At 43.9% G+C, this 254,506-nt stretch overlaps 3 protein-coding genes across 4 annotated transcripts; 1 reads left to right on the forward strand and 2 right to left on the reverse strand.

The window, feature by feature from the left end:
• The first annotated feature begins 4,372 nt into the window (after positions 1–4,372).
• LOC140196778 (nuclear factor NF-kappa-B p105 subunit-like) lies at positions 4,373–133,667 on the forward strand. 2 transcript variants are annotated; one of them, XM_072256553.1, is made up of 24 exons: positions 4,373–4,546; positions 27,758–27,797; positions 39,828–39,918; positions 45,792–45,832; positions 54,318–54,416; positions 62,804–62,955; positions 65,394–65,557; positions 65,650–65,808; positions 74,266–74,370; positions 79,511–79,602; positions 83,442–83,580; positions 84,118–84,234; positions 85,034–85,129; positions 85,809–85,979; positions 87,422–87,563; positions 91,549–91,663; positions 92,749–92,956; positions 109,889–110,058; positions 112,048–112,150; positions 112,304–112,428; positions 113,613–113,679; positions 126,051–126,223; positions 126,494–126,644; positions 132,552–133,667. In XM_072256553.1, the coding sequence occupies exons 2-24, from the start codon at positions 27,765–27,767 to the stop codon at positions 132,677–132,679; spliced, it is 2,841 nt and encodes a 946-aa protein (XP_072112654.1). In that variant the 5' UTR covers positions 4,373–4,546; positions 27,758–27,764; the 3' UTR covers positions 132,680–133,667. The 2 variants fall into 2 exon arrangements, with proteins under 2 accessions (XP_072112654.1, XP_072112655.1); XM_072256554.1 differs by lacking the exon at positions 4,373–4,546 and adding an exon at positions 5,023–5,043 and having other exon boundaries at positions 132,552–133,666.
• Positions 133,668–135,795: 2,128 nt separating this feature from the next.
• manba (mannosidase, beta A, lysosomal) lies at positions 135,796–186,914 on the reverse strand. The gene is made up of 17 exons (XM_072256555.1): positions 186,635–186,914; positions 183,528–183,622; positions 180,171–180,276; positions 179,515–179,685; positions 170,527–170,650; positions 168,522–168,700; positions 167,070–167,180; positions 164,923–165,074; positions 160,681–160,798; positions 158,503–158,589; positions 155,320–155,487; positions 148,033–148,251; positions 146,441–146,605; positions 144,048–144,192; positions 139,046–139,188; positions 137,591–137,845; positions 135,796–136,648 (listed from the first exon to the last, which is right to left on the reverse strand). The coding sequence occupies exons 1-17, from the start codon at positions 186,815–186,817 to the stop codon at positions 136,424–136,426; spliced, it is 2,646 nt and encodes an 881-aa protein (XP_072112656.1). The 5' UTR covers positions 186,818–186,914; the 3' UTR covers positions 135,796–136,423.
• A 4,648-nt stretch (positions 186,915–191,562) lies between these two features.
• On the reverse strand, positions 191,563–236,379 carry LOC140196780 (ubiquitin-conjugating enzyme E2 D2-like). The gene is made up of 7 exons (XM_072256556.1): positions 236,151–236,379; positions 228,600–228,663; positions 221,746–221,777; positions 221,588–221,665; positions 217,430–217,535; positions 210,932–211,025; positions 191,563–192,445 (listed from the first exon to the last, which is right to left on the reverse strand). Exons 1-7 carry the CDS (start codon positions 236,172–236,174, stop codon positions 192,400–192,402), a joined length of 444 nt encoding a protein of 147 aa, XP_072112657.1. The 5' UTR covers positions 236,175–236,379; the 3' UTR covers positions 191,563–192,399.
• Between the last annotated feature and the right edge of the window lie 18,127 nt (positions 236,380–254,506).

The raw sequence follows: 254,506 nt of genomic DNA on the forward strand, positions 1-254,506 counted from the left end.
TTTTAATGTCTACCTTCCTCTTGCATTTCCTCTCCAAAATACACTCAGTGGCCACTTTATCAGGTATCGCCAGTCTTTTGCTGCCATATCCCATCCACCTGAAGGTTCGATGTGTTGTCCATTCAGATGTGCACTCTTCTGCACATCACTGTTGTAACACAGTTATTTGAAATACCATCGCCTTCCTGTCAGCCTGAACTGGTCTGGCCATTCTCCTCTGACCTCTCATTTACGAAGTGTTTTCACCCACTGAACTGTGACTCACTGGATTTTTTTTTTAGTTTCACACCATTCAGTAATCTCTAGAGACTGTTGTTTGTGAAAATTCCCAGAGATCAACAGTTTCTGAGATACTCAAACCATCCCATCACTCATTCCACAGTCAAAGTTGTTCAGATCACATTCTTTCCTATTCTGATGTTTGGGTCTGAACAACAACTGAGCCTCTTGACCGTGACTGCATGCTTTTATGTATTGAGTCACTGCCACATGATTGGCTGATTATATATTTGCATTAAGCAGCAGCAGGTTTATAGGTGTACCAAATAAAGTGGCCATTGAGTGCATGGAGTACTTCTCCAAGTTAAACTCGGTCTCCCATTTCTCCACCTACATTTTCTAACTGATCTATTTCCTGCTACACCTTTTGACAACTTTCCTTCACTACCCATAACTTCAATGTTTGTGTTGACTACAAATTAACCATTGAACTACCTACATTTTCAACTAAATCATTTATGGATGGATCTTTGTGCATCACCAATGATCACAGATGTCCAGACAGAGAATGCCCCTCCTTTGTCTTTGATGGCCAAGCCAATTCTGGATCCAACTGACCAATGCAGAGTGGTTCCCACCTGACTTAATCTTCTGGACCAGCTTGCTGTGAGGGGCCTTGTCAAATGAGGGCAGGGGGTGAGAGTGCATGAGAGGGTCAAGTGAAAAACTGAACAAATGAGAATGTGAAGGAGAGCAAGTGTGACAGGAAAGTATTGGCTGCCTCCGACTTTGATCTCTGCTTATCTTGGTCCAGAGTTCACTACCACAGTTAAATATTCAGGGTAATTTGTGTTGCTCTTTGTCTTGCAAATAATAAGCCTTGGAGCTGAGTGGAGGGAGCCATGTGCAGTTTGTAACCCAGCCCAACAAGAGCGGGATTCATGGAGTTAGGGTTGGTCAGGTTGGGTGGGTGGGAGAGTGAGAGGGAGGGATTGACTGAGGTGGGAGATAGGCAGTACTAGAGGGTGTGGAATGAAAGGTGTAGGGAAGAGATGGGGTGGGGTTTGAGTGGACAGGGCCGTGGGTTAGGGTTACGGTGGGGAAAGGGGGTGGCTGTTGCTGGTGATGGGCTGGAGGTGCGGGGTAGAGAGAAGAAAGCAGGGGATACAGTTGTGGGAGCTGACGTTTGAGAAGGGGAATGAGGAAGCAGGTTGGTTGGAGAATTTGTGAAGGGGCAGTATCAAGGGGCAGAGAAATTTGGTGGTGGGGTGAAGGGGGTAAGAGCGAGAGGGGTGAGGGATGGCCAGAGAGTGAGGGGTGTGGGAGGGGCTGTCACCTCAGTAGCTTCTGCATTACAGGTTCTTAGCAGCAGGGGGCATCACAGACTCAGTTACCAACACTAGAAACACGGAGACAGGTGGAGCAGATGGAGGTTGTGGGATATTGCAAGGGAGAAGCAACTGAGGGTGTTTTTGAGGGAGGGGGAAGGGAGAGGCAGTCAGCAGCAGGGCAGTGTGATGAACATTGCTGGGACCGGGGTTGGGGGGGAGGTGGCAGGTGGATTAGAGGAGCAGCAAATGTAACCCCACCATTTCAGAAAGGAAGGAGAAAGTTGGGATTGTGGACAGGTTATCATGACATCGGTATTAGAGAAACCACTGGAGCCTAGTACAAAGAATAAGGTCACAGGCACTGGGAAATCATCAGTGGAATTAGACAAGTCAGCATGGGTTCCTGGAAGGGAAGTTGTGTTGAGGATGTGGCTGGTGGAGTGGGCAAAGGAACTGAGGGTGTGGAGGGTCTGGATTTTCAGAAAGTTTTTGTTTTTGTGGAGTGCAGGAAAGATTTACAAGGATGCCACCAGGACTTGATAGATTGAGTTAATGAGAGAGGATTATCAGGCTAGAACGAAAGAGACAGAGGTGTTCTTAAAGAGGTTTGTGATATCATGAGGGGCAGAGGTAGGGTGAATGCACTCAGTCTTTTTCCCAACATTATGGAATCAAGAACAGGGCCTAGGTTTAAGGTGAGAGTGGGAAAGATGTACCAGGAACGTGTTTTCATACAGAGAGTGTTATCCATGTTGTATCAGCTGCCAGAGGAAGTGGTTGAGGTGCGTACAAAACAACTTTAATAGACAGTGGAAAGGGTTGGAAAACTTTGGTAAGTTTGGTCATTTGGATTAGCTTTGACAGGGCCTCTTGCTTGGCATGGGCAAATTAAGCAAAGGCCTCATTTCCATGCTCTATGACTCCATGACTGTGATTCTAAGTCCCACATTAAACATTGGTGGAAAATTGAAGGCTGTGGGATTGAGCACGGACCGAGAGTAGGAATCTAGGTGGGAGGCAGCGATGGATGGGGAAGCACAGGATCAGTGCCTGTTCCTGGCCATTCCCTGGATGCACCAACAACCTCAAAATGGGAAACAAGTGAAATACGTCCAAGTCTGCCAACAAACTGAAACTGGGTGAAATTGTGAATTAGGAGAAGGTGCAAAGAGCCTTTCACATAGCTTAGACAGGTGAATGAGTAGGCAAAGTTACCCACTTTCAGAGAGAAATCAGATAGTCAGAAACGTCCTGAAACACTGACTGTTTATTCCTCTCCGTGGAATTCCATTAGAACTTTTTGTGTGTTGCTCAAGATTTCCTGCATCTACAGAACCTGGAATGCAGATGTTGCGAAATGATGGAATACAGTTTTGGGAAATGTACGATAATGTGTTTTGGTAAAAGGAACAATATTGTGGACTATTATCTAAATGGGGAGAAAATTCAAACATCAGAGGTGCAGAGGGACTTAGGAGTCCTCGTGCAAAACTCCCAGAGGGTTAATTTACAGGTTGAGTTTGTGGTAAAGAAGGCAAATGCAATGTTGGCAATTATTTCAAGTGGAATAGAATATACAGGCAATGAGATAATGCTGAGCCTTTATAAGACACTAGCCAGGCCCCACTTGGAGTATTGTCAACAGTCTTGGGCCCCATATCTCAGAAAGGATGTGCTGTAATTGAAGAGAGTCCAGAGGAGATTCATGAGAATGATTCTGGGAATGAAGAGGTTAACATATGAGGAGCATTTGGGCCTGTAGTCACTGGAATTTAGAAGAATGCCAGGGGATCTCATTGAGATCTACTGAATGTTGAAAGGACTAGATAGGGTGGATGTGGAGAGGATATTTCCTATAATGGGGGTATCCAGAATTAGAGGGCACAGACTCAAAATTGAGGGGTGACCTTTTAGAACAGATGTAAGGAGGATTTTTTTTAGCCAGAGAGTAGTGAATCTGTGGAATGCTCTGCCACAGACTGCGGTGGAGGCCAAGTCCGTGGGTATATTTAAGGCAGAAGTTGATCATTTCCTGATTGGTCAGGGCATCAATGGATATGGCGAGAAGGCAGGTGTATGGGGTTGCGTGGGTTCAGGGTCAGCCATGGTGGAATGACACAGCAGACGTGGCAGGCTGAATGGCCTAATTCTGCTCCTATGTCTTATTTTCCCTCAATAAATAAATCTCTTGTGTTTAGGACTATTACATGTTGTTTGATCGAGCTGACTTACAAAGAGACTTGATGTCTTCACACACTGACCTCGGAAGGGAAACGTTAGGTGTAGCCTGGAGAGAAGGCTCAGAGGACTGGGCCTTATTGCATGAGGTTTTGACCACAGGAGGAGTTCTGGTCTCCTTGCTCCAGACTTACCTTGTCGGGAGGGAAGCAAAGGTCCACCAACTGTCGCGGCAAGGTGACCAGAAATTGGGAAAACTTGGCCAGTGTCCACCGAGTTGAGGAGAATGAAAAGAGATTTGACTTTAACTACAAACTTGTGATAGGAATATACACAAAATGCTGGGGAGTCTCAGCCCGAAAAGTTGACTGTTTATCTCCCCCTGGTGCAGTATTTTGAACGTGTCGCTGAAGACACCTCGCATTCGCAGAGGTCTCATTTCTAGACCCTGACGAATGGTTTGCAGGACTTCCCGGTGCGGAGGCTGGAACAGGGCGGCAGGTCTGAGACTGAGATGAGGGGGTGGGGGGGAGAGGAGGAGCCAGGCAACCGGTGGGGAGAGTGATATCCCGATGAGGGAGGGTCTGAGGGGGGCGGGAGCGGGGATGGGAGGACGGAGGGGGGAAGGGGGAGAGGATCTGGGCCGAACTTCCTGCCCGAAGTCGGGGCGGTGCATCGTTGCGGCGGGGGCGGGGCGGGGAATTTCCCGGCCGGGAGGAAGAGCTGAGTGGCCGCGCATGGAGCGCTGAGACAGCGGCCGCCCCGCTCAGCCCAGGCCGGAGAACATCCCAACTGGTCCCTGAGCTGGAGAGGCCGCGGTAAGTAAGGGGTGGGGTGGGGTGCGCTGGGGGTGGGGGGGAGATCCCGGGGAGGGGGCCGACCCCGAGGAGGGGGCCGACCCCGAGGAGGGGGCCGACTACCGCCGCTGATCTTCCGCCCGGGGCCGAACCGACTGTGGGCGCTCCGTGCACCGGGAAAGGGCCCGGTCTCCGATGTTCGGTGTTTGTCTGAAACGCGGAGCGGAGGGACAGTGGGGTGAGTGCCTCGGAGAGGGAGGAGTTAACCCCGGCGGGGCTGCTGGCGGAGGGTAGCGCTGTCGTCCTGCTGCCGGATCTCGAGTCCCGGGGCTGGGCTCTCGGCACCGGCTGTGATGAGAGAAGGGAAGTCTCGCCAATGGGAGTTGAGGTGATGGGCAATCTGTGTGTCAGGAGCCAGTTTGACGTCGGGCTGTGCGGTCCTGTGATGGTTGTGGGAACTATATGATAATTCACCAAGTGGGATAACGAGGTGTTTTCCTCTGGTGGATCAGTCAAACGTGAGTACATCCTGTTCGCCACCACACACGTTAATTGTACACCTTGCCTGGAGGAGCAGAACTGGTGCTGAGGCAGAGTTGAGTTTCAGGTGTCTGCGTTGGTCTCCCCTTCTTGCAGCTGAGCGCTTGGTGAGGGGTCTGCCAACTGGACACTGCTTTCTCCCATCTCAGGCTCAGCTGTGAGAGTAAACTCAACAAATCAGTGGAGATTCTGGGAGCTGTGTCTGCCCAGCCCAGCACCACGTTGTCCTTTCTGGTGAAACAGGAGTGGGGAGTTTCACTGATCCGTAAGACATGAGCAGGACTAGGCCTTTTGGCCCATCGAGTCTGACTGGATTGTATGGATTCCGGGGAGGGAGGCAACTGTTGAACTCATTGGGAGTTGGAGCAAGTGGCGACCATATTAAACCACAAAAGTTTCAGAGGGGGTGTTGAAATGGTGCTTTCTCTTGTGGGGAAGGGTCGATTACTGACTGGGCTGTAGCTTCAGAATGAGGGGCTGTTTGTTGTAATTCTTTACCCGTAGAGTCGCTGAACCAGGAGGCATTCATTGTGTGGGATTACGGGGAGGAACCGGGCTGAAAGAGAAGAATGGTTTCCTGTTCCCGTCTGGTATGTGGATAGGGTTCAGTTACTGATCTACTGACCCAGGGGGTGAGACTGACAATCCAGTAATGACACTGTGATTTGGAAGAGACAAGCTGGTCACTATGGAAACGACCTGACCCATCAACACCCAACTCCTTCACTGAGGCAGGGCATGGTGAGGCACAGGGGCGCAAAAGCAATGGGACTAGTGTAGATTGGTATCATGATCGGTGCAGACACTCTGGGGCAAAGGGCCTGTCTCTACAGGGGACTGCACTGTCCTCTCCCACTCTGACCTAACTGAGGCTCCCAACTCTCCTCATCTGGTTGAAGATGGAGTGCCTCCTGAGGGGGTCCTGTAAACCACTCAGTTGTGTTGCTGCATTCAAACAGGTGGGCAACAGATGCGGAGTCACTATGGTCACTCCCAGCCTCGTCGTGCTCGCGGAACACCTGCAGGCCGATCTCCAACTCGGGAGAGCCTTCCCACAGACGTCGTGGAGTTCATCCCTAGTGTTGGTTCACCGAGCAACCACCGGACAGTTGACCTCTCGGAATCAGACCCTAAATGTTCACTGGGTTTCATCTCCTAAGTTGCAGACGAAGGTTGAACAAGTTGGGTCTTTATTCTTTGGAGCGTAGAAGGTTGAGGAGGAACTTGATAGAGGTATTTAAAATTAGGAGGGGAATAGATAGAGTTGACATGGGTAGGCTTTTTCCATTGAGAGTGGGGGAGATTCAAACAAGAGAACATGAGTTGAGAGTTAAGGGGCAAAAGTTTAGGGGTAACATGAGGGGGAACTTCTTTACTCATAGAGTGGTAGCTGTGTGGAACGAGCTTCCAGCAGAAGTGGTTGAGGCAGGTCCGATGTTGTCATTCAAAGTTAAATTGGATAGATACATGGACAGGAAGGGAATGGAGGGTTATGGGCTGAGTGCAGGTTGGTGGGACTAGGTGAGAGTAAGAGTTCGGCATGGACTAGAAGGGCTGAGATGGCCTGTTTCCGTGCTGTAATTGTTATATGGTTATATGTCAGATTCTACCAGCACATCCCTGGGTCGGTCCTGTCACACCCACAGGACAGGCCCACCGGTCATGGTGGCTTAGTAATGTATTGGTGGGAGGGAGTAGGCCATGGGGTCATCCACATTGACTCCTGATGCCACGAAGTCATTTGTTTTCAGGTTACCCATGGCAAGGAAACCCCCTCCTGATCACCATCCACCCAGAGCTAATGAATTGGGGCTCCTCCCTCTTAAGGAACACTGAGTGCAGCCCGACACAGAATGCCCCTTGGGTGGGGACCTCAGTATCCATCACAGATGACGCCACCACTGACCCAAGTGTCTGGGTCCAGGAGGATGGGAGTCCCTGACTGGGTTTACAGCAGGTAGTGAGTGACCAGCAATGGGACAAACACACTGGGCCCCGTCCTCACCCGTCGCCCTGTGGTAGATACATCTGTCCCTGGGAGTACTGGTACGGGTGGCCATTGTGCTGTCCCTGTGGTGCCACAGTTCTGTCTTCACTCTGAGGACACCCGCCATCATAATGTGTGGACTTCACTCGTGATAACTGGGACCTGGATTTCTGGACCCTTGTGGACATTCCTGACAGTGATGGACTCTGTGATCACAGCTCAGGAGCTCAGACGTTGGGCAGGAGGTGGCCAATTACCCCTGGCCTCTAAAAACTGGAGTGGAAGCAACTCTTCCTCGATCCTGAGGAGGGGAACAGTGACAGACCCGGCAACTCCATGAGGTGCCGTCACCTCAAGTCTGTCCCCTCACGGCCTGGCGTGTCCTCACTCAGCCATGCTGTCAAACCAGGGGACCCGTGTGTGCAGACAGATGAGCTGGGAACACCATCAGAGATACTGAGGGTGAGGCGGGTACATGGGGCTGTGTGTGTGTGACACGGATAGACAGAGTGAGATGTCCCACCGTAATGGCTCAGGTTGAAGCTCTGTAGACAGCCATCTGGTTGTGAATGGTGGCGGACAATTCAACCATGGACAGGTGGATGAGGCTCCAAGGAGATCCCCATCCTCAGTGACACAGGATCCGACCTGTGAGGGCTGTGGACGAGGCTGAAGCACTCACAACCGCGTTCAGTCAGAAGCGGAATGATCCATCTCGGCTTCCCTTCCGAGATCCCACCAGAACAAAAGCCATTCACTCTGATGGTCTCCTGACGATCCCATTCACCCCCTGTGATATCAAAACAGCTGAGAGCTCCCAGTAGTGTGCAGGTTGTCCAGGTGTGCCGTTAGTAAGTGATGGAGGGTGTCACTAACAGTGTTGTCAGTGGCACTTCACTCAACAGCAACCTCCCCAGTGAGAAATCCTCATCACAGCCCAGGTCCGAACTTGATCCAGTGCACTGATCACAAACGAGAACATCTGTAGGTGCTGGAAATCCAAGCAACACACACAAAATGCTGGAGGAACTCAGCAGGCCAGCCTGCATCTATGGAAAAGAATACGGTTGACATTTCAGGCTGAGACCCTTTGGCAGGACATCGTGACTTCCCTGACATTGTGGCAGAGTTTGAGTGCAGCTTCTTGGAACCCTGGTGATAAAGAAGTCAATGGACATCAAAAGTGAATATACTCTTGCAGTTGGGCTTATACCGCGTACAAGGAAGAGGTCCAGTGTTTTGACCTCATTGCCGGAGACCATGATGTCCAAGATCAGCTTCAGCTTCTTCATTGATGACCTTCCTTCCAACATAAGATGTTTACTGATTGTTCAGTGTTTAATCCCCTTTGTAACTTAGTTAATGAAGCAGCCCATACCTACAAAGCCTGGACAACATCCAGGCAGGTAACATTCTCACCACAAAGGTACCAGGCAATGGACATCTACACCAGAGACTATAATCACCTACCCATGACATTTTTGTGACAGTATCACCATCCATTTCTCCCTCCCTCAACACATTGGGGTCACATTAATCAGAAACTCCACTGGACCAGATAGACACATCCCATGGCTATAAGAGTAGGTCAAGGCTGGGGATCTCACAATGAGAGACTCTCCTCCTGACACCGCAAGGCCGCCCCGCCATCTACGAGGCACAAGAGTAGTGGAATATTCTCCGCTGGCTTGGCCAAGTGCAGCATTAATAACTCTCAAGAAGTTCAACTCCTTCCAGGGAAAAGTAGTGGAGGGAGGGAGGGTGTGGATGGGGTACTGTCTGCTCAGTCAATACACCATCCACCCCTTAAGCACTCCCTATCTCCCTCCACCACCAGTGCACTTGTCTACAAAATGAACTGATGTTACTCACGCAGGCTACTCTGACAGACATCCCAAACACATCACCTCTGACACCAAGAAACATGAGGGATCAGAGGAGCATTTCCACCTGGAGGATCCCCCCCCCCCCCCCGCCCCAGCTCACACATCATCCTGACTCGGAAACGTAAGTACTGATGAAGGGTCTCGGTCCGAATTGTCAACTGTTTATTCCCCTCCGTGGGCCTGCTGAGTTCCTCCAGCGTTTTGTGTGTGTGTGTGAGACTGGGAAACATTGCCGGTCCTTCACTGTCACTGCAGCTAAACCCTGTTACGACCTTCTAACATGACTGAAATGGCTCAAGTATGCAGCTCCCTCCCCCCCTTCTCGAGGGCAACTGGAGATGGACAATAAACTGTGTCTGCCTGACCAAAAATGGCCAGATTCTGAAGCTGAATCTTATGTTTATATTAACAGGGTGCCTGCCGCTTTAGCGTTAGGGACAGAAGTCACACTCCCATTCATTACACTGAATAAACTTATCCAGTCATTTCTCATGTTGGGGGATCTTGCTGTGCCCAGACTATCTGCCACGTTTCCTGTAGTGCAGATGTGTCTATACTTCACTCCTAGTGAACACACACTTTGGATGTGTTGAAGGGCTGCTATACAAACGCAGGATTTTCCATCTGGGTTCTTGTACTGGTGAACAAGGGACTATTTGTGAGTCTCCTCCCAGGCTGGGAACTCAGCCTGTTACATTGTTGCTGGAATCAGTTACATTGTTAATGATATGAAGTGATACTATCTGTATCTCTATTATTCAAAGTAACTTTAAACTGAGACTTCAGTTACACTCATCCTCTGATACTGAGGGACAGCTAGTGACAGACTGGAACTAACCATGTGCATACCCTGTGTGGAGAAGGCTCTATGCGCCAGCGTTTTCAGATCGAAGCAGCAGGCATTAATTTCCTGCAAGTGTTGCAGTAAATCCCACCCCCACATATGTAACTAGCACCTGTTCTTCACGGGCAGTCCCTTGGGATGGAATTTTACTCCCTTCCGCTCCGGTCCTCTGTGCCCTGAGGTGAATGTGGGAACCACAGACTCACCCCCAGACGGGTCTGGAGAAGGCTGACAGGGCAGGCAGTAGTCCATGGGGTGGTCCACTCCTCCTGACGTGTACTGACCGTCTCCGTGCACTCTGAGTTCGCAGATCTCCAGTTTAAGTGATCATGGACCACGGATTTCCAGGAGTCATGGGAATGTTGCATTTTAGAAGTAGATTCTGAGCACATCACTGAATCTTTTCCGCTGTCTGGCCAGTGTTCTCTCCCCATGAGCTTGTTTTCGAGACAGTGCTGGCCGTGCATTGAACTGCCCAGCTGTGTCTAACCTGGTGCCTGGGATGTTGGCCAGGGAGACATTGCTCCCAGTGGATTTGGAAGAATGTTCAGTTTGGGTCATTTGCACAAGTAAGTGAATTCACAGGTGCAATGAGAAACTTGCTTACAGCAGCATCAGATAAACAGCATTCACAAGATAGACACATCCCATGGAACAACAAATTAAAGATTTCAATAAGATTGAAGGAGTACAGTGAAAATTTACAAGGATGTTGCCAGGAATTATAGGGAAAGATTGAACAGGTTAGCACTTTATTTAGAATTTATTTAAGTCTTCCATCCATCCCACAATGTGAGGGAGTAAAATTCTTTGTGTTATGACTCCACCGTAATGTAGAGACATGTTTACTGAGTGGTTGACATTCTCCACTGCAGCACGCGGTGATACTGTGCATCAGGATCGTGGCACTACAAGACCTTTGCTTTGGAGCTGACAGCTGCAAGACCACTCTCCTGTCTGCCTCAGCGAACGGCTTCCAACGAGGGCCTGGAGCTCGGCCTCTGAACAGGCATCATCTGCATGTTTGCGGCTCAGCAAACATTGGGTGACCTGGTTCTGGAGCGAGGTGATGTGGGTGGGAGGGTTTCCTGTTAGCTCTGTGGATCGGCTGTGGAAGCCTGTTGAAGGTGGGGCAGCACTGAGAATGGGTCTGCTGTGGACCCTTGGTCAGGATTACAGTTTTACGGTGCAAAGGAATTTCCGCAGGAAATCAGATTTGAGAAAGAAGTATGGCAGTCCTCGACGGGGGTAGCCAGTTGTGAGGTTTATTGTCACTGATATAGTTGGTGAAGTTTATATTTTGTGGCAGCAGTATGGTGCAATTACAACAGTTACAATAAACATAAACAGCACAAGAGGAGAGTGACGTTGTGAAATAGGGTTCATGGACTGTTTAGAAATCCAAGGGCAGAAGGGAAGAAGCTGTTTCGAAAATGTTGAGTGTGTGACCTTAGGCTTTTTTTTCTGTTCCTCCTCCTTGAGGATGTCAACGAGAAGAGGGCATATCCTGGGTTATGGGGGTCCTTCGTGATGGATGTAAGGTATCACCGTTTAAAGATGTCCTCGATGGTGGGGGAGACTGGTGCCCAGGGTGGGGGAGCCCAGTGCCCATGGTGGAACTGGCTGAGTTTACAACACTCTGCACCTTTTTCCGATGCTGTGTGTCACCAGCTCCGTATCAACCAGTTTGAATGCTCTCCATGGTACATCTGTAGAAATGTTCTGGAGTCTTTGGTGACGTACTGAATCTCCTCAAGCCTATATACAGTGGATTCTGGTTAATTGGGACACATCTGTACATTTTGGCCAATTGAATGGCTACCCCAATTAGCTGATTTTATGAAAATGGTTAAAAATATATGAAAAAGATAAACTGCCATTTAACTGAGTAATACGTTATGTTATTTAAATGAAATACAGACAAATTTAACTGTACTACACAGTGCTGTAAAACTGTAGTTCCTAATAGTTATCAACAGAGGAATTTATCCAGTGTTCTTGCCATGTTCTTTTCTTCATCTTAAGCCCACCATCCCTCCTGGGCCACTGACAGAAGCTCAACTGAGTACTTTGTCCAGGACTAGACTTTCAAGTTGTCCCCAGGTGTAGCCCATCTTTGAAGATCCTTTCTCTCCCAGGATTGAGGTTTTTGGAGCTTCTTTTGACCTTTCTGTGTCTCTGGGTTTTTACGGGATGGGTTTGCTAGCCCCATGTCCAATCTTCCTCCTTACACAGTCAGGCCTGGGACCGTCTGTGGCAGAGTTGTGTTCTTTTGATTGTGCTGATTTTGTTCATTTACAGTCAGAGAACTATTGCAGTTAATGGACTGCCCTCATACAATTGCATCTTCCAATTCTTCATTTTCGAAGATTCAGAGTACATTTATTATCAAATGCCCCACTTCGCATTGATCGTCCCATTCAAACCACTCAAAACCAGCAATCCAGAAACACATGTAACATGAACCCGAAAGTCCTCCAGAATGAGTGCACAGCCTCGCTGATCGATCCCTGAAGTGTAGATCCCAGGACTGCTGTACTTTCATCTGACAGCAGCTAGTGAGAGTGAGAGGGAGACCAGTTAAATGCAGGCAGATGGTGCTGAACACCTGACTGTCCTCCGCTGTTGTCCTCGTCAACTTCAGCCTCGCTCAGCGCCTCAGTCGGAGAGAAGCAGTGGAGTCAATCATGGACTTGTGACCCGTCTCCATCCTTCCAGGCTGCAGATTTCACTCCAAACCTTAACCAAAGTCCCTCAGAGACAGCAAAGCACCAGATCACTCAGACGGCACGAAACACACCATCAGAATATAAATCACAGGTTCCAGCTTAGCAGTAGAATCATATTTGAAAGAAGAAGTAGCTTAATGAACTTTCTGCAGGGCATCGCTGTTGGTGCGTCATTTAACATGATGGTTGACGCCTTTGTAGTTCTTAACTTGTTGAAGTAGTGAAGTCGCTTCATTTTCACGCCCAGCCCTCTCTGGCATCTCCAGGCCTGAATGCTTGAAACTGCAGTGAGCAAAACAGTTCTGAATTGTTTCGCTGCTTATTTCTCGCCAGCTATCAGTGACAAAAGTCATTGCTGTTTGAACGCTAACACACACAACTGATGTTTTTCTCGGTGTGGGAGGAGGGCAATGAGGAGGCCCTTAGTGGCGACATTCCTCATGATGAGATCTGGGCGACCGACCTCTCTGTGGTCCCTGGTCAGATGCTTCACATTGTGAGGCTTGGAGGAAGGCTTTGAGATTCTGAATTTGTGACTAAGGAGCTAACAGATTATCCAAGAATAAGCATGACAGGGAAACTAGAGAGAGAACAGGTGATAAGTGTGGTTATCCATGTGTGGAGCTACAGGAGATGGGTGAAGTCTTAAATGGATATGTCGCGTCTGTATTTACAATGAAGGCAGTGAGTTTGGGGAAGGGAACAGCAACATCCTGAAACACATCCACATTATAAAGTCCATGGCACAGAAAGGGCGCAGCCACGAGCATCCGAGGACATCGTGAGAAGCCAGGGAAGAAGTTGCTGGAGCCCTGGGAGAAATATTTGTATCATCGTTAGCCACAGGTGAGGTGCAGGATGATTGGAGGGTGAATAATGCAGTGCTTTTATTTAATGAGGTGTGCGGGGACAAGCCAGGGAAATTGTCTGTGAGTCAAACATCAGAGGTGTGAAAGTTACCGGTGGAAATTCTGAGGGACATGATTTATTTGCAAGAACTGATTAGAGATAGTCATCTTGGCTTTGTGAGTGGGAAGTCATGTCTCATGAAACAGGTGAACAAGAGGATTGATGAGGGCAGGGCGGTAGAAGTCTCCGTGGACCTTGACAAGGCCTTTACTGGTAGGCTGGTTGGATAACGTGGGACCCAGGGTGAGTTCGACATTTGGACACAAGGATGAGCGTGACAGAAGGAAGTGGGTGGTGTTGGTGCTGGGCTGATGCTCAGATTGGAGGCCTGTGACCAGTGGTGTGCCACAGGGGTGGACGCTGACTCCCTGGTGTTTGTCATCTATAGTAACAACTTGGACGACAATGCAGTTGAGTAGGTCTCGGATGAGCTCATGATCTCTTCATCAACCTGATGCTGTAGTCATGGTGCTGAGCTCCTCCATGATGCCCGTGCTGATGCTGTAGTCATGGTGCTGAGCTCCTCCATGATGCCCGTGCTGATGCTGTAGTCATGGTGCTGAGCTCCTCCATGATGCCCGTGCTGATGCTGTAGTCATGGCGCTGAGCTCCTCCATGATGCCCGTGCTGATGCTGTAGTCATGGCGCTGAGCTCCTCCATGATGCCCGTGCTGATGCTGTAGTCATGGCGCTGAGCTCCTCCATGATGCCCGTGCTGATGCTGTAGTCATGGCGCTGAGCTCCTCCATGATGCCCGTGCTGATGCTGTAGTCATGGCGCTGAGCTCCTCCATGATGCCCGTGCTGATGCTGTAGTCATGGCGCTGAGCTCCTCCATGATGCCCGTGCTGATGCTGTAGTCATGGCGCTGAGCTCCTCCATGATGCCCGTGCTGATGCTGTAGTCATGGCGCTGAGCTCCTCCATGATGCCCGTGCTGATGCTGTAGTCATGGCGCTGAGCTCCTCCATGATGCCCGTGCTGATGCTGTAGTCATGGCGCTGAGCTCCTCCATGATGCCCGTGCTGATGCTGTAGTCATGGCGCTGAGCTCCTCCATGATGCCCGTGCTGATGCTGTAGTCATGGCGCTGAGCTCCTCCATGATGCCCGTGCTGATGCTGTAGTCATGGCGCTGAGCTCCTCCATGATGCCCGTGCTGATGCTGTAGTCATGGCGCTGAGCTCCTCCATGATGCCCGTGCTGATGCTGTAGTCATGGCGCTGAGCTCCTCCATGATGCCCGTGCTGATGCTGTAGTCATGGCGCTGAGCTCCTCCATGATGCCCGTGCTGATGCTGTAGTCATGGCGCTGAGCTCCTCCATGATGCCCGTGCTGATGCTGTAGTCATGGCGCTGAGCTCCTCCATGATGCCCGTGCTGATGCTGTAGTCATGGCGCTGAGCTCCTCCATGATGCCCGTGCTGATGCTGTAGTCATGGCGCTGAGCTCCTCCATGATGCCCGTGCTGATGCTGTAGTCATGGCGCTGAGCTCCTCCATGATGCCCGTGCTGATGCTGTAGTCATGGCGCTGAGCTCCTCCATGATGCCCGTGCTGATGCTGTAGTCATGGCGCTGAGCTCCTCCATGATGCCCGTGCTGATGCTGTAGTCATGGCGCTGAGCTCCTCCATGATGCCCGTGCTGATGCTGTAGTCATGGCGCTGAGCTCCTCCATGATGCCCGTGCTGATGCTGTAGTCATGGCGCTGAGCTCCTCCATGATGCCCGTGCTGATGCTGTAGTCATGGCGCTGAGCTCCTCCATGATGCCCGTGCTGATGCTGTAGTCATGGCGCTGAGCTCCTCCATGATGCCCGTGCTGATGCTGTAGTCATGGCGCTGAGCTCCTCCATGATGCCCGTGCTGATGCTGTAGTCATGGCGCTGAGCTCCTCCATGATGCCCGTGCTGATGCTGTAGTCATGGCGCTGAGCTCCTCCATGATGCCCGTGCTGATGCTGTAGTCATGGCGCTGAGCTCCTCCATGATGCCCGTGCTGATGCTGTAGTCATGGCGCTGAGCTCCTCCATGATGCCCGTGCTGATGCTGTAGTCATGGCGCTGAGCTCCTCCATGATGCCCGTGCTGATGCTGTAGTCATGGCGCTGAGCTCCTCCATGATGCCCGTGCTGATGCTGTAGTCATGGCGCTGAGCTCCTGCACACCATCAGTGTACACAGCAACACTAATTTGCCATAAATCCTTTATTGCTTTGCCGAGTGCAGGTAAAGTTACGCTGACTCCATTCAGTTTCCCTGGAATTTGTGACAGTTTTGTAGAAATTGGTGCTTCATCCCTCTACATAATACCGATTTGTTAAAAGGCTCAGAATCTTACAACAGCACAGCTACAGGCTGTTCAGCCCACTTTGTCTGCTGAACATGCTGTTGGGCTAAACAAATCCTGCCTACCAGTACATCATCTATATCCCTCCAAGCCTTGCCCATTCATGTCTCTCTGCTAAACCTCCACATCCTCCTTGTAATGAAACAACCAGAAATGCAGACAGTGCTCCAGATGGGGCATAACCAGAGTGTTGTATAGCTGTAACATGACATCCCAACTTGTATTCTCAGTGTCCTGACGAATGAAAGCAAGTACAGTACACCATAAGCTGCCTTTACTGGCTGTCTACTTGCATTGCATGGCTACTTTTAGGAGCTATGGACTTGAAAACCAAGACCCATCATAAGTCAAGGCTCCCTGGGGCACTGCCATTAACTGTATACTTACCCCTCACATTTGACCTCCCAAAGTGCAACACCTCACACTTGCTCAGATTAAACTCCATCTGCCATTTCTCTGCCCGTATTTGTAACTGATCTATATTCTGCTGAATCCTTTGACAGTCCTGTCCACAACTCCACCAATCTTTGTGTCACCTGCAATCTTACTAACTCACGCACCTACCTTTTCATCCAAACATATTATGGATTCAGAACGGACCCCTGTGAAACATTACTGGTCATGGTCCTCCTGCTAGAATAACACCCCTCCACCAGTACCCTCTGCCTTCAATGGAAAAGCCAATTCTGAATTCAAAAGTGGCGATTGTCAAATGATACAGTGGGATATAGATAGTTTAGGAATTCTGGGTAGAGAATTTAGCAATAACTCACTGTACGTGGCCACATCAGTAGATAGGGTGGTCGAGAAGGTAAAGAAGAGTGTGGCATGCTCGCCTTCGTTAAACAGAGAACACAGAACATTTCAGCCCGGCACAGTACAGGCTCTTCGGCTCACGATGTTGTGCCACCTTTTAACCTACTCTAAGATCAATCTAACCTCTCCGTCTACATAACCCTCCATTTCTCCATCATCCATGTGTCTGTCTCAGAGATTCCCTGATGTATCTGCCTCTACTACCACGCCTGACAGAACATTCCATGCACCCACCACTCTGTGTATATAACTTACCTCTGACATCACCCAAAACTTTCCTCCAATCATCTTGAAAATATGTCTTCTTGTACTAGCTGTTGAGTTGGGGCAGTATGAAACTCCGGGATTCATGTTGCAGCTGTATTAAGTTTTGGTTGGTTCACACTCAGAGTAATGCACTCAGTTCTGGGAGCTCTATGACAGGAAGAACGTGAAGGCTTTGGAGAGGATGCTTCCTGTATTAGAGACTGTGAGCTGTAAGGAAAGCTTGGACAAACTTGGTTTATATTCTCTGGAGTGCTGGAGGCAGAGGGGAGACTTAATCGATTAGGAGAGGCAGATAGTCTAGAAACTTTTCGCAGAGTAGAAATGTCAAGTAATAGAGGATGTTTATATAAAATGGTTCCGTTTATTATTGGAGTATGTGTACAGTATACAACCTGAAATACCTGTCACAGACATCCGTGGAAAACAGGGAACCCCAAAAGAATGAGTGACAAAATTGTTAGAACCCCAAGGCCCTCGTTTCCCCCCTCCCCCACACAAGCAGCTGCAAGCACCAGGGCAACAACCTCCCCCCTTCCCCCTGCCCCTTCAGCAAAAAGCATCAGCACCCACCACTCTCCAAGCAACAGCAAGGCACCCAAAGAGGGACCCACGTCGACAAAAGCTATTGTTTACCTGACAGTTCGACATGCCACAGGCTCCCCCTCTCTCTCTCTCTCTCTGTCAAGGGACAGAGACATATTGCCCATTCCACAGCAAAAGGGGGAGCTGACCATCGCTGTTACAGTGTTACGGTCTACCGCATAGCTTTTTATTCCGAGATTCTCCAACTCGAGAACCGGCAGCAAACCTTCCCCCCATCGAGAGAGAGAGAGTGACCACTCGACTACAGAGACCTCCATCCATAATGCTTATGTTCCTTCTCCCGCAGCGCCCCAGTCGGCAACACCAGCCTGGAATCGGCTGTCCACCGGGCGGCACCCCGAGGTGCCAGCTAACAAACCGCGCCTGGGGAATGTTGTAAAGCGGCCGGCTGGCGAGCTCCAGGAACGGGAACTCATCTGCTGTTTTGTTTTAAAAAACAAAATGTAGTTTGAGTGCCGTTGCAAATCAGCTTAAAGGAGAAAAGTTGTTTAGTGATATATATGCACGAAGAGTGGCAGATGCCTGGAATAGGCTGCCAGGAAGCAGGTAGTTGCATTTACAAGGTTTTTGGCTAGGAACACGAGTACGCAGGGAATGGAGGGATACGGATCTTGTACAGGCAGAAGAGAATTCTATTGTATTCAGGGCAGACATGGTGGGCCGAAGAGTTCACTCTTGTGCTGTACTGTTCTGTTTTCCACCAATTTCCTTGTCATCTACACACTTACTGTACATTTTCATCCAGACCATTTATATAAAACCACAAACTGAGGTCCCAGCTCTGATCCTTGAGGAACAACACTGGTCACTGATCTCCAGTCAGAGAAACACTCCTCCGTCACTATAAACAAGCCTGTACAGAGACAGGTGTGTGAAAAGGGTCTGAAGGATCACTGGGGACCTGAGTCACCCCAACCACAAACTGTTCCAGCTGCTACCATCCGGGAAATGGTAACGCAGCATAAAAGCCAGGACCAACAGGCTCAGGGACAGCTTCTTCCACCAGGCCAACAGACTGATTAACTCACGCTGATACAATTGTATTTCTATGTTATATTGACTGTCCTGTTGTACGTACTATTTATTACAAATTTCTATAAATTGCACATTTAAATGGAGACATAACGTAAAGATTTTTACTCCTCATGTATGTGAAGGATGTAAGTAATAAGGTCAATTCAATTCAAATCAGTGAATCCTATATATCTTAATCATCTGGACCATCCTGTCAGTAGCGACCTTGTCAAATAATTTACTGTGGTCTTTGTGGACAATGTTGGTTGCCCAACCCTCATCAATCATCTTATCACCACTGCAAAATACTAAATTAAATCTGTGAGACAGGACTCACCCCACACAAAGCCATGATGACTATCCCTAATGTCCATGCTTTTCCAAATGCAAATAGATCCTGTCTTTAAGAATCTTCACCAGCCTATATTTGTCAGGTTTGTCCTTTTTGCCCTTAAATAAAGGGACAACATTGCACACTCTCCAGTTTTGTGGGACCTTATGGGACGGGAGGGCACAAAGATTAGTTTATTTATAGAATTAGATCCTGAGGATTCATCAGGAGTTGATCCAGGGCCCGAGGACAACTGTTCATCAGACTCACTTGGAATTGAAGGTGAATTACTTCCTCTCTGACTCTGTGGCTTCTGAGTATGATGGAGCCCATGTGGGAATCACAGACTCTGCCACAGTGTAGCAGGATGTGCCAAGGGTAACTGAGCTCTGTCCCACCACGTTCAATGTCTCTGTGTGTACCCACTGCACAGATACAAGGTTCTCAATCCCACTGCTGTTTCTCTGCGTTGAACGGACACAGAGCAGATATTCCTAGGTGTCATTGGAGAGGGTGCATTTCCACAAGCAGACTTACAGCACATCCTTGAATCTATTCCTTTCCCAGGGGACTCTCCTCTCACAGTAGGGCTGGGAAGTATTTGATTAGCACAATGCAGGTGATTGGACATGCTTGGGGATTGGAGATTTGAAGTCCAAGACTTCAGTCCCCCTTAGAGGATTCCCACTTGGAGTCCATGTCTTTCCAATCCCCCATGGAGGAGGATTGAGTATTCCTAGAAGGGCATACGCTAGTCACCCCTGAAAACAACCTCATGGTTATTGTTAGGCTGACTAGCCTGTTTCTGTACTATGTGTCAGACCTAATGAACAGGGATGAATTTAATTAGATTAGATTAACTTTATTCATCACAGAAGCAATGAAATATATAGTGAAAGGCGTCATTTGCATCACAACCGAAACAGTCCATGGATATGTTGGGGGCAGCCTGTAAATGTCACTAGCTTCTGGCGCCAACACGTCATGCCTAGTATGTCTTTGGAATGAAACTGGAGCACCTGGAGGGAACACCCGAGGTCATGGGGAGAACATACACACTCTTTACAGGCAGCAGTGGAAGTTTAACTCCTGTTACACTACTGTGCTACACCTAAGCATACACAACGGGGTGATTGGTTTCTGCAGGTTCTGTCATGATGCTATGAGTTCATTACAGCTGTGGTTACACATCATGGGGACCTCATTGGTTGTAAGGGTGCTTGGGATCTCCAGAGATGTGAAAGCAGTTTGGAAATGCAAGTCTTGCTTTGACATAACTACAAGGTAAGGAGCTGGTCATTGAAAGCTGAGGCCTGCAGTAATTCCTTCTCAGGGTGGTGAATCTCTGAGGGTGGAAGAGGACAGAGTTTTGGATTATATTTAAATTTGGAGGTGGATAAATATTTAAAAGATTGAGGAACTGAGTGTTGTGGGGAACTGGAACAAGAGGTGATGAGGCCAGCATAGATCAGCCATGTTCACGTCGAATTTGAAGCCTTGCTCCTATTTTAAGATCATCGGAGCAGAATTAGGTCATTACACTCATTGAGTCTGCTGCCCCATTCCTCCATGACTGATTTATTATCCTTCTCAACCCCATTCTCCTGCCTTCTCCCCAAACCTTTACTAATCAAGAAACTATCAATCTCCTCTTTAAATATTGCCAGTGACTTGGCCTCCAGAGTTGTCTGTGGCAATGAATTTCACAGATTCAGCACCCTCTGGCTAAAGAAATTCCTTCTCATCTCTGTTGTAAAGGGACATCCCTCTATTCTGAGTCTGTGCCCTCTGGTTGTGAGGGATGTCTCTCTATTCTGAGTCTGTGCCCTCTGGTCGAGAGGGATGTCTCTCTATTCTGAGTCTGTGCCCTCTGGTTGTGAGGGATGTCTCTCTATTCTGAGTCTGTGCCCTCTGGTCGAGAGGGATGTCCCTCTATTCTGAGTCTGGGCCCTCTGGTCAAGAGGGACATCCCTCTATTCTGAGTCTGTGCCCTCTGGTCGAGAGGGATGTCCCTCTATTCTGAGTCTGGGCCCTCTGGTCAAGAGGGACATCCCTCTATTCTGAGTCTGTGCCCTCTGGTTGTGAGGGATGTCTCTCTATTCTGAGTCTGTGCCCTCTGGTCGAGAGGGATGTCCCTCTATTCTGAGTCTGGGCCCTCTGGTCAAGAGGGACATCCCTCTATTCTGAGTCTGTGCCCTCTGGTTGTGAGGGATGTCTCTCTATTCTGAGTCTGTGCCCTCTGGTCGAGAGGGATGTCCCTCTATTCTGAGTCTGGGCCCTCTGGTCAAGAGGGACATCCCTCTATTCTGAGTCTGTGCCCTCTGGTCGTGAGGGATGTCTCTCTATTCTGAGTCTGGGCCCTCTGGTCAAGAGGGATGTCCCTCTATTCTGAGTCCGAGAGATGTCCCTCCATACTGAGTCTGTGCCCCCTGGTCGAGAGGGATGTCCCTCCATACTGAGTCTGTGCCCCCTGGTCGAGAGGGATGTCCTTTCGCTCCCAGAGGAGCTCAGTGTCTTTTTTGCTCACTTCGACAGTCAAAACATGGAGGCAACTTCCCAACGGCTACAGCCCCCGATGACCCTGTGATTTCAGTCTCTGAGCCTGATGTGAGGGCATCCTTCAGGAGGTGAGCCCACAGAAAGCATCTGGCACAGATGGGGTAACTGGCCGAGTACTAAAAACCTGTGCTGATCAAGTGGCTGGAGTGTTCACTGAGATCTTTAACCTCTCACTTTTGCCCTCTGAGGTACCCATTTGCTTCAAGCTGGCTTCAGTTATACTGGTGCCTATGAAAAACGTAGTAACCTGCCTCAGTGGCTCACATCCAGTAGCACTTATAGTACATCCACCGTGATGAGGTGCTTTGAGAGGTTGGCGATGAAACATATCAACTCCTGCCTGAGGAGTGACTGGGATCCACTCCAGTTTGACTTCCGCCACAACACATCCACAGCGGATGCCAGTTCATCAGCTCTGGAACGTCTGGGCAATGGAAGTGCATACATCAGGATGCTCTTCACTAACTGCAGCTCGGCATTCAGTACCATCAACCGCTCAAAACTAATCAATAAGCTCCAAGACCTTTGCCACAATACGTGCAATCAAATGCAACTGGGTTCTCGATTTTCTCACTTGCAGACTTCAGTTAGTCTGGCTTGCCAACAACAGCTCCGCAATCATCATTAGCACAGGTCCACCACAAGGCTGGGTGCTTAGCCCCCTGTTCTACTCACTTGACACTTATGACCGTGAAGCTAAGCACAGCTCTAATGCCATATTTAAGTTTGCTGATGACACTACTGCTATTGGCTGAATCAAAGTTGGTGATGAATCAGCATATAGGAGGGAGATTGAAAATCTGTCTGAGTAGTGGCCCAACAACACCCTCTCACTCAATGTCAGCAAGACTGAGGAGATGATTATTGACTACAGGAGGAGGTAGTTGGAGGTCCATGAGCCATTCCTCACCGGGGAATTAGAGGTGTAGAGGGTCAGCAACTTTAAATTCCTCATTGTTATCATTTCTGAGGATCCGTCCAGGGTCCAACACTTAAGTGCCGTTACGAAGAAAGCACAGTAACTAACACCTCTATTTTCTTAGACTTTCGCGAAGATTCTGCATGTCATCAAAAACTTTGACAACCTTCTGCAGATGTGTGGTGGAGGGTATGTTGCCTTGGTTGCATCACGGCCTACTATGGAAACAGCAAATCCCTTCAATGGAAAATCCCTTCAGGAGTAGTTGATACAGCCCAGTCCATCACAGGTAAAGCCCTTCCCACCATTGAGCACATCTACATGGAGTGCCATCCCAAGGAAGTAGCATCCATCATCAAGGACCCCCACTATCCAAGCCATGCTCTCATCTAGCTGCTGGCATCAGGAAGGAGCTACAGGAGCCTCAGGACCCACACCACCAGGTTCAGGAATAGTTATTACCGCTCAACCATCAGTCTCTTGAACCAGAGAGGATAACTTTACTCACCTAACACTGAATTGTTCCCACAACCTCTAAACTCACTTTCAAGGACTCTTCATCTTATGTTCTCAATATTTATTTATTGTTTATTTATTATTGTTGTTCCTGGCCTCCCCACCACCGAGCACGTTTACAGGGAGCGCTGCCACAAGAAAGCAACATCCATCTTCATGGATCCCCACCATCCAGGCCATGTTCTCTTCTTTATTGTCATCAGGCAGTAGGTACGGGAGCCAAGTCCTACACCACCAGGTTCAGGAACAGTTATTTCCCTTAAACCATCAGGCACCTAAAATGGCATGATTAACTACACTCACTTAACCCTGAACCGATTCCACACCCTACCGACTCACTTTCAAGGTAGTATATGGGGCCACGGTGGCATGGCAGTTAGCATGACGCTATTACAGCTTGGCGTCCAAGTTCGGTATTCAGTTCTGGCACCGTCTCTAGGGAGTTTGTATGTTCTCCCCATGACAGTATGAGTTTCCCCCAGGTGCTCCAAAACTTCCAACGTTCCAAAGATGTACCAGTTTGCATCAGTATTTACTCAGGAAACTGGCATAGCGTACACGGAAGGAAGGGAAACAAGCAGTAGTGTCATGGAACATAAAGAGATTAAAGAGGAGGAGGTGCTTGCTGTCTTACAGCGAATAAATGTAGATAAATCCCCCGGGCCTGACATGATATTTCCTCAGACCTTGAGAGAGACTAGTGTAGAAATTGCAGGGGCCCTGGCAGAAATATTTAAAATGTCCTCAGCCACGGGTGTGGTGCCGGAGGATTGGAGGGTAGCTCATGTTGTTCCATTGTTTAAAAAAGGCTCCAAAAGTAAACCAGGTAAGTACAAGCCGGTGAGCCTGACATCAGTAGTAGGTAAATTATTGGAAGGTGTTCTGAGAGGTCGGATATACAAGTATTTGGACAGCCAAGGGTTGATTAAGGATAGTCAGCATGGCTTTGTGCGTGGTAGATTGTGTTTAACGAATCTTGTAGAGTTTTTCGAGGAGGTTACCAAGAAGGTAGATGAAGGAAAGGCTGTGGATGTTCTCTACATGGACTTTAGTAAAGCCTTTGACAAGGTCTCACATGGGAGGTTTGTTCAGAAGGTTCAGACACTAGGTATCCATGGAGAGGTTGTAAACTGGATTAGAAATTGGCTGTGTGGGAGAAGACAGAGAGTGGTAGTGGATGATTGCTTCTCAGACTGGAGGCCTGTGACTAGTGGTGTGTCTCAGGGATCTGTGCTGGGACCGTTGTTGTTTGTTGTCTATATCAATGATCTAGATGATAATGTGGTAAACTGGATCAGCAAGTGTGCTGATGACACTAAGATTGGAGGTGTTGTTGACAGTGAGGAAGGCTTTCAAAGCTTGCAGAGGGATCTAGACCAACTGGAAAAATGGGCCAGAAAATGGCAGATGGAATTTAATGCAGACAGGTGTGAGGTGTTGCATTTTGGAAGGACAAATCAAGGTAGGGCATACACAGTGAATGGTAGGGCACTGAGGAGTGCGGAGAAACAAAGGGATCTGGAAGTTCAGATACATAATTCTGAACTGTGCTCTGTAATTCTGAATTAGTGGCGTCACAGGTAGACAGGGTTGTAAAGAAGGCCTTTGGCATCCTGGCATTCATAAATCAAAGCACTGAGTATAGGAGTTGGGTTGTTAGGGTGAGGTTGTATAAGACATTGGTGAGGCCAAATTTGGAGTATTGTGTGCAGTTCTGGTCACCTAGCTATAGGAAGGATATCAGTAAGATTGAAAGAGTGCAGAGAAGATTTACTAGGATGTTGCCGGGTCTTCAGGAGTTGAGTTAAAGGGAAAGATTGAACAGGTTAGGACTTTATTCCTTGGAGCGTAGAAGAATGAGGGGAGATTTGATAGAGGTTTACAAAATTATGAGGGGTATAGACAGAGTAAATGCGAGTGGGCTCTTTCCACAGATTAGGAGAGATAAATACGAGAGGACATGGCTTTAGGGTGAAAGGGGAAAGGTTTAGGGGGATCTTCTTCACTCAGAGAGTGGTGGGAGTGTGGAACGAGCTGCCATCTGATGTGGTAAATGTGGGCTCACTCTTAAATTTTAAGAATAAATTGGATAGGTACATGGATGGGAGAGGTCTGGAGGGTTATTGACTGGGTGCAGGTCAATGGGACTAGCGGAATAAAATTTTGGAACAGACTAGAAGGGCCAAATAGCCTGTTTTCTGTGCTGTAGTGTTCTGTGGTTCTGGTTAGTAGATCAATTAGTCATTGTAAAGTGTTTTGTGATTAGGCTGGGGTTAAGTACGTAGGTGAGTTGCTGGGTGGCATAGCTCATTGGGCTGGGAGGGCCTGCTTCACACTGCATCTCTAAATAAAAATAAATAACATGTACACTCTTTGATAATAAATTTACTTTGAACACTCATTTCTGGTTGGAGTTGGGGCATTGTGTTTACGAGTCGAATTGAGGTGCTGGGGCCTGGCCCCAAGAACAGGGAGCAAGCCAGTGTCTGGCCATTGCTGGAGTGGACGTGGAGGCAATTCAAAGTGACAGAACCAAGGTCAGGCAGAGTTGAGGCAGTGAGACCCGGGCCTGAGAGCGAGGAACATGCCGATGTTTTGACCCATTTAAGCACTGGGCCGGATTGGAAAGGTGGGGTGTGGGTCAGATTGAAGCGGTGGATGCCGGGCCTGAGAGCATATCAAAGCGGCAGGGCCTGGTCCGAGAGCGAGGGTTGACCCACTGTTTGGCTGATTTAAGTGCCGGGCCAGATTGAGAGGGTCATTGTGTCGGGGCCGTAGGAGAGGGACAGTCCAGTATTTAGCTCACTGCTTGGCACGGTTTACTCACCTCTGCACTGTCCTCAGGCTGTGGCCTGCATCTAACAGGCTCCTGGATCGGTTGTGACTGGTTTCGTGGTGGTGGACTCATTTTTGTGACATCAGTTTCTAAATGTTATTTGCCTACCTTTATTGCTTGCACAATTATTTTTCTGCACATTGGGTGTTTGACGGTCTTTTTTCTTAACGGGTTTGATTGGGTTCCTTTGTTTTGTGGCTGCCTGTAAGGGGTCAAACCTCAAGGTTGTATAAAGTATACATACTTCAAACTTTGAACTTTCCAGTGTTTAATGTGTCTTCTCTCAGTGTTGCCACATCCTTGACTTCTGACAAAGCACTCAGAACACCCTCCTTCATTGAGGGTCTTCAGGCAAAACCTTTTCATGCTTTATCCACAACGACTTTTATTTCCAATTCATTTTCTATTCTTGGGGATTTTCCCGTTGCTGAGGTAAGTCTACCAGACACTCTGGAAGGCGATGATGAGATGCCTTGCTGTTCAGGTAAAGCAAAAGCAGGACAATGATGCTGAACATTTGAACCATGTTGCTTCGGAGATCCGTTTCAAAGTCAAAGGAAATTCATTATCAAAGTGCATATATGGTATTTTACCTTGAGATTCATTTTCTTGCAGGCAATTACAGAAAAATAAAGAATTCATGAAAACTAAACATAAACTCTGACAAATAACCAAAGAAGACGAATTGTGCAGATAATAAATAAATAAATAATACTGATAACATGTGTTGTAGAGGTTTGAAAGTGACTTCTTAGCTTCAATCCCATCCATCTCTCAAATCCTGTTCTGCAGGATGAGTGAATGGTGACTGATGCTGGGGGACACAACACATCTTCAAAATAACCAGATGAGCAATTCCTTCTCTCTCAGTTGTCCCTCTCCTCCAGAGAGATGTGGATGCTGAATCATTGAATAAGACGAAGAAAGTTTGGACTGCGGGGCTGGGAGGTGCAGTTGAGGGCAATGGGATTGAGACCAAAGTACAGATTACCCCTCCCACAGTGTATAGCCCTCACTCAGTTCCCCACTCATCTGCTGGTAGTCACTGTAAAGCACCCATGTCACCTTTCAAGTGGGGGTACTGAGGCACATCTGTGGGTCACTGTTACAGTTGAAGGGGTCATCTCTCCAGTGTTATGTCCCCACACCTGCCATTTGTGGTTGGAGGGGAGGGGTGAGTAAAGGATTCAGTGATGTCCGTTGTCAAGAGGTGTAGTCACACATATACTCTGTGGGGCTGTTAACCTGACCTGGAGCTCTACTTCCAGCTTCCATTTGACCAGCTCGCAGGGTGCATTGGGAGCCTAATGGATTACTCTCCACCTACCTGGACAAGGGCAGGGCAATAGAATTGTTTGATCAGCACCCCACCTCAAAAGTCAGACACTCCCTCCCTTCCTCCATCACCAGTGCACAGTGGCCACCATGTGTACCATCTCCCAAACCCACCAGCTCCACAACAGGTCAGCAAGTGTAACCTCTATAATTCTTTGCCAGTTCTAGCCCATCAGTCAGAAAATTAAATTAAATTAGCCTGTGACTTTTCCAGTGCTAACATTGCCATAGTGATACTCCCTTCCTTTGTTTTTCTTTATTCATTTTCAGAATCTGGGGATGGTGGACAGGTTCCGGGCTGTTGATTTTCAGAATCACTCAGTGCATTAGTTTGATTATGGGATCTGGGCAGTGCCTCACACGGCAGGAGCCAAGGCGGGGGAAGCTTCCTGAGATGATACCCAAGTCTGAGCTCCCTCAGTTGTTTCCAGTCCTGTGCTGCAGTTCAGGACCAGGGCAGGGCAGTTCTTCCAGGTGTCTGGGCCAGTATCAAACAGCTGACTAACGTCACACTGGTCAGTTCACCGACCACTATCAGTGGGATCTTGCTGTGCACTGTTGCACATCCCACCTTGTCACTACGGCAAATTGCTATCCTTCGTTGGCTGAGTGATCCTTGGGATGTCTCAAAGTAGCAAAGATGCTGTGAGAATGTAGTTAATTCCCATTGAGTTTTTGTAGTTGACACTCTGGCTATGTGAGTTGTGTTCTTAGTTTTAAACTTCTGCCTTATATGATGACTACAGCTTGATTGCTCAGGTTCTTCTTGTATTAATTAATTTATTTTGCTTCTGTTTTTAGGCTCATCATGGCAGAAGAGGGCAACTATCGTATGAACAATGTAAGTATTGGAGATTTCAAGCTTATAATAGCAATGAATTGTGTTGACAATATCAATTGGGGCGTTATATGATTTATCCTTCTTCAGCTAATTCTGAGCTTTGAAAACTGTGCAGTCTGAGGTTTAAGAATGAAACAAGCTTCAGGAATTCCATCATCTTTCTTCCCAGTAGAGATCTCCTGATGAATTTTACAGGGCAAAGTAATGGGTGCTGCTCCAGAGGGGAGAGAGGTGAAGGGAATCAGCTTAGGAACCAGAGGGGAGGGGAGATAATTTCTCCACAGCTGAGGATGTAGAAACATAGAAAATATACAGCACAGTACAGGCCCTTCGGCCCACAAAGCTGTGCCAAACGTGCCCCTACCTTAGAACTAGCTAGGCTTTACCCATAGCCCTCTATTTTTCTAAGCTCCATATAGCCATCCAGGGGTCTATTAAAAGACCCTATCATTTCCGCCTCCACCAACACCGCTGGCAGCCCATTCCACACACTCCCCACTTTCTGCGTAAAAAACCTACCCCTGACATCTCCTCTGTACCTACTTCCAAGCACCTTAAAACTATGCCCTCTCGTGCTAGCCATTTCAGCCCTGGGGAAAAGCCTCTGACTATCCACACGATCAATGCCTCTCATTATCTTATACACCTCTATCGGGTCACCTCTCATTCTCCGTCGCTCCAAGGATAAAAGGCTGAGTTTACTCAACCTATTCTCATAAGGCATGCTCCCCAATCCAGGCAACATCCTTGTAAATCTCTGCACCCTTTCTATGGTTTCCTCGTCCTCTTGTAGTGAGGTGACCAGAATTGAGCACAGTACTCCTAGTGAGGTCTGACCAGTGTCCTATATAGGCTCCTAAACTCAATTCCACGATTGATGAAGGCCAATACCTGTATGCCTTCTTAACCACAGAGTCAACCTGCGTAGCAGCTTTGAGTGTCCTATGGACTCAGACCCCAAGACCCCTCTGATCCTTGACATTGCCAAGAGTCTTACCATTAATACTATATTCTGCCATCATATTTGACCTACCAAAATGAGCCACCTCACACTTACCTGGGTTGAACTCCATCTGCGACTTCTCAGCCCAGTTTTGCATCCTATCAATGTCCCTTTGTAACCTCTGACAGCCCTCCACACTATCCACAACACCCCCAACACTTGTGTCATCAGCAAATTTACTAACCCATCCCTCCACTTCCTCATCCAGGTCATTTATAAAAATCACAAAGAGTAAGGGTCCCAGAACAGATCCCTGAGGCACACCACTGGTAACCAACCTCCATGCAGAATATGACCCGTCTACAACCACTTCTGTGGGGAAGCCAGTTCTGGATCCACAAAGCAATGTCCCCTTGGATCCCATGCCTCCTTAAATCCTCAATAAGCCTTGCATGGGGTACCTTATCGAATGCCTTGCTGAAATCCATATACATTACATCTATGGCTCTACCTGATGTGATCTGGGACGTGCTGACTGGAAGAGTTGTGGGAGCAGCTTTAACAAAGGGAATTGGGAAATGAATGACGAGGAGCCTGTGGGAAGGAGTGGGAGATGGGGGGTGATTTGGAGCTCCTTTAGAGGCAGCATGAGTGATGGGCTGAATGTCCCATGTCAAGGTTTGGTCATCTGCCAGACCAAGTTGAAGGGATGTAATTGTGAGGATTTTGCGTGTCCACGTGGATTGTTAAAACACGTGGTTGGGGTGTGATGTTTAGATTTTCCCAGTTAACTGGTGAGACGACACTCTGAATGTTGACTGCGTCAGGAGAATGAGCCATCGCCAATAACTCTGCCATCGCCAATGCAAGAGATTCTTATGAGCAGCACCTCATATCTTTCTGGGTCGCTTCCAACCTGATGGTATGAACATCAATTTCTCTAACTTCTGGCAATTCCTTTTCCTTTCCCCCTCCCTCTTTTCTTTCTCCATTCCCCAGTCTAGCTTCTTACCTCTTCTCCTCACCTGCCTGTCACGTCCCTCTAGTGCTCCTCTTCCCCCCCTTTTTCCCATCATCCACTCTCCTCTCCTATCAGATTCTCTCTTCAGCTCGTTACCTTTTCCATCTGTCACCTCCCACCTTCTCACTTCATCCCCCCCCCACCTTGCCCCTCACCTGGCTTCACCTGTCACCTGCTAGCTTGTACTCCTTCCCCTCCCCCATCAATGTTTCTAACACCACCTTATTCTAGTCTAACTGTATCCTTTCCCTCTGAATCTCAGAACTAGTCACAGTTGCAATGAAGGGTATCAGCCCAGGATACTGACCATGCATAGATACTGCCTGACCAGCTGAATTCCTCCAGAATTTTGTGTATTCCATCACTCGCTGGCCAACTTGTCAGCATTAGCTGATGTGGGAAATCAGGACTGAGCCAAAGCAGGCTGTGCTTTCCTGATGGGTCAGACCTGGTCTGTGATGATCACAGGAGACTGCAAACATGGAATCTGGAGCAATGTACTGGAGATGCTTAGCAGGTCAAGCAGCATCCTGGGGGAGAGGGGTGGTGGCGAATGAAATTTTAGATCAAAAGCCCTGAATCAGGAATGGACCCAAACTGACAAATCCTCTTGCTACCCCAACCCACCTCCTTCCCCTCCCCCCCCCCCCCCCCGCTGTCCTGCTGGGTTCATCTAATCTCCCTCAGCAGACTGAGAGATGGTCACCAAGTGTCAGAAATGCAATAAGTGTAATTAGCCGATTGGAACCCAGACTGGCCTTTGAGCAATAGAGAAAGGTGTCCACAGCCAGGAAACCTAGTGTGGAAGTGGGTGGGTGAGATAGTGGGGAAAGACTGGTGAGAGTCGGGTGCAGGCTCCTACAGTAACCACACCGCTTGATCGAGCTTAAAGGAAGAGATAACAGGACCTTCTCAGAAGGGAGCAGTGATTAAATGAGGGAAGGATTTTGTGATGTTCTCAGAGCAAAGGGTGACTTCAGAGTGAAGGACTTCCCAGGGAGTAGTTGGTCATATTGTGACTGAATTTTACACAGTCTGACAAAGAGAACAACAGTCAAGGTGAGTATTTTAACCTTAAACTACGTGGGCAATGGACTGAACTGGGAGGAAATAGGATCAGGGTTGTTCATAGAGTCACAGAACAGTATAGTATCAGTACAGACCCTTCTGGCCCAGTGATCCATGCTGACCACAGTGCCCACTGAGTTAATCCTGACTCTGCATTCAGACCAGACCCCTCTAAGCCCCGCCCCTCCATGAACCCATCCAAGGGCTTCTTCAATGATACTATTGTACCTGCCTCAACCACTTCCTCTGGCAGCTCATTCTGTACACTCACCAACCTCCATGAGAAAAAGTTGCTCATCAGGTCCCTTTTAAATCTTTCTCCTCTCACCCTAAATCTATGCCAATTTTCACTGAGGAGAAGATGGTAAATGTCCACAGTATCAACGCCTCAAATTTCCGTAAGGTCACCCTTCATTCTCCTGTATTCCTAGGAGAAGTGACCTAGTCCAGCATTCTCTCCCTATAACTCAGGCCCCCTAGTCCTGGCAACATGCTTGTAAATCTTTTCCGTACTTTTTCTAGTTTGACGGTATCTTTCCAATAACAAGATGACCAAAGCTTCCCAGTTCTCCAAGTGTGGCCTCACCAATAACTTGTACAACTGCACCATGATGTCCTGCTGTCCAGCTCCTAAACTGAATGCCCTGACTGACGAACACCAGTGTGTAATCACTTTTCACCATCTTGTCTACCTGTGACACTGCTTTCAATGAACTATGCACTTGTACTCCTAAGTCCTTCCATTCCACTACACTCCCCAATGCCCGACCATTCATTGTACAAATCCTGCTCTGGTTTAACTTTCCAAAATGCATTACTTCACTCTCATCTGTACTGAAATTTATTTTCCACCCCCTGTACACTTCCCAAACTGAAGATTCCCCAGTAATCTGTGATAAGCTTCTTTATCAACACCTCCTTATTTCATGTTATTTGCAAGTTTGCTGATCGAGCCTTAATACATTCGCATGCATTAATACAGCGGTCCCCAACCACCGGGCCGTGGACCAGTACCAGGCCGCAAAGCATGCGCTACCGGGCTGCGAGGAAACGATGAGTCAGCTGCACCTTTCCTCATTCCCTGTCACGCACTGTTGAACTTGAACACAGGGTTGTCAACTATCCCGTATATTGGGCTAAATTGGTTTGTCCCATACGGGACCGCCCTTGTCCCGCATTTCCCCCACTAAGGTAGAGCGTTCCTATGAAACCTTTCGTGCCAAAGTGGCGTAAAGCGAAGAAGCAATTACCAGTAATTTATATGGGAAAAATTTTTGAGCGTTCCCAGACTCAAAATATAACCTACCAAATCATACCAATAACACATAAAACCTAAAATAACAGTAACATATAGTAAAAGCACAGCCTATATAAAGTAGAGATAATGTATGTACAGTGTAGTTGGGAAGATTAAGCCAAAACCGATTTGTGGGGAAAAAGATCGGCACGTACGCGCATGCGCACGTCACATATGTGCACATCACACATGCGCACACAGGTGCCTGCGCAAGGCTTCATGGTCATGGTAGTCTTTCCTGGGGTGTCCCGGGATTTGACTGCTACTTTTGTCCCTTATTTGGGAGTGAGAAAGTTGGCAAACCTAACTGTAAAAGACGTGTTGAGGTGAGTTTAACCCTACTTGAACACCGCCCCCACCCCAGGTCGGCCGGTCCGCAAGAATATTGTCAATATTAAACCAGTCCGCGGTGCAAAAAAGGTTGGGGACCCCTGCATTAATACATTTGTTGGGACCTTTATTCATTATTTATAAATAATGAATAAATGTCCCAACACTGCCCTTGCCACACTCTAGTCACCAGCCCCCATTCTGAGAAAACTTTCAACCACCCTCTGCTTCCCGCGTTCGAGGCAAATTTTGAATCCACCTAATTGGCTCTTCCTGGATTCCATGGGACCCAACCTTCCAGACTAGCCTACCATCAGGTCCTTGAAGGCCTTACTAAATCATGTACATCCTTGATTACTGCTTCAAAAATCTTTAAAAATTACTTTAAGGATGACTTCCCATGCGCAAAGCAATTCTTTCTAAGCAGACTGTCTATCCAAATGCTGGTAGATCTTGTCCCTCAGAATTCCCTTCAGTAACTTTCCCACTACTGATGTCAGGCTGACTAGCCTGTAATTCCATGGCTTCTTGCTACCTTTAAGCAACAGAACATAATTTCAGGAATTTTACCAGTGGCTAATAATGAAACAAATATCTCCACAAAGGTCACTACACTTTCCTTTCTGGTTTCCCACACAACCTAAGGATGCACCTGCTCAAGTCTTGGGAATCTATTCACCTTAATGCACTGTAAGGCTGCAAGTACATCCTCTCACATAACACAAATCCCCTCCAAAATATTTCTACTTGTTTCCCTTTTCTGTCCTGAGCAACCATGATTTCCCCTTAAGTAAACAAATATCCTTTAACTATCTTGCAGCTCAAGGTATAGGCAGTACTGCTGATCTTAGACCTTCTTTCTAGACCTCTCCCTAGACATCCTTTTAATATGGCTATGGAACCTCTTTGGTATTTTCCTTAACCTCACCTGCCAGAACCATCTCATACCCCCTTTGCCCTCCTGATTTCCCACTTAGTGTTTTAATCCTTTTTTATACTCAAAGGGATTCACTTGATTCCAAAACCACCTAAACCCAATGTATGCTTCCATTTTCTTGACTGGAGCCTCAATATCTCATCAGCCAAGGTTCCCTAAACTTGCCAGGGTGTAGGGTTCACTCTAACACTGCTCCTGGACTCTCCAAAAAGCCTCCCCCCTCCCCCACCCCTTGCCATTTGTTCCTTTTTCAAACAAGCTCACCCAAACAACTTTTACTAGATTTTCCCCAATTGCTCCAAAATTAGCCCTGCTTCAGTTTAGGGTCTTTACCTGTGGATCTGATCTATCCTTTCCCATGATCTTAAAGGTAATAGAATTATGGTCACTTGAGCCAAAAGCTCCCTGGCTGCTGCTTCAGTTACTTGTTCTGCCTCATTCCTTAAGAGGAGGTTCAGTATTGCACCCTCCCAAATAGGGCCCTCTATTGACCCAGGAAATTCCTCTGGACACATTTCACAAATTCTACCAATCTTGACCCTTAACATTCTCAGTGACACAATCGATAACGGAGAAATTAAATTTTCCCACTAATACAACCCTATTGTTCTTACAACTGAAGAATTTATCTACACATCAGTTCCTCAAGATCCTGCTGGGCAGGGGGTTATAATACAGCCCCACTAGTGACTCTCCATTGCTCGTTTCTAAGTTCTACCCATTTGGCCTCACTGGAAGATCCTATGAATGTCATTTCTAAGTCCTGATCAAAGAGGCAACACCCGCATCTTGCTTACCTCTATCCCATCATTCCTGTACCACCTGTATCCTGGAATGCTGAGCCTCTCTCAGCTATGTTTCTGAGATGACTATAACATCCCAGTCCTCAGAGACAATCCAGGCTCTGACTTCATCCATCTTACCTGTTAAACTCAAAGCTCAGTTTAACAGGGTATCCCTTTCCCTGCTTTTAATGTTACCCTGGCTATCTTAATTACTAAACTTGTTACTGCTTTATTCCAAGACTTCCTCCCGTTCAAAATGCCAACTCACCCCCCCCCCCCCCCAGCTAAACTAATTAAAACCTCCCATGGAGCACCGGCAAATTTTTCTGCCAGGATATTAGTCTCCCTCTGGATCAAGTGCAACCATTCCCTCTTGTAACAGGTTGCCACCACCCCAAAGGAGATCCCAGTGATCCAAGAACCTGAATGCTTATCCCCTGCACTGGCTGTGCAGCCAGAACTTCTCATTCCTGACGTGGCACCAGGAGTAATCCAGGGATCACTGCCCCCTGAGGTCCAGCTTCCTAATTTACCCAACTCCTGTACTCATTCTGCAGGAAGGACCTCATACCATGTTCTATTTGTACAATAACCTCCAGCTATTTGCCCCCTCCCTTGAGAATTTTATGCAGCTGCACAAAGGCATCCTTGACCTTGGCACCCCCCCCCCCCCGGCCCGGTGTCTTTTCTGCAGCCACAGAATCTGCTGTCTGTCTCCTATCACTATCACCCTGTCTAACTGTATCCTTTCCCTCTGAATCTCAGAACTAGTCACAGTGCCAAGGACCTGACTGCTGCTGCTAGTCCCTGAAAGCACATCCACGCCAACAGTATCCAAAGGTGTTAGTGAGGGGGATGGCCACAGGGAGCCCTACGCGATATAAACTTCCCTCCATTCTCCCCAGACAGACATCTTCTGGTTATTGGTCATTGCTGCCCTGGGAAAAGCTGCTGGCTGTCCATGCTATCTATGTCTCTCATAATATTATACATCTCTAACAAGACACCTCATATCCACCTTTGCTCAAAAGAGAAAGGCCCATCTCACTCAACCTTTCCTCATAAGACATGTTCTCTAATCCAGGCAGCATCCTTTGCACCCTCTCTAAAGTTTCCACATCCTTCCTATAATGAGGCAATTAGAAGTGAACCAAGTGTGGTCTTACCAGAGTTTTGTAGCTCCTGAACTCAGAGCTCCGACTAGTGAAGGCCAACACACCATATGCCTTCGTAACCACCCTGTCAACTTGCATCACACATCAAAGTTGCTGGTGAACGCAGCATCTCTAGGAAGAGGTACAGTCAACATAAGAGGGGCAGCCATGAAGCGGAACTCTTCTTCCGCCGTCTCCGTCTCCGAGCTCACTTCCTCGGCAAGGACTCTCCCACCCCCACCGATGACCCTTTCTCCCGACTTCAACCCTCCTCCTCTTCATGGACACCCCTCTCTGGTCTTCTGCCTGCTCCAGATCTCCTCATTGCTAATTGCGGAGTGCGGAGGGAGTGGAGAGCAGAGCTTTCGGAAGGAGTAAGATTGGAATGGGAATGGGCTGCGGTAGAGTCGAGACTGTTGATGTCCTTTCAGCAGTTAGCAATGAGGAGATCTGGAGCAGGCAGAAGACCAGAGCGGGGTGTCCATGAAGAGAAGGAGGGTTGAAGACGGGAGAAGGGGTCATCAGTGGGGGTGGGAGAGTCCTTGCCGAGAAAGTGAGCTCGGAGACGGCGGAAGAAGAGTTCCGCATCATGGCTGTACCCTCTTACGTCGACTGTACCTCTTCCTAGAGATGCTGCCTGGCCTGCTGCGTTCACCAGCAACTTTGATGTGTGTTGCTTGAATTTCCAGCATCTGCAGAATTCCTCGTATCAACTTGCATAGCAGGTTTTCGGGTACCAGGGAAGGAAAAACTGATCTATAGAAATAAACAAACAGTTGGGCTTACTAGTTACTATTTAACTAGGTGAAAAGTGGTCTGTGGAGAGCGAGTCTGAGGGATTAGTAACAGAAAATCAGGAGATGACAGATTAATTATACAGTATTTTGCCGGCGTTCTCACCGTAGAGGATGAAAATAACATTCCAGAAGGAATGTAAATCAGAGCCTGGCGGGAGGGACGATCCTGAGGACGATAGCCCAATGTGAATTGTTGGAGCTGTGGCTGACAAAAGTGGTGAGTGAGGAAGTTGATGCACTAGTTTTAATTCTCAGAGTTCCGGGATTTTGGAGAAGTTGGAAAATGATAAATGTAAATCCATTGTTTAAAAGAGAGGGAGAGAAAAAGCAGGAAACTACAGGCCAGTGAGCTGAACATCAGGCTTTGGGAAACATTGGAAGTGATTAATTAATGATGATAAAGCAGAGCTCTAAGAAATATTTGAGGTAACACATAGAATCACAAGAAAACGGGAGCAGAGATAGACCACTCGGCCCTTCAGACCTATCCCACCATTCAATATGATCATGGCTGATTTACGCTGACCTCAAGATTCAAGATTATTTATTGTTATTCTTAAGTACTTGAGTGTAAAGGAGAATGAAATGATTGTTACCCCGGATCCAATGTAGCATAAAAAACACAATAAATATAAAAGAAATCCTACTAAACAGGACAGTATGTTAGCGAGGCAGCTAGCGTAATGCTATTACAAAGCCAGCAATTCAGGTTCAGTAACCGCCACTGTCTGTTAGGAGTTTGCACATTCTCCCCATGACCAAAAGGATTTCTTCCAGGGGGCTCTGGTTTCCTCCCACAGTTCAAAGACGTACCGGTGGCAGGTTATTTGGTCATTGCAAATTGTCCCATGACTATGCTAGGATTAAGTCGAGGGATTGCCGGGTGGCATGTCTCAAAGGGCCAGAGGGACCCGTTATGTGTTGTATCTCAATAACTAGGTAAACAGGATGTACGAGTGACTGTTACATACACAGACTGAATGTACGTACGTAAAGTGAAGTGTGGTGAATGTATGTAGTGGTGATGGGGGGTGGGTGGGGTGGGTTCATGGCTTGAGGTGTCGATTAGCCCTACTGCTGGGGGGAATTAGCAGTTTCTGAGTCTGTTGGTTTTGGCATGGATACTGTGTAGCCTCTTCCCTGATGGGAGTGGTTCAAGCAGTGCATGAGCAGGGTGGGTGGGATCCTTCATGAAGTTAACGGCCATTTTCTGTATATATGTCCTGATGGCAGGTAGGTAGGTGCCAGTGATGCGTTGGCAGTTTTAACCAACCCTTCTAGTGCCTCCAATCCACTGCAGTGCAGTTTCTGTACTACACTCTAACGTAGCATGCTCCTCTTCTGTGCCATTTCTCCACATCCCTTCAACCTGTCAAATCTTTAGCCCCCTCCACTTTGCTACTTATAGGATCCTGCTTCCTCCACCTCAGGGGTGGAGGATTCCAAAGGTTCATCACCCTCTGTGAGAGTAGAAATTTTCACACATCTTAGTTTAGAATCATCAGCCCCTCATAGCTCCTTGTTTGTAACTCTCCCACTGGTGAAACTATCCTAACATCTCCCTTGTCAAGCTCCCTTAGGAGCTTGTATGTTTGAATTCACTCACCCCTCATTCTTCTAAACTGCAAGGAATACAGACTCAAACTGTCCAGCCTCTCTGAATAGGATAACTGTCTGATCCCAGGAATCATCCTGCTGAATCTCCTTGGGACTAGCTCCAGTCCTATGCTACCTTTTATGGGTAAGGAGATCAGAACTTTATACCAGCTGAGGTTCTCACTAATATAATTGCAACAACACCTCCCAAATTGTAAACTCCAACCCCTTCACAATAAAGCTCAAAATGCTGTTTGTCTTCTAATAACTCGGTGTTAAGAGTTGACTTTTTTTTTGTGATTCTTGTAAAAAGAACACCACGATCCCACTGGATTTCACTCAGTTTCAATCTCTCTCCGCTCAAACAATAAGTATCTCTTACCAACGTGTATGAATGCCCACCTTCTCCCATTAAACTCCATTTTCCAGGTTTTCAACCCATCCGGTCTATCTACACTCAGTGGCCACTTTATTAGGTACACCTGTACACCTACTCGTTAATGTAACTGTCTAATCAGCCAATCATGTGGCAGCAACTCAATGCAGAAAAGCATGCAGACATGGCCAAGAAGTTCAGTCGTTGTTCAGACCACTTATTGAAAGTGTTTTTTTTGTTTTTCACTGCATTTCCCTGTAAAATCGAGAGCAGGGTTTCCAACCTGGTGTCCATAGACCCCTTGCTTAATGGTATTGGTCCATAACATGCAAAAAGGTTGGGAATACCTCCTCTAGAGACTGATGGGGGTGAAAACTCCAGGAGATCAGCAGTTTCTGAGATACTCAAACAACCCTGTCTGACATCAGCAATCATTCCACGGTCAAAATCACTTAGATCACAGTTCTTCCTCATTCTGTTGTTTGGTCTGAACAACAACTGAACCTCTTGATCATTGATAATGTGTATAACAGACAGTGTGCACCACAGGTACAGGTTGCTGGTGACTCATTGAAAATAGGAAAAGCTGGAAACAGTTAACAAAGCAGACAGTGTGTGGGGAGAGCAAAATAGTTAGTGTTACAAGACATTAACTGTCATCTAAACCAAGGAAGAGAAGCAAGCGCAGGAAAGTAAGTTGTAAAGAGGATGTAGAGAGGGTGTTGATGGGGTGAGGCTGTGGGTGAGGGACATTGATGGTGTGGGTAGGGAACATTGATGGTGGGGGTAGGGAACATTGATGGTGAGGGACATTGATGGTGAGAGTGAGGGACATTGATGGTGTGGGTGGGGAACATTGATAGAGTGGGGAGTGGGCAGAGTGAGGCAGATGTAAGCTTCCCCAGTGTGGCTGGAGAGCTAGAACAGAGTGAGGTTGAACTGCTGTAAGTATGGAGGTGTCTGGGTACCTGTGGTTCATGAACCACTAGTACTAGGGGACAGGGAGTAATTCAGAAGCAAATGTTTCTTGCTGGGAAATTGAATACAAAGAGTAATAAGGTGGTGTTTCAGTGTTATCGGAATTGGTTTTATTTAAAGAAAGGCATTAATTAGTTGGAAGCAATTCAGTTTACTGGGCCGGTACTTGGAGTGGGCAGGTTCTCCGGGGGAGAGGTTAGACAGGCTGGGCTTATATCTGGTGGGGTTTAGAGGAGGGAGAAGGGATTTGATTGAAAAATATTATGATGTTAAGGGGAAAGGAGTTTTCCTCTATGGGAGAACCAAGAACCAGGTGTGTGGAATAGTTGGTGGAGATCCAGGCGAAGAGAGTGGTGTACGGAATCCACATGTGGCAAACAGCAAGAGGGTGGCTTTTGCAATGGTGGGTGGGATCCTGATGTGGGGATGTTGGGTGGGATTCAGATGTGAGGAATAGCCAATCAGGGGATCCAGATGAGAAAAAGTCTGTGGGGATCCAGATGTGGTGGATGGGGATTGGTCAGTCGGACTGGAATACTCAGTGGGATCCAGGTGTGGAGAGCACTGGGTGGGATCCAGATGTGGGAAGTGGTGGTGGGACCATTACTTTGCTCAGTGGTTGGGCAGTGTTTGACCTTATCCCTCGCCTGTAATCCCAGGATTTCTCTCCTGCACTCTGGCAGTGAACTCTGATCAGCAGCTCCTGTTCTCCTGTGTTAACTCCCTTTGTCCTCGTTACCTTGTGTAGATCTACAACATTGACGACTACGCAGCATTGGACATCTCCGGGGTCATGTTCAACCCTGCCAGTGGTCCTGCAGACACACCTCTACACACCCGTGAGTACCTGCCGTCTCAGCACTGTCCAAGATAGCGATATTATGAAATGTCAGGAGTTAACCTGGTGCGGCTGTTTGTGCTAAAGAACGTCAATCTCCCTCCACCTCCCACAACCCCTCTGGTGGGCTGACTCCCCAGTGGAAGCCTTATAGGTCATCTGTCTATCTTCTGTGAGCATTCAGAACCTTCAATGAGCATGGCTTTAACCTCTGCCCCTTGTCCTTTTTCCTCTCACTCGCCCTTCCTCTGCATCTCTCTCTCATGCAAATCCGTTCCCCCCCTCCCCCCCCCACCTACTCCTCCCCATTCTTTCCTTTCTTTGCGGCAGATTTCGGAACACCGTAACATCCTGACGTACCTTGACTCTGCTTCTCACTGTCCATTTGATGATGGGACTACAGAATCTTTTGAGATTTTCACTTTCTTATCTTCTGCTTCAGGCAGGTGGAAGAGCTGGTATTGTTCACAGACACCTAGCTGCTTCTTGTTTCAGCTTTCAGTGAAATTTCACTAAATATTTCCACTGTGGGAAAACAGATTGAGATTCAGAGAATGGTGACTCAGTTCTCAAAGCTCGGAGACTCATTGGACTGCTGGTGCTGTGTATTGTAAACTTGGGTGCTCCTGGTAGCTGGCTGGAACCTGCAGCTCACAGCCTGAAGCAGAGACTCTCACTTTTGCGGAGTGTCAGGGTAAGCACTTGAACTGGCAGCACATGGAAAGTTATGGACCAAGCAAGGGGAAAGGGATGAGTATTGCGGGCAGCCATGGACGATGGGCTGAAGGCCCAGTCCCTGTGCTGGATGGGTTAGGATGATCGGCCCTCAGTGAGATCAGGCTGATCGGGGATTCCGGAGAGAGGGCTTGGGTGGGGCGATGAACCTCCAAAACCAGTGAGCGGCCAGGATTTTACAGAATGGGTCAGTAACCGGGTGTGGTGGGGGTTGGGGAGGGAGGTCAGTGACAGGGTAGGTCAGGGATGAGGTGAGACAATTATGGGGAGGGTCAGAGGTTAGTAACTGGGGTGTCATTGAAGTGAGAGTTGGTGACGAGGTGGGTCAGTGACGGGTGGGTCAGTGACGGGTAGGTCAGGGACAAGGTGAGACAATGATGGACTGGGTTAGTGTTGTATGGGTCAGTGATGAGTGATGGATAGGTCAGTGGGTCAGTGACGGGTAGGTCACGGACAAGGTGGGTCAGTGGATCAGCAATGGGTAGGTCAGGGACAAGGTGAGACAATGATGGACTGCGTCAGTGATGGGTGGGTCCATGGGTCAGTGACAGGAGGTACAGGGGGTCAGCGATGGGGCAGCACACCATGAGTCACAGGTTTTCAATCAGACGCAACCATCTACTACCACTCTCTGGGTTCTCCCATGAAATCAATGTCAAATCCAGTTTACTACTTTACCCTGAATGCCGAATGACTAAACCTTTTCGTCCAACCTCAGACACGGGACCTTGTCAAGTGCCTTGCTAAAGTCCACTGTCTTTCCTTCAACCTTCCTGGTAACCTCCTTGAAAAGCTATAAGATTGGTTGGGCAATACCTAACCAATACCTAGCCTCACTTCTGTAGACCCTGTGTTCATCTTCCAAGTAAATACAGATACAAAAAAAATCAGTTTAAAATCTCCCCCATTTCTTTCATGTCCATGCATATATGACCACGCTGATCTTCAGAGGGACCTGTTTTGTCCATAAGACCATAAGATTTGAGAGCAGAATTGGGTGATTTGGCCCATTGAGTCTGCTCCACCATTTCATCGTGGTTGATTTGTTTTTCCTCTCAGCCCCAATCTCCTGCCTTCTCCCTGTATCCCTTCATGCCCTGACCAATCAAGAATATATCAACCTCTGCCTTAAATATATATAAAGACTTGGCCTCCACAGCTGCCTGTGGCAAAGAATTCCACAGATTCACCCCTCTCTGGCTAAAGAAATTCCTCCTCATCTCCATTCTAAAAGAACACCCCTCTATTCTAAGGCTGTGTCCTAGGGTCTTTGATTCTCCCACTATAGGAAACATCCTCTCCACTTCCGTTCTGTCAAGGCCTTTCACCTTTCGATAGGTTTCAATGAGGTCACCCTTTATTCTTCTGAATTCTAGTGAATACAGGCCCAGAGCCATCAAATGCTCTTCATACGACAAATAGTTCAAACTAGGAATCATTCTCATTAAACCCTCTCCAGTTTCAGCACATCCTTTCTAAGATAAGGGGCCCCAAACTGCTCACAATACTCCAAGTGAGGCCTCACCAATGCTTTATAAAGTCTCAACATTATGTCCTGGCTTTTATATTCTAGTCCTCTTGAAATGAATGCAAACATTGCATTTGCCATCCTCACCACAAACTCAACCTGCAAATTAACCTTCAGGGAATCCTGCACAAAGATTCCCAAGTCCCTTTGTGCCTCAGTTTTTTGTATTTTTTTTCTCTATTTAAAAAATAGTTAACTCCTTCATTTTTTTCTACCAAAGTGCTTGCCGTACACTTCCCGACACTATTGCATCTGCCACTACTTTGCCAATTCTCCTAATCTATCTTAGTTCTTCTGTAGCCTCTGTACTTCCTCAAAATTACCTGTCCTCCAACTACCTTCATACTGTCTGCAAACTTTGCAACAAAACCGTCAATTCCATCATCCAAATCATTAACATATAATGTAAAAAGAATCGGTCTGTACACAGACCCCTTTGGAACACCACCAGTCAGAGGCAGCCAACCAGAAAAGGTTTCCTTTATTCCCATTCTTTGCCTCCTGCCAATCAGCCAATGCTTTATCCATGCTAGAATATTTCCTGCAATACCATGAGCTCGTAGCTTGTAAAGCAGCCTCACATGTTGGCACCTTGTCAAAGCCTTCTGAAAATCCAAATACACAACATCAACTGATTCTAACTTTGTCTATCCTGTTTGTTATTTCTTCAAAGAATTCCAACAGATTTATTAGGCAAGATTTTCCCCTGAGGAAACAATGCAGACTACAGCCTATTTTATCATGTGCCTCCAAGTATCCTGAAATCACACATCCTTAACAATTGACTCCAACATCTTCCCAACCTCTGAGGTCAGATTATCTGGCCTATTATTTTCTTTCTTCTGCCTGTCTCCCTTCTTGAAGAGTGGAGTCACATTTGCAATTTTCCATTCCTCCAGAGCCATGCCAGAATCAACTGATTCTTGAAAGATCATTACTGATGCACCCACAGTGTCTTCAGCCACCTCTTTCAGAACCCTGGGCTATACACCATCTGGTCCAGGTGACTTGACTATCTTCAGATCTTTCAGTTTTCCAAGAACCTTCTCCCTAGTAATGATGACTTCACACACTTCATGACCCTTGACACCTGGAACTTCCACCATACTGCTAGTGTCTTCCACAGTGAAAACTGATGCAAAATATTTATTCACTTCGTTCGCCACTTCCTTGTTCCCCCCATTACTAGCTTTCCAGCATTGTTTTCCAGCGGTCCAATATCCACTCTCTCCTCTCTTTTATGCTTTATGTATCTGAAGAAACTTTTGGTATCCTGTTTAATATAATTGGCTAGCTTACTTTCGAATTCTATCTTTAAATTACTTTTTAGTAGCCGCCTATTCGTATTTAAAAGCTTCCCAATCCTCTAACTTTCTGCTAATTTGTGCCCTATTATATGCCCTCTCTTTGGCTTTTGCAGCCCTTTTGCTCTTGATATATCTGTAGAAGCCCTTGGTATTCTCCTTCACCTTGTCTCTCAGAAGAACCTAATGCATTCTTATAGCCCTCCTTATTTTCCTCTTATGTGTTCTCTTGCATTTCTTATACTTCTCAAGTGCCCCATTTGTCCTTGCTGGCTATATTTGCTATACACCTCCTTCTTTCTAACCTCAGTACACTTGAAAACCAAGGTTCCCTAAACCTGTCAGCCTGGCATATTATTCTAATAGGAACATCCAGTCTCTCTACTCTCAGTATTTCATTTTTGAAGGGTCCTATTGATTTGCCAGAAAGCTACCAATCCCATTCCACACCTGCCAGATCCTTTCTGATGCCATCAATTTCTTTCTTCAATTTAGAATCTGAACCCGAGGACCAGTCCTATCTTTCTTCATAATTATCTTGAAACTAATGGAATTATGATCACTGGATCCAAAATGTTTCACTACATGCAGTACACTTTAGTCACCTGCCCTGTCTTGTTCCCCAGTAGGAGATCCAGTGTCACGCATTTGAATTAAGATCTCACTAGTTAGAAACTTTATTTGATAAATTCTATCCCATCTAGTCCTTTTGACAGTATGGGAGTTCAGTCGCTATGTGAAAATCACCTACTATCACAACCTTATTTTTCTTTCAACTGCCGGCTATTTCTCTACAAATTTCCTTCTCTAAATCCCATTGCCTATTGGGTGGTCCATAATGTAATCCCTTTCTAATCCTTAGTTCCACTAATACAGCCTCAGTAGACTAGACTAACCCTTCAGACTGTACTGTCTGAGCATTGCCAAGACACTTTCCCTGACTAGTAATGCCATCCCTCCCCTTTTTAATATCCCTCCCACTATCATGTGTAACGATGGAACCTTGGAACATTGTCAGTCCTGCCCCTCCTGTAACCAGCGGCTCACTAGTGGCAATAGTATAATTCTACATGCTGATCCATGCTCCAAACTCATCTGCCTTACCTAGAAAACTCCTCGCATTGAAATAGACGCAACTCAGAACAGTTGTGCCACCATGCTCAACCTTTGTATTCCTGACTTAAAATCCACTTTGCCCACAACTGCTCCACTAGCTGCCCTAGCACTCTGGTTCCTATCCCCCTTCAACTCTAGTTTAAACCCTCCAGTGCAGCACTGGCAAACCTTCCTGTAAGGATATTAGTCCCCTTCCAGTTCAGCTGTAGACAGTCCCTTCTCTACAGGTCCTACCTTCCCTGGAAGAGAGCCCAATGATCCAAAAATCTGAAGCCATCTAAACTCTATAATCTTCCTATTTCTAGCCGCACTAGCACGTGCATGGGTAGCAATCCTGAGATCACCATCTTGGAGATCCTGTCCTTTAACCTAGCATCTAATTCCTGAACTCACTTTGCAGGACCTCGTCACCTCTCCCACCCATATCATTGGTACCAACGTGAACCACGATCTCTGGCTGCTCACCCTCCAGCTTAAGAATACTGTGGATTCGATCCCAGATGTCCCTGACCCGGCACCCAAGAGGAATCTCATTCTTGTCTGCAGAACTTGCTGTCTGTTCCCCTAACCAATGAATCCATGATGACTATAGCTCATCTCTTCTCCCCCGCTTCCCTTCTGAGTCACAGAGCCAGATTGAGTGCCAACGACCCTGACTGCTGTGGCTTTCCTCTCCTAGGTCATCTGCCACCCCACCCCAACACAATAGTATCCAAAACAATATACTTGTTGCTGAGGGGAACAGCCACAGGAGTACCCTGTCTATTGATTGATAGGCAATACAGGGAGGTAGTTACATCTAAGGTGCAGGACACAGGTAAGTGGCTGTCTGTCCCCTTTGCCTCTCCTGACAGTTACCTGTGTCCTGTACCATAAGTGTAACTACCTCCCAGTATCTCCTGTCAGTCAACCTGTCATCCTCCCTTTCCTGGAGGGAGGGACAGTGTTTGTCCTTCCGTTGCCTCTTTTTCCACTGTTGCAAGGGTGGACATGCTGTCTGTCTCCTGCATTTTCTTCAGTATGGATTTCCAGCATTTGGTGTATTTAGCTTTTTGAGTGCTCTCCCCTGTTGGCACGGGACTTTCCAGTGGTGTTCCGTAATCAGATTCCAGTCTGTCTGGTGCATGAGATGTACATCCAGTAAGTATGTTTTCTGATTATGCTAATCACCTGATTTCTCTTTCCTTCCAGCTGATGGACCTTACCTTCAGATTCTCGAGCAGCCCAAACAGGTACGGGAGATTTCCCTGGGTACACAGCCTCCTTTCTCTCTGCTAGCAATGCATGCTGCTTCCTTAGCTACCAGACAACATGTAAAGGAGCTTTCACTGTCCAAGACAGAGGCCTCATCTGTCCCCCTCCACACTCTCTGTGGGAACTCCATTCCCCCCCCCCCAGTGAAACCATTCCCCTCCCTTCAGTACATATCCTCCCCTCCCCCAGGATCTCTTCTCTACTCCTCCAGTCACCCCTCCTTTCCCGCCATTGCAAACCCTTCCAGTCCCCTAGCATATTCAATCCCTTTCTCCTCAAATCTCCCGGTGCATCCCCTCATCTCCCCCAGGGTGTCCCCTCCCCTCCCCCATCATGCCTCTTCCTCCACCAAGCACCCTCCACCCCAGCACAGTCCCTCCCCCAGTCCTCTCATCTCCTCAAGTGTGTAATTCTCCCCCAGTGCATTCCCCTACTGAAGCACAGATCTCTTCCCCTGACATGGTTCCCTTTCCTCAGCACAGTCCTTCCCTTAGTGCCTCCCTCCCCCCAGCATGACCGCTCCCTCAGCATGTCTCATCCCTCCTCACGCAATCCCATGATGTCTGAATGAGGACTGACCCTTCTTTGAAAATGTGGGCCAACTTTTAAAAAATTGTGCCCAAGAAGTCTGTGAATAGTTCCAGCAGAGGTCCCATCCATTTCAGGGTCTTCCCATTAGGAAGGGATGCAGAGCCATGGGGAGGGTGGGGAATAGATTTACTGGAACAGTCCAGGAGCATTGGGATGGATTGAGTTGGTGGAATGGGCAGACACATGGCAGATGAAGTTTAGTGCAGGGAAATGTGAAGTAATGCACTTTGATAAAAATAATAAGAAATGTCAATGTAGAATAAAAAGGTACTGTTCAAAAAGGATATGGGAGGGGGTGCTGGTGACATAGGTGCATAATTGATGGATAGTGCCAGGGCAGATTGAGAAAATGACAGGGAAATTCTGGGCTTTATCAGTAGAGGCATAGAGTGTTAAAACAGAGAAATAAGCTGAACCTTTATGAAACACTGGTTAATTAGGAGGTGTCGTTGACAGTGAAGAAGGTTATCGTAGATGACAGAGGGTCCTTGATCATTTAGAGCAGTGGGCCGAGCAAATGGATTTCAATACAGATTAGAGTGAGATGCTGCATTTTGGGAAGTGTAGGATTTACAGTGTGAATAGTAGGGCAGAGAGAGTGTAATTGAACAGAGAGACCAAGGTGTACAAGTGCATTGTTCGTTGAAAGGAATGCCACAGGATGGTTAAAAATATATATATATTTAGCATGCTGGTCAAGGCATCGACTATAGGAGTTGGCACGTTATGTTGCAATTATGTATGTCGTTGGTAAGGCCGCACTTGGAGCACTGTGTACTGGTTTGGGTACCCTGTAGTAGGAAAGATGTGGTTCCGCTGGAAAGGATGCAGAAAAGATTTACAAGGATATTGCCTGGACTAGAAGGTCTGGGTTAAAGAGAGAAGTTGGCCAGATTAGGTCTTTATTCCTTGGAACATAGGGTCAGTCGTATAGAAATATTTAACATTATAGGAGGCATATATAAGGTGGATAGTACCAGTGAGATACAATGGGTCAGCTCTTTGTGGTGCTGCAACAACAACCTCGCTCTCAGTGTCAGTAAGACCAAGGAACTGATGGTGGACTTCAGAAAGGGTAAGACGAGGGACCCCACACCTGCCCCCATAGAGGGACCAGCAGTGGAGTGAGCAGTTTCAAGTTCCTGGGTGTCAACATCTCTGAAGATCTCTTCCGGGCCCAAGGTTTTGATGCAATTACAAAGAAGGCATGTCAACAGCTATATTTCATTAGGAGTCACCAAAGACTGCAGCAAATTTCTACAGATGTACTGTGGAGAGCGTTCTAACACGTTGCGTCACTATCTGAAAGGAGGGGCCACTGTGCAGGCGATGCCTCAAGAAGGCAGCATCCATCATTAAGGACCCTCGTTAACTAGGGCATGCCCTCTGCGCTGTGCTACCATCAGGGAGGAGGTACAGTAATCTGCATGGCATAGGAGCAGCTTCTCCTCCAGCACCAGATGTCTGAACGGACATTGAACCCACGAACACTACCTCACTCATTTTTGCTCTCTTCTTGCACTGCTTACTTAATATATTTCGTATGTCTATTTCTTCCTGTTATTTGTGTTTTTATGTATTGTGCTGTACTGTTGCCAACAAACAACAAATTTCATGACACATGTCAAAGTTATTAAACCTAATTCTTATTCTGGTCCTTTCCCCAGGGTAGGGAGTCCAAAAAGAAGGGGCGTAGGTTTAAGGTGAGAGGAGAAGGTTTTAAAAGGGACCTGAGGGGCAATGTTTTTCTCCCAGAGGGTGATGAGTATATGGAAAAAGCGCCAGAAGAAGTGGTTGAGGCAGGTGCAATAGTATTATTTTTAAAAATACTTGGATATGGGGTGGGACTTAGAGGGATATGGGCCTAATTCAGGGAGTTGGAACTAGCTGGAGTTGGCATAAACTTGTTGGGTCGGTGGGCTTGTATCCATCCTACAATTGCTCTAGAATCTATAACTTGAGTGTCATCTTCAGTTCTTGTGCCTTATTTGGGGAACGATGTGAAGATTTTCGAGGGAGTCCAGAAAAGAGTTACAGGAATGGTTCCCGGGGTCAGGGGATGCCGGTGCAAGGAGGGTTCAGGGCAGCCTGAACTGTTTTCCTTTGGGAAGAGTAGGTTGTGGGAGAATTGATAGAAATGTATTAAACATTGAATGGACTGGAGAGAGTGGATAGACCACAACATAAAACCTAGAACATAGAATGTAAAACATAGGGATCTAGGCCCCTCGTCCCACGATGTCCGCGCCAACCATGTCGAAATGATTGGAGACACAGAGACTGCAGATGCTGGCATCTGGAGCAACAAGCTATCTGCTGGAGGAATTAGTTTCAGAATCAGGTTTCTTATTGACATGTGCCATGAAATTTGTTGTTCTTGCGGTGGAAGTACAATGCAAGACTTAAAAGTACAATAAGCTACAACAGGAAATAAGTTAAATCAGATAGTGCAAAAAAGAAATAGGGAGGCAATGTTCACAGACCATTCAGGAATCTGATGGTGGAGGGGAAGAAGCTGTTCCTAAAACATTGAGTGAATATCCTCGAGTTCCTGTACCTGTACCTCCTCCCTGATGGTGGTAGTGAGAAGGGGGCATATCCTGGATGGTGGGGAACTCAGTAGGTCAAGCAGTATCTGTGGGAGAAAAGGGACGACAGCAGATTGTTTGTTTTGCCATTTGGGAGGCTGTTCCCAATGGCGGAGGGGTGAAGGACTAGCGGTCACGGGTATACAAAGAAGGAGATGAAAATGAAGACTGACGTGAGGAGAAGTTGCAGATGTGGTGGGGTCAAACTCCACTGTGACCTTCCCGAGGGAGTTGGGTAAATGTATGATGGAGAAATGTCTGCAGAGAAAGGGAGGGGGAGTGGAAGGAGTGAGCTGTCTGGTGGAGCGCGGGTGCAGACTCAATGGGTAAATAGCCCCCACTGACTGGAGGAGCTGCAGTCATGAAATGCTTTTGTGGCATAGTTAGTGGACACCACTCCAGGAAGAACAGTGACCCAGAGGACACGATTTTCTGGGAGAAGGTATAAAATTTTGAGGGAATTCTGCAGTGAACGGCTGGGAGCTGAGAGCTGCGGGCAGAGGTGGTGGAAGCAAAAGGGAACCGAGGAGAGAGCAAGGCAGTGAGACTGATTGGAGGGTCCACGCACACTTGACAGGCTGACTGGTCTCTTCCAGTGTTCTGTGACCCTGCTTTCTAAGCTGTGATTCCTTACAGGGACTTTAGATGTTCCCTTGGGGGAAAATGTTGAGGTGTATAAGGAGTAAGGAGAGGGTTTCAGTCTGCTGGACACAGCTGCCCCACTCTCTCTGGATTGGGAATTGAGCAAGGAGTAAAGTCCAGCTCATCTGGCTGAAGGGAGACTGGGATCAGGAGCACAACAGAATTATTGAGTTGTTAAGCTGAATCTTGCTTTCAGCCTCACCTGTTAGATATCCAGCCTTGAAAGAACTATACCCACAGGAATGTGCTGAAACTTTGAAGGATATTACTAGGTTAATATGGCTGGAAAATCCCTGGCTGAATCCAGGTTCTGAGAATCAGCAGGAATTTAACAAACCCTCTTCCTTTCCATAAAGAGGGCAAGTTGCTGACTCCTTCCTGATCTTTCTCAGACTTCCCTGCCACTGAGAGTGTACTAACTGATGCTAGAGTGATACCCAGCTGCTGGGTGAGGATGGGGTCGGTGTCTCTGAGATATTTGCTGAGCTCTCACTGCCTTGTCAGCGACAACCACACTGGCACCACTCTGGGACAGAGAGAGTGACAAATAGAACCAGTTGTTATTCACAAACTTCTTGGTAACTTTTTTTTTAATTGCTCACGTTTTTTAAGAGCAGCCAGTCCTATTTGATCATTCACAACCACAGGATAACCACAAGTCCTTGATATTAGCTTAGCAGTGTCAGTAAATGACAGTCTTTTCGAAACATTGTGTTTGTAGTGCTGGCAAATATCCACAGTAGGAAGGAAGTTAATGTGTGTGACAAATGTCAGCAGTGTAGTGTCGACGTTTGCATCTCCAGATGTTTATCTCATTCCTTTTCAGCTTTTACTGCTTCTTGTTAATGCAGCACAGATTAATACTTTACCCTCCCACTGGATTCCTCCCTCCCTCCTCAAACCCCATCCCCTCCCACCCCATTGCCCTTCTCTCTCTATTCCCCCACCTCTCCTTCATCTCCCCTCACTCAGCCTCTCTGCTATCTGCCTCCCTGTTCCCCTCATTCCCCTCTATCCCTCGTCCCTCTCTCTCCTTCGCCATCCCTCATATTTTTCCTCCTCATTTCTCTCTCTCTCTCTCCCCATCCCCCTTCTCTCACTCTCCCATATCTCTTTCTGCCCTGTACCCTTCTCTCTCCCCATACCCTACTTTCCCATCCCATCCACCCTGTCTTCTCCCTGTTCATCCTTCTCTCTTCTTCCCCAACCCTTCTCCATCCCTCATCTCTGTGTCATCCCCATCTCTTCCTGTCCTCACTTCTCTCTCTTCCCCCCATGTTTCCTCTCTCCCCCGTCCTTCCTCTCTGTCCACATCATCCCTCCTCTCCCGACCCTCAACATCTCCTCATTGTTAAACTAGAAACTGAATTTAAAATTGGGCTTCATATTTCAGTCTAATACCTGCAGGGACCTCACGACGATGTAACTCCGATCCTTGCCCCACTGGGCTGACCCTCGCTCCCACAGCCACTTCCCTGAAGGTGCCCATCTGAGTTTTTTTGTTTCCGGTGGCTGTGTTGACTGTCGCAGAGTTCTCTGTCTGCTCCAGATGTGCCCGTGACCTGTCAGGACCCGTATGCTTCCTCCGCCACAAGCACACATGATTCATGTGACCTCTGTAAGGTGGCAGGAGATTGATAAAACCCTTTACTTAAAGGTAGGGTCCTGGCCTGAGGAACAGAATTAGGCAGGTAGTGAGACGCAAGACAGTTACACTAAACCTCTGCTGGATATTTGTGTCTATCTCCTCTTTGGGTCCCTCCATATCTGCTGTACTGTGCAGAAGTCTTAGGCACATGTGAAAAAAATTTGTAAAGTGAAGGTGCTTTAAAAATAATGAAATGTAAAGTTTCAAAATATCAAAAAGAACTAGAAAGAGCAGGAAACATTAAAAAAATTCAATATCAATATTTGGTGTGACCTTCCTTTGCCTTGAAAATCACATCAATTTTCTTAGGTACATTGTTGTGCAATTTTATAAGGAAATTGGCTAGGAGGTTGTTCCAGGCATCTTGGAGAACTTGCCACAGTTCTTCTGCAGACTGTGGCTGTCTTGCTTGCTTCTGTCTCTCCAGGTAATCCCAGGCAGCCTCGATGATGTTGAGATTAGGGCTCTGTGGGGGCCACACCATCTGAAACCATATTAAAAAAAACTTAGTGTGCCTAGGATTTTTGCACAGCACTGTACCTCTTACCTTAAACCTCCCCCTCACCTCGGCTGAGCTAGGAAGTTCCTCATTGTCTATTCCACTCGTAGTTCTGTATGCCTGCATCAGGTCCCTCCTCTGCTCCAGGAGGGACAAAAACCTAGCCACTCCTGTCCTTCCTAGCTGAAAGGCTCCATCCTAGGGGACACTATTGGTAAATTTCCATTACACCCTCTCATCCTTGCTATAGTGTGATGAATAGAACTGCACACAGAACTCTAGCCATGGCCTAAATAATGTTTGATCATTAGATTCTGGATTAGTTCCTGAGGATTGGAGGGTGGCTAATGTAACCCCACTTTTTAAAAAAGGAGGGAGAAAGAAACCGGGGAATTATAGACCGGTTAGCCTAACGTCGGTGGTGGGGAAACTGCTGGAGTCAGTTATCAAGGATGTGATAACAGCACATTTGGAAAGCGGTGAAATCATCGGACAAAGTCAGCATGGATTTGTGAAAGGAAAATCATGTCTGACGAATCTCATAGAATTTTTTGAGGATGTAACTAGTAGAGTGGATAGGGGAGAACCAGTGAATGTGGTATATTTGGATTTTCAAAAGGCTTTTGACAAGGTCCCACACAGGAGATTAGTGTGCAAACTTAAAGCACACGGTATTGGGGGTAAGGTATTGGTGTGGGTGGAGAGTTGGTTAGCAGACAGGAAGCAAAGAGTGGGAATAAACGGGACCTTTTCAGAATGGCAGGCGGTGACTGGTGGGGTACCGCAAGGCTCAGTGCTGGGACCCCAGTTGTTTACAATATATATTAATGACTTGGATGAGGGAATTAAATGCAGTATCTCCAAGTTTGCGGATGACTCGAAGCTGGGCGGCAGTGTTAGCTGTGAGGAGGATGCTAAGAGGATGCAGGGTGACTTGGATAGGTTGGGTGAGTGGGCAAATTCATGGCAGATGCAATTTAATGTGGATAAATGTGAAGTTATTCACTTTGGTGGCAAAAATAGGAAAACAGATTATTATCTGAATGGTGGCCGATTAGGAAAAGGGGAGGTGCAACGAGACCTGGGTGTCATTATACACCAGTGATTGAAAGTGGGCATGCAGGTACAGCAGGCGGTGAAAAAGGCGAATGGTATGCTGGCATTTATAGCGAGAGGATTCGAGTACAGGAGCAGGGAGGTACTACTGCAGTTGTACAAGGCCTTGGTGAGACCACACCTGGAGTATTGTGTGCAGTTTTGGTCCCCTAATCTGAGGAAAGACATCCTTGCCATAGAGGGAGTACAAAGAAGGTTCACCAGATTGATTCCTGGGATGGCAGGACTTTCATATGAAGAATGACTGGATGAACTAGGCTTGTACTGGTTGGAATTTAGAAGATTGAGGGGGGATCTGATTGAAACGTATAAAATCCTAAAGAGATTGGACAGGCTAGATGCAGGAAGATTGTTCCCAATGTTGGGGAAGTCCAGAACGAGGGGTCACAGTTTGAGGATAAAGGGGAAGCCTTTTAGGACCGAGATTAGGAAAAACTTCTTCACACAGAGAGTGGTGAATCTGTGGAATTCTCTGCCACAGGAAACAGTTGAGGCCAGTTCATTGGCTATATTTAAGAGGGAGTTAGATATGGCCCTTGTGGCTACGGGGATCGGGGGTATGGAGGGAAGGCTGGTGCAGGGTTCTGAGTTGGATGATCAGCCATGATCATAATAAATGGCGGTGCAGGCTCGAAGGGCCAAATGGCCTACTCCTGCACCTATTTTCTATGTTTCTATGTTTCTATAATCCCTCTCCTAGCTCTTGTATTGTAAGCCTTAGCTAATGAAGGCAAAAATCCTCTATACCTATCTGTGCTGTTGCCTCTGGGGGGTCCTTGGACGTGTAAATAAAGGCCCCTCTGTACCTCGGTACTCCCGCAGCTCTTACCATCCACTATACTTGTCTTATCAAATGTAACACCTTACTTTGTTCACATTTAAATTCTCCCTACCATTCCTCCGGCCATCTCACCTGTAGCCAACGTCTTACTTCCTCACTATCTGCAACATCACCTGTCTTTGTGTCATTAGTAATCGTACTGCCTAATTCACAGTTAGATCACTAATTTGTACAACAAACAGTCAGAGTCCCAGCTCTGATTAAATCGGTGGTCATAAGCATCTAATCACAAACCTGACCTTCAGTCAATACCCACTTCCTCCTTTTCCCAAGGCAATTTTGGCTCTAGTTTGCCAACTTGCGTTATTAAATACAACCTTTGGACCAACCTATCTTGTGGGACCATGTCAAAGGGCTGCCGAAGTCCATGTAGACTGGACATCCCCTTAGCAGAGTCATGCCAACTATCCCTGGTCAGTTCTGCTCCTCATTCATAGATTAATTCTGTCCCTTGGAATTTTTTCTGGTGATGTTAAAAAGCCGTTTTGAGATGTGACTTGCACAGTTGTGTTCATGTTGTCATTGGTTATTTCTCTAGAGAGGATTTCGTTTCCGCTATGGGTGTGAAGGTCCATCCCACGGAGGACTACCTGGGGCTTCCAGTGAGAAGAACAAGAAGACCTACCCTGCTGTTAAGGTCATTATTTGAATGTTAAAACCAGCAAAATGTTCTTAATCCTCGTATATTAAACTTATGTGACATGTGAAACTCATCTGATTAGTTCCAGTGACCTGGTCCATTAGTACAAAGGAATTAAAATCAGCATTTCACATTCATAAATTTACAAGTGGAAAAATCGCCAAGACAAACAGAATCTTTTAATAGTTTTTAAATTTATCTCAGATATTATCTCAAAATGTAAAGACCTTTTCAGAGTATTTCTTTGGATATTTCTCAACTGAGAGAGTGAGTTGGTAGCTGGTGGGTGGATTACTCTGATAATAGAATTAAACTTAGTACAGATGCAAATATGATCTTTGGGGCTGGGATGTTTCTCAACAAGTGTGAAAGAGGAAATTAGTCGGAGCTTAAGAATGAAGCCAGGAAGTTTAAACCAGGAGCTCGTGGTTGAGCATTGTGACCTTGGGTATAAGGTGATGTTTGGATAGTTCAAGTTTCCAGGCAGCGGAGTTTTGCTTGTGTTAGTTTTATTATTTAGAAGAATGAATCTGCATCTCTTCTTCCCACGGTGAGGGTCAGACACCACATTGCGATGCCAGGAAGTTGAGGCAGTCATCGTCACTACTTCTTCCTCCTCGGTTTTCTCAACAAAGTGATCTCTGACAGGAAGAGGCTTGGATGTCATCAGTGGTGGATGCTGGCCTTCTTGCCCATCAACACTAATTCCATGTGCCCACATTAGTACTGTAGCCAGTGTGTGATTAAGTGTTGCATCCTTACCCATTCACTTTGCCTATCAATATCCCCCTGATGCTCTTCTGCATCTCCCTCACAATCCATACTGGCATCCAGTTTAGTAATGTCAGGAACTGTGGACATGTTGCACTTGGTCCCCCTATTTAATTCAGTGACATAGATTACATAAACACAAAATAATCTGCAGATGCTGGGGTCAAAGCAACACTCACAACACGCTGGAGGAACTCAGCAGTCGGGCAGCATCCGTGGAAAAGATCAGTCGACGTTTTGGGTCGGAACCCTTAGTCAGGACTATAGGGGAAAGGGGCAGAGGCCCTATAAAGAAGGCGGGGGGAGGGTGGGAAGGAGAAGGCTGGTAGGTGCCAGGTGAAGGAACGTTTCGGGCCAGAACGCCGACCGATCTTTTCCACGGATGCTGCCCGACCTGCTGAGTTCCTCCAGTGACATAGATTGTTAACTGGATTACCCAGAACTGATCTCCAGGGCAGCACACAGCTTCCCAACTGGAAATGACCCGTTCATTCCTACTTCTACTTTTCTGTTTGTTAAACAATCATCACTCCATGCTAATATCATCCACTCTAATTTTATTTAATAACATCCTGTATGCAATGTCTTACTTGAAGGCCTTCTGGAAGTTGAAATGCATCATATCGATGTGTTTTCCCTTACCTACAGTGTTAGTTACCAAAGCTGAATGCAGAAAAGCCATGTAAGAGATGCTGCTTTACGCAATATCATTCCTTTTTATAAATAAAGTACCCTTTGTCAGTGAAATCTCCCAAAGTATATGAGAGTGAGAGAGAGAGAGAGGGAGGGATGTCAAAACAATTACTAGTTCAGGAAGGGGTGATTAGTCTGGAATTATTAAGGGACAGAGGGCTACATACCAAATACTGGTAAATAGGATTGGTTAATGGTCAGACTAGTAGAGTTGGCTTGTAGGAAAGTTCCTACACTGTATAACTCTGGAATCTAGACACTGATGTCCAGATTCTGTTGGGGGCGACAGAGTAGCATGGCAATTAGCGTAAGGACAGTCAGAGGTACGAGTTCAATTCTGGCATCCTCTGTAAGTGGTTCCTTCAGGTGTGCACGTGGCTTTCCTCCGGATGCTCTGGTTTCCTCCCACAGTCCAAAGACCTACCTGTTGGCAGGCTAGTTAGTCATTGTAGATTTTCCCGTGATCAGGCTAGGGTTAAATTGATGGGTTGCTGGGAGGCGCAGTTCAAAGGGTTTGTTCCGTGCAGTATCTGTAAATAAATAAAAATAAAATTCTTCGCTCTTCGTCCAAGTAACATAGAAAGTGATCAGGGGAAATGGTGAGCAAAGCTACAGGGATCTGTGCCAATCCTGTGCTGAATCTGATGTCATTTTTAAACAGTTTAATTTTTAAGAACATTTGAATGGATTTTCGAGTTCTTGCTGCTTTTCCGCATCAGGATTTAACAGGTGCGTAAGTACCACTGGCTGGCTGCTGTGTTGTTGGTGAGGCCAGGAAACGAGAGTGTGGTGTTTTTAGACGTAGACAGAGGTGGGATTTTGTGATATTTGTGTGGGGGTCACTGCAGTCCATGGGTCAAACTGAGTTTCCCAACATGGGCGGCCAGCCAAAGACTCTCGTTCGTGATGTACTGTATCGTATGATGTGGGCAATCATGGTCTTTCCATGACCAGGACTGTTCTGGGCAAATTTTTTACAGAAGTGCTTTGCTATTGCCTTCTGGGCAGTGTCTTTATTGATCCCAGTCATTAGCAATATTCTTCAGAGATTGTCTGCCTGGTGTCAGTGGTAACATAACCAGGACTTGTGATAACCACCAGCTGCTCCCAAGGGTCGAGTACTGGGAAATGGTTTCAGTGGAGGTGGCTACTGTGGACCAGCGTACACATGGTGGGCCGAGGGATCAGCTGCAATTGGGTAATAAAGAGGAGGGACTCGGCACAATCACTTGAAAGATTTTTTCCTTGTCTGTTTTTTTTCACTTGCTTGTTCATTTGATGTGGCAGAGTGTCATGGGCAGCACTGCATCACACCCACGCCTCACTGCCCCTGGTCTCGGTGGGACCTCACGGGAGCGCAATAGTGCGGAGTCATGTCTAGGCCACGGTGGGGAAACGAGGTGGATTGTAGGCTTATACAACATTCTGGGAGCTTTACGGTCACTATCATTGTCATTAGCTCCTGTTAAGTTACCAGCTGCTGGGGGATTTGATCTCAGATCTCCTTCATTGGCAGGATGAGCTTGAACCCCAGCACAACACACGCACAAAATGCTGGAGGAATTCAGCAGGTCAGGCAGCATCCAGCGAAAGCAATGCTGTCTGAGGGAGAGAAACAGATGACATTTCAGACCAAAGCCCTTCATCAGGACTGGAAAGGAAGGGCAAAGAAGCCCGAATAAGAAGGTTGGGGGAAGGGGATGAGGTACAAGCTGGCATATGGTCAAAGGAGTAGAGATTATGGGGGAGGTGAGGGGGGGGCATGGTTCCCCCTTCCTTTCCAGTATTGATGAAGGGTCTCAGTTTGAAATGCCGGCTGTTTATCAGCCTGGCCTGCTGAGTTCCTCCTGCATTTTGAGTGCATGTGTTGCTCTTGAACACCAGTTCCTGGTTGTAGAGTTATGGAGTCATAGGAAACTACAGCACAGAAACAGGCCCTTCAGCCCATCTAGTCCATGTCGAACTGTAATTCTGCCCAGTCCCATCGACCTACACCCAGATCATATCTCTCCTTCCCCCTACCAGCCAAGTGCTTATCTAAATTTCTGTTAAATGTTGAAATCAGACCCGCATCCACCACTGGTGCTGACAGCTCGTTCGGCACTCTCGCCTCCCTCTGAGTGAAGAAGTTCCCCCTCATGTCCCCCTGAAACACTTCACCTTTTACCCTTAACCCATGACTCTATTTTTTGTCTCAGTGGAAAAAGTCTGCTTGCATTTACCTCTGTATACTTTTGTATACCTCCATCAAATCTCCCCTTATTCTCCTACGCTCCAGGGAATAAAGTTTTAACCTATTCAACCTTTCCCTCAAGATACATCCTTGTAAATTTGCTCTGTATTCTTTCAATCTCAGTGATATCTATCCTGTATTTTATTTTTTGTCAATTCACAGAAGTCATTGATTGTAGGTAGGTTGAGTTGAAGCTGAAAGTGTTCTAGTTTGCAGTCACTGAAGGCAGTATTCCCTTCCTGTACTTAACGGCACAGCTCCTAAAAACTTTTTTCCATGGGTTTGTGGTTGAAGTGGCTGGAAACAAAATTTTTACTGCTGTTGATTTCTGTCCTATTTTCATGAGCAATGAACTGTAGTTAGTGTGGGGAATTCCCTGTTATTTCCAAGATACGTAATGTGGCCACGTGACTGAAGGCAGTCAGTCTGTGTCTTCACAGAACTGCGAATAACTGCAGTATTTTCACAGCTAGGGACGTTCTGCCAGGCTGGGAGGGTGCTTTCTGGTGAAATGTGGAAGTTCCCCGTCCATGAGTGGGGCTTCATTGAATTACATTTTATGAAAGGTTTCTGAATGTGTCTGTAATTACCCTGATGTTACTTTTAAATGGGTGGGGAGAGAGGTGGGAGGCAATTGTTAAAATGGGTAGTATTGGACCTGATAATTAACCTACTCCCATCATTTTTGGTGGAGATGTCAAACAGTCCCACCTACCTCACAAGCAGAAAGTTAAATATTATGTGAACATGTTTGGACAACAGTGAGTTCTGCTCTCTGAAACAACACCATAAATAGCAGAATCATTCTTCCTCATTCCCTGGTGCAGCGTGCGTGCGCGTGCGTTTGTGTGTGTTCATGTGTGTGTGTGTGCATGCGTGTGTGTGCGCGTGTGCACGCGCTGACTGCAGTGTGTATGGGGGACAGGTGGGGGGGGGTCAGCCAAGCAACATTGAGTGCACACTGGATGAGACCCCCTAGGTCAGGTTCTTGTGGTTTTCCTGTTCAGACAGGCCCTACCCCGCTTTTCCTAAGGTAAAACTTCCAGGTGTGGAAGGGACTACAGATTTAGCTCTTTCACTGATGTACTGTGGACAAGTACTTAGCAGTCCAATGTTGTCAGAGACTACACTTGAACTCGTGTCACCCTGTCCTGTAGGTGGGTGTACAGTTACACCATAATCTTTGTCACAAACAAGAGAAAGTCTGCAGATGCTGGAAATCCGAGCAACACACACAAAATGCTTGAGGAACTCAGCAGACCAGGCAGCATCTATGGAAAAAAGCACAGTCGATGTTTCGGACTGAAACACTTCGGCAGGACTGGAGAAAAAAAGCTGAGGAGTAGATTTGAAAGGTGGGGGAGGAGAGAGAGAAACACCAGGCGATAGGTGAAACTTGGGTGGGGGATGAAACGAAGAGCTAGGAAGTTGATTGGTGAAAGAGACAGAAGGCCTTGGAAGAAAGAGAAAGGGGGAAGAGCACCATAGGGAGGCCATGGGCAGACAAGGAGATAACAGAGAGGAACAAGGGGATGGGAAATGGTGAAGGGGTGGAGGCATTACTGGAAGTTTGAGCAATCGATGTTCATGCCATCAGGTTGGAGGCTATCCAAATGGAATACAAGTTGTTGTTCCTTCAACCTAAGTGTGGCTTTATCACGACAGTGGAGGAGGCCATCAATGGATATATTGGAATAGGAATGGGAAGTGGAATTAAAATGGGTGGCCACTGGGAGATCCCACTTGTTCTGGCGGATGGAGTGTAGATGCTTGGCGAAGCGGTCTCCCAATCTACGTCAGGTCTCACAGATATACAAGAGGCACGCCGGAAGTACTGAACACAGTATATCACCCAACAGACTCACAGGTGAAGTGTCGTCTCATCTGGAGGGACTGCTTGGGCCCCTGAATGGTAGTGAGGGAGGAGGTGTAGGGGCAGGTGTAGCACTTGTTCTGCTTGCAAAGATAAGTGCCAGGAGGGAGATCAGTGGGGAGGGAGGAATGGAGAAGGGAGTCACATAGGGAGCAATCCCTGTGGAAAGCAGAAAGTTGGGGGGAGGAAAAGATGTGTTTGACGGTGGGATCCAATGGAAGTTTTGGAAAATTATGTGCTGGACGTGGAGGCTGGTGGGGTGGTAGGTGAGGACATGAGGAACCCTGTCCCTGGTAGCGTGGCGGGAGGATGGAGTAAGAGCAGACAAGTGTGAAATAGAAGAGGGTTAGTTGAGGGCAGCGTTGGTGGTGGAGGAAGGGAAGCCTCTTTCTTTAAAAAAGGAGAACATCTGCTTTGTTCTAGAATGAAAAGCCTCATCGTGAGAGCAGATGCGGCGGAGATGGGGGAATTGAGAGAGGGGGGTGGTGTTTTTACAAATGACAGGGTGGGACAGGGTCTGGTACAAGTAGCAGGGTGCCCACCCATTTTAATTCCACTTCCCGTTCCCATTCTGCGTGTCCATCCATGGCCATCCACGTTGAGGTCACACTCAGGCTGGAGGAACAACATCTTATATTCCATTTGGGTAGCCTCCAACCCAATGGCGTGGACATCGATTTCTTAAACTTCCAGTAATGCCCCCTCCCCTTCACCATTTCCCATCCCTTTGTTCCTCTCTGTTATCTCCCTGCCCACCCATCGCCTCCCTCTGGTGCTCCCATTCTCCCCCCACTCTCTTCTTTCTTCCATGGCCTTCTGTCTCTTTCACCAATCAATTTCCCAGCTCTTTGCTTCGTCCCTCCCCCTCCAAGTTTCACCTGTCGCCTGGCATTCCTCCCTCTACCTTTCCACTCTACTCCTCAGCCTTGTTTCTCCAGTCCTGCCGAAGGGTCTCGGCCCGAAACGTTGACTCTACTTTTTTTCCCTAATGCTGCCTGCTCTGCTGATCTGCTCCATTCTGTGTGTGCTGCCCATGACCTTTCAGGTGGAGCAGCTTTCCTCGACCTCTCGCTTACAGAGAGTCCGGGCACGGGGTGGGGTTGAAGATTGGAGGGGAGGGTGGGGGGCATTGTTTCAGTCCGGGGGTAGAGGTGGGGGGGGCGGTTCTGGAGCTCATTGCTGAGAGGACGGGGAAGGCAGAAACCCTCACTCTTGTACTTGAAGAGTTGTGACCTTCAGGGCTGGAAGGTGAGTTAGACTGGGGAACTCTCCTCAACCTGCACAGCCATGAGGGGTCTAATAGTGTTTGGTTTGTAAGTTCTTAATGGTTCTTTAACATTGTACAATGCGTGATTCACTGATTGTAGATCAGCCTATCAGAATAGAGAAAAGTACAGCACTGGTCAGGCCACTTGGCCCATGATATTGTGTTGGTCTTGATGCGTATTTATCCTAAATATCTTCCCGTGTCTCATCTATATCCTCTAGTCCCTTCATATTCATGTGTCTGTCTAAAAGCCTCTTACACTCCGCTAGACTGTCTGCTTCCCTGGTAACCCACTCCAGGCGTCCGTTTTAAGTATAAAAAAATAACTTGCCCCTCACATCATCTTTCAAGTCCGCCCTTTCTAAACTAAAAGTTTGTTCTCTAGTGTTTGACATTTTCTACCCCAGGACAAAGATTCTGACTGTCTACCCTATCTATGCCTCTCATAATTTAAAAAAAACTACAGGTTTCCCCTCAGCCTGTAGTGTTCGAGGGTGAAGAACCCAAGTTTGCCCAACCTCTCCTTATACAGTAGCTCATTCTCTCTAATCCAGGCAGCCTGGAAAACCTCTTCTGCACCCTGGCCACACTCTCCACGTCCTTCCTATAGTGGGGTGACCAGAAGTGCACAGTATACGCCATGTGGTGTGAACAAAGCTTTGCATGACTTCTTTACACTTCTGCTACATACTCCTCCCAAAGAAGACAAGCATGCCATAGGCTTTCTTTACTATCTTATTCACTTGTGTAGTTACTTACAGCAAACTATGGTCCTGGACCCCCAAGATCCTTCTGTACCTCAGTGCTACTAAAGGACCTTCCCTGAATGGTATACTTCCCCCTTCCATTTGACGTCCCCAAAGTGCAACATCTCACCCTCATCAGATTAAACTCTTATTTGCCATTTCCCAACCGCTATCTGTAACTGATGTATTCTTACTGTATTCTTTGATAATCTTTTACAGCTCTTTCAGTCTTGGTATCTTCTCCAAATCATTGATGCGTATCACAAACAGTAGAGAACCCAGCAAAGTCCTTGTGGAACACTTCCAGTCACCTCCATCTAGAATAACAGCCCTCCAACACTACCCAGGGGAGGGGAACGTCGACTCAGACCATGAGAGGCCTGCGTCGGGCATTTTCATTCCTTACAGGGTGCAGATTGGAAGTCTGTGTGGGGCGCCATGGCTGGCACAGACTAGAGCACTGTGTGGTTAAGTGCCTTGCTCAAGGACACAAACATGCTGCCACAGCTGAGGCTCGAACTAGCGACCTTCAGATCACTAGACGAACGCCTTAACTACTTGGCCATGTGCCCAACACTACTCATTGTCTCCTATAGCAAATGGGAAATCTTAACACAGATGTTAACTTGTGTCAGAGGGAATTAGACAACACTTGCTCTTTAACACAGGGTATTAGGAGACTGGGATAATGAGTCCAGCTCCCAGAAGCGACATGGATTGTGTTCCCTGTTGGTGCCCCACGCTCGAGGTAACGCCGGCACTTCGTGCTTGAATTCATTCACTCACTCTTCTCCTGTTCAGATCTGTAACTACGTTGGGCATGCCAAGATCGTGGTTCAGCTGGTGACTTCTGGTCGGGACATGGTTCACCTCCACGCACACAGCCTGGTGGGCAAGCAGTGCGAGAAGGGGATCTGCCTGGTGCAGATTGGCCCCAAGGAGATGACGACAACGTGAGTCCTCTGCTGGTGGGCCCCCTCTGACCCCAGGGATGGTTCCCACGGGAATGTCACAGTTTAGAGGTTCCTCAGTTACAAGGATCACCCTGTATGATACAAATTCTTCGATCCAATCCCCAACCTCAGTACATTAACCTCATTAGCAAACCCCACTGCCCTGTCCTTACTCCTGTCCCAATTACCCCTCAGACCAAGCCCCTTCTTACCCCTCCCACATTCCCTCTTCTTTACCCCTCCCCTCTTCCCCACATACCCCCTTACCCCTTTCAGCTCTTTCCTTCCTCACCAAAGCCCCCTCCTGTCCACCTTCCTCCATACTCTCCTAACCTCTCCTTATCGTTCCCCTCTCCCCCATCAAAACCCCTCCACCCTCTCAACCCTCCACTTCCACCTCCCATTCCCTCTCCAGCGTGTGAAATCATCATGTGCTTCTCCCTCTGTACCCTCCGCCGCCTGGGCAATTGGTCCTGCTTCTCATTGAAGATAACAGGGTGGAAGAGATGTTTGGCCTATCATGCGTCTGCTGACTCTTACAAAGAGTTTTCCAACTAGCCCCACACCCCTTGCACGTACCCAGTTTCCCTTGGCCCCACTCCTGCTGCAGCCTTCCCCACTCTCTTGCCAATAATCTCCCTCGCCCCGTCCCTCCCATACTCACTTACCTAGTCTCTTGCTCACATTCCCTCACATCCTCCACTCTCCCTCACATCTGATCTGCCTCAAACCCCTCTTCCTCAACCCTTGTCAGCCTCACCCACTCTCCCACAGCTACTCTACCCCCCATTCCATCATGTCTGATTTATTAGCCCCCTCTACCCCTTTGTCCCTGCCAACTCCCAGTAACCTTTGATGTCCTTACTAATCGAGAACCTCTCGACTACCATTTTAAATATACCCAATGATTTGGCCTCCACAGCCGTATGCAGCAATGAATTCCACAGATTCACCACTCCCTGGCTAAAGAAATTCCTCCTCATCTCTGTTCCAAAGGGACATCCTTCTTTTCTGAGGCTGTGGCCTCTGGTCCTAGACTTCCACACCATAGGAAATATATCTGCGTTCACTCTATCTAGGCCTTTCAATATTCGATAGGTTTCAATGAGATCGCCCTTCATTCTTCTAATCTCCAGCGAGTATGAGCCCAGAGCCATCAGAAGCCACATACATTGACCCTTTCATTCCTGGGATGATGCTTGTGAACTTCCTCTCGACCCTCTCCAAAGCCAGAACATCCCTTCTTTGATAAGGGGCTCAAAACTGTTCAAATGCAGCCTGACCAATGCCTTATAAAGCCTCAGCATTATGTCCTTGCTTTTATATTCTAGTCCTCTTGAAATGAATGCTAACATTAAATCTGCCTTCCTTACTACCAGCTCAACATGTAAGTTAACCTTCAGGGAATCCTGCACAAGGACTCCCAAGTCCCTTTGCAACTCTGATTTCTCAATTTGCTCACCCCTTTGCCTTTATTCCTTCTACTAAAGTGCATGAACTTACGCTTCCCGACTCCTCAACATGACCTGCCCCTCCACCTGTCTTCCTATCATTCGCAAACTTGGCCAGAAAGCCATCAATTCCATCATCCAAATTTCTGACGTACAACGTGAAACGAAGTGGTACCAACCCCAGCAGAACACCACTAGTCACAGGCAGCCAAGCAGAAAGGGCCCCTTTTATTCCCACTCGCTGCCTCCTGCCAGTCAGACTGTTCCTGCGGAGGGGAGGGGACTCCCTGGGGAAGGTGAGGTTGTTGTGGGGTTTCCCAGGGAAAAGGTGTGGGCGTCCCGGGGAGTGGTCTGTATGATTCTGGGGAGGGGAAGGGCATGGCATGGGTGTTCTTGGACAGAGGGAGAGTGTGGGTGGTCCCAGGGAAGGGGAGGATGTGGAGGGTCCCAGGGAAGGGGAGGACGTGGGGTCCCAGGGAAGGGGAGGACGTGGGGGTCCCAGGGAAGGGGAGGACGTGGGGGTCCCAGGGAAGGGGAGGATGTGGGGATCCCAGGGAAGGGGAGGATGTTGGGGTCCCAGGGAGAGAAAGGTTTGAGTGGTCTCAGGAAGGGTGTGTTGGGGCCCTGGGGAGTGTGTGGGGGTTTCAGGGAAAGTGCAGGTGGTCCCAGAAAGAAGATTGTTTGAGGGGTCTCGGGGAGGGGAGGGTGCGAGGGGTCTCGGGGAGGGAGGGTGAGGGGTCTCGGGGAGGGGAGGGTCCGAGGGGTCTCGGGGAGGGGAGGGTGAGAGGGGTCTCGGGGAAGGGAGGGCGAGGGGTCTCGGGGAGGGGAGGGGAGGGTGTGAGTATTCCTGGGGAAGTGTGGGTGGCCCGGGAATGGTGAGCGGGTGGATGTGGGTCGTCTGGGGGAGGGTGTTGAAGGCAATCTGCCTCCCCCCTATCCCCCCCCCACAGCGGAGCCTTTGACCCCTGACCCCTGTCACCACTGCAGGTTCCCAAACCTTGGCATCCTGCACGTGACCAAGAAGAACGTGGCCAGCACACTGGAGCAGAGAATGATTCAGGCCTACATGATGGGTTACAACAACGGTGTGGTGATTCACCCCGAGCTCAACCACCGACACAGTGATGGCTACGGCCCGATGGAGCTGACAGGTCAGTTACAGGGGATAGCACGGGCATGATGGGCCGAACGTCGGGGGGCAGGGGTTGTTGCTGAGTGACTGGGCCTGTGTTACTGTCTGCAGAGCGGGAAAAGGAGCTGATCCACAACGCATCGATCCAGCAGGCAAAGGAAATGGACCTGAGCGTGGTCCGTCTCATGTTCACCGCCCTCCTGCCCGACAGCAGTTGCCGGTTCACCCGCAAGCTGGAGCCCGTCATCTCCGACCCCATCTACGACAGCAGTGAGTTACAGACCGGACTGGGGAGGGGGCATGGCTCGTACAGAGGGCACGCTGGTCATTCGGTGCATGGGGGTGAGGGTGGGCCGCAGAACTCGCTCCCCCCTGTTGGAGCCGGGCGCTACCCCAGGCCCAAACTGCTGCCCCCCCCCCCACCCTGCACAAGAGCAGAGTGGCTGAGTGTGGAATCACTGCACTTTAGCAGAAGGCAGGGACGGGGTCTGGGTCTGGGGTCCGTCCTTTACGATGGCTCCGCGTGTGGTCCCACAGGGTGCCCTGGGCAATGGTGGGTGGTGGGGCAGGGGACCGTGAAGGTCAGTGGAGGCAGTGGTGGTTCGTGGGGCTGTGGGCAATGATGGATGGTGGAGGCAATTGTGGTTACTGGGAACAGTGATGGTCAGAGAGTCAGGGGGCAGTGATGGTCAGTGAGTCAGGGGGCAGTGATGGTCAGAGAGGCTGGAGACAGTGGTGGTCAGTGGGGCAAGGGTCAATGGTGGTCAGTGCGGCTGGGGACAGTGATGGTCAGTGGGGCTGGGGACAGTGGTGGTTAGTGGGGGAAGTGCAATGAAAAACTTACTTGCAGCAGTATCACAGGCACTGGGCATCAGATACAGCACGTTCACCAGGAAAACGTAAATCAAACATAAATTATACCCCAAAGAACAAAAGTAAAACAAAGTCCATTTTAGTGCAAAGTGATGAAAGAGCTGCTACACTGAGGACATGATTAGGGCTTTGCCATTTGGTTATGGATCTGAATGGTCGAAGGAAAGGAGCTGTTCTTGGACCTGGAGTTGTGAGACCACAAGCTGCTCGACCGCCTGCCTGATGGTAGCTGCAGGAAGGTGGTATGGCCCGGGTACTGGGGACCTTTGTTGGGTGTTATCTTGGTGAGGCCACCGGATACCACCGGTGGTGGGAGGGACGTACCCGTGATGTATTCGGCTGAGTCGACGACTCTCTGAAGCTTCTTACGTTCCTGCAAATCCGAATTGCCATACTAAAGCATGATGTGACCAGTCAGGGTGGTGTCAACAGTACGTTCTGTGACTGGTGGTCTGCAGGGACAGTGGTGAGCTACCCAGGTGAAGTACAATAATCTCAGTATGCTGGTGTGTGTGTCCCTTGCGAAGTTGGTGGTCAGCTGCCCACTACTGACCACTGACCAGTACCAAACTCTGCTGAGAGACAGGGAGGATGTGAGGGCCAGAAGGGACTACAAAGACACAAAACACTCTCAATCTTAGTTTATTGTAAAGCCAGTAGTGTTACAGCCTCCTGATGGGATATGTTTGTTGGCGCCAGCTGGGAAACGGGGACAGATGAAGCCCGTGGACACTAACTACCAGCTGGGGTTTGCCAAGTGTCTCCATGTCGGAGTCTCTGTGCAGGATGAGCAACTCGGGGACTGGCAGTTCACCAAAACTGAAAGTTAACGCAGGTTCTTTCCTCGCCAATGGAAACTTACTGTCACTTTTTAACTGAAGCCTGTGTTAGTCACTTGTAACTCCCAGTCACCTCAAGCATTGCAGTCTCTGCGTTAACAGCACAGTTTAGTCAAAGTGCAGGAAACCCAAAGGACTCGCCGACGTTAAATTGGAATGTGAGAGGATTATGCCAGAGATGGAGAGACTCCTAGGGACAGAGAATGTTACAGTGCGGGGGAGGAAAAGGAGGTCACAGTACTGGCAGGGGCTGAGAGATCATTGCAGTAACAGCAAGGAGAGAGGGCAGTGCTGTACTGAGGTGAGGGAGAACATGGCGGTACTGAGCAGAGAGAGAACACTATGGTACTGAGGGGAGAGAGAGAACACGACAGTACTGAGGAGAGAGATAAAACACGACAGTACTGAGGAGAGAGAGAAAGAACACGACGGTACTGAGGAGGGAGAGGGAGAGAACACAACAGTACTGAGGAGAGAGAGAGAACACGACAGTACTGAGGAGAGAGAGAGAACACGACAGTACTGAGGAGAGAGAGAAAACACAACATTACTGAGGAGAGAGAGAGAACATGACAGTACTGAGGAGAGAGAGAGAACACGACAGTACTGAGGGGAGAGAGAGAACACGACAGTACTGAGGAGAGAGAGAAAACACAACATTACTGAGGAGAGAGAACATGACAGTACTGAGGAGAGAGAGGGAGAGAACACGACAGTACTGAGGAGAGAGAGAGAGAACAAGACAGTACTGAGGAGAGAGAGAGAACACGACAGTACTGAGGAGAGAGAGAGAGAACAAGACAGTACTGAGGAGAGAGAGAGAACACGACAGTACTGAGGAGAGAGAGAAAACATGACATTACTGAGGAGAGAGAGAACACGACAGTACTGAGGAGAGAGAGAGAGAGAACACGACAGTACTGAGGAGAGAGAGAGAGAACAAGACAGTACTGAGGAGAGAGAGAGAACACGACAGTACTGAGGAGAGAGAGAAAACACAACATTACTGAGGAGAGAGAGAACACGACAGTACTGAGGAGAGAGAGGGAGAGAACACGACAGTACTGAGGAGAGAGAGAGAACAAGACAGTACTGAGGAGAGAGAGAGAACACGACAGTACTGAGGAGAGAGAGAAAACAACATTACTGAGAAGAGAGAGAACACGACAGTACTGAGGAGAGAGAGAAAACACAACATTACTGAGGAGAGAGAGAGAACACGACAGTACTGAGGAGAGAGAGAGAACACGACAGTACTGAGGAGAGAGAGAGAACACGACAGTACTGAGGGGAGAGAGAGAACACGACAGTACTGAGGAGAGAGAGAAAACACAACATTACTGAGGAGAGAGAGAACATGACAGTACTGAGGAGAGAGAGGGAGAGAACACGACAGTACTGAGGAGAGAGAGAGAACAAGACAGTACTGAGGAGAGAGAGAGAACACGACAGTACTGAGGAGAGAGAGAAAACACATTACTGAGGAGAGAGAGAACACAACAGTACTGAGGAGAGAGAGGGAGAGAACACGACAGTACTGAGGAGAGAGAGAGAACAAGACAGTACTGAGGAGAGAGAGAGAACACGACAGTACTGAGGAGAGAGAGAGAACAAGACAGTACTGAGGAGAGAGAGAGAACACGACAGTACTGAGGAGAGAGAGAAAACACAACATTACTGAGGAGAGAGAGAACACGACAGTACTGAGGAGAGAGAGGGAGAGAACACGACAGTACTGAGGAGAGAGAGAGAACAAGACAGTACTGAGGAGAGAGAGAGAACACGACAGTACTGAGGAGAGAGAGAAAACACAACGTTACTGAGGAGAGAGAGAGAACACGACAGTACTGAGGAGAGAGAGAGAACACGACAGTACTGAGGGGAGAGAGAGAACACGACAGTACTGAGGAGAGAGAGGAAACACAACATTACTGAGGAGAGAGAGAACACGACAGTACTGAGGAGAGAGAGAACACTATAGTACTGAGGGGAGAGACAGAACTGGACAGCACTAAGGAGAGAGAGAGAAAACACAACATTACTGAGGAGAGAGAGAACATGACAGTGCTGAGGAGAGAGAGAACACGACAGTACTGAGGAGAGAGAGAACCCAACATTACTGAGGAGAGAGAGGGAACATGATAGTACGGAGGAGAGAGAGTGTAAATGAATGGGGATCATGAAAATTCAGGGGCTTTCATTTCATGGTTCCTCACTGCGGACTGACACCAGACTGGATCAATATGAAATAGATGCTGTTGTTGACAGTGAAAGGGCTGTCAAAAATTGCCGGGTGTTCTTGATCAGCTGAGTCAGTAGGCTGTAAAATGCCAAATGCTTTTTCTTGAAGATAAGTGTGAGGCATTGCATTGTGGGGATACAAATGAGGCTTGGACTTCCACGGTGAATGGCGGAGCCCTGGGGAATGCGGTAGAACAGACAGGAATACAGGTGTGTGGTCCCCTGAGAGCAACATTAAAGGTAGACAGGGTGGTGAAAAGGACTTTTGGTATGTTAGCCTTCATCAGTCAGGGCAGTAAGCATGGAATTTGGCACGTTATGTTACAAGACATTTTGCAGCTGAACTTGGAGTACTTTATTGAGCTTTGGTTACCCTTTATAGGATAGATATAATAAAGCTGGAAAATTGCAGATTTCTGAGAATGTTGCCTTGACTTGAGGGCCTGAGTTATTCGGCGAGGATGGGCGGGCTAGGACTTTATTCATCAGACATAAGGGACTGAGAAGTGACCTCATCGGCGTGCATGAAATCACAAGTGGCCTAGGTATGGTGAATGGGCAGTTTGCTGGCCAGAGAGGATCGAAACCTCGAGGGCACAGGTTTAATATGAGAGCGGAAAGATTTAAAGGGGACTAGAGGGGCCATAACTTCACGCAGAGGATGGTGAGTATATGTAACAACGATGAGAGGAAGTTGTTCAGGTGGCACATACAACAGTACAGCACAGGGGCAGGCCACAATATTGTACTAAAGCAATTAAATTAGTAAGCAAATGGCCAACTAAACTCATCCCTTCTGCCCCCACAATGTCTCTGTCCTTCCATTTCCCACACATTCACATGCCTATCTAAACATCCCTTAAAAATCGCTCATGTATATCAAACCACAAAGAAGAGAAAATCTGCAGACGCTGTAAATCCGAGCAACACACACACACACACACACAGTTCACCATCAAACCCGCAGGTAAGGGAGGTGCCTATAGTCTGGTGTATGGACCTCCACCTTGCCGAGGCCCAGCATCAACTCTCAGACACCTCCTCTTACTCACCCCTTGAACAGGACCCCACTAAGGAACACCAGGCCATCATCTCCCACACCGTCACCAACCTTATAGACTCTGGGGATCTCCTATCCACCACCACCAACCTCATAGTTCCCACACCCTGCACCTCCCGTTTCTACCTCCTACCCAAGTTCCACAAACCTGCTTATCCAGGTAGACCCATTGTTTTAGCTTGTTCCTGCCCCAATGAACTCACATCAGCATACCTCGACTCTGTTTTATCCTCCCTAGTTCAACCCCTTCCTACCTACATCCATGACACTTCACATGCTCTTGATCTTTTCAAGGATTTCAAGTTCCCTGGCCCTCATCACCTTATTTTCACTATGGCTCTCCATCCCCCAACAGGAAGCTCTCTGTTTTTTTCTGGGCACCAGACCTAACCAGTTCCCCTCCACCACCATTCTTCTCCACCCAGCAGAACTTGTTCTCACTCTGAATTATTTCTCCTTTGGCTCCTCACACTTCCTTCAAACAAAAGGTGTAGCCATGGGCACTCACATGGGTCCCAGCTGTGTCTGCCTGTTTGTCGGCCACGTGGAACAGTCTATGTTCCAAACCTACAATGGTGACCGTCCCGCACTTTTCCTACGCTACATCGACAACTGCATTAGTGCTGCTTCCTGCACCCATGCTGAACTCGTTGACTTCATCCCCTTTGCCTCCAACTTCCACCCTGCCCTCAAATTCACTTGGTCCATTTCAGACACCTCCCTTCCCTTCCTGGATCTCACCGTCTCTATCTCCAGAGACAGCTTATCCACCGATATCTATTACAAACCCACACTCTCACAACTACCTAGTATAGACCTCATCCCACCATAATACTTGTAAAAACGCCATCCCCTTTTGTCAATTCCTCCATCTCCACCGCATCTGCTCTCAGGATGTCCTCCTTTTTCAAAGAAAGGGGCTTCCCTTCCTCCACCATCCACGCTGCCCTCAACCACATCTCTTCCATTTCACGCATGTCTGCTCTTACCCCATCCTCCCGCCACCTTACCAGGGATAGGGTTCCTCATGTCCTCACCTACCACCCCACCAGCTTTCGCATCCAGCACATAATTCTCCGAAACTTCCACTACCTCCAATGGGATCTCACCACCAAGCACATTTTTCCCTCACCCCCCACTTTCTGCTTTCTGCAGAGATCGCTCCCGATGTGACTCCCTTGTCCATTCGGGACTTCCCACTGATCTCTCTCCTGGAACTTATCCTTGCAAGCTTAACAGTGCCTCATCTGCCCCTACACCTCCTCCCTCACTGCCATCCTGGGCCCTAAGCAGTCCTTCCAGGTGAGGCGACACTTCACCTCTGAGTCTGTTAGGGTGATTTACTGTGTTGGTGCTCCTGGTGTGGCCTCCTGTGTATCGGTGAGACCCAACGTCAATGGGGAGATCGCTTCACTGAGCATCTACGCTTCATCCGCCAGAAGAAGCAGGATCTCCCAGTGGTCAATCATTTTAATTCCACTTCCCATTCCCATTCCAATATGTCCTTCCATGGCCTCCTCCACTGTCGTGAAGAGGCCACACTTAAGTTGGAGGAACAGCACCTTGTATTCCATTTGGAAAGCCTCCAACCTGATGGCATGGACATCGATTTCTCAAACTTCTGGTAATGCCCTTCTGAATCCCACAGTTCAGCACAGAGCCGAGTAAACGCCATGGAGCTGTGAGCTGAACCAGTCCCCTCCTCACCTTGGGTCCCTACACCCTGACCTTTTCAATCTGGTCTGGCACCTAAATCTCCGTCCGAACATCGGGTTTGACCGCTTCGAACAGTGATCTGAACCGGCTTGCTCCTCGCCACTCTGACCTTCTCCATCTGGCCCAGCACTTAAATCTCCGCCTGAACAACAAGTTCTGCTACTCAAAAATGCTGGACTTCACCACCTCGACTCTGTCTGAACAGCAGGCTCTGCCACTTGGATATGCAGGACTTTGCCGCCTCGATTCAGCCTACGAATCTCTGTCTGAACATCGTGTTCAGTAGCACTCTTGAGCCTGGACCCCACAGCTTCGATTCGGCCTGTGCCCGACCTTTCACGCTGTTTGTTTCGTGAGCTGCCTGCCAGAAGTCGCTGAGGGTCACCAGCACCATCTTAAAACAGGAAAGTCATCTTAAACAGGAGCTTCACTCCTGGACAAGCAGACCTGGCGAGAGGCTACAGAGATCAGCTGAGGAGAGCTGACCAAAAGTGGGTACTTGGAAAGATTAAGGACAGAACTAGATCACTCTCCTATACCTTGGAGGTTGCATCCGATGTTACCTGGAAACCACATCTATCAGTTGAGGAGCACAGTCAATCGTTAATGAAGAAAAGTGGCCAGAGCTGTCACACCCTCTTCTTGTAGTCCTAGAGTCAACCCCTAAAGCCATGACGGAGGGGGCCTCAGAACCTGAAATTGTTCCACAGCCACAAGTCTCTCCTGTCAAGTGGAGTCAATATATACAGTATACTAGAGAGCAATACGGTTACACTTTTGAGTTGAGCTGCATGCTATATAACGTTGGAGTTTATAGCTAAGCAGGAAGGAGTGTTGTGTATTTAATATTTCGGTAATAATTGAGTAATATTATTTGATTAAGCTTTCTTTGTTGTTTACATAATTCATTACGGGTTATATGTAAAAGCATGTGAATGGCATACGTCATTACGCCATGACATCATAAGTGCGTGCTTCACCACAGGAAAAACAAAATGTACATAAGTTATCCCCAGCACAGTGTTGTTCTTTCAATTAGTTTTATATTTTGCAGTTACAAAACATAACACTCGGTGTGATATATGTATTGTGGGTGCACCAGGGTCTGGAGGAACTGTTTCATTTGTTTTTTTTATTTTTTTATATATAATATATGTGTGTGTGTGTGTGTGTGTGTATGTGTGTGTATATTTATATATGGGTGTGTGTGTGTAGTATGTATATGTATAAACAGATGCAATAAAATTGAAATTGAACTTGAACTGGAATTCATTGCCACAGATATCGGTAGAGGCCAAGTCATTGGGTATATTTAATGCAGAGCTTAATCAGTAAGAGTGTCAAAGGTTACGGGGAGAAGTCAGGAGAATGGGGCTGAGAGGGAGAATGAACCCATCATGATGAAATGGTGGAGCAGCCGATGGGCCAGATGACTGAATTCTGTTCCTGTGTATTAAGGGCCAAGACTGCTCTCAGTAACCAGCCTTCACATCGAACCACAGTGCTGGGTAAAATTCATTCCTGCTAGAGAGCAGGGCTCAAAACTGTGCTGGCGTACCCACGGCAGTGCTGAGGGAGAGTGCTGCCCTGGGAATACAGTCGTTCTGAATGTTAAACATTCTCCTGCTGTCTCAGGGATATACAGTCAGCCCCTCTGGGCTATCAACATTCCTGATAACGATTATACACCAGTCACAGTCACAGTCAGCGCTGCTGGGCTACCAACATTCCTGATAATGATTGTACACCAGAACACATTCCTGCAGTCAGTGCTCTGATCCTGTTTGTGGGAGCTTGCTGTGCACAGATTAGATTGGCTGCCATTTTGCTGCATTTCCAGAGTGACTGTGTTTCGTGGTTGTCCTGAGACTGTGGGTGCTATGGGAGTACAGTGCTGGTGTTTTACTGTGTGAACTTTACCCAGCGTAGCGGTGATGGTAAGACAGGCAAATCTGTCTTGAGATCTCAAAGTGCTGACCTTCTGTCCAAATGTTTCAGAGGCACCGAATGCATCAAACCTGAGGATAGTACGGATGGATCGAACAGCTGGATGTGTTATCGGGGGCGATGAGGTCTACCTGCTTTGTGACAAAGTCCAGAAGGGTGAGTTTCATTTAGCGCTGGGCATGCAGAGGTGAACATTCAGTACTGGTGAACTGATTGGTTACAGAGACGCCATGCGCTGGGAGATAACAGGAGATGGGTCAGTATCATGAAGATGTGGTTAACATCAGGGTCACAGGGTCTCACACCTTTCCTGTCCCCTCGGTGTTCATCAACCCCTGACCACAAGAGGAAATATGAATGCTCAGTATTACATTGATCATCTTGGCTTCCAGATGTCTACACTTCCTCATTCCTCTCTGTTTCTGTAATCCCCTCAGGCTCCTACACCCTGTCTCTATTGCTCCCTCCAGCCCTCACAGCCTGCCCCATCATTTAACCCCCCTCTGGCCTCTACATCTCCCTATCCTCACAATGTTTTCTGGCCCATACACTCCTCCCCCTCTCTGTAACTCCCTCTGGTCCCTACATTCCTCCCTATCTTCATAATGCCCTCCATCCCCTACACCCCTCCCTCTCTCTGTAACTCCCTTCTGGCCCTACACCCCTCCCTATCTTCACAATGCCCTCTGGTCCCTACACCCCTCCCTCTGTCTGTAACTCCCTCTGGTCCCTACATTCCTCCCTATCTTCATAATGCCCTCCATCCCCTACACCCCTCCTTATCTCTGCAACCCCCCTCCATCCCCTACACTCCTCCCTATCTCTGTAACCCCCTCCGGCCCCTACACCCCTCCCTATCTCTGTAACCCCCTCTGGCACCTACACCCCTCCCTATCTCTGTAACCCCCTCCATCCCTACACCCCTCCCTATCTCTGTAACCCCCTCCATCCCTTATACTCCTCCCTATCTCTGTAACCCTCTCAGGCCCCTACACTCCTCCCTATCTCTGTAACCCCCTCCATCCCTTATACCCCTCCTTATCTCTGTAACCCTCTCAGGTCCCTACACCCCTCCCTATCTCTGTAACCCCCTCCATCCCTTATACCCCTCCCTATCTCTGTAACCCTCTCAGACCCCTACACCCCTCCCTATCTCTGTAACCCCCTCCATCCCTTATACCCCTCCCTATCTCTGTAACCCTCTCAAGCCCCTACACCCCTCCCTATCTCTGTAACCCCCTCCGGCCCCTACACCCCTCCCTATCTCTGTAACCCTCTGGCCCCTACACCCCTCCCTATCTCTGTAACCCTCTCAGGCCCCTACACCCCTCCCTATCTCTGTAACCCCCTCCGGCCCCTACACCCCTCCCTATCTCTGTAACCCCTCTGTCCCTTATAATCTCCCTATCTCTGTAACCCTTTCAGGCCCCTACACCCCTCCCTATCTCTGTAACCCCCTCCGGCCCCTACACCCCTCCCTATCTCTGTAACCCCCTCCATCCCTTATACCCCTCACTATCTCTGTAACCCCCTCCGGCCCCTACACCCCTCCCTATCTCTGTAATCCTCTCAGGCCCCTACACCCCTCCCTATCTCTGTAACCCTCTCAGGCCCCTACACCCTTCCCTATCTCTGTAACCCCCTCCGGCCCCTACACCCCTCCCTATCTCTGTAACCCCCTCCGGCCCCTACACCCCTTCCTATCTCTGTAACCCTCTGGCCCCTACACCCCTCCCTATCTCTGTAACCCTCTCAGGCCCCTACACCCCTCCCTATCTCTGTAACCCCCTCCGGCCCCTACACCCCTCCCTATCTCTGTAACCCCTCTGTCCCTTATAATCTCCCTATCTCTGTAACCCTTTCAGGCCCCTACACCCCTCCCTATCTCTGTAACCCCCTCCGGCCCCTACACCCCTCCCTATCTCTGTAACCCCCTCCATCCCTTATACCCCTCACTATCTCTGTAACCCCCTCCGGCCCCTACACCCCTCCCTATCTCTGTAATCCTCTCAGGCCCCTACACCCCTCCCTATCTCTGTAACCCTCTCAGGCCCCTACACCCTTCCCTATCTCTGTAACCCCCTCCGGCCCCTACACCCCTCCCTATCTCTGTAACCCCTTCTGGCCCCTACACCCCTCACTATCTCTGTAAGTCCCTCCAGGCTCGGTATACCTTCAGTTCTATCTCTTGGCTCCCCCCTTCCCCAGTGTAATCATTCCCTAGGCAGATATGCCTTCAGTGTGCGCCGTGCTCCAGAATTCCCTCCCTCAAACTCTCTCATGTTTTTTTTGCTGCCTGTTTGACTTCCTGCTTCCTGTCAGTTTCCTCTGCAGCTAACTGGCCCGTTTTGTCTGAGATTTCTCTCTTGAAATACCTCGGGGACTTTTACTCTGAGGAAGGTGCTGCTATACACAGATACTTGCTGTTGTTGGCACTGTGGATTGCAGAGGAGGGCCTGACTATCTTGTGCAGTTCCTTGTTCGGAATCTGAGTGGTGAGTTTATTCTCCAACCAGAAGGACAGCTTTGCTCCTGATTGGTCAGGGCTGGCGGATTTGAGGAACTGACTCTGACTGTTGTGGGTTTCCCCACTAATGACATCAGGCAATTTTGGCAACTTACAGGAACTATGTGCACATTGTCCATAACCGAACTCTTTTAACACGCTCTGTGACCCTGGAAGTACAAATCCTTGAGAGTTCCAGCTTTAATGAGGACCTGGGATCGTAAGTAGCTTCTCTGAAATGGCCCAGATAAATGGAGACGGGTACTGAGTAAGGCTGGGTGACAACCTTGGCAAAGTCCTTCTCACCACACCTGGGGCCTGCTGGCTAAACTGGATCAAAGACCAGGGCACCCGTGGCAAGGCAAGAAGCCCCCTCCTGATCACCACCCAGCACCCTCCCTCAGCTGGTGCATCAGGGCCCCTGCTTATTGAACACTCGGAAGGCACGCTGAGAGCAGCAGTGACACAGAATGCCCCGTGGGTGGGGACATCAGTATCCATCACAGAGTAGGGGGATGACGCCACCACTGACCCAAGTGTCTGGGTCCAGGAGGATGGGAGTCCCCGACTGGGTTTACAGCAGGTAGTGAGTGACCAGCAATGGGACAAACACACTGAGCCCCGTCCTCACCCGTCTCCCTGTGGTAGATACATCTGTCCCTGGGAGTACTGGTACGGGTGGCCATTGTGCTGTCCCTGTGGTGCCACAGTTCTGTCTTCACTCTGAGGACACCCGCCATCATAATGTGTGGACCTCACTCGTGATAACTGGGACCTGGATTTCTGGATCCTTGTGGACATTCCTGACAGTGATGGACTCTGTGATCACAGCTCAGGAGCTCAGACGTTGGGCAGGAGGTGGCCAATTACACCTGGCCTCTAAAAACTGGAGTGGAAGCAACTCTTCCTCGATCCTGAGGAGGGGAACAGTGACAGACCCGGCAACTCCATGAGGTGCTATCACCTCAAGTCTGTCCCCTCACAGCCCGGCATGTCCTCACTCAGCCATGCTGTCAAACCAGGGGACCCATGGGTCCGGACGGGCTCCAGGATTAAGTGAGCCACAGCCGATGGATCCCATTTAGCTTGTGCAGTCCTTTCAGTATATCCACTATCTACAAGCTACAAGTCGGGACTCTGAACACACTCCACCTTGGAAACAGCTTCTTCCCCTCTGCCGCTGGATTTCTGAGCGGTCCACAAGCCCATGAACTCTACCATCCTATTCCTCGTTTGCCACTGGTAATGTTTTATGTCCTGCTGTCACCAACTGGCAAATTTCATCACCTACACTATCTGAGTCTGAGGCCGCCGTTGGTCAGAGTCGATCATGGAGTTTGTACCCTAGCTGTCTGGTTACACAGGCACGGTCCATACGATATGGAGAGCAAGTTGTTGCCCATGTAGCAAGCTCCCCCTCTGCACACACCTGGTGAACCCAAAGGATCGGCAGAGACTGATACAGTTTTGGTACCAGCGGTGTCACAGGAGTTGCCGGTCAGCAATGAACTCAGTGTAGGACTGCCTCAGGGACTCCACTCCAGATTTTTCCCTCGGGGTTTACTCCCAAAGCCTTCCCCGTGAGTGGGTATAGACGCAAGGCAGCGGAGGTTTGAGATCAGAGTTTTCCTTCTCCATCATGAGCTGCCAAAGTCAGCTGACGAGCCCCATCTGACCTGCGGTACACCAGTGATAATAAATCTGATTCTGAGTATATCTCCAATGACATTGTTTCCTGTTCTCCCTCCATCAACGACGAGTCCCAGCATTTTCAACAGCTGCACTATTTTGCTTTCCTGCCATTTTGTTATGATTCAATAGTGGAATCCAAAAGTAATACATTTGCCTAAAGTTTCTTAAAGGGAAAACGTGAACCAATAAACGCCCGAAATAGGAACAAAATCCCCTGCTTATCACCTGCCCCCTGACATCCACAGCAGGCTCGAAGTTCTGTATCTCCAAAGGAGCAATTTCTCCACCCCAACACCAGAGTCACTTCAGCTCCCTACAGTAGGATCCCACAATATTTAAAAAGAGTTATGCTGCATGTTATTGGCTTGGAATGTCCTGTAAAGCTTTGCCACTTTGTCACTGGATCAAAGGTGTGCTTTATTTGTCACACTTACATCAGAAGAACAGTGAAATGCATGTTTGCGTCAAATGAAATCAGCGGCGATTACGCTGGGCAGCCTGGAAGTGTCGCTATGCTTCTGGCATCAACATAGCGTGGCCACAACTCACTAAGTCTAACCCGTACACCAACCGGAACACGGGGAGGAAACCGGCGCAGTCAGAGGGAGTATGACGGCGGCAGGAATCGATCTTACAGCTGACGCTGTGATAGTAGTCCACTAACCGCTACACCACTGTGGTTAGCACCAGATTCTAATCAGCAGGTAGTTCTGCTGCCTCTGGCTCTCGTGTGCTGTTCCTGCGGAGTTTGCAGGAATTTCTCATGGCTGCATGAGGTTCCCCAGTCCCTCTCACATCTTAAGATCAACTGGTTGCTATAAATAGCTCCGAGAGGGTAGGTGGGTGGTATGGGGGGGTTCGGGGGTGGTTGGTGTAAAAGTGTGAGAGAGTAGGCTGTAGGGAAATGGGGAGGGGGGAGGTGGATGGGCTGATGGGCATGCTGTTCCGGGAACTGCCACAGATGATGGGCTGAAGGGCCACTGATGGGCCGTGTTGAGCTTGCTCCACACCGCTCCAGTGTTGCCTCTTCCTGCTGTTGAACAACTGATGAACGACGTTCTCACTCCTAGCCTTCTGCTGTGCCATCTCTCTATCCAGACGACATCCAAGTTCGTTTCTATGAAGAGGATGAGAATGGAGGGATTTGGGAAGCATTTGGGAACTTTGGTCCAACAGATGTTCATCGACAGGTGAGTGACATTTTGATCTCTCTCGACGCCTGAGAGCTTTCTGGGCTTTAACCTCACCGGTGGTCCAGTGCCGCTGGTCTGTGAATGAGCCCCAGCTCGAACTTTGAGCAGAGCCAACCAGTGTTAACTGGTCTGTCACACGGCTGCCGAAAGCAGAGTGCGTTAACAGTGTCAATCATAAGACCAAAACACATAGGAGCAGAACTAGGCCATTCGCGTCTGCTCTACCATTCCATTGTGGCTGATTTATTATCCCTCTCAACTGCATTCACTTCTAACCCTTAACACCCTGACTAATCAAGAAACTGTCAACCTCCAATTTAAATATACTCAAAGATATGACCTCACAGCCATCTATGGGAATGAATTCCATAGATTCACACCCTCTGGCTAAAGAAATCCCTCCTCATCTCTGTTCTCAATGTACATCTCTCTATTATGAGGCTGTGTCCTCTGGTCTTTGACTCCCCCGCTATAGGAAACATCCTCTCCACATCCAGGTCTTGATAAAGACCTTTCAATATCCAATAGGTTTCAATGGGATCTCTCCCCCCCCCCCCCACCACCATATTCTGAACTCCAGCGAGTACAGGCCCAGAACCATCAAATGCTCCTCATAAGTAAACCCCTTCATTCCAAGAATCATTCTCACGAACTTCCTCTGGACCCTCTCCAATGCCAGCACATCTTTTCTTTGATAGAGGGCCCAAAATTGCTTACAATACTCCAACTGTGCTTTGAACAATGCCTTATAAAACCTCACATTACATCCTCGCTTTTATATTGACAGACTCAACCTGCAAATTAAACTTCAAGGAATCCTGCACAAGGTCTCCCAAGTCCCTTTGCACCTCAGATTTCTGAATTTTCTCTCCATTCAGAAAATAGACTATACCTTTATTCCTTCTACCAGAATGCATGACCATACACTTCCATCTGCCACTTATTTGCCCATTCTCCCAATCTGTCCTTCTGTAGGCTCCCTTCTTCCTCAACACTGCTGACCTTTCCACCTAGCTTTGTGCCGTCCGCAAACTTGGCCACAAAGCCTCAATTCAGTCATTCAAATTGTCGACATATAATGTAAAAAGAAGCTGTCACAATACTGACCCCTGTGGAACACCACTAGTCCCCAGCAGCCAATCAGAATAGTCTTCTTTATTTCCACTCTTTGCTTCCTGCCAGTCAGCAAATGTTCTATCCATGCTAGTATCTTTCCTGTAATACCATGGGCTCTTATCATGTCGAGCAGCTTCATGTGCGGCATCTTGTCAAAGGCCTTCTGAAAGTCCAAGGAAACAACATTCAGTGACTTTTTAAAAAATCTATTCTGTCTGTTATTTCCTCAACAAATTCCATAAGATTTGTCAGGAAAGATTTCCCTTAAGAAAGCTGTGCTGACTTCATCCTATTTTATCCTGTGCCACCAAGTGCCCCAAACCTCATCCTTAATAATCGACTTCAGCATTTTCCCAACCACTCTGGTCTTCACACAGTAACTCCCAGCATCTCACAATGGTCAAGCACCTCTTCCACCATTCTCTGAGCTATCTCTGGACAAGTCACCTTGTTACCAGATTAAAGTCCAAGTTCCCATTGGACCTGTGTAAAGAGCTGAGGTGTGGCCAAGAACATAGAGAGCGGGATGACATGTGGATAATTGGGAACTCCTCCACATTGAGGCACAAAGCTATTGGTTAACATTGATGTCGGGTGCGAACACAAGGCACTGAAAACACAAATGAGTAATTAGCCAGTGATATATTAGTCTTCATTAGAGAAGGAAGGATTATTGTAATTATGTAGGGCCTTGGTTTGACCATACCAGGAGAATTTTTTTCAGTTTTGGTTTCCTTACTTAAGGAGGGGTAGAGTTGCCACAGAAAGATTGAGGTACAGTTTCACCAGATCCATCCTAGTGGGGTGTGTGTGTGTGTGTGTGTGTGTGTGTGTGAGAGAGAGAGAGAGAGAGAGAGAGAGAGAGAGGGGGGGGCGGGGACAGGATCCTCTAGCAATCTCATTTAAACTTACAACATTTTAATAAGGCTCTTTAGAAAGGTTGGGAGGATTTTTCTCTGAGGAAAGGCCACAGTCTCAGAATAAGGGGCAGACCGTGTAGAACTGAGAAGTGGAGAAATTTCATCACTCAGAGGGCAATGATGTTTTGGAATTCTCTCCCTCACAGAGGGTTGAGTGAGCTTTGGAGTGAAGGAGGATGAGAGGTGACTTGATAGAAGTGAACAAAATGATAATAGGCATAGATCAAGTGGACAGCCAGAGTCTTTTTACCAAGGCAGAGGTGGCCATTACAAGAGGGCATGTTTTAAGGTGACTGGAGGACAGTATGGGGGGGGACGTCAGAGGTCAGTGGAGGGCATTTGGAATGCCTGCCAGTGTAGGGGAGGGGTGGTGGTGGTACAGCCAGATACTTTGGGGGCTTTTAAGAGACTCTTAGAGAGGCATATTGATGATGAAAAAATGGAGGGCTTTGTGGGAGGGAAGGGTTAGATTGATCTTAGAGTGGGTTAGAAAGTCAGCACAACATTGTGGGCTGAAGGGCCTGTACTGTGCTGTAACGTTCTCTGTTCTATAACTGTGAATGCTTGAACTGAGTTTGCTCAAAGTAGAGAGCCATAGAGTTCCAGCTTTTGAGGGATAGACAGGGAAGTGGTGTGGAGATAGAGGATCAACAATGGTCTCGATGAATGGGGGCCCAGGTTTTACATTATTTCAAAATATACTTTATTCGTTTGAATTTCAAATTAATTAATACGGAACATTCAAAGTAAGATTTTCATTAAGAGTTACATTATTCTACCTAGAACATAGAACAGGTCCTTCGGCCCACAATGTTGTGCTGAGCTTTTATCCTACCCCCAGATCAATCTAAGCCATCCCTCCCGCATAGCGTTCCATTTCACCGTCAGCCACGTGTCCAAGATTCTCTTAAATGTCATTATTTATAATGCATTTATTAAAAGTTAGTGCATTGGGAGTTATTTGCAACCCAACTGCACCCTACTTCAGAACGTCCCGCAGCAAGTGACCCTGGCCCAGAGACCGGTCAATGTGTAGCCTCAGTTGTGGAAAACACCTTGCTCAGGAAGACCTGTGAGCTTCTGGCCAGGACTGTCTTTCTCTGAGCTGATGGGTTGTCCAGTAGTCGTTGGTGCTTGTCTCAGTGTGCGTCCCTCAGGACAGCCTGCATAGCAGAGTCTGATACGTGCTACAGTCAGGAGAAATCTCACAAATGCCCCTGCACCTTCTCAGAGAGGCAGAGGGACTGGCAGTGGTCTACACGGCTGTCAGGAGAGAGGAGTGGTGTGACTATCACTCCAGCGGGCTGGGCTCTCCTCCTGCTTCTTCATCCTGTGTTCAGAGAAGCTGGCCGGGTGAGTAGTTGAAGTGAGTTATTATTGTCACACATACTGAGGAGCAGTGAATACTGTACCTTTGGGTTGTGTGCCATCCATACAGGGTGTTTCATTACAATAGTGCACTTTGTGAGTACAAGGGGAAAATAAGAAGAGAATTTGAGGCTCAGGATTGTTTATTGTCATTCTTCAGTACACAAACCCAAAGGAGAACAGTGCTGGCAACGAGTGCTGCTGTCGCTAGGATTTCCTCCCACACTCCAGATTCGTACAGGTTGGTGGGTTAATTGGTCACTGTAAATTGTCCCCTGATTAGGCTAGGATTAAATCGGGGGATTGCTGGTGGTGCGGCTTGAAAGGCCGGAAAGGTCTATTCTGTCCTATAAATAAATGAATATTCTCTGGGTTCCAGGGGGACCATTAACGCAATGAAAGTAAAACGTACTACATTCCTCTCTCTCACAGTTCGCTATCGTCTTTAAAACTCCAAAGTACCGGGATGTGGACATTTCCAAGCCTGCCAGTGTGTTTGTCCAACTTCGCAGGAAATCCGACAACGAGACCAGTGAACCAAAGCCCTTCACGTACTACCCGTTAATTAAAGGTGACTGCCGTCCACTCTCACCGCCGCTCTCAGACACACCTCCCTCAGGATGTGCGATCCACATCTTCCTTGCTGACATGATAAAAATAGTTCAATACTTTTGGGAAAGAAGAGCTTACAAAAATATCACACTTCAGTCTCCCCCTCCCCTTACCCTTCTCGCACCCCTCTCACCCATTCTCCGGTGCCCCTTCCCCCCTTCTGTCCCCCTCCCATACCCCCATCCCAACACCCCTTTTTCTTACCCCCTCACCTCCTCTCCCACTACTCCCTCCCCCCTCTTCCCTGCTCCCTTCACTCTCTCTCTGTCTTCCATCCCTCTCCCCCGTTCCAATTTCTCTCCCTTTCTCCCTCTTCCCCCGTTCTCCCCACTCCTGCCCTCTCACCCCTCTCCTAACTCCTCCCCATTGTGGCCTAGCTGAGTGGAGACATCTTTGCCGTTATGAATTGCTTGCCTTCAGTGATTTATGTGTGGAGGCCCTGCCTCAGCACAGGAGGCCAGTTAATCTACAAACGTGTGCACTTCCTGTCCCACAGATAAGGAGGAAGTACAGAGGAAACGACTGAAGCTTTTGCCAAATTTCTCAGATCACTTTGGAGGTGGAGCAGGGTCAGGTGGAGGACTTTACGGAGGAGGGGGTGGACCCGGTGGGGGTGAGTACATGGTGCAGATTAAATGTACTTCAGGGAAATGTAACGTGAGGAGATGCATTTTCATGTGTAGGTCCTGGGTGTATTTGTACGTGGGGAGCAAATCATGCAAAGTTCAGAAACCTTTCAAAGTGGGAGAGAGAATCTGTCTTTGTTAACCCCAGATTGCTCCGTTAATGTAGATGGGAATCCTGGTCAGCACGGACAAGATGGGCCAAAGGATCTATTTTCATTTTGATTAACTCTGTGACTAGTGTACCTAGAACCACTGTCAGTTCATTTCAGTGAATGGAAACGCTGGTACTAACATGCAACTAAAAACACCCAGGGAAGATGTCTATAAATCCTAAAATTCCTTGTGTGCTGTTGTAAAGAGTTGACTGTTTGATCAAGGCAGCCAGCTGGTGAAAGGTCTGCTCAGCCAGTGATGCCTTCACGTTACCCCTCGGTGAGCATCACCACAGGATTGCATGAAGCTGATGGGCCAAACGGCCTGTTTCCCTGCTGTATGACGTTTGGTGTGAGGGACAGACCGGCTTGTGCTCACACACCCAGAAAGTAGGAGAGCCTGGTCTTTCAGGTAAAGCCCAGGAGAAGGCCCGATGGCTGTCAGGATGTTAATGGTTGTATGTGGAAGTCTGAACTAAAGTGGATATTTACTGGTCGCTTGTGTTGTTTCTGAGGTTTTGCTGTGAAGTCGTCCACTGCTGGTGACCACATTTCACAAGTATATGTCGATTGTGAGGGGGAGATAGACACAACTTCCTGCAGTCATGTCTCTTTTTTTCCGATATACATATAGGTTCCAATTACTTCACAGGATTTCAAGGATACACCAACTTTGGAAATTACACTTACCCTCCAGGAGCCACCAACTCCAGTGCAGGCATGAAACATGGTAATCACTGATAACCAAGGGAGATTGATTGGCCGGGTCTGTGCTGCATGGGGCAGGACATGTGGGTTTGGTGGGACGGTGGTGCAGAGGGAGCGTGTGGAGTGCAATGGGACAGTGGAGTACTGGAGAGCTCCACAGCTACAATCAGAGAGTTCTGGCCAGCGTAAGGCCCCCCCCCCCCCCACCCCAGTGGAGGGATGTCACTATGGTGGAGAATGTGGAAGTTTACTACGATTGTCTCAGTTCTGGGGCTGACTACTGAGGGAGAGAGTGGAGCTGTTCAAACTCTGTCCTGTTTTTCAAGGTGATTTGGACCACTCCTTGCGCTGGGGCCAGTCACTGGCTGGGACTGCGAGGGTCACTCTGTTGGGTGGTTTCACTGGGTCCTGTTCTGGGTGTTGGGCCTCAGTGCACCCAACACCCCTGGCCCTGTGTGTAGTGTTTGTCCTGGACCTTCTCACCAGTTACTGAGGTCCCAGTCGACAAGGGGATGGGGGGGTTGGGCCACTCTGTGGTGGAGGATGTAGCTGTGGAAGGGGAGGGGCAGGCTGGGGTTGGACAGGTGTTGAGTGGGTGAGCAGCTGGTGCACGGTGGGTGTATGGGTGGGCATACAGTGGGCATTGGGTGGGCCACTCTTTCCTTCTGGTGCAGCCACTGAAGAACTTCTGTTATCTGTAGCTGCAGTAGAGCCTGGACAGTCCCTATCGGAGAGCTCTACGTCCCCCCGTCTTGGACAGGCTCCAGAGGAGAGCTCCACGCCTTCCCACCAGCCCACCACACAGCCTGGAGACACCTCGACTGAGGCCGACATCACCTGCCCCAGACTGAACCAGCAACCTCAGGACCCAAGTAGGTTCTTCTGTCTAGGTAGTGATACTCGGGATCTCATTTAGAATTTTGTGCTGGGCTTAATTTGTTCACTGAAGGAAGGTGAGAGAGTTTGATCACTTTCCATCAACGTTCTCTGGTGTTTCTGTCCCACCAACAACAGCCTAGGCTCAGCTCTGACCACGACCAGACAGGCCAGGGCCTGGGAATCCATCAGTCAGTAATTTCCCTCCTGACATCCCAAGGTCCTTCCAGCACCTGCAAGGCATAGTCCGGAGTGTGATAGAACACCCTCCGCTTGCCTGGGCGAGTGCGGCTTCCGTCACCCTCGATAAGCTCGACGCCATTCAGCGCACAGCAGCCCGCTCTGTCCTGAGTTCCAGACTCACTTTATTTACCCCACGCACATTGAAACATACAGCAGAATATCGTGTTCTGCGTCAGTGACCGGCGCGGTCCGAGGATGTGCTGGGGACAGCTCGCAGGGGTCGCTCGCCATGCTTCTGATTTGCCACAACTTACTAGTGCTAACCCGTGCTCTGGACCGTGGGAGGAAAGCAGAGCGCACAGAGGAGGCCCACGCGGTCACGGGGAGAATGCGCGGACAGCGGTGGGGACTGAACCCCTGTCTGCAGGCACTGTAAAAACAGCACTGCACTAACCGCGATGCGACCCGTGCCGCCCGGCCCGTGACCTCCGTAGGCAAGGACGGGGGGGATGCGGAGCACCACCACCTGCAGGCTCCTGTTCCAGCTGCGTTACCACCCTGATCTGGTGGAGTGTCGCTGTCAATGGGTCTAAATCCTGGGACGTGCCCCTCGACATTCCTTCCCCACGTAGACTGCGCGGGCTGAAGGTGGCCCTCGCTTCTCCAGAGTAGTTCAGGTTGTGCAGTAACCCCTTCAACCCCTCGTCACCAGCAAACCCACTTCCTGTCAGTGAATGAAAACAAATATCAAACAAGTGCAAAGAGCGGTGAACTTCACCTTCTCACTTCCTGCCTTTCACCGGCAGTCCTTTAAAGCAAGGCCTCTAGACCCGGAGGTCACAGGTTTAGGGTGAGAAGTGGAATATTCGACAGGATTCTGACAGAAAATTCTTCATTCAGGAGGTGTTGCTAGTGTGGATCATGCTCCCAGTGGAGGTGATAGATGGTGGGTTCAGTTGTAACATGGAAGAGAAGCTTGGATGGGAGGGAGATGGTCTGGATGCAGGTAGGTGGGACTAGGCAGAAGATCGGGTCAGCATAGATTAGATGGGCCAAAAGGCCTGTTTCCCTGCTGTAGTACTCTATGACTCAGTGACCCTATGAAAGAAGTAGTTCTGTGTCTGACCCCTTTTTATCCACCCCCTTTTATGACTGATACTCCGTCTCTCTCAGAGGCTGACTTTCTGTGAAGGTTGGTGGGTGATGGGCGGTGTGAACGTTGCAGACGCTGACCCCCGTGGCTGTTTGCTTCCAGATCCGCTGTTCCTGGAGAAAGCTCTGGACTTGGCGGAGAGACACGCCAGAGCCCTGCTGGACTACTCGATGTCGGGAGACGCCAGGATGTTGCTAGCAGTGCAGCGTCACCTCACTGCCGCCCAGGACCAAAACGGAGACGCGTAAGTTGTCTGAGGACCAGAAAGGAGAGACAGGAGCCGGGGGGGCGGGGAGGGGGGAAGTCATCCCACCACCTCGACCTTCTCCATTGCCCCATGACCCTTGCCTTTGCCCCGGAACGTAACTCTGCCCTGTGACCCTTAACTCTGCCCCTTGATCTCATCTGATCGTGGCCAAATCACCTCAGTGCCATTCTCCTGCATGTAACCTACGATTTCGTTCGTATCTAAAATTTTCCATTTTACATTAGGGTGATGAGGGCCCCTGTGAAACTCTCAGGGAAAATCTGAATGAATTTGGGAGCCCCCTCCCATGAGGCGTGGTATAGTTTATCTGATTGTAATCTATTGCTTGTAGTTCCTGTCACCAACATGAGTTCATCAGCGGTCTAGTCACTCTTCAGGGCACTACCAAGGCACAAACTAGCAATGTTTCTCTAATTAAGACGCAGGAGTCAAAGCTGTGTTTTAATATGCTGGGCAGTATCATTTTTATGTTCCTGCTTCTCCAAAAGGCTCAATGATTATTTGGAGTTTTGATTCAATCAGCATTTCATGGGTAATTTTTGAAATTAATTATTGCATTATAAATCTGCTGCATCACTTTGTAAGCTCAGGCTGCAGAAAGAACATAGAACAGTATGGCACAGGAACTGGCCCTTCGGCCCACAATGTCTGTACTGACTGTGATGTCAAATTAAACTAATCCTATCTGCCTACACAGTCAGATATTCCTCCATTCCCTGCCTGTTCACGTGTCTATCTAAATGCCTCTTAAATGTTGCGATTGTATCTGTTTCTACCACCAGCCCTTGTCAGCATGTTCCTGGCATCCACCACTGTCTACTGAATACTTGCATCCAAAATCTCCTTTAAACATCCCCCAGCTTTCCTTGAAGCTGTGCCTGTAGTGTTTGACATTTCATCCTGGGGCAAAGGCTGACTACCTTTTCTCTGCCTCTCAGAATTCTATATTCTTGTAACAGGTGACTCTTCAGCCTCTGGCCCTTAGAAAAACTATCCAAGTTTGTCCAACCTCTTCTTCCAGCTAATAGTCTCTAGTCCAGGCAGCATCGTGCCGAGGCTCTTCGGCACCCCCTTCCAAAGCCACCACGTCCTTCCTGAACTGTGGTGACCAGAGCTGCAAACGGTACTCCAAAATGTGGCTCGTTTTATACAGCTTCAAATTCCTTACCAACTTTTACCACAAGGCATAGGAGCAAAATTAGGCCATTCAGCCCACCGAGTCTGCTTCGCCATTCCATTATGGCTGATCCTGGATCCCACTCAACTCCACACACCTGCCTTCACGCCAGAATAAGGGGTAGGCCATTGAGAATGGAGTTGAGGAAAAACTTTTTCACGCAGAGGGTTGTGGATCTGTGGAATGCTCTGCCTCAGAAGGCAGTGGAGGCCAATTCTCTGGATGCTTTCAAGAAAGAGTTAGATAGAGCTCTTAAAGATAGCGGAGTCAAGGGATATGGGGAGAAGGCAGGAACAGGGTACTGATTGTGGATGATCAGCCATGATCACAGTGAATGGCGGTGCTGGCTCGAAGGGCCAAATGGCCTACTCCGGCACCTATTGTCTATTGTCTATTTTACACTAGATACCTCGACCATGAAGGCAAGTTTGCCCAACACCTTCAATACCACCCTGTCTCCTTGTGTTGCCACTTTCTGGCATGTATAATCCCCAAGATCCCTCTGCACGTCAGTGCTCCTAAAGATCCTGCTATTTACTGTATAGTGCCCTCCTGTATTTGATCTCCCAACGTACAACTCCTCACACCTGTCTGCATTAAACTCCACCTGTCCCTTTTCTGCCCATATTTCCAAATGGTCTCACTCCTGCTGAACCTCCCTCACTATTTTATGTCATGTGCAAACTTTGATATTTATTTATGTATATATTTGTACAGAAGTCACGGCTGGTCATAATTCTCTCGTTAGGATAACATTCTGTCTTCTCTGGCCAGGCCAGTTTTGAATCCAGTCGACCAAGTCACCATGGATTCCACATGCCTTCATGTTCTAAATCAGCCTATGTGAGGGACCTGGCCAGATGTCTTATCATAGTCCAAGTGTTCAACATTAGGACATGTTATCTTGTTCGTTCTTGAGTACCAAGATGATAGAGGTGTTCTTAAAGCAGGGGGGTACCACAGCCTGAAGCAGGCAGGGGTAAAATACCCCTGCCAACTCTTCCCTACAGGATCTAAAGACATGGCCAGGCACAGCATCTGGGTTTCACAGCCCTCCATCAGCTGCTTACCTGGTCTACTGTCCCTGTCTGGTTAATGGTATAAAAATCAGAGTGATTGCACCCTTCTAGTTCCTGAACCCTACCACCCTGCCTCACGGAATGTGCCCTCCGGGACGTTATTTCTAAGTGCCACACCTCTCTCTCTGTTGTGTCAGAAACATCTGAATCCAGGAGCACTGAGCTACCAGTCTGCCTCACTCTCAGCCAAGTCCTGTAATGGCTACATCATAGTTCCCCATACTGATCCAGGCTCTGAGTTTGTCTGCCTTGCCGAAATAATTCCGTCCTTGGACTCACTTTACACCGCACGCTGTCGGAGCAGTGCTGCCAGGATAATCAAGGACACGACCCACCCAGCCAACACACTTTTTGTCCCTCTTCCCTCCGGGAGAAGGCTCAGGAGCTTGAAGACTCATACGGCCAGATTTGGGAACAGCTTCTTTCCAACTGTGATAAGACTGCTGAACGGATCCTGACCCGGATCTGGGCCGTACCCTCCAAATATCCGGACCTGCCTCTCGATTTTTTTTTGCACTACCTTACTTTCCCTTTTCTATATTCTATTTATGATTTATAATTTAAATTTTTAATATTTACTGTTGTTTTGTACTCCAGGGAGCGCGAAGCGCAGAATCAAATATCGCTATGATGATTGTACGTTCTAGTATCAATTGTTTGGCAACAATAAAGTATAAAGTATAAATTATACTCCTTGCACTGGGACAATTACACTTCGGTCCATCCATGCCTCCATGTTCACTAACCTGGCCCTGTCTGTCTGACCGACTGACTGCCCGGGTTCTGTACCCCGCCACCCTCCCGAGCAGCGCACGGCAAAGCTCGCTGACAGATGTCAGGTTGTTAGCACAAGTGAGAACTGGGGTGACAACAGGAAGATCAATAGGAAAACAAAAAAGGAAATGAAAGGTAAAGAGAATGCTTGAGAAAGACAGCAGCAAATGTTCGAAGGGCCAAAAATATTCTGTACACATGTGAAGAGGAAGAGGGTGGAATACACCGGAGAGCAGAGCGAGGTAGAAATGAAAACTTCAGTCTACCACCGACAAGGAAACTGCTGTCATTTCAGCAAAGGAAGGTCTGATTCAGATTCCGATGGGCTAAACGATGTTCAAAGGAAATGGGGTAAGAGGAGAGAGACTGCTCAGCAGGTCAGGCAGTATCTGTGGAGATAGAAACAGACGCCCAGCCCATGGGATAGGACAGGTGCTCTGTCAGTGTGAAAAGGGCAGATGCCTGGTCAGTGAGACCATATTAGACAAATGTCCGGTCAGTGGGATAGGACAAGTGCTTTGTCAGTGTGAAAGGGGCAGATGCCCGGTCAGTGAGACCATATTAGACAAACGTCCGGTCGGTGTGACCATGTTAGACAGATGTCTGGTCAGTGTGACGGGACACATGTCCGGTCAGTGTGATGAGACAGATGTCTGGTCAGTGTGACCATGTTAGACTGCTGTCTGTCCTTGCTTGGGCTCCGTCATATCTCACAGGAACAGGAGGAAACGAGGAGGGTGTGTGGATGCTGTGTCAGCAAAAAATGGACTTTCTAACCACAATAAGAAAGGATGGAATGTGTCAGGAAATGTGAAGCCGAAGATGGGAAAACCAGTACTGCGGAAACAGCGCGTGCTAGTTACTGAGAGGCATAAATCCTTTGTCAGAAGGGCTGTATAGTTAAACCTTGTTTTCTCTTCTGAAATATCAGGGCATTACATCTAGCGATCATTCACCTCCAGCCAGCTGTGGTTCAGCACCTTCTACATGTTATCGTCAGCCTACCTGGCCAGGACATCATCAACATGAGAAACGATCTGTATCAGGTACATGTCTGTCTGTGTCCAACTCTGAGAACCATCTTGTGCCAAACTAATTAACTTGGTAACCAATGCATTACTAAGGCAATCTTTTCATATCCGTCCATTCCTGTTCCTTTCTAATTGTCTGAGTCGTGCCTGCCTCCTTCCCCACCCGACAGTGCATTCTAGGCACTGTAAAAACCTGCTCAGGACATCGCCTTAAATATTGAAACAGATGAGTCCTGATGGGTTTTCAGCCTGAACTATTAACGGTTTCTATCTCCACAGAAGCTGCCTGACCTGCTGAGTGTTTCTGGCATTTTCTGTTTCATTTCAGTTGTCTGCATTTTTTTCGTTAAGGAATAAGTGTTTAGGGAGGTGGGGGTAAGACACCAGCCAAGCCAGCTCATTTGTCCTGGGTGTCAGTTGTTGAGTGTCAGTGGTGCAACATTCGTCCAGGCAAGGAGAGTGTTCCACCACACTCCTGACTTGTACTTTGCAGAGGACTGAAAGGCCTCGTGGTGTCAGGAGGTGGACACAACAGATGTCTGTCCCCTGGCCTGCTCTTACAGGAGTTACATGACTGGCCAGTGGTGACTGCCAGACACTTGATTCAGTGATGGGCATGTCCTGGAGTGCCCAGGGCAAGTGGTTGGATTATCTTTTGTTGGAGACGACCATTGCCTGGCACTTTGTGTGTGGGAATGTTCCCCTGAATGTCGCCCAAGTCTTGCTGCACACAAGAGTGGGCTGCTTCATGTACTGAGGTGTTGGGAATGGAATTAATCCATGAATGACCCAGTTTCACCTCATGACAGGAGGAGGGTCATTGATGAAGCAGCTGAAGATGGCTGGGTCGAGGAATTGTCCCGGGGCAGTCCTGGGGCTCGGATGATTGACCACAGCCTTCTGCTCTGGTCAGCTGTGGCCAGAGGGTTCAGCACAGTTCCCAGGAACGTGATTTTTTTTCCTGCTGCTTCCAGTCCAGAGTTGAAGCTGGACTCCACCATTCCCGCCCGGACCACAGGCAGAGGAGAGATCCTCCTGCGGTGCGGACTGCCGGCATACCGTGTACCGTAACGCTGTCTGACGGCTGTTTCTGTTTTCAGACTCCGCTGCACCTGGCTGTTATAACCCGACAGGCGGAGGTGGTGGAGCTGTTGCTGCAGGCTGGGGCTGACCCCAGCCTGCTGGACTGCCACAGTAACTCTGTTCTTCACCTGGCCGCAGAGCAGGGGGATGTCAAGATGCTCGGTGTGCTGCTGAGAGGAAAGAACAAGGCTGTGTTGGATCTCCTACCCCTTCCAAACAACGCAGGTGTGTACGGGCACTGAGCGCTGGGCTGGGTGTGGGGCAGGTGGTCTCTGACAATCAGAAACTTGTTTATTGTAGGTTCCGTGAAATCTTTATTTTGCACACCGTCCATAATGATCACATCAATACATCGAGGTCGTGGGCGGGAGAACAGGATGTAGGGTGTAGTGTGACCGTGAAAGTGTTCCATTTTCTATAATTCTTCACTGGCTTGACTCTAGGCATGGTTTTAATTGTGCTTAACAGTCCGTAAGTTAGCTGCATTTAAAGTTTTGACAGCTTCGCAAGGCTTCAGTAACGGAAAGGCTGAGAAACATTTGAAAATATCTGATCGAATTGGTTGGGACACGAAGAGACGGCTGGACAGCAGGCGAGCATGGCAGGAAAGGTGTGTGCTGGGTCCCAGGGGGGAGGATGGGTTCCAGGAGGTCAGAGGTAGGAGAGGGTAGCTGGCTCGCAGGAGATGAGGGGGAGAGGGGGGCCTTGGATGCAGGGCGAAGGAAGAGTAAGCTGGGTGAAGAGAGGGGATCAGATCCAGGGAAGGGATGTGAAACCACCCGTTCCCGGGGGAGAGCAGTGTTCACTCACAGTGGACTAAGCTGTTAACCCAAAGGGGAAAGGAGCAAGTCTAAGTGTAGAGGATGATAACTCCGCTTGGGGTTCAGGGATTGCGAAGGCTCAGGAAGACATTTCAAACTTTGACAAACTTCTGTAGATGTGTGGTGGAGAGCAAACTGACTGGCTGCATCACAGCCTGGCACGGAAACACCAATGTCCTTGAATGGAAAACCCTACAAAAAGTAGTGGATACAGCCCAGCCCACCATGGGTAAAGCATCCATCATCAGGAGCCCCCAGCACTTAGGACACGCTCTCTCCTTGCTGCTCGGGACCCACACCACCAGGTTCAGGAACAGTTACTACCCCTCAACTTTAGGCTCCTGAACCAAAGGGGGATAACTTCCCTCAACTTCATGTGCCCCATCATTGAAATGTTCCCACAAGCAATGGGCTCACTTTCAAGGACTGTTCATTTCATGTTCTTGATACTTACTGCTTATTTATGTAACAGCCTTTGCCCCAACTGACTCCCATTGCCTTGGGTGAATAACCGTCGACCCCGCCAAGCAGTGCAAATGCTTTGGTGTGGATACGGCGTGAGGCGCCCGGTGATCAGCCACGACACAAATATCAAACAATATACCAAGTGCGAGTAAAGAATTATACTTAATAGCAAGTTTTGGTGATGGGTTAGTAGCAGCAACTAAAAGAAAAGGCACCACATAAGTAACTTATCAGTCTTGTGGGGGTTGAGAAATCGAGGACCACACCCTATCATCCGCAGGGCGATCCCCAGCCGGAAAGGTTTACTCGGATGCTGCTAGACATGCTCGGGACTCTGGAGATCAGCAAAAAGAAACATTGGAGTCGACATATTGGGCATCTGGTTCACTGTTACAACTGTACACGCAACGAAGCTACTGGTTACTCGCCCTATTATCTTATGTTTGGGCGCGAGGCAAGGTTGCCCATTGGCCTTTGTTTCGGGACTGATGCGGGTGAGGTGTCGCCAAAGCCTTACCTGAAGTATGTGTCTGATAAGAGGAAAGAGCTGAAAAGAGCTTACAAGTTGTCAGTCATCTCCATATCATCGCCACTGACACATACAGGGGTACAATACTCCCTTCCCTGAAGTCAATAACCAGCTCTTTTGTTTTGCTGACATTGAGGGAAAAGTTGTTGTCACTAGACTATCTCCTTCCTGTGCTCCAACCCATCATTCTTTGAGACACGACCCACTACAGCGGGGTTAAGGCCGGAATCTGACTACACCGTTGTGCAGTAAGGTGGATTTGAGGACTTTGCCCAGGAAAGGAAGGTCATTTGGGATTCCCATTGGAATTTCTGGAGTGCTCAGTTCACTTAATCCACCAGCATGAGTTCCCTGTAATTCAAAAGCATCACCACTGTAGGCTGTGGGTTTGGGGATGTGTGCCTTGTGGAAGTGGCTGCTTTTGGAGTTGCCCACTGTACCTCACACCACACCTGGGACAGGAGTCCTGCTCTGGGAATGCTACACTGGTGCCAGACTGCGTGACAATGCTTGCAAACTGCGTCCAGCACGTCCTTGGGTGTGTTGGTCGTTGATGCAAATAATGCATGTTTAGATGTACATGTGATAAGTAAAAGAATCTGAAAGGTGAATCTCTGTGAGAGCTCCAGCACCAGTAACTCCATGAACTTTGCTCCTGTTTGCAGGAGTGGGGTGAGGAACCAGAGAGTGTCTCACATGGTCAGAATTAGAACCGATAACTACTGTGCTGACATACTAGGTTGAAAGGACCCCTAGTATTAAGTAAGAATGAGGCACCATTAAAGGATTCTCGGTCATGGAAACAGGTCATTCGGCCCACCATGTCCATGCTGACCATTGTAACTAACCCATTTCCAAATCTCTGTCTCCAGCACCCTCTTAGCTAGTGTGTATGAGAATCCAGGAGAAACGTTTGCTCCTCAGATTGCCTCTAAACTGCTTACCCTCAACCTCTGCCCTCTGGATTTCAATGTCAATGTCAAGTTCACTGCCAAATGTGCAGTCACCCATATGCACAGGTGCAATGAATTGCAGCACGTAAAACACAAGACCCATTCACATAACTTAGAAATGATGAAGAAAAACATAAATTTTACGAGAAAGAACACAATTAGTAAGGGAAAGTCTATTTTAGTGCGCAGTGATCATGGTGTTGTTCTGCTAAAGGGACTAGAGTTTTGCCATGGGGAAATGTTTTCTACTATCTACCCATCTATATCTTTCATAATTCTGTACTCAGCCTCCTTTCCAGGGAGAACAAACCCAGAGTATCCTGTCTGAACTGAAATACTCACAGGAGTATCCTAGTGAATCTAGTGCATCCTCTCCAATCAGGTCCTCCCAGGCCAGGAATGGGTGAGGTGGGGCCTGGTTCTGTTCAGCCTCTGGGACCTTTCCCACCTCTGGAAAGCTCCCAGCCGCCTCCATAGTGACACCTTGTGGTTAGTTTCAGAAATGGCCTCTTGGCTGGATGGTGAACTGCAACACTTTCCTCTTTTTTTTAACGTAGTCAGGTAAGACTTTGGGGCAGAGGATATCAACAAAATCAAAGCTGCAGACAAACAACATAGAAAGTAACCATGAATTATCTGCTTTCCAGAGATGATAATAGGAACTTAAAGGAGATGGACCTTAAATATGCTGCGTCACCTTGTGGTTAGGAAGTAACATTAAAGCTTGGGTTATGCATCACTAATGTATCTTGTAGGGGGAGAGCTTGTACTAGAAAATCAAAAGCGTATAGTTTTGAAAGAAGGAATATAAATGCCTAGTTATATCAGGTGGTGTGTGGACTTGGGCACTAGGTGCCACTGCATCAAAGTTCAAAAGTTCAATGTAAATTTATTATCAAAGTACATATATGTCACCATATACAACACTTTTCTGGTGACATTCACAGTAAGTACAAGGAAACACAATAGAATCAATGAAAACTACATGCAACAAAGATGGATAAACAACCAATGTGCAAAAGACAACAAGCAGCAATTACAAAAAAAAATCCAAACAAGAGATAAACATAAAAACTAACAAGCGAGCAATAAATACTCAGAACACAAGTCGCAGAGTCTTTAAGAGTGAGTCTGTAGATTGTGGGATCAGTTCAGTGTTGGGATGAGTGAAGTTATCCCCTCTGATTCGAGTCTGATGGTTGAGGGGTAGTAACTGTTCCTGAACTTGGTGGTGTGGGTGCTGAGGTTCCTGATGAGCATGGGGTGAGGGGAGGGGAGGGGTCCTGATGAGCATGGGGTAGCGGGAGGAGGGGTCCTTGCTGATAGACACTGCTTTCCTACGACAGCACTCCTTGTAAGTGTGCTCGATGGTGGGGAGGCCTTTACCTGTGATGGACTGGGCTCTATCTGCTACTTTTTGTAGGCTTTTGCATTCGATCTTATCGGTGTTCCCATACCAAGCCAAGGTGCAATCAATTCAGTATGCTCTCCACTGCATGTCTATAGAAGTTTGTCAAAGTTTTGGATGACAAGCCAAATCTATGTAATCTTTTAATAAAATAGAGACATGGCCATGCCTTCTTTGTAATGGCACTTAAATGCTGGGCTTAGGACAGGTCCTCTGAAATGATAACAGTGAGTTGCTGACCCTCTCCACCTCTGATCCCCCCCATGAGGACTGGCTCATGGACCACTGGTTTCCTCCTCCTCTAGTCAATAATCAGTCCTTTGTTGCTGTGGAACCACTCAGCCAGATTTTCAGTCTTCCTCCTATACGCTGATTCATCACTACCTTTGATCAGCCCACGACAGTGCTGTCATCACTAAACTTAAACGTAGCATTGAAACTGCACTTAGCCTCATAGTCATAAGTGTAAGGCGAGTAGAGCTGGGGGCTACGCACACAGCCTCGTGGTGCACCTGTGCTGATGGAGATTGTGGAGGAGATGTTGTTGCCAATCTGAACTGACGGGGGCCTGCGAGTGAGGAAATCAAGCACCCAGTTGCACAAGGGGGTGTTGAGGCCTCGGCCTTGAAGCTTTTTGATTAGTTTAGAGGGCATGATAGTATTGAATGCTATCAGTTGTTAATGATGTATGGATCTTCACTGCCCCGTTGTTCTGGGATTGAGTGAAGAGTTAATGAGATGACATCGGCTGTTGACTTGTTGTGACCGTGGGCAAACTGGAGAGGATCTAGGTTTCTCCTCAGGCAGGAGTTGACCTGTTTCATCACTAGCCTCTCAAAGCATTTCATCAGGGTGGATATAAATACTATTGGACGAAGGTCATTGAGGCATGTAAGCATGTTCTTCTTGGGCACCAGTATAACTGAAGCCAGCTGGAGGCAGACTGCGGAAGCATTACTGAGGTTCTTCCTGTCCCTGCTGTTGCAGAAGGTAGGCCTGGCCCCTGTTACTGTGCCATGTCCCAGCCGGCTGGATGTTGCTGCACTGCCCATCCTTTGTGGAAGGAACTTTCTAGTAAATAGCTTTGACTGCAAGTCCGTCAGGTAGTAATCATCTCGGTGGGATGTGATGAACCCAAACCATTTGGCAGAATGCTTCATCACAAGGTCTCACTAACAAGCACCAGGCTGGCAGTGAACAGGAGCCTCACAGTCAGATCGTTCTGGCCCAGATGACGTATCATCCTCAATACTCGCTGCCCTCAGGCTGGCTGTGGTTGGAAAGGAGACGTCACCTACATTTTTGGAAGGAGTATGTAGAGACGGGTGCAAGGGTCTCTGCCCCAGTTCCTCCCCAGCATCTGATCACTGGGCTGTTCCCAGGGACACACAGTGAAACTCAGTGCAACTCTGCTAAGGCTCTGTGGAGAAGGACCACAGACAAGGCTCCTTCTGCCAGATGCTCATTGAGGGACAGTGTTGGGAAGCCCCTGGAACAGTGTCCCCTCAGGAGACCACATGAGTGGCAAGCTTTCTATATTTACCGTGGCATGCAAAAGTTTGGGCACCCCTGGTCAAAATTTCTGTTACTGTGAATAGTTAAGTGAGTAGAAGATGAACTGATCTCCAAAAGTCATAAAGTTAAAGATGAAACATTATTTTCAACATTTTAAGCAAGATTAGTGTATTTTTTTTGTATAACTTTAGAGTGAAAAAAAAGAAAGGAGCGCTATGCAAAAGTTTGGGCACCCTAAGAGATTTGAGCTATCAGATAACTTTTACCAAGCTCTCAGACCTTACCTAGCTTGTTAGGGCTATGGCTTGTTCACAGTCATCATTAGGAAATGCCAGGTGACGCAAATTTCAAAGCTTCATAAATACCCTGACTCCTCAAACCTTGTCCCAACAATCAGCAGCCATGGGCTCCTCTAAGCAGCTGCCTAGCACTCTGAAAATTAAAATAAATGATGCCCACAAAGCAGGAGAAGGCTATAAGAAGATAGCAAAGTGTTTTCAGGTAACCGTTTCCTGAGTTCGTAATGTAATTAAGAAATGACAGTTAACAGGAACGGTGGAGGTCAAGTTGAGGTCTGGAAGACCAAGTAAACTTTCCAAGAGAACTGCTTGTAGGATTGCTAGAAAAGCAAATCAAAACCCCCTTTTGACTGCAAAAGACCTTCAGGAAGATTTAGCAGACTCTGGAATGGTGGTGCACTGTTCTACTGTGCAGCGACACCTGCGCAAATATGACCTTCATGTTAGAGTCATCAGAAGAAAACCTTTCCTGCATCCTCACCACAAAATTCAGCGTCAGAAGTTTGCAAAGGAACATCTAAACAAACCTGATGCATTTTGGAAACAAGTCCTGTGGACTGATGAAGTTAAAATAGAACTTTTTGGCTGCAATGAGCAAAGGTATGTTTGGAGAAAAAAGGGTGCAGAATTTCATGAAAAGAACTCCTCTCCAACTGTTGAGCACGGGGGTGGATCAATCATGCTTTGGGCTTGTGTTGCAGCCAGTGGTACGGGGAACATTTCACTGGTAGAGGGAAGAATGAATTCAATTAAATACTAGCAAATTCTGGAAGCAAACATCACACCGTCTGTAAAAAAGCTGAAGATGAAAAGAGGATGGCTTCTACAACAGGATAATGATCCTAAACACACCTCAAAATCCACAGTGGACTACCTAGAGGCGCAAGCTGAAGGTTTTGCCATGGCCCTCACAGTCCCCCGACCTAAACATCATCGAAAATCTGTGGATAGACCTCAAAAGAGCAGTGCATGCAAGACGGCCCAAGAATCTCACAGGACTAGAAGCTTTTTGCAAGGAAGAATGGGCGAAAATCCCCCAAACAAGAATTGAAAGACTCTTAGCTGGCTACAAAAAGCGTTTACAAGCTGTGATACTTGCCAAAGTGGGTGTTACTAAGTACTGACCATGCAGGGTGCCCAAACTTTTGCTTTGGGCCCGCTTCCTTCTTTTTGTTATTTTGAAACTGTAAAAGATGGAAATAAGAAAGTAATCTTGCTTAAAATATTAAAGAAATGTGTCATCTTTAACTTTATGCCTTTTGGAAATCAGGTCATCTTTTACTTGCTTAGGTATTCACAGTAACAGAAATTTTGACCAGGGGTGCCCAAACTTTTGCATGCAACTGTATTTGTTTTTTATAAACTTTACACCACATAATGTAATAACTATGAAAGTAAATGCTCTGTGGTGTTTCTTCATTTGGATATAGATATTAGGATTCAAGTCTATTCAAGTCAAGTCAAAAAGGTTCTCCTAGAACGAGGTAGACCATTATTAATGTTCTCTGTACTCTTTCAATCTTATGTCTTTCCTGTAGGTCATCTTCTTCTTCATGTGCCTTGCGTGTTACACGCTTGGGCGATCATGGCACTCCACATCGAACGATCCCTCGCAGCGTCAGTGATATCTCACACACTTAGATCTGTTAGTTCTTTCACAGTGTCCATTTATTTTCTCCTTTGCCTTCCTCTACCGCATTTCCCAGGCATACAGCTTTGTAATGTGAGACATTGTGTTTCTCCCTTTCTGATGACATGGCCCAGGAATTTAAGTTTCCCCTCACTTAATGTTCTCATTAAAGATCTTTTTGTATGGCCGCATTGGAATACTGTCTCATTAGTTACCCTATCTCTATATGACATTTTCAACATTCTTCTAAGAAACCACATTTCTGTTGCTTCTGAGTTTCTTTGGAGTTCTGGTGTTATAGTCCATGTTTCAGAAGCATACAGCCAGATTGACCAGATTTAACATTTTGGTAGCCTAAGCCTTGTTGTCATAGAAATGTGTCTGTTGGTAAAAATGGGTTTCATTTTTTGGAAGTTGGTTTTGGTAACGGCAATTCTTCTTTTTATTTCTACTTTACTTCTAGCATCTTGTGATATAAAGCTACCAAGGTAATGAAAGCTGGTCTTTTGTTCAATCTCTTGGTTATCGATGTACAATTGGCAGTTGGGAGTATCCTGCTGTTTTGATATTAACATACATTTGGTTTTTTTACAGTTTATGGTTAGACCAAAATCTGCCATTGTTTGTACTACTTTGTCTAGGAGGATTTGTAGGTCTTCTGCAGCACTTGCTATTAGGGTAGTATCGTCTGCATATCTTATATTGTTGATGTTAACACCTCCAATTTTTATCCCATCTAGGTCTTCTATTTCTCTGAGAATCATTTCACTATAGATATTATATAATTCCGGTGAGGCAACGCATCCCTGTCTAACTCCTCTTTGAATTTTAGTCCAACTGCTTATATTATCATCAATTTTTACCGCTGCCGTTTGATTCCAATATCAATTTTGAACCAGTTGTTGGTCCCTTCTGTTTATGTTTAGTTTAGCAAGAATTTGAAATAATTTTTCATGTTGCACTTTGTCGAATGCTTTAGTGAAATCAATAAAACCTAAAAAGACATCATTTTGATATTCAATTGCCCTTTCTGAAAGCATTCGTAGTATGAAAATTGTGTTCTTAGTTCCTCTATCCTCAATAAACCCATACAGTATTGCAGTTTAGAAGTTTCTGGCCTTAACTTGTTTTTAATTCGACTCAGAATAATTTTTAACAAGATCTTTATTATGTGACTCATAAGACTGATTGTTCTATAATTTTCGCAGTCAATAGTTCCAGAAATTTTTGGCAGAGTTATATATACTGATTTCAGAAGATCGTCAGGCAATACACTGGACTCATATATGCCATTAAACAGTTCAAAAAGAGTATTTATGCCCAGATCTTCTAGGGCTTGTATCACTTCCACTGAAATTTCATCAGGTCCAGTAGCTTTACCATGTTTCATGCTTTTCATTGCTTTAGTTATTTCTTCTTTGGTAATAGGTGGGCCAGAATTAGGGTGTTTAATATCTGGGGGTTCCCCTCTATTATCTTCAAAAAGCTGCTCTATATACTGAATCCACCTCTCACATTCTTTATCTGGATCTGTTAGTATGGATCCGTCTGCTGATCTTATGCATCCTGTAGAGGAGGTTTTCTTAATTCCAGTAATTTCCTTAATTTTCTTGTCCATTTCTTTGCTATTGTTAATATGGCCATTGCATTTTTGATTCAGCCATTCTTCCTTTGCAGTATTGCACAATTGTCTGGTCCGTCTGTCTGGCTCTCTGTAACGCACTTCATTATTCTTCAGCAACCTTCTTTGTTCCATCAGATCTAAAATTTCTTGGGTTATCCACCCCTTGATGGTGTGTTGGATTTCTTGTACTGGGATTATCTCCTCTGCTGATTGCTGTATAGTATACTTAAATCTGTCCCAAATTGGTGTTGTTTCATTTTCGTTGAGGTGTTCTTCTACAGCTGTTTTGAATTGTTGCTTAAGTATGCTATCATTTTTAAGTTCTCCCAACATATACTTCTTTCTCTTTTTTCCACGTTTCAGTTTCCTTAATTTTGTTTTGATGGTAGCTATTACTGGATGGTGATCAGAACCACAGTCTGCTCCTGTGTGGGCTTTAGAATTTGTGATATTATTTCTGAAGTGTTCATTGATGGTAATGAAATCTATTTGATTCCTTGTTCTGTCTCCAGGGTTAATCCAAGTACACAATCTACGTGGGTGGTTGGAAGTTGATATCTTAGGCCTGTCAGAAATTAGATGGACCGACAATTGGCAAATTCTCTGATAATGTATTCTGGAAGCCAACAGCATATGTATGGAGTTGGAATTATTTTAACCAAACTAGTATCAAAATGTCTTATGGGATATTGGGTGATATCCAACGGGTTGCTTTCAGTTAAATTAAGGAGTAACCCTTTTAACATTAGCAATCCAAGCCTATGCATCAACAAACGATACGGATGAAGACAAGTTTTATGAAGATCTCGACAGTGCTTATAAGCAAGGTAAATCTCAGGATATAAAACTAGTCATGGGAGATTTTAACTCCAAACTTGGACAGGAAAGGGTTGATAACATCATAGGACCTTTTGGATTAGGGGAGAAAAATGAAAATGGAGAAAGGTTTACTGATTGGTGTGTCAGAAACAACCAATAAAAACCATCCCCGTAGATTGTGTGCTTGGATTAGCCCTGGAGATAGAACAAGGAATCAAATAGATTTCATTACCATCAATGAACGATTCCTGTAGGTAGGTGAGCAAAACTGCACAGCATACTCCAAGCTCCTCACCAACATCCTTGCTAGGCTCCTGATTAGTACAGGCATAAGAAGTAATGGGGAGAAGGGGGAAGAATGGGGCTGAGAGGGATAATGAATCGGTGATGATCGAATGATAGCACAGACTGGATGGGCTGAATGGCCTAATTCTGCTCCTATGTCTTATGGTCTTAAGAACTGAGCTCGTGAGCTCTGGCTGTACGTGTGTGGTCATGGCTGACTGCTGTCATTTCATTCTCCTTGCTGAAACTTCATACACCGTGGCAGAACTTTTCCAATGTTTATCCTTCCAGTCAATTTGTTATGCCACATTAAAACTTAAAGCCACTAATTAATGGTGAAATCCAAGTCTCTGGGGAGAAGTTCAGCCCCCGGAGCCTGTGCTAACACAAACACTGTTGCCCAATGTACAGCCAGTGTAAAACAGGGAAAATTAAACAATTTTTTTAGCCCACGAAGCAGTAGCCACCCACAGAGAAGGCAGTTACAGTGTGTGACAAAGTCTTGCACAGAGTCTTGTCATCTTCAGAAGTTTTCTGATGACTCTGCCATAGTTGGATGCATCAGCAAGGGAGATGAGGCTGAGTACAGGGCTACGGTAGGAAACTTTGTCACATGGTGTGAGCAGAATTATCTGCAGCTTAATGTGAAAAAGACTAAGGACCTGGTGGTAGACCTGAGGAGAGCTAAGGTACCGGTGACCCCTGTTTCCATCCAGGGGGTCAGTGTGGACATGGTGGGGGATTACAAATACCTGGGGATACGAATTGACAATAAACTGGACTGGTCAAAGAACACTGAGGCTGTCTACAAGAAGAGTCAGAGCCGTCTCTATTTCCTGAGGAGACTGAGGTCCTTTAACACCTGCCGGACGATGCTGAGGATGTTCTACGAGTCTGTGGTGGCCAGTGTGATCATGTTTGCTGTTGTGTGCTGGGGTAGCAGGCTGAGGGTAGCAGACACCAACAGAATCAACAAACTCATTCGTAAGGCCAGTAATGTTGTGGGGATGGAACTGGACTCTCTGACGGTGGTGTCTGAAAAGATGATGCTGTCCAAGTTGCATGCCATCTTGGACAATGTCTCCCATCCACTACATAATGTACTTGTTGGGCACAGGAGTACATTCAGCCAGAGACTCATTCCACCGAGATGCAACACAGAGCGTCATAGGAAGTCATTCCTGCCTGTGGCCATCAAACTTTACAACTCCTCCCTCGGAGGGTTAGACACCCTGAGCCAACAGGCAGGTCCTGGACTTATTTCCTGGCATAATTTACATATTACTATTTAATTATTTAAGGTTTTATTACTATTTAATTATTTATGGTGCAACTGTAACGAAAACCAATTTCCCCCAGGATCAATAAAGTATGACTATGACTATGACTATGACTATGACAGATAAGTGCACCTTCGATTTAAAGGCAAGCACCTGCCTGAAAGAAGAGGCAGCCCTGTTTATCGAGTGATTTCACTTAAGCTGACAGCACAGTCAGAGCAAACGTGCTGGACTTTCTCATTTGGGACAAAAGACCTGCAGTTCAGCGGGATTGGGTATCACTTTTCCTGATGGGGCACTTTGGCAGGTATGGTCTGCTTTGATTTATCCTGTCCTCTGTCTTGGGTGGCTGGTGATCCCAGTAGAGTTGTACAGCACAGAAACAGACCCTTCAGCCCAACTTGTTCATGCTGACCAAGTTGCCTACTTGAGCTAGTCCCATTTCCCTGGGCTTGACCCACATTCCCTTAAACCTTGAGGAGAGTCTCAGCCTGAAACATTGACTATATTCCTCAAACTCGATGCTGCCCGACTTGCTGAGTTTCTCCAGAACTGTGTGTGTCGCTCCTTTTCTATCCAGGTACTTCTCCGAATGTCTTTAAAACAATGTATTTACACCCAACTCGTACCATTTGTCAGACCAATATTCTTGTGGGCAGGTTTTTTAAAGCCGTTGGGGAGGGTTTAAGCTAATTTGGCAGGATGGTGGGAACAGGAGTGAAGGGACTCAGGATAGGACAGGTGGTTAAAAGAAAAAGCAAAGCTAGCGGGCAGTCAGTGGGTCAGTTAAGGAGGGCAGGCAGATATTAGGACAAATTGCAGCCAGCAGGGCATTAGGGATGCAGAGTCAAAAAGGGTAGCAAATACAGTACTCAGAGTGTTATATCTCAGTGCACAGAGTATAAGAATTAAGGTGGATGATCTTGTTGCACTTTTACAGATTGTCAGGTATGATGTTGTGGCCATCACTGTCTTATGGCTGAAGGATGATTGTAGTTGGGAGCTGAATGTCCAAGGTTACACGTTGTATTTGAGAGATAGGAAGGTAGGCAGAGGGGTTGTCATGACTCTGCTAGTAAAGAATGGCATCAAATCATTAGAAAGATGTGACATGGGATTCGGAGATGTCGTATCCTTCTGAGTTGGGTTAAGAAGCTGCAGGGGTAAAAGGACCCTGATGGCAATTATATGCAGACCTCCCAACAGTAGCTGGGATGTGGACCACAGATTACAATGGGAAGTAGAAAAGGTGTGTCAAAAGGACAATGGAATGATAGTCATGGCAGATTTTAACATGCAGGTAGATTGGGAAAATCAGGTTGGTAATGGATCTCAAGAGAGTGAGTTTGTTGAATGCCTTCAAGATGGCTTTTTAGAGCAGTTTGTTGTTGAACCTACTAGGGGATCAGCAATACTGGATTGGGTGTTATGTAATGAATCTGAGGTGATTAGGGAGCTTAAGGTAAAGGAAACCTTAGGAGGCAATGATTACAATGTGATTGAATTCAACATGAAATTTGATAGGGAGAAAGTAAAGACTGATGCAGTAGATTTTCAGTGCAGTAAAGGAAAGTACCATAGCACGAGAGAGGAGTTGGCCAAAGTATATTGGAAGGAGATGCTGGCAGGGATGACAGCAGAGCAGCAATGGCTTGAGTTTCTGAGAGAAAAGACGGAGGTGCAGGATAGATGTATTCCAAAAACAAAGGAATACTCAAATGGCAAATTAGTATGACCATGGCTGACAAGGGAAGTGAAAGTTAATGTAAGTGCGAAAGAGAGGACATATAACAAAGCAAAAAAAAGATAGTGGGAAGATAGAGGATTGGGAAGCTTTTAAAAACCCACAGAGAGCAACTAAAAGAATCATTAGGAGGGAAAAAGATGAAGTATGGAAGAAAGCTAGCAAACAACATCAAGGTAGATAGAAAATGCTTTTTCAGGTGTATAAAAAATGAAAGAGAGAAGAGAGTTGATATAGAATGACTAGAAAATGAGGCCAGAGAAATAATAATGGGGGTCACAAGGAGATGGCAGATGACTAAATGAGTATTTTGCAACAGTCTTCACTGTGGAAGACACTGTTGAAGGGTGTGAGGAAGAGAAGTGAGTGCGGTTACTACTATAAGGGAGAAGGTGCTCAAAAAGCTGAAAGGCATAAGGTTACATACATCACCCGGACTAGATGAACTGCATCCTAGGCTTCTGAAAGAAGTACTGGTAGAGATTGTGGAGGCATTAGTAATGATCTTTCAAGATCATTGAATTATGGCTTGGTGCCAGAGGACTGGAAAATTGCAAATGTTACTCCACTCTTTAAGAAAGGAGGAAGGCAGCAGAAAGGAATTTATAGACCGGTTAGCCTGACCTCAGTGATTGGGAAGATGTTAGAGTCAATTGTTAAGGACAAGGTGATGGAGTACTTGGTGACACAGGCCAAGATATGACAAAAGTCAACATGTTTTCCTTAAGGGAAAATCTTGCCTGACAAACCTGTTGGAATTCTTTGATGTGATTACACATAGGATAGATAAAGGGGATGTAGTGGATGTTGTATATTTGGACTTTCAGAAGGCCTTTGACAAGATGCCACAAGTGAGGCTGCTTAGCAAGTTAAGAGCCTATGGTACTACAGGAAAGTTACTGGCATGGTTAGAGCATTGGCAGATTGGTAGGAGGCAGTGAGTGGGAATAAAAGGATCCTTTTCTGGTTGGCTGAAAGTGACTAGTGGTGTTCCACAGGGGTCGGTGTTGGGACTGCTTTTTTTCCTGTACATATATCAATGATTTAGATGATGGAATAGATGGCTTTGTTATCAAGTTTACAGATGATACGAAGATTGGTGGACGGGCAGGTAGTGTTGAGGAAACAGGAAGGCTGCAGAAGGACTTAGACAGATTAGGAGAATGGGCAAGAGAGTGGCAAATGAAGTACAGTGTTGGAACATGCATGGTCATGCACTTTGGTAGAAGAAATAAATGTGCAGATTATTTTCTGAACAGGGAGAAAATCCAAAACTTTCAGATGAAATATGACTTGGGAGTCCTTGTGCAGAACACCCTGAAGGTTAAGAATCGGTGGTGAGGAAAGCAAATGCAATGTTTTCTTTAATAAATTTCTTCAATAAATTTCTTTAGTCCCCTTTTCCCAACCACGATTCCCTCTCTCTGCTCCCTTCCCATTTCAGTCCACAATAGAGACCCATATCAGAATCAGGTTTATCATCACTCACCTAGCTCATGAAGTTTGTTGTTTTGCAGCTGCAGCGGCAACAATACAGCACAGTACAAAATTACTACAGTATAGTGCAAAAGTCTTAGATATTTATCTAAATGTGTCAAAGACTTGTGTACAGTAGATGTCAAGGAGCAGCTTTATTCGCCATGTACATTTATATGTATTAGGAATTTGCCATGGTGTATTGATGCAACACGCAACCTAAAACAATATTTCGCAGTTATAAAGAATAAGAGCTACGTGGGATTCTGGTTAATTGGGACAGCTGTTTATTTGGGACAACTCTTAAAAAAACAAAAAACTAATCAAGAAAATAGCCAGGATTCCCTTCATTTATTTGGGACACCATGCCACTTAATTGGGGCAGGAGTCTGCTGCCGAACAGGACCTAACTAGCAGCAGTAGCATGGACTTGTGTGGCCGCTAAACGCTACACCGTGCTTCGAGTGAACAGTTTTAAATAGCATCAGTTGTGTGCGTTTGTGTTCAAAAGGCAGTGAATTTTGTAACTGATATTTGGTGAGAAATAAAGAAGTAAGACAATTCAGAACTGTTTTGCTCACTGTGGGTTTCAAAGCATTCTGGCTTGAAGATGTCAGAAACAGCCGGGAGTGAAAACGATACAATTTCACTACTCCAACAAGTTAGGAACACAAAGAATTTGAAGGTATCAACAATCATCTTGAATATTACAATGAAAATGAAGATTTGGAGCATTCAATCATCGACAGTATTGTATGAAGGCAGTCCATTATCTGCATGAGGCGTTTGCACTGATTTTGTTCGTTGTATCCACTGGATGAATTCCTCCATCAATAACTATTAGGAACTAGTACAGATTTGTAATACTATAGTAGTATTGTGTTACAATGAGCTGAAACAACCAACGCCTATTGGTCAGCTGACAACTAATCTCAGCCTGACTTTGATTAATTGATTATTGTTCCCATCACCATCTTGAATGTTGTTTGGGTAAACCATTGAAATAGTCATGCTTTGGGACATACAGTTGAATTTTTGAGTTTGACATTTGTATTTGCTTGGTTTTACTGAATAAAGAAGTTTTGGCTTTGTCCTATTTCGGTGGTGAGCGAACACAACATATTGGTAGTGTTCTAATTTGTTCTGTATTTCCTTTAGATATTTAATTTGTTACTCAGTTTGGTTTTTTAGACCTTCTTAACTACAAACAAGTTGTGTATTTTAACCATGAAAATTCTGCTAATTGGGGCAGCCACTTAATTGGGCCAAAATGTACTAGTTCTGAGTGTCCCAATGAATCAGAATCCACTGCATATAAAAATAAAGTTAGAAGTGAAATGATGGATATGGAATAAAATGTGCATATTACATAAAACCACCATGTACTGCATTTACAATGTATAAACAGCATTATAATGAAGTGTTTACAGCGCAGTGGCAGCGGTTCTAGATGGGGGGAGACTGATGAGAATGGTTGATCCGATTAACTGCCTGGAGGAAGAAACTTTTAAGATGGCGTGAAGTTTTTGTTTCAGTAGCCCTATAGTGCTTTTGAGTGGGCACGTGGCCAAGGGTTAAGCCATTGGACTAGCGACCTGAAGGTCGTGAGTTCGAGCCCCAGCCGAGGCAGCGTGTTGTGTCCTTGAGCAAGGCACTTAATCACACATTGCTCTGCGACGACACTGGTGCCAAGCTGTATGGGTCCTAATGCCCTTCCCTTGGACAACACTGGTGTCATGGAGAGGGGAGACTTGCAGCATGAGCAACTGCTGGTCTTCCATACTACCTTGCCCAGGCCTGGCCCTGGAGAGTGAAGACTTTGCAGGCGCAGATCTATGGTCTTGCAAGACTAACAGATGCCTTAAGTAGTGCTTTTCAGAAGGAAGCTTTCGGAAGAGGCAGTTTGCAGGGTGGATCATGTCCACAATGATATTTTTCTGCCCTCACCTTTGTCCTGGACACATGTAAGTCCTGGAGTGATGGTAGACCATGGCCACAGACCTTTTCTGCTGACCTGGCAGTTTGCTGTAGTGTATCAGTGTTTATGTTGTAATATTGTAGTCATTGATTAAACTTTGTACATTAAGAACGTAAGAGGGAGGGGTGGGACAGAGGCTGGCAGAGAGATTTTGTAGAGGTGCTGTTAGTGGGCTCATTCCAAGGGCTTGTGGTGTCCGTTATGCCTTGAAAGTTTGCTGGAGGATCGGGGTCAAAGCTGCTGGTCCATGTATTTGGTGTCATGTCCCATGGGGTCACAGAGTGGGAAGTGTGAACTGGCCAGCGTCTAACAGCCTGCTGTGTTTCCCCAGGGTTCAGTGCCATTCACCTGGCAGTGTTGGCCAACAGCCTGTCTGCCCTGAGGCAGCTGCTGGCAGCCGGAGCAGACGTGAACACCCCAGAACAGCGCTCGGGGCGCACCGCACTGCACCTTTCCGTTGAACAGGAGAGCATCTCGCTGGTCGGAAGCCTTCTCCTTGAGGTCAGTGCAGCAGGACAAAACAAAGAAGTTTCATTTGTATAGCGCCTCACAGCATCATGGTGCTCACCTGCCAACACAGAGAATGTCGCAGTCACCTCACGCACAGCAAACTCCCACAAACAGCTATGTAATAATGACCTGATAACCAGGGTCAGTTACTGTACACTGGCACCCTGAGAGTAGTGTGGGCATGTGTGTTGGCTTGTGCTGTGGTTTACAGGGGCCATTGAGAGAGCTAGAGCTGTGCAGGCAAACAGCCATCAATTCCGCATCATTCCTGGAAGCCCTGCCCCAGGACCTCTGATGTCTGCCACATTCAGCCCTCTGCTGCTCTGTGGCACAAACCAGTGACAGCTGAACTTGCACCTCTTGGGCACCCACCGTGAGGGGGTCAGTAGCCGAGAGTCAACATAAGGGGGACAGTGGCTGAGATTTAGCGTGAGGATTCAGTAGCTGAGGGCCACCTTGAGGTGTCAGTAGCCGAGGGTCACAGTGAGGAGCTCAGTAATTGAGGGTCAATGTGAGGGGTTAAAAGCAAATTGTACAGAGGATGTGGAGTGTCTACAGAGGGATATGGATAAGTTAAGTGAGTGGGCCAAGGTCTGGTAGATGGAATACAACATTGGTAGATGAGAGATCATCCACTTTGGAAGGAAGAATAGAAGAGCAGATTATTATTTAAATGGTGAAAGATGGCAGCATGCTGTTGTGCAGAGGGACTTGGGAGTGCTTGTTCATGAATCGCAAAAGGTTAGCTTGCAGGTACAACAGATTATTAAGAAGGCAAACGGAATGTTGGCCTTCATTGCTAGAGGGATTGAATTCAAGAGCAGGGAGGTTATGCTGCAACTATACAGGGTACTGGTGAGGCCACATCTGGAGTACTGTGTGCAGTTCTGGTCCCCGTACTTGAAGGATGTACTGGCTTTGGAGGCGGTGCAGAGGAGGTTCACCAGGTTGATTCCAGGGATGAAGGGGTTAACCTATGAGGAGAAATTGAGTCACATGGGACTATACTCTATGGAATTCAGAAGAATGAGAAGGGATCTTATAGAAACATACAAAATTTTGAAAGGGATAGATAAGATAGAAGTAGGAAAGTTGTTTCCATTGGTAGGTGAGACTAGAACTAGGGGACATTGCCTCAAGATACAGGAGAGAAGATTTAGGATGGAGATGAGGAGAAATTGTTTTTCCCAGAGAGTGGTGAATCTGTGGAATTCTCTACCCAGGGAAGCAGTTGAGGCTTCTTAACGAAATATATTTAAGATACAGTTAGATAGATTTTTACATAGTTGGGGAATTAAGGGTTATGGGGAAAAGGCAGGTAGATGGAGCTGAGTTTACGGACAGATCAGCCATGATCTTACTGAATGGCGGGGCAGGCTCGATGGGCCGGATAGCCTACTCCTGCTCCTATTTCTTGTGTTCTTGTGTTAGTAGCTTAGGTCTCTGTGAGGATTAAGTAGTCAAGGGTCAACATGAGGATTCAGTAGTGGAGGATTACCTTGAGAAGCGTATATATATTTATATACACACACACACAACCATTTTATTGTGGTAGACACCATGATCCAGAGAGTGAAACCAACCAGTCTCATACATACGAGGGAGGTGACCATCACACACCCCGGTTACAGTTAGAGTGATCCACAAGTGAATAACTATAACCCAAGCTAAAATGTAACAATAAATGAAGCGGAACTTCCCACCATAACCCCACAAAAGCACCTTAACAATAACCAGTGCTGGTCATTAGAAATTCTGGGGAGGACTGTTGACCATGTCCCCCCCCCAGAACATCACAAAATGTATATAAATGGAGCTGTACTGGGGCTGATAGAAGAAATTGCACTTCTCTGATCCATCCACAATTTCAAGATTCCCAAAAGTACTTTGCAGTCAGTAGCACAGCCCTGGTGTGAACGGACAGTGACCAACATGTGGACGGCCAGTGTGTTGACATTGCGTGTGTGCTTTGGTCTTCAGGCGAGTACAGATGTTGATGCAACCACATTTGATGGATCAACCGCTCTTCACATAGCCGCGGGGAGAGGCTCAACCAAACTTTGTGCCTTATTGATGACAGCGGGTAAGTAGGCAAAGATCTGTGGTCAGCCTGAGGGGTCAGTGGCTGAGGGTCACCAAGCTGGGTTCTCAGGGAACCTCATGATGTTGTTCATTTTAAATATCTTTGTTGTCGTCAGTGAAGTAAGTTTCTTGTAAAATGCTCTGCAATGTTCAGGTGCAGACCCACTAATCGAGAACCATGAACCGCTGGATGACAGATGCGATGAACGCCTCGAAGATGCCGATGACGAAGGAATCTTCCGCGGAACTACACCTCTGGACATGTCGGCCACAGAGGAGGTGAGAACTTGGGTGACTGGAGGGAAGAAACCGATGATTCATGTACACCCAGTGTCCTGCACTTAATAACGTGGTCATTGAGTATCTGATCATTGTCTTCTGCTGCTGTAGGCCATCCACTTCAGGGTTTGATGTATTATGCATTCAGAGATGCTTTCTGCACACCGCTGTTGTAAAATGTGGTTATCTGAATTACTGTTGCCTTCCTGTCAGCTTGAACCAGTCTGGCCATTCTCCGCTGACCTCTCTCATTAACAAGACATTTTCATTCACAGAACAGCTGCTTACTGGATGTTTTTGTGTTCTTCACACCACACTCTGTAAACTCTAGAGACTGTTGTACATGAAAATCCCAGAAGATTAGTAGTTTCTGAGATACTCAAACCACCCCATCTGGCACCAACAATCATTCCACAGTCAAAGTCACTTAGGTCACACTTCTTCCCCATTCTGATGTTTGGTGTGAAAAACAACAGAACCTCTTGTCCATGCCTGCATGCTTTTATATATTGAGTTGCTGCCATAATATTGTCTAATAAGATATTTGCATTAACAACCGGCTGCACAGATGTACCCAATAAAGTGACCACTGCGTGTATATCTAAAGGACGCAGCACAATTTGACAATCTTGGGTCACCTCAAAATGGTCGGAACCAATTCAACCTCCCTCCCCACTCCCAGCTCCCCTGTTCTCACTCCTTGTTCCCTCTCCTCCTCCCCACTCCCAGCTCCCCTGTTCCCCTCACTCCTTGTTCCCTCTCCTCCTCCTTACTCCCAGCTCCCCTGTTCCCCTCACTCCTTGTTCCCTCTCCTCCTCCCCACTCCCAACTCCCCTGTTCCCCTCACTCCTTGTTCCCTCTCCTCCTCCCCACTCCCAACTCCCCTGTTCTCACTTCTTGCTGTCTCCTCCCACCCCACTCCCAGCTCCCCTGTTCCCGTCACTCCTTGTTCTCTCTCACCCCCTTCACTGCTCCCCCTTATAGCCTGGCATCTTTTCTCTTTCAACAATGCATAGATTTTCCCTCTGACTGTTCCCATCAGCTTAGATCCCAGATGACAGCCACTCACTACATCTGAAGAAATAATTCCCTCATCCTCTCTCTGGTTCCTTTGCCTGGTGTAACTTCAGGGAGTCAGGAATTCAGTCTCGCTAACTAATTTATCAATGTACCTTTTGTTCCAGGTTTATGACATCCTAACAGGCAAACCGTACCAATCCAAAGCTGGGTCTGTTGCTCCTTTCCCACAAGGTAATCCTTTATTTCTGCCGTGCTTCAATGCTTTTCTGACTCCGTCCAAAGTTCTGTTCAACTGGATGAGGAACAGAGTCCATCAGGATTAACCATAGTTCACCACCTTCCTCTCAGAGGAAGTGACTCCTACACTTGGAACAGTCATGGCCCGATCTAACTCGTCAGTGCTGAGTGTCTCCTCAGTAAGAAGGATGACATCTGTTGTCTGTCTCTGGAGACACTCGCCCTGTCAATCGCTTTCCTAATGAGAGGCAAGTTTAGCTCTCGCTCTGAGCTCCCACGAGCGCAAGCTGGTTGTTCTGGAGCTCCTGGTCCCAGGAATCAAACCCAGCAGATCTTCACGGTGCCTCCTCCCTGAGGCAAGTTGTGCAGAAATAGAGTTTTGGACGAAGTTCGCATGGGTCCCTTGCACACCGATGCCAGAGGAATTACACGGGGTAAAGAATTAGCCGGGAAATTTGGCCAATATTTTGTCTGCCTTCATGGAAGAGAGAACTCCTCTGGAAATGGTGGAGAATTGGGTGGTTGAGGTGCATCAGTACTGGAGAAATTAATGCTGATAGATTGCCAGGACTGTACACCAGTTACTGCAAGTTAACATGATGTTCCCTCCCCCTCCTGTCTTCTCCTATCATTTTGGATCTCCCCTTCCCCCTCTCACTTTCAAATCTCTTACTAGCTCTTCTTTCAGTTAGTCCTGACGAAGGGTCTTGGCCTGAAACATCGACTGTACCTCTTCCTAGAGATGCTGCCTGGCCTGCTGCGTTCACCAGCAACTTTGATGTGTGTCGCTTGAAATTCCAGCATCTGCAGATTTCCTTGTGTTAGGGTATAATAAAGGGTCAGATTGTTCTTGACTTGGAAGATTTGGGCTGTATCCTATGAATAGTAGTGCAATCACTTGAGTCAAGTTTGATGTTCTCCTAAGGGCTTGTCCACGAGTGGGTCCTCAGGTGGCTGTAGAGGTCAATCTGTTGTAGTGTGGACACGAGTAAGCAATGGCTGTGGTCAGTGGTTGGGTCTTTTGGTTGTTTAGTCTCTCCTTTAGCAGCTGCTGCTTGTTGTCTGGGGCACAGCAGAGGTCGTGCTCCCTCTTGATCAGATTTCCTCCAGGTGTATCTATTGAGTGCAATGTCTTCCCAGCTTTTAGATGTCATGCTGGATTTCTTCAGTCTGATTTTGATGTTATCTTTAAAACATTTCCTTTGTAAAAGATCTGGGAAGATGCAAGTTGGGCATCTGAATAACATGACCTATCCAGCAGAGTTGTTCATGTTGGCCTTCTCATTAAAACGACAAGGTAGTACTTGCTCTGAAGAACGAGAGGATCACATTGTAATACACTGAGTAGATACATTATTAAATACCCCATGTACCTAATAAAGTGGCCACTGAGTATATGTTCATGGTCGTCTGCTGCCATGGCCCATCCACTTCAAGGTTCAACATGTTGCACGTTCAGAGAATCTCTTCTACTCACCACTTTGTAACGTTAATTTAGTTACTGTCGCCTTCCTGTCAGCATAAACCAAATTGCCATTTTCCTCTGACCTCTCTCATTGACAAGATATTTTCACCCCGAGAACTGCCACTCACGGGATGTTTTTCATTTTCCACTCCATTCTCTGTAAACTCTAGAGATTTGTGTGTGAAAGCACCAAGAAATCAGCAGTTTCTGAGATACTCAATCCACTCCTTCTGACACCAACAATCACTCCATAGTCAAAGTCACTTAGATCACATTTCATCCCATTCTGGTGTTTGGTCTGAACAACCACTGAACCTCTTGACCATATCTGCATGCTTTTATGTTGCGGCTGTATGACTGACTGATTAGGTATTTAAATTATCGAGCAGGTGTACCTAATAAAGTGGCCACTGAGTGTGTGTGGGAATTTTAAAGGAGCCTGACAGTAGAGGCCACACTGATGTTTCCCTAGCTGGGCTGCAGCAGCTCAGAACCAGGGATCAGCAGCTCACGACTAAATTGAGGAAAAACATCTCTTCAGCCAGAAGGTTGTAGAAGTTCAGAGGCTGTGGGGGCTTGGTCACTGAGGAGATGAATAGGTTTTTTGGATCTTAAAGGAATCGAGAGGTATGGGATTAGTGCAGGAAAGACCTTGGAGGTAAAAGTTCAGTTATGACCTCAATGGACAGGTGAGAAAGGTTGAAGCCCAACTCTCACTAACTGTTGGTTTTCATTGCAAAACCAAAAGTTGGACTTCAGGCACTGACCTTGACAAATGCTTTCTGCTCCTGTGTATTTATTTGCTGTGACTCATTCACAGGGACCCCAAACATCAGTAAATATCATTATTATTTCTCTGTTCTCCTTACCAGTGAATAATTCCACATTGTCTGACCTACTCTTTCAGTCAGTTCCTACTCTCTCCTTAGATTATGCAAATCTGTACTCGTGACATTCTACAAGTGCACCGTAGAGAGCATCCTAACAAGCTACAACATTGCATTACACCGTAAGACATAGGAGCAGATTTAGGCCATTCGGCCCATCGAGTTTGATCCGTCATTCCATCATGGCTGATCCCGGATCCCACTCAACCCTATACACCTGCAATCTTGCAACTTCCTTTGATGCCCTGACCAATCAGGAAACGATCAACTTTGGCCTTAAATATACCCACAGGCATGGCCTCCACCGCAGTCTGTGGCAGAGCATTCCACAGATTCACCACTCTCTGGCTAAAAGAATACCTCCTTAACTGTGTACTAAAAGGTCACCCCTCGATTTTGAGGCTGTGCCCTTTAGTTCTGGATACCCCCACCACATAGGAAACATTCTCTCCACATCTACCCTATCTGGTCCTTTCAACATTCGGTAGGTTTCAATGAGATCTCCACACATTCTTCGAAATTCTAGTAGTACAGGCACAAAGCTGCCAAATACTCCTCATATGTTAACGCTTTCTTCCCAGAAACATCCTCTGGATTCTCTCCAGTGACAACACATCCTTCCTGAGATATGGGGCCCAAAACTGTTGACAGTGCTCTTAAGTGCAACTTGACTAGTGCCTTATGAAGGCTCAGTATTATCTTCTTGCTTTTATATTCTATTCCCCTTGAAATAAATGCCAACATTTCATTTGCCTTCTTTACCACAGACTCAACCTGTAAATTAATTTCTGGCAGTCTTGCACGAGGACTCCTAAATCCCTCTGCACCTCTGATGTTTGAACCTTCTCCCCATTTAGATAATAGTCTGCACTATTATTCCTTTTACCAAAATGCATTATCATACATTACCCAACACTAAATTCCATCTGCCACTTTTTTGCCCGTTTTTCCAATTTGTCTAAGTCCTGATGCAATCACATTGCTTCCTCAGCACTACCTACCCCTCCATCTATCTTCATATCATTTGCAAACTTTGCCACAAAGCCTTCAATTAATCATTGACAAACCATGTGAAAAGATTTCCTTTTACAGAAATCATGCTGACTTTGACGTACTTTATCATTAGTCTTCAAGTACCCAAAAACCTCATCCTTAATAATAGACTCCACACTTTCCCAACCACTGAGGTTAGGCTAACTCATCTATAATTTCCTTTACTTTGCCTTCCTTCCTTCTTAAAGAGTGGAGTGACATTTGCAATCTTCTAGTTCTCTGGGACTATGCCAGAATCAAGTGATTCTTGAAGATCATGACCAATGCATAATTTATCTCTCCAGCAACTTCTCTCAGGATTCTGAGATGTAGTCCATCTGGTCCAAGTGGCTTATCCACCTTAAGAGCTTTTGAGTTTGCCCCGCACTTTTTCCTTTGTACAAAGTTTGTAATAGTAAAGGTACTCACTCCTGCTCCCTGACACTCACAGACCTCTGGCACACTGCTAGTATCCTCCACGGTGAAAACTGATGCAAAGTACCCATTAATTTTTATCTGCCATTTCTTTGACCCCTATTACTACTTCACCAGCATAATTTTTCAGTGGTCCAAAATCAACTCTCGCCTCCTTTTTACTCTTTACATATCTGAAAAAACTTTTGGTACCCTGCTTTATATTATTGCCTAGTTTGCCCTCATATTTCATCTTTTCCTTTCTTATAGCTTTTGCTGGATTTTAAAAGCTTCCCAGTCATCTAACTTCCCACTTACTTTTGCTACCTTATATGCCCTTTCCTTGGCTTTTATGGAGTCCTTAATTTCCCTTGTCAGCCATGGTTGCCTACCCCTGCCATTTGAAAACAACTTCTTCTATGGGACATATCTATCCTGTGTCTTGTGAAGTCTTCCCAGAAACTTTAGCCATCTCTGTTCTGGCGTCATCCCCACCATTATCCTCCTCCAATCAACCTGGGCAAGCTCTTCTCTCACACCTCTGTAATTCTCTTTATTCCATTGTGATAATGGTACATGTAACTTGTGCTTCTCCCTCTCAGATTGCAGTATGAATTCTATCATATTATGATCACTGCCTCCTAAGGGTTCCCTTACATTAAGCTCCCTAATAAGAGCATGGTTATTGCACAACACCCAGTCTAAGATAACCTTTCCCCAAGTAGGCGCAAGCACAAACTGCTCTTAAAAGCCATCTCATAGGCATTCAACAAATCCCCTCTCTTGCCATCCGACACCAACCTGATTTTCCCAATCCCCTTGCGTACTGAAGTGCCCCATTACAATTATCTCATTATCCTTATTACTTGCCCTTTCCAGCTCCCTTTGCAATCTCAACCGCACATCTTGGCTACTATTTGGAGGCATATATATGATTCCCATAATGTTATTTTTACCCTTGCAGTTTCTTAACTCCACTCACAAAGATTCAACATTTTCTGACCATATGTCACCTCTTTCTAAGAGGTGATACAGGTATGGAAACTGCACTGTGGCAGACACAAAGGGTCTACAGCTGCCCAATGCATCACCAGCATCATCCTACCCGCTATCAAAGACACATGTATACCGAAAGGTGCTGGAAAAGGGCCAAGAATATCATGAAGGATCCCACCCACCCTGTTCATGGCCTGTTTGTCCTACTCCCATGAGTGAGGAGGTTATAGCATCCATGCCAGTACCACCAGACTCAAAAAGTTACTTTCCCAAAGTAGTAAGGCAGATCAACACCTCCACCCAATAGCCCATCTCTCCACATTCCAAACCACCATTATTTATCATTTCCTGTCAGTCAGTTTATGTACAGACACCCCCGTGCAGAGTGTCACTTTATGTACATACAGTACAATCAATTTATGTATATAATCTATGTATTTATATTTATTGTGTTTTTAGACCATAAGACATAGGAGCAGAATTAGGGCATTTGGCCCATCGAATCTGCTCCACCATTCAGTCATGGGGTTGTGGGGGGCGAGGGTTTTTGCAGGGTGAGATGCCTGAATTCACCACCCTTTGGCTAAAGAGGTTTCTCTGCATCTCTGTTTTAAGTGGACACCTCTCAATTCTGGGGCTGTGCCCTCTTGTCCAAGACCCCCTGACTCCCTCATCATTCTTTCCACATCTACTCTGCCTTGGCCTTTTAACATACATCCTTCTAAATTCTAGTGAGTACAGACCCAGAGCTATCAAAAGTTCCTCGTATGATAACCCTTTCATTCCCAGAATCATCCTTGTGAACCTCTGCTGAACCCTCTCTAATGACAGCTCATCTTTTTTTAGATGAGGAGCCCAGAACTGTTCACAATACTTAAGGTGAGGCCTCACTAGTGCCTTATAAATCCTCAGCATCACATCCCTGCTCTTGTATTCTAGATCTTTTGAAATGAATGCTAACATTGCATTTGCCTTCCTCACCACCAACTCTACCTGCAAGTTAACCTTTAGGGTGTTTTCAATAGTATTCATGTAACTTTGTAGGTTGTTATCAGCCAAAATTGCCTGTATGGGGATGGGAAAGTATGTTCTCCTCAATGTTTTTCCACTGAGCGTCATATGATCGGTTGCACCAGTATATCACAGCTCTCAACTGTGCTGCAAAATAATAATCTCTAAGAGAAGGTAGGCCACATCTCCTCTTTTCCTTGGCTAATTGCAAAGTTTTGAGATGAACTCTAGGCCTTTTACCTTGCCATATATATCTTGATAACATTTTGTTCCATTCATTGAATTGATTTTGGTTAATCTCTATTGGTAGAGTCTGAAAGAGATATAGTAGTCTGGGCAGTATATTCATTTTAATAGATTCAATCCTTGAACTGAGACTAAAAAAAGGAATTAGGTTCCATCTTGTTATATCTACCTTAATTTTTTTATATATATAGGTAGATAATTACATTCTGATAATTTCGCCAAATCTTTTGGCATAATGATGCCCAATTATTTGAAAGACTCAGTTTGCCATGCCCAGGGATACCTACTTTCAATTTCTCTTGGTGGGCTATAGTTATATGAAAGTAATTGGGTTTTATCTATGTTGATCTTGTATCCTGATAATTGACCATATTGTTCAAAGGATTGCATCAATTTAGATAAAGAGTATGTTGGTTGCCCTAGATAGATCAAAATGTCATCCACATAACAGGCCAATTTACGCTCTGTCCCTTTAATAGTAATTCCCCTGATATCTTCGTTTTGTCTGATGTATTGAGCTAATGGTTCCAGATATAATGCGAAGAGTAGCGGTGACCATGCTCAACCCTGTCTCGTGCCCCTTTCTAGGGTAAAGCTATTAGATAAATATACATTGATTTTAGTCCTAGCAGTAGGATTGTCATATAGTGCCTGTATAGTTTTAATAATTGTGTCATGTAAATCAAATCTGTGTAAAATTCTGTAAAGAAAATTCCAATTCACTGAATCAATGCCTTTTCGACGTCCACGCTTATCACTATTGCTTCGATTTTATTTTTTTATATGATCCATAATGTGAAGTGTCCTTTGTATATTGTCTTGTGTTTGGCGTTGTTGTATAAAACCTGTCTGATCATTATGTACCAGTGTGGGTAGAAACTCTTCTAATCGTTTGTCCATGATGGAGGTAAATAATCTATAATCCATATTAAGAACAGATATTGGTCTAAATGACCCACATTCCACTTTATCCTTGCCTTCTTTTGGTATAGCTGAGATTATCGCCTCCTTCCAGCTGGGTGGCATTTGCGCCTTTCTTAGAGCCCAGTTCAGTGTGGGGAGTAAGACAGGAATTAACTCTTTTTTTAATTCTTTATACCACTCTGCTGTATATCCATCTGATCCTGGTGATTTGCTTAATTTAAGCCTACTAATTGCAGTTTTTAGTTTAGCTTCAGTTAATTCAGCAGACATAATTCTATTTTGTTCTTCGCTTAAAGTGGGTAACTCTAAAGAATTCAGGAAGGTGTCAATTTGGGTTATGCTTCCCCCTAGAACTTTGGAATATAGAGTTTTGTAAAACACTTCAAAAGCTTCTTGAATTTCACTTATTTTTTTTTTATCACTTTTGTTCTTGGATCCCTAGTTCTATGAATTGTATTTTCTGCTATCTTTTTTTCCAGTTTCCACACCAGTATTTTCATAGATTTAGATCCACTTTTATAGTGTCTCTGTTTCAGAAACATTAAATTTTTCCTGATTTCTTGTGTAGCCAAACTATTAATTTCATTCCTAATTGTTAAAATTTCCTCTAATGTATCCTGTGCCAAACTCAATTTGTTTTTTTTTCTAGTTCCTTCAGCTTATTTAGTAATTCCTCTAATGTTTTATTCCTTATTTTTCTCTTATATGAAGATATCACTATAATTTTCCCTCTTAAGACAGCCTTCAGAGTATTCCATAGAATGGGAGGTGAAACCTCTCCATTATCATTGAATTCTAAGTAAAGACCAATTTCTTTTTTAATTTGTTCCTTAAAATAGGGATCATTGAGTAGACTTGAATTTAGTTTCCCAATAGTATTCTTTGGTTGTAGGTCAAAATCAACAGGTAAATATATAGGTGCATGGTCACTTATATCTATTGTCCCAATTCCACAGGTGATTATTTTGTCTTTATCTTATCTTTTCCAAATGTTATGAAATAGTCTATTCTTGTATATACAGAATGAGGGGGGAGGGCACAGAATAATGAGTGTAATCCCTTCTGATGGGAAAAGGTCCCTCCATATATCAATTAGACCAACATCCTCAAAAAGTGTGTTAACTTCCTTATGTAAGGACTTTGTTTCATAGGTTTTTCTATTGGAAGAGTCTAACTTTGGTTGTAATTGTAAATTTAAATCTCCCCCACATATCAAGAGACCTTCTGTTTCTGTTACCATAATATTAGTAATTTTCTGGAAGAAACTAATATCACTTCCTGGAGCTGCATATATATTCAATAGAGTAACTGAATTTCCATCTATATTCCCCCTTACCAGAATATATCTGCCCTCCTTATCTCCCATTTCGAATATTTTTTCAAAATTTAGCTTGCTTGAGATGAGAATAGCAACTCTTCTTCTATGTCCTGATTTATATGAGGAGAAAAACAAATTAGTGAAGCCCATTCTCTTTAGTTTTCCATGTTCATTATCACTTAAATGAGTTTCCTGTAAATATACAACATGGACTTGTTCTTTCTTCATTTTTGATAGAATTTTACTGCGTTTGATTGGACTTAACAGCCCATTGACATTAAAAGAAAATGAATTTTACTTTGTCCTTAGCCATGTGTATTTATCTGTCAGTATCTCATTGAAATTAGCAGAATAAAACTTAATCGATCTACTCCCTGAACAAATAAGAACCAAGAAATGCGAATTTTAAAAAAAGGTAATGAAGGTGTGATTCCAAGGCTGAGGTCTCTAGTAGATGACCCTGGGTTGAGCTAGAGGAAACGTCTAGCCGTGGGGGATAGCTTCTCCTACCTGTGAGTTGAGGGTCCCCACTGCAGTACCCATAAAAGTAAGTGAAAAAAACTGTGTCCATCACACAGAAAAAATTTCCCTGTGTATTCCTCCCATGTATATATTCTCATGTAGGTGGGGAAAAAGGAGTGAATGAATGAATAAAAAATAAAATAATTGAGTAATATAATATCCACATTGTAATATGTACTTCTTGAGATAAGTATAGCATTGTCTATTTTTGCTTCTGTTTAGCTTATCAACACTTTTGAAATTAGTCAGACCTTATGGCTCTTCTGGAGGGGGTGAGGGCTATTTTCTGAAAACTCACAGTCTCTTCCTGATATTCCTCTCTCGCCCTCCTCCCATACCCTGCTTTCTCGATTCTCTCACTATCTCCCAAGCAGAACGAGATAGCTGCTCAGCCAAGCTTTCCCTCGGTTTGATCACACTGACAGGCAACCCTCTGTCCTTCATGTCTGCAGTCGCCTCTTCCACTGTCTGATACAGCTGCGTCCCGTCTTCACTCGCAGTTTAGCAGGGTACGGAGTCTGGAAGCTAATCTTTCTTTGCTTTTATACTGGCTTCGCTTCAGAATATTCCTCACGTTTCTGCAGGACCGCCGGGGGGTAATCTTGATCAAAATATATTAATTTCCCATTCAAAAATACCACCTTCTGTCCCCAGGCTTTGCACAGAATCTCTGCTTTGGTTTTTTACCGAAGGAATCTAATTACTATTGACCATGGCTTATCTTCCCTGTCTCCAGAAGGCCTCAGGATGAGCGCGCGATGTGCACTCTCAATGTCAAATTCCATAGTCGAGGGCATCTCCAGCGTGTTCTGTAGTAACTTTTCTACAAACTCCACCACAGACAACCCCTCCGCTCCTTCCGGAACATTATATATCCTTATATTCTTCCGTCGTGACCTTCGTTCTTGGTCGAGTAGTTTATTTTAACACTTTTAGTTTAACACTTTTATCATCTTACTTAGCATCCGTTCCACGTTTTGAACGCGATCTTCCACCTTTTCAATACGTATCTCTGCCACCGCTATTTTTTGATTAACGTCGGTGAGTTCTGACTTGATACCATTTGGTTGCTGTTTTATGTCTTTTTGGAATTCCCATATCTCTTCCAGAATTTTTATTAAATTTGCCACTTCGTCTGAATGAGGCCCAGCGTCAGCCTCGCTGCCACATGCTCGTGTAGGAGAGCCGCTTGTTGCACCCTCCTTGTCCACAGGCTCTGCAGTGATGCTTTTTTGTATCTCCATTCCTTTTCCCCATTCTTGCCCCTGAGCAATCTTGTATTTGGCAGATTAACGGGGAAAAATAAGCGTTTTTCTGGAGGAGCTATTATTTTAGGCTGCCATTCTGGATGATGACATCACCGGAACCCCAAAATTGTATTTCATTTGCCACTTTCTTGCCTATTCTCCTAATCTAAGTCCTTCTGCATCCCACCTGTTTCCTCAACACCACCTGCCCATCCACCAATCTTCATATCATCTGCAAATTTGGCAACAAAGCCACCTATTCCATCATCTAAATCATTGATATACAGCATAAACAGAATTGATCCCAACATCGACCCCTGCAGAATACCACCAGTCACTTTCAACCAACCAGAAAAGGATAATTTTATTCCCACTCGCTGCCTCCTGCCAATCAGACAATGCTCTAACCATGCCAGTAACTTTCCTATCATGCCATGGGCTCTTAACTTGGTAAGCAGCCTCATGTGTGGTATCTTGTCAAGGCCTTCTGAAAGTCAAAATATACAACATCCACTGCATCCTCTTTATCTTTTCTATGTGTAATCTCCTCAAAGAATTCCAACACATTTGTCATGCAGGATTTTCCCTTAGGGAAACCATGCTGACTTTGTCCTATTTTGTCCTCCAACATCTTCCCAACCACTGAGGTCAGGCTAACTGGACTATAATTTCCTTTCTTCTGCCTTCCTTCTTTTTTAAAGAGTGGAGTTTTTTTTTTGCAGTTTTCCAGTCCTCTGGCATCATTGCAGAGTCCAATGATTTTTGAAAGATCATTACTAATGCCTCCTCAATCTCTATTGCTACCTCTTTCAGACTCTAGGATGCAGTTCATCTGGTCCAGGTGTTGTGCACCCTTATGTCTTTCAGCTTTTTGATCACCTTCTCCCTTGTAATAGTAACTGCACTCACTTCTCTTCCCTCACACCCTTCAACATCTGGCACACTGCTAGTGTCTTCCACAGTGAAGACTGGTGCAAAAACTCATTTAGTTCATCTGCCATCTCCTTGTCCCCCGTTATTATTTCTCCGGCTTCATTTTCTAGTGGTCCTATAACAACTCTCATCTCTCTTTTATTTTTTACGTACTTGAAAAAGCTTTTACTATCTACTTTGATATTGTTTGCTAGCTTGCTTTCATATTTCATTTTTTCCCTCCTCATAATTCTTTTAGTTGCTCTCTGTAGGGTTTTAAAAGCTTCCCAATCCTGTCTTCCCACTTATTTTTTTTCTGTTGTATGCCCTCTTTTTTGCTTTGACATTAGCTTTGACTTCCCTTGTCAACCACAGTTGTCCTCTTTTGCTAGTTGAGTGTTTCTTTGTTTACATCTATCCTGAGCCTTCCTCATTTTTCCCAGAAACTCACGTCATTGTTGCTCTGCTGTCATCCCTGCCAACATCTTCCAGTTTACTTTGGCCAACTCCTCTCTCATTCCACTGTAACTTCCTTTGCTCCACTGAAATACTGCTAGGTCAGACTTTACTTCTTCCCTATCAAATTTCAAATTTTATTATTATTGCATTCTCTATCTTATTGTGTTTTATTTTTGTGCGGCATTGGATCCGGAGTAACAATTATTTTGTTCTCCCTTACACTTGTGTACTGGAAATGACATGAAACAATCTTGAATAAAGAGCATCAGTCATTATGTAACTCTCTGCCATCCTGGTCAGCCATACATTCATTCCTGATTTCTGTGCTTCTCTCAGTTCATGCTCATATATCTCTGGTGAAGGAAAATCAAAATGTTGCAATTCTACAGATCTGATCTTATTCTCACACGTTTGAGAACAGTTACTTTCCGTCAACTATTCTGTTCTTGAATCAGCGGCAAAATCCGAATCACTAGTCTAGCCATGTTATGACTACCTTGATCACTTTGTACTGAAATGAACACTTTTGTTTTGAGTTCCTTCTTGTAAAAATCATGCATAATTTTCTTTTTTTCTTTTGTCTGATGCTGTCTGTGATACAGCTGCAAGTAAGTTTTTCATTGTACCTGCGCATATGACAATAAATTTAACTGGACTTACTTTGACCATCTGCACACTGGAAGAGTAGAGTTTCTCTCCAAAAGCTGATCCAGTCACACCATTCACTCCCACTCACCACACTGGTGTTGGAGGAGCGGAAGAACCATGGAACATCTTGGGCAGGGTCACCCATTAAATATCTTTCATTAGTGCTCCAGTGAGGAGTAGAAGCTCAAGAAGTTTTTGTATCTCTAATCCATCCTTTGGAACATTCTGCAGGGTGTTGTGATGCTGACATTGCACTGACTTCTGGCATGTTTCTGTCTTAACAGGTGACCTAGGACAACTGGACATAGAAGCGAGGATGGAGTTGTGCAAACTGCTGGAAGTGACTGAACCAGGCCTGAACTGGATGACTCTGGCACAGAAACTGGGTCTTGGTATCTTGATTAATGTCTTTAAACTCAGCCATTCTCCTGCAAGATCCCTGCTGGATAATTATGAGGTGAGCTGCATCCGCACTCCACAAACACTGATAGCTGCAGTGTTGTGGAGAACTCGTAGGACTGGCACGATATGATTGATGGGTTGTTGGGCTGGGTATCATTGGAATAAAGTTGTATTACCATCCTGACAAATGCTGTTCACCAGTCTCACTTCTCATCAGCAAGAAGACTCCCAGTTGTCAGTGTTCTCACTCCTCACTCCCCACAGTTGTTGCAATTACTGCTTTGCAAATGGTGTTAACCCTTGTTAAACTTCTTGTACAATGCAGGTATCTGGTGGTACACAGATGGAGATTCTGGAATCACTGAAGTCCATGGGTTACAGAGAAGCAGTGGCAGTACTTGGTAAAGCAATGGCCAAAGCAGCAACCACAAAAATGAATGAAGAGTTGAATTCATCATCCCTTGCTGAGCAGAACAGTAAGCATACCACCTCCACTTGTGTGTTAAGAGTATTCTGAATGATCCCCTTTAATTACTGGACACCAGATCAAACTTTTCCCCTTCCTTTGAGCACTAACGTTGCTTAAGAGACTCTTAGGCACATGAATGAAAGAAAAATGGGGAAGGGGCATGTGAGAGGGAAGGGTTACATTGATCTTGGAGTAGATTAAAAGGTTGGCAAAGCATCGTGGGCTGAAGGGCCTGTACTGTGCTTAATGCTTTATGTTCTATTAAACTGTTTTTATAGAAACATAGAAAATAGGTGCAGGAGTAGGCCATTCGGCCCTTCGAGCCTGCACCGCCATTTATTATGATCATGGCTGATCATCCAACTCAGAACCCCACCCCAGCCTTCCCTCCATACCCCCTGACCCCCGTAGCCACAAGGGCCATATCTAACTCCCTCTTAAATATAGCCAATGAACTGGCCTCAACTGTTTCCTGTGGCAGAGAATTCCACAGATTCACCACTCTCTGTGTGAACAAGTTTTTCCTAATCTCGGTCCTAAAAGGCTTCCCCTCTATCCTCAAACTCTGGCCCCTCGTTCTGGACTTTCCCAACATCGGGAACAATCTTCCTGCATCTAGCCTGTCCAATCCCTTTAGGATCTTATACGTTTCAATCAGATCCCCCCTCAATCTTCTAAATTCCAACGAGTACAAGCCCAGTTCATCCAGCCTTTCTTCATATGAAAGTCCTGCCATCCCAGGAATCAATCTGGTGAACCTTCTTTGTACTCCCTCTATGGCAAGGATGTCTTTCCTCAGATTAGGGGACCAAAACTGCACACAATACTCCAGGTGTGGTCTCATGATTGAAAAGACCACTGAAGTTAACTTCAGTGGGGAAAGGGGGATCAGAAATCACACCCCTATCCTAATTCTGTAATTCAGTTGAACCCCTCCGCTTAGAGACTCCATCTCTTCATTTCCTCATTCTTCATCTATCCTTCAGTCATCATCCCCAATGTTCTTTTTCCATTGATACTGTGTTTTTAGCTGCCTGGATGCAGGCACCAAACTCCCTCCATAAATCACCTCTCTTTCCTCCTTTACAGCCAGCTCTGTGATCAGGACTGCCCCCCTGCCCAGATTCCTCTAATGTAGCTTGATGGAAGATTTTATTGGCTCAACAGAAACAGCTAAACTGTTCAGAGCAGCCCATTACTAACTGCATCTTTGTTATGCCTGGCATCCTCACAGATGTGTTTTAAGACTAGCCTCTAATGTGATTTAAAAATCTAGAAAACTTTAGATGCTGGATATCTGAAATAAAAACAGTAAATACTGGAAACACACAGCAGGTCAGGCAGCATCTGTGGAGATAGAGACAGAGTTAATGTTTTAGCAAAAGAAAAGAGGTGAAAGGACAAGTGTGGCACCTCTGGGAAAGTAGTATGAGTGAAGGTGGAAGACAGGACTAGGAGAAAGGTAAGGCAAAGGGAGAGTGGGAGATAGCCTGCACAACTGGAAAAGCAGGGTGGAAATTGGCTACAAAGTGATATAATTTTGAAGTTCTGTATAAGTGCAGAAAGCCACATCAGTGCAGTCACTGATGTATCAAGGGTATCTCCTTAACCATAACATTGGAGAGGGATAGGAACAGACAAGTTAGGGAAACGTTTAATTGGAGTAAGGGGAAATATGAGGCTATCAGGCAGGAACTTGGAAGCATAAATTGGAAACAGATGTTCTCATGGAAACGTATGGAAGAAATGTGGCAAATGTTCAGGGGATATTTGTGTGGGGTTCTGCATAGATACATTCTGATGAGACAGAAAGGATGGTAGGGTACAGGAACCGTGGTGTACAAAGGCTGTTGTAAATTTAGTCAAGAAAAAAAGAGCTTACGAAAGGTTTGAAAAAAACTAGGTAATGATGGAGATCTAGAAGATCACAAGGCTAGCAGGAAAAGGAGCTTAAGAATGAAATTAGGAGAGCCAGAAGGGGCTATGAGAAGGCCTTGGCGGACAGGATTAAGGAAAACCCCAAGGCATTCTACAAGTACGTGAAGACCAAGAGGTTAAGATGTGAGAGAATAGGACCAATCAAGTGTGACAGTGGAAAAGTGTGTATGGAACTGGAGGAGAAGGCAGAGGTACTTAATGAATACTTTGCTTCAGTATTCACTACAGAAAAGGATCTTAGCGATTGTAGGGAAGACTTGCAGTGAACTGAAAAGCTAGAGCATGTAGATATTAAGGAAGAGGATGTGCTGGAGGTTTTGGAAAGCATCAAGTTGGATAAGTCACCGGGACCAGACGGGATGTACCCCAGGCTACTGTGGGAAGCGAGGGAGGAGATTGCTGAGCCTCTGGCGATGACCTATGTATCATCAATGAGGGCGGGAGAAGTTCCGGAGGATTGGAGGGTTGCAGATGTTATTTCCTTATTCAAGAAAAGGAGTAGGGATAGCCCAGGAAATTATAGACCAGTGAGTCTTACTTCAGTGGTTGGTAAATTGATGGCGAAGATCCTGAGAGGCAGGATTTATGAACATTTGGAGAAGAATAATATGATTAGGAATAGTCAGCATGGCTTTGTCAAAGGGAGGTCAGCCTTACAAGCCTGATTGAATTTTTTGAGGATGTGACTAAACACATTGATGAAGTTAGAGCCGTAGATGTAACGTATATGGATTTCAGCAAGACATTTGATAAGGTACCTCATGTAAGGCTTATTGAGGAAGTATGGGACCCAATTTTGTGGATCCAGAATTGGCTTGCCCATAGAGGCAAAGAGTGGGTGTAGACAGGTCACATTCTGCATGGAGGTCAGTGACCAGTGGTGTGCCTCAGAGATCTGTTCTGCGACCCCTATTCTGTGATTTTTGTAACTGACCTGGATGAGGAAGTGGAGGGATGGGTTTGTAAATTTGCTGATGACACAAAGGTTGGGGGTGTTGTGGATAGTGTGGAGGGCTGTCAGAGGTTACAGCGGGACATTGATAGGACGCAAAACTGGGCTGAGAAGTGGCAGATGGAGTTCAACCCAGATAAGTGTGAGGTGATTCATTTTGGTAGGTCAAATATGACGGCAGAATATAGCAGTAATGGTAAGACTCTTGGCAGTGTGGAGGATCAGAGGGATTTTGGGCCAAGTCCATAGGACACTCAGAGCTGCTACACAGGTTGACTCTGTAGTTAAGAAGGCATACAGTGCATTGGCCTTCATCAACTATGGGATTGAGTTTAAGAGCTGAGAGGTAATGTTGCAGCTATATATGACTGTGGTCAGACCCCACTTGGAGTACTGTGCTCAATTCTGGTCACCTCACTACAGGAAGGACACGGAAACCATAGAAAGGGTGCAGAGGAGATTTACAAGGATGTTGCCTGGATTGGGGAGCATGCCTTATGAGAGTAGATTGAGTGAACTCAGCCTTTTCTCCTTGGAGCAACGGAGGATGAAAGGTGACCTAATAGAGGTGTATAAGATAATGAGAGGTATTGATCATGTGGATAGTCAGAGGCTTTTTCCCCAGGGCTGAAATGGCTAGCACGAGAGGGCATAATTTTAAGGTGCTTGGAAGTAGGTACAGAGGAGATGTCAGGGGTAAGTTTTTTTTTTACACAGAGAATGGTGAGTGCGTGGAATGGGCTGCCGGTGACAGTGGTGGAGGTGGAAATGATAGAGTCTTTTAAGAAACTCCTGGACAGGTACATGGAGCTTAGAAAAATAGAGGGCTATGGGTAACCCTAGGTAATTTCTAAGGTAAGGACATGTTCGGCACAGCTTTGTGGGCTGAAGGGCCTGTATTGTGCTGTAGGTTCTAATAGGTGAGGGTAGGGACTGAGCACTGAAACAAAGCTCATTCTGTGCATGTTGCTAAGAGATGGCTTTGGCTTGAGCCCATACAATTTCTCCCATCAACACCTTTGATCTAGAGACATAGAAATCATTCGCTGATGTCAGCTAAGCGTGTTTTTTTTTGAAGGGGTTGGGGGGAGTAGCCAGAACTCTGTTCAAGGAAGAAATGGAGGCTATTACAGCCTCCTGCTGTGGGATGGAAGTGCAGGTGATGGGGGGCCTCCATGATAGAGGTAACTTGGTTGGGCTGTCAAAATGCCGGACAGTATCAGAGGCATCCAACTGAAGTAGGATGGGGCTGGTTGAGAAATTATGGCATTAGGGAGAGAAGAAAGCTGCTGTGTGTGACAAGTTCAGGTGAAAACAACAGTTTACTGGCATAGACCTGCCTGTGGTTCTTGGGGAGGACTGTGTGGAGCTGAGGGACCAGGAGACTGGAAGCCATGTATCTCTAAGGAGAAATTCAGGTGGGGGTTACAGTTCACCAAACACCAAAGGCACTGTTGGTGAGTCACCGACCTGAAGCACCAACGCTGCTCTTCTCTCTGCTGAGCATTTCCAGTGGGTTCTGTTTTATCTCAGAACTTTAGTATCTGCAGGTTTTTGCTGACAATATTAAGGTTTAATTGTCTACTATATTTAAAACTATCTGACCAACCCCACCCCACCAAACACTTGGTAAATTATTACAGAAATCTACTGGGAATCATCCCTGCTGAAGAATAGAGACTGCCAGCCTGAAGTATTTTCCTACAATTCATTAAACATTTCTGCTTCTCCAAAAATTCACTGGTTTAACCTCAATCACTCTGAATTCCTCCTGCTAACTACCCTATCCCCTTGGCTCCCTCCATTTTTACAGTTCAATCATGTTTGTTCAGGGACGAACAGTGAAAACTCCACAGCTGATACATTGAAATGTTATCAAATCAGTGACGTATAATCACTGGCTTTGACACAACATAAACCTTCCTTTCGTGTGCTGCAACCACACCTTGTCAACGGCAATCCCTCTCATTACAATCATCCTTCTGAACTCCTCTTATCGGTGAGATCTCCTGGCTGGGGTTGAATCCAGGAAGAGGGCATTTTATTCTCTCAGGTTGTAATCGATACAAACCCAGTTCCTGGAAGTAAAGGAACAATTATCAAACACTACTCCTTCCCCAGCACAATGTTATTTAGGAAAAAGTAAGATCTGTTGTTCTTATTCCAAAGTATACAAATTCCTGTCTGTGATTATATCAGCGCATGTTCTCAGTATTCGTTTGTTTATTGCGTGTGTGTGTGTGTGTGTGTGTGTGTGTATTTGCAGAGTTTGTCTTTTGCACGCTGGTTGCTTGTCAGTCTTCGCTCATGTGAATTCCTGCAAGTAAATGAAACTCAGAGTAGTATAGGCATATACATGCTTTGATAATAAATTTACTTTGAATTTAAGTAAGTTTGTGAAAAGAACTAAAACTTCCCTGCAGCAGGGTTAATACTGATTTTTTTGTGCCTTGGACAGATAATAATCACAGGAAAGGGATCTTCAGTGATCAGGTTTTAATCACAGGCTGTATAAATCTTGTGTACAGCATTCCATCAGGTGGTGACCACTGCATTCTTTTAACAGTGAATAGTTTATCATCCCTAACACTTGTCTCATTAGTAGGAATACTTGCATCCCAAAAGATTTAATAAAAATTAAGAATGCACACACTCAACATTTTAAGAACAGCTTCTTCCCCTTCATTATCAAATTTCTTAACAGACAATGAACCCTACCTCACTGTTTTTGTTCTCTTTTTGTACTAATTTAATGTGTATATTTCCTCTTATTATATTTTAAAGCATATTTATATATTGCACTGTTCTGCTGCCACAAAACAACAAATGTCACAACAATGATAATAAACCTGATTCTGATTCTGCATCAAACTGAGAACAGTGTGTTTAAAATGATCCCTAGTTTCTGATTCAAGATGAGTTGAAGTGTTAACCATATTCTACTAAATCAGAAAAATAAAAGGTGTTGAGTTTTTGCACGGACTTTCAAATAAGGAATTGAAACCTCTCACTGCTTTCACCCAGCTGTACAGGTCGACGCCAAGTCCCAGGAGTGTGACAGCGTGTACGACAGCGGTGTGGAAACCTCATTTAGGAAACTCAGCCATTTGACATCGGAGTCTTTCAACAATGAAGCTTCTTTGAAAATGTGAGCCCTGACAAGTGGCCAACAAGCTAATCTCCACTGATTACCTGAACTTATTGGAATGAGAGAAATTCTATTCAAACCCAGCCCATCACTGTGGTTTCAGTTTGATTATTGCCATAAGGCATAATTATTTTAAATATCTGAAAGTCAGTGCTTCAAGTTAATTAAGTTCTCAAACCTATGGAATATACCCGGCACACTCAGCTTTATTATTATTTTTATTTTAAAATATGTTCATGCCAACATATTACTGAGGCTGCCAATATTTCCATCCTACAACCTGGGTGCAGAAGGCAGTCTGTCATTTCCAGTGCAGTACTGAGGGTGTGCCAAAGTGTTGGCAGATGCACAAGTTTCTGGAGTACTGTTGCAGCAATCAGAGAAGACTTTCCTAGTCTCCTGCCAAGATCTACCACAGGCAATATGGTTGCAATCACAGCACTGTTTCTCGGATCTTGCTGTGCATGCTTTGACTGCAGTAGTTCCTGTATTGCAACAGTGTCTGTTTCAGAAACGTCACTGGCTGTAGAGCAGGGGCTGCCAACCTCTTTTTCTTTGCCATAGACCCCTACCATTAACTGAGGGCTCCGTGGACCCTGGGTTGGGAACCCCTGCTCTAAAGCTTACTTACACTGTTCTGATTTTGTGAGGGCACTGTGAAGAGATCTGCTAAACAAAGTTTTGCCTTTGGGTCTCTCCTCCCTCAGCTTCCTTGGAGCTGTTTATTTCTGCTAAGAACTAGTGTGTATTGGGGGTGGGCAGGAGGACGGGTTCTGGATTCTTGATGAGCCAAGCTGCAAATTGTCTTTACAAAGAACTGGATTGTTCATGCAGGAGCAGCTCACCATTAATCGTTTACACATTCCAAACTGATCCTGTAAATACAGCCAGCAGCAGGAGTTCCAAAATTTATATTTTTGCTTGAAATAGGTACTTTGAAATTATAAGCTTTTTTTAAATAAACAATTAAAACCAATCAGTGACTATAGCAATCTTCATTTCTGAACTTGAGTTTGAAGATCTGCACCAGTTCTACAAGTCTCAGGAATGTTAAAATCTTTAAAGCAAAACAAAATGCTGGAAATATCCAGTAATTCTTCTGTGGAGAGAGAAATTGAGTTATTGTTTAAGGTCCCTCTCAGTGATTAACATCCTTGTAGATTGATCATTGAAAGTTAACCAGCAGTAAAGTCATTGCTGTGTTGGTCTTTGCTGAAGGTATACTGCTCTGGCATGGCAGATGCGTGTGCAGTAAAGATCATCAAATTGGCTCCTGGTATTGTGAGGACAATTTAACAGATTGGACCTAGGCACTATTGAGTTTAAGAACAGTCAAAGACTATTTTATTGAAACGTATTAATTTCTTACAGCCGTGGTCCCCAACCACCGGGCGGCAAGGAAATGATATGAGTCAGCTGCACCTTTCCTCATTCCCTGTCACGCACTGTTGAACTTGAACGCCACCCCCCCGCAGGAATATTGTCAATATTAAACCAGTCTGCGGTGCAAAAAGGGTTGGGGACCCCTGTCTTACAGGGGTTGGAGCTGGTGCTGTCGTTGCTTTGGTGGGGAGTCTAGGAACAGGGTTACTGTCCCAGGAAGACTTGGTCAGCCAATCAACATTCAGGACTAAGATAGGAACAAATTTCTTTACCTGACGGTGGTGAATCTTGGAATTCTCAAGCTGAGAGAGCCATGGAGGCGTAGGCATTGAGCGTATCCAAAGCAAATTATACATATTAATGGAATCAAAAAATATAGAGTTAGTTCAGGAAAATGGTGACCACAATCTTTTTGGGTGGTGGAGTAGACACAAGCTACTGGTTGGCTATTCCTACTATTTCATATATTTTAAGCAGAACAGACAAACATTTAGCATCAGGATTTACGGTCGGATCCTGATTAGCTGGGCGAGTGAGCTGAGGAATGGTAAATGGGGTTTAATTCAGCAAAGTCTGACATGATGCATTTTGGAATGACGTATCAATGTTGGACTTCCACAAAGAACAGTCAGGCCCTGGGGAATGTTGTAGAACAGAGAGACCAGGCAGTTACAAGTACATGGTTCTCTGAATGTGGTGTCACAGGTAGATAGGGTGATGAAGGAAAACTTTTGGCACGTTGGCCTTCAACAATCTGAGTACAGAAGTTAGGATGTTATGTTGCAGCTGCACAAGACATTGGTGAGGCTGCATTTCAATATTGTGTTCAGCTGGAAAGAATACAGAGGAGCCTCATGAGGATGTTGCCAGGTCTAGACGGACTAAGTTATAAAGAGAGGTTCAGCAGGTTAGAACTTTTTTCATTGGAGTACAGGAAACTGAGGGGTGACCTTATAGAGGTGTATAAAATCATAAGGGGCATTGATGGAATGAATGCACACAATCTTTTTCCCAAGATTTGGGAACCAAAAGTGGAAAAGTTTTAAGGTGAGAGAGGAAAGATTTAAAATGAATCTGAGAGGCAACATTTTCACTCAGAGTGGTTGGTATTTGGAATGAGATGTCAGAGGAAGTGGTTGAGATAAATACATTAACAACTTTCATAACGTACATGAACAGGAACGGTTTAGAAAGCCATGGGCCAAACACAGGCAAATGGAATTAGCTTAGAATGGAATCCTGGTTGGAATAAACAGGTTGGGCCAAAGGAACTGTTTCCCTGCTATATAACTCTATAACTCAAATAAGCAGTGTTCTTTTGGGAATGAAATATTCAGATACACACCAGATAGTAAAGTCCTGACTTGGCAGAGCCACAATAGTATAATAAATTTTCCAGTGAACTTGGTGAGCTTAGAGGGAGCTCAGGATCCCAACTCTGGTTGTCACCACCCACCCACCCAGCATATTCTAGATGCCTGTTTTAGGGCATCAAATTCCAGGTGCCTGTTCCAGATCCTGGCCCTTATCCTTGCTATACTCTGAGCCCTGACACACATTTCAGACGAACGACTGATAATCCACCTTATCCATGTCCCTCATGATTTTATAAACCACTATAAGGTCACTCCTCAGCCTCCTTCACTCCAGTGAAAACAGTCCATTCTATCCACTCGCTCCTCAAGCCCGCCAATTCATTAGGTATATTTAAATAAGGAAGATTTCTATACACCATGGTTCTCAATATGTATATAAATTTAATCAGTGCATCCTGGAAATGAAATCAGAATTTCAGAACTGTTAACATGAGAAAACAAATTCTTCCTCAATATTTTCAAATTAAATATTGTCTTTTTAAACAATTAGTTTGATCTGAAAATTCATCAGTTCTGTCCATGATGTTGCCTTAGTTCACCCATTCAGAGAGGTCACACGTGAACAAAATTGAAGCACAGATTTATAAAAAGCATAATAATATTTCTGAGATGGGCTTCAACCAATAATACAGAAGTGAACACAAAGTCTGCAGCATATCGATAAAGGAATGTTGCAATATTGTCAAAACCAGGGAGAGCACAGCAATGTTTGTTATTCTGGTAGGAGTCAAATCCAAATTATTAAAAGTTATCAAAAGATCCTGAGTTGAAAATTTCAATCCTGACTTCCTGATTTGTTTTTGGTTTAAATGCACCCTTTCTTGAACGAAACTAGATGAATGGCCCACCATTATGAATGCACATCACAGTCCAATATTCATCGATTTCAACTGACATTAACAACAGTGTCCTGAGTGTGCTGACCATTACTCACACAGACAGAGATGTTCATTCACTTATTGGGAGAATCAGCCTTAAGATGTGAACAGTTAGTATACATCCTGGAGGGTGTGGATGGTCAGAGACTTCCTCAGTTTGGAGATGCTGGTGGAACTCCATGGGATGAAGGATAGCTGCTTGTTCTTCTCCCACATCAGGAAGCCATTGTCACTGAACCTCCCTGAGATGTTCCCTACATCCAACCAGACGTAAGGAGCGATACTGTTGGTCCACAGATTAATGGTGTATATGTCCCCTTGCTGGCTGATGGTGACCTAGGAAACAATGGAACTCAAACGTAAAACTTGCTCATGGGACAAATACACTGACATAATAATCTCTTAGTGTATTTATGGCAAACCCTGATCTGTGTTTGCACAAAATGCCCCGTGTATACTTCACCACCCACACATTCCTTACCACATCTGGCTATAACTCCACAATTCCCCATGTAACCCACTGCCCCATTCCCGTAGTCCTGTAAACCCTGTACATCCCTCCAATTTCCATGTATACCCTGCTATTCCCAGCTATAGTACAGTGCCAGGGTGCGACTACAAGCATGCAGAAAGAGGGACAAGGGAAGGCAACTGGAATTTAATTCAGATGAGTGTGTCTGTTATGTTTTTAAACCAGGGAAGGACTTAATGAGTGATAAACTTTCTAAATCCTTGCTAGTATATAGTGTCGTCCTAATCCATAGAGACAGGTGCCTTTGGATAACTTGGTCTCCACTGAGATGTCCCCCCACAGCTCATATACTCAGTGTCCACTTTATTAGGTACAAATATACACATGCAAATATCTAATCAGCCAATCACATAGCAGCAACTCAATGCATAAATGCACACAGACATGGTCAAGAGGTTCAGTTATTGTCAGACTAAAGATCAGAATGGGGAAGAAATGTGACAGAATGCGAAAATGCCTTGTTACTGAGAAAGGTCAAAGGAGAATGGCCAGACTGGTTCAAGCTGATAGGAAGGCAACAGTAACCAGATAACCGTGCATCACAATACAGGTGTGCATAACAACATCTCTGAATGTAAACATGTTTAACCTTGAAGTGGACGGGCTGCATCTGCAGAAGACGGCAAACATTCACTCAGTGGCCAATCTATTAGGCACAGGCCACTGAATGTAATTCACCACCGAAATTGATAATTTACCTGTCTGTGAGGTACGAGTGAATGATGAGATATGTTGTTGTTACTTACGTTAATTTGTGGCTTTCTCAGTGTCTGAGCATCCTTTAAAGATGTCAGCAAGTAATAATTAGCTGGTCCGAGCTGCTGGCTGTTAGCCTCAAGGTAAAAGGTGACCACACAGTGAGATCGGCTGCAGCTACAACTCTTCAGCAAATCATCTGTCAGTTCCTTGTACACGGGGGCTGCACTCCTTGCCTTTAACGTGAAGGATTCCGTGTGGAAAACACATGCTGGTTCCATAAGACTCCACTGGTAAAGCCGAACCTACACAACAAACACGTTCAGAATTAAACAAAACCATTACTGCAACGTATTCCATTTAGGAGCATTATATTGGCAAGTCTCCTCATCTCAGAGAGACAGTATGCAATCCCTCAAGTGACCTTCACGAAGAAAAGTATACTTTGCTGAGTCAATAACTTACTTCTGTCTATGGATTCAGTTTATTCAATTCCAAGGCAGTGCACGTTGTTACAGTTGAGACTGAATAAGCAAAGTGATTCCGCCTGAGGCTGTAACAGGACTAGAATGCTTCCCGTGAATTTCCGATCACAGAGATGTGAAACAACACAACAGGACCTCAGCACACAGGAACTGCATTAACAGCATACTACCCATTAGTAACAGGAGCACTGGCAGGTGCCCAGTGTGGGGAAGAGACAGTTACCAAAGTGTGTGTGTGGGGGGGGGAGGACACAGTTATCCCCAGTGGGGTGGGGTGGATACTCAGCATAAACCCAGTTTATCCAATCCCTGCTTAAAACTATAGTCCTTCTTTCCAGGCAAAACCGGATGAACCTCGTTTGCTCTCTAATGTTATCACATCCTGCCTGTACTGTGTGACCAGAACTGTAAATAATACTCTTAAGAGTGGTCTACCCAATGCTTTGTACAACTGTAGCGTCCCAACTTTTATATTCGGTGCCCCACCTATGTCACCACTTTCGGCAAGCAAGGTCTCTCTGTACATAACAGTCGACAATTTCTTTCCTCCCACAGATGTTGCATAACCAGCTGAGTTCTTCCAGCATAAAGTTTAACACTCCTGAAATCCCTGAAATTTACTGTATGTCATCCTGCCATCTGACCTCCCAAAGTGCATTACCTTATATTTGTCTGGATTAAATTCTATTTGACATCACACTGCCCAATTTTCCAGTTGACTTCTATATTCTTAGACAGCCATCTTGGTTATCTAAATTCCAAAAACTTTGTGTCATCAACAGACTTCCTGATCAAAATCAGAATCCATTTCATCCAAGTTTTATTTTCATGTACGACAAACAACAATCCACCATCTATCCCTGCAGTACACCACAGGTCATAGATTTCCAGTCAGAAAAGCAATCTTACACCAGGAAACCAGAAATTGAAGCAGTCAGAAATCTCTACTGGGATTAATGTACAAAGTGGTGGCCGGTAGTAGCTTAACCTGAACCAATAGCCTTTCTAGTCTAAACATACCTGAAGAACAAGTTGGAGGTCTGTGGATAGATCGGAAATTCCATAGATTATCATGGTCCCTTGGTCTTCAAAAGCTACTGGCAGAACAGGAGCAAAGAAATTCTGTGCAAAGTAATGAAGCATCTTCCATTTACCACCATACTCTGGGAAGGAAAAGAACAAACATTTCCACTAATCAGTCTAATGATATCTATAACTGGAACTTGATTTCTATTGGTTTACTTTGAAATCGTGGCTTGAAAGAACAAAGATTTTTAAAATTACCATTAAAACAATTTTTACCAATATAATAGTGAGAGTAAGGAGATTTATGAAGCACAGGGCGATTCAGTCCACTGTGTCCATGTTGTTTAAAAATGGAGCTGTTAAGGCTTCCTCTCACTCCCAGCTCTTCAAATTCTTTTCACATGACTTGCTTTAGCTGGCTTGAAGGTTTCTGTCCTATATCCTTTCATCAGACTCCCATCATAAGCTGAGAGAAAAAGATTTTCCTCAACACCTCCAGTCCTATGACCAAGTAACTTAAACATTTCCTCTGAATTACTAACATCTCTACTCAAGTCAGGTAAATTCCTATTGTTCACTCTATCCATTCCTGTTGCACTATTACAGGTAGTCAGGTATGATGTTGTAGCCATCACCGAAACATGGCTGAAGGATGGCTGTATTTGGGAGCTGAATGTCCAAGGTTACACGTTGTTATCGAAGGAATAGGAAGGTAGGCAGAGGGGTTAGCATGGCCCTGCTAGGAAAGAGTGGCATCAAATCAGTAGAACGATGTGACACAGGATTGAAAGATGTTGAATCCTTGTGGGTTGAGTTAAGAAACTGCAAGGGTAAAAGAACCCTGTTGGCAGTTATATACAGGCCTCCCAACAGTAGCTGGGATGTGAACCACAGATTACTACAGGAAATAGAAAAGACATATCAAAAGGGCAATGTTATGATTGTCATAGGAGATTTCAACATGCGGATCAACTGGGAAAATTAGGCTGGTAATGGATCTCAAGAGAGTGAGTTTGTTGAATGCCTACAACAGTGCCAGACAAGGGAAGTCAAAGTTAATGTAAAAACAAAAGAGCGAGCATATAACAAAGCAAAAATGAGTGGGAAGACAGAGAATTGGGAAGCTTTTAAAACCCTACAGAGAGCAACTAAAAGTATTATTAGGAAGGAAAAGATTAAATATGAAAGCAAGCTAGCAAACAATATCAAAGTAGATAGTAAAAGCTTTTTCAAGTAAAAAATAAAACAGAAATGAGAGTTGTTACAGGGCTGCTAGAAAATGAGGCTGGAAAAATAATAATGAAGGACAAGGAGATGGCAGATGAACTAAATGAATATTTTGCATCAGTTTTCACTGTGGAAGACACTAGCAGTATACCAGATGTTGAAGGATGTGAGGGAAGAGAAATGAGTGCAGTTACTATTAAAAGGGAGAAGGTGCTCAAAAGCTGAAAGACATAAGGATACACAAGTCACCCACACCATATGAACTGCACCATGCCAGAATTCAAGATCATGTGCCAGAGGACTGGAAAATTGCAAATGTCATACCACTCTTTAAGAAAGGAGGAAGGCAACAGAAAGGAAATTATAGACCAGTTAGTCTGATCTCAGTGGTTGGGAAGATGTTGGAGTCAATTGTTAAGGATGGGGTTATGGAGTAATTGGTGACACAGGACAAGATAGGACACAGTCAGCACTGTTTCTTTAAGGGAAAATCTTGCCTGACGAACCTGTTGGAATTCTTTGAGGAGATTAAACATAGGATAGATAAAGGGGATGCAGTGGATGTTATATATTTGGACTTTCAGAGGGCCATTGACAAGGTGCCACACATGAGGCTGCCAACTAAATTAAGAGCCCATGGTATTACAGGAAAGTTAATGGCATTGTTAGAACACTGGCTGATTGGTAGCAGGTAGCAATTGGGAATAAAAGGATCCTTTTCTGGTTGACTGTAAGTGACTACTGGTGTTCTGCAGGAGTTGGTGTTGGGATCACTTCTTTTTATGCTGTATGTCAATGATTTAGATGATGGAATAGGTGGCTTTGTTGCCAAGTTTGCAGATGATGCAAAGATTGGTGGATGGGCAGGTAGTGTTGAGGAAACAGGAAGGCTGCAGAAGGACTTAGACAGATTAGGAGAATGGGCAAAAGAGTGGCAAATGAAATACAATATTGGAAAATGCATGGTCATGCACTTGGGTAGAAGAAATAAATGTGCAGATTATTTTTTAACTGGGGAAAATATCCAAAAATCTGAGATGCAAAGGGACTTGGGAGTCATTGTGCAAAACACCCTAAAGGTTAACTTGTAGGTAGAATTGGTGATGAGGAAAGCAAATGCAATGTTAGCATTCATTTCAAGAGGTTTAGAATACAAGAGCAGGGATGTGATGCTGAGGCTTTATAAGACACTGGTGAGGCCTCACCTTGAGTATTGTGAACAGTTCTGGGCTCCTCATTTAAGAAAGGGTGTGCTGGCACTGGAGAGGGTTCAGAGGAGGTTCACAAGGATGATTCTGGGAATGACAGGGTTATCACACGAGGAACATTTGATAGCTCTGCGCCTGTACTCACTGGAATTTAGAAGGATGCGGAGGGGGGATCTCATTGACACTTTTCGAACGTTGAAAGGCCTAGGCAGAGTAAATGTGGAAAGGATGCTTCCCATAGTGGGAGAGTCTAGAGCAAGAGGGCACAGCCTCAGGACAGAGGGGCATCCATTTAAAACAGACATGCAGAGAAATTTCTTTAGCCAGAGCGTGGTGAATTTGTGTAATTGATTACCACAGGCAGCTGTGGCAGCCAGGTTGTTGGGTGTATTTAAGGCAGAGCTTGATAGATTCTGAACTGGACACAGCATTAAAGCTTACGGGGAGAAGGTCAGGGAGTGGGGATGAGGAGGGAAAAAAAAAAATCAGCCGCGATTGAATGGCAGAGCAGACTTGATGGGCTAAATGGCCTAATTCTGCTCCTATGTCTTATGGTCTATCCAGTTTTTCACAACTCTGCACATCTCATTTAAGAATGTAGAACAGTACAGTACTCAAACAAGCCTTTCAACGTGCTGACCATGATGCCACTCAAACTACTCCCATCTACCTGCATGTTCTATATCCCTGCATTGCCTGACTCTTCATGTGTCTGTCTAAATGCCTTAAATATTGATATTTTATCTTCACCCTCCTCAGGTCTGGGTCAGTGGTGGGCCCACTGGGAACAGGTCTGTGATGGACATGCCATAACACTGGGAGTAATTCAATAGAGTACCATGACACCTTTTACATACACATGACAGGCTTTGGTATAAAGTCCCATTGGAAAGACAACAGCTCCAACGTACAACATTCCCAGAACTGTCCAGCATCACTCTGGGTTCCTTTCTAATGGTTTACATTTTTAATGGTGGTCAAATTCTGTCAAAGTTAGAACTTTAAATTCTGTGTATTTGTAAAGATATCTTGAGAGAAGGATCCAAAATGCCCCAGACCAGCTGATGGCAATGAACAGCCAGGGGAGGAACAACAACCCAAGTTTATCTAACCTCTCCTTAAAGCTTGTACCTTCTAATCCAGACATCATGCTGATGAAGCTTTTCTGCACCCTTTCCAAAGCCCCTATATCCTTCCAACAGAGTTGTGACCAGAACTGCACACAATTATCCAAGTGTGGTCTTACCAAAGTTTTACACAGCTGCAACATAACTTCCTCATTCTTGCACTCTGCCCCTAGTGACAAAGGTTAGCATGCCATTCACCATCTGAGTTCCACTTATATGCATTACTACTTTTAGAGAGGTTTGAACTTGGAAGCCAAGATCCTCCGTACATCAATTCACTGAAGACTATGGGATTGATCATGATCAATCAGGCCACAGTTTGCCTCTGCTCAGTGATTCTTTATATTTATCTTGGATCACAAAGGTCACTTGGAGGCTCAGATGGAGGGGAAATTCCCTGGTACCTTGCTGCTCTCAGACACCAGGGTGGCCTCCAACAGTGGCACATACTAATGAGCTGAGCTAAGATGAAAGCAGTGCAACAGGTCCTTTTACAACTGGTACCTCAACATTCCAAAGCAAGGAACTACTTTCAAATATTCAAACAGTAAAGATATCTATTTCATTGCATGGGATTATTTCCTTATTAGGAAGTGGTAATTAGCTTACAAGAATTAAATTCCAAACCTGAAACCAAAGGGAAAATCACTTCTCAAACTTGCACTTTCTAAGATAGCATGTATACTTTAAGGTGTCACAAATTCATGTGGGGACCTTATAATTTATTCATTTAAGCAAATAATATATCACATGCAGTTCCTGTTAATCTTTAACAAGTTTCCATCACTATAAATGTGTAGCTCCAGTAGTTTCTGTTCAGGAATATTTAGAGTAGCCTAAACTGGATTAGCTAGCAAGGAATCTCACAGAGAGTAGCCCATGAACAAGAGAAAAACAAAATTTCTGTGCATTTTTAGATGGCATTCCCAGTAGTCCAGGGACACCTGTGAGTCAAAACCCACTCCAGAGACTTGAAAGCTTTCCTTAAAAATCTACACTGGCAATACAAACAGTACCCTGAATGCAGAGTGCAGATTTTTTATATAATGTTAATCTGAGGCCTAGTAACCACAGATAGGGAATAAAGATATTGCACATTTCTCTACTGTGAGATCTCCCTGCTGCAATGTCAGTCCTTTACCTCTAGGTAACACTACTGAAATGGAATATCTATCTGGTCGTTATCACGTTACTATCTGTGGCCAATATAGCTCTACGTTAAAATGTACCTCACTCTCTGAACAGCATATTCGGATGTGTAAGACAATGAAATGTGCTACAAAAATGGACTCACTGATCCAACCTTAGGATATCCACTCAGTTTAATGTTTCAGACCACCTGTACAAAGCTGACATTTCAACATTCTTATTTCTTTGTATGAGAACAGCTTACAGTGGCTGAAAAGATGACATTTGTTATTGGAAGGTTCATACCAATGGAGGCCCAGGAGGGGGCTTGCCAGATATCATTGAGCTGCCAGTACAACGCGCCCATTGTCAAACCTTTCCCATCAATGACTTCACTCTGACTCCGCCGATAGAATTCAGTCTGTGTTTTTATACACTGTGCTTGCATAACCTGTTTGCAAACGAGGCCAGATTTAGAATCTGCAAACATCACATCAATGTTATCAAATCAAAAAAGATTTAGTCCCTAGTTCAAATTATCCTAATCTTAACTCCCAAATTCCTCGTTTTAGTCCAAGCTTTTCAAACTTTTGAAGGATTAAAATAAACAAGTTTTAAACAGTGACCTCACTTCTACTGAAACCCACTAAAATTTAAGTTTCCTCTGACTATTAGTTCTGTTTAATCCACCAAAGGAAAACAATTCACATTCCTACAAAGCCTGTCCACAGTATGTGTTGAGTTGGCTGCTGTGTTCCTTCATACCACGGGCAGTCCTATTTCATAGCTTGCTAATCGGCATGCACTTGCAGCTGTGGAAGGAACGGTATCAGCTTTCCAAGACTGTGCTTATGCACTCCTCTTATGGCCTGGTATTATGCATCAAGCCCTACCAAGAATGGGTGACATCCAGAAACTGAGACTATGACCTCCTTTATGAGGTTAAATTAGCAAAGAAATTGCAATGACCATTCTAACTCTTACAGAACTACTACGGAAATACGCCAGTAACTCCTGGTATTCTCAGCTTTACCATTTTCTTTCATAATGTGATTAGTTACTCAGAACAACAAATGCAAATGTGTGATCTTGTACTATGTGTCTGAGTTCTCATTGGCTGTGCTGAACATCAATAAGCCTTCTTTTGCTTCTTCACTTTAACTTGCGTTTCTATTCCAGTTTCAGTATTATGCAGTTACAATTATAAACTTACAATCCTGATAACAGAAATAATAAAGTTGACGGCTACATTGATGCTGTTTCCTGCACCCAAAATGAACTCATCAATTTCATCAACTTCCACAATGCCCTCAAATTTACTTGGTCCATCTCTGACACCTCTCTCCCTTTTCTCGATCTCCATTGTCACCTCTGGAGACAGACAATCTACTGATATTTTTTTTATAAGCCCACTGACTCTCACAGCTATCATGACTAAATCTCTTCCCATCCTGTCTTTTATAAAAATGCAATGCCTTTTCTCAGCCCTTCCATCTCTACTGATCTGTTCTCAGGATGAGGCTTTTCATTTCAGAGCAACTGAGATGTTTTCTTCTTTCAAAGAAAAGGGTTTCCCTTCCACCACCATCAATGTTGCCCTCACTCACATCTCCTCCATTTCCCACACATCTGGCCTCACTCCATCCTTCCGCCATCACGACAGGAATAGGGTTCCCCTTGTCCTTACCTACCATCCCATGAGCCTCCGTATCCAACACATCATTCTTCGTACCTTCCGCCATCACCAACAGGATCCCACCACCAAGCACGTCTTTCCCATATGCCCAATCTCTGCTTTTCTTAGAGATCTCTCTCTACATGACTCCCTTGATTAGTCATTCCTTCCCACTGATTTTCCTCCTGGCACTTATCCCTGTAAGCAAGGCAAGAGGTATACCTATCCCTATATTTCTTTCCTCACAGTCCTTCTGGGTGAGGCAAAACTTCAGCTGTGAGTCTATTGGGGTCATCCATTGTACCCTGTGCTCACAGTGCAGACTCCTCTGCATCAGTAAGACCCAATGTAGATTAGGGGACTGCTTCATGAAGCACCTTTGCTCCATCCAGCAAAAAAGGTGGGATTTCCCGGTGGCCCCCATTTCAATTTGATTCCCCTTTCCCAATCTGACCAATCAGTCTGTGACCTCCTCTACTGCCGTGATGAGGCAGTACTCAGGTTGGAAGAGCATCACCTCATATTCCGGCTCTGTAGTCTCCAAGCTGATAGATTTTTCTAACGTCCACCCCATTCTAGTTCCCCTTCCACCCCTTCTCTTCTCCTCACCTGTCCATCACCTCCCTCTGGTGCCCCTCTCCCTTTCATTTAAGGTCCACTGTCTCTCCTATCAAATTCCTTCTTCTTCAGCCCTTTACCTCTTCCACATATCACCTTGCTTTTTACTTCATTCCACCCCCCCACCCACCCACTCACCACCTTGCCTGGTCTCACCTATCACTTGCCAGCTTGTATTCCTTCCCTTCCCCACTTATTTCTCATTCTGCTTCTGCCCCCCCTTCTTTTCCAGTCCTGATGAAGGGTCTCAGCCCACAACGGTGAATGTTTATTACCCTCCACCTCCAGCATTTTGTGTGTGTTGCCAAGATTTCTAGAATCACATGTTAACAAAAATGAAATCTACTTTTGTAATTACAATATTCCAAACACTATTATCCTGATACACTGGAGTGATTGGTCTAACCTGAGAAAGGTAGAGTGTATTTTTGAAGTTTTGCAGGGGATCTTTTCCCTGAGGAAGTTTAAAGTGGAGCTCGATTTGCCTCAGTAACAATGCATTGCCAGCAGTTTGGTGCTGTCGGTGATTAACAAAAGAACTGTTGAAATTCCAGTCTTCAGTAGAAGAAACCTGGTCAACAAGAAAAGATATTTTAGGAACACTCAATTTTCCTCAATGATGTAACGTACTCCCATGCTGCTTCTCCTCCAAAAATGAAGTTAACTTGGAGATCTTGGATTGTTTTCTGTGGCAACACTGTTGCTTTCCTTAATATATGAAAACTATTTTAAATAAAAGGACATGGGGAAGATTTCTAGTAGTTTTCCAACTAGTTAGCTTTTAAAAAAATGCACTGTGAACAGCACAGATCTGAATTGACCTAGCTTTTCAAATACCTTGAAGATTAAATCACCAAGGAAGGTCAACTAATGAACATAACTTTGAACCAGAGTGAGAAATTCACACCTCCAGACCTCTACCTGCACTGATTTAGCTAACCTAGTGGTACAACTAATGCCACATAATATCTTATCAATTTATTTCATTATCACCCAACAATTCAGATTAATATATTAGCCCAAGAGTGCATGTTGAAGATTTGGAACATATGCATGTGCAAGCATTTTAAGAGTATGTGTGTGTGTAAGCAAATATGTTCGTATAAATATGGGAGATGTTCTAATCTTGTGCGTAAGTGCACAAGTATGTATGAGTGTGAGAGCCTGAATATTTAAGTGTGTGAGCATTTGTACAGATTGACATCAGGAGCAGTTGTGACACAGCTGTCAACAGAGGAGGTGGAGAAATGTTTAGCAAGACAACAGATCGTTGTGTGAATATCAGCATCCACTTCCATGATTCCAATTATTACAAACCCCTGAAAAAGATGTACCACTAAATCTGGTCAATAAGTAGCATTTACATACCTGAAGCATCAACTATAGATACTGTTAAGGATCTTGATCGGAAACTTTAACACTCTTTCACTTTCTACAGATGTCGCCTGACCTGCTGAATGCTTTTCTTATCTTCTGTTTTCCTTTCAGATTTCCATTATCTACAGATTTCTAATTTTCACGTCTTAGCAGAATCAGAGCAGCTAAAACATTAGAAAGAACCGACTCTTACAATCAGGACAGAAAATTGATCATCTGAGTCTGTTCCTGTGCTGTATAACCCTATCACTCTGATTATAAATTGCTCGATGTGTGATGCTAAATGAACAAATCACCCAGCTGTTTCACAAGATTCTTATTACATAGCAACATAATCTATTGCTTCTACACAGAAGAACTGATATTAGTTTAAAATTAATAACTATTTTTATATGAAACAGAAGAAAGGTAGCTATAGATATACCACTGATTTGCTGGCATTGGCCTTCAAAGTCTATTTTAGATTTCCGAAGAAAAGGTTTTATAAGTGAAGTGATTTCAATATTCCACATCCTGGGGACTTAAAAAACGTTTTAAACAGCAAGCACGTTTAACAACAACAGCAAACAGCAAGCTCTCCAGTGACTTCATTCATGCAACAACAAAGGTGATATTACAAACCCTTTCCAGTGTTGAGAAGGAAGGCCAAGACTGGAAGCCATATTCAGATGCAAATCTTGGCTTTGGAAAATATGTCCAGTCCAAGCAGTCTTTGCAGTAATTATAATAATGAACATCACCATAGTGGTCATCATATGGGTTCTTGGCAACCCAGTGCTCCTGAACCGATTCCTCTCCATTGGTGGGACTTGAGGTAATATATGGGCGATTTCTATCCTCCTGAGAACAGATTTCAAGTGTTAGTCAAATAATTACTCTAGGTAAGTATTTATTAATCATAAAAGTACCAAAAGGCAAACTGGTGATATTCAGAGATTGGGGACATCAGTGCAGAGAAAAACAGAGTCAGAGGTTCTAATCAATGGCCATTTGTCTGAAATTCTCCAACAAATGCTTCCTGATTTGTTGTGTTTTCCTGTATTTTCTGTTTTATTTTCACATCGAGTACTTTTTTTTCTAAAAATACTAAATATAATGGCTTACCACAACTTCAAATGGCAAATCATTCCTTGATTCTTCAAGAGACAAGCCCTGATGTGAAACTGAGCTACAAGAGACTGAAGATGCTGTAGTCTGGGGAGTGTCATCTTCCAGCCTGTCTCCACCTCCACTCTCCTCTCCCTGATTCCAGCTGCCCATCATCTCCTTCCTCGCCTGATTCTACCTCTCCCCTGCTAGCCCCTGCCTCACCTTTCCCTCTCAACTCTTTATAGTGGCTATCTCCGCTCTGCACTCTCGGTCCTGATGTATGGTCTATACCTGAAACGTCTAGCATCCCTTGACCCCCACAGATGCTGCCTGACATGCTGGGCACTACCTCATGATGCACCACATTTCAAGGACAACCACGTTAGTATTAGCTAACATGAGGTATTGGCTCAACCTTCTCAGAACAGCCGGATGATTCATGTGCATCTTACTGAGGGGCTTCAAAACCCACAGGAACTAGCACTGAGACTGATTTGGTCACTCAGTCAACCTTGCTGCTTCTTCTCTTCCAACAAATCTGTGGGGCTGAAAATATCCAACCATATAAAAAAATTGGATGCCAGAGAAAAATGTTTAAAAATTTCCTAAAAGAGCAAACATATTGTGCAGTAAATATAGTAACTGTTAGAATGTTGTGAGATGATTTACAGAAGGCACTTAGGTGGCATAGTGACATCAGTGTCGGACTTCGGGACGAAAGGTCCCAAGCTCGAATCCAGCCGGCTCCCCTGCACACTTTCCCTCTGTGCTGGGTTATGAGCTGGTGATCTGTTTGGAAACTCACCCGGCAGAAGGCAATGGCAAACCACTGCTGTAACTTGCCTCGTACGCGGTTCCCCACTATGTCAGAGAGGCGTGGAGGGAAATTGTCCGCTAACCGGACAAACTCCGGATGTGACGTACCTTTCGATCGAGGGATGTGTTTGTAGACCGGATATTGAACTTTTTGCTGTTGGACTCTGGCCATATTCCACCGAGATACAACACTGGGCATCACGGCAGGTTGTTCCTGCCTGTGGCCATCGAACTTTGCAGCTCCTCCCATGGAGAGTCAGACACCCTGAGCCAGTAGGCTGGTGCTGGACTTATTTCCACCTGGCATAGCTTGCATTTTGTTGTTTGATTGTTTGTGGTTTTTTGTATTGCTATATTTATGCTCTATTCTTGGTTGGTGCAGCTGTAACGAAACCCAATTTCCCTCGGGATCAATAAAGTATATCTATCTATCCTTTCCTTTCCTTAAGATGATCAAAGGAACCGACATAATGAGAAAACAAACTATTTGCCTAGACACAGGGAGCCCAGGAAGCAGCTGAACCTTTTTTAGAGCCAGGACATTGAAGGGGAGATTAGGAAGCTCTTTGTCAACACAGAGTGTGACGACCTTGATCTCCAGTCAAGTGAAAACATCACAATGAGAATGTGGAGCTTTGTTAGGCAAGGCTGATAAGGGCTTGGAAGAAAATGAACAGGATACATTTCAGTGATCAGAATCAAAGTCAGGTTTAATATCACTGGCAAATGTCATGAAATCTGTTTACATTATGGCAGCAGTACAATGAAATAAATATAGACCAATAACTGAGTTACATTAAGGATACATATGTCTTTTAAATCGTTAAGTTAAAATAAGTAATGCAAAAAATAGAAATAGAAAAGTAGTGAGGGAGTGTTCATAGGTCCAATGTCCATTTAGAAATCGGATGGCAGAGGGGAAGAATCTGTTTCTGAATCACTGAATGTGTGCCTTCAGGCTTCTGTAGCTCCCTTGCGATGGCAACAGTGCGAAAAGAGCAGGCCCTGGGTGGTGGGGATCCTTAATGACAGATGCTGCCTTCCTAAGGCATCGCTCCTTGAAGATACTTCTTGGATACTATGGAGGCTGGTAACCATGATAGAGCTGATTAACATTACAAGTTTCTGCAACTTACTTCAATCTTCTGCAGTAGCCATGCAACACTACACCCACCAACCATACCAGACGGTGATGCAGCCAGTCAGAGTGCTCTCCACAATACATTTGTAGAAGTTTGAGTGTTTTAGTTGATAAACCAAATCTCCTCAAACTCCTAATGAGATACAGCCGCTTTATAGCTGCATCAATATGTTGGATCCAGGTTAGGTTCATCAGAGATATTGACATCCAGAGCTTGGAATTGCTCACTCTCTCCACTTCTGCTCCCTCTTTGAGGATTGGTTTGTGTTGCCTCGTTTTACCCTTTCTGAAGTCCACAATCAACTCTTTGGTCTTGCTGACGTTGAGTGCAATGTTGTTGCAGTGACAACACTCATCTAACCGTTATATCTCGTTCCTGTATGCCCTTTTGTCATCATCTGAAATTCTGCCAACAGCAAATTTATAGATGGCATTTGAGCTATGCCTGGCCACACAGTCATGAGTGTAGAGCCGTGGGCTAAGCACACATCCTTGTGGCTTAAATTGCTGAATGGCTTCCTCCTGCTCCCAACGGTTTGTTAACCCTGTTGAGCCCATTCCAACTCAACTGGAAAATCACATTACAATATCTGAATGAAAATAGTGCAGCAAATACTGTCTCACCATCACATGTTGCCAAAGGTACCTAACATGAGAACATAAGAAATAGGAGCAGGAGTAAGCCATCTGGCCCATCAAACCTGCTCCGCCATTCAACAAGATCATGGCTGATCTGGCCATGGACTCATCTCCACCTACCTGCCTTTTCCCCATAACCTTTTAATTCCCCTACTATGCAAAAATCTATCCAACCTTGTCTACAATATATTTGCTGAGGTAGCCTCCACTGCTTCATTGGGCAGAGAATTCTGCAGATTCACCACTCTCTGGGAAAAACTGTTCCTCCTCACCTCTGTCCTAAATCTATTCCCCCGAATCTTGAGGCTACGTCCCCTAGTTCTAGTCACACCTACCAGTGGAAACAACTTTCCTACCTCTATCTTATCTATCCTTTTCATAATTTTATATGTTTCTATATTATTATCTATTACCTATTTTCATTATGTTTAAATCTCTTGTAGATGTTGTATAAACCATACACTGGCAGAAACTCGTTTGAATCAATAGAGAACCACGTTTCTCTGGAAGTCCGTGAGATGGCTCAGGAATGTTATGAGCCACAGTATAGAAGACTTCCATGTATAGATTTACCACACCACTCTTTACCTCAGGTTGATAGACATTATGTTGTTGAAATAAATATCATTGAAAGAGGAACTATTGTAGAAGTAATGAGCACAGAGTGTTCCATTAAAAGGGTTGCTAATACAACGAGTGGTGGAGGGGAGCGGGTAGCTTCATCAGCCCTTCAATGAAATAGTTGCCAATTGCTAGACCAACATACATCTACTGTCTGGAATGAGAAGAGGGAGTTTCACCTTTGGATGCAACTTCATCAGCAGGCAGTCCGATCCATCACTGCCAAGGGCATCAATGTACTGGATCCTGTCAGGGGCCAATGATATACTGTCTGAATTTTCTTCACATCAGTGTTTCCAACGCGGGGACTGGTCATCAGTTAACCAGTCAGCAGTCTTTCTATATCTATGTGGTGCCAAGCTCCACAGGGACAACAGGCCTGAGCCTTGGGAATCATGTAAAATGACATACGGAAGGTTGCAAGAGCAGAAATGGAGGTTGAAAGGAGAATCGATTTTTCAATAATACAAGATTATGCCTAGTGTGTACCTTTATAATCTGCCATTTATAAAAACTCATTTAAGCTTAATACTAACTCAAACTTAAGGTTATTATAGCCAGGGATGGGAATGGTGACAAGCTCCCACTACCTATTAAATACTCACAATGGCATGTGCCTCAAATGGCCTATGACAACTAAGTTCAGCTTCTGGCCTTCACGTGTGATTTAGCTACTAAGCCCAGCGGAACAGCTTCTGCTGACAGGAGAAGGTGCAAAGGCAGGTTACTGGTGCCTTAAAACCAGTAGATTCAGACAGACGGCGCTCGTCAGCTGTTGTTGGCAGCTCATCTAGTAGGAGAACTCTGATCTCAAACCTCTGCTGCCTTGCAGCTATACCCACTTGGGGAAGCCTTCTGGAGCAAACCCCGAGGGAAAAATCCGGAGCTGGAGTCCCTAACACTGGCAACTTCTGCGACGCTGCTGGTACCAAACTGGTATCTGTCTCTGCCGTTCCTTTGGGTTCATCAAATGTGTGGAGAGGGGAAGCTTGCTACACGGACAACAGCTTGCTCTTTATATCATACTGTCCAGGCTTGCATATCCAGAAAGCAAGGACACAATATCCATGGTCAACTCTGACCGACAGAGGCCTCGGACAGACTCAGAACCCAAACTATACCCTTACACAATAATCAATGCTCACTTCATAATTAACCAGCATGGGATTAAATTAACAATAAAAATAGTAAGCTATATTGCTATAAAGCAACAATAGTAACTTGAAATCTGACTGAGAGCAACCAGTAATGGCATAGTGGATTAAACACCTTTACTGCCACTGGCTTAATCAGCCATGGCGTGAAGGTTTTACAGATACGAGGGCCACAAGGAAGTAATTTACAAATACTTGAGAACACTGTTCAGTTCTCAGAAAGGTAACAGGTACGTTGAAATGTAGTTCCTGTTTAACTTCTTCCCATGAATCTATTTATAAATCCATGCAGTCACCTCACCAGTGACACAAAGTGCCAAACAACATTACACCATGTTATGTTTTAGGTTTGTGCCTGTAGCAAACACTGTCTATTTTTGGAACATTACTTAATTTTCATGACTGGGAAACAACACAAGGTATACATTGCTCAGATCAAGCAATCTCCTTGCATGCTGATATAGCTGAATATTATCTGAGACATACAGCTCACTCAAGAGAGTTTAGTTATGCTTGCCTGTATTCTATGCATTCTATTAGGTTACTGAATTACTGATAGTTCTTCATGAAGAACTCTGGTTTTGTTGCTTTGACCCCAAGCCCAGCACATGTTCTAATTTAACATGATGTTTTCCACCTATCAAACTAGCGTGAGAGATGTTCACACTCTTAATTACATAAGCTTATATATAGAATCACTCACTGCTTCCCAAACACTGTTACTAAGTAACCAAAGTATATTAAAGTAATAGAACATATATCAGTACAGCGCAGGAACAGATCTTTTCACTCACAATGTCTGCACCAAGTTAAACTAAATTTCTTCTGCCTGCACGTGATCCATATCCTGCATATTCATGCATCTAAGAGCCGCTTAAACACCACTATCATACCCAGTTATACCACTACCGCTGGCAGTCTGTTCCAGGCACCCACCAATCTCTGTGTAAAATCCTGTCCTGCCCATCTCCTTTCATCTTTCCCTCCTCTCACCTTAAAACTATACCCTTTAGTAGTAGGCATTTCTAAGAAAAATATTCTGAATGTTCACTCTGTCTATACGTTGTATTATTTTATATACCTCTCTTCCCTCGTCTTTGATGCTCCAGAGAAAACAACCCAAGTTTGTCCAACCTCTCCTTCAGCTCATGTTTTCCAAACCAGGCAACATTGTATTAAAACTCTTCAGTCCACTTTCCAAAGCCTCCACATCCTGTCTGTAATGGGGTGATCAGAATTGCACACAATACTCCAAGTGTGCCCTAACCAAAGTTTTATATAGCTGGACTTCAACTACGAGATCTCTCTGTACATCAACGCTGTTAAAAGTCCTGTCATTAACAGTATATTTTCCCCTTATATTTTACTGCGTCTCCCAAAGAGCAACACCTCACACTTGCTCAGACTTAGCTTCATCTGCTATTTCTCTACCCATACCTGTAACTTATCTAATACCACTGAATCCTTTGATAACCTTCTACACAGTCCACAATTCCACCTGTCATTGTGTCTCTGCAAACTAATTGTGCAGTTTGTTTTACTTATTGTTAAGACTGACTGAACTTTTACTGCCAAACACATGGGATCCAAGGTGATTTTGCTAGTTAAATCCAAAATTGGCTTGGTCTTAGGAAGCAGAGGTCATTTTTGACGGGATTGCTGTGACTAACAGTGTATCACAGGGATCAGTACCGAACCCCTGCTGTTTGTGATCCATATTAATGACCTAGACGTGAATGTGCGATCACCAAGCTTAGGAATGACATGAACATTGGTGTGGAATGTGAGAAAGGTTGTCTAAGGCCACAGCAGCATATGGATCAGATGGAAAGTTGGCAAATGGAATTTAATCACAAGAAATGAGAGGTGATACATTTTGAGAAACTAAATAAGGGTAGGACACTAAGAAATGGTAAGGTGCGAAGGAATATTTATAAACAGAAGTCTAACTCCATAATTCCCTGAAAGTGGTCACACAGGTAGACACGAGTGATCAAGAAGGCACATGATTGCCTTCACAGGTTGGAGCATAGAAGATAAGTGTTGTTACATTACAACAGTCTACGTTGCCCAGGAGCCAAATAGAAAACTGAAAAGTTTGGGAAAAGAGACACTAGAAGATAGATTACAGTATGCTCTCAATTGGTGGAAGATGTTTGGAGGAGAACCTCTTGTACCTATTCTTCCAAACACTAACTACACCTCCTGCTTTCACTGCCAATTCAATATATCTATCTTCATACCCATGCCAAGAGATTCTATAACCCAGAAAGTAAGGTGCCCCTTAATTGGAAAACACACAAAAACTAGTCCCTCATGTTTTCAGAAATTCATACAAGTTATGCAAACTAAAACATGTTTCTACAGATTTCAATTTTTGTTTACAGTTCTTACATGCCAGGCAGTGTCCAGTAAGTAAATGAGTAGCTGTCGAAATATATTTCTTACCTTAAGTACTGTTTCTCTAATCGTATCGACATAGAGTTGTACATAGTCATTCAAGTACAGTGCCATGTTTGATGGTGAAATATTGAACCAGTTAACTGCAAGTGCAGCCTCATTTTCATTGTTTCCACTCCAGATTATGATGGATGGATGGGATTTTAATCGCCGGATCTAAAGACAAAAACAAACAATCTTGAATGCAAAAGAGAAAAGTGGAAATGTAGGAAATCTGAAACAAAATAGAATAGCAGTATCTGTGACAAAAGAATAATAGAGTTAACACTGCAGGTCCATGAAGTTAATGATAGCTCATCAACTTGAAACAATACTTCCATTATTTTCTCTTTACAAATGCTGCCAAAAATTCTTTTTGTTTTAAATTTTAATTTAGTCAAAGACAAAATTAGAAACTGAAAAAAGAGTTAACGACTGCAACTGTAATGGACAGAATAGTGTGAAAGTGAAAAAAAAATATTGAACCAACAGGTGAATCTCTCTTGGTACATTTAGAGGTTTGGCTGGAAGGCAGATGGAGGTAGAGTGGGAAAAGAAAGGGAGGTTCATGTTGAAGTAAAACCCTATAATATGTGAGCATTGGACCTACACTGTGGGTGCAATAAAGTAACACAAACTTTAAGTGGTCAGTAGTCATCATGACTGTTCATTCCGTATTGCAATATGCTGTTTCAGGTTAGGACCTGTCTGCCACTCTTATAATGTGTTACTCCCGTTATTCCTGTTCCTGTTGAAGCTCCTTGGCAATCTGGATAATCACAGGTGTGAACTTAAAAGCCTGTCACTCCGTGACTTCCAGAACTATGACCGTCAAGGATAAGATCTGCTCAGGGAAGCAGAGCCAGGTTTATTTTTACTCATCAGCTGACAGAGTACACTGGGTCCTTTAGAACTCCCCGAGCAACATGTATAAAGCTCAGTAAACAACTTCCATTTGGAGAGTACTGCAGCACTTCGTTGAGGCAACAGTGAATTACTGGCTACTATCTCAAATCAGTCAGCGTCGGGAATGAGCCCAAACCCTGCTTGGAGAGGAGGCAGGAAGGCAGAGGGACGTATTCCCAGACTGTAGCCAAGATTACTGGGAATAAGGATAAGGCCGTAGAGTCAGAGGAACAACGAGTGTGGGGTGGGGAGCAGAGGGGATTATAGAGATAAGTACAATAATGAGTGATTTAAATTTACAACAGTGGGAAGAAGGGTTAAAGCGGTAAAGAATGAGGTGAGGGCAAGGTGGTGCAGGAAAAGACCAAGGATGTGGGTATACAGGAAAAGAAAGATGACTAAAAGTGCAATGGAATAACTGAAGGTGAAAAAGAGTGAAGGAGGCAGTGAAATGGAAGCAGCAGAGCTTGTCTTTGTAAGCTGCTGTAGCTCACCCAGAGTCCATCATTGCCCCTCCAGAGATGGACAAAGAATCATCAATGTGTGTGCATGCATGTGAGTCCATGTCCACACAACTGTGTGCACGTGTGTATTGGTGTCATCGTACTTTTGTGTGCTTGCCCATGTGCAAAAGATGGTGGCTTCACCAAGGGGCAACAAATAGAGGCTCAAGACCAGAAGAATAGGTCTCTGGGGGACTCCTAAGCAGGGAAGCTGGGTAGAATTTCCTCCCCTTCTACAAATAATTACTTCCCATATTTCACAGCCACCAGAAAGAGTTAGGACTTCTGTTCAATAACCAATCCAACACAATATCTGAAGATAGGTGGAGGGGCAGTTAGTTTTAAGGAAGCAGAGGCTATAGAAGGACTTAGATAGATTAGGAGAATAGGCAAAGTGGCGGATGGAATACAGTGTCAGGAAGTGTATGGTCGTGCACTTTGGTAGAAGAAATGAAAGGGTTGACTATTTACTAAATGGAGAGAAAATGCAAAATTCTGAGGCATGAAGGGATTTGGGAGTACTTGTGTATGAATCCCTAAAAGTTAATTTGCAGGTTAAGTCTGTGGTGAAGAAGGCAAATGCAATATTAGCATTCATTTCAAGACGACTAGAATATAAAAGCAAGGATGCAATGTTGAGGCTTTCTAAAGCAATGGTGAGGCCTCACTTGGAGTATTGTGAGCAATTTGGGTACCTTATTTTAGAAAGGCTGTGCTGAGACTGGAGAGGGTTCAAAGGATGCTCACAAAAATGATTCCAGGATTGAATGGGTTGTTACATGAAGAGCACTTGATGGCTCTGGGATTCAGAAGAAAGACGCGTTACCTAACTGAATCCTATTGAATGGTGTAAGGCCTTGATAGAGTGGACATGTAGAGGATGTTTCCTCTGGTGGGAGTGTCTGAGACCAGAGGACATAGCCTCAGGATAGAGGATCGTCCTTTTAGAATGGAGATGAGGTGGAATTTCTTGAGCCAGAGAGGGGTGAATCTGTGGAATTCATTGCCACAGGCAACTGTGGAGGCCAAGTTTTTACGTATATTTAAGGTAGAGGTTGATAGATTCTTGATTGGTCAGGGCATGAAGGATACGGGGAGAAGGCCGGAAAGGGGGGCTGAGAGGAAAAATGGATCAGCCATGATGAAACAGTGGAGTAGACTCGATGGGCAAAAGGGCCTAATTCTGCTCCTATACCTTATGGTCTATGGAATACTTTTGCACCTCTTGCTACTACCGGAAGCACAAACCCAAGCTTCCTCATACATCTATGGAATAGAACTTAACCTGATTTGGAATGGAAACTGCTCCGTAAAGAATTGGTACAACTTCAATGGGCCAGTACTGTTCTGCTGATGAAGCCACAAGGAACTGCAGATGGTGGAATCTGGAGCAACAAACAATATGCTGGAGGAAATCAGCAGGTTGAGCAGCATCTGTGGAAGGAAAAGAATTTTGTTTCATGTCAAAATCTTGCATTAGGACTGGACCCGAAGTGTCAACATTTCCTTTCCTTCCAGACATACAGCTCAGCCCACTGTGTTCCTCCATCTAATTGTTTGTTGCTCTAGTGTCCAGCTGATACTGGGCATCGATAGCTCTGCAACAGCAACGATGTAATCACTGCACCCAGGCAAATGGTAAAAGGCTTGTTGTATTATCAAAATTAGAGGAGCAATGGCCTGACTCCTCTTCAGACATTATAGTTAGCAGTAATTAATACAAATAACATCACATTTTAAAAGAATATTTAAACTGAAGCAGTAAATAATTTCTTCCTCTTACCTGGTGAACAATTTCTACCCTGACTGAATCAACAAACTTTTTGTTGGTTGGATAAAGTGCACAAGCAAACATGAAATCTTGCCAGATCTAAAAAGGACATAGAGAAAAAAGACAGAGTACTGGTTAAAGCCCACTTTCATTAGCCCCTGTGGTCAGCTCAGGTAACAAGTTTCAGAATCAGATCTTCAAGCGTATCTGGTCATGATTAGAGAATGGACAAGGGTGAAAGGCTATTTGCTGATAACGAGCTGCAATCTTTAATTTCAGTTCAAAGGACTCTGAACAAAGACGATTTGTAGAGTGCAATGACTCTTGCCAAGGTTAGATGATAAGCGTTAGTTAAAGAACAACAACGTTCTTGTCAAAACAAGTAATAACCTTCCACATTTGCTCATCTTTCAACAGTCTACAATGTCCCAAAACCTGAAAATAGAATTTGATTCCTAATCTGACCTCAAAGCCTGCTTTGGGATGTGCCACAAAGGAAACTTGTAGACTGTGTGGAAGTGACAGCAGGGATAGGAAACCTACATTGGAAGCAGCAGAATTATGGGAGGACAGTCAGTTTCCAGATGGAGGAAGTTATTCACTGATGTTCTCCAAGGACCTGGACAAGCACCAGTGTGGTTCTTGGTTTTTATACATAATGAGTAATTGAGGGCACAGAGCACCATTATGTATGGAATGATGTGTCTGGATGGCATGCAAGCAAAGGCTTTTCACTGTGTCTCAGCACACTTGACAACAATAAACTCAGCACACTTGACAACAAGACTAATTACCATTTCGAAATTTGCAGATCACGAGAACACAATAAGCATGTTGAACAGTGACAAGTACGCACTTCAGGCAGACATGGACAACTTGATGTAATGGGCAGAACGTGCACTGTGATAATTATGGTAGAAGAATAATAAAGATAACTTTAAGGCAGGCATTTCTAAAATGGACAGTGGAACAGAGATCCAGGTGTGCACCAGGTTTTGTAGATAGCAAAGTGGATTGAAAAAAACAATTCAAATACGAGCGAGCATGGTTTTAAACTGAGAAAGGGGAATTTATGAAACAGATTTATAGGAGATTTATGAAACAAGCTTTTTTTCTTCCACACAGAGAGTGGTAGGTGCCTGGAACATGCAGCCAGAAGTGGTGGAAGCAGATACAATTTGTGTTCAAGCAGCATTAGACAAAACATGAAACAGTGAGGGAAATGAAGGGATAGAAACCCTGTGCAGGCAGATGGCGTTAGTTTATATTGACATAATGGTTGGCATAGATATTATAGACCAAAGGGCCTGTTCCTGTGCTGTACTATTCTACGTTCCAAAAAGTCAGAAAGGTAATAATAAAGATAGCATGCAAAAGCAAGGAAATTTTGTCGAACCTCCACATAGTATGAGTGAGATTGTAATCAGGGTACTGCAGCTACTTGTGGTCAATACATGGGAAAGTCCTAGGGAGCAGTAGAATGCTCTCAGTGATGTAACACATTGGAGAAGCTGGCCCTGCAGCCGACAGACTGAGAGCAGATTTGATAAAAATCACTAAGGGTTTGGACAAAATGAATAAGGAAAAAAATTATTCCTACAGCTGGAAAGATTGAGACACACATTTACAGGAACTGGCAAAAGAACCAGCAAAAGAGACGACCTGGGATTCATACTGGAAGGGAGCTGAAGCAGATTCAGTCATTCCTTTCAAAAGGAAATTAATAGATTCTCAGGGGGAAAAACTGCAGAGTTTGAGGAAGAGGTGGGAGGAGGACGACCTAATAACTCCTTCAAGGAGCTAGCACAGGCATGGCCAGACAGTGTCCCTGTGTGCTGCCTGGCAGCACTGTGGTGTAGCAGTTAGCGCAACACTTTACAGTGCCAGTAATCACCAATCGGGATTCAATTCCCACTGCTCTCCAGAAGGAGTTTATACATTCTCTCCGTGACTACATGGGTTTCCTCCAGGTCCTCAGGTTTTCTGCCATACTCTAGGTCTTTACAGGTTAGGGTTAGCAAGCTGTGAGCGTGTTATGTTGGTGTGGACTCTGTCAGTCATTGACGCAAATGATGCATTTCACTGTGTGTTTTGATGTAAATGTGATCATTAAAGCAAATCTGATCTGATTCTAGGATCCTGAGCACCTTGGTCAGGTACGCAAATAAAGAAAAACAGTAATTTTCTTACCATGATCCCCAATTTATCACACAGCTCATAAAATTCATCTTGTTCATAAACGCCTCCTCCCCATACCCTTAGTGCGTTCATATTGGCATCAACTGTAGACTGTAACAAGTTCTGTAATCTGTTAATTTCACAACAAGGAAGTATTAGGACATATTTAATAACTCAGCATAAATAGATCACTGATGCACATCTACAAAAATACATTAGACTCTAAACGAGGAGTTCCCAAAATGGGTAATATTGTCCCCCACTCCCTGGGGGTAGTGGTGGCGGGGGGGGGGGGGCTTGGTAGCAAGGAGCACATTTGCAGGATTACAGGTCTAATTTAAGAAATAAATTACTTATTATAAGAATTTGATCTTCAGTGCCCCATAAATGATTATAATAATCACCTCATCTCTTGCCAACCCGCTGTTCTCTTAAGACTTTGCTTGAAGCTTGTTATATTTATTGAAAAGCAATGTGACATTTCATTAATATGCATATCATGAGAAATCTGGAGTGAAGAAATAGTGTTATTTCTGGGCCTAGCCCGCACATTATTGCTATTCACTACTTAGCTAGCACGATTCCCATACTCTAATCAAACAATGATGCAATTCCTGTGAATTAGGGTATGGCGTTCAATGGGGTAAAGTTCAGAATTGGCCCTTTCAAATGGTTTTCACCGCATTTCCCTAGACCACGGCTCAACCAAGATATTGCTGCCCCACTTTATGTAACTTCAGGCAAAGATTCAGGTCTTGCTTGAGTCATGCAACACACATAAAATGTTGGAGGAAATCAGCGTGCCAGGCACCATCTACAGAAGAGTAAACAGTCGATGTTTCAAGCAAAGACTCTTCATCCGGATTTCAGTTTGAAACGTCGACAATTTACTCTTTTCCATAGATGCTGCCTGGCCTGCTGAGTTCCTCCAGCATTTTGTGTGTGTTGTCTGGATTTTTAGCATCTGCAAATTTTCTCTCATATGTGAATTGCCTGAGCTATGATGACATCATAATTTTCCCCTTTATTGATTGCAGAGCTTGAAGTAGGAATTAAACAATAGGCAAATGATCAGGGTCATTAATCCATAACAAAAATGGCAGAAGCAGACCAAATGAAAATCAAGTGTAAACAGTATAGTGAGGAGTATCTGAAATATGGATTGGTACCAGCACCAAGCAACCAACAGCAGCAGCTAATGTGCCCATAGTGTGAAAATGTTTTTTCAAATGAGGCAATGAAGTTGTCCAGGCTCCTTGAGCATTTGAAGAGAATACACTTTGATAAAGCAAACAAGAACTTGATTTATTTTCAATCACTTTGTGAAAACTTTCAAAAACACAAAACACTTCAAAACAAGTTTGCCAGCACTTCACAACAAAACACTGATGATCTGCATGCTTGCTCATTGCTAAATCTGAAAAGTCCCACACAAGTGGAAAAGAACTGATTCTCCCAGCAGTAAGGGATGCATAACGGTTTTGCATAAGTCACCAGAGAAAATAATTAAAGTGATTCCACTCAGCAATAACTATTCAAAGACGAGTAGATGAAATGTCTAAGAATGTGGAACATTGTGCAGCATACCTAGGACAACAGAATTAACTGCAGTTGGATGACTCAACTTTGCCAGGCAATGAATCTTTGCTTCTTGGTTATGTTTGCTTCATAAAAGATGAAAGCATAGTTCAAGAGTTGTTATTTGCAAGGAGACTAGAAATAGATATGAAAGGGAGTCAATACTTTGGGTTGTTGCATAATTTGTCAAAGAGAAGGATTTTTCGCACACCAACATTCTTGCTTGTGCACCAGCTGGGGCATTATCAATGACAGGAAGCTGACATGGGGTTATTACCTTCTTGAAGAAAACCTGTATCTAACATATTTACCTTCAATGTGTAACTTATAGATAACACCTTGTTACAAAAAACCTAAGAGATCAGCTGCAAAAATCATTAAATACTGTTATCACAGGAGTAAAAAAATCAAGCCCCAAGCTCTCAATTCTTGACTATTTTGAAGCTTCGTATTGAGAATGATGAACAATCTGAATGCTTGCCGTTGCACACAGAAGTCAGACGGCTCTCAAAAGGAAACTGTCTGAAATGCTTTTATGCGCTTTTTGAAACTGTGATAAAATTCTTGGAAGACTCGAATACTTCATTCAGTAATCAGCTCAAGAATATTAGGCATAACATTGCTTATTTGTCAAAATTATTTGCAAAGTTTAATTAAATCAATCTTCAATTGCAGGAATATGATGTGAATCTTAAAGTCAAATCAGTCATCTCCACATATTTGTTCAAGTTAACCCTATTTAAATGCAACATTGGCCATCATGACCTTTTCCAATTTCTGAGCTTCTCTGTGTTGGAAGAAAAAAGAAGAATACCAGATGATGATCTTCAGGTATATTGTACCCACCTGGGTAAGCTGCATAAAAAGAGATCTCAGGACCTTCTCTCGATCCAAATTCCAGATTGGGTAATAAATCCATTCCTGAAAACTTGTAATGAGGAATTAACAGGAAGGATGGAGGAAGAACTGATCTTGCTTCAAAATGACTGAGCTGAAGCCAAGGTTCCAAATATCTAGTCAAGACTTTTGACTGCAGAAATCTCTGAATGCTATTCTGCACTGATGAGAAAGGTCAAGATGTTCTTTTTCTTTCCAACATCACAATTAGTGGACCTCAGTCTCAGTGCAGTCACCCAACTTCTTTCAAAGAAACGAAATGAACTGCAAATTACTGAACGTGGGGATCTGAGACTCCTGAGTGACATTCAGCCTGATGTTAACAAACTGATATCACTGCACCAAGCCCATCCATCTCATTGAAAAGTGGAAAAGCAATTAAGTAGCAAATAGTTGAACTACTAATATACACTTAAAAATTGTTGATGAAAATTGTTTTTACTGTAATTAAACAATTTTATTTGTAGCTTTAAACAGATACGAATAATTTTTGCAATTATCTGTCACTGCTCTGAAGTTACAGTTTCTACTTTCTTTCACTGGGCATCGTAAATTAAAATACTTTGGTTTTTGTGTAATAGCCAGAAAGGGAGAGTGGTCACTGGGGATGGGGCCTGGGAGCCAAGGGGTGGTAACCCATTGTTCCAAACCATCTATTAACTTTAGTCACAGTGCATAATGTTTAGAACTTGTCAAAGTCTCAGTTACACACCAAATCATGGTGGAGCAGAAGAGCTTCCAAGAACTAGTTGACTCCATCAGGGACAAATACATATCAGAACATCAAGGAGGGCATCTGCATTTTTCCAATGCAAATACAAAACAGGAGTGGGTCTGATAAAACCCAATGCACTAGGAGTTCACCCCAATGCACTAGGATTCCACACTACTCAGTCAAATGGGCCATGCTCAGCTTCATCATTTCTCTAGGTGAGTAACAAAAACTTGCCCCAGTTTCAGTGTTCAGAACAACTTTTCAACTCAACATCCCACTGAAACTGCAACACAAGACTACATTTGTGCTAGACAGCAAAATCAGCCTGTGTCAGAGCTAAGTGGATCAGAACAATTCTTCATAGTCCAACCACAGTTGGTTGTGAATGGTAGTGGAGAATTAAGCTGGAAACAGAGGCTCCGATGTGTGTGTGAGAAACAAGGCTGAAGCACCAAAATTACGCTGAGACTAAAGTGTTGATCGATCTCGACTTCCTCCTGAGAGCCCCACCATCACAGAAGTCCAGTTTCAGGCAATTCAATTCACACCAGATGACATCAATAAAATAGTTGAGAGCACTGGATACAGGAAGGCTAAAGGACTTGATAACATCCCAGCTGTGGTACGAAGACCTGCACACCAGAACTAGTTGCTCCTGTATTCAACAGTTCCAGTGCAGTTACAACATACCCAACAGAACCCTACCTGTCTGTGCGTGCTGCATCCTCATTAACATTAACATAATTTTAGAGCTTTTATGACCATAGAACATAGTTTCTTTCCTTAATTACTTCCATTAACCCATCAACAAGATGGCCTCATTTATAGTTTATTCCCAGAACAACCCTGGTCTAAACCCATCAGATACCCCCGTTGTCCTATCCATACATCAATGCAGCTTGATACTAATTTTCTTTCTTTTCCAGTTCTGATGAAGGGCCTTCAACCTAAAATGTTAATTGTTTCTCTTTCCACACATATTGCCCAATCTGCTGATCTTGCTGCATTTATTTAAATTAGCAATGTTAAAGTTAATATTCACCTTGAAATTTTTTAAAACTTACACATCAAATGTCATTCTGTCCAAGAATGCATCTGCAGGAATCCAGTTCGAACCTTTGATGAATATAGGGAGCCCATTGATTTTAAAATAAAAGCTTAAACCAGGAGATCCTGGTACAGGTTCTTGAATCAGCTCTACAGTCCTAAAATAGACCTGGAGAAAATACATAGAAAAGTCTCAACTGGTTCAAAAAGGGAATACAATTATCAGTTTGATAACTGTTATAGAACATAACGAGATTTCAAACTAGTTCTTTACAAGATACAGAAGACTGATTGATGAATCCCCCACAGCACCCTCCACTGTCATGTTAAACTTCAAATCCCAACCATGCTGCTGCAACATGGTTATCTTCTATTGAGTCACAAAGATGTTAAAAGCAGGCAGGTTAATGTATTACAGTATTTGGTTGAAAGATCAATGTATTACAGTATTTGGTTGAAAGATCAATTAGCAAATTTGAGTTAAGATGTAGAAGAGTTAGAAGGAAGTAAGGAAAATATATTACAAACAAAGAAGAGTGAAACTGACAGCTAGAAATGGTGCTGGAAGCAAAAGCCCACATTATACTTAAAAGCTACCTGGGAGAACTTGAAGAGCTATGATCTGTTGGACAATGAATCCAGGTGAGGGTCGATGGGACAAGACAGCGTAATAGTTTGGCATGGACTAAATGAGCTGAAGGGCCTGTTTTGGTTCTGTAGTGTCAATAATCAATAATCTTGCTTTATGTTTTGGACTGGTGAGTTATGGTGACTTATAGTTGGGACTACCAAGCACAAACCTAAATTGCTGAGTATTTAATTGGCGTACACACTTTCTGCGCTTGGTATTCCTAATTATGTCACCAAAACTCACTAGTCCAAAACATAAAACAAGATTATTGATACTGACAATCAACACTGGCATACCTCAAGGGTGTGTGCTTAGCCCACAGCTCTACTCCCTCTACACCCACGACAGTATGGCTAAGCACAGCCCAAATGCCATCTACACATTTGCCAATGACACAACTATTGTTGGCAGAGTTGCAGATGGTGACAAGAAGTATAGGAGTGAGATACATCAGCTGGTTGAGTGGTATCACAACAACAAACTCATATACAATGTTAGTAAGACCAAGGAATTGATTGTGGACTTCGGGAAGGGAAAGTTGAGGGAACATACACTGGTCCTCATCGATATACATATTTCTTAATGTAATTTATAGTTTTTTATTATGTACAGTGGATTCCAGTTAATTGGACCATAGGTTAATTGGGGCAGGCAATGTACCGGTATTTGGGACAACTCTTAAAGAACAAAATCTAAATCAAGAAAACAGCCGGGGTCCCTTTGTTTATTTAGTACACTGTGCCACTTAATTGGGACAGGAGACTGTTGCCATACAGTTTCTAACTAGCACCAGTTGTGTTGTACTTGCATAGACAATACGCTGTGCTTAGAGCAATCAGCTTTTTTAAATAGCATCAGTTGTGTGCACTTGTGTTCAAAAAGAAGTGATTTTTTGTCACTGATAGTTGAAGAGAAATAAGCAGTCACACAATTTGGAACTGTTTTATTCACCGCAGTTTCAAGCATTCAGGCTTGGAGATGCCAGAAACAGCCAGGAGTGAAAATAAAAATGAAACCATTTCACTACTTCAACAAGTTAGGAAGTTTTGAATTTCATTTAAATACATAAACTGGTACTCAGTTGAACTGTAGTTTATGTTTTTTTTATACTTTTGAACTATTTCCATGAAACCTCAACAAATTGGGGCAGCTAGGCAAAAATGTACTGGTCCTGATGTGAATCAATTAAACGGAATCCACTGTATTGCAGTGTAATGCTGCCCCAGAACAACAAATTTCACGACATGTCTCAGTGTTATCAGAACCTGATTCTGATTCTGCCTTGGTTATGTCCTAGACTTTAACTGTTGACAGTATTACAGTCGAGAGTTTGATTTGGGAATTACTTCTTTTCCTCTATCAGAAAATGAAATTAAAATGTCAAAACTGATTTATTGATTGACGACCAAAGTATTGTACTTTAAAATGCGTTCACCTAGAGGGAGATTATATTCATCAAAAGCTTTCACAAAACCTCACCCAACAGACTATGAAGAATTTTAAAAATAAAATATTCAAATAACATTAGCTGACCATGATGGTCTTTTCAACGTGATATTCTCCTTCGACAGTGACCGTTACAGTCATGTTGTAACCAGTCTGATTGCCACATCCATGAGGCCACCAAGGATGAACAGATGCATTCTAGAAAAAAAGTTGAGAGTGGAGAGATTAAAACTTTATGCACATACGCGTTCTAATCAAGAATGGTGCGCACAACCACAGTAATAAATCTAACATTGTGATCGGACTTAACCAAGTACTTCAGCTGAAGAAGGAACAGTGTCTATATTTGCTTTGACCACTCCTGACACAAAGTTCCATGAGCTGGCATTCCATGTTGGGTGTTTGTCTGTGCTCAATCCATCAGGACAAAGAAACTGAGTATTCATTCCATCTGCTCAAACTAGCCTCTGTGCCCCCACACATGCCTCTTTCCACCCTTGCTAGTGTCCCCTTTCTCTCTCAATAGATTATCCAACTTTCTAGTGGCCGGTTGTTGCCATATTGTTCCTACCAACAGCTTCATGCCCAAGACTCCACAGTGCTACAGCCAGTGTGATAATGTAAGCATCATGAAAGAAAACAAGGAATTATTGACATACAAGTAATTTGCAGTGGAACAGGATCTGCTGGTGATGTTGGTAAGTCTCTCTTTCATATTCAGTAAAACCAATTTCCCCCGGGATCAATAAAGTATGACTATGACTATAATGTGAACCTTTTGGTTATTCTGATGTACAGACATTACAAACAATGCTATCAATGCTATAGACTGTATACACACTTCACCCCTCTATAACGACTTCAATCTAGATGACAGCCATTGCCTTGGCACTTGAAGGCATGAGATACAATCATCACTGAAACAGTCAGCACTGTGACAGAAAATCAGCCTGTAGTTCAAGAAGTGGCCACAGACTCATTTTCAAGAGGTGGTGGCTCAAAAAGATAGCATCCATCACGAAGGAACCTCACCACCCAGGAAATGGCCCCTTCTTCTGGTACAGGGGCTTGAAAACACACACTCAACAGTTAGGGGAAAGTTTCTTCTCCTCCACCGTCATATTCCTGATTGCATCGATAAACAGTACCTTGCTTTATTTTTGCACTGCTTGTTTTGTAATTTATATTAACTTTTATGGCTTTGAGCTGTACTGCTGCCACAAAACAACAGATTTCACATCGTATGAGTCAGTGGTATTAAATCTGATTCTGATACAGAGGAACAAAAAGAAAGAATCATTACTACCCTAAAGCTATCTCAGAGCTGCAGTTGATCAATATGGCAGTCACTAGCCTCAGTTCTAAGTAAAGGATCCCCAGTGAACATAGATTCCCACGATGGGCCCCAGTTGCAAATTCTGAAATGTTGAAGCCAACCGCATACCACTGCCATCTCACTATCGCTAATCTTCACAAGCTATAATGTGAGTAGATAAGGTTCATTTTCCCCAATCATGCATCCAATAATAAACATCTTACCTGATTAATATGCAGTCTGACTTTACTGCTGCTCTCTTTTCCCTTCCTAAGAAGTATTTTGTAAATTTGATGTGTGTGTAGAGATGGAATGTTGGCAGTCAATTCACCTTCAACCGGCATTGAGGAAGCAATATCATAAAAGCTCTCTATTTCCACAGACCACTTCTGTTTTGTTTTATCTATAGATGCAAACAAATACATTTCTTTATACTGGTGAATTTGTCTACTTTGGTAATAATCCAACAATATTTATTCATGAAAAAGCTCATTTTGTGATTAGTCATTTTCCATTGTACTGGGACCTAGGCCCAAACCTGGTAAAACGAGGAGTGAGCATCTTCAGTTCTTGAACCAATCTGCACAACCTAATCGCTACCTCAATATAGCAGCAATATAACCACTTAGCCACTACAATGGAGCTTAGTTTTTGTTCTGATTCTCTTCTTTCTTGCAAAATTTGTGAATAGTTTATATTTATTTCGAGAATGCTGTGTTTCTCATGCTATGTGATGCTGCTGCAAGGAAATTTTTTCATTGCAACTATTGTAATGTTGAATATTAAAAGACCTAGATAGAATGGGTGTAGAGAGGATGTTTCCTATAGTGGGGGAGTCTAGGACCAGAGGGCATAGCAACAAATACCAAGACATCTCTTTAGAGCAAATATAAGGAAGAGTTTCTTTAACCAGATGGTGCTGCATTGTGGAATTCATTGCCAGAGACAGCTTTGGAGGCCAAATCATTGGATATATTTAAAGTAGAGGCTGATAGGTTCTTGATTAGTAAGGGCATCAAAGGTCATGGGGCGAAGGCAGGAGAATGGGGTTAAGAGGGAGAATATATCAGCCATGATGGAATGGCGGAGCAGACTGGTTGGATTATGCTTCCTTATCTTACAGTCTGTGAATTCACGTACCTGTGCATATGACAATAAGCTTTGACTGTCAAAGATTCTGCTTCCACCACTTTGAAGAGTTTCAAAGACTTGTGAAGGAAATAATTCTGCCTAGCTCCAAATGGGCATTTAACCATAAACCATTGTTCTAAGATCTGTCATAATAAGAACCATCGTCTCTCCATCTATGTCATGCCCCCTCAGGATCTTAACAGTATCAGACCTGACACCTCATAGTAAGTGCTAACCTACACAATATAGTTCTACAATCTGTGCTAAACACACGCAGCATGTTACAGATTACACTATCAAATGAATTGATTCAAAGATCTACAGACCTTTCACATTCAGTTGTGAGCAACAGAAAAAGCACTAGAGGAACACAGCAGGTCAGGCAGCATCTATGGAGGAAAATGGACTGCCGGTGTTTCTTATACTGGTCAAGAACCTTCATCAGGGCTGAAAACAAAGAGGGGCAAGAGCTGACAGGTGGATCCACGGAGTGGGGGTGGTGATAGGCAGGTGGGGTGTGTGGGGGAGAGTGGGAATGATGTAAGATGCTGGGAAAGGATAGATGGAAATAACAAGCAGCTGAAGATGAAACTGATAGGGGAGGAAGGTGGAGAGGAGACCCAGTGGTAGGAATGTGTGGGTGGTAAAGAGATGGAGAAGGCGGGGGAGAGGGGACAGAGATAGAGTGATGGAGCTGGTGAGACAAGGAGAACAAAAGAGGAAAGGACAAACAACAGTGGTTACACTATCCAGTTGTGAATAGCGATGAAAAATTAAGCAACATAGAGGAGAATACAATGTTGCACACAGGCAGACAAATCTAAAAAACATGATTACCAACAACACATCAGGGCATTAATTGACCAGGATCTCAAACAGCTCTCCCAATTTAGATGCCGGTCTCCAGATGTTCATGAATTGAATTCTGCAAGGCCAGCTGGGCTTTCCATCTTTGCCACAGTCAAGTCAAAGGCCTTGGTGGCTCTCGGGCTTAATTTTTTTTTGCTATTCAGTAATTTGGAACAACTGAATAGCTTAAATAAACTCAAGCAGAAAAACTGACTTCAATCCTCATTCAGAAACTAGCAATACCCATACCATAAACAGAGGTTGCCGTGAGATACGTCAAGTGGCAGATGTTGTATGCCTCAATCCGTATATCTTTCCAAATGCCTTGTGTAGGGAAGGACGGGCCCCAATCCCAGCTGAAAGAGCACTGTTCCTGAGAATGATGCAGAAAGATGCAATATAAATCATCAGTGCTCACTTACTGCATTTCCTTGCTCCACTCACATTTACCCAGTGTGCAACCATTACACAGCCAACAGCACAGGCTCAGGCCATTCAAACTTTAAACTTCTTACGCATTTGTTGGTAAACTGAGAAGGAAAAATTAGACTCTATGTTTTAGTCGCTTGTTAGAGAATGGAGGGAAATGTTTACATATTTATGAGTTACTTTATACTTAAACCAGATTATGCGGTTAAAATGTTGTAGTGTATTCTAGGCTGCTCAGCAATTTTTCCTTGACAGCACTACATTATCACAGTTCACAAGATGTGGTACTGACTCCGGTTAGGAACCGCAGGAAAGAAAGTCGTCTGGGCCTGTTTCAAAGACTCAGTTAATACACTGAATCCCTCACTCCAATCCCAAACATTGTCCAAGCTCAGGCTGCTGATTGGCAGCTGCACTATTGGCATACGACCATAAGACATAGGAGCAGAATGGGGTCATTCAGCCCATCAAATCTGCTCTGCCATTCCATCATGGCTGATTTATTATTCCTCTCAACCCCATTCTCCTGCATTCTCCCCGTAACCTTTGATGCCCTTACTAATCAAGAACATATCAACCTCGGCTTTAAATAGACCCAATGTCTTGGGCTCCACAGTCATCTGTGGCCATGAATTCCACAGATTCACCACCCTCTAGCTAAAGCAATTCCTCTTCATCTGTCCAATGGATATCTCTCTATTCTGAGGCTGTGCTCTTTGCTCCTAGACTCCCCTACTATAGGAAACATCCTTTCCACATCCACTCTATCTAAGCCTGTCAATATTTGATAGATTTCAATGAGATAACCTCTCATTCTTCAAAACTCCAGCAAGTACGGGCCCAGGGCCAAACACGCTTTATACATTAATCCTTTCATTCCCACGATAATTCTTGTGAACCTCTTCTGGACCCACTCCAATGCCACTAAGTTCTTTCTTAGATAAGAGGCCTAAAACTGTTCACAATACTCCAAATGCAGTCTGACCAATCAGCATTACATTCTTTCTTTTTATAATCTAGTCCTCTTGAAATGAATGCTATCATTGCATTTGCCTTCCTTATCACTGACTCAACCTTCAAGTTAACGCTTGGGGAAACCTGCACAAGTTCAAAGTAAATTTATTATCAAAGTACATATATGTCACCACATACAACCCTAAGATTCATTTTCTTGCGAACATATTCAGTAAATCCAAGAAACATATTAGAATCAATGAAAGACCACACCTACCAGGACGGACAAACAATCAATGTGCAAAACTGAGCAAATACAAAAGGGAAAAAAAAATAAAAACTAAATATTGAGAACATGAGATGAAAAGTCCTTGACAAGTGAGTCCATAGGCTGTAGGAAGAGTTCAGTGATGGGGCAAGTGAAGTTATCCCCACTAGTTTTGAATATATAATTCAGGTGGACAGTTCAGTTCAGTGATGCTGCTTTGTCAGGGATGTTACCTTTTGAAACCATATTCACATGAAGATCCTCAAGTACTATTTGAAAGGTGGTCTGGTCAAATGTTTCTCAACCATCAAAAATCTTCTAAACAGTAAAAGAGCCGTGTTAATGGTAAAAAGTTGGATTTCAAAGATCTAACAGTGGCCATGTTTCAGAAACTAACAACATGTGAATGTTTTTTGGGATGCTTCTGAGGGAAGTGACAAGACGCCATATAAATAGCAACACACACAAAATGCTGGAGGAACTCAGCAACTCAGGCAGCATTTGTGGAGTGGAATAAATAGTCAACATCTTGGGCGGAGACCCTTCGTTAGGTCCTGTTTATTATTCTCCTGACCAGCCTATCCAGCTGAGTTCCTCCAGCATTTTGTGTGTGTTGCTCAAGATTTCTAGCATCTGCAGAATTTCTTGTGCAATATAAATAGAAAGTATTTGACTCTAACAGCTACTTTAAACCAGTGACACGGAATCATTCCAAACATAACCTCAGACCATATATTCAAGATCATATTGCCTGTCACAGAAATACTTCTGATATTTTCCAGGAAGCCAGAAGGGCTTTTATATGTGGCTGAGAAAGAATTTCCATCCCCCTATAAGAACTTCAAGCTCTGCCTCTATAAATAAGCCTATCATTAGTACTACTGCCTTCAGGAACCACCAACCAGTAAACCTCCACAATGGGAAAGAATTGCTCAGGTTGTGAAGCAAACTCTGTGGATTTCAGAACTCAGTTCACAAGGAGCCTGCAGCATTCGGAATGCTCCAAATGCTCCAATCCACTGTCTGGCACAAATAAAGTAAACTGCTCCTCACATTAGTTTATGAAGTTCACCGGATTTCTTTAACATACAGCACTGTGCAAAAGTCTTAAGCACATATATATGTGGTGGCCTGCTTGCGTAGTGGTTAGCAAAACACCTTACAATACAGATGACCCGGGTTCAATTCCCTCTGCTGCCCGTAAGGAGATTGTACATTCTCCCTGTGACCACGCAGATTTCTTCCTGGTGCTCCAGTTTCCGCCCACAGTCCAAAGATGTACCTGTTGGTAGGTTAATTGGTCACTGTAAAATGTCCCGTGATTAGGCTAGGATTAAATCGGGAGATTGCTGGGGGTGGGGTGCAGCTCCACCTGGAAGGGCCTATTCCTCACTTATTTTAACAAATCAATAAATAAAGACTTTGGCACAGTACCGTAGCCAACAAAAAAAAATCATGAGCTAGGTGAGTAATGATAAATCTGATTCTGATATGGGTCTCTATTGTGGGCTGAGAGTGGAAAGGGAACAGGGAGAGGGGAATCATGGTTGGGAAAAGGGGAAGGGAGAGGGGAGGGAGCAGTAAGCACCAGAGACACATTCTGTAATGATAAATAAACCAATTGTTTGGAATCAAATTACCTTGCCTGGTGTCTCAAGAGTTGGGTGAATCTGTACCCGCACCACCCACTGGCCTTAACACTCCTTCTCTGCCACCTATCCCACATCCCTTCCAAGGCACTCCACCCTCACCATTTCCAACATCTTTTACTCCAGCCAAATTTACAAACTTGCTTTCCTCTCCATGTTGACAAATATAGTACTGTTCAAAAGTCTTATGCATCCTAGCTATATAAACAGTATATATGCCTAAGACTTTTGCACAGTACTGCAGTTAAAGACTACTGGCCCTTAACACTGGCGTGAAGCCACTCAGTAATATCAATTCAGCAGTAAATATCAATCCCTGCCAATATAGTCAGCATAGCTTTGTAAAGGGCAGGTTGTGCCTTAGAGCCTGATTGATTTCTTTGAGGATGTAACAAAACACATTGCTGAAGGTAGTGCAATGGACATAGTGAATATTGATTTCAGTGAGACACTTGATAAGGTTCCCCATGCAAGGCTCATCGAGAAAGTAAGGAATCCAAGGACACCTTGCTTTGTGGATGCAGAATTGCTTGCCCACAGAAGGCAAAGGGTGGTTGTAGATAGTTCTTATTCTGCCTGGAGGTCACTGACCAGTGGTGTTCTGAGACCCCTCCTCTTTATGATTTTTATAAATGACCTGGATGAAGAAGTACAAGGGTGGTTTAGTAACTTTGCTGATGACAGAAAGGTTGGGGGGTGTTGTGGATAGTTTGGAAGGTTGTCAGAGGTTACAGTAGGACACCAATAGGATGCAGAACTGGGCTGAGAAGTGGCAGATGGAGTTCAACCGAAATAAGTGTGAAATGGTTCATTTTGGAAGGTCAAATTTGAAGGCAGAATATAATATTAATGGTAAGACTCTTGGCAGTGTGGAGGATCGGAGAAATCTTGGGGTCCGTGTCCATAGGACACTCAAAGCTGCTGCGCAGGATAACTGTTGTTAAAAAGGCGTATGGTATATTGGCATTCATCAACTATGGGATAAAGTTCAAGAGCCATGGGGCAATGTTACAGTTATCTAAAAGTTAGTTAGACCCCACTTGGAGTACTGTGTTCAGTTCTGGTCACCTCACTACAGGAAGGATGTGGATATTATAGAAAGAGGGCAGAGGAGATTTACAAGGATGTTGCCTGGATTGGAGAGCATGCCTCATGAAAATAGGTTGGGTGAACTTGGCTTTTTCTGCTTGGAATGACAGAAGATGAGAGGTGATGATAGAGGTGTATAAGATGATGGGAGGCATTGATTGTGTGGGTAGCCAGAGGCTTTTTCCCAGGCTGAAATGGCTAACACAAGGGGGCATAGTTTTAAGGTGCTTGGAAGTAGGTACAGAGATGATATCACAGGTAAATTTTTCACATAGCGCGGTGGGTGCGTGAAATGCACTGCCGGCGATGGTGGTGGAGACAGACACAATAGGGTCTTCTAACAGCCTCTTAGAAGGCTATACAGTATAGAAACTCTAGGCAGTTTCTAGGGTAGGTTACATGGTCGGCACAACATTGTGGGCTATGGGCCTGTAATGTGCTGTAGATGTCTACGTTCTATGTTACAATACTTTGGTATCTTACATAGTCTTTGCACGGACACTTAAATGCCAACCTTCCATCCCACGAATGAATAAAACAATATTTTGGCAGCAGATCTCCAGTTTAGTAAACAGTCTTTGTAAATAGTTTAAAATAGATGATCTAACTTTAGAATTAGACAGCTGTCTTTCACGATGTCTTCTCAGTTCCTATCCCTTGCTTTGCTGCTATTTCCCTTTAAAGTTATTTAATTTATATCTTTACAGTTTCAGGTAGGCATAAGCATGATTCAGTGCAAGCACATCAATACCTATCGAAAAGTGTTCTTCCGTCTGTCAAAACATCTACAAAATTTTGGAGAGAAATGACAAACCCCATCGTCAGCTTCCACATCCAGGGAGCTACAGCACAGTAAAAGAGATTGCAGGAGCCAGAACGTGGAGTAACAATTTGTCCCTCTGTTGCTTAAGGCACAATGAAGGGTACATGGTAAATATTTAAGATGCATTGAGGTGCCACATGTAAATAGCTGAGCCAACATTGCAGAGTGAAAATCTTGCTGTAGAAACTTCATTTCTGTGTTTGAATAGGCTATAATTTCTAGGTTATTAAAACTATTACCATTTCATTTTAGGTAAGCCCCAGTAAAAAATGAAAGGCAGGTAGAAAGAAGTCAGCTAATGTTTATGAACAAAGATTTCAGTTACCTACAATAAGAACATAAGAGCAGTAGCCCCTTCAGCCCCTCAACTGCTCCATCATTCAACAAGGTCACAGCTGAGTTTCTCCAGCACTATAACTATTTTCTCGTTTATGACAGAATATCTGCAGATGCTGGAAATCGAAGCAACACACACAAAATGCTGGAGAAACAGCAGGCCAGGCAGTATCTATGGAAAAAAGTACAGTTGACATTTTGGGCCAAAATCCTTCAGCAGGACTGGGGGAAAAAAGATGAGTAGATTTAAAAGGTGGGGGGAGGCGAGGAAGAAACACAAGGTGATGGGTGAAACCAGGAGAGGGAGGGATGAAGTAAAGAGCTGGGAAGTTGATTGGTGAAAGAGATACAGGGCTGGAGAAGGAGGAATCTAATAGGAGAGGACAGAAGACCATGGAAGAAAGAAAAGGGGGGAGGAGCCCCAGAGGAAGGCGGTGGGTAGGGAAAGAGATAAGGTGAGAGAGGAAAAGGAGATGGGGAATTGTGAAGGAGAGGGGTGGTGGGGGGGAATTACCAGAAGTTTGAGAAATCAATGTTCCTACCATCAGGTTGGAGGTTACCCAGACGAAATATAAGGTGTTGTTCCTCCAACCTGAGTGTGGACTCATCTCGACAGTAGAGGAAGCCGTAGATTGAGGTATCAGAATGGGAATAGGAAGTGGAATTAAAATGGGTGGCCACTGTGAGATCCCACTTTTTCTGGTGTATGGAACGCAGATGCTCAGCAAAGCGGTCTCCCTATCAGAGCACCGGACACAGTATATGACCCAAACAGACTCACAGGTGAAGTGCCGCCTCATCTGGAAAGACTGTTTGGGGCTCTGAATGGTAGTGAGAGAGGAAGCGTAGGAGCAGCTGCAGCACCTGTTCTGCTTGCAAGGATAAGTACCAGGAGGGAGATCAGCAGGAAAGGACGAATGGACAAGGGAGTCACGTAGGGAGCAATGCCTGCAGAAAGCAGATAGTGGGGGGAGGGGGCTAGAAAGATGTGCTTGGTGGTAGGATCCCATTGGAGGTGACGGAGGTTCGTGGTAGCGTAGGAAAATTGGGGTCAGACGCCAGTGTAGGCTTGGAACATAGACCGTTCCATGTAGCCACTCTCCTCCATCTAGTGGAAGTTGTCCTCACTCTTAATAATTTCTCCTTTGGCTCCTCCCACTTCCTTCAAACAAAAGGTGTAGCCATGGACACTCGCATGGGTCCCACGTTTCCCTGCCATTTTGTCGGCTACATGGAACAGTCTATGTTCCAAGCCTACACAGGCGTCCATCCCATACTTTTCTTATGCCACATCAACAACTGCATTGGTGCTGCTTACTGCACCCATGTGGAGGTCGTTGACTTTATCAACTCCTCCATCTTCCACTCTGCCCTCAAATTTACCTGGTCTATTTCTGACACCTCCCTCCCCTTTCTTGATCTCACTGTCTCTACCTCTGGAGACAGCTTATCTACTGATGTCTATTATAAACCCACAGACTCTCAAAGCTACCTGGATGAAACCTCTTCCAACTTGTAAAAGCGCCATTCCCTCTCTCAATTCCTCCATCTCCACCACATCTGCTCTCAGGATGAAGCTTTTCATTCCAGAACAAAGGAGATATCCACCTTTTTCAAAGAAAGAGGCTTCCCTTCCTCCACCATCAACGCTGCCCTCAACTGCATCTCTTCCATTTCATGCACATCTGCTCTCACCCTATCCTTCTGCCACCCTAGCGGGGATAGGGTTCCTCTTGTCCTCACCTACCACCCCACAAGCCTCCACGTCTAGCACACAATTCTCTGGAACTTCTGCCATCTCTAATGGGATCCCACCACTAAACACATCTTTCTCTCCCCTACCTTTCTGCTTTTCACAGATATTGCTCCCTATGCGACTCCCTTGTCCATTCGTCCCTTGCCACTGATCTCCCTCCTGGAACTTATCCTTGCAAGCGGAACAAGTGCTACACTTGCCCCTACTCTTCCTCCCTCACTACCATTCAGAGTCCCAAATAGTCCTTCCAGGTGAAACGACACTTCACCTGTGAGTTTGTTGGGGTACCATGTCCGGTGCTCCCAGTGTAGCCTCCTGTATATCGGTGAGACCCAACATAGATTGACAGACTGCTTTGCCAAGCGCCTACGCTCTGTCTGCCAGAAGTGGGATCTCCCAGTGGCCACCCATTTTAATTCCACATCTTATTCCCATTCCAATATGTCAATCCATGGCCTCCTCTACTGTCAAGGTGAGGCCACGCTCAAGTTGGATGAGCAACATCCTATATTCTGTCTGGGTAGCCTCCAACCCAATGATATGAACATCAACTTCTTGAACTTCCAGTGATGCCACCACCCCCACCCCATCTCCTTCACCATTCCCCATCCCCTTTTCCCTCTCTTACCTTAGCTCCTTGCCTCCCACTTCTCCAGCCATGTATCTCTTTCACCAATCAACTTCCCAGCTCTTTACTTCACCCCTCCCCCTCCCAGTTTCACCGATCACCTTGTGTTTCTCTCTACCACCTTTAAATATACTTATCTTTTTGGTCTCAGCCCAAAATGTCAACTGTACTTTTTCCATAAATGCTGCCTGGCCTGCTGAGTTCCTCCAGCATTTTGTGTGTGTTGCCCATATTCTATGATCCCCTAACATCTAGAAATAATCACCATTTTGAATGAACTCAACAACTGAACTTCCACAGAACATTTAGAAGTATCACTGCCTTTTGAGCGAAGGAAATTTCTCCTCACCTTGGATATAAATGGCTCACCCTTTCTGTGAGACTATGACCCCTGGTTCTGCACTCCTGAAACATCCTTCCTGCATGAGGCCTGTCATGCCAATCAGAATTTGGTAAACATCAATGAGATCTCTCTTTCGTGTAAACAGAAGGAAATATAGTTCCACTCTACTCAATCTCTTCTCAAAGAGCAACACATCTCTGGAACTAATCTTGTTCTCAGTCTCTCTTTACGCATTCATATTGATTGCCGATGTTCCTCCAACACATTGTGTTGCTCCTCCAGTAGACTGTTGGTTGCTTCAGGTACCAGCATCTGCAGACTCTTGTGTCTGTCCTTGCTTAGTTAACTCAACAGTGACAGTTGTATCGGTATTTCTAATTTATTTCTTGCATTCACAACTTTTCCTTTTGACTGAATTATATTGATCTCACTAACAAAATCTATACAAAGGCATAGGATTTTAAAATAGATTCAATGCAGAGCAGGTGAGCACTGAGAGATAACTGCAGCAACTGCTTCCTTTGTCCTTACACATAATCTGTACATTTTCAACTTGCTTAACTTCATATTTCCTCATTGTTTAATTTGCAAAAACATGGAATTTGTTTATTTCTTTGAGCCTGAAGACCACATTCAATGATTTGAAAACAGCTACATCCCTCCACAGATTTCTAAACGGTCCATAAACCCCATGCTGCCTTTTTTCAAATATTTATTTATTTTTGTAATTTATAGTAATTTTATGTCTTTGCACTGTACCGTTCCTGCTAAACAATAACTTTCATGCCATACAAGTCAGTGATTCCGATTCCGAAGTTTAGCAGGAGCTGGAGAAAAGAGATTTCATTACAGAAAGATGGACTGAAAATATTTTCTCTCCATATAACACATTATAAAGATCAAAAGCTTGAATCCTAAAACAAAATACAAAATGTTGCCAATTCGCAGAGCCTCATTATCACCTTTCTGATGAAGTTGACATGACATTCTCCATTTTGCTGAGGTGGAGGGCAGTCAGGGGGCACTGAGTACGCCTTGTGCTGAGCATTCTGCTGTGCTGCATAAGAAATTGCTGATAAAAAGTGCACCTCAATGTAGTTTTGTTCCTTAATCACATTAGTAGAATCGAAAGTCTAAAATGATGAATAAACCAAAATCAAAGATGTTAAAATGCATGAATATTAACGTTTAATATTTACAAACAGTTCAGTCTTTGAAGTACTTTTAACAATATACAAAATTCCCTTCAAATTATTGATGCCAAGTAAACTTAAAAAAGAAACTAGATTCTTTTCTTGATGGCTTATTGGAAATAGTAAGCATTTATCCTGGAAATAAATGCAGGATATCATCTCCAGATTCAAATCATCTGGCATGATTTGATTAAAGCAGCTGCCCAAATATTTTACTAATTAACAAAACAATTGTAACTCAAAAGTCCTGCTGAAGGGTTTTGGCCTGAAATATCGACCGTACTTTTATCCATAGATGATGCCGGGCCTGCTGAGTTCCTCCAGCATTTTGTGTGTGTAACTCAAAAGAAAATATTTTTATTACCAGTTAAAAATTCTCAACCTGGCCTGTTGATGCTAAATAAGTTTTGTGTGGGTTCACTCACATATCTGTGAAACATGTTACTAGATGTTCCAATTGTAACATTATTGATAAGGATTGTAGCAGCAGTGTCAAGACCATCACAGACTAGGTTTACTCTCTTCCACTTCCTGTTAAAACAAAGAAATGATGAGACATTATACAGGCCTTAAATCTTCTGAAGGTGGGCTGTGGGTTGGGGAAGAAGAATGAAGATGAGATTCAGTGAAGATAGGCTGGTGGATAAGCAATGTGGGAGGAGATGAGTGTTTGAATCAGCCACCAAGCACTGGAGACACCTCCTTTCTATCTCCGGTCATAGGATCCTTGCTGTTAAAATTGCACCTGAGAGGAGTCTAAGAATAGGAAAGTGTAATTTTGGAAGAATCATGGCTTAGCAAACATCAGAGAATTCTCTAGGACAATTTTTTTTATTGGCTGATAAGACCATAAGAGATTGTGGAGGCATTAGTAATGATCTTTCAAGAATCATTCAACTCTGGCATGATTCCAGAGGACTGGAAAATTGTAAATGTGACTCCACTCTTTCCGAAAGGAGAGAGGCAACAGAAAGGAAATTATATACCAGTTAGCCTAACCTTAGTGGTTGGGAAGATGTTGGAGTCACTTGTTAAGAATGAGGTTATGGAGTATTTGGTGACACAGGACAAGATAGGACAAAGTCAGCATGGTTTCCTTAAGGGGAGATCTTGCATGAAAAACCATTTGGAATTCTTTGAAGAGATTACAAGTAGGATAGATAAAGGGGATGTAGTGGATGTTGTATATTTGGATTTTCAGAAGGCCTTTGACAACGTGCTCCACGAGGCTGCTGACCAAGTTAAGAGCCCATGATATGAAAAGAAAGTTGCTAGTATAGTATGGAAAGACCGGCAGAAATGGAAGACTCTTGTGGAGGCCCCATGTGCCACCTGGGCACTAAGGGTTCAGACGACGACAACTAGTATGGTTAGAGCATTGGCTGATAGGTAGGAGTCAGCAAGAGGGAATAAAACAATACTTTTTTGGTTGGCTGCCAGTGACTAGTGGTGTTCTGCAAGGGTCGGTGTTGGGACTGCTTATTTTTATGCTGGATATCGATGATTTAGATGATGAAATGGATAGTTTTGTTGCCAAGTTTGCAGATGATACAAAGATTGATGGAGGAGCAGGTAATGTTGAGGAAGCAGGAAGGCTGCAGAAGGACTTAAACAGGATCAGAATCAAATTTATTATCACCGGCATGTGACGTGAAATTAATTTGTTAACTTAGCAGCAGCAGTTCAATGCAATACATAACACAGTAGAGAAAAAATAATAATAATAAATAAATCAGTTACAGTATACATATATTGAATAGGTTTAAAAACGTGCAAAAAAAAAAGCCAGAAATACCGTATATTAAAAAAGTGAGGTAGTGTTCACGGGATCAATGTCCATTTAGGAATCAGATGGCAGAGGGGAAGAAGCTGTTCCTGAACCGCTGTTTGTGCCTTCAGGCTTCTGTACCTCCTACCTGATCGTAACAGTGAGAAAAGGACATGCCCTGGGTGCTGGAGGTCCTTAATAATGCACACTGCCTTTCTGAGACACTGCTCCCTGAAGATGTCCTGGGTACTTTGTAGGCTAGCGCCCAAGATAGAGCTATCTAGATTTACAATCCTCTGCAGCTTCTTTCGGTTCTGTGCAGTAGCTCCCACCCCCCACACCAGACAGTGATGCAGCCTGTCAGAATGCTCTCCATGGTACATCTATAAAAGTTTTTGAGTGTATTTGTTGACATGCCAAATCTCCTCAAACTCCTAATGAAGTATAGCCACTGTCTTGTCTTCTTTATAACTACATCGACATGCTGGGACCAGGTTAGATCCTCAGAGATCTTGACACCCAGGAACTTGAAGCTGCTCACTTGCTCCACTTCTGATCCCTCTATGAGGATTGGTATGTGTTCCTTCGTCTTACCCTTCCAGAAGTCCACAATCAGCTCTTTTGTCTTACTGACGTTGAGTGCCAGGTTATTGCTGTGGCACCACTCCACTAGTTGGCATATCTCACTCCTGTACGCCCTCTCGTCACCACCTGAGATTCTACTAACAATGGTTGATTCTACTATCAACAAATTTATAAAAGACATTTGAGCTATGCCTAGCCACACAGTCATGGGTATATATAGAGCAGTGGGCTAAGCACATACTTCTGAGGTGCGCCAGTGTTGATAACCAATTAATAGAATAGGCAAGAAAGTGGCAAATGAAATACAATGCTGGAAAATGTATATTCATGCACTTTGGTAGAAGAAATAAACGTGTAGACTATTTTCTAAATGGGGAGAAAATACAAAATTCTAAGATGCAAGAGGGCTTGGGAGTCCTTGTGCAGAAAAGTCTAAAGGTTAACTTGCAGGTTGAGTCAGTGATGAGGAAGGCAAATACAATGTTAGCATTCACTTCAAGAGATCAAGAATATAAGAGCAGGAATATGATGCTGAGGCTTAATAAGGCAATGGTGAGGACTCACCTTGAGTACTGTGAACAGTTTTGGATTCCTTATCTAAGAAAAGATGTGCTGGCATTTGACAGGGTTCAGAGAAGGTTCACTAGGATGTTTCCGGGAATGAAAGGGTTATCATATGAGGAACATGTGATGGCTCCAGGCCTTTACTCACTGGAATTTAGATGGACGGGAAGGGATCTCATTGAAATCTTTTGAATGTTGAAAGGCCTAGACAGAGTAGACGTGGAAAGGATGTTAACCACGGTGAGACATGTCTAGGACAAGAGGGCACAGCCCCAGGGGCGTCCATTTAAAACAGAGATGTGGAAAAATTTCTTTAGCCAGAGGGTGGTGAATTTGTGGAATTTTTACCACAGGCAGCAGTGGAGGTCAGGTTGTTGGGTGTATTTAAAGCGGAGATTAATAGGTTCTTGATTGGCCATGGCATCAAAGGTTACAGGGAGAGGGGCTAAGGAGGGGGAATAAAGGATCAACCATGATTGAATGGTGCAGCAGACTTGAAGGGCCAAATGGCCTAATTCTGCTCCTATGACTTACGGTCTTAACAGATCCCTTTCCACAGATGTGGCCTGACCTGCTGAACATTTTCAGAGTTTAGCTTTTTTCTCAAATTTCCAACATCTTGATTTCTAGATTCAATTGCACTTGTTTGAAGTTAATGTATATAGCTCAGTGCTTTAGATATATTTCCCTATTTAGAAATGTTCAGTATTTCCAGTATTTTCTGGTTTTAGTTGAGTGTTACAACATTTCAGTTGCGGTATTTGCCATTAAATAAAATATCAGATTCTAGGACATCTTATCACCCACTCTCACAAGGTACTCAGTTTTGAGGAAATGCATCTTTCACCCTACTAAACCAACCAACCTCACGTCAGGAGGCAACGTGAAAGTCCGGCTGTAGGTCCAGTTGTCCAAAGCAATCCACCTGTAGGCCACATCATTAAACCTATAGTAGGGATCCTATAATTCAAAAAACAAGAGTAAGATTTATATACATAAAAAAGCTTTTCTCTTATAGCATCTAATGATTATTCTTCAAAAAAAAACTGCTGTATTTAAGATTATCTATAAATGTAGGGCCTACAGCATGCAGTTTAATGGCTACAGGTGCTGAGATCTCCCTGCCCTGTAATACTGCAGCAGCACAGTCATCAGGACTGCAGCAATTTGAGGCAGCCACCTTCTTGAGTTCAGCTCGAAATGGTTATTAAGTGCCAGCTTTGCCAACGTCCCTACTGCCCAGGAAAATCGTTTCAGTCCTGATGGTTTCGACCCATGAAGTCAACAATTCTGTTCCTCCCACACATGCTGCTTGACCTGATGAGTTCTTCTAGCAGACTGTTTGTTTAGTAAAGATAATTAAATACTTAAAGAATCTACAGTGCCTACTCAAGTTTGTGATAATGTTCATAATCCAGACAACCCTCCCCACTCCTGTTTTCTTCATCTCACTCATTTCAACATATGGTTTCATCCCTTTCTCTCCTGTCACCTATCCAACCCTCCCTTAAAATCCACCTATACCCAAGTTGATTACCAACTCTCTGTGGGAGTGAGAGAAGCACTAAAATAGGCAAGGCATGGAAGAAATCAGTCCTAAAATGGGCAACGGGCAAAAAGGGCTTGTTTCTGTGATGTGTTACTCTATACATGATGGGCTAATGCCTGAAGCTTTTCCTGATACACACAATAGGATACTGGCATTCTCTGAATGAGAGGAATGAGGGGGGATCACATTGAACCCTATCGAATATTGAAAGGACAAGATAAAGTGGATGTGGAGAGAATGTTTATTTGAGAACCAGAATACAAGGACATCTCTTTAGAACAGAGATGATGAATTTCTTTAGCCAATGTGTGGAGAATCTGTGGAATTTATTGCCAATAGCTGTGGAAGTATATTTAAAGTGGAGGATGATAGGTTCTTGATTAGTAAGGGTGTCAAACATTACGGAGAGAAGGCAGGAGAATGGGATTGAGGGGGTTAATAAACCATGATATAATTGTGGAGCAGACTCTATTCTGTTCCTATGTCTTATGGCAGGGGCCCCAGTGTGGGGTTTGCAGACCCCTCTGTTAATGGCATAATAAAAGGATGGGAACCTTTATCTTAAGATCTCTGTTATGGGGTTGGGGTGGGAGGAAGAGGAGGAGGACAAACATTGTGCAAGCCTTAATTGGCTCCATTTTTATTACTAAAAGTTTAACTCCGTTTATGATCAAAACACCTTCATGCTGTCCTTCTTTTAATTCTCTTACATATTGCCTGAAAGCAGCTACCAAGTTGTGATTGTGACAAGACTTCAAAAATGCTTGATTCAATGTGAAGTACTTTAGAGCTTACTGACATCTTAATGAAAATTTTCTAAAAAGTGTCACAAGATCTTAATGCAGGGGTTCCCAACCTTTTTAATGCCATGGACCCTTACCATGAACTAAGGGGTCCATGGACCCCAGGTTGGGAACCTGGCTTAATGCAATTACCTTGAGCAAGCCAAGGGCTTTAATAATTTTTCTTTTAATTATAGGATGTGGACTTTACAGGCCAAGCCCGGATTTAATTGCTCATCACTAAATGTCCTGGAGAAGGTGGGTGTCAGATGTTTTCTTGAACTTCTACAGGAAGATGAGGAGTGAGTATATCCAAAAGGCTGTTAGATACAATTATTGATAATGAAGCACTACCACAGTACAAAACCAGACAGCATCTTGTGTTTTTTTTCCTACCTCAATGGTGAAAGTGCTACCCTCTGAGACACATTATGTTGTAACAGTTGAGGTCAGTATCTATCGCCATCCTTACCTGCCCTAAAGAAGCCACAGAACAGCTTTCTTAAATTGCTAAGTCCTTCTGATGAATTTACTCCCATGGGATTTAAATCAAAAGATAATGGAAAAAATACGTACTCTTTCATATCAGGGGTGTGCACCTTGGAGAGGTGGTGACCCCTTGCTGTCCTTGCCCTTCATAGGGACAGAAGCCACAGGCTTTGGATTGCTGTCAAGATTTGCCTGGGACAGCACAAAGCGTTAAATAAATGATATGCATTTCAGTCACTGCATTACTGGTGAACGGAAATTTTTTTTTTAGGGATACTAGGTGAGTTGCCAATCAAACAGCCTGATATCCAGAATGGGTTTATGATCTTGAGAGTAGCAAAAGCTACACTCACCCAGCAAGAGGAGAATATTTTGTAAAGTTGTGCCTGAATGGCTTTAGGGGGGTACAAAGAATGGAGTCTGAACCTTCTCAACGGCTGAGTACCAGGAGGAGTATATTTAAAAACTCAGATGAGGCTTGCTTTTGCAGTTTGATCTGAAATCCACTTACATGGCCCACAGAACAGTAACATTTGCTGAATCACATTCTGCAGATTGTGTAACCACTTGCAGACTTGTGACTCAAAAATGAGTGCTATCCACAGGGCTGCACCTTAGATACCACTTATTGTTACCCTGCCCAACCAGAGTTGACCCAATCCTGGAGGAGATTTGTTCCCCTTCTAGGCACATATCCCTCCCCGTATGCTCTTCCCCACCCTACCCTCAGCACCAATAAACACCCACCATCCCCCCACCCACAACGTCCTCACCCTCAGCACTGGTCACTCCCTACACTACTATCAGAATCAGGTTTACTATCATCGACATGTGACGTGAAATTTGTTCCCCAGCATAGGTCACTCCCCACTACCATCCTAACAACCAGCACTGGACACCTCACACTCCCAAACTGACGCAAGCATCGCTCTAACCCTCAACACCAGTCATTCCCGAAACTGCTCTAACCCCCAGCATTGGTCACTCCCCACCTCACCGTAACAACCAGCACTGGAAACTCCCCATCCAACTCCCCTCATCCTCAACACCGATCATTCCCTGCACCGGCCAGCCCCGTCGCCCTCCACCACTGGTTTCAGTGGGAAAACCTTTCCTTCCTCCCCACACCGGGATCAGACGATGGGATCTCACCCGAATGACGCCGCCATTAAGCAGCGCGCTGTGAACGTTCCCGGGAACCGTAGCGGGCGCGCGTACGCTTCCGTTACCGTTGCGGACCTCCCAGAAGCTTCCACTCAGGCTGTAGAGCTGGGCGTGTACGACGCTGGCGGCAGCAAGTAGCAGTGTGATTACCCTTGGGTACGGCGCCGGCATCACCTTGAGCGTCCGGCCTCACCGCCGTGCGCCCGGAACGATGCCAAGGCGGCTGAAACGTCAGAGGCGCGGTCGCTCCTTCCTGCCCCACAGTGCGCTGTTCCCTCGTCACACCCCTCCCACCGTGCGGCACGCCCTCGGCCCATCATTGTGGGATGGGCCGTTCCCGACCTCGGACCTTCGGTTGTAACTAGTGACACTGCTCCCTCAAGCTTTCACACTCGGGTTACCGGCGTGAATTTGCGAGTGACCACTGGGAGAGAACGCCATTGCTCCTCTAACGCTAATTATACATTGAAGCCCCACAAAAACACAATTGCAGCTTCACCTTCCCCATACCACACGTCTATTAGTGATCAGGCTATGGCATATGATGGAGAGGTAAAGGACCAAAAGGAGATAGCTGTGCCTGCAGATGTATTTTTTGTATACAATGGACTATAGCCACCAACGATTATCTTAGTTATTTAATGAATGTATCCTGCATCACTATTTTTTCCTCAGTGAAATTAAACAGTCGCCGTTATAAAGTACATGGAGTAGAAATCTGCATGGATGTGAATCAGGTTGTCATGTTTTTATTATGATACAAAATAACTTTGCAAAAAAATTTACAAAATTAGTTTCTCTATTGACTTCTTTGAAACAAATACATATTACTCAATGCATCAGCATAATGAGATAAATACCCTCCTGCTTTCTTAAATTTATGAAGTTTAATAATCGTTTACCATCTCCAGTCCAAATACATTGTTGGTTTTATACTTGCATAAAGTTGTCCCACATCTTTTTAATTTAAATTTAAAACTGACAGATATTGATATTGACAGATCAATACTACAGTACTTTTCAAATATGACTTTGCTCCATGGAATTCAGACTGGATATCCATGGTGGAGTCATATTTAAAGTAAATTGAGCAACATGAGTATACTGTAGAAAGCTATGATTTCATGAAAACAGATTTGTTAGTAATTCCCAAAGCAATGGGGTATTTTCTATAAGGAAACACCAAGTACAGGGAACAGACAAGTGCAATAGCTCCGTTTCAGACACAGCACAGCGTCAATGGATTCAATAACCACCTTTACTATAAAATTCCATAATCTAATTTAGAGATCAAGGGCAGGCCTGCTTCAAAATTTAGAGTAAAGGATCATAGATCTTCAGCATCATAATTTTTTATTTTTACTTTCATATGGGAAATGAGGGAGGAGGAGCACAAAAACAGAGCAAGTGGCACAAAACTATTTAGTTTGTGATCATGGTTCTACTTGAATAATTTTCACATTAAATCTTTTATTAGAACATATTTAAAGCAGCTCTAACATGAGTTGTTTTTGTTGAATGGGTTCAGTCCAATTCATTACCTATTAAATTGCCTGAAAAAAGTACATCACTGAACAATTCAACATTCACATGCACAGAATTTATAGAGGGGAAGATAGATTTTTTGAGAAGAGATGATATTGTTATTCATGTTTAGGTGAAAGCATGGTTGTTCATCAAGGCCTGGAAGAAATGAGCAAGAGAACCATTAGGTCCAAAGAGGAGTGTGATGGTGGAGAGATCTGAAAATTCAGACAAGAATTTTAATCACTTGTGGACTAGCAGGTACACAGTGCAAGCTTAGGGAGATGGGCAAATGGGGCTGGTGCAAAGTGCCAACTGCAATGTTTGGCATAAATACAAATTTAGAAGATCGCAGCCAGAAGAATTATTGGAATATAGAAGTACTATTTCAGCAACTAATGGCTGTAAAGATAGGAATAGGGGTGTGTGAAGTAAGAATTAAAACAAGCAATGGTCAGTTAGCATTTCAGGTGTGACTGTTTCAGATTGATAAGAAATCTTTCCATATATGCTTTTTTTTCCTACTAACTACTACTGGCATGCACCTCCATAATTATTTCAGATTTCTATCATCGGCCATATTTAACCTTTTATGGTCAAACAGATTACAATCTGGTGTAGTCCCTAGATCAGAAGATTACATGGCAAGCAAGAAAGATGATTGTTTCTATCCCTTGATTGAAGAAAAAGTTGATTACTTGAAATTAGGTATCAGATAGGCAATGCAACAAAAGCAAATGGTGGAGAGGAAAGGACTGAAAACCAAAGTTTCCATGGTTCAAGAAATCCCAGCATGTTACAAAGCTTGAAATACTAGATAGTTATTAAAATCCAGCAGGATCGAGTATTCCTCTTTCAGTCTACTGCATCAAATCTAATAAATTAGGGAAACATGCTGCAGATGCTGGAATTTTCAGAATAATGCTCCACTGAAATTCTGTTAAAATAACCCACATCAAAACATTTAAAAATGAACTGGAGGAATTGGAAACAGTGACTGCTTCAGGTCTGAGACCTTATTCTCAAATGATAACTACATTTACATGCACAGATGCTGACCATCCCAGCACTTCCTAATCCTAAAAATTAAAACTCCTGGTCACCTGAATGATGCAGATTTAAAACTCAAGGCACCTAACTTAAAATAGATTTAACTGATTTATACTAGAAATTCAAGAATAACAAGTAGTTTGAATACAGTTTATGACAAAATTAAAAGGACACGCACAAGTATATAGTTTTTCTTTACCTTAGGTTAATAGAGTTATGGATGGCTGAGAGCTCATTCTTGGACTACCTTGATATATGATTTCTTCACAGGTTTGAGTTACAACGACATTTAATAACTGATTTGACTACTTGGGCGCAATATGGCCACTCTGCCACAAGATAACCCCTGCTGGTCTTCAGCAACATTTCACTTTATTCTACAAATGACAAAAGTACTCACTCACACACAGGTTTTATTTAAACTATGCCTAACACAGTTCAACTTTAATGGCTCAGCTTCTCTTTGTTTATATATCAAGTCCAATAGCGTGTTTCGGTTCATAACTTCAGTAACGTACAGAACCCTTTTCATTTCACCACCCCATTCCAAGTGCACAATCCAACTATGGCGTTGGTAACATACTAGTCCCAATGGAAATTATATCTACATTAGAGGCTTTTAAGATATATTTGGATAGGCACATGGATGCAAGAAAGATGGAGGAATATGGACATTTTATAGGTAAAAGGGATTGGGCATCTTTGATTTGCTTTTTAGCTGGTTCAACACTGCATTGTGGGCCGGGGGACTGTTCCTGTGCTGTACTGTTTTATGGACAGCACCTGCATGCACATACATAATTTTAAGTACCAAATTCTCTGATTGAGGGTATATCTGAAAACCTTTTCTCCACACAAGATGGAAAAATGGATTTCCAAAAGTAAGTGTAAGTGGTCAAGTGAAATAGAAAAACAAAAAACTGATCAGTCAAACCATCATCCTGAAATTAGCAGAGCCACTAATCTCTATCATTCAGCTTTCAAATTATCAGAAGCCAGCCTTGCATCACTGGTGGTTTGGTACCAGAATAAGGTAGATATGAAACAGGGTTATAGATAATCGTCAATTTAGGAGGGTGGGGGTGGGCAGGGAAGAAATTAATTCAGCCCAAAGCAAATTGCTGGCATCATGTAAAACTATAACAATGAAAAGACAATGCTGAGTCTTGCAAGAATCACAGACTTCAAGGAATTAAAATACCATAGCATTTGACAAGTTTAGCCTGATTAGAACAAATCAAATAATTTAAGCCCAAGATGTCACCAAAATATTTCATTGTGCATATGTTGTATAGAATTGTAGAATGCTAAAGTACAACTTACTATATGTGTAGAGATCTCTGGATTTGCACTGGGGATACTTACCACACGGGACAATTTGCCAATAGCTACTGTAAACTACCATGTCACCTTTTCACAGTCCACCTCCCCTTCAAAGAGTTGTCCATAAATTTAAAAATCAACAAATATTTCAGCAAGATTAAATGTCTGAAACAAGAGCTAAGTTTACATCAAATAATAGACTCAACTGCTAGATCAGAAATAAAATCAGAAATGCAAATTAAAACTCCAGTAAAATAAGGCTAATCATTTAAAAAGTTTGAAAGCGAAATCCAATTTTGCTGTAGTCCAGAATTCTTTCTAGTTTTAAACCCTTGCTGTAACTTTATTGTAGTAACATTACTGCCTTGAGATTTACAGTTTATATAAAAATCATTCTAAATTCTTACGAATTACATCTACACATTGAAAATTGAAGCACATTGATTTTCATAATTCACTTCCTTCTTTCTTTTAAAAGAATGAAATCACAAAAGTCTTTTTAAGATTGTAAACAAAAGTCAAAAAAATGAGAAACTATGTTTAAGATAGGGACATATTCATTTCAATTTACAGTTTCTGGCTTCCAATAATTAAAATTATTTAACAAAAAGCGAGTCTCTCAACAAAACTGACTGTAAACATTAGCAACAATCCCACAAGATAGCTTTAAGTATATAAAATAATTTATAGCTGCAGATGTCTGCATGTTACACATCATTCAACCTATACTCAAATTCAAACTAAGCCTATAGCTGATTAATTTCTGGTACTATATTTTAATTTAAAATTTCAACTAAAAATAATAATTATTGTAGTCCTATGTGAACATGAACACTATATAGAATAGAGTGCTCAGAGAACCAAGGTTGAGTACTAAAGCATTTAAAACTACTGGTTTGAATTGTTTGGCAAAACTGTTTTCATAAATAACCTTGAAAAGCTACCAATTAAAGTTATTATCACTTCAACATAGCTGTACCTTAAAAGGTTGTACTCCATTCATCCAGGCTGCTCAAACATTGGTTTATGCAACTTTATTAAAAGAAAAACCCAATGAATACAAGCTATTAGTTGATCGGTCTACCATAAAATGAGAACCATTACTCAGTGCCATTTAAAAGTGTTGTGGTAAACAGATCAACTGATAGTTGTATTTTGTTTTGTAAAAAGTAGTACTGTAAATGAAATTTACAAAATGATTTGAGTTTGTTCGCTTGGGGAGGAAGATTAAGAGACAGTAACTTCCATTTCCATTCTGCGTAAAACCAACGAAAACCTTAAGTCATTCCTTTTATTAACATGCATAAAATACAGCATATATTTTAATTAATGTCGACGTTATAACGTTCTGAACCAATCCACCATTCATAACAAAGTTATGAGCATGAAGTAAATAGACTCAAATACTATTTTATTGGGGGGAAAATGAAAGATGCTGTCCCATTAATGCAGCAATCTTTAAAGAAAAGAATTTGACCCATTTAATTTCAGGTAAAAATCAGCACTTATTTCAATACAGACTGGTTTTAATCTCATAACCAAGTTATTATGAAGGTATTGGCCACTTAACACATGCTCCATATATAAAGGAGGTCAAAATTTCAGATGATTGATGGAACTACATTAGAAATCCAGTGGTCTTTCCAAGCACGAAGTACTAAACTGCCTTCTCACAAGAGCATGTGAATGGGGGTGGAGGAGGAGGAATAAGGAGAGGATAGGGTTAAGGGATGGGAAGAGGGGTATGAAAGATGTGATCTTACAAGGGGGCAGCCAAATAGTAAAATCATAAATCAGTAATTTAAAAGTTTGTTCCAGCTATGATGCAAGATATTTGAACTCCAAGGTATCAGGTTTCACATTGCATATTTGTGAGTCCATTCCCGAGCTGTTTTGTTGTACCTGCAAATAAAAAGGAGAGGCATTAATTTACATATGATGCATTTGTATGGAAAACAGAGACATTAGTCACACTAAGACAAAAAAAAAATTCTGACATTGGCCATTAACACAAGCACATCAAGGAAATGAAATATGTTTAAGTACCAACAGATAAGGAGGAAGGGGGAGAGTCAATCATCTATTCAGCAAACTAAGGGCACATTAGGGGCACTCAGGGAAATATTCTTAAGCCTCTGTTGCTGACTTAAATTGTAGCTCAAGCTTTTGATCATGTTCACGCAGGATGGACAAGAAGTGAATCAGACATTGTATGTTCATCTCCAAAAATGAAATGGAAAAACTTCGATAAAAGAAAAATTACTCTTCAAAGTAAATGAGCAGCATCTATACACAAAAGCAATGAGGCTTATTACAGCTAGTTGCATATTTGGCCATTTGCAAATGATAATTATACAAGGCTACCACTCAACAAACCCATAATTTCTATTGGGAATCCCTGAAAAAGGCTTCACTTTCATTCCAATCTATTCTCCCCCTCATCATAAGACATAGGAGTAGAATTAAGCCATTTGGCCCATCGAGTGTGTTCCACCATTCAATCATGGCTGATCCTTTTTCTCCCCCCTTCTCAGTCCCATTCCGTGTAACTTCTGATGCTACATCCAATCAAGAACCTATCAAGCTCCCCCTTAAATACACCCAATGACCTGGCCTCCACTGCTGCCTGTGGTAATAAATTCCACAAATTCAACACACCCTGGCTACAGAAATTTCTCCGCATCTATTTTAAATGGATGCCCCTCCATCCCGAGGCTGTGCCCTTTTGTCCTGGACTCACCCACCATGGGAAACATCCCTTCAACATCTACACTGTCTTGGCCTCTCAACATTCAAAAGGTTTCAATGAGATTCCACCCCCCCCCCCATCCTTCTACATTCCAGCGAGTACAGACCTAGAGCTATCAAACGATCCTCGTACGATAACCCTTTTAGCCTTGAAATCATCCTTGTGAGCCTCCTCTGAACCCTCTCCAATGACAGCACATCTTTTCTTAGATGAGCCCAGAACTGTCCACAACACTCAAGGTGTGGCCTCACCAGCACCTTATAAAGCCCAAGCACCACATAAAGTCCAACCAATAGAAAAACCTTCTCAACTTTACTTTTGAAACAAAGAACTTCTCCATTTTGGCCATGGACCAATGTAGTGCCTGAACCAGATATTTCTTCAAAACAAAACATACGATTCTAAAGCTTGATTTTCCTTTTCGTTTTTAGAGAACAGTTCAGTAACAGGCTGCAATTACACCTACGTAACAATTAGCCTACTAACCCACTTGTCTTTGAAATGTGGCTGGAAACCCATGTGGTCGGAAACCCATGTGGTCATGGGGAAAACAAAATTTTCTTATGGACAGCAGTGGAATTGAACCCAGATTACTGGCACTGTAGTGCAGAGCAGCAGATACTGATTTCTGATGCCATATGTGGAGTTCGCACGTGCTCCCTGCAACAATGTGAATTTCCCCAGGGGCTTTGTTTTTCTCCCACTCCTAAACACTCATTAATTGCCAGCTGTAAATTATCATAGTGGATTCATAGAGGAAAAAGTGGGTATGGAGAACAGGCTACAAGAAAATAATTAGGATATGGAACTGAATTGGTATATTGAATCCATATATTGGCCAGAGATGGTTCATTAGACTGAACTGCCATCTGTTGCATCGTTAATACATTCCAACAGTGAAAATAAAGATAATGCTAATTTAACCCGATTCTCGGAATTTTGGAAACCTTTCTCTAACCTTAAAGCTTGATTTTATCTGAGAATGGAGACACGAGATTGTAGATGCTAGAAATCTGAAGCAACACACAAGATGCTGGCGGACCATGTCAGTCCCGGATTATCTGAAATGTTGACTGCTTATTTCTGATGCCATATGTGGAGTTTGCACGTGCTCCCTGCAACAATGTGAATTTCCCCAGGGGCAATTCCTGACCTGAGCTGCCTGACCTGCTGAGTTCCTCCATTATTGTTTTTTTTTTATTAACCTGAGAATCCCTGCATTACAATTTCAGTTCAGTCCTTAAGAGGATTGTATTTACTCAACTTCATATTTAACACTGCTGATCTAAAAGGCCAAAATGTACCACACAAATGATTAATTATTTGCCTTCCTAATCACTTGGTGCAAATGCAAATGATGTTGATATTCAGTGATTTGTAGGCACATACAGCTAAATGCTCTTTGAATAGCAAAACTACCCAATCAAACACCATTAAAAGAATTACTTTTTTGTTAAATGAAGCGAAGTGAATGATCTCACATTTTCCTATATTATATATATCTGGCCATGGTCTCATCCATTTAGTTCTTTTGTACCCCCTTGCAGCCCCCTTGCATCATCCTCCCTCCTCACAATCCTATCTGCTTTTGACAACAAACCTTAGAATATGACATTTGGTGGCCCCTTCTGACAAACATGGATACAGATAGTGAAATGGGGCCCTAAGTACCAATCCCTGAAAAATTCCATTAGTTACATTCTGCCAACACAAAAATAATTACTGCATTCCCCACTCTGGTATTTTCTGTGAAGTTACAAATTCTCAGTTCATTAATAAAAAGCAGAGTGGTGATGCCAGTTATGAAAGGCAATGGTCAGAGCATATCTAAAGTAGTGGTCTCCATATTTAATGATGCAAATTCATTGGAAGTAGTAAAGATTTCTAAACTATTCCTATAAATGGGAGATGAATGGAGGCTAGGTTTGCATTCAATGAGGTGATGAGTGATTTCTGCAACACAGGATCCTGAGGGGGGCCTTGACAGGGTGAACTTAGAGGAGGTTTCCCTAACTGCATATAATTTAGTCTGTTTCTTTGTACTGCCAATTTGAACCAACTAAAGCCAACAAGTTAAATTCTAGTGATCAAAAATCAAATAAGGTCACATCAAACTAATCCCCAGCAAGTCTTACATTGTATCTAACTGCTCCAAGCCTCGCAACACACAAAATAGACTACATTACCAAAAGTCCCAAAATGCGAGATTTCAGACTTATGTTGCACAGCTAACTGAAATACTCACACAGAAGCCACAGTGAACTGAGTACATTACACCCTCATTCAAATCAGATCCTCATTTAACAAGTTAGCAAAATAGATAAATTAATTCTGACAATTATTTTCTCAACAGAAAGAATTGATTAGATTCAATTTCTAAAATCACCCTACTGCTTCCTTTTATGATGTTGTAAGCTCTCACTTCAGTTCAAGACAGAATTTTGATCTACCATACTATTATAAAAAGATAAAAGCTGAAAGTTCCAACAGGACTGTCTTTGACAATGACTATCATGCTGTACTTCCTCTTCAGGATCAGATTTGGTATGACTGGTATATGTGGTGAAATCTGTTATTTTGCGGCATGAGTACATTGCAATACATAATTAAAAAACTAAATTACAGTAAGAATATTCTAAAAAATTAAATGTGATGCAGAAAAGAAAGAAAAAAAAAATATTAAGGGCATGTTTATGGATTCATGGGCCATTCAGAAATCTGATGGCAGAGAGGAAAAAGCTGTTCCTGATACATTGAATGTGTGTCTGCACGCTCCAAAGGGCATGTCCTGGGTGACAGGTGCTCTTAATGATGGATGCCACCTTTTTGAGGCATTGCCTTTTTAATGTGTCCTCGATGCTGGGGAGGCTAGTGCCCATGATAGAGCTGGCTCAGTTTACAACTTCGTGAAGCTTTTTCCAATCATATACAGTGGCCCCTCGATACCATATGGTAATGCAACCAGTTGTCAAGCTCTCCACATCTGCAGAAATTTGAGCGCATCTTTGGTGACATACTAATTCTCCTCAAACTCCTAGTGAAATATAGCCGCAATTGTGCCTTCTTTGTAATTGTATTAATGTTGGGCCCAGGATAATGTTCAGAGATGTTGATACCCAGGAACTTGAAATTGCTCACTCCGCTGCTGATCCCTCAATGAGGACTGGTGTGTTCCCTCGACTTCTCCTCCCTGAAGTTCACAAGCAATTCCTTGGTCTTACAGATGTCAGTGCAAGGATGTTGCTGCGACACCATTCAACCAGCTGATCTATCTCACTCCTGTATGCCTCCTCGCCTCCATCTGAAATTCTGCCAATAGTTGCAGTTGGCATTTGAGCTGTGCCTAGTCAGAGAGTTGTAGGTATAGGGAAGAGTACAGCAGTAGGCTAAGCACTCATCCTTGAGGCACTCTAGTGATGACCATCAGCGAGGAAGTCAAGAATCAAGTTGCAGAGGGAGGTGCAGAGGGCCAGGTTTTGGAATTTCTTGATTAGAACTGAGGGTATGATAGAGCTGAATGCAAGCTGCAGTCAATAAAACAGTATTGATGTAGGTATTACTATTGTCCAAGTGAGCCAAGACCGAGTGGAAAGCCAGTAAGATTGCATCCAGAGTAGACCTATTGTGGTGACAGGCGAATTGCAGTGGGTCCAAGTTCTCATTAACAGGAGTTAATTGTAGCCATGGCCAACCTCATCACACTTCATCACAGTAGATGTGAGTGCCACTGGGTGATAGTTGTTAAGGCAGCACACCCTGCTCTTCTTGGGCACTGGTATGATTATCACCCTTCTGAAGCAATTGGAAACCTCCAAATGCAGCAGTGAGCGCTCCCTTGAATCCCTTTCACACTCCCACCAGTTGGTCGGCACAGGCTTTCAGAGACTTACTGGGTATACTATCAGGGGCTGAAGTCTTGCGACGATTCACTCTCTTGAAAGATGTTCTGATGTCAGCCTCTGAAACAGATCACTGGGTCACCAAATGCTGCAGGGTTTCGCACAGATGTAGTTTTATTTTCCTTTCAACACGTGCATAAAAGGTATTTAGCTCATGTGGGAGTGAAGCATCAGAGCCAATCATGATGTTACGTTTCGCTTTGTAGGAAGTAATTGCCTACTGACGTGCATCCAATTCCATCTATAGCCTCAATCAGAATTCTTTTTTTGTCCTTTTAATGCCTTTTATAGGTTGTACCTGGGCTTCTTGGATAGTTCTAGATCTCCAGTCTTGAAATCTACAGATCTAACCTTCAACAAACTATGAATCCCGTTTCATTCACGGTTTTTGGTTTGGATATGTCCGGTACTTTCTTGAAGGCACATACTCACCCACAAAGGGCAGTGACAACTGTGGCATATTCATTTAGATTTGAAGACAAATCCAGTTCACCAATTCAAAGCAGTCCTGTAAGCACCCCTCCACCTCCCTTGACCATTTTCTCTCGGTCTTCACCACTGGTGTTGCAGTTTTTTGTCTCTGCCTCTACACAGGGAGTAGAATTAGAGCCAGGTGATTAGATTCTCAAAAGTGTGGGCATGGGATGGCACAGTAAGCATACTTGATGGTGGCCTAACAGTAGTCAAGTATGTTGGCTCCTCTGGTTCCACAGGTGATGTGCTGGTGACAGTGATTCAGAGATATAGAGATTTCTTCAAGCTGGCCTAGTTGAAAACCCCACAATGATCAGAAAAGCATCAGGGTATGCTGTTTGATGAGAAAATCTGCAGATGCTGGAAATCAAAGCAACACACACACACACACAAAATGCTAGGGGAACTCAGCAGGCCAGGCAGCATCAATGGAAAAGAGTAAACAGTCAACGCTTCAGGCCAAAACCTTTCATCATTGAGTCCTGATGAAGGGTTTCGGCCTGAAACGTCAACTGTTTACTCCTTTCCGTAGATGCTGCCTGGCCTGCTGAGTTCCTCTAGCATTTTGTGAGGGTATACTATTTCTTCAGATTGAGATGTCTTCAAAGACATGTCTTACTTCAGCAGAGTAATTTGTAGAGCAATAGCATTACAGCTAGGAAATGCATGTCAAAAAGTCCAGAGGTTCCACTGTCCTTCACCCACAACAACTCACCATCTTCTCAAACAAGAGAAAATCTGCAGATGCCAGAAATCTGAGCAACACACAAAATGCTTACCCCTCAGATCCCTTTAATTATTCCTCTCTTACCTTAAGACCACGATTTCCAGCTCTGGGGGGGGGGGGGGGGTGAAATCAACTTTCTAACCTATCTCAACTCCTCAATTTTATCAATGTCCAACAAGTTACACCCCCCCCCCATCTATGTTCCAGTGACAATAAACCCAGCTCACCCAACCTATTCTTAAAAAAATTATTCCTCCATTCCAGACAACATTTGCTGCTGGATCTCTTTTGCACTCCCTATTACCACCATATACTTCCTGTAGTATATGACAACTGTATACAGTAACACACAAGTACAGTCTAATTGGTGTATAGCTGCAAAATGACTCCCCAACACTTATATGCAATGACTCAGCCTATGAAAACAAGTACACCAAATACTCGTCTTTCCTTTATCAACCCCTTTCCTTTATTAACTTTCAGCGAGTAGGTGCTTGCAACTTCCAAGGTCTCCCTGTACATCAACATTTTATTTTTAAAATTTATTTACAGATATAGCACGGAACAGTCTCTTCTGGCCCAAAGAGCTGCACCACCCAGCAACCAACCTATTTAACACCAGCCTAATCACACAACAATTTATAGTTACCAACTGACTTACTAACCGGTACATCTTTGGACTGTGGGAGGAAACCCATGTGCTCACAGGAAGGACATACAAACTTCTTACACAGAGATCATTGGGAATTGAACTCCGACACTCAAGCTGCTAACTGTCTCAGGTCCCACTCATTTACTCTATGTCCTCACCATAGAGCTCCTGAAATAAATTACCACCTGTCAGGATGAAATTCCACATGACAAACGAGAGAAATTCCATTTTTAGTAGGAAAAACCAGGAAGGTTACATGCTAATTTTAAAGCAAGAATCTGAACAGGATGCAGAAGAACAAATACACATACTGCAGTGGGGAAAGGTTAGTAAAGCAATTGCTGTCAAAATTCATTTCTAAAGTGACTGAAAATAATTAAACATTGTTAGGTTAATGTAAAGTGCAAACAAGATTTCTTAACATGTGACTAGAATTGTGACTGTTCAAAATAGATACATAGACTGAAGTCTTCCCTCCTCCTGAAATTTCTATTTTTGTTTTTTTTAAATTTTTAAAGATATAGCAGGCGTTTCTAGCCCCAAGAGCCCACGCTGCTCTATTACACCCATATGACCAATTAACCTACTAACCCAAACATTCCTTGGAATGAGAGAATAAACAGGAGCACCCAAAGGAAATGCACACAGTCACAAAGAGGATGGACAAATTCCTTACTCCAATTGCAGTGAAATTGAACTCTGTTTGCCAGAGCTGTAATAGTGCTACTCTACCATGCTAATTTGTATTCTAACTTTTGATAGAACTCATACTAAAAGTTGTTTCCATTTAGAGGAGCAAAAAACAAAAATATAAAATGAAACAGTAATCAAGGAACCAAATAAGGAATTCATAATCCTTTACTCAGTGACTGATTGAGGTTTTAGAAATAGCTCCTGAAGCAGGGATGCACTTATTTAAGAAGACATTGGGTAAACAGATAGGGGAAAAAAGGCAACAGGATAACACTAGAATAATTGGTTAAGAAACAATGGGAGTGGCTCAAATTGCACACAAATGTTTGCATGGACTAACTGGACAAAACTGGCCTACTTCTATGCTGCATGCTATTTAACTTTATTCCACATCTTACTTATCATGGTCATAGAGTAATACAGTTCAAAGTAAATTTATCAAAATACATACTGTATGTCACTATATACAACCCTGAGATTCATTTACTTGCAGGCATACTCAATACAATCAATGAAACACTGCACCAACTTAAATATGGCATCGAAGATGTGCTGAGCCACAAAGTCATAAGTGTAAAGTGGGGCTAAGCACACAGCCTTGTGGTGGAGATTGGTAAAGAAAATGTTGTTGCCAATCTGAACTGACTGGGCTCTGCAAGTGAGGAAGTAGAAGATTGATTACACAAGGGGGTATTAAAGCCAAGCCTTGAAGCTTATTGATTAGTTTTGAGGGCTCAGCACAGAAACAGGTCTGTTAGATCATCCAGTTCATGCCAAACTATTAATCAGCCTAGTCCCATCAACCTGCACGCAGGCATACCTCTCCCATCCATGTACCTATCCAAATTTCTCTTATATGTTGAAATCAAATCCGCATTCACCACTTCTGCTGGCAGCTTGTTCCACACTCTCACCACCCTCTGAGTGAAGATCCCCCCATGCTCCCCTTAAACATTTCACCTTTCACCCTTAACCCACAACCTCTAGTTCTAGTCTCACCCAACCTCAGTGGAAAAAGCTCGCCTGCATTTACCCTATCATCATTTTGTATATTTATAGCTAGGGTGCTCAATACTTTTGCACAGTTTTGTATTTATCAACACAGAGCGGACAGCAGGTTAGTAAATCTGATGGAAGCAAAAGATGTTGGGAATGGCAAGGGTGAAGCACTGTGGGAGGAGTGCAGGACAGATTGCAGAGGAGTGCCAGTGGCTGGGGGTGGTGTGAGTGTAGACACACTCAGCCCCAAGACACCAAAGTCATTTGATTCCAAACAATTGGTTTATTGATCGTTACAGAATGCCTCTCTGGTGCTTACCGCTTCCTCCCCTCTCCCTTCCCCCAACAATAATTCCCCTCTTCCTACCCCTTTCCCACTCTCAGTCCACAATAGAGACCCATATCAGTATAAGGTTTATCATCACTCACATGTCATTACATTTGTTTTTTTGTGGCAGTACAATGCACGCATTACTATAGTACTGTGAAAAGTCTTAGGCAACCAGGCTATATACATGTGCCTTACGACTTTTGCACAGCACTACTTCTGTCAAACCTCCCCTCATTCTTCAAATCTCCTGAAGTCCAAACTTATTCAACCTTTCCCTGGAATTTGGGTCCTCAAGTCTCAGCAATGTAATTGTAATTTTTTTTCTGCACTCTTTCAATCTTATTGACATCTTTCCTGTAGGTAGGTGACACAACACTCCAAATTAGGCCTCATCAACGTCTTATACAACTTCAACATAACATCCCATCTCCTGTACTCAATATGTTGATTTATGAAAGCCAATGCCAAAAGTTTTCTCTATGATTTTATCTACCTGTGATGCCACTTTCAAGGAATTATGGATCTATATTCCCAGTCCCCTTTGTTCCACCACACTCCTCAGTGCCCTACTGCTCACCTGCATGGCAAGAACTATCCTTACTGACAAGCCTCTAGAAAAAGACATAGGTGAGGCCTAACTTGGAGTGTTGTGTCACCTACGAGATTGCAGGAACCTTGCTAAAGTTAACTGTTTATCTTTAGTAAGCTGGCTAAGAAATTCCTTCCACCCCAAAGTCCTGTTTACTTAAATTAGGGGTCGCCAACCTGTCGATCGCGATCGACCGGTCGATCTTTGAGACTTTCCCAGTAGATCCCGAAAAAAATCAAAAATACGCAAATACTGTTGTAATGTGAGCATTATAAAAAAAAAGTAATACTAATTAGGATAATGGTAATATAGCAATACTTTTGCTACAAAGCTGTTCGTAAAGAGAGATTGTTTCCGGGTTGCGGGGTTTTAGTTCCGTTCTTTCTGCCCAGTGCGCATGTGTGTAGCAGCCCCTGGCATGAACTGTGTTTTCAGCGTAGCTTGCGCTGCATTAAAGTGACCACTTAAATTAGATACGCAGTGGTCCCCAACCACCGGGCTGCAAAGAATGCAGCTGTACAGCGGTAGTCGGAACGCACCCAGCACATCTTTTAAGAAAAAAGCTGAAATAAAAAGCTAATTAATTAGCACGTAAATGTCAGCCCAGATCAGAGGCGATTGCCAACAGTGACAAGGAGGGAAGAATCACTGTCAGAGGACGTGGATGTTTTTCACTACAATTCGATGAATCCCTGGATGTAATGCAAACAGCTCAGCTGGTTGTATTTGTCAGAATGGCTTTTCAGGATTTTACAACAAAGGAGGACTTCCTCACTCTTTTGCAATTGAAGGAGAGAACGAGAGGTGAGAATATTTACAATGAGTTTAAAGAATGTCCGTGAAAACGACAACCCCATTCATAAACTGGTTGCAATTACTACTGATGGGGCCCTAGCAATGCGCAGTGTGCACGTTGGTTTTATAGCACTAAAAGTCAGTGCCAACTTCAGGTCAACCTATCCATGTGAAATTGCATTTTCACAGATGAAAAATGATTAAATCTAAGTACAGGAGCTGTCTTACTCATAAACACCTCACAGACTGTCTCAGACTGACTTGTCTGTAGTTACGAGCCAAATTTCAGGGAACTAGCAGTAAGTATTTGGCCCTAGTCATCACACAGAGTGCAAGGCAATTTTTATTCATTTATTTTTCGTGTTGAAATAAAATTAAATAATGAAACTTAGAATTACAGGTGTGAAGTATTGTAATATTCTCAAAGATATGCTAGTTACAGTGTTTTCCTGTTTGAATTAATTTGAAAGTTTGACAAAAGTATTTTGTGTAATTCAAATACAATTAGCCCAAATAAAAGGTCTCAAATTGGCGGTACAATCCGAGCTGTTTTTTCTCTAAACGATTTAGTAGGTAGATCTTGCCTTTCACTAAGGTCGAGGTAGGGGATCTTGGGCTTAAAAAGGTTGGTGACCACTAATTTAAATCATTCTCGGGAACAGAGAAAAGTCAACATCCAATATCATTTGAGTTCTTTAAATTCCAAAACCCAAATAACAGGTTTCACCTGTCCAGTACATCAAAAGAGGTTCAAGAGCCAAACTGAGTACCAACATACTGATCTGTAGCATCTACAACATCATGCAATCACAAACCTTGAACACATTCCTTGTCATTTCTGTGAATGCATCCATGACCATCCAAGCTGTTCAAAAGAAGCAGACACCCACTCATTAAGTCTTAAACAACAGGAATTCTGCAGATGCTGGAAATTCAAGCAACACACATCAAAGTTGCTGGTGAACGCAGCAGGCCAGACAGCATCTCTAGGAAGAGGTACAGTCGACGTTTCAGGCCAAGACTCTTTGTCAGGACTAACTGAAGGAAGAGTTAGTAAGAGATTTGAAAGTGGGAGGAGGAGGGGGAGATCCAAAATGATAGGAGAAGACAGGAGGGGGAGGGATGGAGCCAAGAGCTGGACAGGTGATTGGCAAAGGGGATATGAGAGGATCATGGGACAGTGAACGCAGCAGGCCAGGCAGCATCTCTAGGAAGAGATATAGTCGACGTTTCAGGTCGAGACCCTTCGTCAGGACTAACTGAAGGAAGATGTTTCAGGCTGAGAAACCTGTCCCATGATCCTCTCATATCCCCTTTGCCAATCACCTGTCCAGCTCTTGGTTCCATCCCTCCCCCTCCTGTCTTCTCGTATCATTTTGGATCTCCCCCTCCCCCTCCCCCTTTCAAATTTCTTACTAACTCTTTGTTCAGTTAGTCCTGACGAAGGGTCTCGGCCTGAAACGTCGACTGCACCTCTTCCTAGAGATGCTGCCTGGCCTGCTGCGTTCACCAGCAACTTTGATGTGTGTTGCTCATTAAATCTTAATAGGTCTACCTCCATTCTGTGGCTGTTTTGCAAGTTCTTGGATGAAATCCTAAGTTGCAAATGGGTAGGTTTGAACTGTAGGTTCTGACTGCAAATTGTTCAAATCAAAGGCCAGTTTATTTTGCAATATATCAGCATGGTTTAAGTAGCGTGTATACAAACACAGAAGTTTGCGTACATTTCTATGTGCAAAAAGAAAAAGAGTAAATAGCAGGAGGGAGTTGAGGACAAAATTTTTCTTGACCCTTATAACAACAAAACAAATATTAGAGGGCAGGTAAATAATGAAGCATCAACTAGGCTTTCCAGGGACTACCCAGGCAAGTCTGAACACAATTTCTGGGGAAATTGTATACAAGGACATCCTACTTTCCGTTACTAGTCAGAGGCAGAGTAGGTGGCATATTTTAAGTGTTCAGGAAAGTATGCCAAATGGGTTAGCTTTGTAGTATAAACAACCAAGCACAAATATTTGATGGATAAAATACAATTTTTTAACCAGCATTGAAAACTGATTATGAAGTCTGCAGGCAACGTAGCAAAGCCCATTTCAACTATTTCAAGGTATGACAAATTCCAATTCTGTTGCAGGAACCTTGTTAAAATTAACTGGAGATCTTTTATTCAATGTGGAATCAAGATTTTCTTGATGTCAACAATGAAAATAAATATTTGTTCTGACTAGACAGTTTTCACAAGGTTAAAATGTCTAACTTATGCTTGACAACTTTCAGATTCAAGAAACCGGCCAAAAATACAAAGGCATCCCTTTTTAAGCAGATAACATTTAAAGTGACATTCAAAGATCTGCCTCTTTATAGTATTCCTCTTTAAAGTCTTTACAGAAAGACAAAATGCATATCAGCATGAAAGAGTAGGCAAATGATTAGTTACCAAAGGCGAAAGGGAAATATAAAACTCTTAAAATTTGTACAACGCAAGCTTGATCTTGTTCAAACTCTTTTATTCTTTTTAATCCAGTTATCCCATAACTGGACAGATGTTTCAGTAATTCTCCCTTATCAGAACTGACCATTTCTACCATGTGACCTGACATTAGCTCAGGTCTTCTCTCTCCATTAGCAGTTTCACATGATGGGCATATCTATTACTAATATCTAAATACTTTATATTTATTTGTCTGTTATCAAATTAAACATCTTAGCTGCTTCTTATTCCTAATTCTGGCCTCACCCTTTAGATATTCCTTTTGGCCTAACTATCCCTTCACTCACATTATTTGTATTTTTTTTTAAGAAATGTTTTCCCTCTTCAACCTGAAACATTACCTGTTTCTCCCTCCACAGGCACTGCCTAGTCTGCTGACTGTCTCCCGCATGTTTATTTCAGAATATTATTTTATTAATGAGTCAACATTTCCCAACTCACCACCAGAAATGAAACTATTTTTCAGACTTAAACCCACCTTTATCAGTTCTATCTTACATATTTCCCCATAAGTCATGAAGGTGTTAAGAATCACTACACAATTTGCTTAGTTAAGCCAATGCAGCATTGATAAAACACTGCACCTATCAGCATTTAAGTAGGATTTTTTTTTTTTTAAAAAGGCAGACTAAAGACCTCTGTAGCCTCATTAAGTTTAAAAATAGGTTAAAAGATTTATCTTCTCCCACGTATTGGTTTTCCATTAACTGGATTTAGTCCTATTCTTTTTCTCTGCACCATTTCCAAGGCTGAATGTTTTTTTTGTTATTCAGTATGCATGAACAGAAATTATCAGTGTTATAAGAGACAGTAGAGAATGCAGATGCTGTAATCAAGAGCAGAAAATAAAACTATTGGGAGAAGTCAGTTGGTCAGGCAGCACCCGGGAAGAAAATGGTCATATCAGAACGTTAACTGTACATTTTCCTCCATAGATGCTGCCTGATGAGTTCCTCCAAAAGCCACTTTTTTTTAAAATTAGCATTCAATTTCAAATTAAATTTTCCACAGAGATACTGGGACCTTATGATGCAACACAATCCAGTTACACCAATAGCAAATTTATGTGGAAGAATATCCACATCGGCACTACCTTCTCTACACACACCTGCAGCAGTCAGGCAACAAGCTACTTACTAGAAGGAATATTACAAAGGACCAAAAATATTCTGCAACTAAAGGCAGTGTTCACACCAACTTCCTAAAGTACAAAGGGACTTGACCCACAAGACTCAAAACAATTTTTCAGCTTGTGGTTCTTGGGAGAACTTCCCTAAGGCAACTGTTGATGTACAGGGAGACCTTGGGAGTTGCAAGCACCTACTTGCTGAAAGTTATGACAGGGCTGATAGAGTAAAGACAAGAGTATTTGGTGTACTTGTTTTCATAGGCTGAGTCTCCCTTCAAGTCTAAATTCCACAACCCAAAACAAATCACAGTTGTAATTAAAATCAAGCATGAAGTTTCTTGATTTAATCCAATTCTGCATTATTCAATCCAATCAGCCACATTTGCACTAAATAGGAAAACAGAAGCTCAGGGGTTAAATAGACTTCTCCTATTCCTCTGTACACAGTTCCATCTAATAACACTAATCACTCAATACATCAGCACACACAAAACTTTGGAGGGACTCAGAAGGCCAGGCAGCAACTATGGAAAATAAACAGTCAACAAATCAGAATAAGGTGGTGGGGAGAGGGGATAAAGTACAAGGTGGCAGGTGATAGGTGAAGCTGGGAGAGGGGGAAGGGGTGAAGTAGAGAGCTGAGAAGTTGATTGGTGAAAGAAATAAAGGCTTGAAGAAGGGAGAATCTGATAGGAGAGGACAGAAGACCATGGAAGAAAGGGGAGGGGAGGAGCACCAGAGGGAGGTGATGGGCAGGTAATGAGATTAAATGACAGAGAAAAAACATTCAATAACTGATTGCCCAAGGGTCACTCTTGTTTTTCAATTCAGCCAACATTCCTCTATGGATGGATTGTTTATACCTCAATGCCAGGATTATGTAATGGCAATCAACATCAGCTGGAGGACCTCTATATTGAAATAATCGTCTAAATTTTGATCAATCAAAGCAGTAGTGTCCAATCTCTCTCCACAGTACACAAAAACCTGAATTTGGAAGGGATACAGTAAGAGGGGGGATGATTCCAAAACACCTGTTAACAATGGCAATCTGTATACTCATTAATTTGGAGAGGTGATGTGGAAAGGTGGGGGCTGATCTGATGGGAGGAGTAGACATTAGAGAATTTCCTGACTAGACACAATTCTCCAGTAGCCAGCCTTCAGCAATTAACAGATGAATCCTTAAACTGAGGAAAAATATTTAAAGGGAATCTGAGGAACAACTTTCTCCATACACAGGGTGATGGGTAAATTAAGCCAACTATTTTGGCACAACATTATGGCCGAAAGGGCTGTTCCAATGCTGTACTATTCTACATGTAATACAAGTGCTCTCATGAGAGGTGTGTGATCCTTTGCAGGTACTAGTACAGCACAAGAACAGGCCCTTCAGCATCAAGTGTTTCGAGAGGCTCGGCATGAGGCACATCAAGACCCTGCTGCCCCCCTCACTGGACCCCCTGCAGTTCGCGTACAGTCCCAACCATTCAACAGATGACGCCATTGCCATCACCCTCCACCTGGACAAAAAAAGACACGTACATTCGAATGCTGTTCATAGACTTCAGTTCAGCATTCAACACAATCATTCCTCAGAAACTGACTGGAAAGCTGAGCCTACTGGGCCTGAACACCTCCCTCTGCAACTGGATCCTAACTTCCGGACTGGGAGACCTCAGTCAGTCCGGATTGGAAGCAGCATCTCCAACACCATCACACTGCTTCACTCTGCTGGCCCACGACTGTGCTGCAACACACAGCTCGAACCACATCATCAAGTTCGCCAATGACACGACCGTGGTGGGTCTCATCAGCAAGAATGATGAGTCAGCATACAGAGAGGAGGTGCAGCGGCTAACGGACTGGTGCAGAACCAACAACCTGTCTCTGAATGTGAACAAAAGCAAAAGAGATGGTTGTTGACTTCAAGAGAACACGGAACGACCACTCTACGCTGAACATCGACGACTCCTCCGTAGAGATCGTTAAGAGCATCAAGTTCCTTGGTGTTCACCTGGCAGAGAATCTCACCTGATCCCTCAATACCAGCTCCATAGCAAAGAAAGCCCAGCAGCGTCTCTACTTTCTGTGAAGGCTGAGAAAAGTCCATCTTCCACCTCCCCCCCCCCATCCTCACCACATTCTACAGAGGTTGTACTGAGAGCATCCTGAGCAGCTGCATCACAGCCTGGTTCGGAAATTGCACCATCTCGGATTGCAAGACCCTGCAGCGGATAGTGAGGTCAGCTGAGAAGATCATCGGGGTCTCTCTTCCTACCATCACAGACATTCACACCACACGCTGCATCCGCAAAGCAAACAGCATTATGAAGGACCCCATGCACCCCTCATACAAACTCTTCTCTCTCCTGCCATCTGGCAAAAGGCATCAAAGTATTCGGACTCTCACAACCAGACTAGGTAACAGTTTCTTCCTCCAAGCCACCAGACTCCTCAATACCCAGAGCCTGGACTGACACCAACCTACTTCCCTCTACTGTGCACATTGTCTTGTTTATTATTTATTGTAATGCCTGCACTGCACTGTTTTGTGCACTTTACGTGGTCCTGGGTAGGTCTGTAGTCTAGTGTAGTTTTGTGTTGTTTTACGTAGTTCAGTGTAGTTTTTGTATTGTTCATGTAGCACCATGGTCCTGAAAAACATTGTCTCGTTTTTACTGTGTACTGTACCAGCAGTTATGGTCGAAATGACAATAATAAGTGACTTGACCGATGCAGATGCAGGTACAATTACATTTAAAGGACATTAGCACAGGTACACGGACAGGAAATGTTCAGAGCTATATGGCCCAAACATGAACAAATGGACTAGCACAGGTAGGCACCTTGTTCAGCATAGATGAGTTAGGCTGAAGGGCCTGTTTACATGATGTATAATTCTAAAATATACTTGTAAATACTTGTAAAACCAAGTAAAAGGGTAGGTTATTTAATACTGAGATACAGTCATATAAGGATGAACAATTGTTGAAGAGCTGCGATGGTTTGATCATTGAATTCCCTTAAAAAAAATCAATAGATTTCTGATAAATAAAACAGCAATGGTGCTGACCTAGATCAGAAATAATCATGATGAATAGCAGAACAGGCTTAAAGGGCTACTCCTATTCTTAACCCTTGTGTTTAGGTACTCAGGGAAATAAAGTGGAAAAAGCAAATGGCCTTGCTTCTAGTGCCAAGGTTCCCAGCCTTTTTTATGCCATGCACCCCTACCATAAACTGAGGGGTTCACAGACCCAAGATTGGGAAACTGTTGGTGCTTTGTGATGCAATCTTTATTCTAATAGAGGTGATTAAGTGTTCAGGGCCCGTCATAACTCTCCTGGGTTCTTTGGCAAGGAATATAGGCAGAAACCCATATCACTAGCAGAGCTGCCAGACTAAACTTGAACAATGGACAGCAGACTTGGGATCCACAGATCTCACTTCAACACATGAACCACAAATGCCCCTACTCAGAAAGGAATTGAGGATATTTGGTTAATACACCATTTACTACTGTAGAACCAAAGTATACAAGTACAGGAGAGTTGTGACAGGTCCTGATCACTTAATTATCTCTATTAGAATAAAGAATGCCTCAAAAACCACTAACAGAAGTTCCCAATCTGGGGTTCATGGACCCCTCAGTTTATGGTAGGGTGCATGGCACCTAAAAGGCTGGGAACCCTGGCAGTACACAATGGCATTCACCTTTACAGATAAAGTCTCCAAAATCCACTACTCACCCAAAGTTATACTGCCTAGTACCTACAAAGTCACATGCTTCTCCTAAGAGCACAAGTAAAGGGAACGAAGAACAGTACAGCATAGGAACAGGGACTTCAGCCCATAATAGTGTGCCAAGCTAATTAAGCTAGTGACCACATTATCCCTTTTGCCCACATATGGCCTATATCCCTCTGTTCTCTGCATATAGTAGCAGTACATGGGACTCTAAAGCCGGGTCTACCATTTAAAAAAAAATATCGAGCTAATATGATCACAAACACGAGAAAATCTGCATTTGCTGGAAATCCAAGAAACACACACAAAATGCTGGAGGAACTCAGCAGGCTGCTTGGCCTGCTGAGTCCCTCCAGCATTTTGTGTTTGAGAAACTAATATGACCTTAGCCTCAACTCCATTTTCATACCTGTTCTGCCTAATGCTTTACTTCCCTACAGTAAAAAAAAATCCTGTTTCTTATTCAGTAGCAGCATCTTTTTGGCTTCTACACATCCTGTTAATATGTAGTCTAAAGAAGCTCTGGATCATTGTTCCAGTGATACAACTTCAAATTCTACCAGAAAATTCTAATAATTAAATCAATCTATATTATAAGCCCACAAGGTCAACCCTAGGAAGAAAACCTATCATCCTAATTCAGTCCAGCCTACTCCAAACCAATTAGTGTGATCGATCTATGATAAGTACAAGCTCTGCCAGTGAAGTCCACATTTTCTGAATAAATAGACTTGGAAAAAATGTTACTGAACCCAAGCTAATTAGTCACCTATGCTTTGCAAGACTGGGATACTTTATCAGAAATTTAGGAAATTGTCCAATATCTAACTAGAGATAACAATCAGTACTCAAAGCATCTTAGTCCTGAAGTCATGATGCGTAAGTGTTTTTTTTAAAACATTTGCAAAGTGCAGAAAACATTTAATGCAATTTAACTGCAATGAAGGTTCACATGTTCAGCATGAAAACACTGAACTAATTTGAAGGCAGAATCATTTCCTCTCTCTCAACTATATGATTGTACGTAAAAGCAATTTAACACCAAACATAGGATCAGAAGACTACCTAAAAATCAATTATTGAACAACTACCTATTTAGATACTTACTTTTCTCTATCTGTTTTGTAGATACGTGCAATCTCTGGCACTAGTGGGTCGTCAGGGTTTGGATCACATAACAGTGAACAAATGGACAATAGAACTGGAAAAGAAGTAACAAGAAATTTAGGGTTTGTTCTTCAATCAATGTATTTTACCTTATACCTCAAACATTCATTTTGTTCTAATTGAAATTACCTTACTCAAAGAAATCTAACCAGCTTTGCAAGGAAAATTTATATAGAGCAGCATAATATTCAGAAGGCCACGGTAGTTCAGAATAAGCTAAAGAGGACCAAGACGAAAAATTACCAACATGTTAAAATTTGAAAATTTACTTTTTTTTTTAACTGTTGCAGCTATATTTATTTAAATTCCCTTCTCCTCACCTCACAATGGACTGAGGCACTGAATTTAACAGTAATAAGTACTTTATTGATCCCGAGTGGGAAATTATAAAAAGAAAGATCTATATATTAATGACACCACAGCTACAAATGGACAAGTAAAAACTGTGAGATTGTGGAATAGTAAATTAGATGAGAAAACACCATCTAACATTGACATTCAGAGATGCAGCATGGAAACAGGCCCTGCAGCCCAAGTCTGCAACACCAAACACCCAAACCATGTTATTCTTTGCACATTCCATGGGTTACCCCTCAGACTCTTCTACTCAGCTACACAATACAGGCAATTTAGAGTGGCCAATTAATGCATCATCTATATATTTTTGATATCACTCAGATTCAGATTACAATAAGGTTCCTTAGCTAACTGATTAGTTGAACTAAAAAGTGCTCAAACTTGACAACTCCAATTTTAACATTACTGTTTGTACATATCTTGTTAGATTTTTACCAAGTAGAATTAAACACAAAAATTTACAATGACAATCTAGTGCTGATAGAGAGCTAGGGTTGTGATTTTTTGATCAAAATAGATTTACTGTGGAGTAAGACATTGCAGTTGGAAAATTTCATAGGAAGGACAATGGAATTCTACCAAAAAGGAGGCAATGAATCTCTTAGCAGACCTAAAGATGGAAAAATCCTAAGGGCTGTTGTATTCCATGATCAGCATGGGAGCAGATTGCTGGTACTAACAAAGGTTTTCACACCTCTAACTGCAGAACTCATATCAGATGACTAGAAGGCAGCAAAGATATTTTTATCAGGATGTGAAGCAGGTATAAGCCAGGTAACTACAGCTAGTCACAAAACATCAATTACAAAGAAATTATTGGACAAAATGCTGAGGGACAGGATCAATCTGTATTTAAAGCAGCAGGAATTGAACAGCAATAATCAGGAGGCCTTGTTAAGTTTTCCTGCCTGAACTTCCTTGAATGCTTTGAGGACATGACTAAGTGGTTCTATGAGTGTTGTACAAGACCATAAGACAAAGGAGCAGAATTAGGCCATTTGTTCCATCAAGTATACTCAGCCAGTTGATCATGGCTGATTTATCTTCCCTTTCAATGCCATTCTCCTGCCTTCTCCCTGTAACCTTTGACATCCTTACAAATCAAGAACCTATCAGCCTCTGCTTTAAATATAGCCAATGACTTCACCTCCACAGCCATTTGTGGAAATGAATTCTATCACCTTCTAGCTAAACAAATTTCTGCTCACTGTCCTAAAGGGATGTCCTCCTGCTCTGAGGCTGTGCCCTCTGGTGCTAGATTCTCCCACTATGTGAAACATCCTCTCCTTGTTCACTATCTAGGCCTGTCAATATTCGGCAAGTTTCAAAAAGATACCCCCATCATTTTTCTAAATTCCAGCAAGTACAGGACCAGGGCCATCAAATGCTCCTCATACGTTAACCCTTTCATTCCCAGGATTGTTTTCTATAAACCACCCCTGGGCTCAAATGCCAGGACATTCTTTTTTAGACACAGGGCCCAAAGCTACTCACAATAATCAAAATGTGGTCCCACCAATGCCGTATAAAATCTCAGCATCACATCCCAGCTTTTTTTTTATTCTAGTCCTCTTGAAAAGATGCTAACATTCAATTTGAATTCCTTACTACTGACTCAACTTGCAAGTTAACCTTTAGAGAATGCTGTACTAGAACTCCTTTTACATCACTGCCAGCCTGTATTACTCCTCCCCCTCCCCCCCCCCACCTTTTTATTCTGGTTTCTATCCCTTCAGTCCTGGTGAAAAGTCTTGCCCAAAATTGTCTATTCCCCTCACAGATGCTGCCTGATCTGCTGAGCTCCTCCAGCTGTTGTGTGTGTTGGATCTCTTTTATAGACCTCTTGATATTGACAAGAAAACAGCATTTTTAAAAAACAATACAAGAGCTTAAGCATTCACAAGAAAAACAGTTTGGAAATATACAGCAAACTTATCACGTATTCATCATTTTTATTCAGCTATTTGAAAGTTTCCTCTACAGCATCCACTTTCCAAAAACAGACATACGAGGAAATCTCATCTAATTCCCTCTTCAAGCTTCAACTCATTCTGACTTATAGTTGTTACTGCATCATAGACTGCAACAGATAGCGTAAACGTAAGCAGGCTTTTTCCAGAGAGGATGGGTTAGACAAGAACTTCGTGTCATGGGTTAAGGGTGAAAAGTGAAATACTTAAGGGGAACACGAGGGGGAACTTCTTCACTCAGGGGTGTGGTGAGTGTGCACCAGTGGAAGTAATGGATGCAGGTTTGATTTTAACATTTAAGAGAAATCTGGATAGGTACATGGTTGGGAGGGGTAAGGAGGGCAATGAGATGAGGCAGAATAATAGATCAGCATGGACTGGATAAGCCAAAGGGCTGTAGTGCTCTATGACTATGTTTAATGTGGTCTAAACAAACTTGATTTTACATTAGCTTAACAATACAAAAAGGCTATTTATTCAATTGGAATCTATGACCACTGACGAATGACAGGGGTTGGCGCTGCAACCTTAAGTTTGTTATAGATATTAACCATATAACAATTACAGCACGGAAACAGGCCATCACGGCCCTTCCAGTCTGTGCCAAACTCTTATTCTCACCTAATTCCACCGACCCGCACTCAGCCCATAAACCTCCATTCCTTTCCTGTCCATATATCTGTCCAATTTAACTTTAAACGACAACATCGAAACTGCCTCAACCACTTCTGCTGGAAGCTCATTCCACACAGCTACCACTCTCTGAGTAAAGAATTTCCCCCTCATGTTACCCCTAAACTTTTGCCTTTTAACTCTCATGTCCTGTTGTTTGAATCTCCCCCACTCTCAATGGAAAAAGCCTATCCATGTCAACTCTATCTATCCCCCTCATAATTTTAAATACCTCTATCAAGTCCCCCCTCAACCTTTTATGTTCCAAAGAATAAAGACCCAACTTGTTCAACCTTTCTCTGTAACTTAACTGATGAAACCCAGGTAACAGTCTAGTAAATCTTCTCTGTACTCTATTTTGTTGACATCTTTCCTATAATTCGGTAACCAAAGCTGTACACAATACTCCAAATTTGGCCTCACCAATGCCTTGTACAATTTCAACATTACATCCCAACTCCTATACTAAATTCTCTGATTTATAAAGGCCAGCATATCAAAAGCTTTCTTCACCACCCTATCCACATGAGATTCCATCTTCAGGGAACTATGCACCATTATTCTTAGATCCCTCTGTTCTACTACATTCTTCTATGCCCTACCATTTACCATGTATGTCCTATTTTGATTAGTCCTACCAAAATGTAGCACCTCACATTTAACAGCATTAAACTCCATTTGCCATCTTTCAGCCCACTCTTCTAAATGGCCTAAATCTCTGCAAACCTACTTCATTATCCACAACTCAAGATTAAAATCAAGATGTAACTGTGAACTTACTAATCATATCTCCTACAGCTGACATGATGATTGGTGGTATTATGGAGAGCCAAAAGTGTATTCTTTGGATATACAATGATATTGATTTAGGGACAGAAAAATGACAAATGAAACTTAACACTGCACAATTTAAGGTTAAGTTTTGGAAGCACTAACAAGGCTGGGATATACACACCACAAACAACAGGGTCCCATGGAATACAGATGAACTGAAGGACCTCTGTGTAAATATCAAAAGACTCCAAAAGGTAACAGCATATACAAATAAGGTACCATACAGGGTATTGCCTTTATTTGCTGTGGCATAGAACTGTGGTAGTGAGGTAATTATATAGCTGTACAAAGCAGGCCACAGCTAGAGTCCTTGTGCAGTTCACCAAACTAAGAGAAAGGATATGACTATATTGGAAGATTGCTGAAGAAATCTGGCCTGGAACGATATGAGGAGAGGCTGGATGTACATGGTTTCTTTCCTTTACTGAAGAGTAGACTGAAAGAGGGTGTGGGTAGAAGAGAGGAAAAAAACATGAGAGAGGTATATAATAAGAAACATTTCCCCTTCAAATACTTCCAGACCCAGAAGGCAGAGTTTTAAGCTAAGAATTGTTTTAAAGGGGATCTGATGGGTTCATTATATTCGTTTTTCATGGAGTGGCACACATTACCAGAGGTGGCAGCTGAGGCAGATGCAGTCATGTTTAAAAATCATTTAGACAGACAGTTAAATAGTTAAGGTATAGTGGATACAGACCCAATGTGTAAAAAAAGGATCAGTGTTGATGGGCAAAAAGGCTGGCAGGAACACTTTGGGTGGTGGGGGAGGGGGGGAAATCAAAGGATCTACTTCTATGTGATGGTAGATAAGGAGATTGAAGCAACAAAGGGAATAGTTGCAGGGAACTTAATGAGTGGCATAGACACCAAAAATTTTTTAAAGTAACAGAACAAATCCATAAGGTGGTTAAAAAGGCACATGACTTTTATCATTCAAGGCATGGAACACATGAGCAGAGAGATTATGCAAGAGCCATAACACAACACTGATTAGATCACAGCCGTATGCAGTGGTCACCACACTACAAGTAAACACACCGAGTCAAAGGAGATATAGGTCAAAGGTGGCCACTTTATTAGGTACAGGAGTGGAACCCAGAGTAACTTCTGTGTTGTAGCCCATTCATTTCAACATGTTGTACGCTCAAAGATGCTCTTTGGCACACGATTTGTTGTAACATGAGGTTATTTGAGTACTCAAACACGAGGATATCTGCAGATGCTGGAAATTCAAGCAACACACACAAAAAAATGCTGGTGAACGTAGCAGGCCAGGCAGCATCTATAGGAAGAGGTACAGTCCACGCTTCAGGCTGCGACCCTTCGTCAGCACTAACTGAAAGAAGAGATAATAAAAGATTTGAAAGTGGGAGGGGAGGGGGAGATCTGAAATGATAGGAGAAGACAGGAGGGGGAGGGATGGAGCTAAGAGCTAGAAAGTTGATTGGCAAAAGGGATAAGAGCCTGGAGAAGGGAGAGAGAGGATCATGGGACGGGAGGCCTAGGGAGAAAGAAAGGGGGAGGGGAGCCCAGAGGACAGGCAAGGAGTGGGACAGAGGGAGAAAAAATAAATAAATAAAAGGATGGAGTATAAAGGGGAGGTGGGGCAATAACGGAAGTTAGAGAAGTGAATGTTCATGCCAGCAGGTTGGCGGCTACCCAGACAGAACATAAGGTGTTGTTCCTCCAACCTGAGTGTGGCTTCATCTTGACAGTAGAGGAGGCTGTGGATAGACATATCAGAATGGGAATGGAACGTGGAATTAAAATGTGTGGCCACTGGGAGATCCTGCATTCTCTGGCGGACAGAGCGTAGGTGTTTAGCGAAATGGTCTCCCAGCCTGCGTCAGGTCTCACCAATACATAGAAGGCCTTAGCTCCATCCCAACCCCTCCTGTCTTCTCCTATCATTTCGGATCTCCCCCTTTCAAATCTCTTACTATCTCTTCTTTCAGTTAGTCCTGACGAAGGGTCTCGGCCCGAAACGTTGACTGTACCTCTTCCTATAGATGCTGCCTGGCCTGCTGCGTTCACCAGCATTTTTTGTGTGTGTTATTTGAGTACTGTCGCCCTCCTGTAGCTCAAACCAGTCCTCTGATCTCTCTCATTAACAAAGCATTTTTGCCCACAGAAATGCTGCTCACTGCATGCTTTTTGTTCGGGGTGAACAACTGAATCTCTTGACCATGTCTACATGCGTTTATGCATTGAGTTGATTAGATATTTGCATTAGCAAGGTGTACAGGTGTATCCAATAAACTGGCCACTGAGTGTAGAACAACATTGCGAAGCACCGTGCAAGGAAAGATCAGATGAGCTCGAGCTTTTTACCACTGGAGCAGAAGGGACTTAACTGAGGTGCTCAAAATTATTTTCTTTATACATCTGTCATGGCTTTTGCTATCAAAACTCACTGCCATTCTTTCAAGGACAATCAGTGACTGACAAAATCTGCCCTTGCAATAAAACCTGCATTCAAAAAAACTAAAACACAAGTGCAGCTAATAGCCTAGTTGATTGATCAACTTTAAACCCTGACATCCATTTGGTTCAGGAGAAGACAGTCATTTGGTCTGAAATGTGCAAAAACTTAATGTCACTGTACCTTTAGAAATAGTTAATGCAGGGGACCACTGTGATCTTAGAATATCAAGGCAGATGCTGCCATTACTGTTAATATTTGGGTGATAAATTCTTGTTGTAAATGCAACCTGAAAGCATAAAAAAAACATTTTTTCAGTTGATAAGATACAAAACAACGCAATCTAAGTTTACCTCATACAATTTTTGGATTAACACAATGACCAATGATTCACCGAAAAGTGAAAATGGAGCATTTCAATCAGTGTCAAACACCAAACTAAAACTAATTCAGCTCTCCATATACAGTGCCTACAAAAAGTATTCATCCCTTGGAAGTTTCCATGTTATATTGTTTTACAACATCGAATCATAGTGGATTTAATTTGGCTTTTTTGCCCCTGATTAACAGAAAAAGACTCTTCCGTGTCAAAGTGAAAACAAATCTCTATAAAGCGATCCACATTAACTATAAAAAACACAAAATAATTGATTTTTGACCATCAGACTAAACCCTATGTTTGGTGCAAGCCAAACACCGCTGATCATCAAAAACACACCATCTCTACTGTGAGGCCCATCATGCTGTAGGGATGCTTCACTGCAGCATGCCCTGGAAGGCTGGTGAAGGTAGAGGGCAAAATGAATGCAGCAAAATACAGGGAAATCCTAGAAGAAAACCTGATGCAGTTTGCAAGAGAACTGCAACTTGGGAGAAGATTTGTTTTTGAACAAGACAATGACCCCAAGCATAAAGCCAAAGCTACTCAAGAATGGCTTAAAAACAACAATGTTAATGTCCCGGAGTGACCAAGTCTGAGACCAGACCTCAATCCAATTGAGAATTTGTGGTTGGACTTGTAAAGGGCTGTTCGCTCACGATCCCTCTGCAATCTGACAGAGCTTAAGTAGTTTTTTTAAAGAAGAATATGGGAAAATTGCAGTGTCCAAACGTGCAAAACTGACAAGAGACGTATCCACACAGACTCAAGACTATAATTGCTGCCAAAGGTGCATCTAGTAAATACTAACCTGAAGGGGGTAATTATGCAATCAATTATTGTTTAATAATCGTAATAAATTTAGACCAATTTGTAAAAATTTATTTTCACTTTGACATAAGAGTCTTTTCTATTGATCAGTGTCAAAAAAGCAAAATTAAATCCACTGTGATTCAATGTTGTAAAACAATAAAACATGAAAACTTCCAAGGGGGTGAATAGTTTTTTGGCACTGCAGAGGAGATTGAAAGTCTGGCTGAATGGTGCCGTAACAACCACCTTTCAGTCAATGTCAGCAACTGGAAGTCAATGCGCCAGTCCACACCAGAGGATTAGAGGTGGAGAGAGTCAACAACTTCCTCAGCATTATCACTTCAGAGGATTTGTTCTGGGTCCAGAACGTAACTGCATCATCTCTACTTTCTTAAAAGTTAGCACAAAGCATCTAATCTAAAATTCTTCAAACTTCTACAGATGTATAAAAGACAGTAGACTGACTGGCTGCATCACAGCCTGGTGTGTGAACACCAGTGCTCTTGAATGGAAAAAAAACATAAAAAGTAGTGGATAGACCACTGTCCATCACAGGTAAAGCCCTTCCCACTACTGAGCACATCTACAAGAAGTACTGTCACAGGAAAGCAGCATTCTTCATAAAGGGCCTCCACCATCCAGGCCGTGCTCTCTTCAAACTGCTGCCAGTAGGTACAGGAGCCTCAAGTACCACACCACCAATTTCAGGAACAGTTATTACTCCTCAACAAAAGCTCTTGAACCAGAGGGGTAACTTCACTCATCCCAATACTGAACTGATTCCACAACCTCTCGAAACAACAGGAATTCTGCAGATGCTGGAAATTCAAGCAACACACATCAAAGTTGCTGGTGAACGCAGCAGGCCAGGCAGCATCTATAGGAAGAGGTACAGTCGACGTTTCAGGCTGCGACCCTGAAAGGTCTCGGCCTAAAACGTCGACTGTACCTCTTCCTATAGATGCTGCCTGGCCTGCTGCGTTCACCAGCAACTTTGATGTGTGTTGCCACAACCTCTGGGCTAACTTTCAAGAACACAACAATTTGTGTTCTTGATACTTATTGCATATTAATTTTTTATTTTCTCTTTTCTTTTTGTATTTACAGTTTGTCGTCTTTTGCACATTATTTATTTATGTCTCTGTTGTGTGCAGTTTTTCATTGATTCTGTTGTTTCTTTCTATTTACTGAGAATGTCTTCAAGCAAATGAATTTCAGGATAGTGTATGACATACGTGTACTTCGATAACAAATTTACTTTGAACTTCAACAAGATTCTGAACTTTGAAGAGAAATCAAAAGGTAGATTATCTGAATGAGGAGAAATTTTAAGTGAATGAAGCCCGGAAGGATTTAGGTGTTTTACTGCAGAGGTCCCCAACCTTTTTTGCACCGCGGACCGGTTTAATATTGGCAATATTCTTGCGGACCAGCCGGCCGGGGGGGGGGGGGGGGGGGGGTTAATTACGACTGGAATATAGGTGGTAAGTCAACTATAAGTCACTTAGTCACTTAAAAGTAACTAATACACTCAATTTTGTTTCTAAAAGGGTTTATCTAACGAATTTAATATTAAACACAGCACATATTTTCCTCACATGAATATAGTGACATTTGGATATTAAATACACCACATATTTTTTCGTATGAACATATAAAATCATTGCAACACACCAATATTGCTGAATCAGTGGGAACCTGCAACAAGAGGGTCCCATCGAGGGGTGATGGGAGACAGCAATACTCAAATGAGGTTCCTTATGTTCAGTCTATTCCGCAATTTAGTTTTCGTGGCTCTTAGCACTTGCTCACATTTCTTTCCGCTCAAAAAACTCAGCGGGTTTGTCTTCAAGTGCAGGGTGCTTGGACTCAAGGTGCCGAAGCAGTTTTGAGGGCTTCATTGCCTCATTAGACAGCCTCCGCCTGCCCGCCTGTTGCCAGACGCCTTGGCTAGGTGTGGCTGGTCGTGGGTGGGGTGAGAGGACAAGGTAAGGGCCGGAAGTCCCCATGCCGGGACCATGGTGGTCGCAGTTCGAAGAGAGTGACCAACCGAGCGAAGGGCACGACAGGGTACGTGCCCGCCCCCCCTTGTGGGTAGATAGGATCTATCAGCCAACAAAAGTTTGGCTTGAGGGATGACTTTCAGTAGATCATTGCCAGGTAGCTGCTCTGCTACTTATGAAACCCTGAGCCTGAATTAGGTCGTCTGCCAATATTTTAGCACTGGGTTCCCCACGAACATTCGGTGTGCTAAACAGGTTTAGAGGCAGCACCCATCTGTCCGCACTCCAGGACAGTACCAATGGTACTTCTCGCAGGCCGCGCAAAACAGCCGGTTACCCGAGGCCAACCAGTGATTCCTGGCGCAAGGATATCACTGCGCTTAGGCGACTGATGACCTCGTGTGCGTTCAAATTCAACAGTGGGTGTGACAGGGAATGAGGAAAGGTACAGCTGACTCATATCACTTCATATCGACAAATCATATCATTTCCTCGCAGCCCAGTAGCACATGCTTTGCGGCCCGGTACCAGTCCGCGGCCCAGTGGTTGGGGACCACTGTTTTATTGCATGAACCTAGTCTAACATGGTGAAGAGAGACAGGTTGCAACTGGGTTGGAATATAAAAATAGAGAGGTTTTGTTGCAATTTTACAGTCTGTTAGTGAGACCTCATTTGGAATAATACTGTGTATTGACTTGGTCCCTTGAGATCCAAAAATAAAAGATATTGTAGCACTGGAAATTCACTAGGAAATTCCTGAGATTAGAGTATTGTCCTATCAAGAGAGATTAAATAGTTTGTGTCTGAATTTTTAAAGATGAATTCAAAAGGTAGATGTAAATCATTTGAAGGTATACTACCTTCAAAGTTAATTTTATAGTTCAAGAGCGTCCCTAAAGGACATAGTAATGTGAAATGTATTTCCTCTAATTTATCAAAATGCACAAGGGGTAGATATTCAGATGTGAATCAGTGGCTAGGCAAAGAGGAAATTCCATGTTCCATGACCTGGCAGTGTGGTTGGGAAAAAAAATCACTAATCATTCAAATCTTTAAATTTATTAATTGAATCTGTCAGTGCTCAAATAGTACAAAATGTGACACTTTAACAGTTAATCATGATAGGCGACAACAGCTATACTTGCCTTAGGTGGTTTAAATGGATAGTCTGTAGGAAAGTGTATTGTCAAGAAAAAGACTCCACCCTGATATGGACTGTCATTCTATAGAGAAAAATAAAATTAATTTTATAATCCTTCAAACAATAAAAATCTGTATTATCAAACTTTGAACAAATACTTACAGGTCCCATGATCGTTGCTTGCCAGTGAAATGCTAAAGAAGAAAGAAAAATTGATTAGTTATACCAACAACAAAAAAAAACTAAAACAAATTAATACATTTATACAATTACATTTGATATTCAAAGCTTAGTCTAAAGGCAGATAAAACAAAAAAAAAGCAAATAAAACAAGAAAGTGTAAAACACTGGAAATTGCCAGACGATCAGGCGGTATCTATGAAAGAGATGAGAGTCTTCAACACTTTCTACAGGTTCTGCCTGACGTGCTGAGCATTTCCAGATTTTCTATCTTTATTTTCGTCTAAAGTCATAGTAACAAACTGCATTCCACACATTGCTGCAAGGTGGATAAAAATGGGCACACTAACTTTCATTCTTCTCCAAGTCGATGGTGGCTGATAACCAACAAGGGCCAGCTTAAAAACCACTCACCAAACCAGAATCGCTAAGTTTAACAAAGCCAGAATGCAGGAAAATTCAGGAATTCATTTAGAATTTGAGCAGATAACTTTAAGACTGAAACCTTACAATGGAAAAACATTTCAAATCCAACCCAGCAAATTCATGCCTATGAGTAAAATGTAGTAAATGCATTTCGAAGGACAGAACCAAGTGGACAGGCTGGCTCAACTATAAGCAGCATATAGTGTAACCAAAATAGAGGTAATGAAAAAAGCCTCAGTTAGCCAAATAAATCTCCAAAATGTACATCACTGTACCACTGTGAAATCCATACATAAAAGGAAACTATTACAACTAAGATTTGTGTATTAAATACTTGCCCAAGATGGATTTGCCAAGTCAGAATTATGAACTGTAACTTGTTATGACCTAGTGTCAGGATATCTTTTTCTCCTTAATGTAACCCTATATACCAAGAAGCATATTAGAAATAGGTTATCTTTGTTGACGATCTGATATACCACATCCAAAGCTTTTAGTACAGGTGGCCCCCGTTTTCTGAACGTTCGGTTTACAACACCTCGCTGTTATGAAAGACCTACATTAGTTATCTGTTTTCGCTAACAGAAGGTATTTTCACTGTTATGAAAAAAGGCAGCGCACACCCAAACAGCCAAGCTCCTCCCCCGGAACTGCATTCTAGCCGGCATTGCTTAAACACGTGCTTTATCTCGATTTATTTTGTGCATCCGTTAGCAAGATGAGTTCTAAGGTATCGGAAAAGCTTAAAAGAGCTCGTAAGAGTGTTACACAGTGTAAAACTGGACATAATTAAGCATTACGATCGTGGTGAATGAAGTAAGGATATTGTCCGCGCGTTGAACTTGCTTGTGTCCACCATTCGCACTATTTATACAGAGAGAGAGAAAGAACTTTGAAAGCTGCCGATGTTACTGTTGGTTCTGCTCATAGCAAAGTGGTCCCTCTTAGTCGGCATACAATAATGGATAAAATGCAAAGTCTGTTGCTTGAGTAGATTGATGGGTATACAAAGCGTGGTGTTCCGTTAAGTTTTCTTATACTTAAGGAGAAATCAGTCAGTCTTTTTAATAAGCTGAAACAGAAAGTACTGGACGATGGTGATGAAAGTGTTGCGAAAGTGGAATTTAAAGGTAGTCATGGGTGGTTTGATCGGTTTCTGAGGCGAGAGCAGCTTCGTAGTTTAAGCAGTAGCCCCCAACCTCCGGGCCGCAGACCGATACATTGCCACGAAGAATGCAGCGGTGCAGCAGTAGTCGGAACGCACCCAGCACATCTTTAAGAAAAAAGCCGAAATAAACAAGCTAATTAATTAGATGCTGCCCAGCACGTAAATGTCAGCCCAGATCAGAGGTGACTGCCGATTGCATCAGGTGCTTATTCGTATAAGTGTTTAATTGTGACAAAACTGCAATTTATTGGAGTCTTCCCGATTCCGTAAGTGAAACTACACTGTACATACATTATTTCTACTTTATATAGGCTGTGTATTTCTATGTGTTATTTGGTATGATTTGGCAGCTTCATAGCTTAAAGGTTACCAGAGAGAGTGTTTCTGCAGAGAGCGCTTCTGCAAGATTTTCGCTGTGCTAGACAGTGCTGCAGAAAAGTATTTCTACTTTACATAGGCTGTGTATTTATCATATCATTCCTGCTTTTACTATATGTTACTGTTATTTGGCATGATTTTGTAGGTTATTGTTTGGGTCTGGGAACACTCAAAAATTTTTCCCATATTAATAAATGGTAATTGCTTATTCACTTTACGACATTCCGGCTTACAAGCAATTCCATAGGAACGCTCTACCTTCGGATAACGGGGGAAACCTGTAGATGCAAAATGAAAATAACCCAAGGAATTCTGAATCAAGTAATTAATTCTAATTCAAGTCACCAGTTTACCATTCAACATATTGATCTACAATAACACAAAGCATATCAATTGGGAGCAAGTGTAAACTGTTCAGCCCTTCAAGTTTTGCCATTTCATAAGGCCGTGGCTTTGTATTTTCCCATCCAGCCACGATAAACTTTCATTTCTTGCCTGTCCACAAGTGTTTAAATACTCTACTCATTTGGTCTATACACTGAAATCATGATGATGATGGAGGGACTGCCCATATCAATTCCACTCCACCCCCCCAAAAAAAAATAAAAGAACATAATATATTAATCTAATCGACATATTTCAACTCGAAATGTTAATTTACTTTCCCTCTCCACAGATAAACCCAACCTGCTGTGAGCATTTTCAAATTTTCAGGTCAAAGAATGCTAGACCTGATTTTTACTTCATTCAAAAGGAACTGCACTGTAACTTAAATCCACCTCAAACAATGAGCCACCTTCAGAAAGCCATAGCTCCCATTATTTCACTCAAATTGCCTCAGAACACATTCTCCAGAAGACAACTTTAGAAGCTCAAAACCTGCTATTTCATAGGCCCAAATTACTCACTGAATGCCAAGCTCTTTGGAACTATTCAGATGAAAACGAGTTTGCAGACATTATCTGCAGCATTTCGTTTCCACTATCACAGAGCCCCAATTTCTTCACACATTAAGGATTAAGTTCAACGCTCTGGAACTTTCCGAAGTCCCAGAGTCATACAGCACTGAAACAGGGTCTTTGGTGCATCAAAGACCCTGGAGAGACTTGTTCTGGAGCTGTTCCGGCCTATGGTTAGGCCACACTTAGATCCCCTCCAGTTCACTTACCAGCCCCGACTAGGAGTTGAGGATGCCATCGTCTACCTGCTGAACCGTGTCTACGCCCACCTGGACAAGCCAGCGAGCACTGTGAGGGTCCTGTTTTTTGACTTCTTCAGTGCATTCAACACCATCCGCCCTGCTCTGCTGGGGGAGAAGCTGACAGCGATGCAGGTGGACGCTTTCCGGGTGTCATGGATTCTTGATTACCTGACTGGCAGACCACAGTACGTGTGCTTGCAACACTGTGTGTCCGACAGAGTGATCAGCAGCACTGGGGCTCCACAGGGGACTGTCTTGTCTCCCATTCTCTTCACCATTTACACCTCGGACTTCAACTACTGCACAGAGTCTTGTCATCTTCAGAAGTTTTCGGATGACTCTGCCATAGTTGGATGCATCAGCAAAGGAGATGAGGCTGAGTACAGGGCTACGGGAGGAAACTCTATCACATGGTGTGAGCAGAATTATCTGCAGCTTAATGTGAAAAAGACTAAAGAGCTGGTGGTAGACCTGAGTAGAGCTAAGGCATCGGTGACCCCTGTTTCCATCCAGGGGGTCAGTGTGGACATGGTGGAGGATTACAAATACCTGGGGATACGAATTGACAACTGGACTGGTCAAAGAACACTGAGGCTGTCTACAAGAAGGGTCAGAGCCGTCTCTATTTCCCGAGGAGACTGAGGTCCTTTAACATCTGTCGGACGATGCTGAGGATGTTCTACGAGTCTGTGGTGGCCAGTGCGATCATGTTTGCTGTTGTGTGCTGGGGTAGCAGGCTGAGGGTAGCAGATACCAACAGAATCAACAAACTCATTCGTAAGGCCAGTGATGTTGTGGGGATGAAACTGGGCTCTCTGACGGTGGTGTCTGAAAAGAGGCTAATGTCCAAGTTGCATGCCATCTTGGACAATGTCTCCCATCCACCACATAATGTACTGGTTGGGCACAGGAGTACATTCAGTCAGAGACTCATTCCACCGAGATGCAACACAGAGCGTCATAGGAAGTCATTCCTGCCTGTGGCCATCAAACTTTACAACTCCTTCCTTGGAGGGTCAGGCACCCTGAGCCAATAGGCTGGTCATGGACTTATTTCCAGGCATAATTTACATATTACTATTAAACTATTTATGGTTTTATTACTATTTAATTATTTATGGTGCAACTGTAACAAAAACCAATTTCCCACGGGATCAATAAAGTATGACTATGACTATACTATGACTAAATCCACACAAACCATCACAAATTTTACATTAATCTGATTACTTTATTCTCCCAACATTCACTCAACCTGCCCCAGATTATACAAATCATCTAGATTTAGAGACACCAATTTTTCTACCAACCTGCACACATGGAGGTTGGGCAGTGGCAGGGAAACTGGACCAACCAGAAGAATCCCATGCAGTCACGAGGAGACCATACAAACATCATAAGGACAACACCCAACGACAGGATTGAATCAGAATCTCTGACATTGAGGCAACAATCCCATAGGCTGCTTTATTTCATACCCATTTGCGTTGACATGGCCTTCTAAAGAGAGCCGATAGAAGTATATAAAATTATGAGAGGCATAGATACAGTAGAAATGTCAAATACTAGAGGACAGTTTCAGGTGGCGTGGAGGTGAGGATGTGGACAAGTTCAATGGAGATTTATGAGGCAAGTAATTTTAATATACAAAGACTGCGAGGTGCCTGGAACACACTGCCAGGGGATGGCAGCAGATACAACAGCAATGCTTAAGAGGTATTTAGAGAGACGTGAACTGGCAAGGAATCTAGAGATATAGCACATCTACAGGCAAATAGAATTAGCTTGAATTGGTGTCATGGTCAGCACAGACATTGCTGCTCAAAGGGCCTGCTCTCTGTGACACTTAAACTGAAAATTGGTTAAACCTGTAATCATGCTGAATGTCAGGTACAAATCAGCAAAAGACTACCAGCGACACAAAGATTGACAACTGTTTGCCTTTGGAAAATGGTTAACTTTAAATCAACAACAATCTTCAAAATCTAGCATTAAAAATCTTCCTATAAATTCCAAAAACAATGTAACTTTAGACATAATTGCACATCTCAATTATCTGATGTGTTAACTGGGAGCCCATAGACTCCAAGAGTTAGATGACAAGTTCCGTGGTATATCCAGAAAGTCAAAAGCAGTGCTGAAAGGCAAGACCGAATCTGAGCTGATTTTCTACTTTAAAACCATTTTCCAGAACTGTCCCCGATCCCTGTGTTACACTACTGGACACGCCCTTCAACCCAAGACAGACACAGGTAATCCCATTAAATAATACAGCACTGAACATCCAGTCTATGCTGACCTGGCCTTTGGCCTCGTCCCATATACTTTCATCAAGACAATATCCTTCCAAGCCCCTCTTAATTGGTCTATCAACTAATTCTCAATCTATGCCGGGACATTACCCTCAGTCTTGTGTACTTTAATCTTGTTGACCAATCTCCTGCATGGGATCCTATCAAAACTCTTAAAATCTGAATACACCACCTAGATTAGTTCATTTTTATTTTAAACTCCATTAGCGACATCCTCAAAGTATTCCAATAGAGTAGCTGCCAAATCCTAACATTCTTTTCTAGGTATTATATTCTTACACCTCTTACCGATGACTTAATCCTCCCGAACATTGATGTAAACAAGTAAGTTAGGACTACCGCCCACGGTACTGTAGTAGTTAGCATGACACTATTACAGCTTGGGACATTCTAGAGTTTGGAATTCAATTCTGGCACCATTCTGTAAAGAGTCTCTGAACATCATCCCTATGGAATGCATGGGTTTACTCTGGCCGCTGTGGTTTCCTCCCACAGTACAAAGTCTAGGTAGTCATTGTAAATTATCCTGCGATCAGGTTAGGGTTAATCGGCGTTGTGCGGTTGCTGGGCTGGCGTGGCTCAAAGGAGGGAAGGACCTACTCTGTGCTGTATCGTTAAATAAAATAAATATCTTTTCTCAATCCTGCATTTCTGTAAGTGTGGTTATATCTGCCACCCTCCAAACTGCAGGAACCACCTGAGACACTAGAACTTTAGAAGATAAGAATTAGGTATTAATTGGTATTCTATTTTTAACAATCCAAAGCATTATGGATCCTCCCCAAGTTATTCAAAATTATTTAATGTTACAAATGTGTATTGCCTGTACACACAATTGAGTGTCTTGGGAGACTACCAGAATAGATACATTTTACAATTTAAATATATTGGCGGGCTTGCAAACTGGAGAAGATGTGTATCAAAGACTCAAACGATACTAATTGCTTTCTGGCTGATAAAAACTCAGAACAAGTGATCTGTCAACATTGACCAACAAAATTGCCACAGCAAAGTCTACCCAGATCAAGACTTTTCCATGTGCTGACTGAACAGCAAACCCAACCCAAGTAAAAATTCCTAAACATGCTGCAGATCTGAAAGAGTAATAGCTTTTTATTCTTCACTGAAGGTTGTTAGCCAAGGTACATCTTCACGTGAACTACACGTCTCTAATGCATATGGTGAGGATTCAGGAAGTAAATGTGAAAACCAAGGGAAAAATATCTGATGGAATCGTGCATGGCTCTTAAGCACTGGATGCTTCCACTGAGCAATCTTTTTTTTAAAATTGTTTTTAAATATTGTCAGTACAACTCACTTTATTAACATACAGTTCATTTAAAATACTCACCATCATCTCCAACTGGGCCTGCAGAACACTGTGCTGGAGGATCACGAGCCAAATCATTTAGCTCCTAGATTTAAAAACGAAAACACAGTTACAGCTCAGTAATTTAAAAAAAATCAGTCTGTAAAAGTGATTGTTGGACATGGCTTGTCAGAAATTTCAAAGCTACTATATTAGAAATTCATCCTGTGAATTTGTAATATTGATTAGCCAGTATAAAGCGGCTAACAGAACTTGTACTCTGCCAGGTCCATGGTCATTTCTTTCAACGATACCTGTTCTTCACTGGCAGATTGTTATTCTTTTCAAATTCACTGTTATGAAATTATTACTGAAATTAGAAGCATGATGCCATGCCTGTAGTATGGATACCGGATAGCAGCAAAGTTAGAAGGAGATAGGCAAACGAGGAAATCAAAGTTAAATTTATTGCAGTGGAAACAGGAGATGACGCAGTTTGAAGCGGCTTAAGTTTAAAGGTATTCCAAAAACTCTTTTGTAGTACTTCTTTAATTGAGATGTGCACTATTGCAAGCATTTAATAGGTAGTGGGAGCTTATCCTCACTACCCTCCCCCCAACCTTAAGGTTGTCATAACTGAGAAGGGGTTTGTAGGGGTAAGTTCTATTTATTAAATGGTGGGCATCTCAAATAGCCTTTGAAACCAAGCCCAGCTCCTGGCCTTCGCATGTGACTTAGCTAAGCCCGGCGGAACTATTTCTTCTGACAAAAGGAGATGCACAGGCGGGTTATTGGTGGCTTAAAACCAGTTGTTCTGGGCAGATGGGGCTTGCCAGCTGTGGTTGGCAGCTCAACTAGAAGGAAAACCCTTAACTCAAACCTCTACTGCCTTGCAGCTATACCCACTCATGGGAAAGGCATTGGGACTAAACTCTCAAGGGGGAAATCTGGAGCTGGAGTCACTAAGGCAGTCCTACATTGAATTCAACGATGACTGGCAACTCCTGTGACACCGCTGGTGCCAAACGGTATCAGCCTCTGCCGTTCCTTTGGATTCACCAGCTGCATGGAGAGGGGAGCCTGCCACATGGGCAACAGCTTGTTCTCAATATCATTCTGCCTGACTTGCATACCAACTGATGGCGTTGCACAAACAACGTAGACAACTGGGACACAGCAGCCATGGCTGACCCTGACCAACAGCGACTAATAAGTATTTATTTTGATTATGAATTATAGTAATTTGTAATGCCTTTAACAAATTACTAAAGGCTGTTATAACAATTTGTTACAGGCATACTGCTGCTACAATTATCATCACCTAGTTCAGTGACAATAAACCTGATTCTGATTTTTTAACGACCTAAAAGCATGAATGAATAGAATTCAGTAAAAAACAAATGTACACAAATCTGATGTTGGTATATCACACACCCGTGGACAGAGGGATTTTAATTTCAAAGAAAAAGTTCTACGTTATGGAAACCACTACCTGGAAGAGCAATGGCAGCAAATTATCAGAAAATCTGAGACGGCCTAAAATCACAACTTTGGAATTAAATGTTAGGGTCATAACCACAGATGTGTCGTACCACAGTCAAAGAGGATTAGAAAGTGTAAATCCAGCACCATGTACAAGTAGAATAGCAGTGCCTTACCTCACTATTATTCGTTGCCTCTCCACAGCCTGAGAATTCCCACTGCTCTTTCAACACTGCTATTTAAATACTGGTGGTATGTCACACAAAATGTAGTCTCTGGCTATCAACTCCTTCCCTCTTCTGAACTTCCTTTTGAGACATAACCAATGACAATTTGCACCTCAGTGTCCAATCAAATTCAGCTTGTATTCCGTATCCTCTCACGTTACAGCTGTATAGAACTTTGGTGAGGCCACATTTGGAGCATTGTGTGTAGTTCTAGTTGCCACATTACAGGAAGAATGTGGAGAGAGGCAGAAATGAGGTTCACCAAGATGGTGCCTAAACTTAAGTACATTGACTACAAGGAGAGACTGAACAGACTTGAATGTCGGAGTGTGAGGGGCAACATGATGGAAGGATAATACGAGAGATGCAGGTTAGATCATCAAAATCTTTTTCCAGGGCAGAAATGTAAAATATTTACATGGCAGCAATATGATTTATTGACTTTTATAATCCATACGTCCACTGATGAAGACAAGATACTGTTCACCTTCATTGTCCTACCTACTTTGGTTGCAACTTTGCACTCAAAGATTCTTCTGTTCATTAGTGCTCAAAGGTCCTGCCATTTACTTTAGGAGTAAGTTGGCTGGGGCTAGAATTAATTCCTGCCTGACCAAGGACCTGGAACCACTACAACTCACCTATGAATACAACAGCTCTACAGGAGAGCACTGTGACTCACTGCAAGTTGCTCCATGTAGGTTTTACAATCTTCTTCAATATCCACAACTCCAATTTGCCTTCTATCAACATTAATTAGACCATCCAATTTTTCAACCAAATGATCTCTCATTTCTTCAGTTCTGCAGCTTATTCTCTCTCACAAGCCTATTAACTTCCATATACTATAGGAGCAGAATTAAGCCATTTGGCCCATCAAGTCTGCTCCGCCATTTCATCATGGCTGATTCATTTACTCCTCAGCCCCAATCTTCTGCCTTCTCCCCATATCCCTTCATGCCCTGACCAATCAAGAATCTATCAACCTTTGCCTTAAATATACATAAAGACTTGACCTCCACAGCTGCCTGTGGCAAAGAATTCCACATATATACTATAAATTCCCCACTTCCCTTCTAAAAGGAAGCCCCTCTGGTCTTAGACTCTCTCAACATAGGAAACATCCTCTCCACATCTACTCTATCGAGGCCTTTCACCATTCAACATGTTTTATGAGGTCATCCTTCATTCTTCTGAATTCTGTGAATACAGGCCTAGAGCTATCAAACACTCTTCATATAACAAGCCATTTAATCCTGGAAACAACAGGAATTCTGCAGATGCTGGAAATTCAAGCAACACACATCAAAGTTGCTGGTGAACGCAGCAGGCCAGGCAGCATCTCTAGGAAGAGGTGCAGTCGACGTTTCAGGCCGATACCCTTCGTCAGGACTAACATTAGTCCTGACGAAGGGTCTCGGCCTGAAACGTCGACTGCACCTCTTCCATTTAATCTTGGAATCACTTTCGTGAACCTCCTTAGAATCCTCTCCAGTTTCAGTACATCCTTTCTAAGGGGCCCAAAACTGCTCACAATATCTCCAAGTGAGGCCTCACCAGTGTTTTATAAAGTCTCAACATTATATTCTTGCTTTTATATTCTAGTCCTCTTGAAATGAATGCTAACATTTGCCTTACTCACTACACATTCAACCTGTAAATTAACCTTCAGGGAATCCTGCACAAGGACTCCCAAGTCCCTTCGTGCATCAGTTTTTTGTATTTTCTCTCTATTAAGTAAATAGTCAGCCCTTTCACTTCTTGTACCAAAGTGCATGACCATACACTTCCCGACACTGTATTCCATCTGCCATATCCTTGCCCATTCTCCTAATCTGTTGGTAGCCACTCTACTTCCTCAAAACTACCTGGCCCTCCACCCATCTTTATATTATCTGCAAACTTTGCAACAAAGCCATCAATTCTGTCATCCAAATCATTGACATATAATGTAAAAATAATCAGCCCCAACATAGACCCCTGTGGAACACCAGTAGTCACCAGCAGCCAACCAGAAAAGGCTCTTTATTCCCACTCTGCCTCCTGCCAATCAGCCACTGCTTTATCCAAATGCTAGAATCGTTCTTGTAAACCATGTGTGGCACCTTGTCAAAGGCCTTCTAAAAATCCAGGTAAACATCAACTGATTCTCCTATCCTGATTGTTTCTTCCTTCAATTTATTTCTGCATAGAACTCAGATGTGATTTGCAACAGCTAATGAATCTGCCAGTACATTTTCAAGATGAGAGAAGACAAAATAACAAAATTGAGGGATATTGGGAAAATCTAGTAACTGCAAAGGACTACATAACCTACTTATGCTCTATTGGTATGGAAACACGATCACACTTATTTGACGTCTTTTTTAGATGAACGTTGTACTGCACAAATGCAACTTTCTCATTCTCTTCAATTGTTTGGTTATAATACTTCTGTAGAAGCCAGGCAGGTTTGTTTAAATTCCATAATAGCTCATAAATATTTAAGCGATGGTACAATAGGTTCAGGAAACGCTAGAGAAGCTAAAATCTATACTTTGCAGATATTAAATGAGAGGTGATCTCAGAGGAACATACAAAATCCCTATCAGGCTTAGAACAGGCACAGCAATAACGAAAAAAATCTTTACCCAGAAGCTAATGTATCTTCAGAATTCCCTCCCCAAGTTTGCAGTCACTCAGTCTATGAACGTACTCAAGAGATCAACAGTTTTTTTTTAAATTTATGGGAAATTCAGGGACATGGGATTATTTCAAGAAAGTGGTACTTAAGTAAAATATCACCCATGATGTGATGAAACAGTTGACTTGGGTTCTGCTACATTTTTATTCAAAGTAGTTGAAAAGACACAAAATCCATTAGGGAATCAAATTGATGTGCCTAAAAGACTATTAGATACAGTGACATGCAAAAGTTTGGGCACTCCTGGTCAAAATTTCTGTTACTGTGTATAGCTAAAGCTAAGCGAGTAAAAGATGACCTGATTTCCAAAAGGAATAAAGTTAAAGACGACATATTTCTTTAATATTTTTAAGATTACTTTTTTATTTCCATCTTTACAGTTTCAAAATAACAAAAAAGGAAAAGGGCCCGAAGTAAAAGTTTGGGCACTTTGCATGGTCAGTACTTAGTAACACCCCCTTCAGCAAGTATCACAGCTTGTAAATGCTTTCTGTAGCCAGCTAAGAGTCTTTCAATTCTTGTTTGGGGGATTTTCGCACATTCTTCCTTGCAAACGGCTTCTAGTTCTGTGAGATTCTTGGGCCGTCTTGCATGCACTGCTCTTTTGAGGTCTACCCTCAGTTTTCGATTATGTTTAGATCGGGGGACTGTGAGGGCCATGGCAAAGTCTTCAGCTTGCACCTCTTGAGGTGGTCCACTGTGGATTTTGAGGTGTGTTTAGAAGCAGAAGCTACCCTCTTTTCAGCTTCAGCTTTTTTACAAACAGTGTGCTGTTTGCTTCCAGAATTTGCTGGTATTTAATTGAATTCATTCTTCCCTCTACCAGTGAAACGTTCCCCGTGCCACTGGCTGCAACACAAGCCCAAAGCATGATCGATCCACCCCCATGCTTAACAGTTGGAGAGGTGTTCTTTTCATGAAATTCTGTATCCTTTTTTCTCCAAACATACCTTTGCTCATTGCGACCAAAAAGTTCTATTTTAACTTCATCAGTCCACAGGACTTGTTTCTAAAATACATCAGGCTTGTTTAGATGTTCCTTTGCAAACTTCTGACGTTGAATTTTGTGGTGAGGATGCAGGAAAGGTTTTCCTCTGATAACTCTTCCATGAAGGTCATATTTGTTCAAGTGTCGCTGCACAGTAGAACAGTGCACCACCACTCCAGAGTCTGCTAAATCTTCCTGAAGGTCTTTTGCAGTCAAACCGGGGTTTTGATTTGCCTTTCTAGCAATTCTACAAGCAGGTCTCTCGGAAAGTTTTCTTGGTCTTCCAGAACTCAACTTGACCTCCACCGTTCCTGTTAACTGCCATTTCTTAATTACATTACGAACTGAGGAAATGGCAACCTGAAAACGCTTTCCTATCTTCTTATAGTCTTCTCCTGCTTTGTGGGCATCATTTACTTTAATTTTCAGAGTGCTAGGCAGCTGCTTAGAGGAGCCCATGGCTGCCAAATGTTGGGACAAGGTTTGAGGAGTCAGGGTATTTATAAAGCTTTGAAATTTGCATCACCTGGCCTTTCCTAATGATGACTGTGAATAAGCCATAGCCCTAACAAGCTATTTAAGATCTGAGACCTTGGTAAAAGTTATGAGCTCAAATCTCTTGGGGTGCCCAAACTTTTGCATGGTGCTCCTTTCCTCCCCCCCCCACTCTGAAATAGTACAAAACAAAATTAATACTCTAATCTTGCTTAAAATGTTGAAAAGAATGTTTCATCTTTAACTTTATGACTTTTGGAGATCAGTTCATCTTCTACTTAACTATTCACGGTAACAGAAATTTTGACCAGGGGTGCCCAATCTTTTGCTGCCACTGTATTTACTGTGAATATTTTTTTTCTATAATAAAATGCCATAATTTCAAAGTAATCCAAAAATCCTTAATTTCTACATTACTGGGCATAGAATCATTTAATTACTTCACTTCAACAATTATCGTAATTTCAAGCTATAACCAGTTTTTGCACGAGTTTATAACAAATTAAAAAATTCAAATATATTAGATTTTAAATTACAAAGATCCAATACTACCCTTAGAAAATCAAGACAGACCATATCAAAATCTTTCAACCCAAATTCAAAGCAACCTTATCCACTCAGAAAGTGCGAGCAAACTGAAATACAGATGAATTGATGTTCAATGCACTGCCAAAACTGAATCAATTTCCACGTTCTGTGGGTCACTCCTTGTAGACATACTGACTCAACATTTGATCTAATCCTACACACCAAGTAATTAAAAGAACAGCAGGAACAAGTTTCTGAAAGCAAGATATTATCTGAACTCCATACTTCAGCTCTGATTCAAGAGGAAGTTAATGCAATTTTTTGATTGGCTTCAACATAATGTTTTGCCTTATACACACAATGCTGCAGGAACTCATCAAGTCAGGCAGCATCCATGGAAATGAACATGACAAGGGATCTCTGCCTGAAACATCAATTAGCTGTTCACTTCCATGGACGCTGTCTGAATTGCTGAGCCCCTGTAGTATCTTATATATGTTGCTTTAGATTTCCAGCATCTGCAGAATTTCTGGGGCTGATCATTATTACATATGGATTTCCCAAGATAAAAGTGTTGCAGGTGTCAGAAATATGCAAGAGAATGAGGAAAAAAACTGGAAATTAGACTTCAAGTCAGGCAGCATCTGTGGAGAGAGAAACAAAGTTAACATCGCAGCTTCAAGAGCTTTCACTGGAGATGTTTCATTGGATATTCACGTTGATCTTTGGTACCTTACCAGAAATTGGGGGGGAGGGTGGGGGGAGGAAGTGAGGAGAAAAAAAACGAATGGCCAGATATGAAAGAGGCAAAAAAGAAAACAATAGACAGGGGTGGTGATGAGGACTAGAATGCAGACAAGACAGTAGGTGAGATGAGGGGGAGAAAGGAAGGAGGTAGAATGTGATGAGTCGAGGGTGGGGTGGAGGCCAGACGAGGGGTGTGTGCCGGGGCTCAATGGACAAGGACATTGCCGACAGCAGCAACCGCTCACTTCTCGTTCCCGATGCATCATCTCCCGCAATTCCTGGGTAAAGTGACAATAGCCACCAGGCCCGGGAGAGGCGGCGTCGGCAGCCTGGTTTCCCCGCTACCCGAGTGTGAGGGCAAGCATCAAGTATGGGCCCGCATCACCCCCACCCCGGGCTCCAGCACCCGGCCCCACACCGCAGGCCCGGCCCCGTCTCTCTACCTTGGAAATCCGCTTCATTGCCATCCCGCGGGCCGGCACCTCCCGCTCTTTGTCGGGACTGACGAGTAGGAATCAGGGCGGCTAATTGCTGTGAGTGCCGCGGGTGCCGCGGCTGCTCGGCTCCCCCAGCCCGTGGGGCCGGAGCGCGGATTCGGTGCGGACTCTGTCCGGTCGCTGCGGCGCCGCTGCCTCTCGCCACAAGATGGCGGCTGCCGGAACTACTTCCCGCCCCGAGGCTGCGCACGCATCTGCCGCACAATCCGCCAGGGAAGCGGCCGCCGATGCACTCAGAGCACAGAATTTCCGCTTCTGCCGCTCGCCGCCTACTGCAGGCGGGGCTGCACCCATTGCGCAGGCGTAGCTTCGGAGGGCCGATGGAGTATAAACTCCCAGCGCATGCGCATGTCTGGAGTGCCGACAGAGAGCTCGGCCGTTGCGTGGAAACGTCCGTAAAGCGCCGCCAGCTGGCAAAAAGCGGATGGTATCAGGGATAATTGGTTTCCCCGGAATCCATTGCACCGATGGCAGCATTTTTTGCAAAGCAAGGTCTCACAACGGTGGGATAAAATGATTATCACGGTAATACATCAGAGCAAAATCCAAAACAAGCTGGAAATGAAACCATAGGAAGTGAGAGCAGTAGTGTTCAGCCCATTCGATGGAATCACGGCTGATCGCACATTCCTAGTCCACTCCCCTTATCCTTGATTCACGGGCCATAAATGTACAAAGGGTGACTGTGTCTCTATAGCCGTTTCTTGTAAGCAGTTCCAAAGACTTTCTGAGAAGAAATATTCTCATAAATGACTGCCTCTTATTCTTAGATTTAACGCTTTGGTTCTGAATTTTCCCCGGAGAGATAACACCCTTTTAGCACTTCCTGGACCAGCCTCCAGTTATAATATCCTTTCATGCTTCTAAACTCCAACAACTAGCATCCCATTCAACCTGTTAAACCTTCCTTCACAGGGCAACCTTTCCAGACACCACATCAAAATAGTGAACTTAGTCTGAACTGAACTCCATTTAAATAACATATTTCCTAAAATTAAGGACCAAATATGTTTGCAGTGCTTATATGTGTTGTCAACTTGTACAGTTGCAATTAGACTTCCTTATATTTACATTCCAAATCTCATGAAATAAGGGCCAACATTCCATTCGCTTCCCAGTTACCTGGTGCACACTGCGCACTTTCTTCCTCAATGTACAATTCCCTTTGTGCCACTGTTTCAAGCAGCTTCTCTTCACTTGTGTAATACTGTATTCTTTTACTCTTCTTTCTAAAGTGAACTACCTCTACATTTCCCACGTTAACTCTATCTGCCAACTTTTTATCCCCTCACTTAACCTATCAGTATTTCACTGTAAACCTCTGGTAACCTTCTCGCAACTTTCATTGTGTCACCTGCTCATTAATCTCTTGCACATTTGCTTCATTCCTTCTAAGCATTGTAACCAGTGTTGGCCTAGGATTGGTCAAAGTTTTGCAGCCTGAAAAAGAACCCCATCCCTGCAAGTTATTGCCGGCCTGTTCACCAATCTTTTTATCATGCCAATATATAACGTGTAACATAATGGGCACTGAACTGTGACCACATTTTGTGCAGCTCTAGTCAAACTCCCTTTGGAAACCCGTCCTAGTTGAGATTTCCTCAGAACCTCTAATAAATAAATGAGCTGAAGAGCCTGTTCAGACATCACTTCCCCTTCAGCATCATGGCTTCTTTGACTGATTAGATTACAAATTTTCAAATTACTATGTGATGCTGGAACTACCTTACTAATTTTCCCAAAAATACCCATTCAGTGAATCTGTCAATAGTTACCTGCTCCTTTCCCTTCTCCCTTTTTGAACAAGGTGTCACTTTGGTTTCCAATTCTATGGCACTTCTCCAAAACCTAAGTAATTTTGGAAGTTTATAACACTGTCTCAGTAGTCACATTTTGTAAAATTCACCATCCAGGCTTGAAGACTTATCAGCCTTTAGCCCCACTAGTTTGTTCAATACAAATTCTCAAGTGATCATAACATTATTTAATTACTCTCTCTCATTATGCAAAATGTCTAATTGCCTGCTATACCATTTCCTTGTTCCTCATAACTATTTCCCTAGCCTCATTTTCACGTGGCCATCTCTCTTCCTTTTCATATATTTAAATCAATTCCTATTCTTTGATAAATCATTCTCATATTTACCTTTTCTCTCTTTATTGTACAGTGCTGTCCAAGAGTCTTAAGCACACATATATAGCTACGGTGCCTAAGACTTTTGCACAATACTGTAGTAATTTTATGTATTACACTAATTTGCTGTTGCAAAAAAAACAAATTTCATGAAATATGTGAGTGATGATAAATCTGATTCTGATATGAGTCTCTATTGTGGACTGAGAGTAGGAAGGGGTCAGGGAGAAGGGTGTCATGGTTTGGAAAAGGGGAAGGGAGAGGGGAGGAAGCAGGAAGCACCAGAGAGACATTCTGTAATGATCAATAAACCAAATGACCTTGCCTTGTGTCTCAGGGCTGCAAGTGGCTGCACCCACACCACTCCCACCCCTGGCACTCCTTCTCTGCCACTTGTCCCACACCTCTCCCATGGTGGTCCACCCTTGCCATTTCCAACATCATTTGCTCCCGCCGGATTTATAAACTCATTCTCTGCTCCACATTGACAAATACAGTACTATGCAAGGCAAGGAACCCGAGCAATATATATATGTGCCTAAAACTTTTGCACAGTACTGTATTTTTGTCCTTCTTTGCTAGATTTGAATTTATCCAAATATTTGGATCGACCTCTGACTTTTGCACCCTTATGTGGATTCTTTTTCGGTTTTTAAAACCTCTTTTGCTTACTTGGTTCATCCCTCCCTTAAAATCTTTCCTCTTTTCTGGGATACTTTTTTTTATTGAGTGCTGTGAATTATCTCCTAAAATGTTGGCCACTATTTACCTACTGACTTTCAACTAAACTATCAGCCAGGTCCACTTCTAACAATCCTTCCCTTCGGAAATACTTTGGGAAATGTGTAGCTCAGGTGGCTGATGGTTGGGTTGAGTTGTTCTCTGACCTTGTCGGTAACAATGTCTCCTCACTTGGTGACAAAAATGTTTGCAAGTAGATTGCCAAGATCGGAAAACAATTCAGTCCAACCATTCAACCCCCTTACCATTGCAATTCAATTTATTTGAAATAATTTCTCCCTCTTAAACAGAATATAAAACTCAGTCAGAACATTACTCCCAAGGGGGAGCTTTTAATCAGAGGTCATTAATTAGACCAGTTTGTTCCTGGTTGACTTCATAAGCTATTGCTCGAGGAAATTATCTTCAAACCATGCAATGAATTTTTCATGCACAATGAATTTGCTCATTCCAAATTGACCAACCCAATCAACATAAAGTCTCCTGTAAATATTGCGCTGCTCCTTCTATACATCCTCATTATTTGTTGATTTTAACTGAAACGCTGGGGATGTTTAACAGGTCGGGCGTCATTCGAGAAAATTGAAGTAATTAACATTCCACGTTGATGACCTTTTATCAATGCAGCTATAAAGAAGGCAAGATAGAGGCTATATTTCATTAGGAGTTTTGAGAGGTTTGGTTTGTCACCTAAAACACTCAAAATCTGCTATAGATGTACTGTGGAGAGCATTCTAACTGGATGCATCACCGTCTGGTATGGGGGGGTTGCTACTGCACAGGATTGAAAGAAGCTACAAAAGTTGTAAAATGAGCCAGCTCCATCATGGGTGCTAGCCTCTGTAGTATCCAAGACATCTTCAAGGAGCGGTAATCAGTGAGGTGGCGTTCTTCATTAAGGACCCCATTACCCAGGACATGCCCTCTTCTCATTGTTACCGTCAGGAAGGAGGTACAGAAGCCTGAAGGCACACACTCAGCAATTCAGGAACAGTTTCTTCCTCTCTGCATTCGATTTCTAAATGGACACTGAACCCATGAACACTACCTCACTTTTATTTCTGTTTTTGCACTATTTTTAATTTAACTATTTAATATACATATATATACTCACTGTAATTCATTTATTTTTAAATGTTTATTATGTATTACATTGTACTGCTGCTACAAAGTTAACAAATTTCATGACATATGCCAGTGATACTAAACCTGGTTCTGATCAGATCCATAAACTTCCATTGAGACTCCAGACAAGAAGATTTTTTGTAAAAATAATTAATGTGAGTTAAAATGGAGAAATTAGCACAGTGAGCCAAAATATCATATTTTAGTGAGTGCTTTAAAGTGGAGGGAGAAGATAGATAGGTTCAGGGAAGGGATTCCAAAGCTCAAGATTGCTGTGTCACAGTTCATGGAGCACCAAGATCACAGAGAATTTTACTTCTGAGAATTGTCAGAGCTTGGAAGTAGCAAAGCCAGGGAGGTATTTGAAAACAAGGATTAGGGATGAGGGAGAATGCGGCCATCCTCAGAGTTGGCTGAACCTGGTATGTGAATTTCTCAGAGAAGCTGCAGTGTCTACAACCACTTTCAGACTGAAGTGCTGAGTGAGTCATCCACCTCGGCTTCATCGCTAAACACTCACCACATTGTGGAAGGCAATGAGATTCACTCTACAAAGTATCAAGCAAATGCCGGGAGTAATGGATGTGTCAAAGGATGCAGGACTTGATGAGATTCCAGCTGTAGTCCTGTGCATCAGAATAGGCTCTAAATCTAGACGAGCTGTTCCAGTAGTTACAACACCGGCAACTACTACCTGACAATGTGGAAATTTACTGTGTATATAAAGTACATACTGTATGTACTGGCCAGTGGTGTAGTGGCATCCACACCAAACTTTGAGGCAAGTGGTTCCGGGTACAAATTGACACAGTTCCTTGCACGCTTTCCACCCATGCTGGGTTGAGCATCAAGCTAGCAAAATGGCCTAGTAAAAAAGAGACAAAAATGCTAAATAAACGGCAAGGTTGCCACCTGATGCAGCACAAGGCACGGAAAGGAACAACTATGTGTATGTATATACACACACACACGGCATGCCCAGGGTGGTGGGGGTCCTCAGTGATGGTGTCCTGGGGGGGTCATGCCTTATTCTGATTGTCAAAAGTCACTGTTAGTTTAGAAACTCCAGCTGCTTTTCCTATTGGTTAGCCGTCAGGAATCCAGTTTCAAATACCTGGGTATATAGAGAGGTTCTGTCTCTCTTCTTTTGTTTAAGGCAAGTGGTGTACATAGCCATTGGGAAGATTTGCACTGCACACACTTCTAACTGTTTGCTCAATGTACGCTTGTTGAGTATTCAGCTTTATAGTGTCCGTAACTTGGGGAACATGAATCTTTGGTTGAATTTTTACTGTTTGTAAGTAAATAATTGATATACTTATACAAATTCAGTGCATTTTCTGTCTCACTTGCCAAATACGTGAACCTGATTCAACATTACAGATGGATGCTGCCTTTTTAAGGCGTCACCTTTTGAAAGTGTCCTTGATGGTGGGAAGGCTAGTGCCCATAATGGAGCTGTCTGAGTTTACAACTTCCTGCAGTTTTTCCAGTCCTCTGCATTGATCCCTCCATACCAAGTAGTAATGCATCCAGTTAGAATGCTGTCCACAGTACATCTATAGAAGTTTACTAGAGTATTTGATGACATACCAGGGGAAGGAGGGAGGGGACGTCGACTCAGACCATGAGAGGCCTGCGTCGGGCATTTTCATGCTTTACAAAGCATATCAAATCCCAAACTCCAAATGAAATATAACCACTGCCATACCTTGTTTGTAATTGCATCAATATGTTGGACCCAAAAAAGATCTTCTGTGATGTTGACAGTCAAAAACTTGAAGCTGCTGACTGTCCCCACTGATGACCACTCGATGAGCATTCCCACACAGGTACTACAACAGGGTTTTAAGAATCCAATCTCTAGAAAAGAGCGGTACTGCCTAGTGGAGCGGTCATTTGGAGTAGTCTTGAGTCAGAGTGGTAACTGCCTGAACAGGGCTTCAGTAAATAAGCAGATGCTAGTAAGTTCATTCCTTATTTCTTATTTAACTCTAGGGAGAATACGGGGTATGTCTTCAGAACCATTGTTCTGTTCTGGATGTCAGATGTGGGATTTCCAGGATACTTCCAGCCTCCCCGATGGCCACATCTGTGCCAGGTGCATCGAGATCCAGTTCCTTAGAGACCGTGTTAGGGAACTGGAGCTCCAGCCTGATGACCTTCGGCTTGTTAGGGAAGTGAAGCAGTGATAGACAGGAGCTACAGGGAGGTAGTCACCCCACTGCTACAGGAGACAGATAAATGGGTGACTGCCAGGAGAGGGAAGGGAGAATGTCTGATAGTAGAGAGCACCCCTGTGGCCGTCTCTTCAACAAAAAGTACCTCATTCTGAGTACTGTTGTAGTGTTGGGGGGGGGCACGAATCGACCTACCTGGGGGAAGCAACAGCAGCCGTGCCTCTGGCACTGAGTCTGGCCCTGTGGTTCAGAAGAGTAGGGAACTGAAGAGGCTGGCAGCAGTGTTAGGGGATTCTATAGTCAGGGGGACAGATAGGCAATTCTGTGGATGCAAAAAGGAAACATGGATGGTAGTTTGCCTCCCAGGTGCCAAACTCTGAGATGTTTCCGAACACATCCACAATATCCTTTTCTTTTTTTTCTTTTCAAATCTTTTTATTGTTATATACAGAAAAATAACATGAGTACATCGAAGTAACAACACTTACAATGCCTCAAAAAAAGAAACATGATTTTAAAGATTGAAAAAAAAATTTTGTGATAACAAAAAAAACCTACTAAGCAGAAAAGTGAGAAAAAAAAAGAACCCATTAAGTGTACAACCCCGGAGTCATGCGTCATACAAAAAGCTTCTAAAAATAAACATCAAACTGCCAGCAAGAAAAGAAAATATACTAAAAAAAATTTACAATTAGATTGTGGAAAAATTATATCAATTAACTCAATTGACAATAACGAGCAAATGAGCCCCATCTTTTCTCAAAATCAAATAAAGGTTCAAAGGTTCGACTTCTAATTTTCTCCAAACTAAGACATAGCATCACTTGAGAGAACCATTGTGTCAAAGTGGAAGCTGGTGTATCCTTCCACTTCAACAAAATGGCCCTCCTAGCTATCAATGTAATAAATGCAATAACATGTTGGTCAGACACAGAAATACCATGAATATTTTGAGGAACTATTCCAAAGAGCACAGTTAATTTATTAGGTTGTAAATTAATTTTAAGTGCTTTAGAAATTGTTGAGAAAACCGACTTCCAGAACTGTTCCAATATAGAACAAGACCAAAACATATGTGTCAGTGTAGCTATCTCAGTTTTACATCTATCACAATGACTATCAATATTAGGAAAGATTTTAGAAAGTCTCTCCTTTGTCAAATGATAACGATGTACAATTTTAAATTCAATCAATGAATGGCTAGCACAAATTGAAGAAGAGTTAACCAACTTCAATATCCGCATCCAATCCTCCGTCATAAAAGTCAAATTAAGTTCCTTTTCCCAATCCTGTTTAATCTTAGATAAAGGCCGCTTATCCCATTGTAATAATAAATTATAAATTCTTCCAATAGAACCCTTAATCAAAGGATTCATACTCATAATAGTATCTAACAGGTCAGCCTCCAATATGTAAGGACAATTACTTAAATATTTTTGTAAAAAATATCTAACTTCAAGGTATTGCAGAAAGTGTGAGCATGAAAGAGAATATTTATCAATTAATTGTTCAAAAGACATCAATCTATCTTCTTCAAATAAATCCAAAAAAAAATTAATACCTTTATTTTTCCAAAGTAAAAAAATTGGATCACTCAAAGAAGGCTTAAAAAAGTAATTTTGGTAAATTAAACTACAAAGTTTAAATTTTTTAAGATTAAAAAGATTGCGGAACTGGAGCCAAATTTGTAAAGAATACTTAATCACAGGATACAGGTTTAAATTAACAACTTTACCTAATTGCATAGGTAAAGGAGCTTCCAACAACGAGGGTAAATAAAACTGTTTTACAACTTTCAGTTCCATGTCTACCCAAATTGGCCGATCACTCTTATCAACCCAGTATAACCAAAAAGACATGTATCGCACATTAACAGCCCAATAATACATTCTAAAATTAGGCAAAGCAAGATCTCCTTCCTTTTTCAATTTTTGTAAATGACATTTACTAATTCTTGGTCTTTTATTATTCCAAATAAAAGATAGAATAATAGAATCAATCTGATCAAAAAACTTCCTAGTGAAAAAAAACAGGAATATTCTGAAATAAATATAAAAATTTTGGTAAAATCATCATTTTAACTATATGAATACGACCAACAAGTGAAAATGTAAGTGGACTCCATCTACTAACTAAATATTAAGGGAACAAAATTAGCTTTATAAAGATCCTTATGTTTTTTGGTAATTATAATACCTAAATATCTAAGAGTCTGAAACTTTAAAAGGAGTATTATCATATATAGAGACAGAATCATTTAAAGGAAACAATTCACTTTTACTAAAATTTATTTTATATCCTGAAAAACCTCTAAATTCATTAAATAATTTTAGCAAGGCAGGAATGGATTCGTCAGGGTTAGATATATAAACCAATAAATCATCAGCATAAAGAGAGACCTTATGCATGGTCTCATTCACAAAGATCCCATGGATATTTTTAGCCTCACGAAGAGCAATCACAATATCCTGAAAAGGGAGGGTGAGCATGCAGATGTCATGGTACATAGTAGTACCAGCGACATAGGAAGAAAAAGAGAGGAGGTCCTGAACAAACAATACAGGGAGTTAGGAAGGAAGCTGAGAAGCAGGACCTCAAAGGTAGTAATCTCAGGATTGCTGCCTGTGTCATGCAACATTGAGGATGGGAATAGAATATGGTGGCAGATAAATGTGTGGTTGAAGAATTGGAGCAGGGGCAGGGATTCAGATTTCTGGATAATTGGGACCTCTTCTGGGGTGGGTGGGACCTGCACAAAAGGGACAGGTTGCACTTGAATTTGAGGGGGACGTATATTCTTGCTGGCAGATTTACTAGAGCTGTTGGGAGCGGTTTAAACTAATATAGGAGGGGGTGGGAGCCAGTATGATAGAGATGAGGATGCGCCAGGTAGATGGTGGGTGTAACATGAATGTAAGGAAGGACAAGCCAATGATTGGGTACAAATGCAGAAACAGCAAAGAGTTAAATTGTACCACAGAGGCAAAATTAAAAAGGGTGAAGAACGCAGGACTGAAGGTGCTGTATTTAAATGCGCATAGCATTTGGAAGAAGGTGGATGAACTTGTGGTGCAATTAGAGATTGGTCAGTATGATGTTGTTGGCATCACTGCGTCATTGCTGAAAGAAGGCCATAGCTGGGAGCTTAATATCAAAGGATATACTTTTTATCAAAAGGACAGACAGGAAGGCATAGATGGTAGTGTGGCTCTGTTGGTGACAGATGGAATTACATCTTTAGAAAGAGATGACATAGGGTTACAGAATATTGAATATTTGTGGGTGGAGTTAAGAAACTGCAAGGGTAAAAAAATCATTACGGGAATCATATCTAGGCCTCCAAATATCAGCCAAGATGTAGGGTTGAGATTGCAAAGGGAGATGGTAAAGGCATGCAATAAGGGTAATGACACAATTGTAATGGGGGCCTTCAATATGCAAGGGGATTGGGAAAATCAGGTTGGTGTTGGATCACAAGAGAGGGACTTTGTTGAATGCCTACGAGATGGCTTTGTAGAGCAGCTTGTGCTTGATCCTACTCAGGGAAAGGCTATCGTAGATTGGATTTTGTGTAATAACACAGATCTTATGAGGGAGCTTAATGTAAAGGAATGCTTAGACGGCAGTGATCATAATATGATTGAATTCACACTGTAATTTGAGAGGGAGAAGTATAAGTCACATATATCAGTATCGCAATGGAATAAAGGGAATTACGGGTGCATGAGAGGTACTTGCCCAGGTGGATTGGAGAAGGATACTGGCAGGAATGAAGACAGGGCAAAGATGGCTGAAGTTTCTGGGAATAGTTCACAAAGCACAGGATAGATATGTCCCATAAAAGAAGTTGTTCTCAAATGGCAGTAGGCAATCATGGCTGACAAAGGAAGTTAAGGACTGCATAAAAGCCATGGAAAGGGCATATAAGGTAGCAAAAGTGAGTGGAAGTTGGATGATTGGGAAGCTTTTAAAATCCAACAAAAGGCAACTAAAAAGCTGTAAGAAGGGAAAGGATGAAATATGAAAGCAGACTAGCCAATAATATAAAGCAGAATACCAAAAGTATTCTCAATTAAATAAAGAGTAAAAGGGAGGTGAGACTAATGGAGGGCAAAGAAATGGCAGATGAACTTAATGTGTACTTTACATCTGTCTTCACTGTGGAAGACAATAGCAGTGCGCCAGAGTCTGTGAATATCGGAGAGCAGGAGTAAATGCCATTACTATTACAAAGGAAGAAGTGCTAGGCAAACTCAAAGGTCTTAAAGTGGATACGTCATCTGGACCAGACAGACCACATCCCAGAGTCCTGAGAGAGGTTGCTGAAGAGATAATGGATGCATTGGTCATGATCTTTCAAGAATCATTTGATTCTGGTATGGTTCCGGAGGACTGGAAAATTGCAAATATCATTCCACTCTTTAAGAAGGAAGAAGTCAAAATAAGGGAAATCATAGGCCAGTTTGCCTAACCTCAGTGGTTGGGAAAATGTTGGAGTCTATTATTAAGGATGAGGTTTTTGGGTACTTGAAGACTAATAATAAAGTAAGTCAAAGTCAGCATGGTTTCTGTAAAGGGAAATCTTGCCTGGCAAATCTGTTGGAGTTCTTCAAGGAAGTGAGAAGCAGGGTGAACAAGGGCAGTGGATATCATTTACTTGGATTTTCAGAAGGCACTTGATAAGGTGCCACGCATGAGGCTGCTTAACAAGATAAAATCCTATGGATAGAAGAATAGCTGACAGGCAGGAGGCAGCGAGTGGGAATAAAAGGGGCCTTTCCTGGTTGGCTGCCAGTGACTAGTGGTGTTCCTCAGGGGTCAGCATTGGGACTGCTGCTTTTCATATTGTTTGTTAGTGATTTAGATAATGGAATTGATGGCTTTGTGACAAAGTTTGCAGATGATACAAAGATAAGTGGAGGGGTAGATAGTGCTGAGGAGCAATGCAATTGCAGCAGGACTTAAGACAAATTGGAAGAATAGGCAAAAAAGTGGCAGATGGAATACAGTGTTGGGAAATGTATGATAATACTTTTTGGTAAAAGGAACAATAGTGCGGACTATTATCAAAATAGGGAGAAGGTTCAAACATCAGAGATACACAGAGACTTTGGAGTCCTCATACAAGACACCCAGAAGGTTAATTTACAGGTTGAGTCTGTGGTAAAGAAGGCAAATGCAATGTTGAAATTTATTTTGAAGGGAACAGAATATAAAAACAAGGAGATAATGCTGAGCCTTTATAAGACACTAGTCAGGCCACGCTTGGAATATGGTCAACAGTTTTGGGTCCTGTATCTCACAAAGGATGTGTTTTCATTGGAGAGAGTCCAGAGGAGGTTCACGAGGATGATTCCAGGAATGAATGGGGTTAACATATGAGGAGCATTTTGCAGATTTGGGCCTGTATTCACAGGAATTTAGAAGAATGCAGGGGGATCGCATTGAAACCTACTGAATGTTGAAAGGACTCGATATGGTGGATGTGGAGAAGATGGGGGCATCCAGAACTAGAGGGCATAGCCTTTGGAACAGAGGTAAGGAGGAATTTTTTAGCCAGAGAGTAGTGAATCTGTGGAACGCTCTGCCACATACTGCAGTGGAGGCCAAGTCCATGCTTTTATTTAAGACGGGAGTTGATTGTTTCCTCATCAGTCAGGGCATCAAAGGATATGGTGAGAAGGCAGGTGTATGGGGTTGAGTGGAATCCAGGATCAGCCTTGATGGAATGGCACAGCAGACTCGATTGTCTGAATGGCCTAATTCCACTCCTGTGTCTTATGGTCTTATGGGGATTGGTGTGCATTCCCTTGGCTTCTCCTGAAGTCCACAATCAATTTCTTGGCCTTTCTGATGCTTAGTGCAAGCTTGTGACAGCATTCAACCAATTGATCTATCTCAGTCCCATTTGCCTCCTCATCACTATCTGAAATTCTGCTGGCAACAGATATGTCATTGGCGAATTTATAGTAGTATTTGCACTGCCTATCTGCAGTCATGGGTGTAGAGAGAGTAGAACAACAGGCTAAGCATACATCCTTGAGGTGTGCCAGTGTTGATTGTCAGCAAAGTGTAGATGTTATTTCTGATTCACAAATAGCATCATAAGAACATAAGAAATAGGAGCAGGGGTAGACCATCTGGCCCATCGAGCCTGCTCCACCATTCAATAAAGTCTTGGCTGACCTGGCCATGGACTCATCTCCACCAATCTGCCTTTATCCATAACCTTTAATTCCCCAACTATGCAAAAATCGATCCAACCTTGTCTCAAATATATGTACTGAGGTAGCCTCTGCTGCTTCATTGGGCAGAGAATTCCACAAATTCACCACCCTCTGGAAAAGCAGTTCCTTCTCATCTCTGACCTAAATCTACTCCCCTGAATCTTGAGACTATGTCCCCTAGTTCTAGTCTTACCAACCAGTGGAAACAACTTTCCTACCTCTATCTTATCTATCCCCTCATAATTTTATATGTTTCTATAAGATCTCCTCTCATTACCAGGCTGGAGTCATTCTTCAAATAAAGAAGATAGTTGCAGGAATAAAGCTGATTATTCCAGTCCCAGGAAGGACCTTGTAAGCTCCAAAATGTACTGAGTCCAACAATCTTCAGCTGCTTCTTTGGATCCTTGCTGATGATTTTACTATACAGCTTCATAAATAGGGCAAAGACTACAAAAGCTGGGGTTAGTTTGAAGCTGGTAGTCCAATAAGTTACTCCATGTCAGGAAGGATGTAAATTTGGGGATGCTATTTTAAAATGAAAGGCTAGAGGCTCTGTACGGTTGAAGGAAACAAAATCAATCAACACTTTTAAAGAGGAATTAGATCGAGACATGAGAGGAAATAATTTGCAGAAAAAAACATAGAGAAAGAGTGGAGAATGGGAATGAGTCCTGATGAAGGGTTTCAGTCCAAGACATTGACTGCTTATAGCCCTCCTTAGATGCTGCCTGACTGGCTGAGTTCCTCTGGCATCTTCTGTGTGTTGCTTGAGATTTCCAGAATCTGCACAATCTCTTGTGTTAGGGGATGGTTCTGTGCAGAGCTTGTGCAGATGCAATGGACCAAATAGCCTCCTTCGCTGATTCTATTCACAGTTCTCAGAAAACAAGGCAGTCAATACCTACATGTCGCTATAGGCAGATAAGTTCATTCATGTCACAATGATCAATATTGACCAAGAAATCCTCAGCCCTTACCCTAGATTGTAACTGGAATCGCCTCACCAAATCCCCATCATCAAGACCCTGAGAGCCATCGCTGACTAGAAGCTCGACAGAACCAGCTACTTTCATACTGAGGCCCCCAGAACCAGGCAGGGGCTAAGTCACCTGAATCATCTCTGACTCTCCAAGCACTTTGGCTCCAGCTACAAGGCACAAGTCAAGAGTGTGGTTGAACACTACCACCTACCTGGAAGAGTGCAGTGCCAACAACTCTCAAGAATATTCACACTGTCCTGGGTAAAGCAAACATTTAAATTCCAACCTTTTTCACCACTACAACCATTTATTCCCTCTAAGGAAGATCTTACAAATATCACTGGGATGAAGTTTGATCATATTACTGAAGGTAACTGAAAAGTAAGTGTTAACATGCTCACTGGACAACAGCTTTCCTCTTATGGTGGAAGGGCTTCAGTTTAACGTCTGTCTTTCAGAAATCACCCATCCCTAGTTCCCACTCCTGAGTCTGGTGATCACTCAGATCTGATCTTCCATTAGTGCAGCTCTCCATGATATCACTGTTCTGACAATGCAGCATCCACTTAATGCTGCCCTTCATCAATTCAGCTGTTCCTCAGTAGCAGCCCTCTACCCCTACGGTATGACACACCCTCAGTACCACCCCTGGCCTGTGATGGATTGGACTGCGTCCACTGCTTTATTATTTATTAATTTATTTATTTATTTAGCGATACTGGGAAGAAGATGCCCTTTTGGCCCTATGAGCAGCACCACCCAGCAACCTACCTATCTAATCCTAGCCTAATTGAATTAACTTTATTACTTACATCCTTCATATACATGAGGAGTAAAAATCTTTATGTTACATCTCCATCTAAATGTGCAATTTATAGCAATTTAAAATAGTATGTACAACAGGACAGTCAATATAACATAGAAATACAATTGTGTCAGCATGAATTAATCAGTCTGATGGCCTGTTGGAAGAAGCTGTCCTGGAGTTTGTGGTTGGGGTGACTTGGGTCCCCAATGATCCTTCGGGCCCTTTTTACACACCTGTCTTTGCAAGTGTCCTGAATAGTGGGAAGTTCACATCTACAGATGCGTTGGGCTGTCCGCACCAATCTCTGCAGAGTCCTGCGATTGAGGGAAGTACAGTTCCCATACCAGGCAGTGATACAGCCAGTCAGGATGCTCTCAATTGTGCCCTGTAGAAAGTTCTTAGGATTTAGGGGCCCTACCAAACTTCTTCAACTGTCTGAGGTGAAAGAGGTGCTGTAGTGCCTTTTTTACCACACAGCAGGTAAGGTTTATTCTGAGGAACTTAAAGCTGTTCACCCTCTCAGCCCCAATCCATTTAGCTAACTGCTATGCTACTGTGGTGCGCCAAATCACAGAACAATTTACAAAGTCCAATTAATCTACTAACGAGTATGTCTTTGGAATCTAGGAGGAAAATAGAGCACCCAGAGGAAACCCATGCACTCACAGGAGGAACATACAAACTTGTTATAGATAAATAGATACTTTATTGATCCCAATGGGAATTACAGTGTCACAATAGCATTACAAGTGCACAGATATACAGTACAGATATTAGAAGAGAAGTAAGAAGGAATAGAAAATAAGTTACCTCAAACAGTCTAACAGGAGGGGTCATCACTTCCCCAGCTATAGTTTGACTCATTATAGAGCCTAATAACAGAGGGTAAGATGGCTTTGTAATTGAACTTTGAACTCTGACGACCCGTGTTATAACTGTGTCACACGAACTGCTATTCATGCTGACATAACTGTATTTCTATGCTATATTGACTATCCCGTTGTACATAATATTTATTATAAATTACTATAAATTGCACATTTAGACGATGTAACATAAAGATTTTTACTCCTCATGTATATGAAGGGTGTAAGTAATAAAGCCAATTCAACATGCTAATAGGTACCATTAAATATTCATAATTATGTTTCTCCTCTCTGATCCCACCAGTCGATGTCCCACAAGAGGGTTCAATGACTCTGTAGCGACGACCTTTATTGCCTTCTGACTTCTGCCAGATCTTGTACTCATGTGAACTGTGCCCCAGCATGTCACCATTGAGGAACAAAGTCACCTTAACTGGGCACCCAGTGACCCAGCACACACCTTCAGGACTCCCACCTTTGGCACACAGGAGACCTGGCTTGTTGCAGTCATGTGACCTGCTGTCTCTTTGCCCATTCCTCCTGGAGAATCCACGTGGCTCAGCAGGGAAAGGGGAGACCACACCGGTACTTCCATTCTTGTGGGTGTTCTTCTTGCTCAGAACTTGAGGCTTGGACTGAAAATTCAAACAACCAGTTGTGAGAAATCCTTACTGTAAAAAGGCCATGTGGCTTTTCTGGCTGTGCTGTAGAAAAAGCCAGTGATGGGTCTGTGTCCTACAAGACACAGCTCTTCAAGTGTAATTAAAGGTTCTTTCTCCACCATTCCTTCCTGCAGTGAGTTCACCACTTCTGTCACCCACTGCTGAGTGAATAGGTCTTTCCTATATATTCTGTCTATACCCCTCACTATTAAACACTTCAGTTTGGTCTCCTCTTAGCTATCCCTATCCCAAAGGAAACAAAACGAGGTTATCTAACAGTTACCTATGGCTAAAATTGTCCAGTCCTGGCAATGTCCTCATAACTCCTTTCTCACCCTCCCCAGTGCTTTCTGTACTGTGGCGACCAGATCTTTCATTGCTGCGTCTAATTAACTTAATATACAGTATTCATAATCAGAGTCATACAGCATGGGACCAGGCCATTCCACCTATGATGTTCATGCCAACCAATGAACATCCATCCTTATGAATCCCGTTTTCTAGCTCTTGGTCGGGAGCCCTCCATGCATATTGATTCAAGTGCTTTTCCAAACTCTTCTTAAATACTGTCAGTGACTCTGCTTCCACCGCGCTCTCTGGCAGCATGTTCAAGACACTCGCCACTCTCTGGGTGATGAAGTACTCTTCAAAACTCTTCTAACTCACATCTGATATGGGTAATGGATTCCTGCAGTCTATCTATATCACTTATAATTTTAAATACCTCAAACATGTCCCCTCAATAAATCAATAATAGAGAATAACTTGGGACTTGGGAGTCCTTGTACAGGATACCCTTAAAGTTAACCTCCAGGTTGAGTCAGTAGTGAAGAAGGCGAATGTAATGTTGGCATTCATTTCTAGTGGAATAGAGTATAGGAGTAGGGATGTGATGTTGAGGCTCTATAAGGCGCTGGTGAGACCTCATTTGGAGTACTGTGGGCAGTTTTGGTCTCCTTATTTAAGAAAGGATGTGCTGACGTTGGAGAGGGTACAGAGAAGATTCACTAGAATGTTTCCGGGAATGAGAGGGTTAACATATGAGGATCGGTTGTCCGCTCTTGGACTGTATCCTTGGAGTTTAGAAGAATGAGGGGAGACCCCATAGAAACATTTTGAATGTTGAAAGGCATGGACAGAGTGGCTGTGGCAAAGTTGTTTCCCCATGATGGGGGAGTCTAGTACGAGAGGGCATGACTTAAGGATTGAAGGGCGCCCATTCAGAACAGAAATGCGAAGAATTTTTTTTAGTCAGAGGGTGGTAAATCTATGGAATTTGCTGCCACGGGCAGCAGTGGAGGCCAAGTCATTGGGTGTATTTAAGGCAGAGATTGATAGGTACCTGAGTAGCCAGGGTATATCAAAGGTTATGGTGAGAAGGCAGGGGAGTGGGACTAAATAGGAGAATGGATCAGCTCATGATAAAATGGTGGAGCAGACTCGATGGGCCGAATGGCCAACTTCTGCTCCTTTGTCTTATGGTCTAATAACCACAATAGAATCAGTGAGAGATCGCACCAGATTGGGTGTTCAACAGGTCTGCAAAAAACAACAAACGCTGCAAATACATAAATAAATAAATAATACTAATAAATAATAATTAAGCAATAAATATCAAGAACATGAGATGAAGAGTCCTTGAAGTGAGTCCCTAGGCTGTGGGAACATTTCAATGATGGTGAAGTTGAATGAAGTTATCCCAGAAAAAGGCCAGTAACATCATGAAGGATCCCTCCCACTCTGCTCATGGACTGTTTGCCCCACGCCCACCAGGGAGGCAGCTATGTAGCATCTATGACAGAATCACTAGACTCAAAACCAGTTACTTTCCCAAGCAGTTAGGCTGATCAAAACCTAGAACACTAACCCCCCACCCCCCACTACTTTATCATTTCTTGTCAAAGTCACCTTACGTACAGACACTCCTGTGCCTTGTGTTACCTTATGGACATATAATCAATCTATGTATATAAGCTGGCTTATGTATTTATATTTATTGTATTTTTAAAATTATTCTGTTATTTATCTTATTGTGTTTTTTGTGCTGCATTGGATCTAGAGTAACAATTATTTTGTTCTCCTTTGCACTTGTGTGCTGGAAAAGTCATTAAACAATCTTGAATCTTGATTAAGGTGGCCACTGCGTGTATGTTTATGTCTGCTGTTACTGTAGACCATCCACTTCAAGGTTCAAGAGATGCTGTTACGCACATCACTGCTGTAAAATGTACATAGTTACTGTCGCTTTCCTGTCAGCTCGAACCAGTCAGGCCACGCTCCTCTGATCCCTCATTAACAAGGCTTTTCCACTCACAGAACTGCAGTTCACTGGATGGATTCTGTTTCATCACACCATTCTCTGTAACTTTGTGCGTGAAAATCTCAGGAGATCAGCAGCTTCTGAAATACTCAAACCACCCTGTCTAGTACCAACAATCATTTCATGGTTGAAGTCACTTAGATCAATTCCTTCCCCGTTCTGATGTTTGGTCTGAGCAACAACTGAACCTCTTAACCAGGTCTGCATACTTTTATGCATTGAATTTCTACCACATGACTACTTGCATTAACAAGCA

Source organism: Mobula birostris, chromosome 4, assembly GCF_030028105.1.
Source record: "Mobula birostris isolate sMobBir1 chromosome 4, sMobBir1.hap1, whole genome shotgun sequence".
Lineage (NCBI taxonomy): Eukaryota > Metazoa > Chordata > Chondrichthyes > Myliobatiformes > Myliobatidae > Mobula > Mobula birostris.

Excerpts from the sequence above, each read along its gene's own strand:
- LOC140196778 (XM_072256553.1), top strand. The coding sequence starts at position 27,765 with ATGGCAGAAGAGGGCAACTATCGTATGAACAAT. Across the intron at positions 83,581-84,117 it reads GTACTACCCGTTAATTAAAG|ATAAGGAGGAAGTACAGAGG; the intron begins GTGACTGCCGTC and ends CCTGTCCCACAG. Across the intron at positions 126,224-126,493 it reads CCCTGCTGGATAATTATGAG|GTATCTGGTGGTACACAGAT; the intron begins GTGAGCTGCATC and ends TGTACAATGCAG.
- manba (XM_072256555.1), bottom strand. The coding sequence starts at position 186,817 with ATGCCGGCGCCGTACCCAAGGGTAATCACACTGCTACTTGCTGCCGCC. Across the intron at positions 139,189-144,047 it reads CCCCTCCTGGGCCTCCATTG|AGTATGGTGGTAAATGGAAG; the intron begins GTATGAACCTTC and ends TTTCCTTCCCAG. Across the intron at positions 136,649-137,590 it reads TGAGAAAGCCACAAATTAAC|GTCACCATCAGCCAGCAAGG; the intron begins GTAAGTAACAAC and ends ATTGTTTCCTAG.
- LOC140196780 (XM_072256556.1), bottom strand. The coding sequence starts at position 236,174 with ATGGCAATGAAGCGGATTTCCAAG. Across the intron at positions 228,664-236,150 it reads CAATGAAGCGGATTTCCAAG|GAGCTAAATGATTTGGCTCG; the intron begins GTAGAGAGACGG and ends TTTTAAATCTAG. Across the intron at positions 221,778-228,599 it reads AGGCCCAGTTGGAGATGATG|CATTTCACTGGCAAGCAACG; the intron begins GTGAGTATTTTA and ends TTTCTTCTTTAG.